This window comes from Mesoplodon densirostris, chromosome 20, assembly GCF_025265405.1.
Source record: "Mesoplodon densirostris isolate mMesDen1 chromosome 20, mMesDen1 primary haplotype, whole genome shotgun sequence".
Taxonomy (NCBI): domain Eukaryota; kingdom Metazoa; phylum Chordata; class Mammalia; order Artiodactyla; family Ziphiidae; genus Mesoplodon; species Mesoplodon densirostris.
In genome coordinates, this window is record NC_082680.1 from 11,756,967 (window position 1) to 12,037,691 (window position 280,725).

Genomic DNA, 280,725 nt, shown 5'->3' on the forward strand with positions numbered 1-280,725 from the left:
GGTCCTGAGGTTGTCTCTAACAATGACACTGACACTGTCCCTAACTAAGGCCCTGATGCTCTCCCTAGATAAGACCCTGACACTGGTCCTAACTAAGGCTATGACACTGTCAGTAACTAAGGTCCTAATGCTTGTTCTAACTAAGCCCTGACGCTGTCCCTAACAAAGGCCCTGACACTGTCCCTAACTCAACCCCAGATGCTGGCCATAACTCTGGCCCTTCTGCTATCCCTAACTCAGGCCCTGACACTGTCGACAATTAAGGCCCCGACTCTGTCTGTGAATAAAGCCCTGATGCTAGTCCTAACTCAGGCTTTTCTGCTGTCCCTAACTCAGTCACTGTCGCTGATCCTAAGGCCCAGAATCTGGTTCTAACTAATGCCTTGATGCTCCCAATAACTAAGGTCCTGATACTATCCCTAGCTCATTTCCTGACACTGTTCCTAGCTAATGTCCTGATACTGATCCTAACAAAAGCCCTGAAGCCATACCTAAATAAGGCCCTGCCACTCTTCCTAAACAGGACCTAAATGTGGTTCCGAGGCCCTGAGTCTGTCTCTAACTAAGGCCCTGATGCTTTACCTAAGTAAGGTCCTGATGCTGTCCCTAATAAAGGCCCCCAGGCTGTCTCTAATAAGGACCATGCTACTGTCACTAACTAAGGCTCTGACGCTGGTCCTAATTCCCTGACGCTGTCCCTAACTCAGGCCCTAACACTGGTCCTAAATCAGGCCCTGACATTGGTCTTAACTAAGGCCCTGATGTTCTCAGTGACTCTGGTCCTGACATTATTCCTATCTCATTTCCTGATGCCCAATCTAGATAATGTGTTAACTCTGATCCTTATTAAAGCTCTGACGCTGTCCCTAACTAATGCTCTGATGCTGTTCCTAAATAACGCTCTGACGCTAGTCCTAAGTCCCTAACCCTGTCCCTAACTCAGGCCCTGACCCTGGTTCTAACTAAGGCTGTAATGCTCTCAATAACTCTGGTCCTGACACTATTCTTAACTCATTTCCTGATGCTGACCCTAGATAATGTCCTAACTCTGATCCTAAATAAGACCCTGATGCTGTCCCTAACTAAGGCCCTGAAGCGGTCCCTAATTAAGGGTCTGACCCTATCCCTAATTGAAGGCCTCACGTTGTCTCTAATGAGGACCCTGATGCTGTCCCTAACTAAGGCCCTGAAGCGGTCCCTAATTAAGGGTCTGACTCTATCCCTAATTGAAGGCCTCACGCTGTCTCTAATGAGGACCCTGATGCTGTCCCTAACTAAGGCTCTGATGCCAGTCCTAAGTCCCTGACCCTGTCACTAAGAACGTGCCCTGATGATGGTTCTAAGTAAGTCCTGATGCTGGTCTTAACTGCGGTCCTGAGGCTGTCCCTAACAAAGGCCCTGACTCTGGTCTTATAAGGCCCTGATGCAGTCCCAAACATGGGGCCTGCTGCAGTCAATAACTAAACCCATCACTACCCTTAGCTAATGTCCTGACCCAACTCTTACCAAGGTCTTGACACTGTCCCTAAGAAAGCCCTGAGGCTGTCCCTAACTCAGGCCCTGAGAGTTTCCATAACTAATGTGCTAATGCTGTCGCCAACTAAGGCACTGACACTGTCCCTAACGTAAACCCTGAGCTCTCAATCACTAAGGTTCACACACTACAAGTAGTTAATGTCCAGATGCTGTCCCTAATTAAGGCCCTGACGCTGGTCCTAAATAAGGCCCTGATGCTCTCAGTAACTAAGGTCTTGACACTATCCCAAGCTCATTTCCTGACACTGTCCCTAGGCTATAAACTAAACCAGTCCATAGCTCCTGTCCTGCGTCTTTTTTTTTTTTTTTTTTTTTTTTTTTTTGCTGTACGCGGGCCTCTCACTGCTGTGGCCTCTCCCGTTGCGGAGCACAGGCTCCGGACACACAGGCCCCGCGGCCATGGCTCGCGGGCCCAGCCGCTCCGCGGCATGTGGGATCCTCCGGGATCGGGGCACGAACCTGTGTCCCCTGCATCGGCAGGCGGACTCTCAACCACTGCGCCACCAGGGAGGCCCTGTCCTGCGTCTTATGCTAACGAAAGCCTTGATGCTGTCCCTAACTAAGGCCCTGACATTAGTCCTACCTCAGGCTGTGACACTGTCTCTAAGTAAGGCCATGAAGCTGTCCCTAACGTCAGCTTTGTTGCCGTCAATAATTAATGTCCTGGCACTAACTTGAGCTAATATCCGGACCAATCTCTTACCAAGGTCCTAACATTGTCCCTTTCTAAGCCCTGATGCTGCCCCTAAGAGAGGCCCTGGGCTATCCCTAACTCAGTAAGAGATGCTGTACCTAAATCATACCCTGAAATGTCTTTCAGACCCTGACGCTGCTCTTAACTCATGCCCTGACACTGTCCATAACTAAGGCCCCAACACTTGTTATAACTCATCCCTGAGGCTAGGCCTCACTCAGGCCCTGACATTGTCCCTAAATAAGGTCCTGATGCAGTCCCTAACTAAAGCCCTGACACTACTCCTAAGTCCCTGACACTGTCCTTAACTAAGTCCCTGACACTGTCCCTAACTAAGGCCCTGCTGCCGTCAATATCTAAAGTCCTGACACTATCCAGAGCTAATATCCTGACCAATGTCTTACCAAGGTCCTGAAACTGTCCCAAAGTAAGCCCTGACACTGTCCCTATGTGAGGCCCTGAGACTATCCCTAACACAGGCCCTGATAATGTCTTTAACAAAGACCCTAATGCTGATCCTACAGAGGCCCTTATGCTGCTCCTAAGCCTTGTCCTGACACTGTCCCTAGCTAAGGCCCTGACACTGGTCCTAAATAAGGCCCTGATGCTCTCAGTAACTAAGGTCTTCAAATTATCCCTTGCTCATTTCCTGACATTATCCCTAGCCAGTAACCTGACTCGGTCCCTAGCTAATGTCCTGTCTCTTATCCTACCTGAAGCCCTAATGCTGTCCCTAACTAAGGCCCTGACTTGTCCTAACTAAGGCCCCGACACTGTCTCTAAGGCCCGGAAGCTGTCCCTAATATAAGCCCTGCTGCCAGTAATAACTAAAGTCCTGACACTATCCTAAGCTAATATACTGACCCATCTCTAACCAAGGTCCTGACACTGTCCCTAAGTCAGCCCTGATGCTGTCCCTAAATAAAGCCCTGAGGCTGTCCCTAACACAGGCCCTGAAGCTATCCCTGAGGCCTTGATGCTGTGACTCACTCAGGCCCTGATCATGTCTTGAACTAAGACCCTAATGCTGATCCTACAAAGGCACTGATGCTGCTCCTGCATCCTGCCCTAACACTGTCCCTAGCAAAGGCCCTGACGTTAGGCATCACTCAGGCCCTGTTGCTCTCCCTAAGTCAGGCTCAGGAGCTGTCCCTACCTGAAGCCCTCATGCTGGTCCTAAATAAGGCCCTGATACTCTCAATAACTAACGACTAGACACTATACCTAAGTCATTTTCTGACATTATCCCTGGATATTAACTTGACCCTGTCCATAGCTAATGTCGTGCCTCTTATGCTAACTAAAGCCCTGATACTGTACATAACTAATGTCCTGAAATTAGTGCCAAGGCTGTGACACTGTCCCTAATTGAGGCCTGGGTGCTCATCCTAGGTCAGGCCCTGATACTGTCTCTAACTAAGGCCCTGACACTACACATAACTCGGGCCCTGATACTGTCCCTAAGACCCTGACACCACTCCTAATTCAGGCCCTGACACTGGCCCTAAACTAAGGCCTTGACACAATTCCTAACTCAGGCCCTGATACTGTCCCTAACTAAGGCCCTGACACTGTCCCTAACTAAGGCTCAGACACTACTCATAACTCAGGCCCTGACACGATACCTAACAAAAGCTCTGATGCTAGTCCTAACTAAGGTCTTAACACTACTCCTAAATCAGGCCCTGACACTGTCCCTAAGGCCATGACTCTAAACCTAACTCAGGCTCTGACACTGTCCTTAACTAAGGCCCTGACACTGTACCTAACCAACGCTCCGATGCTAATCCTAACTAAGGCCCTGAAACGGTCCCTAACTAAGGCCTTGACACTACTCATAACTCGGGACCTGATACTGTCCCTAGAGAGGGGAAAGATGGTGGAAGAGTAAGACGCGGAGATCACCTTCCTCCCCACAGATACATCAGAAATACATCTACATGTGGAACACCTCCTACAGAACACCTACTGAACGCTGGCAGAAGACCTCAGACCTCCCAAAAGGCAAGAAACTCCCCAGGTACCTGGGTAGGGCAAAAGAAAAAAGAAAAAACAGAGACAAAAGTATAGGGACGGTACCTGCACCTCTGGGAGGGGGCTGTGAAGGAGGAAAGGTTTCCACACACTAGAAGCCCCTTTGCGGGTGGAGACTGCGGGTGGCGGAGGGGGGAGCTTTCGAGTCGCGGAGGAGAGCGCAGCAATGGGGGTGCGGAGGGCAAAGCGGAGAGATTCCCGCACAGAGGATCGGTGCCGACCGGCACTCACCAGCCCGAGAGACTTGTCTGCTCACCCGCTGGGGCGGGCGGAGCTGGGAGCTGAGGCTTGGGCTTCGGAGGTCGGATCCCAGGGAGAGGACTGGGGTTGGCGGCGTGAACACAGCCTGAAGGGGCTAGTGTGCCATGGCTAGCCGGGAGGGAGTCCGGGGAAAAGTCTGGACCTGCCGAAGAGGCAAGAGACTTTTTCTTCCCTCTTTGTTTCCTGGTGCGCGAGGAGAGGGGATTAACAGCGCTGCTTAAAGGAACTCCAGAGACAGGCGCCAGCCGCTGCTATCAGCGCGGACCCCAGAGGTGGGCATGATACGCTAAGGCTGCTGCTGCAGCCTCTAACATTTTTTTTTAATGGATCTCCCCCTAGAATATTTATGATTTAAATTATTTACCGCAATAAAGTTCAGGAATGACATTATTAGAATGAGCTGTAAGACACCGGATGCCCCCCACCAAATGATCTATTACTTGGAGGATTTAAAATTCTAATGAGAAAACACTCACTCTCCTCTCCCTCTTGGGCGTCAGCACAAGGCGGGAATCAGCTGCATTCTTTATTTATCCCTCTAATTTTCCAGAACCTTTCCTTCAAGGAGAAATCTCTGGGCTCTGCGGGAACTGTGAGTGGTGACCATCAGGTAAATCTGAGACTGAAAAGCAAGAGGAAAAGAGATAGAGGAGGAGATGAGAATCGGTGATGGGGAGAAGCAGGGGCATCCCCGTTCAATCGCAGGCCGAGGGTCTGGGTTAATCTCCAACGAAGCTAAGGACCATCAGGATCTGGCCCCACTGGCCTTGTCACCTGGTGTGGGGACTGGGGACAGCCAAACCACCAGGGCCACTTCCAGAGAAACCAAGAAGGTGGGAGGGCACCCGAGAGCCAGATTGAAAATGGTCATGCTGTGAAATAATAAGATGCCCTTTTCAGAAAAGTGAAGACTGTTCTCTTGGTTCTCAAAGACTCGCAAATACTCTGTGTCCTTCTGGAGGCATCCTGAAGCCTTCAGCCTTTGAGGGTTGTAATGGGAGTGAATCTGGGCTCAAAAACATCCAGCACTCACTCCTTGAGGGTGCTGAGGATGACCAGTGTCCACCCCTTGGGTGCTGTGGGGCCTGAAATCCCCTTATCACCTAGGACGGGAGGGGCCACACAGACACTCCACTGGACCACCAGGGGCTTGGCTGTTGGGCTACAGTCCTTTATCATATACATGGTTTGCAAACATCTTGTGCCATTTTGGATGGTGGATTACCTTATTCCTTGCTCCTTTTATACACAACTGTTTTTCATTTTGAGGAAGTCCAATTCATCTATTTTGTCTCTTGTTGCTTGTGCTTTTGGTAGTAGATCTAAGAAATCATGACCAAATCCAAGGTCATGAAGATTTACTCTCATGTTTTCTTCTATGAGTTTTATAATTTTGGTTCTTGCATCTAGGCCTTTGGTCCATTTTGCATTGATTTTGTATACGGGATGGGGGGAGGTAAGGGTCCAACTTTATTCTTCTCCATGTGGGTATCCAGTTGTTCCAGAGCCTGTGCTGACTCTTTGCAAGAAAATACCTGCAAATGATGTGACCAACAAGAGCCTAATTCTAAAATATATAAACAGCTCATACAACTCAAAAAAGAAAAACAAGCAAAAAATAGGCAGAAGGTCTAAATAGACATTTCTCCAAAAACATACAGATGGCCAATAGGCACATGAAAAGATGCTCCACATCACTAATTATTAGAGAATGCAAATCAAAACTACAGTGAGTTATCACCTCATAGTGGTCAGAATGGCCATCATTAAAATGTCTATAAATAAATGCTGGAAGGGGTGTGGAGAAAAGGGAACCCTCCTACACTACTGGTGGAAATGTAAATTGATGCAGCCACTATGGAGAACAGTATGGAGGTTCCTCAAAAACTAAAAATAGAACTACCATATGAACCAGCAATCTCACTCCTGGACACATATCCAGACAAAACTATAATTTGAAAAGATACATGCACCCCAGCATTCACAGCAGCCTTATTCACAATAGTCAAGACATGGAAGCAACCTGAATGTCCCTCAACAGATGAATGGATATAGAAGATGTGGTACATATATACAATGGAATATTACTCAGCCATAAAACAGAATGAAATAATGCCATTTGCAGCTACATGGATGAACCTAGAGATTATCATACAAAGTGAAGTAAGTCAGACAGAGAATGACAAATACCATATGATATCACTTATATGTGGATTATAAAATGAGACCCAAATGAACCTATCTACAGAACAAAAACAGACTCACAAATATAGAAAACAGACTTGTGGTTGTCAAGGGGAAGACAGGGGAGAGGGATGGATTGGGAGTTTGGGATTAGTAGATGCAAATTATTATATATAGGATGGATAAACAAGGTCTTACTATACAGCACAGGGAACTATATTCAATACCCTGTAATAAACCATAATGGAAAAGAATATGAAAAATATGTATATATGTATGTATATATATGTATGAATCACTTTGCTGTACAGCAGAAATTAATGCAACATTGTAGGTCAACTATACTTCAGTATCAATTAGTCTGAAGGCACTTTTATAAATTAGGTTTTGTTTCTCTTGTCCTTTCATCCTGGGACAAATGTATAACAGAAACTAACCTGGATTACTCCAGGATGAACTCATATCACACAGAACTTTAATTGTTGAACAAACCATTAACACCAGTTACACCATGGGATGTCCTGATCCAATATGAAGTTTGTAAACCTTGTATCAAGCCTGCAGAGTCCACTAAATTTGGAAATTCAAACTGAAATGAAGACAACTATCCCATGACTTCTCTACAACTAGTTATACAACATCAATTGGAAACCATATACAATCAAATGAATGTAGAAAGAAACAACTATAGCCATCCTTTCTTTTCCTTTTAGATGAAGACGGTATTTAAGGTGATGTCTTGGGCCATTTCAGGGTGTTACTCAATTTCCTGGGTATCTCCCATGCACACAGGAGGTACACACGTTAGTTAACTTGTTTGTACAACTATATGAAGGTAGTTAATACCACAAAACTGTATATGTAAAATGAATTAAATGCTAAAGTCATGTTTTGTATTTTTAATGACAATGAAAAAAAAGTGTAGTGCTGATATTTGTTACAAAAATGAACATTAAAAACATTCTTAGTGAAAAAAGCCATATAGAAAAGGCGACTTAGATCCCATACTCATCTTGTCTGCTTCAAATCCATCAAGGTTGTCCAAATGAGGGGGAAACTCAGTAATTGTTCCAGAAAAAGAAAACTGGATCAGGATGGAAAAAGACATTTTCATACAGTTGGGACAACAGGTGAAAGTTGAAGTGGGGCTGAGTATTAAATTATAATGTGGACATCAGGATTTCCTCATTTAGGGGTTATGTGCTGGTTCCTTGGGCAAAGCACACTGAGCATTTTGTGTGAAGTGGCAAATGTGAGTACTTCTGGCCATTATTGAAACTTTTCTGTACATTTTAAATTACTGGAAAGTAAATTATTTTTCTAGACAACCATGTCAGTATCATGCCAGAAAATCAGATAATACAGACATCAAATTTTGTTATAGAGGCTAAGACTTACCCAGACCAAGTTCAACCAAAGTTGTGATACTTATTTCCCTTGTAGGAGTCCACATGGTATTAAGAGGCACCATGGGAAGAGTATATTATTAGCTACTATGTCTTGGTTCCTGTGGATTACCTGGGATGCAGTAGAAACAGTGAGATTTTAGTATTGCAATTTTTCACATTACTGCAAAAAATATGTTAAAAATAAATTCAGTAGGGCCTCTCTGGTGGCGCAAGTGGTTGAGAGTCCGCCTGCCGATGCAGGGGATGTGGGTTCGTGCCCCGGTCTGGGAGGATCCCATGTGCCGCGGAGCGGCTGGGCCCGTGAGCCATGGCCGCTGAGCCTGCGCGTCCGGAGCCTGCGCGTCCGGAGCCTGTGCTCCGCAACGGGGGAGGCCACAACAGTGAGAGGCCCGCGTACCGCAAAAAATAAATAAATAAATAAATAAATAAATAAATAAATTCAGTAAAGTTGCAAAATATGGAATCAATATACACAAATCAGTTTTGTTTTTATATACTAATAATGAATGACCAGCAAGAAAAATTAAGAAAACAATCCCATTTACAATTCCATCAAAAAGAACAAACTATTTTGGAATAAATTTAACCAAGGACATGAAAGACCTATACTCAGAAAACTATAAAGCATTGACAAAGAAATTGAAGACACAATAGAAAACAATATTCCATGCTCATGCATCAGAAAAAATACTATTATTAAAATGTTTATTCTACCCAAAGCCATCAAACAACAGTGCCAGGAAAACTAGACACCAGATTCCAAAGAAAGACAATGGTCACCATCTACACTGCACATAAAACTAACTAAAAGAGCACAGTATTCCACATTAAACCCTTTCTCTCCTGAGTCCCCTGAAGATGCACCCCACCCACCCAGCAGTCAGCTGCACAGGAAGATTCTCCACACTTGCTCATTTTTTCCTCTTGTGGAGTCTCCTCACCAGTGGTTCCTGAGAAAACCCAGCTCCTGTCAGTATGGACAATGCCTCATGGTCCAGAAACCTAAGCCCTGGCAGGAGATAAAGCTCCTGTCTGCTTGTCACAGAGCAAAGTCTGTGGGCAGGGTGCACCTGTGCCCCCAGAGTCAGACAGGTGGGTTCGGCGCCCCCTGTGGGACGTCAGAGAAGTGCCGGGAGCGCCACACACAAATTCAGAGGCCTCATTCGGAAGGCAGTTCTGCTGTATATACTAAGTTTGGAAATCCAAACTGAAACGGAGCCAAGTATCTCACTGTATCTTCTCAAAAGATTGTTAAGGAACAATTAATTACAAACCATATGTAATGAAATGAATGTAGACACAACTTTACAACTTAAACCAAAATTCACTCAAAATTACCCATAGACAAACTTAAATTACCAAACTATAAAAATCCTAGGGAAAAAAAAAAGAAAATCTACATTACTTTGTGTCTGGTGACCTTATTAAGAAAACCGAAAGACAAACCACAAACTGCAAGAAAGTATTTCCAAAACACATATCTGATAAAGGATTTGTACTCAAATTATGCCAACAACACCATTAAAATTTGGTAAAGATTGAAACACACATGTGGCCCAAGAAGATAAATAGGCAGTAAATAAGCACACAAGAATATACTCAAGATGCTGGTGGAATGCATGTACAGCCAACTTTGGAAGACAGTTTGGCAGTTTTTTCCAAATCTAAAAAGTCTCACCTTAAGATCCAAGAAGTGTACCACTTGTATTTAGACAACTACTTTGAAAAACTGTGTTCAAACCAAAACCAGCATCAAGTAATGCACAGCAGCTCTATTCATAATGACTAAAAACTTAAAGGTATCAGGATGTCCTTCTGTAGATGAATTCATAAGCAAATTAGGACACATACATGTCAAGGGGAGCAGAATACACCACCCCAAAATATGCTCATTTGACAAAAGGATTATTTTGGACTGATTAATTTAAGAAACAGCAGACCCAGGAGAATCTTTCAAAACCAAGCAGAAAATGCCCTTTTATGAGGTAAATTTACATTTATTAAGGATATCTCCATTTGTAAGGGTATGTCCCTCTCTGGACCAGGAGTTGAATGATGACTAAATATCAAGAAAAGCTTGTTGGGACTTCCCTGCTGGTCCAGTGGTTAAGACTCCATGCTCCCAGTGCAGGGGACCAGGGTTCAATCCCTGGTCAGGGAACTAGACCCCGCATGCTGCAATTAAGAGCCTGCATTCCACAGCTAAAGATTCCACAGGCCTCAACTAAGACCCGGCACAGCCAAATAAATGTTAAAAAAAAAAAAAAAAAAAAAAGCTTGTCAATGAAAGAGGCCTGGATGTAAATCTCTGTAACAACCATACCCTTGTTTACTGTGCTTTGCCTAATAACATCCCTTAAATGGCTTCCTCCATTCCCTAACATCTTTCTTTTGTTCTCAGCAGAAGATAGCATTTAAGGTAACAGCTTGAGCCATTTCAGGGAGTGACTCAGGTTTCCTGGGTATCTTTCAACTATACAGGAGGTATGCATGGTATATATTAAACTTCAGATAGTTTTCTCCAGTTCGTCTCTTTTTCATTACAAGGGAGATCTCAATAAAGAACATAGAAGGGTAGAGGGAAAACTATTTTTCCCCTCATATACATGCAATGCAATAGTATTCAGTGATATAAAGGAATGGACCATCAACCCACGCAAAAAAAAAAAAATAGATGCATATAACACTTACATTGCTAAGTGAAAGAATCCAGTCTGAAGTGATACACGCTGTATGACGTCATTTATATGACATTCTAGAAAAGGCAAAACTGACATGGTAAACAGTTTACGGAATATGTGATTGAAATAGTCCATATGATACTTTAGTGGCAAATACCTATCACTATGTATTTGTCTACACCCACAGATTTTTACAACCCAACAAGTAATTTACAACCTATTCAAACTTAGCTACTTAGGATACGGGAGTGTCAAAGACTGGAATACAGAATGTAACGAAGAATCTAACTGATTCAGAAATGTATGAAAAAACTCACTGTTGGTAGTGGGACAAATGGGCTGACCTAAGTTAACTTTGGAAATGTACAGAATCAGGCCAAAGATAAAATGTGCCATACATACATAGTGGACTCTATGTCCTTTCCCATGAGGGGTAGTAGCTAACAGTACTGAAACTACTATATCAGTAATCGAATGGAAAAAGCACTGAATTTAATAAATGACAAATGGTGGAAGCCAGGTTTCTTACCACTGGAGTGGGATGTTACAGTCAAACAAAGGGAAAAGGTTACGATATCCATGTCATAACAGATCCGGTTGGAGACATTGGTATAAACTATCTTTAGCCTACACATAGTTCCACATGGAAATCTTTATAATTATGTGTCTATGCATAGGCTAGGATACATGCATATATTTATATGCACTGTCAGCTGAGCATATTTAGCTCCCACATGTAAGTTTTTAATACCTTCTCTAATAAAAGGAACAAGGGCTCTTTGAAGAAAGGGCTGATGCTAGGACTGAGACAATAATTATATGAAGCAGGATAATCTTAAAATATCAGAAAGTAAAGAAGTACCCCAAATTTTAAAAACCCACAAAAGAAAAATTATGTAAAATGAAAAGAGGAGCAAATGGAAAAAGCTCTCAACAGCCAAAGCAAGAATTAACTAAGCAGTCTAATAATGTAGTGCTGGATTATAACCAAAAGTTTACAATAATTATTCACGTGTCCAAACTGGTAAAAATAAATTACATAGTTTTTGATGAATGGTGTTAAATAGAAATCTCCTATGCAGAAAGCTTCTAAACAATTCATATAGACACTCAGCTGTCCATCAAGGATGTGAAGCTAACCCCTCTCTCCTCAAGTGTGGGTCCTGCATTGTGACTTCCTCCTAAATAAGACACACAGGATGGACATGGGAAAAAATTAACCTCACTGTGGGAAAACTTGACAAACACTACCTCCGCTAGGTGACCAAAGTTAAGAATATAAGTGAGAAGTGCCCTTAAGAGCCTGTCCTCTTGATATATAGTGAAGAGGAAGCACCTCACCTCTGGGATCTGCTTTTTCAAAGCCAAGTCTAACCACGACAAAAACACCAAGCAAATCCCAGTGCCCGCCAGTCTATAAAATACCTGACCAGTCCTCCTCCACAGTGTCAAGGTCATGGAAACAAGGAGAGTTTGAGAAACTGTCAAAGCCCAGAAGAGACTAAACAGATATGATGACCCCATGTCCTTTGAGATCCTGGAACAAGGAAAGGTATAACAAAAGGAATATGAATAGGGACTTCAGTTAATAATAGAGTATCAATATTTGTTCATTATTTGTCATGATTCTGTAGAAAATTAGACAGGAAAAATTAAACATCAAATAAGAGAAACCTACTATAACAAACTGGAAGTCTAGAGGAAACGGGTGATTTCTTTGTAAAAACACATTACCAAAATGAACACTAAATTAAGGAAAATAGAAAAAGACCAATTAACCACTGAGGAACCTCTTCCCCATACTGGTTACCACTGTTCCAGGCTTTCCCTCTCCAAGGACAGGGAGGGAACAGGGACGGAGCTGTTTGGCAGCTCCCCTAGTATATGACCCACCCAGTGTCTTCATCTCCCCCAGCCACGCCTACCCAGGGAGGACACCTGAGGAAGGACCGGGGATTATTGATCCAGATGTGTCAACTACGACTTCTTCTATTCCCAGCAACTGGACACACTTACTGAAGTAAAATAAATTAGTATTTATTGTAAGGGTAGAAATAAATTAATACTTGCAAGTGGTAAGTTGAAGAATGGGTTTGGACCTGGCAGGTCCAGTGGCTCACACTGTCTCAGTGTGACCTTGCTTCTCTCCAAAACTTTGTCCTGCTCAGTGCCTTTGGGGGACCCCATTCACAGGCACAGGCTCTCTCACTGCCCTTGGACCAACAGCAATTCTAGGCTGACAACCACTCACCATCCATTTTCCGAGAAAGAGTTCCTCCTTTTTTTGGATTCCAAGAAAGTCATGGCTTTAAATGCCTTTGATCTGGCTTGGGTGGCATTCTCATCCTTGACCCATCACCAGAAGATGGAAAATGGGACTGGCTAGATGTGGGTTGTAAACCCATCTTCGAGCTGGGTGGAACATGGGGTCATCCTTCTGCAACTGTTTGGACTGGAAGCCGGTGAGATGTAATTCCAAAGGAAAATGAGGCACTTGGGCATGAGAACAGATGCTGGCTGGGAGAAAGCCACAGATTCTAAGTCAATGACAGCTCACTGCACAGCATAGAATCTGACACAAAAGGAAGAAAGGGGTTCACTTAGGGTCAGGGGTTGCAGCTACTCATCCAGTGCTCTTACTGTCCCTCCCAAGACTGCAAGAAGTTCTTTCACTTGCTGAAAAGGCAGGATCATTGGTGATGGTAAACTCAAGGGTCTTTCCTTGGGCATCAGGCCCTCACATCTCAGAGGCTGGCCCAGAACAGCCCATATGCCCTCAGAAGACACACAGACCTCATTCCTGCCCCCTGAGAGGTAGGAGCCCTTGAGTTATGCCATCTCCCTGGCCATATTAATTGCCCATCCCTGAAAAACAATACTTGCTCCTTTTCCAGTTTCTTCTCTCTCCTTTACTAAGTGAAGAAACCAAGTTCTAGGGTGGTAAGGAAACTCTTGTGCAATGAAGTAATGGGAGGCTCAAGAATTATTCCATGCCATGGAACCCATAATTGGTAGGTTTTCCAGAGGCCACGTGGATGCTTATGGCTCTCCAAGACAATGCAGTCTCAGTGTGAACCTCCCATTGGGACGCCCAGTTACTCCCATAACTTTGATTCTTAATGAATATGAATGTCAAAATTTCTAACAACTGAAAAGACAAACGATTGCAGGGCCATGGTCTGCTGTATGGTTGTCGTGTCAGGGACACACTCCAATGTTTAGAGGATTATTACTTCTCTTGGCAGCCTATGAGGCTGTGAGGGGGAGGCCTTTTTCTCAGCCACATGGATGTTGGTAGTTGAAACTTCTCAAAGGAATGTCTACACTTCCCAGGTAGCTGTTGAATTGTCCAGCATCATGGTCAGCTCCATAACAATACATGAGGGTCTGACAATGCCCAGGCTGGACTGAGCTAGAGGACCACAGATGCCTGCCTGGATAGTCAGAGGTCAAGGGCTATCCTGCCTGAGACTTGGTCATCTATTCTTGCCCACTCAAATGGGACAAAGGATGCCTCCAGTGCCAGGAGGACCCCACCAGCCCTTAAGAAGGCAGCATCTGGGGGCTGGCAGGTCACTGCACTCAGTCCTGTATAAATCCACACATGTCCACTGAGTGCCCTCCTGTCTGGGCTGCGCTGGAACCTGGGGCTGCCCAGGCAGAGTAGGGCCAGCATCACCCTTCCCAGATAGGAGGGCAGAAGGAAACCATGCATGGCTTCTGACACCCTCCCCAATCCTTGACAGAGGGTGAGTTGGATAAGAAACAGTCCGAGACAAGAACAGACATTTCATTCTTCTCTCAGAGCCCAGGACTAGGGGAAAGGAGGCCAGAAAAACAGTTATTGACCTCAGCTCCCTGACTCCTGTTTGACCCTGGGCAAGTCCTATCCATTCTGGAGGCTTCATAGAGAAGGAGAGGGGAGGGCAATGACGGCCAATTGTGCTTAAACCTAACTCTATCCTTCACCCTAAGAACCCTAACCTCTAACCGTAACCCCCTAACAACCCTAGCCCCAGACCCCTAGACCCTCACCCCTGACCCCTAAACTCTAATCCCCAACCCTGACTCTTTATCCACAGCCCTCTACCATGACTCTCCAACAATGACCCATAACCCTAAACCGTGGCCCCTGAACCCTCACACTGACTCAACCCCAGGCCTAAAGCCTGGCCTAGTGGGTACCGAGGGATGACTGTATGAACTTCTCAAATAAACCAAGGAATTAAATCTTCCTGACCATGAACGTAGCAATAGTTTCTTAGATTTGACAGTAAAGCATAAGAAATGAAAGAAAAAAATAGATAAATTGGATTTCCTCAAAATTACAAACCTTTGTGCATCAAAAGAGGCTATCCAGAAAGTAAAAAGACAGCCCACAGAATGGAAGACAATATTGGCACATTTTATATATGATAAGACTCTTTACCTAGAATATACCCAGAACTTTTACACTTCGTCAACAAAAAGACAAACAATAAAATTTTTGAAACAGACAAATGACTTGCATAGACTGCTCTCCAGGCAAGACATACAAATGGTCAACAAGGACATGAAAAAATGTCAAACACAAGTAGTCATGATGAAAATGTAAATTAAAGCCACAATGTGATGCTCCTTCACACACACTAGAATAAAAATAAATTTTAAAATAAATTTTAAAATATAAAAATAACAAAGGTTGGCCACAATGTAGAGAAATTGGAACCCTTAAAAGTTACTTGTGGAGATGTACAATGGTGTGCTCTATGTGTACAAAACTTTAGCATTTACTCAAAAATATAAAATATAATTACCATGTGGTTCAACAGCTCCACTCCTAGATATATACCCAAAAAATGGAAAACAGGTGTTCAAACAAAAACTTGTACACCAATTATTCATAGCAGCACTGTTCACAATAGCCCAAGGTAGAAAAGATTTAAATGTCCATCAGCAGGTAAATGGATAAGCAAAATAAGGTAGATTCATAAGTTGCACTATTCTGTCATATAAAGGAATAAAGTAAAATTATACAGCCGCTGTGGAAAACTGTATGGTGGCTCCTCAAAAACATGGAAAATGTGTGATCCCTTGATTCCGCTCCAGGGTGTACACCCAAAATATTAGAAAGCAAGGACTGGAACAGACATTTGTACCCCATATTCACAGCAACGTTATTCACAATAGCCAAAAGGTGGAAGCAACACAACACATCCTTCAACAGATGAATGGATAAGTACAGTGTATATATACACAGTGGAATATGATTCAACCTTTAAAACTAAGGTAATTCTCACACAGGCTACAATATGGATGAACCTTGAAGTCATTATGCTAAGTGAAACAAGCCAGACACAAAAAGGACAAACGTTCTATTATTCCACTAGTATGAGGTATCCAGGTAAGTCAAATTCAAAGACAAAGTAGAATAAGGTTGCCAGGGGTTGAGGGGAGTTAGTGTTTAATGGCTACGTTTTCACATGGGGAAAACAAAGTCCTGGAGATGGATGGTGAGGATATTTTTACAACAATGTGAATGTAGTTAATGCCACGGAACTGTATACTTAAAAAGGTTTAAATGGGGCTTCCCTCATGGCACAGTGGTTAAGAATCCGCCCACCAATACAGGGGACATGGGTTCAAGCACTGGTCCTGGAAGATCCCGTATGCCGTGGAGCAACTAAGCCCGTGCGCCACAACTACTGAGCCTGCGCTCTAGAGCCTGCAAGCCACAACTACTGAAGCCCGTGTGCCTAGAGCCTGTGCTCCACAACAAGAGAAGCCACCGCAATGAGAAGCCTGCACACGGCAACGAAGAGTAGCCCCCGCTCGCCGTAACTAGAGAAAGCCTGCACACAGCAACAAAGACCTGACACAGGCAAAAAATAAAAAACAAAAAATTTTTAAAAGCTTTAGAAAAATGGTTTAAATGGTAAATGTTATGTTTTTAATCACAATGGAAAAAATGAATGAAATAATGATCAATGTTACAATGTGGATAAACACTGAAAACATCTTAAGTGAAAGAAGCCATACAGAAAAACCACCCAGATCATGCTCAGCTTGCACACTTTAAATCCAACAAGGTTTTTAAAGTGAGGAAAAGCCCCAGTGATGGTTCCAAGAAAAGAAAACTGGATTTGAATGGAAAAATACATTTCCACAAAGCTGGGGCAGCTGGTGAAAGTTGAAGCAGATCTGTGGATAGGATTATAATGTGGAAACCATGATTATTCCTCATTTTGGGGTTATGTGCTGGTTCCCTGGGAGAGTGGCCCTCCCACTCTCACAGGGTAAAACAAACTGGAGTATTTTGTGAATGTGGAAAACTTTATACTGCTATTTAAAGTTTTTATACACTTGAAATTTACTAGAAAATAAAGTACTTATCAAAACAACCATGTCATACCAAGCCAGAAATACAGACATCAAACTTTGTTATAGAGGCCAAGCCCTACCCAGATTCAGTTCACCCACAGTGGTGATGCTAATCACCCTTGTAGGAGTCCACATACTACAAGAGGAACCGTGGGAAGATTATATAGGGAGCCACTATGTCTTGGGTGCTGTGGATGACCTGGATGTAGTTGAAACAGTGGGATTTCTGAATTCTAGTTTTCCACATTCAACTACCAAAAAACTGTTACAACTAAAAAATGAATTCGCTAAAGCTGCAGGATACAAAAAAAAATCAACGCACAAAAATCATTTGTGATTCTATACACTGATAATGAACCATCAGAAAAAGAATTTTTTTAAAAATCCCACTAACAATTGCATCCAAAAAGATAACTAGGAGTAAATTTAACCAAGGACGTGAAGGACCTGCACACTGAAAACTGGAAGACACTGATAAAGGAAACTGAACAGACAAAAATAAGTGGAAAGATACCCCGTGCTCATGGGTAAAAAGAATATTGTGAAAATATGCATTCTAAGGTGGGACTTCCATGGCGGTCCAGGGGTTGGGACTCTGCGCTCCCACTGCAGGGGGTGCAGGTTCCATCCCTGGTTGGGGAACTAAGATCCCGCATCCTGCATGCCACATGGTGTGGCCCAAAATTTTTTTTAATTAAAAAAAATATGCATTCTAGCCAAATTAATGTACACATTCAACATAATCCCTACCAAAAGTCCAATGACATTTTCCATAGAAACAGAACAAACAATCTTAAGATGTGTGTGGAACCACAAGGACCCAGAAGAGCCAAAGTGATCCTGAGGAAGGAGAACGGGCTGGAAGCATCTCGCTCCCTGACTTCACACTTCATTACGAAGCTCCAGTCCCAAAAAAGTGTGGAATTGGCACAAAAACAGGCACGCGGACCAGAGGAACAGAGTAGAGAGCCCAGGAATCAACCTACAAGTATGTGATCAGTTAATTCACAAGAAAGGAGCCAAGAACATACACCAGGGAAAGGACAGTCCCCTCAATAAACGGTGCTGGGAAAACCGGATGCCGCATGACAAAGAACAACACTGCACTCTGTCTACACCACACACAAAAGGGGCCCAAAACCCAGTTTTCCACATCAAGCCCTTCCTCTCCTGGGTCCTCTGAAGACAGACCTCCTCAGCGGTCAGCGACGCACGGGAAACTTCTCCCCACTTTTCCTCACCTTCTCCCACAGCGGCATCACCTCCCGGAAGGTCCTATGGAGACCAGGCTCCTGTCAGCATGAACTGGACCCCCCAGTGTCCCAAAGCTGAAGCCCCAGTGGGTCCTGAGGAGACCCGGCTTCTGTGAGTGTGGACTCGACCCCGGCTTGTCCCGAAGCCTGGCCGTCAGCGTGGACTCGGCCCCGCGTGTTCCAGAAGCCAAAGCCCTAGCAGGTCCTGAGGAGACAGGGCTCCTCTCAGCATGAACATGAACAGCATGATCTGAACAGACATCCCGCCGAAAAAGATGCACAGATAGTAAAGTCATACAGAAACAAGCTCAACATCATATACCATTAGGGAATCACAAATTAAAATCATGAGATATCACAGCACACCTATTAGGACTGCTAAGCTCCAAAAATAGGACAATTGCTAGAGGGTGAGGAGCAAAAGGAACTCTCCCTCATCGCTGGGGGGATGCATGTGTAGCCACTTTGTAAGACAATATGGCAGTTTTTTCCAAAGGTAAACAAGTCTCATGTTGGGATCCAACAATCATGCTTACAGTATTTAGGCAACTGCTTTGAAAATCTATGTCCAAATGCAAACAAGGATGCAATTACACACAGCAGCACTTTCATAATGGCTAAAAACTTGAAGAAATCAGGATATCCTTCAAAAGATGAATGCATAAGCAAATTGGGGTACATCCATGTCAAGGCGAGTAGAATATACCACCCCAAAATGTCTCTCTGGCATAAGGATTATTGGTCTGCTTTAAAAAAAAGGGGGGGGGGATTCCCTGGTGGCTCAGTGGTTAAGAGTCCGCCTGCCAATGCAGGGAACACGGGTTTGAGCCCTGGTCCGGGAAGATCCCACATGCCGCCGAGCAACTAAGCCTGTGCGTCACAACTACTGAGCCTGCGCTCTAGAGCCCGCGAGCCACAACTACTGAGCCCGTGTGCCACAACTACTGAAGCTTCCACGCCTAGAGCCTGAGCTCCGCGACAAGAAAAGCCACCACAATGAGAAGCCCACGCACTGCAATGAAGAGTAGCCCCTGCTCCCCACAACCAGAGAAAACCCTGCACGCAGCAAAGACCCAATGTAGCCAAAAATAAAATAATAAATTTATTTTTTTAAATCTCAGAAAAATGAGATTGCTGTTTTATGAAGGACATTTACAATAGAGAAATCTCCATTTATAAAGGTATGTCCCTCTTTGCACCAAAAATAGAAGGATAATTAAATCTTAAGTAACTCTTGTTCAATGGAGAAGTCCTGACTTAAATGTGCAAACAATCATACACTTGTTTACTGTGCTTTGCATGATAACCTGCCATAACTGGTCTTCCCCCCTTCCCCAGCATCTTTCTTCTGTTTTTAGCTGAAGACGGTATTTAAGGGGATGGTTTTGGTCATTTCAGGGAGTGACTCAGTTTTCTGTGTTATCCCCCCTGTATTCAGAAGGTATACACATTATTAAACTTCTGCTTTTCTCCTGGTAATCTGCCTTTTATTACAGGGGCAGGGGGGCCTCAACCAAGAACCTAGAAAAGTAGAGGGAAAATTGTTTTTCCTCCCATCCACATGCAGTGGAATACTACTCAGCAGAAAGGAATGCACCATCAACCTATGGAAAGACATGGATATATCCTCAGTATATACTGCTAAGTGAAAGAATCCAGTCTGTGGAGGCTGCACACAGTATCACCCCATTGATGACATTCTGGGAAAGGCAAAGCTACATAGATGATAAGCAGATCATGGGGTGGGGTTTTGAAGTAGTTCATGTGATACTCTAGGATGGATACCTGTCACTATGCAGTTGTCTAAGCCAACAGATAGATGTGTATAGCCCAAGGGGCCAATCATAATCTATTCAAATTTAGTTATTTATGATGTAGGAGTGTTGCAGGATGGAATACATAATGTGACAGAATCTAACTGTATTAGAAATATATGAAAACAACTCACTGTAGGGGATGGGATAAAAGGTGCTGACCTAAGTTACCTTTGGAAATGAATGGAATCTGTAGACTAAAGGCAAAATGGACCGTATATAAACAGTGGGCTATATTTTACGAAGTTCTTTCCAGGGCGTAGTAGCTAACAATTCTGAAACCTCTGCACATGTAACCTGGAAAGGAGTAATGCAGATAAATGGCAGATGGTGGGAGCCAGGCTCCTTGCTGTGGGAGTGGGAAGTTACAAGTGAGGACGGGGAGAGCCTCTGCCCTCATAATCCTGGATCTGGGCTTCCTGGGAGGACGCTGACTGGCCGGGGGAAACGCACAGATCTTCACGCTGGAAAGACCCTGCAGACATAGGAACTTCACACCCCATCTTTCCACCCATACCTGCTGGAAACACTCAGCCCTCCATAATCAGTCAATTGCAGCATTTAAGACATTCTCACCCCCAGGCAGATAAAGGAGCATGAGGGTCTTGCTTACCCCTAAGCTGTCCCAGAATCCAGGCCCTGGGGGTGAACCCAGGATGGGGGTTCCTGGGCCTCTGACCAGCAGGTGAGAGGAAGGAGGAAGACCAGTCCTGAGGACGGAGGTTCCCTCAAGTCTGTGAGCCCAGGAGCCCCGATGGGATTCATTCCCAGTGAGGACATGGGTGGGGCCTGCAGAGGTCCTGTGTTCCCTCTGGGCCCCTTTGATGAAGCCACGGCAGCACTGGGCCCAGACGTCCCCTGGCGGTGTCTCAAACTCTGACGCGGCGGTTTTACAAAGGAACAAGAGAATGGAGCTGAGCCCCTGACGGCCACTCCTTTCTGGCTCTGAGTTGCTTACAACAGGACCGCGGTCACCTGCACGTAGTCTGCTGTGACCCATCTGCCCCCACTTTGCCTTTCCTCTCCCTCCCTGCGATGATTCCAGTGACATTCCCAGCCTGGACCCCTCTCTCACGCCAGATGCCTCTGTCCAGCCACTGCATTCCCATCTCACCTCGGGGGCCTGTTAGCCCTCAAGGCCCCTCAGAGGACTGGGATCCTGCAGCTCCCCACACCCAGGAGCAGGCTGGTGAGCCCTACCCAGGCTGCTGAGCCCAGGCACCAGGTCTAACCGAGCAGGACCCTATGGGGCCTTTCCAGGACAGACCCCTCCCCCACATCCTCTGCTGTAGGTCCTCTCTGAAGTACCTGGATAATAGTATCTGATGCATGCTTCCTGAGTTGTTTTACAGATGCTAAAACCACCACCAAGTGGTAGAAATTAACTACTTGATGATCATGAACCGGTAGCCCCGGAGCTTCTGGTGCCTAAGAATTTACAACGTTAACTGCTCTGTTACCTCACCATCAACCAGAGAATTGTGCACCAGCTGATCACATACCTTGCGAACCCCCTCCTTCACTTGGCCTTTAAAATTGCTTTGCTGAAATCCTTCAGGGAGTTTGGGGTTTTAGAGCACAGGCCACCTGGCCTCCTTGTACTGGCACTTGTACAATTAGAGCTGCACTTTCACCACACCCGGTGTCAGTAGACTGGCTTTACTGCACTCGGGCAAGCTGACCCACGTTTTGCTCGGTAACACTGGGGTCTCCCAGGCTCCCACCCTCCTTGAGCCCCAGTGACTGTCATCTGCTCCTCCAGAGTCTTGTTGCAGCAAAAATAGAAATGAAGTTTTCCCTCCCCTGAGAACAAGGAAAACAAAGGGAACAGCGAACAGCCTACAGAAGAAACAACCTGGCCTAAAAGAGTTCATCACTCGTGTTACTTTATCACTCATTTGTAGTAACAAGATTTGTACTTTACAAAACTAACCTCACTCCCTGACACTATGTAATTTACCTTTGGCACCCATCACCCCTGACTCTGTGTGAGTTACATCCCCTGCCTCTCATTCCCTAACCTTATTATGTCCAGCACTTACATTCTATATGCCCCTCATAACAAATCACCCCCTATAGTTTTTCATTTCAGAAACAAGGTCACCGGTCGATAAACCAGAGGCAAACGGACGCAATTACCAGACTGCGGGACCCCAATTACCGGGCAGCCTGATGCCAGCTCTGACTTTTGAAATAATGCAAAGGAAAGGAGGAATGCAAGACCTTCACTACTTTGATCCTCATCCTATACCCTGGACTGCGAGAGCCCCACATATAAAATCTTCCCTGATTCTCAAGGAGGGGTGCCCAGTTCTTGAGGCGCTAGCCGGCTATGTCTTCCCTACTGCCTGGCAGAAAAATAAAGCCATCTCTCTTCCTACAAAATCCCTGTCTCCGTATTTCTGTTCGGCCTCGGCGCACAGGGAAGCCGATATTTCGACATCAGTCTGTGGCCAGTTCCCATACTAATTCCTCTCTACACCCACAGCCCTGGCCCAAGCCTGATCTTGTGCCTGGTTCCTCCATCAGGCCCTGGCAAAGCTCCCTGCCCGCACAGTGCATCTCACATCCCACCCCAACGTGGTCTTTCTGAAGCATAAACGAGACTGTGACTCTCTCCCACCTGTAATCCCCCAAATGTTTCCCCACTTTCGCTAGGGTATCTGCCGGAGAGGCATCTGCCAAGGCCCTGAGAGTCCCCGGCATCCCCACTAGGCTGCTGGCTCCTGAGTTCCCTGACAATGGGCACCTCAGCAGGCCAGGAGACACGGCAGGAAACCCCAGAACTGCTCACCTCAGGAGGGGACTGGCACTGCCACTGCCTGATCAAAGAGAGCAGAGAAGGGCTCCCCTGCTGGGACACAAACTCTGCACGAGTGGCCTCTCCTTGAGCCACTACATCACCTCATGTGACTTGAGGGAAGGAAGGACCGAGGTACACTTGGCTCCTAAGGAGGATGATACAGGCTCAGTCATGTCCCCCCAAATTCACATGCTGAATCCCTAACCCCCAGGACCCCAGGATGTGGCTGTATTTGGAGATGGGATTTTTAAAGAGGTGATCAAGGTAAAAATGAGGTCACTAGGCTGGATCCTAATCCAATAGGATTGATGTCCTACAAGAAGAGATTAGGACACAGATAGGCACAGGGGGAGACCATGTGAGGACCTGGGGAGAAGATGGCTGTCTAAGCACCAAGTAGAGGGGCCTCAGGAGAAATCAGCCTGCAGACACCTTGATCTCAGACAGCATCCAGGAATGGGAGATAGGTCTGTTATTCAAGCTGCCCATTCTGTGGTATTTGTTACGGCGGCCCCGAGCAGACTGACACGCAGGGTAACTCAGGGCTCACACTGGACAGATCCCACTCTCCATCCCCCTGTACGTGAGTTACAGGAGCCCCAGGAACTGAGGAGGGGGTCCCTGATGGGAGGCACTAGAAGATGCTAGGCATTAACATGACTGCATTCATGTTAAACGTGCCTGAAGTCCATTCACGCGAGATGGTTTCATCCTGTATGTACGCCCACATCGGCACCTTCAGTCTGAACTGCGGATCTTTGGCTTCACCAGCTCCACTGAGGTCATTAGCTTCACCTGCTGTGGACCGTCTCCTATAGGATTTCCAGAACCACAAAGCATCGAAGCTTCACAGGACCCAGAGTCTGTGCGCTAGCGTCCAGGTGACCCTCACAGGAGAGCCGTGCAGCTGCCCATCAGAACCCATTTCCCTTTTTCCTGTTCACGGCTACCCTGCACCTCCCAGCCTTCACACCCCTTACAGCTGGGGCACAGTGTCTCGTGTTACCAAGGGGAAGGGGTGGAGGTGGTGAGGGCCTTGGCCAGCCTGCATCCTAGGACGGAGGGCATGATGCCCACCTGGTCATCCACCCTGCTGGTTGGAGCCCTCACCTGGAAGCAGGGAGGAGAAACAAGGGGGACAGAGCCTGGGGGCTGACACTCACCTGCCCTGGACTCTCACAAGAAGGGGACAGAGACATCTTGAGCTTCAGCCCAGTTTGGGGAGACACTTTGTTCCAGCAACAAACTTTGCCTTAAAAGCCAAGGTGCTTTACAAACCCCTCCCCAGCTGTCACAGAAAGTCAGGCTTAATCTCATCACACTTTTCTCAAACCCCAGCTCAAGGTGAGACCACCTCTCAGGTGATGGTGCTTCAGAGCAGCCCCTTTAAAAGATATCTGGAGTTCAGCTCTCCCAGCCCTGCCTTCAGTTCAAGGGAGAAGTTTCCTTGACAAACCTGCTCAGTTTCCTTGACAACCAAGCTTCACAATCTCCCAAACTCTCCTCCTTCAGACGTTCCTATTCTAGGCTGGATGACCCTAAAGTGACATTGCTGTCATCATGTGCCAGAGTGTGACTCCTCCAAGCCCGTAGTTACCGGTTACGTGATGCTATTGATGAAATCCCAGAAGAGCCAGCTTTGCAACATAACCATTTCTGGACTCGGCACTGGGTCCCTTTCCACGGGCCCCGGGGTGGGAGCACTCACCTAATGCCGCCAGGACTTCATCCTTTCCAGGTGATTCCAGGGTCCTCACTCTCCCCTGACTCTCACCCACAAGGCTGCCGTCTGTGCCAGTCTATATGGGACCTTGGTAATCTCCTAAAATGAGGGTTATTTTATACATAGGTAATGGGTTGAATGCTGGCCCCAAAAGATGTGCCCCCCAAGAACACGTGAACAGAACCATATCTGGGAAAAGGGTCTTTGTAGATGTAGTTAAAGATCTAGAGGTGAGGTCATCTTGGGTTAGGGTGGCCCTCAATCCAACTGAGAGAGTCCTTATGAAAGACAAAAGAGGAGCAACACAGACATAGAGAAGCCATGTGAAGACACAGGCAGAGATGGTAGGGATGAAGCCTTAAGCCTGGGGACGCCTGGAGCCCCCAGAAGCTGGAAAAGGCAGGAAGAACCCTATCCTGGAGCCTTTGGAGAGACTTCCATCCTGCAACACCTTAATCTCAGATGTCTGGTCTCCAGGACTGGGGGAGAATGAATTCCTGTTGTTTTAAACCACCCAACTTGTGGTCATTTGTTACAGAAGCCACAGAACAGTCACACAGACCATACTCTGTAGGATCCTGGAAGTGCGGGTCTCATTAAAGGCTGACAGAGGCTGGATTGCAGAACGCTTAGAGTCAGCACTGGGCCCCAGAAATCCTAAAGCAGTGGCTAGACACCAGAATGTTGAGGGGTCAGTCAGAAGCCCATTCCTAAGGGTGCCGGCTGCACACGGCCTCCCCAGGTTTTTACGCCTGTACCTGCTGGGGATGAGTATTTCCATTCTGAATCAGGACTTCTGATGTCACCCTTCACGTTACTAATTAAGAACCCACTAGTTACACAGATGAAAACCCTATCATAATACTTGCTCCAGTGATAAACAATTCTGAAGTCGGTCAGAGGTGGGGAATCGTCTCCCATGCAGCGCCACCCCCCCCCGCAAGGAGTGTCCTCACTGCAAAGCTGGGGGACCGTGCCGAGGCGTGTCTGAGTAAACGTGAGCTGAGCCCCAGGCCAGCTGTGTGCAAGGACTTGAAAGGCTAGAGGAAGGGCCGTGGAGCCACATCAGCGACAGCACGCAGGCCGACTTGGTGCCTGCAGGCCAGCCAGGATGGTCCTGGCCCTGGGCGCTCTTCTGGAAGCTTTCCATTTCCCTGCCTGAGGTACCCCTCCTGTCCCGGCCCCCACTGTTTTTTTCCTTCCTCACCTCTACCAGGGCAGAAATTCCAGCGGCAGGTATGGGTGACACATCCTCTTCTTTAGCAGGCAGCAGACTGGCAACTCCTGCAGAAAGTCCAGCAGAGCCCCACTCACGCCGGGCCACCCACAAAGCTGTGGTCACTCCCTCCCTCCCAGCAGCCCAGTCCCGAGACTGCTGACGTGGCAGAGAATATGGCGTCGAGCACAGCTGCAGGTACTTGCTGCCTGGAGGGGTGTTTATATAGACCTCAACCCAGGCACACCTGGGGAGGGCTGGCCGGCCGGGTCAGGCTGCCCAGGTCAGCCAATCCTTGCCCATCAGGAACTCAGAGCTGCAGAAAATTTTCCTTGCTGCACCGGCTAGGTCCAAGGAACAGGTATTGGGTCCTGAGGGTCAGGAAAGACACGGGGCTGCAACTCTGCTTGTTTTCTCAACATTTTGTTTGGTCCATGAGTGGGAGATAACTTCAAGAAGACCCTCTCCTAATGAGAAGAAGCCAGGAGTAAGGGAGAGGAGGGGTGGTGGGTGGAGACAGAGGCCTGGTGCCCCAGCTGCAGTGGAAGCCTCTGGAAGACCCAGTGGAAGGAGGCCGCACAGAGTGAAGCCCAGGGTCACAGATCTGTGCAGGAGCTGCTGTTTGTTAGTTCAGGTCCTGCTCTGAGGTGCTTTGTGTCAGCTCTGACCAACAGGTGGGCTGGGGGTGCCCTGCAATGAGGGCTACGTGCATGGTTCCTGTGTGCCAGGCCTTGCTGGGTGCCTGCCCAGGTAACCTCCATACCCTGGGAGGGGCCTGACCACGAGAGCCCTGGGGGCTGCTGGGTACCTGCTCAGGTGAGCTCCATATGCTGGGAGGGGCCTGACCACAAGAGCCCCGTGTGCTGGGAGGGGGGCGTATGTATGAGCGTCCTCTCTGTGCAGCCGGCACAGAAGTTGCTTAGCAACTTCCCTGTGGGCAGTGCTGGGATGAAATGAGAACCAGGAGATGCCACGGACCCCTTGAACCCCCGTCCGTCTAGAGTGATGAGGTCAGTAGGCGGGTGCTGGCCACTGTGCTGCATGAGGGAGACCCCACAGGTACCTCTTGTGTCTTCCACCTGACACCACGGAGGCCTCCCCAGGACAGAGCAGACAGCCTACCTGGGGCAGGTGGGAGCTCCTGGGGACCCTGCAGGGGACATGAGAGGGACGGACCAGGCAGGAGGGGGTGGGAGCCCAGGCAGAGCCATGGGGCTCGGGGCCGAGGGGGCCTTTTTGGGTCTGAGCTGAGAGTGGACGTGCAGGTGGTGAGTGTGATCCAGGAAAGCTGCCCTGGTGACGTGAGGCTGAACCTGCTTCAGAGTGAAAAACCTTCCAGATAATCCCAAAACAAGATAGTGAGACGGATCCTGTTAGAAGAAGGTAAGTGAATCCCCCCAAGAGGAGGCTCTGTGAGCTGGTCCCGGGAGGTGGGTGAAGGGAACAGGTGTGGAAGCTGCGGAGAGTGGGCAGTCCCCCTGGGCGGGCGGCGGGTGCAGTCCCCACTCCGTGGTCCCACGTCTGTGCTTCCGGCTGGATTACTTGGCCTCTCGGAGCCTCAGCTTCCTAGTCTGCTCGTGGGGTGATGATGCTGAGTGAGATTCTCCGACTCTTTTTCACTGTCTGCCTCTCGAGCCTGTGAGAAATGGAATATTTCTTGCCATCTCAGTAAACAAAGGATGTCACAGTCATCAGCCCTTGCAGCCCTCCAGTGTGAGCCGCGGGCCCTGAGGATCTCAGGATATGCAAACACAGAATGCAGGCCCCAGAGCGCTGAGGTGCGTATGAAAGGAAGGAATTCAGGGAGCCCAGACTCTGGCATCTTCGCCTCCAAAGAAAAGCGCTACGTTCCTCACGTCGGGAGAGCTGGTTTTCCTTAGTTAACAATCACCTGTTGATGGTCCCCATTACCTGCGCCAGTGCCCTGCCCTGTCAGGGAGGAAGGAGCGCGGAGGGACTCGGCTGAACAAGGGGCCTGTGAGCCTCGGGAGGAGTGTTGAGCCGCTTTCCCCGCAGTCGGGAGGAGGGGCGCTGACGCTGCAGCCGGACCCTGCGCCTCGCTTGCCCCGTTTCCCCTCAGGACGCTCAGGCCGACCCCCTCCCCACGCCCCCCAGGCCCCGCGAGCCAGGCCGAGGGCAGGGGCGAGAGGAGGGACCGAAGTTCCCGGGACCAGACGCTGGGGGCCGCTCGTTCTGCACAGCAGCGGCGGGTGGCAGCGAACCCCTGCCCCTCAGAAGCTGGTCTTGCGCTGCCACCCGGGCACCGGACCAGGCGGAGGGTCGGCGCCCACTTACCCGGCCCGCCGTCCCCACGACTGTCGCGGCTTCGGCCGCCGGGGCCCCTCCAGAGCCGGCAGCCTCAGTGAGGCCGCCCTCCCCTCGGGCTCCGGGGCAGTTCCGTGACGGCGCGGGGAAGAGAGCCCGAGCCGGGATTTCCAGTTCTGCGGAAACGCGGGCTCCGTTCAGGCAGAGGAGGGTGGAAATTCCAGAGATTTAAGCAACTCAGCCCCACCCCAGTGGCCCCCAACTGGAGACTGAGAAAGTATTCTGTTCCACACTGGCTCCCAGTGGGATTAAGCTCTGCAACCACGGTGCTGATTAGCCTGATGCTCCACCCCACACAGGCTGCTTTCCTGCCGTCTCACTCCCCTCTCCTACCTGTGTAGCAGCTTCCAAATAATGACTTGCTTCGCATCTTGTCTTCGTTTTTTCCCCACCCTCACAGATTACTTATTAATAACAAAAGAAATCTGGCAGACCCCACCCTAAGTGAACAAATTTAGCATCGCCAATAATGGGACAAAACTGATTCAGTTGGAAGTACCCCACATCACTTATGAAATATTCTCGACAAAAATCTTCCAGCTCAATTCAATCATAAGAAACAATCACACTATTATATTACAGGTTGAAGTGTGTTTTCCTCAAAATTCATATGTTGAGGCCCTAACCCCCAGTACCTCACAGTGTGACCTTATTTGGAAATAGGGTCTTTGCAGATATAATTAGTTAGGTCAAAATAAGGTCATACTGGAGTAGGGTGGACCCTAAATCCAACAAGTGGTGTCCTTATAAGAATACCATGTGAAGACACAAAGGCAGAGATTGGAGTTATTTTATCCAAGGCCAAGGAACACCCAGAGCCACCAGAAGCTGGCAGAAGCAAGAAAGCATTCTCCCCTAGAGCCTTTGGAGGGAGTGTGGCCCTGTCAACTCCTTGATCTTGGACTTCTAGCCTCTAGAACTGTGAATCAACAAATTTCTGTTGTTTCAAGCCACCTGGTTTGTGGTACTTTATTACAGTAGCCCTAGTAAACTGCTGACACCCAAATTCAGATAGTAGGATAGTCTACAAGACAACTAGTTTGATTCTTTAAACATATCCATGTCATAAACAGCACCAACACAAAAAATAGGTGGGGACTGTTCTAGGTTGAAGGAGACTAAGGAGATATGATAATTAAATGTAGTGTGTGACTCTTGATTAGATCCTGGCTATTAAAGGGACAACTGGGGAGATCTAAATATGGATAGATGAGATTACTATACCAATATGTATGCTTCTTGGGTTTGCTAATGCTGCTGTAGTTATACAGGAGATTTCCTCATTCTTAGGAATATGTGTCATGATGACTACAACTTATTTTCAAATGGTTCCAAGAAAACTATTTTTAAAAAAGTCCCCAAATACAGACTGATCAAGCAAATGTGGCTAAACAACTGGTGATAAAGGTAAATAAATACACTACTCTTTCAACTTTTCTTTAGTTTTGTAAATTTTCAAGATAATACGTTGAAGGAACTAGTATATTTTTTGTGGGTGGTGGTTTATGGCAACCACCATAAACTTTCACAGATATGATGCTTACACTTATTTTCTAACAAATTAACTAGTTGTAAAAAACTGGTTGACTTTTGTTCAATCCACATCTTGTTTAAGTGGGTGGCTATATGGGATATAAGAATGCATCCCCGGGACTTCCCTGGTGGTCCAGTGGTTGGGACTCCACGCTTCCACTGCAGGGGGCACGGGTTCGATCCCTGGTCAGGGAACTGAGATCCTGCATGCTGCATGGCTAAAAAAAAAAAAAAAAAAGAATGCATCCCCTTTGAGAAACCAGAAGGAAACTGAGCAGATCTTCTAAAACTTATACCCCTTTGGGAAGTGTGTACCATTTCCTGCTCATATATGCCATCCTGCCTCTTAGGCAATCTAGACTCTAGATATGTCATTGGGCAGACATCCCATAAAACCGACGCACACCCATACACACACATGCAAGCACCACATCTAGCAAGTAATTTTTTGAATATCAACTAACTTGTATTTCAGCCCTGAAAGACTAGTATCCCAGTTTTAGATTTCAACATTCTTTTTGAGGTTATTATAAAATGCTGTGACCTTAACTCATGGAATAAACCTTTTAAAATGTGTTTTTCTCATTCAATTATTTAGATTCAAAGTTTAGGTGACAGTGTTGAGAACTCTGAATATGTTTCCATCATATTCAAAGTACTTCTACTCTCTGGACACCTCAGGGTAATTTCTGACATTATGACAAATATAAAAACCCGAATGGCTGAATTTGTGAGTGCAAAGTAGTTATATTATGGCATTATAAAGAATCTGTGAAAAGGATCCTTTCAGTCATATATTAGAGTTCATTTCTAGAACATGGAATTTCATTTTTACACCGGGGAATCTCAGAAATAGCTGCCCTATATGGTTCCAGGCTTTGCTTCAAGCACAGTAAGAAACAACGCCTCTGGCATAACCATAAGAATACAAGAGTGAAGATGTACTGGTCTGGTCATAATTGTTAGCTGTAATGTCTGTAATTTGACCATGTATATTTTAAGTAATTTATTTAAACATAATATTTTTATACTTAGTATCTAATATGAATAGAATATAAATTTCAATTGGTCAAAAAATGACCAATGAGGGTGAGTCAGGTACAGCCTCTGTCTTCCTAGTCACTGTTTTTTTTTTTTTTTTTTTTTTTTGCGGTATGCGGGCCTCTCACTGCCGTGGCCTCCCCCGTTGCGGAGCACAGGCTCCGGACGCGCAGGCTCCGGACGCGCAGGCTCAGCGGCCATGGCCCACGGGCCCAGCCGCCCCGCGGCACATGGGATCCCCCCAGACCGGGGCACGAACCCGTATCCCCTGCATCGACAGGCGGACTCTCAACCACTTGCGCCACCAGGGAGGCCCTCTAGTCACTGTTGACTGTTTCCACTTTTGGAAACTCCTCCTTCACTGGCTTCCACATTCTCTTTGTTTTCTTCTGACCTCTCTGTTTACTCAAGTTTATTCTTCCTTTGATGGTTCCTCTTCCTCCAATCACTGCTTAAATATTATCTTTCCCTGGAGACTTTACCTGTTTCTCTCTTCATTCTACACATTCTCTCTGAGGATCCTACACATGGTTCCACCTACCACTGACGACACCCAAATATTTCCTTTGATCCAACATTGCTCTTCAGAGCTTCAAAATCAAGTATGTTTCTTCCTGCTGGACATCTCTGCTTATATGACCCATAGGTACTCAAGCACAGCATGTCCAAAACTCATATTACCTGTCCCCCCGCTACGTTCCTCCTTCTGCATCCCCATGCTCAGCAAGTGATATCTTTTTCCCACACAAAACTTTGGGATTATCTGAGACTTTTCTCTCTTCCTTGCCCCCAAATTAATTGTTCATTATGTCTATTGAAACTATAGCGTAAATATCTTTTAAATCTCTTATTCTCCATCTTCACTTTCAATGACTTGACTGATGACTCAATATTTCTGTAATATTCCAGAATCATCTCCCTTTTTTGCGACTATTTGTGAATCTACTCCTCACATTATTGTCAGAAGGACTTTCTTAATATGCAAATAATATCACGTCCCCTCACTGCTCAGAGTCCTTTAATAATACCTCCCCTTTATTCTCAGGGAGCATCCAAACTCCTTAGAGTCCCCTACATAGCTCTTTCTGATCTTGAGTTTTGCCCATTCATCCCTGTTATGTCATGATAATGAACTGCATTTAATTTCCAAATCTTGCTCTGCCGTCTCACACCTCTTTGCCCCTGCACACACTGCTTTCTTTCTCTGCAATGACTTTCTTCCATTTGCTTTCCTAGCTGACTCCTACTGTCCTTGAAAGAGTGAGCTGAAACATCAGCTCATCTGGGAAGACTGTCCCAGTCTGATTAGGTACTTCTCTATGTGTTGACATGCTATTCTGTTTATACGTCTATCATGCAATATAATATAGTGATATTAGTTTATCTTCTTGTCTGTGTCCTTCACTGGATCATGAAATTCCTAAAGTCAGAGTCTGTCTTTTTTATTTTTATTTTTTTATTTTTTTGCGGTACGCGGGCCTCTCACTGTTGTGGCCTCTCCCGTTGCGGAGCACAGGCTCTGGACGCACAGGCCCAGTGGCCATGGCTCACGGGCCCAGCCGCTCCGCGGCATGTGGGATCCTCCCGGACCGGGGCACAAACCCGTGTCCCCTGCATCGGCAGGCGGACTCTCAACCACTGCGCCGCCAGGGAAACTCTTTATTTTTATTTTTTAATAAATTTATTTATTTATTTTTGGCTGCGTTGGGTCTTTGTTGCCCCACGCAGGCTTTCTTAAGTTGCAGCGAGCGGGGGCTACTCTTTGTTGTGGTACATGTGCTTCTCATTGCGGTGGCTTCTCTTGTTGTGGAGCATGGGCTCTAGGCATGTGGGCTTCAGAAGTTGTGGCACGAGGGCTCAGTAGTTGTGGCGCACAGGCTTAGTTGCTCTGCGGCATGTGGGATCTTCCTGGACCAGGGCTGGAACCTGTGTTCCCTGCACTGGCAGGTGGACTCCTAACCACTGCACCACAAGGGAAGCCCCCAGACTCTGTCTTTTTAATCTCTGTATCTGCATGGCCTGGCATATAACATTTGCAAACAAACATTTATTAAATGGAAATCTATGTTAAAAACTTGCATCAAAGAAGCATTTCAGTGCACTGAGTGATTCAAGTGTTACAGTTAATACTGAAGTTGAACATTGGGGGTGAGATCCACAAACACTAGTTTTTCTCAGTGTCAAGTGACCAGAGATTTGTTGCCATAGAAAGGAAAAAGTAAGTTTTAAAATGATCTACTGGAATTTGCTATAATGGTTGTAAATTCTCTAATGACATTACAGTAGAACCATTGATAACAAGGTATTGTTCTGTTTTTCTAAGTTCTCAATATATTTTTACTTATATGAGAAACCTAACTATTTTTCAACACTCTGGATGTCACTTAAGCTTTCTACTTTGCATTCAGTTGAACTGCAGCTAGCTGGAGATTTAAAGAGGAAACACTCTTTCATCATTTATATAACAAGTGCTGCAGGTTCTACAGTCTTTATGAGATTCATGTGAACCACTGATTTGTGACAACATCAGCTGACATTTTATAGATCATCAGAGTCTTCCTCAAGGCAGAAATTTACAGTCTTGTTTCTAATAGCCAATAATCACAGAAGTATTCATGTAGCTGCTAACACTGATATTCTTGAGCCTCACTGTACAACTTCATTGTACTGTATTATCTTTGACAGTACTTCCTTCACCTATTTTCAATCATTCTTGGTTATGAAGCTATACAATTAAGAACACATGAGTATTAGAATCTTCTTTTAACTCCTTCCTTGACTGTGTTTTTTCAACAGAGAAATGAAATGATTCAGCTAATATGGAGACTTTCTTAAACCCTCCATTTCTTTTTATTCTCAGTCTGCTTCTTTCCAAGGAAAAGAGATACTTTGTTCTTCAGTATGGAGGAAAAAGAATCTTTACTCCTCTGGAATTCCATATTAGGAGCTAGAATCCTATTGAGAGTATAGTCTATAGCATTTCCTTTTGTTGAAAAAATATGGAGGAGGGACTTCCCTGGAGGTCCAGGTCGTTTGGATGTGGCACTCTCACTGCCGAGCGCCCGGTTTCAATCCCTGGTTGGGGAACTAAGATCCCACAAGCTGCGCAGCGTGGCCAAAAACAAACAAACAAACAAACAAAATAAACAGGAGTTGTTTTTTTGTTTTTTGTTTTTAATATGGGGGAAAGTTAGACAGGAATCCCCAGTATCCAAAGGTCAGGAGATACAATGATGTGGTAATGTGCAATCACAGTTCAGCACCACGGACAGTGGAACAGCACTCCACTGCCCCCTCTCTGATCTTTAAAAATATTCTGCCTACATGTAATTACCCAAAATGAGTTGCACTAAATGTTCCTTTGGGATGGCAGAAGAATTTCCATTTATAATTATTTTTATCTAAAAAAGTTTAAAGTTAAGCTTAATTAATATTAAGTATATGTAGAGATAGGAGTACACATGTATAATTTATAAATAAATACATATATACTCTATATATATATATATTAGGGGTGCATGCTCAAAATACTTTTACTGATATGTATACAATCAAATGAGTTTTGAGATTACTACTAGAGATGATGGGGCACAACTGAAAATTCTGGCCAGGGAAATGACATGATGACAGGAGAATCTGGGGAAAAACCATCTAAAAGCAGTATAGGGGTTAGATTGGAAAGAGAAGGTGTTGAAGTTAGAAAGACTAGTTAGGAGGCTATTGCAAGAATCTAAATATCAACTAGGGTGGTGCCAAGGGGGAAGCAGAAAGCCATACTTGCAAGAGATGTTGTAAAAGAAGAATCTTAAGTATTAGGAATGAAAAAATGTCAAAGAATAAGTGGAAGTTTTGAGCTAGGCTGGCTGGGAAGAAACAAGGGGAATCAGTTATGAGACGTGAACCACACTGTAATTGCCACTGACAAAAAGGTCCACATAAATAATGCAGAATCTACAGTATTATCTTCTTGAACAGGAGAGTTAAGATCCTGAAAAAGCCCATAGTAGGAGATACATAGTTGAATAACTTAAGACCTTATAGGAAAAAAACAGAATTGTGGGGCAAGGATTGTACCCAAACTTGTCAAAGCTGTATGAATTTTTATGTTCAGAAAGATAAAATAATAAATACTGAGACCCTTCTGAGTAGTTTTGTATCCACAAAATAAGTAATAAATATTAGTTAAGAAACAGCAATCAATTAAGGAAATATCAATAAAATGTACATATATATGTAACTGGTAAAAATAATTACTATAAGTTATTTTCATTTGCCAGCTATAATATACTGGGAACTTTTCAGGTACTTCCTCTCCCATTTTCAAGACGTGCCTTGAAATTTGTTTTTATTTTTTGTTGGACAAATGCATAATAAAAGAATTCTTTTTTGCTGTTGAGTCTTATCCTCCAAATTTCTTTCTGATTTTTGACTCAGATATGTTGCTTTCTGTTTCTTGGACCCCACTGTGACTTCAAAGATACAAAGTAATTGGGATGTTTAAGGTATAAAATCTTTGGGTGTCATTCAAATCACCTTAACCTTGGCTCTGCCCATGATAAAGTAGGGCTAAACTACCTGACACCAGTGCACCTTAGACTTCTCCCACAGAACCTCTGCTAGCCTTTGTGCAACTAGAAAAAGTCCTCCCTTTGTGTAGATGCAGCCCTGAAAATCACTGTGTGCATTTCAGTCTCCATTCTCACCATTGGCCAGACACCCACGTACAGTGCACAATTTCTGTTGTTTTAAGCCACTCGGTCTGTGATATTCTGTTACAGCAGTCCTAGAAAATGAATTCATGCACCATCACCTCTCTCTCATCTCACACCTATGGCCAGTTCACCATCAAAAAATATGGGCTGGTTCAAAGATGAGTCAACAGGCTATGTTGAAGTGAGCTAAAGCAGACAGCTGCTGCCCTGCAGATCCACTCAGAGATGCCCTTGAAAGGCAGCGATTACACTGGGCAAAGCAATGGGCACTGTACCTAGTGATCCCTCTGTATCGAGAGAGAAGTGGGCGAAGGTAAGTATATATGTGGACTCTTGGGCAGTGGTGAATAATTTTGGCACATTGGTTATGGGCATCAGAGGGTAGGTTTGGAAGGGGACAAGGAGGTCTAGGGAAGAAACATATGGATGAACCTACGGAAGTGGACACAAAGTGTGAGGCTCTTTGCATTGCACGGTAATGCCTATCAGAGAGCTTCTGCCACATACAAGGCATTAAACAGCCAGACAGATGGTATGGCTCATCCAGCTGATGTTAGCCAGCCTCTATCCTTGCCACCCCAGTGCTTGCAAAAGGCTCATGAACAAAACAGCCAGGTGGCACAGATGGAGACTGTTACGGAATTTGCTCTAGCTGTTCCCTCTTCCTGGAAGAGTCTTTTGCAGATTTCTCTGTCCTTCAAGTCCTGGACAAATCTTCCCTTCTCAGTGAGACACACCTGCAGAGGCAGTGATGTGTGAAGCTAGCGAAGTTTCAGTCGCCGGACACGTCACTCACACAAGCCTCCGCGAGGGCTGGAAGTTGCTGGTAGTTGAGTGTGGAGAACAGGGCACGGGTTTACAGTTAGGAAGCATTTCTTTTCTTTTTTTTTTTTTTTTTGCGGTCCACGGGCCTCTCACTGTTGTGGCCTCTCCCGTTGTGGAGCACAGGCTCCGGACGCGCAGGCTCAGCGGCCACGGCCCACGGGCCCAGCCGCTCCGCGGCATGTGGGATCCTCCCGGACTGGGGCACGAACCGGTGTCCCCCGCATCGGCAGGCGGACTCTCAAGCACTGCGCCACCAGGGAAGCCCAGGAAGCATTTCTATGTAAACATCTCTGATAAATGGTTTAATCAGAAAATAGGGACCTATAACTCTGATGTGACTAATTTCTTATAATCTTTTCTCATTCCACAAATCTTCACTTTGAAACCTAAGTTTTTAATTCCCAATTTTGCATTTATTTCTTAAGGAGGAAGCCCCCCAAACTTCACAAGCTTTGGGTACCACAAAACCTGGCTGTCCCTGCCTCTTCCAACCACTCTGTTTTACTGCTTTACTGCCCTTTCCCCCATGGTGATCTCATTTACCCTGCTTTAATTTTTCTTTTCTTTTTCCCACAGCCCTCATCACCTTTGAACATACTATTTGATTTACTGCTTGTTGTTTATGGTTTGAGCCCCCTCATTAAAATGTAAGTTCCAAGGAGGCAGGGGTCTTAGCGTTATTCCTGGACTCCATGTCCTAATGCAGTGCTTTACACATAGCAGATACGCAACAAATATTAATGGAGGAGAAGACAGAAGGGAGGGAGAGAGACATGGAGGAAGGGAGCAAGGAGGGAGAAAGGCAGAAAGGAAGGAGTGCAGGGGGAAGCAAAGGCAGAAGGTGGGAACCATTAAGAGTCACAGCTTCAGAAACAGCAAGAGCTGAGGTAGGATTGAGACGGCACGGGACGATCACAGGGCCCTGACCAGCCCAGAGGATAGACCACAAGCTCATCAGCCACAGGTGTCAACAGTGACTGCCAGCAGTGCACAGGCAGCAGGCGATGGGGACTTCAACCCCCAAACCAGCAAAGGCTCAGAGGACAGCACAGGACCTGAACCTGAGGACCTGAGGCCTCCTCTCCTGACCACCAAGAGGACACTGAAGCTTGTCTCTATACCCAACATCTGGAGGAGGAAAAAGCAAGGGGGAAAAACTCTGAACACCTGAGCAGTTACCTGGAGGAGTGTATTTGAACGGGAAAAGAAAGCATTAATTGGCAAGTCCTTCCTCCTTCTCTCCCACAGGCCTACTATACACATAGGCCGGAAGTTTGAAACAAGATTATAACAATTATAGGAATAAACCATGTGTTCTTGGCATGTCTGAGTCGTAGTATATAGCCTTTTAGAGACTAGGAAAAACTAGTGACAGAAGTACACAGAATAACTGGTAGCGTTTCAATATGCTTTATTCTAAAGGTCTGAGAGTGTCCACAAAAAGGAGAGTATCCATCAATATTTTGGTCAGTTTTATAAAACAAGTCTTTCGGGCTTCCCTGGTGGCGCAGTGGTTGGGAGTCCGCCTGCCAATGCAGGGGACACGGGTTCGTGCCCCGGTCCGGGAGGATCCCACATGCCGCAGAGCGGCTGGGCCCGTGAGCCATGGCCGCTGAGCCTGCGCGTCCGGAGCCTGTGCTCCGCAACGGGAGAGGCCACAGCGGTGAGAGGCCCGCGTACCGAAAAAAAAAAAAAAAGGAAAAAAAAACACAAGTCTTTCTTAGTATTTTTCCTTGCATGTGTACTTACTTTTTTTTTTTTTTTTTTCTTTTTGCTGTATGCGGGCCTCTCACTGTTGTGGCCTCTCCCATTGCAGAGCACAGGCTCCGGATGCGCAGGCCCAGCGGCCATGGCTCACGGGCCCAGCCGCTCCGCGGCATATGGGATCCTCCCAGACCGGGGCACGAACCCGTATCCCCTGCATCGGCAGGCGGACTCCCAACCACTGCGCCACCAGGGAGGCCCTGTACTTACTTTTGACTAATGACAGCATATACTCAAATAAGAGACACCTGGTGGTTTTTACTGTGTGCTACTTTGAGAAAATCTTGTTTTATATGAGTTACTATATCATTTATAGCATTTTTGTCACGCAAGCTTCTGGCATGTAGCTTCTACTATATTGAAACTTAGATTAAATTAATTGGGTTTTAAATAATTTGTAAAACAAATTAATGGAACAAATAGTACCTCTACTACACCTTTTATTTAGTCACATTTATATTCCAGTCACAAGATAAGGGATACATACTATGTACACAAACACACACACAGAGTCTTAGCCTTCGATGTGGAAAATCATCCTCTTTGGCAAAAGAATACATTTATCTGGAATTTAAAGAAGCTAAAAATAAAAAATATTTGTTTTTCTGGAATAAATAAAAACCAACATTGCCTTAGGCATTCTCTTCCGGACATGGCAAGAAGCCTTTTCAGTCAGACAAGGGCTAATTGATCAATAGAAAATGCCAATGAAGCTCACTGTAATGGGATTCTAGCCATCTGTAATTTCCATTCCCAGAACCCTTGGTGGTAAATGGAAATGTCTACAGATTGTCATCTCACAGCAGTGAGAGGCCCGCATACCACACACACACAAAAAAGCTACACTAATTAAGATAGTGTGGTTTTAGTATAAAGATAAACATTAGATCAATGTTACAGATATAGAGTCCAAAAACAGCCATATATACATATTATATGTATATATACATATTATATGTATATATACATATATATATATATATATATATATATATATATATATATATATATATATATAATCAACAGATTTTTGACAAATATGCCAAGGTAATTCAATGAGGGAAGAAAACAATCTTTTCAACAAATGGTGTTGGAACAGCTAATTATTTACATGGAAAACAATATAAAAATCCTTCCCTCAGGCTTCCCTGGTGGCACAGTGGTTGGGAGTCCACCTGCCGATGCAGGGGACACGGGTTCGTGCCCCGGTCTGGGAAGATCCCACATGCCGCAGAGCGGCTAGGCCCGTGAGCCATGGCCGCTGAGCCTGTGTGTCCGGAGCCTGTGCTCTGCAACGGGAGAGGCCACAACAGTGAGAGGCCCGTGGACCGCAAAAAAAATAAAAATAAAAAAATAAATCCTTCCCTCACAACACACAAAAATTAGCTCTAAATGAATCATAGACCTAATTGTAAAAGCTAAAATTATAAATTTTCCAGAAGAAAACATAGGAGACAAAGTTTATAATCTGGGGGTAGGCAGAGCTTTTGTAGCCAGGACACAAAATACACTAAACAGAAAAGAAAAAGTTGACACATTGGACTTTAGGAAAACTTTAAAATTCTGTACTTCAAAAGACACAGCTAAGAAGATGACTGCAGACTGGGGAAAATATTTTTGATATATTTATATGACAGTGAGATTATACACAGAATATATAAAGAACTCCTACAATTGACAAGACTGAAAAATCGATAGCAGTAAGATTAATAAAAGAGAAAGACAGAGGGGGAGACAACTAAACTAATCAAGAATTAATGTGTGGACATATTAAATGAGGCTGGAGACAGTAAACAAGATAGAAACAAATTTGGGCCAATTAATTTGAAAACCTAGAGGAAATGGATACATCATTTTATGGGCTGAATTGCGTTCATTTGCTGAAGTCCTAACACCCAATACTTTGGAATGTGACTGGATCTAAAGGTAGGATCTTTAAAGAAGTAAGTATAAATGGGATCTTTAGGATGGGCCCTAAACCAGTTGGACTGGTGTCCTTATACGAAGAGGATGTTAGGACGCAGACAGACACAGAGGAAAGACCATGTGAAGACACAGGGAGACGACAGCCATCTACGAGCTAAGGAGAGAGGTCTCAGAAGAAAACAACCCTGTCCACACTTTGATCTTGGGACTTCCAGCCTCCAGAACAGTGAGAAAATAAATTTCTGTTGTTAAAGCCACCTACTCGGTGGTACTTAGTTATGGCAGTTCTAGCAAACTATAACACATCCCTAGAAAAAGTCTCAACCATTAATAAAACTAAATTTATAGTTTAGAAATCTTGTCACAAAGAAAACAGCAGCCTCAAATGACTACTTCTAGTTCTACCAAATATTCAAATATTATATTCTATTCGGATAATTTCTCTTCCAGAGAACAGAAAAAGAGGTTGTAAAACTAACCTGACATACATATAAAAGCTTTAAGTAAAATGTAGACAAACCAAATATAGTGATATATAAAAAATACAGTACCTGATTATCTTATTGGGTTGATCCTAAGAATTCAAGGCCAATTAATGTAATTCACAATAATGTAGCTTTAAATCAGAAAAACAAAATAATGGAGAAAAATCATTTGATAACATTCAATGTTCTTCATAATAAAAATCCAGCAAGCTGAGAATAGCAAACAACTTCCTTAACCTTGATAAAACACATCCTCATAAAAAGAAAAAAAAACACCTGAGAAAATACCATATTCAATTATGAAATATTAAAAACACTCCCTTTAAGATCAGAAACTAACATGAATACCTGCCATAACTCTTTCTCTTCAAGATTGTTTTGAAGGCCTAGCCACATGGGAAGAAAAGCAGAAAAAAACAGGAAAATATAGAAGGATTGGGCAGAAGGAAACAAGATTGTTATTACTTGCAAGACGATACAACTGTCTACATAGAAAACTCCAAATAATCTATAGATAAATTACCATAATTAATAACAGGATACAGCATGTTTGCTGGACAGTATCAATCTACAAAAGCCAATATATTTTAACACATTGGTAACAATCAGTTAAAATACCATTTACAATAGTAAGAAAAATATAAAGTACCTAGGAAGAAATCTTACAGAGGATGTACAAGACTTCAGGGGCTACGTTTTAACAAGATCTTTAGGGGATTTGAACACACATTGAAGTTTGAGAAGAACTCTTTAGTACAGTGGTTTTTACCCTTAGCTATATGCAGTATAATAAAATCAAAACTATTATATTATATTATATTATATTATATTATATTATATTATATTAGAATAATTCCCCATTCTAATGTGTAACCAGCACTGGCATCAGTATGGTTCAAAAGCCCCTCAGGCGATGCTAATGTGTAATGAGGGCTATAAACCACTCCTCCAGGGGAAAACAGTAGGAGGTACTGGAGGAAGGACACTGGGGCTTCCCAGGCACCAGAAATGTTCTATTTTTCCTTTGGGTGATAGATTCTTTGGAACACTGGTCTTTGTCATACATATATCTTTTATATACTTTGCTGTATTTTAGATTTCAGTGTAACACAAATACCCCCTTACCAGTAGTGGCGGTGCAAAAGTTTCATTATTTAATCATATCATGATCTCTCCAATGCTGTGACACAGTCATTTGCTGGTTTTCCTAATCATCGCAGAAATTTGAGACTGCTTGAAATCCTACCACTCGTCACACAAAGTTAAGCAACATCAGAAACAAAACACAAACATCTGTGCCTACCATTTAGAACAAATGAACCCCTCGCAGAATCAGAGGACCCGGATGGCACATTTTACAGGATCAGCCTTTTCTACCATAAGCTTGGCCAAGATTTTAGCTAATAAGAAAGTATACTTTAAGTTGGTATTGTCTTGCTTGCAAATCAAAAATTCCCATCGGCGGGTTTTCCCAATGGCCCTAGAAATTTTGGTCAGTCTTCAAGCACTGTTATACCAAGAACTATGATAAACATATAGTTTGAACTTGGAACTCTAGGCCCAATATTCAAATCACTTTTTCATGAAAACCTGAGAGATCATATTTATCTCACAGTAGCCTTTGAGAGGAAAATAACCTATGACTCTGTATAGACATAAAATCTTATTTTCTGCACTTAATTTTATTTCAACTGCAGGGAAATTGGTATGTTCATACAGTCAATTACAGACACTCACTGGACCTGCCCAGCCTTTGGGAGGCCCCCAATATCTTTCTCTTTCCAAGGGTGCTTTTCAGACCTCATAATGTTGAGAGAGGTGAAACCAGGGAAACTCACAAGTGCTAAGCAAATAAGCAAAACCAAAAACACCCAGTGGAGCTGCTGAAATGTTGCTGCAACTAGAAATCCTCCATAACCGAGCTTTCAGTAACCGGGAACAAAAAGTGAAGAATTATTTCAGGTTTTTTGAAAATTACTGGATTCATTAAAGGGGCCAGATTAAAAAGGAGTCATCAGTGTTTAACAATAGCATAGTATCAAGGTAACTGTTACTTCACAGGATTACAAAGCTCTAAATAATTTAGAGAACACTGAGCTCAAATGTCCTTAGGGAAGCTATGTGTCTGAGAGGCTAAAGGTATTTTTCAATATCACACATTATTTATGGCAAGATTAGGATTAGCACCCAGGTCTCCCAAATCTCCCTGTACTGCCACTACTCCAAGGTCTCAGGGAACTCTGCACTGGTGAACTGACTTCAGAACACATAGGAGTTCTTATGTGGCTGCAAGTCCCATGTCCCAAGTGGAGAACAGCCACCCTGGGTTAGTGACATCTACTTTGTTGCTGTCTTTGGCTTGACATTAAGGACTGCACACTTGATCTCACTGAAATAATGTCTCATGGGAAACAATGCTCACTGGGTATCTCTCACCTGCTACCTGACTGTCCAGATACCTACTGTTCGGAGACTGTAAACAGCAACCAATGCCACTGTGGAAACTATAACCTATTTCAAACTATTCAGTGTACAGAACCAATTTCATATAATGCCAATAAAAAAGCCACATAGGTTTAAGGTACAAAAAATATGGGGAGGGGGGAAAAAACAGCATGGTAGTTCCTCAGAAAATTAAACACAGAATTGCCATGTGATCTAGCTTTCCACTTCTGGGTATACAAAAGAATTGAAAGCAGAGACTCAAACAGATACTTATACACCCATGTTCATAGCAGCATTATTCACAATAGCCAAATGATGGAAACAATCCAGATGCCCATCAACAGATGTCTGGATAAACAAAATGTGGTCTATACATACAATGGAATATCAGTCACTCTTAAAAAGGAATGCAATTCCTTTTGGAATGCATGCTACAACATGGAAGAACCCAGCAGGCATTGTGCTAAGTGAAGTAAGTCAGACGCAAAAGGACACATGTTGTGTGATTCCACTTTGATGAGTTACCTAGATTAGTCAAATGTATAGAAATTGAAAGAGTAGTGGTTATCAGGGGCTGGGGGTTATGAGGTTATGGGAAGAATGGGGAGTTGGTACTTAATGGGTACAGAGTTTCAGCTGAAGAAAACAAAAAGTTCTGGAGACGGATGGTAGAGATGGTTGTACAACAATAGGAATGTACTTGATGCCACTGAACTGTACACTTAAAAATGGTAAACTTTACGTTATGTGTATTTTGCCACCGTAAAAAAGGGGGAGATTTCTACTTCACATTTGGAGTTGGTGCAGAGGAAGACATTAGTGAAACAATACATTATTAGCAAGAGCCCACTTCTAAAGAAACAGGATATTTCACTAAACCCTTAATTGTGTTTGCTCCTTCTCAAAAGATCAGAAAGAACAGATGTTGAAATTTAAAGCATCCCTTCCACCACAGTGGTAGAATATTGCAAGGAAAGCACTGTTATCTTGATCTCTGTACCTGAACAAATCTTCTTCTCATGTTTGTTGTCACACTTTGATGTGTGCCCCCCAGCCAGCAAGCTACCCTGTTTGGCTATGGAAACTCCCCGTCTTGCCCTCGACCTCGGGGGTGACCTGGTGCGTTAGTGACTCCTGGCTGAGGTAAATGATACGGCACGGTAATAACAGCAACTGTCAGATATTCTCCTTTTATCCACCTCCGTTCACTGTGAAGTGTCTCTCCCCCACTCCCTCCTACCAGGTATCAAAAACCACAGATAAAGGGGAAGGGAGTTATCTGACGCATGTGTGCCCCCTGTAAGATATCCAGTAATTTATGGTCACTGGAGACATTTTCTTTTAAGTGTGTTAGTGAGTGACCTAAACGTATAGTTTTCCTCCTTCCCTTGACAGAGTCTTCCTGTGTCTTGTATTTAAAAATCTTAAACAGTCCTTTCCCTTCCTCAAGACTAAGACAGAAGTTTGTGAAACCACGTCGTACCCCATCACAATGCAGAGAAGGCGCAGGCACTGGAGCCCTGTTCTTTAGTTTTCATATTTCACCATTTTTTTTAACTGATCCTAGGACTACAGCTAATGTCATTTTTGAAATGACGGTTGAGCAGGACCATAATGCAGAGGATGCCTGCCATAAATTCTGCTCTGTCAAGGACAGGGAAGCGACACAAAAGAATTCCATCTTTGCAGCCGCTTCCGCTGTCCCCTGTAGGAGTGAGAGGGTAAACCCCTGAGCTCACAGGGGAAGAGCTTCAAATCCCACTTGGGTGGAGGAAGCTTTAGGTGGACCTAAAGATACATTTCGTTCTCTGAAAAGCCTTCCACCTACCTCACCCTTGGTGCCCACTACACCAAAGCAGTTGGAGACCTCCACATGTGGCCTGATCCAGAGGTTCTGTGAACTGGATGGATGTGAGGGTCTTTGAATCTTTGCCCCAGGGAGTGTTCCCACTTCAGGCGTCCCCACGCTGCTTAAGGAAAGCAGCACCTGTTCATCTCCTCCAAGACATTTTGCCATTGCTGTGTGTGGGATGAATCCACCAGCAACGTTCCCAACAAGAGCTAAAGAGTGAAAGGTCTGGGTTGCATCTAGCACCAGACTCTCTATACAGCCGTGGCCTGTGCCTCCTCTGGGCTTCCATGTTCAGAATGGGGAGAAGGAGCTGGAGGACCCCGGGGTTCTAGATCCCTCCCCTGTGGAGGCCCCAGACCATCAAGTGCACAACGGCAGGTCTAACAGCCACCCATGTCTCTAGTCTTTCCCTTTGCCCCGTGTTCACAACCCTTTTCATCATTATCATAAGGAGTTTTTTAGACATTTTTTCCTAATCATTCCGCTCCATGAAATTTTAATAGTATAGGTGTACTAGATATCTATTTCTGTACTATATGTATACACGTACTTTATAATAACTATGAGGTTATTGTTCCCCAAAACCAACAGCTGCATCCTTGGGGGGAACATGGTCCCTGTTGAAGATGCACGCCCTCACGCCTCTGGAGAGCCAGTTGGACTAGATGTGACTTGAAGACAGAGCTGTGATGTGGCATCTCCCTGTGGCCGGTCTGGCAGATCGGCCAAGCAAGCCAGCTCTGGAGTGAAACTCACCAGGATCTGCAAGCAAGCGCCACCCTTCCCTAGTGAGAACAGCTGGCTGAATTTAGGAAATTCCCATATTTTCTCAAGGCTCAGACTCCTCATCTATAGAATGGGGATCTTTTCTACCTTCAGCGCTGTAGTGAGAATTACAGGAGGAAATATGTACCAATATTACAGCAGCGAGCGCCCATCACGTTAAATGCTTAGCGAATCTTGAGTTTTCCTCTCTCCCTGTTCCCTTTAGTTTCTGTCAAAAACAGAATATTCTGGTTTATGAGAGCTGTCTTGTGTTCTTTAATAGGATTTTATTCCCTTTTCTGGAGATATACTAGATTGGAAGCTAATTTGCAAATGAATGTAACGTGTTGCTGCTACAGCTGGTGTGTAAATGTTAACGATCAAGAGTGAAGTAAGTCAGGGTGTTTCCCTGGTGGCGCAGTGGTTGAGAGTGCCTGCCGATGCAGGGGCGGGTTCGTGCCCCTGTCCGGGAGGATCCCACATGCCGCGGAGCGGCTGGGCCCATGAGCCATGGCCGCTGAGCCTGCACGTCCAGAGCCTGTGCTCCGCAACAGGAGAGGCCACCACAGTGAGAGGCCCGCGTACCGGAAAAAAAAAAGGTGGGGGGGAAGAAGATCGTTTTTTATGGATGGGCTCCTCTTACACCTTTCCTTTTATTATGTAGACAGTTTCTGAGACAGGTTTATTGATGCTACTGTGAGTTACGGATTCACTTTGAACATTTAAAGTACAAAATGGTTCACAGAAATGAAATGTTTCTGCACTAGAGAGGTAGACTGCCAACAGTTTACAAGAATAGGTTCCGGACTTCCTTGGTGGCGCAGTGGTTAAGAATCCACCTGCCAATGCAGGGGACACGGGTTCGAGCCCTGGTCCAGGAAGATCCCACATGCCGCAGAGCAACTAAGCCCATATGCCACAACTACTGAGCCTGTGCTCTAGAGCCCCGGAGCCACAACTACTGAGACTGCGCACATAGAGCCTGTGCTCCGCAACAAGAGAAGCCACTGCAATGAGAAGCCCGCGCACCATAACAAAGAGTAGCCCCTGCTCGCCGCAACTAGAGAAAGCCCGCAAGCAGCAACGAAGACCCAACGCAGACAATAATAAATAAATTAGAAAAAAAAAACTTAAAAAAAAAAAGAATAGGTTCCAGCAAACCCCTTTCCCAAGACCCTATGAACCAGGTGTTCCTTGTGTGGAACATTTATTACAAACTCCTGACACACTGGAGATGTCAATTGCTCTTCAGAAGACCTGTTCTTTAGCACTAAGTTATGTACAGTGGCTGTCCCCAAGGGTCTAATTTTATCCTTTCACGGGTCAGACATATGCACACTCATGTTTCTAAAAAAAAATCAAAGTCTCTTTTTAAAAAATTTTATTTTATTTATTTATTTTTGGCCGTGTTGGGTCTTTGTTGCTGCGCACGGGCTTTCTCTAGTTGCGGTGAGTGGGGAGCTACTCTTTGTTGTGATGCGCGGGTTCAGTAGTTGTGGTGCACGGGCTTAGTTGCTCCGTGGCACGTGGGATCTTCCCGGACCAGGGCTCGAACTTGTGTCCCCTACATTGACAGGCAGATGGAAAAGACTCTTGTTGGTCTCAATTCTCTCCTTATGGCCAAGGAAGGAGAAATAGCAATAGAAAGAGAAAGAAAAACCAACCCTCCCTCCCCGCCATTGATGTGCCCCTGCTCTGATCAAGAGAAAGAAAAGACTTTTCTAGTTCATGAAAGTCAGTATCTTAGAAAGGTCTGGGAGGCTCAAGGGGAAAATCACCACGGCAAAACATTACAGGCTCCATCTTCACGTTTCTCACAATGAGTAAGATGCCATCATGCTTTTTATTGACGCTTTGAGCCATATAACAGATACAAACGTAGAGTTTAACACGAGCACAAGTGTAACAATGACCCAAGTCAAGAAACAGCAAAGGATGGTTGTCAGAGAGCAGCTCCTTCACCATCATTTCCTGGTCGCGCCCCCCCCGCCCCTTCCTCCCTATGCAGGTCACGCTCTCATTATTTCCCCCCAAATATACATTCCCAACAATACAAAATAGCTTTGCCTATTTATGAACATCATATGGACTTTTAAATAAAATCATGATGTTTATATTCTTTTGTGACATGTTTCCCCCTTAGCATTGGTTCGTCCAGGTTGTCATGTGTAACTGTAATTCATTCATTAGCATTGCAATATAGTAATTGCCCTCTGACTCTACCAGGATTTACTTCCTTATTCTATTGTTGATCCATCATATTTTATGGCGATAACCTCCTCCAAATCCTTGATGTTGACCATGTGCTTCCCAACTCCTCACCCCAGGGGACAGCATCCAGCTCTTTAGATGCTGTGGGCATGGCATGGATTATTTTGGTCTTTCACACTCAAGAGAATCTGAAGTTGTTTATATTTTATTTGAAGTTCTTGGAATGCAAAAAGTTGCTCGGTTACTAGTGAATAATATTTTTCAAGGTTGTTTTTCACCAGAAATCACAGCATTCATCTCAGATAAGGCACATGGTGAGTGGCCAGCAACTTCTTGTGGGTGATAATACTGATGACGCCTGCCTGGTTGGTCACCAGAAACACTTTCAAGCAGAGTTTTGAGTTAGATATTTGTTAAGCACATCTTTCCTTTCCACGCTGAACTGAAATTATTTAGGTTAAAAGAAATTCACCTGATACTTTTTAATTTTTTATGTATTTATGTATGTATGTATTATTTTTATTTTATTTTTATTTTTTGCTGCACCTTGCAGCTTGCGGGATCTCAGTTCCCCAACCAGGTTCTGAACCCAGGCCACAGCAGTGAAAGCCCTGAACCCTAACCACTAGGCCACCAGGGAACTCCCCACCCGACGCTTTTTAACAACCGAAAAATGGTGAACGTAGCAGTGTCATGAAGAGGAATGAAGGAAAAATCAGGCTCCAGATCCACTTTGAAGCCCCGTCTGTTGGGGTCTCTTTAGCTCTGTCACCTTCCCCCACAATGCCCGGCAGCTTGTGTGGTGTCACTTGCTGCCAACTCCAAATCCACCAGGGCCAACGGACAGGAGAGATCTTACAGCTATTTTGGTGGGAGGCTGTGAGGTTTCCAGCAAACCATTAGTTGCTTTTTCCACAGTATTGTCTGATTGAATAGTCTATAGCAGTAAAGTGCTTTTAACTCTTTCTTTTCCTTCTTAACTATGAAATATATCAAATATAAATGATACCTAAAATATCTGTACAGGTCAAGAGAGGAATAAGGCAAACATCCGTATATAACCTGAACCAAGAAACAGGATGTAGGCGGCACCCAAAAGTCCCTCCCTCATCCCCTCCTGTCCCCAGTAGAAACGACTGCCATTTATTTTGACGTTTCTAAGAATCATTTCCTTGCTTTTTTTTTTTTTTTGGTAGTTTTACCGTCTATGAAAGCATAGTTTTGCCTGTTTTTGAATTTTAGGTAAGTGGAATTTTATTGTATGTATTATTTTGTGACCTGCTTCTTTTTTTTAATTGTGGTAAAATACACATAGTATAAAATTTACCACCTTAACTATATTTACGTGTACAGTTTGTGGCATTAAGTACAGTTACATTATTATGCTATCATCACCACTGTCCATCCACAGAACTCTTTTTGTCTCACAAAGTGAAACTCTGTACCTGTTACACAATAATTCCTCATTCCCCACTCCCCACAGGCTCCTAGCAACCACCATTCTACTTCTGTCTCTATGAATTTTACTAATCTAAGTACCTCAAATAAGGGGAGTCATACAATATTTGTCCTTTATTGACTGGCTTATTTCGCTTAGCATAATGTCCTCAAGGTCTCCATGCTGTAGCCTATAGCAGAATTTCATTACTTTTTAAAGCTGAAAAACTTTCCATTGTATATATGTATACTGCATTTTGATTACCTATTTACCCATTGATGGATACTTTGGTTCTTCCACATTTTGGCTGTTGTGAATAATGCTGCTATGAACATGGATGTACAAATATCTCTTCGAGTCCTTGCTTTCAATTCTTTTGAGTATATATACAAAAGAGGAATTGCTGGATCACACGGTAGTTCTAGTTTTAATTGTTTGAGGCACTGCCACACTGTCTTCCACAGCAGTAGCGCTGCTTTACATTCCCACCAACAGTGCACAAAGGTTCCAATCTCTCCACATTCTCATCAACACTTGTTATTTTCTGTTGGTTTTTTTTTTTAATAGTGGCCATACTGCTGGATGTAAGGTAGCATCTCACTAGTGTTGATTTGCACTAATGATTAATAATGTTGAGCATTTTTTTCATGTGCCTCTTGCCGTTTGTGTATCTTTTTTGGATAAATGTTTATTCAAGTCCTTTCTCCATGTTTTAATTGGGTTGCTTGTTTTCTTGTTGTTGTGTTGCAGAAGTTCTTTATATAGATTGGATATTAACCCCTTATCAGATATATAATTTGCAAATGTTTCTCCCATTCTGTAGGTTGGTATTTTTTCTCTCTAATTTTGTAATTTGATGCACAGAAGTCTTTAATTTTGATCTAATTTTTTGTCTGTGTTTTTGGTAACATATCCAAGAAATCTTTGTCAAGTCCAGAGTTCAAGAAGCTTTCCCCCTATGTTTCCTTCGAAGAGTTTTATAGTTTTAGATCTTAGTTTTATAGTTTTAGGTCTTTGATTCATTTTGAGTCAATTTTTGTGTATGGTGTAAGGTAATACACCTGTCCTTTTCTCATTGAATGGTTGTCGACAATCACTTGACTGTACATATAAGGGTTTATTTCTTGGCTGTCTATTCTATTCCATTGGTCTATATGTCTGTCTTTCTGCCAGCACTAAACTCTTGTGATTACTAGAGGTTTTTAGTAAGTTTTGAAACCAGGATGTGTGAGACCTCCAACTTTTTCTTCTTTTTCAGGATTATTTTGAGTATTCAGGGTCCCTTGGGATTCCATATGAATTTTAGGATATGACCTGCTTATTTCGTCAAATGTCAAATGCTTGTGAGTTTCTCCTGGGTTGCACATAGTGGTAGTTCATTTGTTTCTAAGGCCACCTTTATCCAGTCTACTGTTGTTGGACATTTGGGTCCTTTCCATTAGGGCTACCAAGAACAAGGCTGCTATGCACGTTCTTACACAAATCTCCTGGCACAGATATGTAACAGTTTCTGTAGGATGTATGCCTAGGCATGGAATTAGTGAGTCACATGGTATGTTCATATTCAACTTTACAGAGTAGTGTCAAACTATTTCCTAAAGGGTTGATACCTATTTACACTCCCACTAACAGTATGTAAGAAATCCCATTGCTCCACATCTTCATATATTTACCAAATTTTGTTTATTACAGCAAAAATATTAGAAGCAATTTAAATATCTATCAATGGGCAGTTGGCTAGATAAATTATGATAGTTATAGAGTAGGATATTTTTCAACCATTAAAAATGACAAGGACAGCTAAGCTTTATTGAGCTAGGCATTTTACATACATCATCTAATTTGTTCCTTACAACAGCTCCATGAAGTAAATATTATCATGTTACCCTTGTTACAGGAGAAGAAACTGAGACACAAAGATAAAAAATTGCTCGCCCAATTTCACGTAGCTCATAAATAGAGGCCAGGATTCATTCCAAGGCAAACCGACTCCATAGCTGTTATAAAATGGTCCAAAATAAAATTTTAAAATCTAACAAAAGTAATCAAAAAAACCAGAAATAAGCAAATCCCTTTAGTCTTCAGGCTACCTAACCTTTATATGCAATTCTGTGGATTTCTTTTCACTGAAGCTCACAAAAAGAAATACAAATTTTCCTCCATCGCCACTCTCTGAGGCACAATCAAAAGGGTTATGTCATTCGAAGAGTTACTAAAAGTCAAAATAACACTGGAAATATATTTCTCATGCCTAACCACAGGGCCATTCAAAATCCTTTTTGTTTGCAAAATACTCAAAGTGTAATACATTTACGCTTTGTCAATCAGCTCCAACATGTAAGTAGTTTTTAGAAACTGGAAGAGGACTTTCCTGGTGGCACAGTGGTTGGGAATCCGCCTGCCAATGCAGGGGACATGGGTTCAAGCCGTGGCCCGGGAAGATCCCACATGCCACGGAGCAACTAAGCCCGTGCACCACAACTACTGAGCCTGAGCTCTAGAGCCTGCGAGCCACAACTACTAAGCCCACGTGCCACAACTACTGAAGCCCACGCACCTAGAGTCCATGCTCCGCAACAAGAGAAGCCACTGCAATGAGAAGCTCGCACACCGCAACGAAAAGTAGGCCCCACTCACCGCAACTAGAGAAAGCCCGCGTGCAGCAACGATGACCTAACGCAGCCAAAAAAAAAAAAAGAAAAAAAAGAAATTGGAAGAGCCACCAACTCCTGTTTTAGAAATCCTCTCTGTCTGCCAATATCCCTTCCTTTTCACCCTATCGTCTCGTCTTCTCAGCTGATGGCCTCATGTCCTGCTTCATAAAGACAGGCAATAGCCACCATGTGGGCACCACCCCAACTTCCTGTCCCCTAAAGTAGAAGCTCCCCAATCTGCTGCCCTCCCCTCCTCCTTCCACAGCAGAGAGCATCTCTCCCTGTAGCAAAGGTCCCCCCCGCCCGCCGTGCTCTCCACCCATCACTTCCCACTCCCTCAGGAAGCCCCATGCACCGATGATCCCCTCTCCTTCCAATTCTCCTTCTCCATTCAGCCTCTCCCATAAGCATATAGTCCTGCTCTGGTAGCCCCCACCTTAACAAACAGATAGACAGAGGATGAACTGGACATCCGGTTAAGACGGTGCAGCGTGTTCCCGCTCTGACGCACTCTTTTTCTCGAAACGTATAGTAATGAGAGAGAAAATATAAAAACAGAAACCAGAAATGCAAACTGAGCTCAAAAACAAGAAAACATCACTATGGACCCAAAACAGAACAGAACCGCAAAGCAATAGGCCAGCTGGGCTCCAGATCCAGATGAGGGTGATGAGGTGGAAGGATGCTAAGCCAGGCCAAGGGCTAAGCCAGGCTCGGGGCCGAAGCTGCGACACCGCCAGCTCCTGCAAGGAGGTGGAAGCAACTTGTTCCTGAACCTTCTATCAACCACATCTTTTTTTTTTTTTTTTTTAAAGAAGATGTTGGGGGTAGGAGTTTATTAATTAATTTTATTTATTTTTGCTGTGTTGGGTCTTCGTTTCTGTGCGAGGGCTTTCTCTAGTTGTGGCAAGCGGGGGCCACTCTTCATCGTGGTGCGCGGGCCTCTCACCGTCGCGGCCTCTCTTGTTGCGGAGCACAGGCTCCAGACGCGCAGGCTCAGTAGTTGTGGCTCTCGGGCCTAGTTGCTCCGCGGCATGTGGGATCCTCCCAGACCAGGGCTCGAACCCGTGTCCCCTTGCATTAGCAGGCAGATTCTCAACCACTGCGCCACGAGGGAAGCCCTCAACCACATCTTTTATTTGCTGCGTTCTGATGATTGTGACCTCTGGGGCCCGGCTGACCTTGGCGAGACTGTTCCCCTCCCAAAGGTTACACAATTCCTAAAGATGGTAAACATCTCTACCAGGACCCAGTAACGTGCTAGGGACTTTCTCAAGGAGCATATAATTCTCTGCTAGGAATGGCACGGCCCTGCTCTGGAATCTCAGGGGTCTGCCCTGTGATTCTCCCACTGGGGCTTGCAGCAAGCTGCACGCCGCATCTTTTCTCACCACTGACACCTCCAACCCCACAGGGTCTGCTGCATCATATGGCCCAAGTAAGGCTGCTTGCACCACCAGAGCCTGAACATGTGCCAGAACCCTTTCTGCTCCACTCAAAGCTGGCAGCCTTCACGCCATCCAGTAGATGGAGGCAACAGTCTTCTCAGCTGTGGAATGCACGGCTTCCAGAACCCAAGGGTACCCCACCGGGGCAGTGCTTCCTTCCCTGTGGTAAGGATGTTATTTTAGAGGAGATGTCCCCGGATGTGCCAGGTCTCTGAGCTCTAAAGTCTTCTGTCCAACGGCAGGGTTCTGAGTCTTCACAGGGTTCATTTCCCACCCTCTAGAGTATGTGTGTCTCACAGAGACTTCTTGGTCATCCCGTCTCATTGAAGTGAGACCATCCGTCCATCCCAGCATCTCCTGACTCTACCGTTGGCCTGGGTACCTCAGGCCTTTCCACTTAGCTGCGTACTGGTCATCCCTTTCTCCAGGCTTCCAGGAGCCACCCCAGGAAGGAATTCTCCCCATCCCCTGGGGTCCTTGCCAGGATATTAAATCCCATCTCCCAAGAAATTACTTATCCAGTCCCACATTACACTAGTCTTGATTGAGCATCTTTAAAATTTAATTCCAGGGCTGCCCGCCTGGCTCCTGCCAGCAGATGCTGGATGCTTCCTGTCATTCTTTTGGTGTATGGTCTCTTTCCTCCCTTACCATGCCCAGTGCATCTTCAGCTGGGTTGCACTGGGATGTAACCCTAGTGATCAGTCTGGCTGCCAGGAGAAGAGGTGGGGACACCCAAGAGGGGACAACCGTTGCCTCGTAGGCAAGGTCTCTGCAGTGTCTTCCCATCTAGCACAAGTGCTAACTCTGACTGGGGAAGAGTGGACACCTCTGTAAGCCTGGAGGATGGAGGTGGCTGGTGGTCACAGAGCTGGCACGTGCAGGGCATCCATTCAGGTGACCCCATCGTATGTTTCAGAGTCTCAGGTTTTCCCCAACAGCGCTCAAATTTTTGTGTTACAGGCCTGCCTTGGCTAAGCCTGCAGACGTCTCTAACAGCTGTCTTCAGTCTACTCTCCACTGCGTCTGCTCTTCCACTGCAGGAGAGAAGGGCCCCTCTGTAAGGTACCACGGAGTCTCTCACACTTAGCCATTAACTGCCCTCAGTTTCTCCTTATCCCTCTGCGGGGCATCAGTACAAGTTAACAGTAACCAGTCAACTCTGTTTTTGTAGGTATGGCTCCCCCATACAGCTTGAGTGCCTGCATCGTTGCTGTAGCCCTGGCACTGAGGCATTTTTTCACATCACCACTGGTGAAATCGTTCGTAATTAAGCCTCCACCCTGTGCCAAGACGCTTCGTGCCCCACCGACCAACTGGGTTGGCGTCCTCCTGGTCCACTTAGCAGTGCATGGGGCAATCTCAAATGCACATTTCTCATCTACTGTCTTGGGTTATTCCTGGTACCACTCGGGTAAGTTGAGGTGCGCCAGGAAGCAGACACCAAGACGAGACTAGGCATGCAAGAATTTATGAGGGGAAATGCCCGTGAAGGAAAATGAAGAGGCATAAAGGGAAGGGTGGGGGCTTAGGGACCCACCACACTGCAGTTCAGGCCCCTGTGAAGGAGACAGAGAAGGATGGAAGGTTAGGTGGGAGAGTCTTGAACTGCAATGCAGTGCTAAGGAAGTTCAGTAAGGCTGGAGGGGAGTCCTTGAGCCAGAGTCACCTGTCAAAGGAGTCTCGTGTCTCCCATAAACAGGTTTTCCTCCGGGTCCTTGCTGTGCCTGGACATGTCCTCTGCATGAATGTGGTCATGGGTACCAGAGCACAGCAGCTGGTGCCATCAGCTATTTATGCTCTTAATTGCCAGATATCTGAGAGGTGCATGTTCATGGCCAGCACAGAGACACCTCAGACACTGGGATGCCCAGGCATATGCTATGAAGCAACTGCTTTTATGCATTAAGGAGTAAAAAACTAGCTTGAAAATATCTCCAGGAAACCAGAAACTAGAAACATTACATTAACAAAGACACAAATAGAACTTCTAAAATTGAAAAACTCTGTAACTGAAATTAATTAGTCAAAAAGAGTTTAACAGCAGGCTAGACAGAGCTAAAGAGAACATTACTGAACTGGATGTTGATGTTGCTCAGAAGAAATTATCTAGAACGCAGCACAGAAGACAAAAAGTACAGAAGAGAGGATTAAAGGCATAGAAGATAGAAGAGAAGGGTCTGATATACATTTATTGAGAGTCTAGAGAGGATGAAATAAATAAGTAAAAGACCATATTTAAAAGGATAATAACTAATAATGACTAATAAAAGAGACAAATCCACAGATTTAAGAAGTTCATCAAATCTTAAGCAGGAAAAAAGAAAATCCACATCTAGATACATCAAAGGAAACTAAAACAAAGCAAAAGAAATTTCTGAAAAACCCTAAAACAGTATCAATTATTTTAAAATCGAAAGAGAAAGACCGTAAAATCAGCCAGAGGGGGAAACATGAATTACCTTGGAAAGAGTTACAGTCAGACTGAGACCTAAGCCCTTAACAGCAACAAAGGAGGCTTAAAGGATGAGATTTTTCAACGTGCTAAGAGACCATAATTGTCAGCCTAGAATTATTTCAGGGAGGAGGGCAAATACATTTTCATTCAAACAAAACAGAGAGTTCACCACAGCAGAAACTCACTAAAGGAAATTCTAAGGGATATTCTTTTAAATTTATTTTATTTATTTATTTTTGACTGCGTTGGGTCTTCGTTGCCGCGCACGGGCTTTCTGTAGTTGCGGCGAGCGAGGGGGGCTACTCTTCCTTGCAGTACGTGGGCTTCTCATTGCGGTGGCTTCTCTTATTGCAGAGCACGGGCTCTAGGCACGCAGGCTTTAGTAGTTGTGGCATGCAGGCTCAGTAGTTGTGGCACACGGGCTTCGTTACTCCGCGGAATGTGGGATCTTCCCTTAACAGGGCTCGAACCTGTGTTCCATGCATTGGCTGGCGGTTTCTTAACAACTGCACCAACAAGGAAGTCCAGGGATATACTTTTAAAAAGGAAAATAATCCCATATGGAGGGCCAGAGATGAGGAAGGAATGAATAGCAAAGGAAACCATAAATGTTTGGATAAATTTAATAAACACTGGGCTTCCTTGGTGGTGCAGTGGTTGAGAGTCCGCCTGCCGATGCAGGGGACACGGGTTCATGCCCCGGTCCGGGAAGATCCCACGTGCCGTGGAGCGGCTGGGCCCGTGAGCCATGGCCGCTGAGCCTGCGTGTCCGGAGCCTGTGCTCCGCAACGGGAGAGGCCACAACAGTGAGAGGCCCGCATACAGCAAAACAAACAAACAAACAAAAAATTTAATAAACACTGACTGTATAAACCAATAATAATGACGTCTTTGGGGATTTAAAAATTGATACAAAGGTAATTGGTATAATCTCTATGGAGGGAAACTTGGCAATATCTATCAAAATTACAAATGTACATGCCCTCTGATTTAGCAATCCCACCAAGAATTCTAGGAATTTATTTGAAGGTTACATAGTTCTTATTATAATTAGTCTTCCCAAATGTTTTGATTACAGTAAGACTATTTCAGATATGTGCACACTTAGTGGAACTAACAGAATCCTGAAATTGTGTGATTCTTCCCAAATTCTTTGATTCTTACTGGCTCTGTGTTTACCCCCACTGGATTTATAGCAACTTCTATTTCTGAATGTTTTACAATCGAATCACAATTTAAATGCATTCAGGTGATCATGTTATTTAGAGTTTCCGTGATAAGTTAATCTATGAAGTTACAAATCTTTTTAATATTATAAACAAAATAGCCCCTAATTTATGTTTTTTAATTGCAGAAAAGTCTCTTGTTGAAGCAGACTACATTTCAAAAGCTTTTAGCTACTTGTTTGAGTTCAAATGAATTTTCCCTAAAGGCAGTTTTATCAATGATGATTATGCTTACAAACAATCTCAAGCAGGCCGATATAACCCACAATTAGCTGGAAAATAGAAAAAGGAAAATTTACTATGGCTAGAAAATAGAAAATCGATGAAAAGAATTAGAAATATTTTTCTTCAGTGTTGGTGCCTCAGGAAAAATGAGTAAAAATAGTGTAGATGCAATTAGACGGGAAGACAAAAAGCGTCTTTTGTGAAACTCTGGGCCCTTCTGAAGCCTTTAGAAGTCTGTGGAAAACTTATAAATTGTATGATTTCCTTTTTCCTTGGAACAATGTCTAACAGCATAACATTTTCGCTTTAAGTCATGGTTAGTGTCATTGGTGGTGCCCAAATGGAAGCTAAGAAAGAAGAAGAGAGCTAACCATTTCTAAAGGAACAGAGAAAGAACTGAGAGACGATAGGGGGGCAGAGAGGGTAAAAGAGAATGAGTCCGTCCCCAAGAAAGCAATTGCATGAGATTAAATAAACTAAATTGTAAATGGTAAAAAGGAAAAGTAGACAGGGACAGGCATGTCCCCTGAGGAATGATCACAATCCCTGGCCCTCATGTAAGCTCAATAAATGTTTACTGAACACAGCAGACCTGGACTGAACTGGATGGAGGATGCCCGGGAGAGAACAGCTTGGGGGTAAATGTTAGTTACCCCTGTTGACCACCAGGTGGCAGCAGCATCTCATAACCTCTCTGGTGTCCCAGGAAAAACCCGGAGGGCATGAAGAGGGGTCCGTCTACAGGCTCTGAATTGTGTGTATGAAAGTTCATCAGTCAAGTGTTCATAATTGGGGAAGAACCTATATGACCTTTCTCAAATCAGGTGAGGTGCACTGGAGTAATATTATTGATGGAATTTTGGCCCCAAACTCCTTAACTTAACCTAAAGTCATTGTTCTTCAAAAATTTGCACCACCCCCCCAAAAAAACTACATGTGTACATTTCTAACCATTAATATCAAGTTTAAAACACATGGACTGGGTGACTTAGCAATAGTGTTGATGACCGACCTTCAGAAAGAACTATTGCTACAAGATGTTACCTTTTTAGTGGCAGCTGTGAACTGACCTATTTCTCCAAAATACAATTATTCCAAGCTCCATTATTTCAGACTGATTCATATATGAATATTCCTCTGGGTATTACTAAAATAAAAATCAAGTGAAACAGATTTAAAACTATATTTAATGATCCCCAAAGAACCCCTTTTTTAAAAAACCTTCTCTCTGCCCATGCTAGAGAATGATACCAAGATAGTTTAAAAGTTTAAAGCAAGCTAAGGAAAAAGAAAAACAAAATGTTCTTAGAACGTGTTGACGAAGATTTGGATAAATCCTTAAGAAGATAGAAAACATAACTGAGAGATAACGTGTTTTTCTTTTTCTCTTTTTTTCCCCTCATTTTTTTCTTTTTTCTCATTTACCTAAGCACTGACTGCTAGATTGGGATCACTTTTCATGAATTCTCCTTTCTCCATGTGTACACTGAAGGTTCACGCCTCTCTTCTCCTTCTGTACTCCCTGGCTGACGATCCATCCTTCAGCACAGTTCTGTTTATCTCCTGGGGGAAAACTCCAAAATTCTAGCCCTCACACAGATCTCCCTTTCCCTGCCAAGACTCCATCCTTTATCTGCTGAACACCTGCTACTGGGAATCTGTGAATCTTGGATTGCCCCATGAACAAGACTGAACTGAGGTTTCATTACTTTTCCCTTACTAGGCAGGATTTCACGTATGAATTCTAACATTTATGCAAGGGTCCTTCAGAACATTTATGAAAGGCTCACTGGAAATGCATTTGATTGCAATGGACTTGAGTCTTGGACTCTTGACACTTTCCAAGGAGTGCTTCTGGGCCTTGACCATTTGCAGTAGTGGGTGCAGGGCCATGGTATCCTTGAAGTTTTATACATCGACCTAGGATGAATGATGGATGCATACACCCAAATTATTATCCTCAGGTCTACAGTTTAATGTGGATAAATGTGATGAGGGCAAAACCACAATGAGATATCACCTCAGGCCTGTTAGGACGGCCATCATCAAGAAGCCAAGAGGACCGATGTGGGCGAGGATGAGGAGAAATGGGAACCCTTGTGCACCGTTGGAAAGATTGTAAATTGGTGCAGCCACTAACCGTATGGAGGCTCTTCAAAACGTTAAAAATATAACTACCACATGATCCAGCAATTCCGCTTCTAGGAATATATCTGAAGTAAATGAAGACACTATGTCAAAGAGATATCTGAACCCCCAGGTTCACTGCAGCATTATTTGTAAGTGGCCATTTACAGATGAATAGAGAAAGAAGTTGTGGTATGTGTGTGTGTGTGTGTATACACACACACACACACATATACATATACATGTATTTCAGCCATAAAAAACAAGGATTTGCAGCAACATGGATAGACCTTGAGGGTATTATGCTAAGTGAAATAAGTCAGAGAAAGACAAATACTGCATCATCTCCCTTATATGTGGAATCTAAAAGACAAAACAAAACAAAAAACCCAACAACCTCATAAGAAAAGAAATCTGACTTGTGGTTACCAGAGGCGGAGGGTAGGGGAAGGGGAAATTAGAGGAAGGTGGTCAAAGGAACAAATTCCCATTCGTAAGGTAAGTAAGGACTAGAGATGTCATGTACAACATGAGGACTACTGTGTGATACGTAGGGAAGCCGAGACAGTAAACCCTAAGAGTTCTCATCACAAGGAGAAATTTTTTTTCTTTTTCTTTTTTTTTGTATCTACATGAGATGATGCAAGATACCTAAACTTTCTCCGATGATTGTTTCTCAACGCATGGAAGTCAAATCATTAAGCTGTACACCTTAAACATATACAATGATGTGCGTCAATTATATTTCAATCAAAGTGGAAAACGACAACAATATCAAAAGGTGTGATGGGAGTCCATGAAATTAAAAATAGCATTTATAAAAAATATCAGAATTCCCCTTTGTTCCATTTACCATGTAGGACCTACTTTGAAGGGAAGTCTTGTAATATACAGAAGACAAGGGCAATATATTTGCAGAATATAAACGCTTGCTTTCTGCAGGTTCGACAACCTACACTGATTCTGAAGTAGTCTGATAAGGCAGCAGTGTAAAGTATATTTGCTGATTTTGTGGATATTTTTTAAAATATCCTTTAAAGTTGAAAAGGAAGGCTATTTAATAGATCATAGAAAATCATGAATGCCAATGGAAGTAATTTGGGCTTTATTTGTTAAATTAGGCAACAAAGGGCCACTAAGATATCTTGAGAAGAAAATACTAGCATTTGTGTTTTAGGAAAATAACTCCTTGAAGGATGTAGATCCACAGCTGAAGTCAGGGGAAGTGAGGAGTGATTGCAAAATATCGGGCGACTGCTGATGAGTCCTGGATTTGTGAGGTGACTGGGACAGGTGAGAAGCATGGAAAACTTTGTGGGAATTGAGTTTATGGGACCTGGGGACAAGGGAGTGGTGAGGGAAGGAAATAAGCGATGGTTGGGTGGTTTCATATTTTGGGTCTCTAAGAAGATAATGAAGTCATTAAGGGAGGGGGCAGGGCAGAAGAGGAGGAAAAAGTATGAAAAGACAGTGAGTTTGGCTGGAGGATTTATTAGTAAGACACGGCCATGAAGATGTCTAATAGGCATCTGAAGAGTCTGTGTAAATCTCGGGAAGAGTGAAGCTAGAGCTATAGACTTGGAATTCTTCTGTGTGAAGGCCAGAGGTGGAGCCGGGAAAATGGATCATCACCTTGTGAGAAAACGTAGAAAGAAAGAGAAGGGTGCTGAGAAGGAATCTGGGGAGCATTTCTATTCTGGGGTACAGAGATGGCAGAGGAGCCAGTGGGGAGCACTGAGTAGCCAGAGAAAGGAGAGAAGCAGCAGGGTTCAAGGACAGGAAACCCAAGACCGCAGCCAGTTTCAAGGACAAAGCTTGAGACTGGGCTGTGGATTCGTTTGCTAAGGCTGCCATAACAAAGCACCAAAACATTAGTACTTACCACAGACCAAGTGGCTTAAATGACAGAAATTTATTTTCTGAAGTCTGCAAGTCCAAGATTAAGGCGTGGACAGCATTGTTTTCTCCTGAAGCCCTCTCTCCTTGGCTTGTAGAAAGCCACCTTCTCCCTGTGTCTGCACAGGGTCCTTCCTCTGTGTGTGTCTGCGTCCTAATCTCCTCTTCTTATAAAGACACACTGGGTTAGGGCTCATCCCCACGAGCACACTTCACCTTAATTATCTCTTTAAGGGATCTACTACTTTCAAATACAGTCACATTCTGAGACACTGGAGGCTAGGACTTTAGCATATGAACTAGAGCGGGACACAATCCAGCCCATAACAGGCTGGGAGAACTGAACATTGCTCACTGGCCAACTAAGGGATATGGATTGTAATGGCCAGAGTTAACCCTTAATGAGCACAAACTACACGCTGGGCCACATCGGGAGCATCTCACGTGTGTTAACTCATTTTAGACTCATAACCACCCTATGAGGAAGGTGATAGTATAATCATCACCTCTTTCTCCAGAGCAAGAAACAGAGGTACCGAGAGGTAACTTGCCCAAGGTCACACAGCTGGTAGAGCCCCTCAGCTCAGTTTCTATGCAGTGGATTTTGGTCAATGATTTCTTAGTTCACTATCAGCAGCAGAGATCTGCAGAAGTAGTGATGTTTCTGAATACTAAGTAAAACAGAAGAATTTTCCCATCAGCTGACACTGATTGCAGGCTTTCTTTGGAGTGAGGTGAATTCTGGTGGCTAGATGCAGCAGTTTGAGGAGAAAGGAAAAGAAACGATAACTAACAGATGGTTCTGATCAAAATGCCTCCGATTGAAAAGCTCAAAGAAAGTAACCCTATTATGACTTCAAATGTATTACATCTATTATGACTTCACACTTATTTAAATTGTGCTTCTTACTGGTGGGGCTGCAATCCAAGAAAGTACTGTAAAATGCGGGGAGCAAATATTCAACATTGCACTAACATGTCTACAAATAAGGGTATTTAAAAATTGTGGTATGTGCAAACTGCTTTTAATCCTGGATTTTCTAGTGATTTGGACTTTATTGGTTTTTAATCAGAGAAAACTGGGTCAACTCTTTTTGACTCCAGATTAGACTATAATGTGGGAAGGCCGAGGAGAAAGAAACACACACTAAGATACACACACATACACAGTCAAACATGTACACTTGGAAGTAAAGAAGTGAGAGGAGAAGAAATAAAATCAGGTCACTAAAAGAGAAATGCAAACCAAAACTACAATGAGGTACCACCTCACATTGGTCAGAATGGCCGTCACTAAAAAGTCTACAAATAACAGATGCTGGAGAGGGTATGGAGAAAAGGGAATCCTCCTGCACTGCTGGTGCGAACATAAGTTGGTGCAGCCACTGTGGAGCATAGTATGCACGTTCCTCAGAAAACTAAAAATTGAATTACCGTATGATCCAGCAATCCCACTCCTGGGCATATACCCAGACAAAACTATAATTCAGAAAGATACATACACCCCTATGTTCATAGCAGCCCTATTCACAATAGCTAAGACATGGAAACAACCTAAATGTCCATCGCCAGATGAATGCATGAAGAAGATGTGGTACATGTAAACAATGGGATACTACTCAGCCATAAAAAAGAATGAAATAGGGGCTTCCCTGGTGGCGCAGTGGTTGAGAGTCTGCCTGCCGATGCAGGGGACGCAGGTTCGTGCCCCGGTCCGGGAAGATCCCACATGCTGCCGAGCAGCTGGGCCCGTGAGCCATGGCCGCTGAGCCTGCGCGTCCGGAGCCTGTGCTCCGCAACGGGAGAGGCCCGCATACCGCAAAAAAAAAAAAAAAAAAGAATGAAATGCCATTTGCAGCAACATGGATGGACCATACTAAGTGAAGTAAGTCAGAAAGAGGAAGCCAAATACCATATGATATCACTTATATGTGGAATCTAAAATATGAACCTATCTATGAAACAGAAACAGAATCATGAACATAAAGAACAGACTGGTGGTTGCCAAGGGGGAGGGTGTTGGGGGAGAGATGGAGTGGACGGTTGGGGTCAGCATATGTGAGCTATTATATACAGAATGGATAAACAACAGGGTCCTACTGTAAAGCACAGGGAACTATATTCAATATCCTGTGATAAACCATTATGGAAAAGAATATGAAAAAAATGTATATATATATATGTAAGTGAATTAGTTTGCTGTAAGCAGAAATTAACACAACATTAAATCAACTATACTTCAATTAAAAAAAGGAAAAAAATCAGGTTACTAAAATTTTTTTTTTTTTTTTTTTTTGCTGTACGCGGGCCTCTCACTGTTGTGGCCTCTCCCGTTGCGGAGCACAGGCTCCGGACACACAGGCTCCGCGGCCATGGCTCGCGGGCCCAGCCGCTCCGCGGCATGTGGGATCTTCCGGGATCGGGGCACGAACCCGTGTCCCCTGGATCGGCAGGCGGACTCTCAACCACTGCGCCACCAGGGAAGCCCAGGTTACTAAAATTAAATTTCAAGCAGCACCCACCAGTGAGGGTTCCTAAGAGAAGGTGGTAGGTAGCCTGTCACTTTAATCTAGGAGAGAGATTCCCCAGGCAATGGCTCAAAAGATGGGAAATGGCTCTAGAAATGTCTCAGACACAAGTCCCTTCTTAGACCCCTCTCCAGAAGAGCTGCCTAAACAGAGAAGGCAAAAGAGCCTGGATGAAATTGCCTGAGAGTAAAAGTCTTCTGCGAAGACCGAGACCTACCGCCCCTGTTGAATGCCTGACCCATCACTGGCACAACAAACCCTTTACTATACCAGATCTCAGCACTACCTGCAGAAGGGTGTTGCTGCTGCTCTAGCCCTCCTTGCTTCTTTGAACCACAGTCACGTTCCATTGGGAGCATCTGATGGGCTGAGCCCAGTTCAGTACCCCATTGGGAACGTCTGACTGGCTGAGCTAAGTTAACGTACCGCCTGTACTTCCCTCCTGGTTCCCCTAGCAGAAGGCAGAATTCCCTGCCTTCCATCAAGGCTCCCAGAGTGGGGCTGCATCCTAGCTTAGGAAGAGGGTTCAGAGGTTGGGAAAAAAGAAAGTCCACTACAATTTTTAAACACTTGTTGGAGACACTGACAAGTTTGAAATCATGAGATGTCTAAATTAGAAACCTAAAAATTCTTAACGTATTCAGTAAGGACCAAGTCCTTTGAAACATACTTTCTTTCCAAGGTAATGCAAATTACTTTTTGGGGTAAGGAGTTAAATGCAGAGGGATGGCAAAGAGAGACAAGACTGTTAGAGGCCAGAGAAGAAAAAGTGAACCAACTCTGGTGCTGCCCTGTTGTTTCAATGCTCCCTGCAGTTTCCTACGGTGGGTGCTTGAGTCCCCATGTAACAAAAGAAAATCTGAGCTCAGAGTAAAGTGGTTGTTAGGGTCACCCAGCTAATATGTGGTGCAGCCAGGAATGCAGCCAAGATCTTCCTGACCCCCCAACATTCAGGCTTTTCCCCAAGGCTACTGTAGCTTCATCTAGTGCTCCTAGGAGAAGCTGCTGGGTGTATGTACACACACACACACACACACACACAAAACACAGTCAGAAAAAGAAGAGAAAAAGGAATACACACATGTGCCTCCGTATTTATGCACATGTCCATTATCTCCATGTTCACTGAAAGAGAAAGTAAGAAGGGACAAGACAGCAGATTCTGAAACAACAGTCAAACTCTCTAGGTATATCATTCCATATACCAGGGTCACCCCTCCTGTTCCTCTTCCTGGACACTTTAAGAAACTTACAGCCCAGGGAGTGACTGATTCTTAATGAAGCCAGGGTAGCAAAGGCATTCACACCCCAGGAATCCTTGAGTGGAGCCAAGAACAGGACTTAATCAAATAGGTACAAGGCTGCTTCACCTGTTTGTAGGGAGAGTCTTGCAGCTTGCACCTTGGACTTTTCAAAAGAGGCCAAGAGTGCTCTCTGCTAAAAAGAAAAGTCCCCTTTCTCAACACACTTTTTGTTGTCACTTGTCAACACACTTTTTTCTTTTTTTTTGCATTGAGAAACCAGAGCAAAACATAGAAGTGAACTTTGTAGCTGTTTAACTCAAAAACCAAAGACCAGCCAGACTGTTTAGAAGCCAACAGTGATCAGATGACCATGACTTTTAGCTGCGTGTTTGCAAACACACGCATATATTGCTTTGTGTATATTCACGTGCAAAATCACTGTAGTACACACAACCTTTCTACAGTTCAACGTTAACCAGTACTGGCCCTGTGATACATTTTTCGGCCTTCACGGAGTTAAACAGAAATCTATCAGGGGGTTTAGCTAATATGTGGCTGTACAGAATATATTTAAGTCAAGAAATTCTCATTATAACATTTCTCTGGGCATTGAGCCCAAATTAGTTTCATGGAGCTTCATCTCCCATATTTATTTTTAAGTAAATGCTTTATAAATTATTATTCTATTATCCATGATATAAACTTTGAAGCATCAATATATAAGAGTGAAAAAGCAGAAGGCTGTGCAACTTACAACCACAATGGCAGAAAAACGGACTTTTCATGCCAGCTACAAAATAAGAGCCAAAAGAGTCAGGAGAATTTTCTGGGCTTTATGGCAGCTCAGAGTCCATCTGTTTCATCTGCTATTTGGCTGTGAGAACGGTTGGACTTTATTTCCTCTACATCATACTGAACTTTTTTTTTTCCACTAAAAGAATCTTTATAATGGAAAAAATAAAAAAACATTAGTAGAAAGCTTTAGCCATCTAAAAGGTAACCTTAACTTAGTCCATCTCCTAGCATCACAATTTTGAATCAGCTTATCTTTTTTTAAAAATCTTTATTGGAGTATAATTGCTTTACATTGTTGTGTTAGTTTCTGCTGTATAACAAAGTGAATCAGCTATACGTATACATATATCCCCATATCCCCTCCCTCTTGCGTCTCCCTCCCTCCCTCCCTATCCCACCCTTCCTATCCCACCCTTCTAGGTGGTCACAAAGCACCAAGCTGATCTCCCTGTGCTATGCGGCTGCTTCCCACTAGCTAGCTATTTTACATTTGGTAGTGTATATATGTCCATGCCACTCTCTCACTTCGTCCCAGCTTACCCTTCCCCATCCCCGTGTCCTCAAGTCCATTCTCTACATCTGAGTCTTTATTCCAGTCCTGCCCCTAGGTTCTTCAGAACCTTTTTTTTTTTTTTTAGATTCCATATATGTGTTAGCATACGGTATTTGTCTTTCTCTTTCTGACTTACTTCACTCTGTATGACAGTCTCTAGGTCCATCCACCTCACTACAAATAACTTAATTTCGTTTCTTTTTATGGCTGAGTAGTATTCCATTGTATATATGTGCCACATCTTCTTTATCCATTCATCTGTCAATGGACACTTAGGTTGATTCCATGTCCTGGCTACTGTAAATAGAGCTGCAATGAACATTGTGGTACATGACTGTTTTTGAATTATGGTTTTCTCAGGGTATATGCCCAGTAGTGGGATTGCTGGGTCATATGGTAGTTTTATTTTTAGTTTTTTGAGGAACCTCCATACTGTTCTCCATAGTGGCTGTATCAATTTACATTCCCACCAACAGTGCAAGAGTGTTCCCTTTTCTCCACACCCTCTCCAGCATTTATTGTTTCTAGATTTCTTGATGATGGCCATTCTGACTGGTGTGAGGGGATACCTCATTGTAGTTTTGATTTGCATTTCTCTAATGATTAGTGATGTTGAGCATTCTTTCATGTGTTTGTTGGCAGTCTGTATATCTTCTTTGGAGAAATGTCTATTTAGGTCTTCTGCCCATTTTTGGATTGGGTTGTTTGTTTTTTTTGATATTGAGCTGCATGAGCTGCTTGTAAATTTTGGAGATTAATTGTTTGTCAGTAGCTTCGTTTGTAAATATTTTCTCCCATTCTGAGGATTGTCTTTTCGTCTTGTTTATGGTTTCCTTTGCCGTGCAAAAGCTTTTAAGTTTCATTAGGTCCCATTTGTTTATTTTTGTTTTTATTTCCATTTCTCTAGGAGGTGGGTCAAAAGGGATCTTGCTGTGATTTATGTCATAGAGTGTTAAACAAACAAAAACTTTTAGCCAAAGATTGGGCACAGATGTGTTGCATTATGTGTTGAAATAGGCTTTATGTGCACCTCCTTTATATATCTTAAATAATTTATTGTATTTGGTCTTTAGAATCCTATTTCTTTGAGCATTTAACCTCCCAGTTCAATGTCTAGCGCAAAATAGTGATTCAAGAATACTGGATGTTTGAAAGGCATAATCAGTCCACATAAACTGGAAAAGCAAGCAAAATTGTTTATAATTAGCACTACTTAAAGATTTTTGTCTGGTGTTTAAAAAATTCTGATCATTCTTTTTTTAAAATAACATCTTTATTGGAGTATAACTGCTTTACAGTAATCACCCTTGTTGGTACTAAAAAATGTTATTTCATGGGGTTTGATTGTATCATACAATAAAGGTTGTTACATACGAAATATACAATATTTCAAAACAGCCCATATGACATATATTTCTTGGTATTCATAGATTACTAGCCAACGTTGTGTGAATTGAATTAAATAAAATTCCTATCAAGTTGGAATCATAGATCTGGAAGAAATCTCAAGACAGCAAACAGTGCAGCCTCCTCCCATACAGGTAGACCCACCGACCTCCTGTAAAAGGCAATGATGCTCTTTGCACATTTAGAGATATCTCCATAAAGACACCCTCTAGAAGGGCTGCCAATGTGGTGAATCACTGAAGGGAAGGGAGACTCCAACAGGGAGGCTGATTGCCCACGGCCGTCTTCAAGGCTGTTGCGTAGGTTGGACTTGCCCCCAACACAGTCTCATTGGAGGAAGCCTGTCCTTGCTCCTTTGGTGGGGGAATTTTTGCCTTATCCTAATCAGCCTGGGGTCACTGCCTGGAACCTACGTTTATTGAATGGGGGAAACCAGGTTTGGCCCAGTGGACCAACCTGTCCAGTGCAAGGCAGCAACTAGGGAATGAGGGCAACTGCCAACCTAGACTTCAGCACCTAAGACTAATGAGGTTGACTGCAAAGGTGTGTGCCTTTGAAGTCCTCTTACAATCTAGGTTGGAATACCACGGCAGCATCCAGCAGACACAGCATACAGTGGTGACAATTAAAGCACATGCACACCAGCAGCCAGCGTGTCTTCCCAGGCAGAACTGGCTCTTGGGTGAATCCAGTTTGCAAGCCAAGAGACATCTAGAGGCATGTCCCTCTATAGAACACTGAGTCACCCTGCTCATCGTGCCAATTGTGTTAAAACATACCTGTGGTATTTTAACTCATGGAGGTGACTAAGTGAACACGGAGAGGCTAATGCCATTGAAAGAATTTGTTACTTACATTTTCCAAAAGAAGGGAACACACTACAGCACACGGGGCCACATGGGGAAGCATTAGGTTTGGTCAGGGCAGAAGCAGGAGCATGGGGAGAGCACAGGCTACAGAATTTACTGGGGTTTCCCTGGGAAAGGCAAAGCTTAGGATTAGTCTGAATAATTCTAGCATGTGCTTTGTTTTGAATTTATTTATTTATGTATTTACTTTTGGCTGCATTGGGTCTTTGTTGCTGCACGTGGGCTTTCTCTAGTTGTGGTGAGCGGGCGCTACCCTTCGTGGGCTTCTTATTGCAGTGGCTTCTCTTGTTGCGGAGCACGGGCTCTACGCACGTGGGCTTCAGTAGTTGTGGCGCACGGGCTTAGTTGCTCCGCGGCACGTGGGATCTTCCCAGGCCAGGGATTGAACCCATGTCCCGTGCATTGGCAGGCGGATTCTTAACCACTGCACCACCAGGGAAGTCCTTTAGTATGGGCTTTGAAGCCTAGGGGATGTCCTTGGTTGTCTGGTACCTGGCCCTGGGTTGATATAGAGCTGGGGAAATACTGCCTTGGTGTGTGAGAATTAAATAAAAGAGGTGGTGGTGGGGCTTCCCTGGTGGCGCAGTGGTTGAGAGTCCGCCTGCCGATGCACAGAACACAGGTTCGTGCCCCGGTCCAGGAAGATCCCACATGCCGCGGAGCAGCTGGGCCCGTGAGCCATGGCCGCTGAGCCTGCGCGTCCGGAGCCTGTGCTCCGCAACGGGAGAGGCCACAACAGTGAGAGGCCCACGTACTGGGAAAAAAAAAAAAAAAAAGAAGTGGTGGGGGATATGGATCTGGGATTGGTTGGAGGGTTTGTAATACGATTTTTCACACACCCACAAAAGCTGGATGATACGGGAGATGAAAACAACCTTGGCTGTTTAGTTTGGCCCTGTGATGATTGAATGCCAAGTGGACAAATACAGAATCTAAGAAAATACAATCGTAACAGTTGCCTCCTATGTCCCTTTGATACATCCCATTGTTTTGCCCTCTGGGAACTTCTTTACTTTCTTGTACTACAAGATGCTCCAGGCACATCTTGTATTTTCCCTGCTCTCTCCCTAGAATCAGGCACTTCTCCAAGGATCCCTGGTTCCTTTTATTGGAAAATGGTGTTAGAAACCAAGACGTGGATGCTTGTCCTTGGTACTGCATCCTTAGTAGCAAGTTCTTGCTACTGAGGTGCCATTGTTTCTAGGTCCTCTAGTGATATAAGCCAGGAAATACATGTGCGTAGATAAACCCATGGATACACTCATATTTCTATCTATCTATCTATCTACTTCCCTATCTACCTATATTAAACTAAACATGAAAACTTGAGTTCATACTGATGTCTCCAACATTATTCTAGTACCACAGGGTTCACTCTAGATTTCCCCCTTGCTTATTTGTAACTTTTTTTTTTTTTTGGACAGTGAGAAACCTGGCTCGGGTCTACCTAAACGTTTGCTAATAATAATGACTCAATTTTGAATGAAGACAGAAAGTAAAGGAAGCAATGTGCTTTTCATAACAATTGTCCACACTAACCACCACTCTGCTGTGATGTGGCCAAGAACACAGGTCCCAAAGTCAGTCCCCTTGGGTTTGAGTTCCAGCTTCATCACTTAATAGCCATGTGTTTGTGGGCAAACAAGTCAAGTGATGTGTGCCTCAGTTTCCCTCCTCTCAAAAAGGAGTCATGAAAATACATACTCCATAGAGTTGATGGAAGAGAAAATGAGTTTACAGAAGCAAAGCACTTGGGACGGTGGCTCATGGTAAGTGCTAAATAATTAACTTTTTAAAAAATATTTATTTATTTATTTTTGGCTGCACTGGGTCTTCGTTGCTGCGAGCAGGCTTTCTCTAGTTGCAGCGAGTGGGGGCTACTCTTGGTTGTGGTGCACAGGCTTCTCATCGCGGTGGCTTCTCTTGTTGCAGAGCACAGACTCTAGGCACACGGGCTTCAGTAGTTGTGGCACGCGGGCTTCAGTAGTTGTGGCGCTAGGGCTTCAGTAGTTGTGGCTCACGGGCTCTAGAGCGCAGGCTCAGTAGTTGTGGCACACAGCTTTAGTTGCTCCGTGGCATGTGGGATTTTCGTGGACCAGGGCTCGAACCTGTGTCCCCTGCATTGGCAGGCGGATTCTTTTTTTTTTTTTTTTTTTTTCTTTTTGCGGTATGCGGGCCTCTCACTGTTGTGGCCTCTCCCGTTGCGGAGCACAGGCTCCAGATGCGCAGGCCCAGCGGCCATGGCTCACGGGCCCAGCCGCTCCGCGGCATATGGGATCCTCCCAGACCGGGGCACGAACCCGTATCCCCTGCATCGGCAGGCGGACTCTCAACCACTGCGCCACCAGGGAGGCCCTGGCAGGCGGATTCTTAACCACTGTACCACCCGGGAGGTCCCAATAAGTAACTTTTTTTAAAACGTCTATAACAGAAGATTTATTTGCCCAAAATATCCAACAGCCAACAGTGACCTGATGACTTCCAATTTTAAGAGTGTATGTAAATATGACTCATAAATCAATATAATAAAGAAAAATCACTTCAATATGGAAAATCTTCAGTTTAATATTTGTTTTAGATGAATCAGTGCATTCCTCTGCAGCAACCTCTTTAACCAGAACTTCTCCAAATTACACATCATTCATTTAGCATGGTGTCATAAGATCTACTTTCAATCCCCTTTTATCATTATTACTGTTTTCAACTGGGCTAATTTCCTTTCCACTGAGAAACTGGAGAACTTGAGAACTTCCTTTTACTTGAAGTCTGATCTTCCTTTGGGTTTGAAGCTTTTCTTTTATTATGTAGTAGTCCATCTCTTTAATAATCCCGATGGGAAAGCAGCACGGGAGTATTAGTGATGCCACCTTGACAGTTTAGGGATATTTTAAATCTTTGCAGTGGCAGTTTCTTTAAAAATGTAAAATTATCTGAAATATTTAGCCTTCACAAAGATGTAAAAGACATGTCTTGAATGTATCATCCACGTATATCTTATTTGAGCATTATAGCTGCTCTGCAGACAGCTTGTACTTTTTCCTCTAAAGTTCACGGCGACTGGTTCATAATTAAACAAGGTCTTGTACAGTCAGGTGAAATTAAAATAGTATAGAACCAGAGGGAACATTCAAAGTCGATCAGAGCAATATTTACAAAACTCACAGTCAAAGGAGTAACGTGGAACTTATTCAAGAGAAGCTCGGGATTATTGTTAAACACACAGATGCCCAGTCCCTTCCCCTAGAGAGTCTGATGCAGTAGACCTGATCCTGCAAATCTGGATTTTTAACAAGACATCCAAGTGATGTTCATCATCAGGAAAGTTTGCAAGCACTGATTTAATCCAAGATCCTGATTTTATAAGGAAACTGAGGCCCAGGGAAGAGGATCCCCTGCTCCACCCACCCACCCAGTGCTCGTGAAGCACCTCCCCTTAGAGGGGTATGCTGAAAGGTCTGGGACAGGGCACTGCTATGCATGGCCAGTGGAACCACAACGTGGTACAGCCTTTCAGGCAGACGGTTTGGCCATACTTGTCAAGATATTAAACGTGCTTATCTTTTCATGCTGTCATTCCAGATGAAAACAGAATTTCTTAAATTGTCACTCAGACCACTTGCATCAGAAGCACCTGTTGAGGATGTGGATCTCACCATCTCATTTCAATTGACTGAATCATAATATCTGGGAGTGGATCCCAGCAATTTGCTTTTTTTTTTTTTTTTTTTTTTTTTTGGCGGTACGCGGGCCTCTCACTGCTGTGGTCTCCCCCGTTGCAGACCACAGGCTCCGGACGCGCAGGCTCAGCGGCCATGGCTCACGGGCCCAGCCGCTCCGCGGCATGTGGGATCTTCCCAGACCGGAGCACGAACCTGTGTCCCCTGCATCGGCAGGCGGACTCTCAACCACTGCGCCACCAGGGAAGCCCCATCTGCATTTTTAACAAGGTTACCAAGAGGTTACCAAGAGGTTACCAAGGTTCTACTGAAGCTGTGAGAAATGCTGCTCTTACGAGTGTGAGAGTCAGAGCCCTAGCTGGGGGGACGTCCAAGCAGAGGGGCAGTCCCCCTGGTATGGGATGTGGGACTTAACCAAGAGGGGTAAGAAGAGTGTGTGCTTGGAAGGGCAGTAAAACAAGCAGCACAGAGATGGTGTCCTCGTGCAGGTGCAGCCCAGCGTGGGGTGTCAGAGCCGGAGCAAATGAGTCCTTTGAGGGCCTCGGGTGCCCTGGTGTGGGGTGTGGAAGCTTGAGTGGGGTGAGGAGGGCCCCTGCATGGCAGAGCGGCCCGGCACCGGGTGCGGGAGCCCACAGAGGGTAGGAGAGGCTTCTGGGAGGGCGTGGGCCAAACGCGAGGTGTGCAGGCCACGGGGGTGGGTTGGGGGTGGTATCATTGGGGAAGGCACAGTGGCAGCCTTGGAAGGCTGGTTACATTCCGGGGTATCGATTAAGTACATAAATACACTGAGGAGAAGGAGAGTCAGTTTTCTCCCTGTTCGAGAAGGGCGTTACAAACACGGAACGGAAACAAAACTGGAGTGAGTGCTGCGATGTTGAGTTTGAACTGAAGGAATTCATATGAACTCGTGGTTTTTGACAGAGAAATAGATAAGCATGTAAATGTATCTACTAAGAGGGCCTGCGTGACCCTCCAGTATCGATGACTTCACCTAGATGCCCAGATGTTAGTTTCTAAATACCATTCACTGCCCACTAAAAGGACCTGGGGTCCTTGGAGAAATGGCTGAGTCAAGCTCTGGGACAGGGAAAGGATTAAAGGGAGACTGGAAAATCTTCTTGTGCCAGAAAACAAGGAAATGCTCAAAGAATGATGGGGATATGGGACTTCCCGGGTGGTGCAGTGGTTAAGAATCTGCCTGCCAACGCAGGGGACATGGGTTTGAGCCCTGGTCCGGGAAGATCCCACATGCTGCGGAGCAACTAAGCTCATGCGCCACAACTACTGAGCCTGCGCTCTAGAGCCTGCGAGCCACGACTACTGAGCCTGCGAGCCACAACTACTGAAGCCCGCGCGCCTAGTGCCCGTGCTCTGCAACAAGAGAAGCCACTGCAATGAGAAGCCCACGCACCACAACAAAGAGTAGCCCCCGTTGGCCACAACTAGAGAAAGCCCGTGTGCAGCAACGAAGACCCAACACAGCCAGAGATAAATAAATAAATAAATTTATATTAATAAAAAAGAATGATGGGGACATGTCAGAGAACACAGGAAATAGAATGAAGGAGCTCCCATAGGCCAAATCTAAGACAATTTGAGCATAAAAAAAAAAAAAGATGGTGCAGTTGCCAGGAATGGGGGAGAGGGGAGCATGGGGACTTAGTGTTTAAGGGGCACAGAGTTCACGTGGGGAAGATGGAGTCCTGGAGAAGGATGGTGGTGATGGTTACACAACAGTGTGAATGTACTTAAGGCCCCTAAACTGTACGCTTAAAAATGATTAAAATGGTAGGTATTACATTTATTTTACTACAATAAAAAATGCTGGAATGGATTATAACACACTAAAAAATAATCCATGTGTCCCTAGTGACAAAAAAAATAACAACCATCATGGCAGAAAGAGATAGGGAAAGTCCTTCACATAAACATGCTGGCTGGTAAATGTAAGGAAAAAACCCACCATTTTGGAACCATGAATGTAATAATTGATGTATGTAAGCATGGCTCTTGAATAAATGCCAAATGCAGTGGGTGAAAGATTTGTTTGGGAAAAGGACATTCATATGGTCTTAAAGTATAACCCCACAGATAGCTATTAGTACAGAGGAGAAAAGAGGCCTTTGCAGTGGTATCAGATACACCTGTCAGATGCCACGTTGCATCATTCAGTGGTGCATGGGACCAACGACGGGACAAAACTGACATCACAGGCCTCCTGATGTGATGAGGTGGGAAGTATAAACCTAACCATGGAGCTTTCTGGACAAGGATTTTCATCTGAATCTTGAGGAAATCATCTAAACCCAGATTGTGGGATATTTTGCAAAACTGCCAGCCTAGACTCTTCATCATTGTCATGAAAGATTTAAAAAAAATAAAAAGCAGGGGGATGTTCAAGATTGGAGGAGACTAAAGAGACAGGACAATTAAGTGCCACGTGGTGTCCTTGACGGTATCCTGTTTAAAAAACAACAAACAGCTGTACAGGACGCTTTAGGGTAATTGGGGAAATGTGGATATGGACTGTATATTAAGTAGTATTTATTCTATCAATTTTAATTTGGGGGGTTGATAATAATACTATGGTTATATCAGAGAATGTCCTTATTTTTACTTTCAAATGGTTGAATAAAAAAAGCCTTTATCTACAAACAGAGATATAAAAGAGATAGTAACATGGCAACATGTTAATATCGCCTGGTGAATCTGGAAGATGCTTACACAGGTATTCATTTTATTATTCTTTCAATTTTTCTGTAGTTTTCACATTTTTCAAAATAAAAAGAATCTAAATTTCTTGGGTGTGTCTCAAGAAGTAAATGGCTCCAATTTTTTATTTTTTAAATATTAAAATAACAGTATTATACCAACAAAATTACAGATATTTAAAGACACAAAAACAGCACAATGCATGGGAATACCCAAATACTGAGAATCAGTACTGTTGCAATCGAGCAGGGACCTTGTTCTTACTCAGCCTTTAGTTTTCAGAACTCTGTTCATATTAAGTGTGCAATAGAAGTTGAATGGATGAGTGAGGGACTTGTCTTATTTTGTGATTTGGTGGTCTAGGTAAATTCTAGAAGAGGTGATTTGGACGTTTTCTACAAAAAGAGTTGAGTGAGCTGAAGGGTAAGAGCTAAAAAAAACTGGCGTGCACAGCACAGTTCAGTAAAGTCGGGCCCCCGCTGGCCTACCCGCTGCCCCTCCCCCTCCCCCCAGGACACCAGTGGAACAGTAGTCAGGCCATTTTAAAACTGAAAGTGTTTAGTAGCCAGACAGAATATTGGTTGTGTAGAATTACTGTTGTGCATAATTTATTATGGTTTTAAGAAGTTCTGGTACAGGATATGAATTTGAAGGATATAGCTTCGTTTTACAGAATTATTGTAATTGGATCTTATTTGTATATATGTCTCAACATCTGTAAATAAACAAATAAGGGAGCTTACTCTATTTTAGAAAGAATAATCTTTAGTGGGGCATTTGCATTCACACACTGAATGTGCTAATTACAAGTACAATTTTCATCTGTTCATTAAAGCATGTTTCCCAGGTCTTGGGTATTCCCCATGCTTCAAGATAAAACTATAGTATTTCCGTGTGTGTGTGTGTGTGTGTGTGTGTGAGAGAGAGAGAGAGAGAGAGAGAGAGAGAGAGAGAAAGAGAAATGTAACATACATACAGAAAAGTGTATAAACATGTGCATATAGTTTAACAAAAAATATAAAGCAAACAGGTTAAAAAAACCTCAGAACATTCACAGAATTCCTCTCCCCATGTCCTTCTCCCCAAGTTCAACATTATCCCTCCCTTTCGACTATGTTGACCTCTGCGGTACTTATTTCCTTGTTCTTCTTTATACTTTCACCTCTTACATACACATCTCTAATCAATATAGTTTGGTTTTACCTGTTTTTGTGAACTTTATGTGAATGAAATCTCTCTGTACAAATTCTTTTGTTTCTTGCTTTTTTTATCCAACATTATATTTTTAAAGATTTACCGAAGGGGTTTTGTGTAGTTCATCCGTTTATCACTGCTCTATTGTATTGCATAAATAAACCACAATATACTTATCCACTACATTCTTTATCAGACATTTGCATGCTTCACTTTTAGGCTACTGTAAATAATACACCCTCGGGCTTCCCTGGTGGTGCAGTGGTTGAGAATCTGCCTACCAATGCAGGGGACACGGGTTCGAGCCCTGGTCTGGGAAGATCCCACATGCCGCAGAGCAACTAGCCCCGTGAGCCACAACTACTGAGCCTGCGCGTCTGGAGCCTGTGCTCCGCAACAAGAGAGGCCGCGATAGTGAGAGGCCCGCGCACCGCAATGAGGAGTGGCCCCCACTTGCTGCAACTAGAGAAAGCCCTTGCACAGAAACGAAGACCCAACACAGCCATAAATAAATAAAAAAAAATTAAAGTAATAATAATAATACACCCTAAACATTTCTTGTACGTGGATCCGGAGCATATATGTGTGAATTTCTCTAGGGGATATACCTAGGAATGGAATCACTAGGTCACAGGATGTGGATATCCTCAGTTTTCCTAGATATGGCCCAATTGTGTCTGTACCAATCTGTATTGCCACCCGTCACTGATGACAACACCTGTTACTCCACATCCTTACCAACACCTGATTTTTTTTTTTTTTTTTTTTTTTTGCGGTACGCGGGCCTCTCACTGCTGTGGCCTCTCCCGTTGCGGAGCACAGGCTCCGGACACGCAGGCCCAGCGGCCATGGCTCACGGGCCCAGCCGCTCCGCGGCATGTGGGATCTTCCCGGACCAGGACACGAACCCGTGTCCCCTGCATCGGCAGGTGGACTCTCAACCACTGCGCCACCAGGGAAGCCCAACAGCTGATATTTTTAAACTTAAGTTTTTGCCAGTGTAGCGGCTACATGAGTATCTCACTGTGGTTTTAGTTTTCATTTCACTGGTTCTTAATGACGTTGAGCAACTTTCCATACGTCTATTGGCAAAATACACTTCTTTGAACATGTTTTATTACACAGACAGTTTTTTCTCCTTATTCAATTTGAATATCCCTAAATCAGACAAATTTGGGAGATTATATTGCAGTTAAATTTCTTAAAGCCAAATTCACAGCATTGAGTCAACATCAGGAAATCAAGAACTAAGAGAAAGAGAGAGGATGAAGTGGAGAGAGAAAGACTGAGAAATAATAAGTAGAAATAAAGATTTTAATGGAAAATTCAGAGGGATAGGAAAGGAGATATAAAATAGTTTTAAAAGATAGGGATGAGGGAATACCATCCCATCTTTTAAAGAAGCTGTTTTTCGTGGATTATAAAGTTGGAATGGGGAAAAATGCAAATTAAAGATGGTAAAAGGAAAATGGAACCTGATATTTTTTCATATGTAAGAAAGAATGTCAGTGAATACTTATTCTAAGAGTCTACCCCACAGAGTATACAAGAGGCACCCTCTGAGAGCCTCACACATACAAGCATGGCATTGGAACTTCTGTTCCTTTTAGTTAATAAGACAGCTATTAAATGTTTTCTGTCTCTTTAGCAACCACAGCATTCGCTCAGTGTGGGTCTCCCTCTGCAGTGAGAAAGGTAAAATCTAACCTGTTTGATGTTGCTTACTGCTGAACTGAAATGATCGCTGTTGCCCAAGGTGTTGCTATAATGAGTAACTGGCAGGGAAGTGGCTGCGGTTATCGAGGTTTCTGGTCTGGCCTGGCACTGGCAATTCTTAACGCTCATATGCCTATCTTTTTCAGGACTGTCTAGACAATAAGATTTAGGAATTGTGGATTAGGGCTACTGATTCCTAATACCTAGAGATGTTATTTATTTTAACATTTCGGTTGCAGAAGAGCAAAAACAAAAACAAAAAAGTCACTAGTTTGACTCAGGAAAGAAAAAGTTATCCTTATTTAGATGTTCCAGTTTATATAATCCCTGATCTCCTTGAGGAGACAGGGGATATTAAAATATTGAAAACCAGTTCATCTTGTCCTACACATGAGCTGACTCAATAGCTTAAGCTTAGTTTATAACAATAATTCATTCAGAGATGGATTACACGCTAGTAACGAATTCTTACACACATCACTGAAAATGGAGACCACATTTTACAAAGAAATAAATTAAATCACATCAAATTACTGAAGAATTACAGGCCAAATACAGGACTATAGATGGGTTACTTAATGCTATTAGACTTGTACTGATGTTTCTTTCCCAAGATTCAATCCTGAATCCTTAGCCCTTTACAGAATTTCAGATGGGTGACATTCGACCATATATTTCCAGTTCTGACCTTTTGTTTGAGCTCGAGTCCCGACCTTTAACTTTCTGCTGGGTATCTCTAATTTCTAAAATCAAACCCCATATCAGATCCCCCTTTGGACTTCCTCATTTATTTCAGCTATTTGAGTTTCTCTTGATGGCCTAAAATCTTGGACTCATACCAGATTCCTCCTTGTGGTCGACTTACTGCTTAATCTAATCAGTAGCAAATTCTTGCCGGATCATTCCTTTTCATGCCTTCCTCACTTTATTTCTAATCCAGACCTTTATCTCTCTCATACCTATATTATCACGCCAGCCTCCTAACTAGATGGCTCCAGCCAGTCTTGGGCTCTTGCACGCCAGATTCACCTTGGAGTTTCCAATATCCATTTCCTTCTACAAGCACGCCCTGCCACGCCAGTCCATTTTGGAATCATGTCCACTCATCTCGACCCCATCCCTTTTAATGATCGTTTTCCTTATGTATACTGCTTTGACGAGACCTTTCTGACAGTCCCCATTCTCTTAATTTACTGTCTGAATTCTCCCTTTGACACTAAGGAAGTATATAGGAGGCTGTGTTCTTTAAATTTTATGATTGGCTCCACCTCCGGTGAAGTTAACAAGCAAGTGGTTTTTGCACCTTGCTTTTTTTTTTTTTTTTTTTTTAATTTTTTTTTATTTTACAAATTTAATCAGTTATACATATACATATGTTCCCATATCCCCTCCCTTTTGCGTCTCCCTCCCACCCTCCCTATCCCACCCCTCCAGGCAGTCACAAAGAACCGAGCTGATCTCCCTGTGCTATGCAGCTGCTTCCCACTAGCTATCTACCTTACGTTAGGTAGTGTATATATGTCCATGCCGCTCTTTCACTTTGTCACAGCTTACCCTTCCCCCTCCCCATATCCTCAAGTCCATGCTCTAGTAGGTCTGTGTCTTTATTCCTGTCTTACTCCTAGGTTCTTGATGACATTTTTTTTCTTAAATTCCATATATATGTGTCAGCATACAGTATTTGTCTTTCTCTTTCTGACTTACTTCACTCTGTATGACAGTCTCTAGGTCCATCCACCTCACTACAAATAACTTAATTTCATTTCTTTTTATGGCTGAGTAATATTCCATTGTATATATGTGCCACATCTTCTTTACCCATTCATCCGATGATGGACACTTAGGTTGCTTCCATCTCCGGGCTATTGTAAATAGGGCTGCTATGAACATTTTGGTACATGTCTCTTTTTGAATTATGGTTTTCTCAGGGTATATGCCCAGTAGTGGGATTGCTGGGTCATATGGTAGTTCTATTTGTAGTTTTTTAAGGAACCTCCATACCGTTCTCCATAGTGGCTGTACCAATTCACATTCCCACCAGCAGTGCAAGAGTGTTCCCTTTTTTCCACACCCTCTCCAGCATTTATTGTTTCTAGATTTTTTGATGATGGCCATTCTGACTGGTGTGAGATGATATCTCATTGTAGTTTTGATTTGCATTTCTCTAATGAGTAAAGATGTTGAGCATCCTTTCATGTGTTTGTTGGCAGTCTGTATATCTTCTGTGGAGAAATGTCTATTTAGGTCTTCTGCCCATTTTTGGATTGGGTTGTTTGTTTTTTTGCTATTGAGCTGCATGAGCTGCTTATAAATTTTGGAGATTAATCCTTTGTCAGTTGCTTCATTTGCAAATATTTTCTCCCATTCTGAGGGTTGTCTTTTGGTCTTGTTTATGGTTTCCTTTGCTGTGCAAAAGCTTTGAAGTTTCATTAGGTCCCATGTGTTTATTTTTGTCTTTATTTCCATTTCTCTAGGAGGTGGGTCAAAAAGGATCTTGCTGTGATTTATGTCATAGAGTGTTCTGCCTATGTTTTCCTCTAGGAGTTTGATAGTGTCTGGCCTTACATTTAGGTCTTTAATCCATTTTGAGCTTATTTTTGTGTATGGTGTTAGGGAGTGATGTAATCTCATACTTTTACATGTCCCTGTCCAGTTTTCCCAGCACCACTTATTGAAGAGGCTGTCCTTTCTCCACTGTACCTTCCTGCCTCCTTTATCAAAGATAAGGTGACCATATGTCCGTGGGTTTATCTCTGGGCTTTCTATCCTGTTCCATTGATCTATCTTTCTGTTTTTGTGCCAGTACCATACTGTCTTGATTACTGTAGCTTTGTAGTATAGTCTGAAGTCAGGGAGCCTGATTCCTCCAGCTCCATTTTTCGTTCTCAAGATTGCTTTGGCTATTCGGGGTCTTTTGTGTTTCCATACAAATTGTGAAATTTTTTGTTCTAGTTCTGTGAAAAATGCCATTGGTAGTTTGATAGGGATTGCATTGAATCTGTAGATTGCTTTGGGTAGTAGAGTCATTTTCACAATGTTGATTCTTCCAATCCAAGAACATGGTACATCTCTCCATCTATTTGTATCATCTTTAATTTCTTTCATCAGTGTCTTATAATTTTCTGCATACAGGTCTTTTGTCTCCTTAGGTAGGTTTATTCCTAGATATTTTATTCTTTTTGTTGCAATGGTAAATGGGAGTGTTTCCTTGATTTCACTTTCAGATTTTTCATCATTAGTATATAGGAATGCCAGAGATTTCTGTGCATTAATTTTGTATCCTGCAACTTTACCAAATTCATTGATTAGCTCTAGCAGTTTTCTGGTAGCATCTTTAGGATTCTCTATGTATAGTATCATGTCATCTGCAAACAGTGACAGCTTTACTTCTTCTTTTCCAATTTGGATTCCTTTTATTTCCTTTTCTTCTCTGATTGCTGTGGCTAAAACTTCCAAAACTATGTTGAATAAGAGTGTGCACCTTGCTTTTTTTCACTTAAAGATCCTGGACATCTTTCCAGGATCAGCACATACATTTTTATGCAATGCTTTTAATATGCCTGCTGAGTATGGATAATTCATTTACTTAGTCCCTTAATGATGGATGCTGGTGGTTTTTTCCAGTTTTGTTATTATAAAGCATGCTACAATGAACATCCTTGCAAATCCTGAGGAACTTTAGTATCCGTAGGTAAACCTGTAGCACCGGGATTGCTGGATTAAAAGTATACATATTTTAAATTTGGATAGTTATAACTAATTATCTGTTGAAATAAATTTCGCTGCCTACTCCCATTTTTGATACCGCTAATTTTCCTGCCACGCAGGATTTGGACGTTGACGTGGGAGCTTTGTTTCATGGCAGCTCACTGCCCCCCCCCCAGACTATTAGTACCAGAGAAAATGTAAAGCTGGGAGAAAAGGGAATTGAAGGCCAGAAAACAGACTCTTCAGTGGCTAGTGGTACCATAGGCTGTGGTAATCTGGCATCCAGGACAGCAGACAGCATCATCCTTCTCTGCCAATGATCAACTGGAACCAAATGAAATCTAAATGTATCCATCTATAAACTAGGGATAATCTTAACCACTAGGAATTTTCCAAAGGGATGGTACTATGTAAACTGGGTGAACTCAGAACAGCAGAGTGAAAACTTGATCAAGACAAAAAACCCTGCAGAGGAGCAATTTTCCTTTCTGTCATCTTAACTGCTTTTGTGTGACCAAATGTTTCCTGTGCTACCCAGTGGGGGAGAAGAAGCGAGCTTGTCTCTTAAATGCTTCAGAGTTTTGTTTGTCTATTTAGGGTCCCTTTTTGAAGTCTTGAGATTTATAGAACAATAAATGCCATTTACCGCTGTGTGCTATTTTGGACTCCTCATCGGTTTTAGAAGTTGGGTAAGAATACTTACCTGAAAGCTTATCAAATGTGAAATAACACCGAGAAGTATTGGGCAGTAGTTCATCCCAGTGAAACAAACTAAGTTGTGGCAACAGCAAAGTGTGCTCCTTTTTTTTTTTTAACAGTAGGATGCAGACATTTTAATATAATACATGTTTTCTAATTGTTTGGGTAGGGGGAAAGCACAGCAGGAAGCAAGGTTTAAACAAGAATGGCTTGGCTGGGTCGTTCACTCAGTGGTGTGAGAGATTAGTTTTAGCCAGGTCTCATCTTTTTCACAGCATTCAGAAGTACAACCTTAAGATTACCCACTAGGATGTCACATCTCACCTGGAACAGGAGAAGCTTGCCTTGTGTTATCACTTCCTGATCAGTGGAGTGGGGCTGAACACAGGACCTGGAGGCGGGGGCTTCCCTTTGTTACGGGCGAAGCCTAGTTTCCTGGGTGTAAACGAGGAAGACCTAGAAAGATACAGTAAGCGAGTTCATCTTGGGCGACTCCGTTCCCCAACTCCTGCGACCTCTGGTAGCTCCTTCCCAGGAGTTCTCTCTAGAGTTTCTAGTAGTTAAAGGTTTCTGCCCAGATGCTCCAAGTACAAATACAACTCCTTCTAAGGTCCTCGCCCGAGACGGCAGGTCCAGTCCCCACCGTGAAGCTGTTCCAAGCCTGACCCCATGTCCTTCCTCTCCAGGACCACCCTCCTCCACCTTCGAGATTGACCGCAGATGCCCCGACGGCCTGGAGAACCAAAGGCCGTCCCCAGCCTCCAGGGCAGCTGCTACACTAACCGCGCAGCGCCAGCTCCGCGCCTTAGAGAACCTCAGCTCACCTGACTTCCTTATCGGTCTGTGCACCCAGGAGGGGAGGTGGACGTTGCTCCAAAACCCCTGAAAGCCCTTGCTGTGCGCTGCGTCCCGCACAAGGTGGGGAAGTCTTTACAAATTAGGCGGCAGGATTAAGCGAATTCACACCAAAAGGTGAATGATCTCCAGGTCTTCCAACGTTTTTTGTTTTTTACTCTAAAAGCAGCTGCTTAGTAACACAGAAGAATATGAATGGGGGACGGTGGTGTAGACCTGGCTGGAGAGGAGTCTGGGGACTGGGAGGCTCCCTCCCAGGCCGAGGGGCTGGGGGCACAAATGCTGTGTGTCCGGGCCCTGCCAGGCCTGCGGCTCGTGGCACCGTCCAGTCCGGAGCCCGACGTCCGGACCCTCCTCAGAGCCGACCAGGGCGTAGTAGCTGCTGAATAAATAAATACTTGTGGAAGGAGAGAAAGTCCACGTTCCTCCCCGGACACATCCAGGGGCTAGGAAAGCCTGGCCGCCAGGCCGCCGCGTTTTCCTGCCAGCGGGCTCGCCCACACCTTCTGGGCCTCGGCGGGGCTCCGGGTGGGGGACTTCCCGGGGCGCGGGCGGGGGACTTCCCGGGGCGCGGGCGGACGGAAGGGGCTGGCTCGCGGGCGCGTGCACGTCCAGCGCGGGGCCCCCGGGTGGAGCGCCCCAGGCCCGCGCGCGGCGGACGACGACGACGACGACGGTCGCGGCGGGGGGGTGGGCGGGGAAGGGGGGGTGCAGTGGCTTCTCCGAATCTGGCCCGAGTTTCCCCCGCGCAGCGGGGCACCGGGGCAGGCAAGTCGCGGCGCCCTCGGACCGCGGGATCCGCCTTCGCTTTCCGCCGCGAGGCTGAGGTCACGGAGGGCCGGGCGCCCTGCAGAGGCCCCGGGGGCGACACCGCCCCGGACGCGCCACTGACGCGCTTTCGAGCGCTGGCTCTGCTTTTCACACTTTCCCACCGCCCGGAACGCCCCGGGGTCCGAGGGGGCGCGGGGGAGCCTTTGTGCCTTCTCGGTTTGCTGGGACCTTGTCTTCCGAAGAGAGCCTCCCCACCCCTTTCCTCTCGAAAGTCTTGTGGTTTCCCTAGAAGTCGGAAGGCGGTGGAGAGGGCTGCGGGGACTTCTCTTTAGCCGCCTTTCCCGTCCCGAAACTCTAAAACCCCAAGTGTTCGGCCGTAGGGAGGGAGATATTTGGGGTCAAGGGGAAGCAGCGAGCAGCGCATTCCTTCTCCGTCTTCCCTCCCACCTGGCCGGCGGCTCCCTTCCGCCCCTGACTCGGGCCGGCGCCCCGGCAGGCGCAGCGTGCCGCGGGAGCGGCAGGGTTAAGCCCTGGAATGTGGCGGCGAGGAATGTGCATGCAGATGAGCCGAGCGAGGGGAGGAGCGGGTGGGGGCGGGCCCCGGGCGGGGCGCATGCTAATCGCATGCAAATGAGGAGACCGTCGCCGCCACGGCCGCAGCTCCGCGGAGCTTCCCGGATCCGAGCCCAGACGGCGGCGGCTCGGGCAGCCTGGGCGCCGCGACCCTCGGCGGCCACAGGGGGACGGGGAGGAGGAGGAAGAGGCGGAGGCAGCGGCGGCGATCGCGAGGAGGAGGAGGAGGAGGGTTCGCTCGCCTGCTCCGACGCAGACATGGTGGACTGATCCCCGGCGGGGCCGAGAGCAGGGTTTCCTGAGGCGCCCCCGCGCGTGGCCCCGCCGCGCCCCGCGCCCCGCAGCCCCTCGCCGGCGCCCGGATCGGGCCGGGCAGTCGCGTTCCCGCCGCGTCCCGCGCCCGGTCCCTATGGAGGCGCCGCTCGCCGGCGAGGCCGCCGACCATGCCTAGGAGGGCCGGGAGCGGGCAGCTGCCGCTACCCCGGGGCTGGGAGGAGGCCAGGGACTACGACGGCAAGGTCTTCTACATCGACCACAACACCCGGAGAACCAGCTGGATCGACCCCCGGGACAGGTGGGCTGCCGAGCCGCGGGTGGGCGCGGGGACCCGCCTCGAAGCGCGGCGGCGGCTGTTGTCCGGGAGACCTGGCCGAGCGGCGGCGCCCGCGGCGCGGGGGGCGTGGGGCGTCACCGGCCCAGGGTGCCGGGAGGGGTCCCGGGAAGGAGGCGCGGGACCGTCTGCCGGAGCCGGGGCTGCGTCAGCCGGCCAGGCGCCCTGGAGGGGGCCGGTTGCAGCCGCCCCTTCCAGGGCCCTCTTGGTCACCCGCTCTGCGACGGCCCCGGGACCTTTAGACACTCTGGGCGCAGAGGGAAGGGTGGAATTGACGCCCTGGGCGGTCACAGTGTCCAGTTCACGGACCCAGAGGGGCCCCCTGAGCCCTGCTCCGGGCTCGCCTCCGCCTGAAGTTGGCCAGCAAGAGGCTGGAGGGTCCATTCGGCCTGGGAGGCGGGGCCGGGCCCTGGGCCTCCCGGAGGAGGAGGCCTAAGTGCCAGGCGGGGCCAGCCAGCCGTCCAGGCCACCTGTGGCATCTCTCTGGCCGTCCTTGGCTCCCAGCCTTGCCTGCACGTTCTTGACGGGGCGCGCCATGGTCGGGCCAGAGGCCCTGGGCCTGAGGGGGCCCCGGGCACCCTTCCTTGCTGGGCCCTGGTGGTGGGTGTAACTGACTTTGCCCCCCAGAGTTTCGAGACGCTTGTTTGGGGGTTTACTGCTTAGTGTTTATCTTCACCTGAAAACTTGAACTGACTCTCAGATCTTGAAAAGGCAGATGCTGTGTTGAAGTAAGAAGTGGTGAAATGAACAGTGGAACCGAACCTTGGTTATTGAGGAACGCTGACTTGAGCTTAGCGTGGTTTCTTGTAGTTTTCAACACACTTTTTATTCCTGCTCAGAAGTGAAGAGGAGAAACATAACAGTATCATCATCTAAGAAGTTCAGGAACTGAAGTTTAGCTGAATGTTCACAAATGTTGTTTCTCTTTTCCATCTTTCTTTTTACCCTGAAAAGGAAAATTTCTTACAGTTAGAATTATTGGAAGAATAAGAGGAGATTTTCCTAATTGTAAATTTGTAAACTATTAAGGAGGTATTCCTATTTATAAATTTAAATAATATACCATTAGGGATAATTCCAAATTTTGGATGTTTATCATTTCTGAAATTTCTTTCCCCCTTTTTATGGAATGTGGCCTTAGGGGTTTATAACCTTTTTAGGTCCTTCTATTAAACATTCCCCCTTTTCTCAATTTGAAGCTGAAATAGTTTCATACTTTATGTTCTCAGTTACTTTTATCTTAAGAATATTGTTTTTGAATGCTACTAAAGAGCAGTTATAAGAAAGTCACAAGTGACATTATAAATTTATGGAACAATCCTTGTTAAATTATCCATGAAGGTATCGGTTTAGGTTTCCCTCTTGAAATGAGAAAAGACACCTGTGCTGAGGTCCTGTCTTGCTCTAGCCTGGCTGCGTGTTGCTGACCTGATGAAAGTTATGACAAGCATCACGCCTTCACAGTCTCTCCAGATGTATTAGTTGTTGTCATAAACTTCACGCTCCAAGCCAGTTATTGCACTTTGAAACTACTTAACAGATAGTAAATTTCAATGATGATAGTGTGCACCCAACAGTGGCTTTTAAGGCACCTGTATAAATATTTGACTTTTACAGTTGTATGGTAATTATTTCTGCTTTCTGATACATGGAGTTTCAGGTTATTGAAACCGCAATGCATTCTTGAAAGATTTAGGCATTTTAGATTCTCTTTTACTTCAATTTACATGTTTTGTTAATATCGTCTCATTTGTGTTTACTAGCAAGGATTACAAGACTGTGTAATGCCTGGGTAAAGCAAATAGAAAGTGAAATAAAATTATATGGCTTGGCTTATCTTTATCACTACTTCTTAAACAAGTTAAGCATGTCTTTTATTTAAAATTGTTAATGGATTAACAATTATCATGAGCTCTGTTTTTAAGAAACCGGGTAACCAATTCATTTGATGGGGACAAACAGTTTTGACTAAGGTGATTTGTTATTATTCCAGTTTGCTGTTGGGTCTTTAAGTATTTATAAATTTGACTGGTTATACATATTTCTGGATCTCAGTATTAGAGCTTTAAAAGACATTCTGTGAGATGAGTCAACATTGACATAGTTTAAATTTGGTTGTGTTTTATTTTAGGGCAGTGAAGTGTCTATAAGTCTTGCTAACTAGTGTAAGATATGGTGGAAGAGGATATTTGGAGAACTATTACCTCTAGGCAATTTTGTTACACACTTACCAAACATATGGGCAGAGAGGTGTTGCACAGGCCAATTGGAATGTGCCCCTTCTTTTACAGGATCAAATTACAAATCCTGAAAAAAAAGTGACTTGATAAACTGTGGGTCTGCACTACTTTTGAACTTTTAAATCCATTTCATTAAGATGGGCATGATGATTTACCCAGTCATATTTATGTTAAGAAAGATAATTTTGTGTTTTTCATGGTCTATCAGAATTTGTGAAGTATTTCTGATTGTATAGGTTATTACGCAGATGTCATGGGGGAAGGCTTGGAGATTTCACAAGAACATAATTTTATTCAATAAGTAGTGATTTTAGACTACTGAAGTATTATTTTAAAATGCTTTTAAGTTTTTGGAGGTCCATTACATGATGCAGACTCTGCTGCAATGTGATCAAAGCTTTCCTTGCGCCACCTTTATTAGATGAGAAAGCTTAGATGAGTGTCTGAACCCCTCTAAAGTTCCATTCTTCAACTCTAAAGTGAAGATCATACCACCAACGCCATGGAGGTGTTTGGGGGCCCCTAACTACGGCCTCACCAAAGAGTAGTAGTTGTAGTGATGTCATTCCAATTTAGGAACTGACGGATAGTTCCAGTTACCCCTGAAAATAGTAGAGGTACTGCACACATTTTCTCAGTGTTTTCTGTGTGAGAGCCACCCTGCTAAGCTCTTTAACTGTGATCTCATTTTATTCTCCCAGAAGTCCTATGAGGTAGGTGCTGTTATTATCTTCCAGTTACAGATGGGGAAATGGAGTCTCAGGGAGACTGACATCGTAGTTAAACGTGGAGCCAGGATTCAAAGCCAGATAGTCTGACTCTGGAGCCTGTGTCCTTTGTCATTCCTCTAGTCTTCCTGGACATCTCGGCATGCTCAGGGGTCTCTCGATGGAGGAGAACCTCTTTGCCCAGGGTTGACTTTTCAGGCTGATTGACCGGTCTTTTTTTAAAATTTTTTACTTTTATGCAATTTTTTTTTTCAGTTTATACAATTTTCAAAGGTTACTTTCCATTTACAGTTATTACAAAATATTGGCTCTATTCCCCATGTTGTACAATACATCTTTTTTGTTTTGGTTTTGGTTTTTTTTGCAGTACGTGGGCCTCTCACTGTTGTGGCCTCTCCCGCTGCGGAGCGCAGGCTCAGCGGCCATGGCTCACAGGCCCAGCCGCTCCGCGGCATGTAGGATCCTCCCGGACCGGGGCACAAACCCGTGTCCCCTGCATTGGCAGGCGGACTCTCAACCACTGCGCCACCAGGGAAGCCCTGTACAATACATCTTTGAGCCCAGCTTACACCCAGTAGTTTGTACCTCCCACTCCCCACCCCTGTGTTACCCCTGCCCCCCGCCACTGGTAACCACTAGTTTGTTCTCGGTATCTGCGAGTCTGCTTCTTTTATGTTATATTCACTAGTTTGTTGTATTTTTTAAATTCCACATAAAAGTGAAATCATACAGTATTTGTCTTTCTCTGTCTGACTTATTTCACTTAGCATAATACCCTCCAAGTCCATCCATGTTGCCACAAATGGCAAAATTTTGTTCTTTTTTATTGCTGAGTAGTATTCCATTGTATATCACATACTGTATACCACAGCTTCTTTATCTGTTCATCTGTTGATGGATACTTAGGTGGTTTCCACTTGACCAGTCTTTCTTGGTCTTCAGAGGTTCCTGTCAACTAGGTAGGATGCTCTGATCCCTGAGCTGGCCACGTAGGGTGAATGCCTTGGGAGTGTGGGTTGGGGACCCATCGAGCTGACCCCATTGAACCACAGTACTAGTCCACGTAGAACTTGGAAGTTCGGTGCACTCTTGAGCACATTAGAAGTTCAGTTTGGGGCTCTGTATCAACCTGCATAGATTACAGTTTTACTCTAACAGTCTTGACTTTGCCCTTCCTCTCCTCCCCGCCCCCGCTCAATCCTGGGGAAAGCTCCTGTCTGTGACTCCTTGGCAATCCTCCCCACCCTAGGTAGGCCAACTGTTATTTTGCAGGTCTGCTCCCTCACTCACCTCTTATTTTGCTCACCATGGGCACCCTTTGCACCAAATGGTGTTTATGGTGGGCTATAGATCATGGCCAAATGGCCTGGTGCTTTAAAAAAAAAAAACTGTATTCAATGTGGGAGAAAAAGGTGGGATGATGGATTTATTTGCCTCTTGGAGGAGTAGGTGGCTAAGGTGGGCAGGGCTCAGAGACAGGATGAGTGGTTTTACGGACTCCCAGTGGAATTCTGTTTGCTTTCCATCCTCGGATTGGACGTTACCCAGGGATACAATAACTTTGTCTAGCTGAACTTAAAAGAGTTACCACCACACAAAATGACTTGACATTAAAAAGGGCTGATAGACCATAATCTCTGGTTTATGGCTTGGATCAGATGTTGAGCAACCTGTACTTTCTAATTGAAGGGAAGAAATCCTGGGGGCTGGGGCTGGGGGACAGTGAGGAGGAGGAGGATGTCAGCTGGGTGTCACCAGTGTCTGAGTTAACTTCGGCTCTCCACGCCCAGTTTGTGGCACCTGGTTAGGCTGTATGCAACTCTCTGCTGTCTTTCTTTCAAAGTCAAAGCAAGTAATTTTGCTAAACCTACTTACTGCTGGAGTGTGAATTCTTCAAAAGACCTAATTGCTTATTCCTGCTCTCTGTATCCTTTGTATCTGGTAGATGTTAAATGAATGTTGGTTAGGCCAGTTGATACAGAAAGTTTGTGAAGTTGATGAAAGAATACTACTAGTTGAGCTACTCTTGTTTCCAATTTCTTGTTGTTGGGTTTTCATAACTATAGCCATAACCACCAACAACCAGAGACAATTGATTTTCCAGTTAGATTAAAAATAATGAGAGAATTAAGCTGCCACATTTTGACTAACAATATAAATATGTGAATCACTTATAAGAGCAGAGAACACAAAATCAGCCCCAATAGTTTTAATCACAACCGCCCTTGTCATAGATTGCTGGGAGTCATCCCTCTCCAGGCTCTGTCCAAGTCTGGGTGCCAAGTGGTTACTATGATTTCAGTGATTATGGTATTTGAAGTGTGGAGAGGTTCTTAAAAGAAGTTTTTTTAAAAAAAAAAAAATCACTATGGGAAGCCCTAATTTAAACTAAACTATGCTGTCTTCCAAAAATTCCCGACAGAATATTTCTTGTTTTCAACAGTTTGCTGTGATGTTAGCTGGAGTGAGCAGTGGTTGCCTAGTCCATGACTGAGGTTTCTTCTCTGACTTTACTAGTCCATAGTTTGCACCTTAATTTTGTTGGAACTCTCAGGACAATAATTGCATTGTCAAGAAAGACTATTATTTATAAATAAGTAATTTTTTCTTTTTTTTTTTTTAGCAGCAAATCACTAAGTTGTGAGCTACATAATCAGCCACTGTGACATGTGGCCTTCAAGCAAGCCAGGATTTCAGTTTCCTGTGGGCAATCCCTGGTGGGCTGGCAAAAGTGTAGAAGCCGCCCTGCAGCCTGACCAGGCTCTGTGCTGCCTGCCTCTGGGGCCTGGAGATATTGCCTTGTGGATGGCACTTGCTCAGTTTTTCGGAGTAGTTGTCTGTAGGAAAATGATGCCACCACTCTAGAGGAGTGTGACCAGCCTCATTTTGCCGATGGGAGTTACCGAAATGTAGGAAACGGTGTTAGCCCTAATGAAATGTAACTTCCTTGAGATAGGGGCCCTAGGCTTGTGTGTGCTCCGGTCCTATGAACTTGACTGAAATTGGTTGAACTGATTTCTTGTTAGAATTTTGGACTAATTTCTTCATCCATTTCTTTTTTTTTAAATAAATTTATTTACTTTTTGTTTATTTATTTTTGGCTGCACTGGGTCTTCGTTGCTGCGCGCGGGCTTTCTCTAGTTGTGGTGAGCGGGGGCTACTCTTTGTTGCGGTGCGCGGGCTTCTCATGGCGGTGGCTTCTCTTGTTGCAGAGCACGGGCTCTAGGCGCACGGGCTTCAGTAGTTGTGGCACACGGGCTCAGTTGTGGCTCGCGGGCTCTAGAGCGCAGGCTCAGTAGTTGTGACGCACGGGCTTAGTTGCTCCGCGGCATGTGGGATCTTCCCGGGCCAGGGCTCGAACCAATGCCAATCCCCTGCATTGGCAGGCGGATTCTTAACCACTGCGCCACCAGGGAAGCCCTCTTCATCCATTTCTGAAGCTCCTGTTACTGGAAAAATCACCACAGAAGTATAAAGAGTAGGAAAGGGATTTTTAAAGGCACAGTGTGTGTATAAGTTGTGGGTTAAAAATGATTTCCCAAATATATAGCTTCAGAATGTTTTCAGTGTCTTCAGTGGCTTTTTCCCCCAGTTATTTATTTTTTATTGAGATAAAAACATCACATAAAATTAGCCATTTTAAAGTGTACAGTACAGGATTTTTTTTGGTGTATTCACAGTGTTGTGCAACCATGATCATTATGTAATTCCTGAACATTTTTATTACTCCTAAAAGAAACCCTGTACCCATTAAGAGCTCACTCCCCATCCTTCCCCCACCCCTGCTGCCTTTGGCAACCCCTAATCTACTTTCTGTCTCTATGTTTTTGTCTCTATGTTTCTGCCTATACTGGACATTTCATGTAAATGGAATAATACAGTATGTTTCCTTTTGTGTCTGGCTTCTTAATGACATTTAGCATAATGTTTTCAGGGTTCATTCATGCTGTAGCATGTACCAGTATTTCATTCCTTTTTATGACTTTGAATAATAACTTGTATGGCTATACCACACTTTGTGTATCCATTCATCGGCTGTTGGACATTTGTGTTTATTCTACTTTTTGGCTATTATGAATAATACTGCCATGAACATTTATGTATAATTTTTATATGAATGTATGTCTTCAGTTCTCTTGGATAAAATACCTAGAAGTGGAGTTGCTGGGTCATATGTTAATTCTATGTTTAACTTTTTGAGGAACTGCCAAACTTCCATAGCGGCTGCACCACTTACATCCCCACCAGCAGTGTGTGAGTGTATGAGTGTGTGTGTATGAGTGTGTGAGTGTGTGAGTCTGTGAGTGTGTGAGTGTATGAGTGTTCCAGCTTCTCCACACCCTCACCAACACTTGCTCTTTTCTTTTCTTTTCTTTTTTTAGCATTTCTGGTGGGATGAGCTAGTGTCTTACTGTGGTTTTGATTTGCATTTCCTGCAGTGTTTTGATAGCCTCAATATGACCCAAGTTTTCCTCCTTTATTCTAGCCTTTGAGCCTTTGCCACTCTACCCACCTTTTTTGTGTCTCCTAATAGGCAAAGGAAGAAGAGTTAGGGTGAATTAAAAGTAGAATCTACTGGCAATGTCCATATTAATTTTTGTCTTCATTTCAAATATAATATATTTTAAGAGGCATAGATGTGAATCACATAGATAATGAATCATAATGTGTGCGTGTATGTATACAGCCAGCTTATTCAAGATCATTTGCTGTATAAAAGCTTTAAACTAGTAATATATAGTAAGAATTAAAACCATTTTTATTAATTTTTTTAAAGCAGTTGGAGGAAACCTAACCAACATAGCCTCAGCCAGGTGATCAAGGTAAATGTCAACAGTGATAAGTCGTGTTGATGTACCATTGATGTGATGACCACTTTTTCTTTGCGATCTTTCTCCCAAAAAACTATCAAAACCCCAGTCTAATCGTGAGAAAAAACACCCACTAAATCTCAATAGAGGGCGTTTCACAAACTGTCTGACTAGTATTCCTTAAAACTGACGTGGTCATCAAAACCAAGGAATGTCTGAGAAACTGTCACAGCCAGGAGGAGCCTAAAGAGACAGGGTGTCCTGATGGGATTCTGGGACAGAAAAAGGACATTACATAAAAGATAAGGAAATCTGCATCTTAGTTAATAACAATGTATCAATGTTGGTTCATTAATTTTAATAAATGTACCACTGCAATAGGGGAAACGGAGGGTGGGATGTATGGAAACTGTATTAACTGCGTGCTTTCTGTAAATCTAAAACTGTTCTCAAAAAATTAGTTTACTTTAAAAAAAAATTACAGAAAAACACACAGAACAGTTGGAAGTGTTTTTCTTTAGTCAAAGTGGCCGTACCATATAATTATGGTTTTTTGGTATACTTGAAAAGCAGGGGTGGGCTAACTATGGCCCAAGGGCCAAATCCCAGCCTGCAGCCTTCTTTTTGTGTAGCCCTCCAGCTAAGAATGGGTCTTACATCATTAAAGGGTTGTAAAACAAACAAACAAAAACAAAGAAGAATATGTGTCCAAGATTGTATGTGACCCATAAAGCCTTAAATATTTACTCTCTGGCCCTTTCCAGAGCCTCTGATGTAAAGTGAGATGATAAAGTCTTTGAAATATTTTATTCAAACATTTAAAAGAAATATTAGTCTTATCTGATAAAATGGCATGTTGATCAGTGATCATTGATCATAGCTTTCACAAATCACTTGGACTCTAGGCACTGTTGTACAAAAATAAATCAGACATGGATGCCGAATTGGAGGAGTTGCTTTGCTTCTCTTATTACTTTTCTTCTAATGACATGCAGCACGCTACTTAAAGTTTTCCAAGCCCATTCTTCTCTGATGTAACTGGAATTATACATAGGGACAGGAGAGAAACAGGCAAAAAACCCCACAAACTTTTGGAAGTACCATAGTTGTTTGTTTACAGTTTACTCTTGGCAGTATAAATGTAACAGTGATCTGTTTTGATCGTTGGAAACACTGACTTTCTTGGGACGTATTGATAGTATTTATAAAATCATACAGTTGGTGATGATGATCAAATAGAAAATAATTCCGGGTACTATCTTTACAAAGCTGGTGCCTGTCACAGTTACAGGTGTTCCAAGGATGCCCTGAGGGGCTAAAACTGTTTCACACTGCAAATAATTTCTCCTATGCTATTAACCCGGATGTCAGTCAAGAAATCATGGTTCTGAGAAGACAGCAGTGAGTAGCGTTGAGAACGGAGCCCACTGGGAAGTAGACCAGCAGCAGAGTAACCGAGCTAAGCCCTGGGAGCTGTTGCTTTCCTCCTGTAACACGGGAGGAACTACAGTGGTCCCAGTAGAGAATCTGCACAGAGATGTACATTTAACCTGCTTTGATCTCACTGGGGGTGGAGGCAGGAGACTTCTTTTTGAAGCAATGTAGACATTATTTTGACTTAATAGTGACTTTTAGCTAAATAAGTCTCCCGAGTATTATATTTCTGGAGAAATGAGTGTGTTGGGATTTAGCAGGCGGAGAGGCTTTCCTCAGCCACGGGTGCCTCTCTGCTCGTGCTGTTTTCTCTTGGGTTCAAACTTGAGTAGTGACAATTCACGCTGTAGGAAAGGTTGACCTAAAGAGATTTGTGCTATCAACTCCTGATGAAGATTCTGACTCAGTGAGCGGCCGTGGAATTACTTTCCTGATACTGCTCCGTTTTATCCAGGAGGGTAATTTTATTAAGTGGCACTGATATTCAGTAAAGTAAGTTTAAAGCATGGTAGGAAATGTTTACTCTCAAAACTTTGAAGAGCACACAGTTTCATTTAGTACCGAAATTTACTTTGCCGTTTTCTTAGTGTTTTGGTTTTAAATAGAGATAACTTTTTTTTTCTTTGAAATTATGACGGTGAAGGAATGTGTGGAATCCGTATTGTATGTGGTATCCCTGGGTTGTCAGTTTTTCCAGCTTCTAGGTCCAGGTTTGCTAATTTTTGGCTGGTCAGTAATACTCTCTACACTTTATTCTTTCCCTTTTTGCTGATTTTCAGGGTGTTTGAACTTGTTAGAAGCAGATCATTAACTTCCTCCCCTCATTGCCTCCCCTCCCCCTTTTCTGCTAAGTGACACAGCTAGTGACAGCTCTCAGAGGACAGTAGGACTCTAAACCGGTATTTAACTTGGCTGAATGTTTAGCATAACATTACTGTCCTGTTTTGCTGTTGCAGCTCCGAAGACTACAAAGCTAACTTGGTTTTCTAATATCCCTTCAGTCCTTTTCCCCTCTAAAGGTATGCCTTTAGATTGTATGTGGATACATTCCTGAGAGATTTCTTGATGTCTCATATGTAAGGAGCATCCGTGTGTCTGCATCAGTTATGTTCTCATAAATTGATTTCAAGTCAGTTGGGGGTGGAGACCTGCTTTGCGTGTGTACTGTTCCTTTGTGCCCCCTGCTTAGCCTGCCTGTCCCCCCAGGGACACTCAGGAACAGTGCAGAGCCCATACTCATGGAAATGAAATGCAAGTTTTTGAAGGACCCTTGCCTCCTTCCAGAAGCTTCCACAATCTGTCCCCAGCCTACTTTTACTGACTTGGCCTCCTAGCCATCCACTCACTCATTCATTCATTCAGCCATTCATCAAACATGTATTGAAAACTCTATGTGCCAAGTACATGTATCTTAGGGACATAGCAATGAATAAAATCTGCAAGGTCTCTACTTTGATGGATTTTATATTCTAGTTTGAGGGAGACAGATTATAGAGGCAGTACTGAATGTGTCTTGACGAAAATAACCAAGGTGCAGTGATAATGCTGTCAGTGGGAGCTACTTTGAGTGGAGTGGTCAGGCCTTTCCGAGGAGCTGACAATTTAGCTGAGCCATGAGGATAAGAAAGCACCGTCCACGTGAAGATCTGGGGGAAGAGTCCAGGCAGAGGAGCAGGTTAGGTTCCTAGCCCTGCTCTGTCTAGTATTCCGTGTGATAGCTGCTAGGAGTATGTGGCTCTTTAAATGAATCAAAATTAAATAAAGTTAAACATTTAGTTCCTCAGTCTCACTAGCCACATGTTAAGTGCTCAATAGCCACGTGTGCAGATATAGAGCATTTCTGTCGATACAGGAAGTTCTGTCGGACTGCACTGTCCCGAAGTGCTAGGGAGGTTGGTATGTTCAAGGAACTGAAAGGGACCTGGTGTGGCTGCAGGGCAGAGATGGGGGTGGGGGAGTGGGAGGGCTTATGACAGGAGGCAGAGAGGTCAAAAAGGCCTGTATGTATGCCTTGTAGACCATCAACATTTTAAGGGCATCCAGGAGCCATTGGAGAGTTCTCAGTTGAATGGAGGAATGATGGTGTGTGTGTGTGTGTGTGTGTGTGTGTGTGTGTGTGTGTGTAAATATGTTCTTACCCATTTTTAAAAGAAGAGATCATTGCTCTGCGGAGACGGAATCATAGCAGCTATTTCAGTGATATAATCTAAATGAGAAACAATCAGACCTTGAACTGGAATGGTGGCTTTGGCAATGGATTGGGGATATGTTTTTTAGGTGAAGGTGAAAGAACTTACTCATGCTTTAGATATGTGAGGCATAAGGAAAAGAGAGGGATGAAGGATTTACTGATTTACGGATGGGAAAAAGACCAAGGAAGGAATATGGTTGGTTGGTATCCAGTTACATCAGCGATCCAGAGTTCTGTTGCAGATTTATAGGTCTGAGATGCCTGTTAAGACATGTACGTGGAGATATCTGATAGGCAGCTGGATATAGAGTCTGGAGTTTGGGAGACAGCTAAATTTGGGTATACATAGATCGTAGTTTTAAATTGTGGGATGGGATGAGACTCTTGGGAGAGAAGGAAAAGAAGAGGTCCCAGGACTGAGCCCTGAAGCATGCCAGTGTTTTGGGGGGAGTGAAACCTTGTTCCAGCCAAGATGGTGTATTTGTTCTCACTGGAACATACCTTATACTTTCCACCACTGTGCTAAAGATGATGATGATAATGATGTATGCACCATTTGTTGAGCCTTCATATATGTCGTTTCAGGCTCCATGATGGCAGGTCCTGTGTCTGTCTTGTGCACTGTTGTATTTCAGTTCTGTGCAAGCTCTTAATAAATACTTACTGAATAAATGAAACCTTTGACAGGAACCATTAGCACCCCCATTTTAGGAAACTGAGCTTAATAGGTAGTGTCTTGTCTCAGGGCACAAAGCTGTTAAGGAGAGGTGGCAGACCTCACCTATGTCTGTCTGACTTCAAAGCTGTGCTTTTTGCTGTGTGTGACCTCCAGGTACTACTCAGAAGAGCCCTTGGCCTTGGGTTTGGGGTTGGAGGTCACAGCTCCCCTGGAGGACTTAATTTCAACACTTGAAGCTTTCCTCGACAGCTCAGCCCCAGATCAGCTCTTCCAGATTCTTTAATAGAACTCTCTCTTTTCCATTGATTTAAATCCTAATGGGCAATCTGTTGTCTGAGATTGCCTTGGTTTCACAAGTGTGTAAATACAGACCTTGATTGGAATTCTTTTTTACCTTGACTCTTGTAGTTGAGCTTAAGTCCTGAGGGGAAAAATCATCTCCTTCTGTAAATTGCCTTGTTAGAGTTTGCTTTACACTACTTAGATTTGTATTCAGGCTCTGGCCTTGGTAAAAGGGAAGTGATAGAAACTTAGTGAGAGTATGGTATATTTTTGTTTGATTTATTTATGCTGTGAAACTTACCTGGAAGAATATAAGCACTTCACTAAAATGGTGGTTATAAAGGAATCTTTAAACCTGTACACTCCTTATCCCTGTCACAAGCTACCCTTTTTTTGTATTTGTGATAGCTGAACAATATACTCTGTAACTGCTGCTATTTGGGAATCTAGTATTCTTACATTTCTACTTTTGACTCCGTTTGAGATCCAAGTTTGTGAATTTTAATTAAATGCTTAGATTATGCATGTGAAAAATCTTTTGTTCCTGTGTTGCTATGAGCAACAGTTGTTAAAGTTAATCTTCCTTTTTAAAGGAATTGTGGGCAAATAAATACATGAATTTGAACAGGTTAAAAAAGGTCATCATTTAATGTTGTGAATGTTCTGCCTATAAAATAACTTACTATGACCATAATGATCATGGTGAAGGGAAGAATGCGGTAGAAGTGAATAATCATCCGACACTTTGACAAAACATTCCTAAAATACTATTCAAATGAGGAAAGACTACAGGCTGCAGCCGAGTAGCCAAGCGTTGAGTCGTCCGACTGCGTTTACTATTGTGGCCGAAAAGAAGCCGTGTGTAGTGGTTTGCATAGAAAACCCATGATTTATCTGAAATTTCCCAACTTTCTTTTTTTTAAAAGCTGTCTCTCATCCTCCCCTCACCACACTTTATCTCCTTCCTAAAGACTTCTTTTGTCCCGATGGTATTTGTTTCATTGCTCTCCACCCTCCTTCAGCCTAAATTTTCCTGACTCCTGGTGACTGCTTGCTATTTGACTCTGCTGTGTGATTTTTCAATTATACTCCTTTGTGCTGGTTAAACGAGCAGTGTTTACCTAAATTAGCAGCGGTAGTGAAGGTACAGGTTGGCCCATCTGAAGGGAAGTCCAGAGCTGGCCCGGCAGTGGAGGCTGCTGGATGGATTTCCCTGAGTTCACTCTCCGGAAGGGCGCTAGGAATCGGGCTGGACTGCGGAAGTCAGCTCCCCAGCTAGAGGCACGAGGGCTGGGAACGGGCCGGTTTAGGGATTTATAGTGATAATGTAATTGATTCTCCATTGGGGAATGCAGGACTCAGTGAAGAGACGCCCTTTGTCCTCATCCTGCATTCTCGCCTCTTCCCCAGCTCACTCTTGAGAACAAACCCTGAAGCACTAGCCCTTTACACAGTTTGCAGGCACAGGCATAACTTTCTTCTTTAAGATTTCAGCAGAACCTGCGGAGCCTGTGCACCTTGAGGAGGGGATCAGGCACCTCCTCCCAGGCATCTCTAGGTCGCCATCTGTGCCCTTTTTTTAAAGATTTTTTTTTGATATGGACCATTTTTAAAGCCTTTATTGAATTTGTTACAATATTGCTTCTGTTTTATGTTTTGGTTTTTTGGCCACAAGGCATGTGGGATCTTAGCTCCCCAGCCAGGGATCGAACCCACACCCCCTGCATTGTAAGGCGAAGTCTTAACCACTGGACCGCCAGGTAAGTCCCCCGTGCACCTTTGCATGTTAGGAAACAGTGATTTCTTTTTTTGAAACAAAAGTTTTATTTTAATTTTGAAAATTTAAATTGGATTTTTATATTTTTAATATGTCAGTTTTAAAAGCACAGATATAATGTTAGGATGTTAATTCTAAAATATTCTGGGATAAGAGTGAGAATTTAAATGAGCATGTAATATTTGAGATGGGTATTCACTTAACTCATTAAGGAAGGTTTTTATATGTAAATCATGGAAAACCATGCCTCTTGTATATGAGGCTCATTTCCTTTCCACTATTGTCAATTCTTGTTCAGAGTTCCATATTTAACTCAGAAACTCAGATAGTCATTCATAGTGATAATTATATAGTTCTTAAGCAGTCCATTCAAGGAACTTGCATTTGTTTGTTGAAGCGTTTTAAAGAAAGTCACAACAGAAATAGAAGTCGCCTGAACCTCTGGTTTCATCATGATATCAGAAGTAATGTCCTAGTAATGGAGGTAAAGTCACCTTTGGAAGTATAGAAAGGACACTTTTAGTACTTTAAAATTAAATCCTTCTAAGTTAGTTAATAATTTGGGGATTTTAGAAAAAACAGGAAAGCTGGCTTTCCTTTTCTAGTCTTGAAGGGTCCCGTTTGTTGAAAAACTAGTTATTTTAGAATTTTCAAGGTCACAGGGTCAGCTGCCTGAAGGGTTGTGTGTATGTACGTATATATATAAATTTTATTGAAAACCACCTTTATTCATGTTAAATAATCATGACGCATAGAATGAACTACTATGAATTGATAAAGAAATATGGGTACTGAGGCACAAAGATCTCTACTATGATTCCATTTGAGTTAAAACACACACACCCTCAGGCTTCCCTGGTGGCGCAGTGGTTGAGAGTCCGCCTGCCGACGCAGGGGACGCGGGTTCGTGCCCCGGTCCCGGAAGATCCCACATGCCGCGGAGCGGCTGGGCCCGTGAGCCATGGCCGCTGAGCCTGTGCGTCCGGAGCCTGTGCTCCGCAACGGGAGAGGCCACAACAGTGACAGACCCGCGTACCGCAAAAGAAAGAAAAAAAAAAAAAAGACAAAAAAAGGGAGACAGTGTTGCACATAACTAATCAAAAATTAGTATCCTGAATGAATAAAGGTCTGTAATTCAGTAAGTAAAAGAAAAGATACCAAAAATTACAGCCAGTTCTAAGAAGAAGAAAACAGATTGGTTAATGAATGTATGGCAGAATCTCACTTTCACTAGTAATAAGGGAAATGCAGAGGAAAACACCAGTGAAACACCAACTCATTGTCATCAGATTTACTAAAATTAATAAGCCTGATAACACTCAGATGTGGAGAGGATGTGGGGAAAATTTGCTTTCATCACTGCTGATATGTGTGAATTGATAATACTACTAAGATAGCAACTAGCAATGTATGTCAGTTTAAACATTTGCGTTCCTATAAGCCCAGGATGCTACTTAGTATATCCGAGAGAAACTCTTGCACTATGTACAAGCAAGTTCATTGTAGCATAATTTATAAAAGCAGAAAATTGTTAACAATCCAGATGTGCATCAATAGGGGACTGTATTAAACAACTTTCATGATTTAGTCATATAATGGAATGCCATACAGCAGTTAAAATAAATGAACTAGAATCTTCCTACATATATCAGCATAGATAAATCTTGAGGATAGGGTTTAGAGAAACAAGGCAAGTTTCAGAAGTATATGTATGGTATAGCATTCATGTTAAATTTTTAAAAAACCTGCAGAACTAGAGTGTATAGCATTTAGGGATACATATGTATGTGGTCAAGATTTAAAAACAGGAATGGTCGGGACTTCCCTGGTGGTCTAGTGGTTAAGCATCTGCCTTCCAAAGCAGGGGACTTGGATTTGGTCCCTGGTGGGGGAACTAAGATCGCACGGGACAACTAAACCCACTCACTGCAACTACTGAGCCCACGCGTTCTGGAGCCCACACGCCACAACTAGAGAGAAGCCCACGAGCTGCAAAGAAGAGCCTGTGCACCGCACTGAAGATCCCTCGTGCCACAACTAAGAGGGATTTATTTGGCTGTGCCGACACAGCCATGTAAATAAATAAACAGAATTAAAAAATGAAATGAAATGAAAACAGGAATGGTCTACCCTGACATCAGGATAGTAATTGCCTCTAGGGAAGGAAAGGTGTAAGGGGGTCTGTCCTGAAAGGTGTCTATAATTCTTTATATTTTTAAATCTGAAGGCAAGAATGGTAAAATATCATTCCCTAAATCTTGGTATTGTAGATATGGATGTTCATTTGTGGGTTTTTTTGGTGTTGTTGTTATATATTAAATACACATATTGAATGTTTTCATATACGTTTTTACTATGTAGAGATAATTTGTACTTTAAGCTATTAATATAATGAATTTTATTAATAGATTTCCTAATTTTGAATTTGGTATACAGCCCACTTGGTCATTTAAAAAAATGTATTGCTGTATTCTCTTTGTTAGTATTAGGATTTTTACATTAATATTCATGAGAGTAGTCTAATTTTCTAATTTTTTTCTTCTCCTCTTTTCGTGCTCCCTTGATCAGATGTTGTTCTAATGTTATGCTGACTTCCTGAAAAGAATTTGGAAGCTTTCACCGTTTTCCATGGAACAGTTCAACTATCATTGAAATTGTGTGTTCCGTGCAGTTTGGTAGCGTTCACATTCATGACTTATTTGATCTCGTACTTTTTCTGGAGGATTAGTTCTTGGATAACTGTTTTGGTATCTGTGTGACTGATTAGATTTTTCCCTGTCTTCAGGGATCAGTTTGGTATTTATATTTTCCTGGAAAATCATCAGTGTTTTCCAATTTATTGGACAAGATAATCCCCTAACATTCTTTTCCTTTCTACTGTATCTCTGGTTGTTTTCCTGTTCTCATTTATTACCTAGTGTATTTGTACTTTTTCATTTTTTTCTTTTCAGTTTAGGTTCCCTAATTGCTCAGCTTTTCGTGTATCTTTTTAAAGTAACCAACCTGAGTTTATTGTTATTAATTATTTTTTCAATTCAGTACTTTCTGCTTTTTATCTTTATTCCTTCCTTCCTTCTGCTTTTTTCATTTTTTGTAACTTCTTGAGATTGTTTAATTTATTTTCATTATTACTTAGTTAGTAGTAGTAGCAGTTAAAGCTCTGGATGTTCTTTTTCTCTGACGGGGTTCAGGCACACACCTGAACCTATCATATTCTTCCACGACCGTCAGCTCTTCATCAAAGTTAGTATAAAAATAACGGGTCTGACTGTTTCTTTGGATCTTCATTTCCTTCTGAAGGCTCCCATTGTCACATAAAACTTACTAACTAAATTTGTGTGCTCTTCTGTTAATCTCTGTCCGTTTAATTTTTAGACCCTACCAGGGACCCTAAGTGAGTTGAGGAAAACTTTGTCCTCCCCTACAGATTACAGATCCCTGCTGTAGTTGTATTCGAGCTTCTGAAATGTTATGATTTCATGGTTCTTTTGTACTTAATCATCAGCATTCAGTTTGAATTCCTCTTTACGTCAGAATTTAGAATCTATGGTAGCTCAAACCTCTCCACAAAAGCTTAAAAATTACTAGACGCACTAAATTTTTTAGATGCAGCGGGTGGCCAAAGAAATCATCCCAAGTGTGGGAAATGTCCCCAGGGCTACACCCCCGCCAAGGTGAGCCTGACTGTCCTCAGAGTAGCTGAGAAGCCACCGTCTTGGCCATTCAGGTGTTCAGATAGCTTTTGTCCACTGCAGAGCAGAACTGGGTGAGAATCAGTTATTGTTCTGGATTGCTTAAGAGATGATTCCGGTGCCGCTCTTCCAGGGTGATGTGTGCAGTAGTGAAGACTTGCTCCTGGGAGCTTGCTCCTACGTCTAATGCTCTGGAATCCTATTATGGCAGAGAAGAGCATCAGATGCAGTGACCTTGGTGCCCTTCCCAACCCCGCAGGCATCCTGGGGCTCCTCTAAATATCCAGTACCTGCCTCAAAATATGACTTGGTGGGTGATATGTGATGTTCTTTCTACCCACTCTTGTCATTTTCAAGGCAGATAAACCTAGACATTTCTTAGGAATAGCAGAGAAACTGTTGTAGATGAAATGGAAGCAGTTTCTTTAGAACTTTGTAGGATTTACATATTACTGTATTTTCAGGTCAAAGGATAGTTTACCTTTTACATCAAACCTGGTTGCATGAATGCGAAAACTAACCGTGGTTTGGAAAGTCTTCCATGGTTTATGTATGCACATGCTAGTTTACTTTTATTTATGTGTGAGAATGGGAAAAGAATTGTGAGAAGGAAGCAGAAGCTGTATCAACATTCTCTATTATGTTCTACACTCTAAGATTTGTTGCATTTTGAATTAGGTGCAGGGTTGAGTGTGTGCCTGTTTTTAGTATTTCGGGTCTTTATTGCTCTACACTTAGTGGCTTAAATGGGTGCTGACTTGACTAACACAAGGCGTTGTGTGACTCCCATGCTTACTTCACCTTGGACTTCCTTTGTAGTATGATACCATGTTTTTCTAGCCAGAGCGGTTTTTCCAATGTCTGTGTTATGTTTCAGGCTCTCCACTCTCTCCACTTGGAATTCTTGTATCCCTCTTCCTTATAAGCCACGTCCTGTGGATTTTCTAAGAGATAGTTTAAGTGTTCAGTCTCCTGAAATACATCTTTTAATTCTTTGTTCGGTCTCGTCTGCCTCGGATACTTAGTATATGCCAGTTGTGGAAATTCTGACCCTTCTGTTGAAGACTGGTTCAGGAGTGGACATGTGGCCTATTCTGGCCTGTGAGAGGTGAGGGGAAGTCCGCCTGAGGCTAGGAGACAGCTGGAGAAGTGCACAGTTTTTCCTGTTCTCCTCGATGTTGTTTTGCCCGGACGTGTGGCCTGGAGCCATGGTCCCCATCTTGCTGCCAGCCTAAGAATGAAGCCAGCACGGAGGACAGCGGAGTACAGATGGACTGAGATGAGGTCCTTAGTGGCGTTGTTGAGCCACTGAAACCATCATCCCTAGAGTCCCCAGCCATCCTTGTGTGAGGCGAGATGATAGCTTTTCTTATTGTTTAACCAGCTTCAGACCAAAAGCTTTCACTTGCAGTAGAAACCTCACCCCTGCCCCTCTGTGTCGTGTTGTGGTTTTGGAATCTGACGGAATCAGAATGCTGATTCTTCTGTTTACTTGGTAGCTTTGTGATCTCATGCAATGGTGATATTAACTATGGCTTAGAGAGGGCTTAACTTTGTTTTGGTGCCAACATAATATTATCAGTTAATCCTTTTATGTTACCATTTCATAGATGAAGAAAACTGAGGTTGAGAGTAATTGAGCTTGTGAGTGAATAGGGCCTGAAACAAAACAGATCTATTTGACCCAGTTTCTCAGAGCCTCACTGTTTAATGTGAAAAATGGCGATATTATGTGTAATGCCAAGCTCATAAGATTGTTGGGAGGATTAAATGAGATAATTTAGAACATTGTAGTACAGGGCCTGTTACATAGACATCATTCAATAAATAGCTGCTATTATTATTACTGCTGTTGCTGTTATCACATTCCTTGTTGTGTGCCCGTCGCTTAGCTTGGTGGGCATGTTTTGGGCTCTTGATAAGTATTTGCCGACTCATGAATGATTCAATGACACATTTCGCCAATTCTGTCAATTATAGCGTTCAGGCTTATGTGCCTCATCGTGCGTGCCATTTGACCGCTTCCCTGAGATCTCTGGCCTTTCCTGTGATGTTAATTTCATGTTCCTTGAGAGTAGGGAGCCAATACCGCTTGGCTCAGTGCCACCACTGAAGTTTTTTAAAAATCTAGTACTTGGCATACTAAGAAGTGTTTTTCAAGAAGCTTCTTTTTGCAACAGTTGGCCACTTTTATTCATTATCACCATTTTCATAGGAATTGAAAGTTTTTGTTTGTTTGTTTTTTGCAGCACGCGGGCCTCTCACCGCTGTGGCCTCTCCCGCTGCGGAGCACAGGCTCCGGACACGCAGGCTCAGCAGCCATGGCTCACGGGCCCAGCCGCTCCGCAGCATGTGGGATCTTCCCGGACCGGGGCACGAACCCGTGTCCCCTGCCTCGGCAGGCAGACTCTCAACCACTGCGCCACCAGGGAAGCCCAGGAATTGGAAGTTTTGTAAACTATCGCACTGTTACCAGTTTGGGGGGCCAGATTAATAGAATGAAGAGAATTTACTTATGGATCACTCCTTAAGTGTCTGTTTTCCTTGTATAACACTTCATGTCAGAGAAACTAAAAACATTCTTTATAAACATTTCCTTTATTCATCAGATTTTCACTGAGGCATGAAAAGAATTATAGTGTCTCCATCTCATGAGTGTGTCAGTAACTTTTGCTTCTTGAGAGACACCTGAATCAGAATTCTAGTCTGAATTTCTGACTTCTAGCTTATTCTTTTCTTATTCACTACCCCAAACTTTCTCTCAGAAATTATACATATGGGACTTCCCTGGTGGCACAGTGGTTGAGAATCCGCCTGCCAATGCAGAGGACATGGGTTCAATCCCTGGTCCGGGAAGATCCCACATGCTGTGGGGCAACTAAGCCCGTGCGCCACAACTACTGAGCCTGCACTCTAGAGTCCGTGAGCCACAACTACTGAGCCCATGCGCCTCAACTACTGAGCCCGCGCGCCTAGAGCCTGTGCTCTGCAACAAGAGAAGCCCCCGCTCGTCACAACTAGAGAAAGCCTACGTGCAGCAACAAAGACCCAGTGCAGCCAAAAAAAAAAAAAAAAAAAAAAACCCAGAAATTATACATATGTGTTTTTTCTAAGACAACACACGGGAACAGTGGCCATTCCATTCTGTCTGCCCTCTGCATAAGAAGATCATGGTACAGGTGTGTGAGACCTTGCAGGGCTAGATTAAGATAAATGGGGCTGGAACAGCCCAGTAAACTCAGTTTCTTTATTTTAATCCATTGCTTTATTGTTGTAGCAGTCTATTTTTTCCCCCTAAATTACAGTTCTATACCGTATAACTCTGCTATATTTGTATTACCTGTAGAAAGCGAAGGCATTTTGTGTGTAGGCTTAATAAATTCACAAATGCTTTTCAGGCCTGGTTTTGTTTTATTCTGTTTTTAGGTATTTTATGAGGAATATATATGCATTTTTATGAGGAATTAGCTCTGATTTGCTAATGATGATGTGCGGTTGTGATATATGACTGTCTTTTATTTTCTAACTATGCTGAAGACCTACGGCAACACTGGTGGTGTCCAAGGAGATCATGGGTCCTTTTGGTCTTAGGGTTCACGACTGAAAATGACTTGTGAGCCCTTGAAGTACCTTAATATTTCCCTTCTTTCTTTTAACCGACCACCTTCTTGAAGTAGTTCTTCCACACTCAACATTCAACCGATATTTCTTGGGCATATGCTCAGTAAGTGATGTGACTGATGGCTGACCACTTCTTTTTTTTGTTTGTTTGTTTTTTTTGTGGTACGCGGGCTTCTCACTGCCGTGGCCTCCCCCGTTGCGGAGCACAGGCTCCGGACGCTCAGGCTCAGCGGCCATGGCTCACGGGCCCAGCCGCTCCACGGCATGTGGGATCCTCCCGGACCGGGGCACGAACCCGTGTCCCCTGCATCGGCAGGCAGACTCCCAACCACTGCGCCACCAGGGAAGCCCCCTGACCACTTCTTGTTTAATGCCCTCTGATCTCGTTTTCCGGTCCATTGCTTTACTACAGTCTGACTTTGCAAAAGCAAACAGCGGTCTTCGTAATAAATCCAGTGGGGTGGCAGTCGGGGTCCATTCAGGAAAACAGGCTCGTCTCTGTCTTCTAAGGGATAAAGGGTCTAACGTGCAATCTGCTGCTTCCTCACCTGAGAGAAGAGTGAGGAGAAGCTGCTCCTGCGGGTTGCGGAGGCTGGCAGGCCTGGGCCTGAGCCCGGGGGGCGGACCTGGGAGCTGGCCTGGGCAGGCTGCAGTTCCGCGGGCTCCCGCAGTGGCCCGTCTGCCCTGCGGGGACGGGGTAGTTCTCAGGCTCTGGGCAGAGAGCCGCTGTCAGCCTCGCCCGGGGTTCTGCCCTCTGCTTCACTTCTGTCTCCTCTTGTGGCAGACTCACCAGGAGCCACGCTGGCCAGGGGCTCTGAGGAGTGGCCCCTGGCCTCTGCAGGGTCCCTGAGGGTGGGGTGACCCGGGGAGGGCGGCACAGGGGCCCTCGCCCACCCCCCTTCTTCCCGGGCTTGCTTTCATGGTGACATTGTCACATCCTTCACCTGCTTGAGACACTTCAGCCGTGGCTCCCATGAGAGTTTTTGTCTCCGATTTTGTCCTCTTTCCCTTCGCTTGTGGCCCTCCTCCTACCTGGACTCCGAGTCGTGTGACACAGAGCTCGACGTCAGAGCTTTAATGTGCTTCATGTATATTTTCTATTTAGATTTTATAGAGTTTTATGACGTTTAATGTTTTGAATTTTTATTTTCTGCGTTTATCCTTTTGGGTTTTATAAAATGCCTGGAAAGCCTTTTTCTGTGTGAAGATTATGAACATAGTCATTACTTTTCTTCTAGTCTTTTTTTAAAAAGGGATTCCTTTATACATTTAATCTTCAAATCACTTTCCCATCATTATTTAACATGTTCAAGGCCAAACTCAACCGTCTTTCCTTTGTAACCAATTCTGCCTTCCGACGACCGCCGTCCAGGCGCAGGATCTTCTTTGATTCTCCCTTCATCAAGTTTCTTTCTCGGCTGTTTCTATAAAACATCCTCTTTGTTCTCCACCTTAATCGTTGACTCCCTACTCCGTTTTCTTATTGGGTCTTCCTCTAACTCCTTAAAAATGAGTGTTTTTCAAAATACTGTGTAGGCAGGGCATGTGCCTTGTTACCGTTGGGTGACCAAGGCAGCCACAGCTCTTGGCACATACGAGAACCTGTATTTATTGTATGACTTGGTGAATATCAGTGGGTGAATATACGTCTGTCCTTGTTCTCTATTTTCAGGATATTTCCACATTGACATCCAGATGTTACCTGCAGAATACAGTGTCTCAAAATAGTCTCATGCAGTGGACATGGTACATTTAAGCAAGATATTGTGTCACATTCTTATGAAGAACGTGGTGAAATATGGACTTGTTAACCCCTTAGTTAGACATGCTAGTAATGAGTGACCTTACCCAAAGGTGTCCATGAGGGATCAGTGGAATCTGAAGAGGAAGTTTCTTTGGGCTGGTTCTAGGATTTTGGCGATAGCTCCAAGTTCAGTCGTTTTTATTAATATCTTAGAGGAAAACATAAGTTTATCAGACTTGCAGATAGGACAAGGTGGGGAAACATAGGGCTCATGAGAGAATCAGGACCCTAATGTCTCGTAGACTACTTGGTTGAAGTAATAAACTAAATGAAATTTAATGCAACACTGAAAGGCCTTGCACCAGGGTCTAAAAATCTATTGTGTAAGTACAGGATTGCCTGGTGGAAACACAGTGGGGGAAGGACAGAAAACTTTTCACTGGTAATTTGAGCTCAGCATAAAGAGTGTGACCTGATTTCTGAAAATGCTAAGGTGCTCTTATACAATCAGAAGAATAAATTCTGATTTTTCCTGTGATGTTACACATAGAATACTGCGTTTGGTTTAGGGGTATCAGTCACCTGGAACTTGTTCAGAGCTAAGGACTTAGGGACTGTGAAGAGCCTGGGGATAATGTCCCAGGAGAAATGAGTGGTGGGAAGACGAATGCTGAGCCTGAAGAGGAGCGTATTTTGGGGGGGTGAGGAGGTGTCTCAGAACTGAGTGGTCATATAATTTATTGTCCAAACCAGGACTCTTTGAGAGTGAAAGAAGGTACTATTAGTAGTTCTGCTGGGATGATGGGCATACACTAGGACTGTCCTGGGCAGATGGGAACATGATCACCTAATCATAATCATCTTAAATATTTGAAGGTCTGTTATATGAAAGAACGACAAGACTTCACCTGTGCAAGTGATAGGACCAGTGGATACAACTACAAGAAGACCTGCACCTTCTTCCTCAGAATGAACTCCTGTCTGATTTCTTCAGTGGTTGAAGAATGGAATAGGTTACCTTACAAGGTGGTGCGTTTCCCATCACCGCCGATGCCAAGAATTTGTATAGCTGCCCTTTCGAAGTCTTTACAATATGCAGATCAGGTGGATCAACTTGTACCAATCCCTCAAGTACTTGTGTACTTACTCTTCCCGAGTACTCGGCAGATGTCCATGTTCTCATTACGTGTGGCGTAACCATTTGTATACCCCTAGCCCTGTGCCTGCCACTAGAGGAGGTTGGGATCTGTGGCTTTGATGGCTTTCACAAGAGGCCTGGCTCTGCAGTTGGTTGATCTCTTGTCCCAGCTACAGACTCCATCCGTTCTGCGTCAGGGCATAGTGGCCTCTACTGCTGTTGTCTTGTTCACTATAATGCCTTCCCGATGCCTACATGCCTCTCTTTTTATTTTTGTCTTGGTTTTTATGCTAAATAAAAGATGTCTCCTCTTCCATGGGCCAGCAGCCTCTTAACATGTTAGGGACCCCAGCTTTGGGTCAGCTCATTTCTTGCTGTGGGTGCTGTGGACATTCCTTGGCTTCCACGGGGCACTGATTCCCTGCTTGAGTCTTTGGTACTTTCTTCAGTCCTTTACAGCAAAAGAGACAGATGTGACTGTTTCTATTTGATAAATGAGGTTTAGAGAGGTTAAATAATCTGCCGGAGGTGACCCATCCAGTAGGTGTCTAAACTGGATCCAAGCCCAGGTCTCCTCATTTGTCCACTTATTTATTCATTCAGCCAGGGTCTGAGCGCCTGTGTGGTGCCAGGCGTGGTGCCAGGTCCGTCTGCTGCTCCAGATTCGTAACGAGTCACCTTCCCCTCTCTCCGCAAATACACACTCCAGTCACACTGCTCGTTCTCCTGGACCTCCAGGGTGCCCTGTTTCCTCCTGCACGGTCAGTAAAGACGGATGCGACCACCGTCCTCCTGTCGTTTGGATTCTAGATGTGTAAACAGATATAGAAGAGTAGTTTTCTTTTGGTTTTTTTTGTTTGTTTGTTTTTCATTTCTTTTTGATGTGGACCATTTTTTTTAAAGTCTTTATTGAATTTGTTACAATATTGCTTCTGGTTTATGTTCTTTTGGTTTTTTGGCCACGAGGCATATGGGATCTTAGCTCCCTGACCAGGGATCGAACCCGCACCCCCTGCATTGGAAGGCGAAGTCTGAACCACTGGACCAACAGGGAATTCCCTAGAAGAGTAGTTTTGTTTTAAACATCTGAGTATTAAGAAGAGAAGCACAGGGTGAAATGGCGGTGTGCTGTGTGGCCCTTGACTTACTCTGGGAACCAAGGAAGTGACATTTAAATGGAAACCTGAAGGGTGATAGGAGTTAGCTAGAATGGGGGGTGAGATGAGACCATTTTGGGGCACAGAGGAAAGAGCATGTGCAAAGTCTCTGAGCAGGGAGACACTTGATGCCTTGGAGGTTCAGAAAGAATCCAGGGCATGTGCACATGTGTCGGGAGTGGAGGGCAGAAGATGACTTGATATAAGACTGGAGAGTTAGGGGCTTCCCTGGTGGCACAGTGGTTGAGAATCTGCCTGCTAATGCAGGGGACACGGGTTCGAGCCCTGGTCTGGGAGGATCCCACATGCCGCGGAGCAACTAGGCCCGTGAGCCACAACTACTGAGCCTGCGCGTCTGGAGCCTGTGCTCCGCAACAAGAGAGGCCACGACAGTGAGAGAGGCCCGTGCACTGCGATGAAGAGTGGCCCCCGCTTGCCACAAGTAGAGAAAGCCCTGGCACAGAAATGAAGACCCAACACAGCAAAAATAAATAAAAATAAAAATTCATAAACTCCTACCCCCAACATCTTCTTAAAAAAAAAAAAAAAAGACTGGAGAGTTAGGCAGGGGCAGGGTCAAGGTCTTGGCAGTTTATCCTGAGACAAAGATATTTTGTCCTTTCCTTTTTGATCTTATTTGTTTTCTGAATAGGTAATCACATAATTTGATATTCAAGGGCACCAAAGGGTATAGCAGTCTTGTCTCCTTTCCACCTCTATCTTCCTACCATCCATTTCCTTTCCCTAGAGACAATTATGTTCTATTTCTCATGTATCCTTCCATAGATGTTCTGTGCACGTACTGGCAAACACATAACTATTTTTCCTCACCCTTTTTTACGCAAATCTGAAGGTTCTATATGCCTTAGTTTTGAACATAGTCTGGATACCTTTCCATGGCAGTCTAGAAAGAGCAGTTTCATTCTTTTTTAGGGATGCATAGTATTCCGCTGCAAATATCTAATTTATCTAATTAGATTTATTAACAATAATAAATAATATAATATAATAAAGTTATTAATTTATCTGTTAGGTACATTAGATTTCTCTATATAGATTGATGGGGTAAGGGCGGTATTGCAGAGGTAGAAGAGAACTAGTAAACCATTTCAGTAGTTGAGACAGGGTGTGACGTTGACTTGGATTCATGTAGTGGTAGTGGCGATGGCGATTACGTGTCTGTACGTAGGAGACCTGACACTAAGATCAGTTGATTGATGAGCTGTTGGGGGGGAAGCAGAGCCGTGACTTCTAGCCTTTCAGGCTCAGCAGTTGGGTGGATGATGATGTCATGTAGCAGGCTGGTTAACACTAGAGGAAGGGCAAGTTGAGTTTAAGGCATTCGTGACACATGCAGGTGGAGATGTGGGGTAGGCATTTGACTTTGCAAGTCTAGAGCTTAGGAGAGAGGGTTAGTCTTAAGATAGAAATTTGAGAGGAATTATCGTACAGTAATGCACATTTACAGCAGTGGTAATTGAAATTTGAGGAATGGTTGACATCACCATAGTCAGTGACCTGGTCAAAATGTTGATGTAGGGCTTCCCTGGTGGCGCAGTGGTTGAGAGTCCGCCTGCCAATGCAGGGGACACGGGCTCGTGCCCCAGGCCAGAAGGATCCCACATGCCGCGGAGCGGCTGGGCCCGTGAGCCATGGCCGCTGGGCCTGTGCGTCCGGAGCCAGTGCTCCACAACGGGAGAGGCCACAGCAGTGAGAGGCCCGCGTACCGCAAAAAAAAAAAAAAAAAAAAAAAAATTGATGTAGTGGAAAGTGCTTAAAAAAGACATGTCCTTTTAATCTTTGAGAAAATGATAAGTGATTCTACAGGGTTGTTATTAAAGCTTACTGAGTGAGTTTGTAGAGATTATTATAATTTGTTGTTTGATAACAACAGTTAGCACATTAGTAAAGTTTGTTGAGGAATTTAATTTAGTGTCCTGCCTAGAAGTTGGCTGCCACACAACTTTGCAAAGCTTATTTATTTACAAATGCATAGTAGATAGTTGGAATTTTGCAGTTTTCTTCTAACCATTCCTTTATTCATGTAACACATACTGAGTGCCTACCTTGCATAGGGCGGTGTTCAGGAAGAATATTCATATTTATCATTGTCTTGAGGTAGTTATTGTTTCCAATTGCTTCTTTTACTTCCTAACTATTAATTTCAGTTTGCTGAGTGTCACTGTCTTCAATTTAGTCCTTTGGATTATTTTGTTAACTCAATGTTGTGATGCACATTTACAGCAGTGGTATTTTGTACCCATACTTTTCTGGTAACAAAACTTCAGACACACGTGAATTGTGCTTAAAATATATATACATATATACATTTATAACAGGGAAGTATATAGTATAATAATCCTCCCAGATTTTTCTTACATAGCCACAAGTTTCTGTTAGTCCTGAGTTCATTTTCCACAAAAGAATAGAAATGGTGGATGGAGGAGGTGGCTTGTGAGGAATTTAACTCTTTAAAGGTGGCTACAAAGAAATTTCAGAGCCATTGGCCTAGTATAATGGCTACCAACTCTGACCTAAGCATTAATTTAAAAGAATTATAAGTTAATAATTATAAAATTTATAAAATTATGAATCAATAAAAAGTTTGTCCTTATCCTAGAAAGAAAAGAAACAAAATGGTATAGAAATAAAAAACATTATAGAAAACAAAAACACTATATAACTGTTTATGGACTATGAATGTTATGATAAAGTATAATATTTTTATAAGGAAAGTAGTATGGTAGATATAAAACTTATTATTTGATTGATATATTCTCTCTTTTCAGAGTCCTAACTTTCTAAAAAACTCTTCATTTTGACCATGTTAAAAACTGACCTCTTTCTTACAACTCAGTAATAAGAAAACAATGAACCTAATAAAATATGAGCAAAAGATCTAGGCAGAATCTTGACCAAAGAAGATATGCTCTTAGAAGCTATATGCATAAAAGATGCTAAGAAAATATTAGTCATTCAGGAACTGCAAATTAAAACCATAATGAGATAACCACTACATCTATTGGAATGGCTGAATAAATAAACAAACTTGATAATATCAAGAGCTGGTGAGGATAGGGAGCAACTGGAACTCTCATATGTTGCTAGTGGAAAAGCAATATGATACAGCCACTTTGGTGAGCAGTGTAACCTACCTCTCAATCCAGTGATCCCACTCCTAGATTTTTGCTCAAGAGAATTGAAAGCATGTACCATCAATTATGAATGGATAAACAAACTGGCATTTTTTTTGGTTTTATTTATTTACTTTTAATTTTAAAATTTATTTTATTTTTGGCTGCGTTGGGTCTTTGTTGCTGTGCGCAGGCTTTACTCTGGTTGCGATGAGCGGGGGCTACTCTTTGTTGTGGTGCACGGGCTTCTCATTGCGGTGGCTTCTCTTTGTTTCTGAGCACAAGCTCCAGGCGCGTGGGCTTCAGTAGTTGTGGCACTTGGGCCCAGTAGTTGCGGCTCATGGGCTCTAGAGCGCAGGCTCAGTAGTTGTGGCTCATGGGCTTAGTTACTCTGCAGCATATGGGATCTTCCCGGACCAGGGCTTGAACCTGTGTCCCCTGCATTGGCAGGCGAATTCTTAACCACTGGAACACCAGGGAAGCCCAACAAACTGGCATTTTTATACTAAAATACTATCAATAGTTAAAAGCAACAAAGTATCGATGAATGAAGCAACATAGATGAATCTCAAATGCATTATGCAAAATCAGTGATTCTCAACCTTTAAAAAATTATTATACCCTGCAGCCCTTTTACATATTTTCCCTAGTTGCCCATTCCCCTCATGAAATTTTAATACCACAGAGGTATTGTCTATCTGTTTATGCACTGTAGCCCTTTGGCAGACTCAGACCATTGAAATACCTAAGGTTTTTACACGTGCCAAGAATCAGTTTTCACCTCTTTGGGGACAGTAGGGGACCTTCACTCCCCCATTGACAATGCGTGGACTTAGGAAGGAGGCCAAATTCAAGTGGCTATGTACTGTGTGGATTGATTTATATGACATTCTTGAACAGGAAAATCTATCAGATCAGAGAACAGATCTGTGGCTGCCAGGGGTACAAGGAGGGACTGACTATATGCGGGAAGAGAGAGCTTTTGGAGGTGGTGGAGATGCTCTGTTTCTTGACTGCAGTGGTGGTTGTACAGTAGTGCGCATTGTCAGAATTAATAGAATTGTGTCCCCAAAGGGTGAATTGTATGCTGTTTAATTATACCTTAATAAGCCTGACTTTCCCAGACATAGTGGCCTGGGTTGAACCTGGAATGGTTATGGGGAGTGAGAAGATTGGAAGTATCAGAGGCAGATCATTCTGGAATCTTCCATCACAAATTGTGGACTGTATGCTGACAGTCACATATAAAATAATAAATAAACCCATAAAACTTTCCTTTTTAAAATTGAAGTATAGTTGACATATATATTAGGCTCAGATGTATAACAGTGATTTGATATTTTTGTAAATTACATACCATACAAAGTTATATTTTTATTGACTTTATTCCCTGTGCTGTACATTACATCCCTGTGACTGACTTATTTTATAACTGGTAGTTTGTACCTCTTAATCCCCTTCACCTATTTCACCCTTCCCCCCTCCTCCCTCCCCTCTGGCAGCCACTAGTTTGTTCTCTGTATCTGTGAGTGTGTTTCTGTTATATCTGTTTGTTTTGTTTTATAGATTCCACATATAGGTGAAAACATACAGTATTTATCTTTCTCTGTCTGACTTATTTTGCTAAGCATGATACCCTCCAGGTCCATCCATATTGTTACAAATGTCAAGATTTCACTTTTTCATGACTGAGTTTTATATACATGTATGTGTATGTGTGTGTGCATGGGTGTGTGTGTGTGTGTTTGTATCACATGTACTTTATCCAGTCATCTATCAATGGATACTTATGTTACTTACCTATCTTGGCTGTTATAAATAATGGTGCAACAAACATTGAGATGCAGATATTTTTTCGAATTAGTGTTTTTGTTTTCTTCATATAAATACCCAGGAGTGACATTACTGGATCTTAGGTAGTTCTATTTTTAATTTTTTGAGGAATCTTCATTCTCTTTTCCATAGTGGCTGTACCAATTTACATTCCCACCAACAGTGCACAAGGGTTCCCTTTTCTCCACATCCTCTCCAACACTTGTTATTTCTTGTCTTTTTGGTGATAGCCATTCTGACAGGTGAGGTGTTATCTCATTGTGATTTTGATTTGCATTTCCGTGATGATTAGTGATGTTGAGCATCTTTTCATGTACCTATTGGCCACCTGTATGTTTTCTTTGGAAAAATGCCTATTGAGGTCTGCTGCCCATTTTTTAATCAGATTGCTTTTTTGATATTGATTTGTGTGAGTTCTTTATATATTTTGGATATTAACCCCGTATCAGATATCACTTGCAAATAACTTCTCCCATTCAGTAGATTGCCTTTTCATTTTGTTGATGGTTTCCTTTACTGTGCAAAAGCTTTTTTTTTTAGTTTAATGTGGTCCCATTTGTCTGTTTTTGCTTTTGTTGACGTTGACTGCGGAGACAGATACAAAAAATATTGCCAACACCCATTGTATAAAACATACTGCCTGTGTTTTTCGTTTTTTTAAAAAATAAACGTATTTATTTATTTATTTTTGGCTGCCTTGGGTCTTTGTTGCTGCGTGCGGGCTTTCTCTAGTTGCAGCGAGCAGGGGACTACTCCTTGTTGCAGTGTGTGGGCTACTCATTCGGTGGCTTCTCTTCATTGCAGAGCACAGGCTCTAGACGTGTGGGCTTCAGTAGTTGTGGTGCGCAGGCTCAGTAGTTGTGGCTTGCAGGCTCTAGAGCTCAGGCTTAGTAGTTATGGCGCACAGGCTTAGTTGCTCCGTGGCATGTGGGATCTTCCCAGACCAGGGCTCGAACCCGTGTCCCCTGCATTGGCAGGCAGATTCTTTTTTTTTTTTTTTTTAATTTATTTTTATTTTTTTGCATTACGCGGACCTCTCACTGTTGTGGCCTCTCCTGCTGCCGAGCACAGGCTCCGGACGCACAGGCCCAGCGGCCATGGCTCACAGGCCCAGCCGCTCCGCGGCATGTGGGATCTTCCCGGACCAGGGCACGAACCCGTGTCCCCTGCATCGGCAGGCGGACTCTCAACCACTGCGCCACCAGGGAAGCCCGGCAGGCAGATTCTTAACCACTGCACCACGAGGGGAGCCCCTGCCTATGTTTTCTTTGAGGAGGTTTGCAGTTTCAGGTTTTACATTTAAGTCTTTAATACATTTTGAGTTTATTTTTGTGAGAAGATGGTCTAGTTTCATTCTTTTATGTGTAGCTGTCCAGTTTTCCCAAAATCTCTTCGTGACGAGACTGTCTTTTCCCCATTGTTATATTCTTGCTTCCTTTGTCATAATAATTGTCATAATTTTTCATAACCATTCACTATATGTGCATGGGTTTATTTCTGGGAGTTCTGTTCCATTGATCTGTGTGTCTGTTTTTGTGCCAGTACCATACTGTTTTGATTATGATAGCTTTGTAGTATAGTTCACAGTCAGGAACCATGATACCTCCAGTTTTGTCCTTCTTTCTCAAGATTGCTTTGGCTATTTTTAGAGAAACTTCTCTAGTAACGAACAGAAATAATCCCAGGAAGTATATCCTTAAACACTTAAAACTTTCTGGAAACACACACACACAGTGTGAAACCCAAGATGCAATGAAAGAATAGTGTAAAAGGAGGTTGTCTGGGGAGTCTTTTGAGGGTTGATGGCCCAGCCTCCTTGGCACAGATGCTAATCTAGATTAATCAAGATTGGAAGTCCTAGTTTTTCCTTGGGACTTGCTAAAACCAGGTTGAGATTTGATTTGCAAAAAAAAAAAAAAGAACAGAAGGAAAGCTGTCTTCTGTTTCTTAGTGGAAGCTGGCTTACTGTTTGTCAGTCTGACTTTTGGTGAAAGTTTCCCAGTTCCTGTGGAATCCAATATGGGAAAATGTTTTTATGCTACATTTGCTTTTTTATATTTAAAGCTGAGACTTTTCTCCTTAACTGTAGACTCCAACTGAAGTATGTTATCATCCTGTATCAAGAAGAGCCTGGAGAAGCAAGGGTGGTGGAAATACAGGTTTTGCTTTTGGAATACCTTTAACAAAGGTATTTGAATTTCTAAATGTTGCCAAGAAACGGAGTTTCCTCCCCCATTAAAGTTCTTATGTGTAATCATTATATGTCATCTGATTCTGAGCCAAAATGTTATATTTTAAGTGGTCTGGTGACAAATGAGCTATTTTTCTTTTCTTTTGAAAGCCCTTACTGAATTGTCACATATTCTGGGGAGGTTCCCAGTTAGTGGTATAGGGAAAATCTGCCTTTCATAATCTTTATACTACAGTACTAGATATAAGGGTTGTAGTAAAGTCTGTTAACTATAGCAGATATTAAGGAGGCACCTTATGGGCTGTATCTTAGTGGATCTGAAAAGTCATGAAGAAGATGTTACTGACTTCACTGATCACAGATAGGCATCTTGTCAATACCTGTCAGTTGACATTTACAGCATGCCTTCTGGGTTTAGAGAGCACTTTTTCTAGGAACACAGAGAATACAAATGAAACTGAAGACATGGAGTCTTCAACTTAAATCACGCTTTCAGCGAACCTAAGGTATCGTTGGCCCCTAACCTGTCATCTCCCACTGATACCACAGGTGTTTCTGTAGGGCTTATCACTGTTAATGTTGACCTTAATTCGGCTGAGGTAGTGTTGTGTCAGGTTTTTTTTTTTAACTATAAAGTTCCTTTTTTCTTCCCTCTTTCCATACTGTCCTCTTGGGAAGGAAGTCAGCATGTACAGCCCACACTTAAGGACTGGGGAGTAATGCTGTACCTCCTTGAGGGTGCAGTATGTACATAAATTAAAACAGTATTTTTATAAGCTAACAGTGGATAATTGGAAACCAGAATTAAAACAATACCATTACAAAAGTACACAAAACTGTAATCTTTACAGTACTTAAAACACCAGTGAAAGAAATCAAGGAATACCTAAATAAATGGGGAAATATATTCATAGATTGGAATACTAAATATAGTAAAGATGTCAGTTCTTCCCAAATTGATGTAATCAGTTCCAGTAGAAATCTCAGCAGAATTTTTTGTAGATATTGACAAGTTGATTCTAAAATTTATATGGAAAGGTAAGTGAGTTAGAAAAGAGAAAAAGATTTTGAAAAAGAATAATGAAGTTGGAGGAACACGCTGTCCAGTGGTAAGACTTACTGTGAAGCTCTAGTAATTGTATTAGTCAGGGTTTTCCAGAGAAACAGAAACAATAGGAGATATATTTAAAGAATTGGCTTGAACGGTTGTGGAGCCTGGCAAGTCCAAAATCTTCAGGGTAGACCAGCAGGGAAGAATTGATGTTGCAGCTTGAGTGTAAAGGCAGTATAGAGATAGAATTCCCTCTTCCTCAGGGGACATCAATCTTTTTTTCTTTTAAGGGCTTCAGCTGATTAGAAGAAGCCCACCCACATTATGGAAGGTAGTATGCTTTACTCAAAAGTCTACTGATTTAAATGTTAATCTCTTCCAGAAAGTACTCTCACAGCAACATGTAGACTCATGTTTGACCAAATATCTGGGTGCTATGGCTTAGCCAAGTTAACACATAAAATTAACCACCAAGTAATTAAGACAGTGTGGTATTTGTGAAGGGTGAGCATATAGATTAGTGGAACACAACAGAGAATCCAGAGATCGATCCACACAAATATGGACAGTTGATTTTTGAAAAAGGCTCAAATATACTTTATTGAAGAAAAGATGCTTTTTTCAACAAATGGTATTGAAACAATTGAACATCCATATGCCAAAAAAAAAACCTCTGTAAACTTCACATTCTATACAGAAAAAAATCTCAAAACAGGTCATAGATATAAGTGTAAAATGATAAAAATTTTAGAAAAAACAATGGAGAAAATTTTCATGACCTTCTGTTAGGCAAAGAGTTCTTAGACATGATACTAAATACATGGTTCATAGGAAAAATGATAACCTGGACTCCATAAAAGTTCATCACTTTTCTGAAAGATGCTGTAAGAGAATGCAAAACCAAGTTATAGACTGGGGGAAAACATTTGCAAATCACATATCTGACTATATATTATATAAATTACTCTCAAAACTCAACAGTTAGAAACATAAAATCCAATTTTAAAAATGCCCCAAAGATTTGAATAGACATGTCACTAAAAAAGATATACAAATGGTAAATAAGCAAATGAAAAAATGTTCCACATCATTGGCTTTTAGGGAAATGTAAATTAAAACCACAATGAGATACCACTGCATGCCTATTCAAATGGCTAAAATGAAAAAATGGCGACATTACCAAGTGCTGATGGGGATGTGAAGTAAGTGGAACTCCCGTCCATTGCTGATGGAATGTGAAACGGGACGGCTACTCTGGAAGAAAGTTGGCCAGTTTCTTATGAAGTTACATACACACTTACCGTAAAACCCAACAGTCCCACTTGTTGGTACTTTTTCTAGAGAAGTAAAAACTTACTTTCACACAAAAACCTATACACAAATGTTTATAGCAGTTCTGGTCGTAATCCCCCCTAACTGGAAACAACCCAAATGTCCTTCAGTGGGTGAATGGATGAACAAATTGTGGCACTTAAATCTAGTTGAACACTGCTCAGCAGAGACAATGATGGCAACAGCTTGGATGAATCTCAGTGGCATTATGCTTAGTGAGAGACTTCTGTCTCAAAAAGTTCAATACTGTATAGTTCCATTTATACAACCTTCTTAAAAAGATGAATTTATAGTGATGGAGAACAGATTAGTGTTTGCCAAGGTTTGGGGTGGGGGATGGTGGGAGGAGGAGTGTGTGACTACAAAGGGGTAGAATGAGGGAGTTTTTGGGTGTGATGGAATTTTCTGTATTCTGACTGTGGTGGTGGTAACTTGAATCTATACATTTATTACATTTCAGAAATTATACACTCTCCAAGATGTCAGTTTTACTGTACGTCGGTTAAAAAATAGCTTATGATTGGGACTTCCCTGGTGATCCAGTGGGTAAGACTCCATGCTCCCAATGCAGGGTGCCCAGGTTCGATCCCTAGTCGGGGAACTAAATCCCTCATGCATGCTGCAACTAAAGATCCCGCATGCCGCAACTAAGAGTCTGCATGCTGCAACTAAGACCCGGAGCAGCCAAAATAAATAAGTAAATAAATAAATATTTTTTAAAAATAGTTTATGATAAAAAGAATACATTAAGGTCGATACACAATTAAAATTTAGAATTTATCCATGTTGATGACTGCTACTTACTTATAATTTTTCCTGTGTGGTCTTACATTGTATAGATATAGCAGGTGGGCATTGGATTTGTGTCCGGTTTTTCCCTATTATGAACAGTGCTGCCCTAAGCATTTTTTGTACATCTTCTCAGGCAAGAGAAGATTCTCCAGAATGTATATCTAGGAGTGGATTTGTTGGGTTATATGGTTGCATGTACACCTCTAGTAGGTAAAGCCAAAGTTTCAAAAGAAAAAAATTTTTTGTAAAGCAGTTTACACTCTCCAGCAATAAATGAAATTTCCTGGTTCCACACATTCTTGGCAACATTTGGACATTGCCTAACTTATAGATTTTTTTCACTTGAGTGGGTTTGAGCCTAGTACCTCCATGTGGTTTTAATTCTCTATTTCTCTAATTATGCATGAGGTTGAGCATGTTTTCATATGTTTAGATGCCATTTGTTTACCTTTTCTTTGAAATTCCTGGGTGGGGATTTTTTTGGTTGCTCATTTTTCTGAATGGTTTGCTAGTTTTTTATTGATTCTTAAGAGTTTCTTATATATTTTAGGAACACATTTTTGTGAGTTATTTGTGCTGGAAGTATCTTCTCCCAGTTTGTGGCTTATTTTTCCCTTTCTTCCTGGAGATTTTGATGAATGACGGTTCTTAAGTTAGTATAGTCAGATCTGCCCATCTTCTTATTTATGATCGTGCATTTGTTTCTTGTTTAAGAAAACTGTATCCTATATCCTGAGGTCATAAGGTATTCTACTGTATTATCTTTGCAAAGCTTTAGAGATTTTCCTTTTGCACTTGGGTCTTCAAATCACTAGGACTTGGTTTTTGAGTATGGGGGGTGGGATGAGACCAACTTCATTTTTCTCCCTACATGTCTAACTTGTCACCACAGTACTATGTATTGAAAAGTCCAACTTTTGCAACTGAACAGTAATACATCTTCCACATCAGTTTCTCTATCTCAAATGTGAATCTTTGTGTGGTTCTACTTTTGTGTTGCTTTTCAGTTCCTTTGGTCTATTTATACAGTCCTTTTGCCATTATCACACTGTCTTAAGTATTATAGTTTTATAATGAATCTCAGAATTTGGTAGGGAAAGTCTCCTAGGTTATTTATATGAAGACAGTGATAACATTTGCAAATAAGGACACTTTTATTCTTCCTTGCTTATCCTTAATCCTTTTATGTCTTTTTCCTGCCATACAGTACTAGCTTGGAATCACAATACAGTGTTGAATTGAAATAGTAATAAGGGACATCTTTGTTTTGTTCTAAATCCTACAGGAAGTGCTTTTAATGTAAATAGGCGTTTTGTGGACACCTTTATCAGGTTAAGGAAGTTCCCTTCTGTTCATAGCATGTAAGAGGTTTTTGTTTGTTTGTTTTGTTTTCCAGAAGATGTTGAACTTTATCAAAAGGTTTTCCGTTCTTTTTGAGATAATCAACTAAGTTATCTTTTGTGAATGGCATGTTGCATTAAATACATTAATTGATATTTTAATGTTAAGCCAACCTTGCATTCCTGGGATAAACCCAAGTTGGTTATGAATTATTGTTAGGGTTTGATTTGCCAATACTTTTTTTTTTCAAATTTAACATTTATGTAACATGCATCCCTATTTCAAGGATATTAATTTTTTTAAGTGGCACATGATGATTATAAAGTATCTTAGACTGTAAGATGTATTTTGGTTTTAGAGATGTTAAAATACTTTAATGTATATGTCTTGATGCCAACTAAATGTCCTATTGTTCTGTTTTATGTCTATGTTCTTAAGTGAACTTGACCTATAATTGTCTTTCCTCATTCTTTTCCTGTCAAATTTTGGTGTTGAGGTTATGTCCCGTGATACAATGAGTTGGGGAATGTGCCCACTTTTTCTATACTATTGAATAGTTGATGTAATATCAGCCTTATTTCATTCTTGACTGTTTGGTTGAGTAAGCCTATAAAATAATATATGGGTGTAGCATTTTAACTGCTGATATAGTTTCTTTAATGCTTATGAAACAATTCAAGTTTTCTCTTTCTTATTCAGTTTTTTTGAGTTTCAGTTTTCAGGAATTTGTTCATTTCATCCATATGTCCAAATCTGTTAGCGTAAAGTGATTCATGAGAAGTTCACATATGTTTAATATAGGTAGTAGCTTGTGTTTCCTCTTCATTTCTGCTATTGTCTATTTGTATTTTAATTTTTTTGCCTTTTTCTGTTTTTGTAGGAGGTTGGTCAGTATTACTTTTTTCAAAGAAATTAGTTTTGACATTGACATTATTCATCCTCTTTATCATTTGCTTTCTGTTTCATTACTTTCTGCACTTATTTCCATTCTTCTACTTTGGGTCGATTGTACTGATTTTTTTTTTTTTTTTTTTTTTTATGGTACGCGGGCCTCTCACTGTTGTGGCCTCTCCCGTTGCGGAGCACAGGCTCCAGACGCGCAGGCTCAGTGGCCATGGCTCACGGGCCCAGCCGCTCCGCGGCATGTGGGATCTTCCCGGACCGAGGCACGAACCTGCGTCCCCTGCATTGGCAGGCGGACTCTCCACCACTGCGCCACCAGGGGAGCCCGATTTTACTGATTTTTTAAAAACTTCTTAAAAGGGATGCTTAAGATTTTGGTCTTTTCTCTTTAAAAATTGCACTTCGTACATAGTAAATCTAACGACATGGTTCTTTTCTTGAATTTGTTTATGTTTTTACCTGTCAGGTTTTATCATGCTGTTTTACACATTTTATAGTTTTTAGCTGTTTTTTTGTTTTTTTTTACCCAAAACAAAGATTTGTCTTTGATTTTGATTTCTGATGCAGTTGGAGTCAGAGAATGTGTATGTATATTGCCATTTTAGTGAATATTACATGTGTGCTTGAAAATAATGTGTTATCTACATGTAGTTGTTGCAGTGATTCTTTCCTATGCAAGACTTGAGACCACTCTTCCGAGGGGAGAGTGGTCAAGTGCTGCTAATAGAGAGAGACCAAAGCAGACTTGCTTCATTGTTATTCGTGGAAGGTAGTGACTCACATAGTCATAAACGTGAACTACTTACTCAGAACTTCTCAATACTTTGAGGAATATATTGAGATAACAGCTATTTTTAGTGCACACAAAGAAGCATTCTTTTTAATAAGCAGATAGAGGGCCTCCCTGGTGGCGCAGTGGTTGAGAGTCCGCCTGCCGATGCAGGGGATACGGGTTCGTGCCCCAGTCTGGGAGGATCCCATATGCCGCAGAGCGGCTGGGCCCGTGAGCCATGGCCGCTGGGCCTGCGCATCCGGAGCCTGTGCTCCGCAACGGGAGAGGCCACAACAGTGAGAGGCCCGCGTACCGCAAAAAAAAATAAAAAATAAAAATAAAAAAAGCTAACTGTTACATTTTCTGAGTCAGTCCTCAGTTTATGGACACTAATGGCACAATGCTGTGTTTCTCGGAGCTTTTTCCACCAAAGTGTTCTGAGTGCAAAGACTGAACCCAAGAGGGTATGTCTCTGTGTGTGTGTGTGTGTGTGCACGCACAGGTCTTTCCATAAAGGGAACATTTTTTGTAATCTCTTCTAAAGATCCATGCCAATTTTGTGTTCTTCTAAATAATGCATTTGTGCCTACTTTAATACTGAAATTACATTTTAAATGCCAGGCCTGCTTTGTGGATTTGAATACCCTTGCCCCCAGGCACATTCCCTGGCTGCACCCGTCGAGAAGCCCTGGAATAGAGCCATGTGGTGTATGTTCTGGCCCCTGTTCAGCAGCAGGCTAATGTTACCCAAGGGTATCAGGGTGTGGGCTGGGTGGTTTTACTGTTAGTATCCTGTAAAGTGAAACACAAGAATGTTCAACTTCCTTCCATAAATTATATATAAAGTGAAAACCAAGAAAATGCAGTTTTCTTCCCAGAATGAGCAATGTAAAGTGAAGCATAAGAAAATCCAGTCTCCTGTCAGAATGAACAGTGAAATTCACTCTGGCACCATCAGAAGAGAATCACCAGATAGAAGATGTAGCAACAAGCGAAATTTTCCCCAAACCACTTTTATTTGGCTTTGGAATTCATAACGTGCCACTCACTTTTGCAGGCTAATTTGCTTTTTAGATTATGTTTTATTGAATTACTAACTTGGCAGTCTCTGAATATTTATTAATAGTGGGCATAGGTGACTTAAGCATGGCACCCGTGCTCCTGCACTCTTCACTTGCATCCCGGTCCTGGCTCTGTTGCATCAGAATCCTTCTCTAAAACATGCTCTGGGAGGTCATTACTAATTGATTAGGGTTGCCATAGAGATGAGACTCATTTGCTGTCTCTGTCATGTTAAGTATGTATGGACCTCTTTGGATAATTGGGAAGCAGCTGTAAATAATCTGGTGATCATTCTTTTAGTTTTATATATTTTTAATAGTATACAATCATTTTAAGATAAGAATTAGGTTAAGTTCTATTTCTAGAATATGAGATGAAATTTAATGAAAGTTCTTAATAAAATTGAAAATGCTGCATATTTTAAGTTATGAATTTGTATGGGGTTGATGTTCTTAGTGTGAGCTCTTAGTGAAGATGAAATTGAGATAATGGATTCAGAGCCACAAAGAAGGAAATAGTAATAAACTTTTCAAGCATCTTTTACAGGTGCCTGTATTTCAGAATCCTGTGTAAATCCACTTACAACCTGTGTAAATCCTGTGTAAATCCATATCAACCGATATGCCATTTGCATATCTTCAGAACTTCTCCTGAATAATTAGTTTCCCACGTTTGAGTTACCTGGTATTTGAAATGTAGCAAAGTTAAGTTACCTTTTAATAATTGGTTAATTAACTTCATTAGTTTAGTTTTTAGGAATTTCATTAGTCCAAATCAGGGAGCTTTTCCTCTGGTTGGCATATATGTGTTGAAGTGGCTGCAGAGATAACTTAAGGTAATAATTTGGTGAAATGTGACCATTTTGACTTGAATAAATACTAACTATTTACTGTGAAACCTCAGTGTTTAATTGAGTGTCCTGTTTTGGAATTTCAGTTGAAAATTAAGAAAGTTTACAAATTTAGAGATTGTTTTACTAGGAGATTAGTACTCAAATGTACTAGGGCAAAGAAAACTGCTTGGTCTACTTTCATAATTTTGGAGCATTGCTAAATCATTCTTTTGAAGGTTAAAATTAATATTCGAAGGTACTAATTAAGGCCTTGGCTGCCAGGACTAATTGAAATGTTTGTAGAGAGAACATGTATGACCCCAGATGTCACTACCCATTCATGCTATGTCTCACTAATAAGGGGTTATTCCAGTTTCAGTTGTTTTCATACTATCTGCTTATAACAGGACAAGATTTGTTTAATGATGTTCATTGTACATGGAGCGCTATTCATTGTAAACACATTGTATTCTAATTAGAGGGTAATATGCAAGCAAACATTATTATTTTTAAATATTGGGGAAAAGTGTCACCTCAGTAACATCTAGAGCATTCTTGAAGCCACTGTGCTTTTCTTGTGTTTCTAAGTACTGGCTGGATTTGGTTTTATTTAGCTGATGAAATCTGACAAAAATCACAGCTCAAGGAAGGATGGCCCTAGACGAGATAGGGTTCCCATAGAACCCTCTGTGCTTCTTTAGAGTGAGGACTCCATAGATGGAGAGAAAGTTTAATGAATTTAGCCCCCCAGTTGAGAAGCAGAATGGCCTGGCTGTTGCGAGTGGTTTTGATTCTGGCATTGTGGATTCCTGACTGTGTAACCCTCTGGTAGGCTTCTCTGCCTGTTTCCTCAGAGGGTTGTTTTAGGGATTAAATGTGTGTTATAAAACATTTAAGATCACAACTGCCTTAAAGTAAGTGAATATAAATGAATATAAATGACTTTTACATAAATAAAGAAAATTTGGGGTAATATTTATCTTCAAGCTGTGTGAAAACATACCTGGCAAGCATGTTTTCTTTTATCATTGTTGAAAGATGATAGACCAGCAGTATTAAAGAATATTTGCTAATAATTACCCATATGCCCAATATTTAAAAATAATGTTTGCATATTATCTTCTAAGTATAGTTTATTTGCACGCACGTTTTATATTGTTGAAGTCATAGTGTATATAAGTAATCCCTCTGGGCAGCCGAATATGACTGGCCCTTCCTGGACACAGCCTCGCTAGGGAGCAGGTCAGGCACAGTGGTCCCCACCGTAGCCACATGGGAGGGGGCAAGACATCTTCCCTCTTGCAGATTAGGGGTGCTAAGCAGCTGAAGCGACAGAAATCCACTACAGTGCACAGTCGGCCTTCTCATACCGTGTGGGAGGGCCTTCTCGTCCAGAAGTATTTGTCTAGTAAATAGTTATGATGCTCTCAGTCCAGGCCAGTAACTACTGACATGTATACCTCTGGCAAGTGTCCATCATAACTGTTGTTTAGAGTATCTGTTTGCGAGAGTGTTGCTCCTTTTGTCTTGTCTTGAGACAGAGTGGTTGAAAAGACATAAATTGTAATGAGCTCCGCGACTTGGGTTTGGATGAGCATTTTCCACAGCTGGGTCAGGGAGGCGGGATGTGGGTGTGGACTCAGTTCTGGGAACTAGCCAGCTAGATCTGTAAAACCTTCCTCAGATGACTTGTCAATTCCAAGCAAAGCCTTGAAAGTGAGACGTAGTTGTTGGGAGTTCCTCTCTGCCCCAGGTACCTTGGGTTGGCAGAATGATGCTTTTTCTGGACGGAAAGGATCACTCACTTGGGATTCAAATGGGCACAGTCCAGCCTGCTCCTGAGGGCACTGTACAGCCTGGGTGGATATCTGTCTGTCTGTGCACCAGGGTGGTGCTGGGGTGACGATGTGACAGTTACCTCATTGTCATCAGGAGAGGACTGCAGGAGGGGTAGCAACCAGCTGTGGTCTGGGAAGTGAGCCAGCGAAGTCAAAAGCAGAGTCTCCAGAACTGGGCAGTTGAGGGAGCTGGAGTGGCGAGCAGGGAAGGAGAGGGAGGTCAGGAAACGGGATAAGGAATCGCGAGGAGATGCTGTCTGTCAATATTCTGTGTTTTTACAACAGTAGTTCTCAAACTTTAATGTTCTTAAGAAACACCTAGAAAGCTTATTAAAACCCAGTTTCCTGGGTTCATCCTGAGAGATTGTAATTTGTTAGGTTGAGCTGGGGCCCGTGCCGTGAATTTGCATTTTTAACAGGCTCACAGGCCGCGTCAGTGCTACTGGTCATGGACCACAATAGAAGAACCACTATTCCAGACCTAGAGTGTATCACAGGCAAACTTTTCTTACCCCTCCACTCTCAACACTTCTGATAAGAAAAGAGAAGGAAGCAGGAACTTTTGAGTTCTTACTCTATCTCAGATGCTATATGTGTATAGCATTATTTAATTCTCACACATGTACATACATAATATAATCTATTTTCTGTAAGGTTTCTGAGTTAAAGCCAGATCCTTATTATAACTCCTATTATTTTACTTACAAGTAACTGCACAACAGGGTAAAGTTTGGGGCAGCGGAGGGAGCTTCACACCTGTGATAAGGAACAAACACTCAGATTACCCTGGTGTCATTGTAGCTTCCTAAAATATGGCAGTTTTACCAAGTGAATCTCAAGAGATTTTTAATTGGTAAAACCTCTTCAACCTTTTGCTTAAAAATGTTGTAAAAGGATGATATTGAAAGCGTAATGAAATTTTAAAAGTTTAGGATCAAGCTGAAAATGGTACAGAAATGTCTGGCATGTTTTCATTTAGGTTTTCAGTGTATTCTTGTTGTAAGAGATCTTGAATGGTGTTAAAACAAAGGATTGTCCAAACAAGTTATTTCTTTTAAGTTCTGTTTTCCGAAACGTCATAAAGACAAACATAAAAGCAGATCAAGACAAATAGAAGAAGAAAAGGTGAAACGTTTTTCTCTGGTAAAGTGTATATTTGCACATGCTAATATGTCTCATTCTGTGTCATTGTTCAATATGGATGCGAACAGCCTTTATAAAACAAATACTTAGAATGATTGTATTGAATAGTCCTTTAGTTTTGAGTAGTTAAAAAAATAAAAGTAGGTTATAAGAAATTTTAGAACTCTGTGAAATTATAGCTCTGCAGTTAGCTGATCTTACTAAAACTGCCCTTAAACTCTGGTTTACCTACTTGAGTACAAAAAGTATATGTAGCAAGTGAGATTGGTGGTTGTCTCACAGTACTTTAGGTATGCACGCTTCCCCTTCATATAAAAATACCTGTCTTGGCTAAACAGTGGTTTTTTGGATATAAAGTGATTTTTTGGATATTTATATATAAAAACTCTCCAAGAATTAATCTGGTAATGACATATCCCATATTTATATCACTGCTAATGAATAGTGAAATTTAACAAACTTGGAATAGAATGCCTGTTGAACTTTGTTTCAATTATATCTAGATCTTAGAGTTTTAACTAAGTGAACATATTTAGGATTATCATGCTGCTTCTATATCCTCCTCCCCATTTTAAAATTAGATGAAGAACATTGAGATACATCTCTGAGTTTTCTTGTTAAGCTAGTGTAACGTTTACCGAGCTCTGCTTTTATGTTCCCTGCTGCCTTCTTCATTTCTCTGTAGGTTAAATGTGGTTCCCTTCCTCTGCAAAGTTGGCACTAGATAAACGACATGAATAGGCTGCAGGGTTCAGGGAATGACGGAACATCTCTGCTCCTTTGTGTCCTGGCTCTAGCTCTTAGCTCATCAAGGACTTATCCATGTTCCTGTGCAACTTCTGTCCCTCAGTTTGAGCTCCTCGCAGCAGAGACTTTCTTATTCAAGTTGGAATCTCTAGAAGCAGCTCTCTCCCAAACCAGGGTGCCTTGAATGAGCTAGAAAAAGAGATCTGAAAAGCGTTTAGTAAAGATGAGCAATTAAGAACAGACCCACCAAACCTCCCTCTCACCCCCACATGCAGGTGAGAGATTTAGGTTTTTTTTGTTTTTGTTTTTGTTTTATTGCGGTACGCGGGCCTCTCACTGCCGTGGCCTCTCCCGTTGCGGAGCACAGGCTCCGGACGCGCAGGCTCAGCGGCCATGGCTCACGGGCCCAGCCGCTCTGCAGCACGTGGGATCCTCCCGGACCGGGACACGAACCCGCGTCCCCTGCATCGGCAGACGGACTCTCAACCACTGCGCCACCAGGGAAGCCCGAGATTTAGTTTTTAAGAAAAGGCAAGGCAAATACAGACCTTCAGGACCCCCAGGCATTGTAAAGATTATATGGTGTCCCTGCAGGATAACTCAAAATAAAGAGTATTCCTTTACTTAAACTCCTTTACTAAATAGTAGAGGAATTCTAAGGACCTCCTCAGAGTTCTGACTGTTTCTCATAGTGACCTCTTCATTTCCTCTTTTTTTTTTTAAGTATTAAATCCAAAATTGTTCTTTCTAATTGGAATAGGAGCAGGAGAGGAGAATTTTATTACTGATATTCTAAGCACTTTAGCACATACTTAGTCTGCCTAATGGCTAATCTGGAATTACCTTTAGAATCTCACTCTTCTTTTTAAACTCTTTTTTATTGTATATATGTGTGTGTGTGTGTGTGCGTGTGTAGGAAGAGAGATAGAGAGAAACCAGATAAAACAAACGTACAGCTTGACGAATTGTTGTAAAGGGAATAGAATACCCTTCTAGCACCACTCAGGACACTAGAACTTTGCCAGCCACCCGGAAGGCTTCTATAGCCCCTTCTTATGAAGTAATTATCCTGATAAAACTACATGCACCATGGATTGATTCTTTATTTTAAAAAAATCCCTTTAAGTATTTTATAATCCACAGCTTGTCTGTATCCTTTTTTTCCTGATAGCATCCCCATTGTGCGATTTTGTTTTTCTTGTAAATTGATAATGGATCTATAGGTTTGATCAAATTCAGGATACATAGATATAGATATATAGATATTTTAGTGGTAGAAAGCATACAATGTCTGAGATACTTCTCTATGACATTGGGAAGAAAATTAGTGTTGTTGATGCTGAGTGTCTAGATCTATGACAACTGGGGGTTGCAAAACGATGATGTCAGCCATTCCTTATTCATTTGTTAACTGAACTATTTCTGTAAAGAGGGATTTCCTTCATCTGCTCCTTTGTTAGTTCATGGGAGGCCTCTGGGGTGCTGGGACCTGTATGAGCCATGGGAGTTTTCTGCCCACCGGACCGCCTGAGAAGGTGAACAGACCACAGGAAAGGGCCATTTGATAGGCATTTTGGTTCTTGGGTTGGACAAGGAGCAAGTGCCTGGCCTGAAAATTGTTAGTTGTTACCTACTTGTTACCGTGAATCCTTTTTCAGGAGAATGGACTCTGCCTTTTCATTAGAGATACTCATGTTTCTGGATCTGTTCCTGTTTGTTGACAAATTTAAAACCTTATTTTGCTAAAGAAACCACTAAATATCATCTGGTCCTGTCTCTTGCCTTCAGTGGGTAAGGTGAAGAGATCTCCATCTTACACAGTTTAAAGTCATCACAGAGGCTCACAGAGGCCAAAGTTGTCAGTTTAAAAAAAAAAAAAAAGATTTTTAAAACAAAATAATTTGAAAAGTTAAATTTTAAAGGAAATACTTTATTTTGGCGTAAGCCATCCATATAAATTGGAATCTAGATTTAGGATATATTAATGCAATTGTTTTCCTCAAAGTTTCAGAAAGGAAAAAGGGGGATGGAGAAACATTGCTTGTCCCTTGGACTCTGGAAAAACATCAGTATAGTTTGGACTTACTCATGCACAGAGACAAAAGTTATCTGTCTGTTCTTGTTTCTCTTACAACAAAGAAAAGGATTTAACATTTATTTACTTTAGGTATGCTGTCTTGTGTATATTACATTTTTTTGTCTTCCAAATAACTTGAGGTTGTCGGTGTTATTTACAAAGCTCAGAGGTTAAGCACCTTCCCTTGAGGTCACAGAGCTGGAGAATGGACCAGCCAGGATTCCAGCAGTGCTCCAAAGCCTGTGCTTTCACCACCTCTCAGGAAAAGGAACAGGAAGATGCAGTCACATACCAGATATTTTTTCACGGTAATCCAGCTAAAATGTTCTATTTCATTTGTGTTTATTTCATTTTGGTTTTAACACCATAATTCATATTTATAACTAAAATATTTAAACATTTAAAATATGTACCTTTAAAAAATGATTATTGTTATTAAAGAAAAATCTCCATACTATATTAATGTTATTTTGATTAAACTAATAATTAAAATATCCGTTTTTAGTAATTATGATTGCCCTACAAGTAGTTATAATTAATAAGCTCTCTATTTTTTTTATTAGTTTCTGCTTTATAACAAAGTGAATCAGTTATACATATACATCTGTTCCCATATCCCTTCCCTCTTGCGTCTCCCTCCCTCCCACCCTGAGCTCTCTATTTTAACAGTAACTTAGGTAGCTTTTAAAAGCAAAACAAACACAAAAAATTTTAATCATCATTTAATGCTGTTTAAATTAGACTGCATTCCAAAAATTAACCCAAAAGTATGCCATTAAAATATTATACTTTTTGCTTAATTCTTAGAATGTGTTTATTTCATCTATTTTGATATATTTGTATTTGTACGATGGTTGAAAGTGTGGACTCTGGAGATTGCCTGCGTTTGAACCCTGGCTGTACCCCTCTCTGGCTGTGTGATTTGGGGCAAGTTACTTAACCTCCGTGGGCCTCAGTTTCCTTTTATGTTAAGTCATAGGAGTACCTAACTCAAAGGTTTGTTAATGAAGAGTAAGTGATTAGATACCTGCTGGAAATGTGTTAACTATTACTACGATTACCTTGAATTGTGCAGACTGAATATTTTGAGTTATATGCTATTCCTGAAGTTTCTGGCCTCCAGGGAATATCTGTGTGTGTGTGTGTGTGTGTGTGTGTGTGTGTGTGTGTGTGTGTGTGTGGTCAAAATGGTCAACTACTTTTACTACATTCTCACCATTCTGGCTAAATATTTGTTTTCATAACAAACATTTATTGGGCCCATAATTGGGCTGGGAGCTGCAGATAAATAAATAAAAGGGATAAATAAAAGGCAGTTTGCTGTCAAAGAGCTCAGTCCATTGGGGGAGCTGGGCAAGGGAATGAATGATTTTCATACGTGGAAACGTGGGAAGTAAAGGGTGTAGCTCTCTCGGTTTAGGATGAATTTTATCCTTGGGAGCTCTTTGGGGGGTTGCAGAATGTCATTACTCAAATGCTTTTTGTCTCTTTTTATTTTAAAGACTTTTCAAAGAGGAGAACACAGTTTAAAAATTTCCACCTTTGAGCTGGGCTCTTGGTTTTGTGGAACTGGACTGCAATTACAAGAATTTTTCTTTCAAAAACATTAATTGATTTTAAACATTTAGATGTAATTGACATATATCATATTATTAGTTTGAGGTACACAACATAATGATTTGATATTTATATACATATAGTGAAATGATCTCCACAATAAGTCTAGTTGACATTGGTCCCCACACATGGTTACCCCCAGGGAATATCTTGAAATGACCTTGAAGCCCTTGTCCTGAATGAAGAGGAGGGAGGGGGTCAGGTACAGCCTTGAGTTTCCCCCAGTGCATCCACCAACAGGATCTCTGTTTTTATAACTAAAGGCTTATATCTTCCATAGAGAATCTGTCCTGTGTTACTGCTGTACTTTGAAAATATGGCAACATTTCATTTTCATTTAGATTTACCTAATTATAACGGTTAATAACCTGAACCGGGTTAGGATGCAGTTCACACTTCTGTCTCTGGGGGCGTTGTATGCTGACCCTCGGTCCCTCCCCAGTTGGGATATATAGCATTGTACTGCCAATGGCCTGCGCTGGAAGCACCACGCTCCCCGGTGGCAGCGGCCCCCCACCGCTCCCTTCCCTGCGCCCTGGCCCCGTCTCTCAGACCACGGCACCAGTTCTTCCTGCACCATTTTTGTTTCATGCTTCTTGGAGAACTGCAGTAGTTTTGCTAGCTCTGTGCTCTCACAGCTGCTGTCCCATCGTATTATAGAATAAGTATGTGCAAAGCTGAAGCAATAAAGTGAATGAAAGGAGGGGGAAATTATGGGCAAAAATTAGACAATTGATAGTCAAAAAATTCAGAACTCTGTAGGGCTTCTGTTTCCTTCCTCCCTCCTTCCCTCCCTCCCTTCCTTCTTTCCTTCCTTCTTTTGCTTTTTTTACTTACTTACATGCAGCAAGTTCTAATGACTACATCTTCCAAGGAGAGGGAAGCGGTTGAGTTGGTGAGAACAGGCTTCATGGAGTTCAGTGGACCCCCAAGTGGGGCTTTGAGGATCAGCAGGGAAAGCTGGGGGTCAGCACAGACACCATGGCTAGTTTGGCTGAAGGAAGATTAGAGAACACGTTTGGAAAAGAAGCTGAAGCGTAGATGGTGGGAGACCTTGAATACTGAGGGTAAGATATTTGAACCTGATTCTTTATAAGTACCTTTCGAAGGGTTTTGATAAAGGAGTCACAGCATAGAAGGTGTATAGAATGAAGAATCTGGAAGAGTATAGCTGGAGAGATTGAAGGGAGGAGTGATTGGAGGGAGGGGGACTAATCTGGACAAAGCTATAATGATCTAGGGATGATGAGGGCGCCTGGGTCAAGTGCTGCTGTTGGAATGAAGTCATGTTAAGAGTCACTCCATTTTTCTTTCCTCTCTTAGCAGTTGGTTGGGCTATGTGCACTTGAAAGCAATAAGATGCACTTTAAGAAAATGTCACATAATATAACCTTTTTGCTTGGTCCTTCTCTCTATGTGAGTGCCTGCTGCTATACAGAATCAACTTACAGAGTCGTTGACTCAGGAACACCCAAGGAAAGGCTGAAAGAATTTTTCCCTGTGCTCCTTGACAGGGTTGGTGGTGTAAATCACACTTTTGCAACCTATATTATGGAGACTGATGCCAAGATTTTTTTTTTAATTTCTGAATTCAGATTTTAAGATGATGTGATAATATCATTTGTGAATTTCTAGTTCCCTTTTGGTCTTCATTCTTTACTTATACTCCCTTCTACTCTTTCTTGGCCTTGGTGCTCTTAGCGAATGAATTACGAACTTGACCAGAAAGTATAGATTGGAAGGCTGGGCAAAATTTATCTCTTTCTCTCTTTTTAAGTTCTAATTTTGAAATCATTACATACTTACAGAATAGTTGCAAAAAGAGTACAAAGAATTCTCATATATCCCTTACCCACATTCTTCAAATGGTAACATTTTCTGATGGTCAGTTTATCATCTCTCTGTCTCCCCCGCTCCCCTTTCCCTTCCCTACACACACACACACACACACACACACACTCCCTTATATACATTAATTTTTGTTAACCATTTGAGAGTAAAGTACAGACTTGCTACCCTTCACCCTTAAACACTTCAATTTGCATTTCCTAAAACAAGGACCCTCTCTTACACAGTCACAGTACAATGATCTATTCTATGTACTTTATTCAAATTGTGCTAAATTGAATTTGTGCCCCATTATTGCCCTTTATAGGACATGCCCCCCATATAACTCAGGCTCACCTGTTTTATTTAGTTGTAATGCCTCTTTATTCTCCCTTAATCTGGAATAGGTTCTCAGTATTTCTTGGTCGTCCATGAACGTAACATTTTTGAAGAGTATAGGTCATGAATGTCCCTCAATTTGTGTTTGTCCAGTGTTTAATCATGATATATTCAGGTCATGCATTTTTGCTAGAAATATCCCAGAAGTGATCTGGTGTCCTTTTCAGTGCATGATATCAGGGGGTATGTGATGTCTGTCTGTCCTGTTGCTGGTGATGTCTACTTTGGCCTTTTGTTTAAGGGGGTGTCTGCTGGGCTTCCAACAGTGTCTACAGTGTGGTTGCTTTCCTGGATAGCTTTTGTGGGAGGAGGGAATGGGGGAGGATTTATGTGCCCCTAAATTGTTGAAAAGTTTTTTCTCTTGCAGTTTTCTAAATTTCCCCTCTTGGCTTTTTTCTCTTTACCAGGAGGTGTCCAGAGTGCCTCCTCTTTCCTTTCTACCTTGTTTTCCCCCAAATAGTCGCCTTTCCAAGACTGCCTCCTGGTGTCTGGATGCACTTTTTTTAAATTAATTTTTTATTGAAGTATAGTTGAATTACAGTGTTGTGTTCATTACTGCTGTACAGCAAAGTGACTCAGTTGTAGATACATATACATTCTTTTTCATATTCTTTTCCATATGGTTTATCACAGGATATTGAATATAGTTCCCTGTGCTATACAGTAGGACCTTGTTGTTTATCCATCCTATATATACCAGTTTGCATCTGCTAACCCCAAATTCCCAATCCAACCCTTTTCCTCCCCCCTCCCCCAGTCTGTTCTCTATGTCCTTGATTCTGTTTCTGTTTCATAGATAGGTTCATTTGGGTCATATTTTAGATTCCACATATAAGTGATATCACATGATATTTGTCTTTCTCTTTCTGACTGACTTCACTTAGTATGATTATCTCTCGTCGGATGCACTTTTAACTTAGTTCCTTCCCTGTAGTCCTCTCCCCACCCCACCAGTATTTTCCCATTTAGGGGGACTTTCTCTTTTAGGCTGTGATTTCAGATCCATCTTAAGACCACAGCTTCCACGCAGTTTTTCCCGGAATACCATTGTTTCTGTGATGACTTACAGTAGGAACCTGAGATGCACAGTCAGTTCTCCTGCAGTGCAACCTACGCGTTCTTCAACATCATCATGCCGTGCAGAACCGCACAATAAAAACCACAGGGTTTGTGGGAAAATGGGTTTGAGAGCATGTGTTAGTTTGCTAGGGCTGCTATGACGAAGTACCACAGACTGGGTGACTCAACAGAGGTTCATTTTCTCACAGTTCTGGAGGCTAGAAGTTGGCAATCAATGCGTCAGCAGGGTTGGTCTCTTCCGAAACCTCTCTCCCTGGCTTGTCGACGGCCTCTTATTCCATCTGTCCTCACAGGGTCTCCCCTCTGTGTGCCTCTTTGTCCTTCTGTCCTCTTTCCATAGGGACTCCGGTCCTGTTGGATTAGGGCCCACCTGTATGACCTCACTTTATCTTAGTTACCTCTTTAGAGGACCTATCACCAAATCCAGTCACATTTGGAGGTACTGGGGATTAGAACAGCAACATACAAAGGTTGGGTGGGCGATGGGGGCCACACACACACAATCTATAACAGGGCACAATACTTAAATACCGTCCATGGCTCATTACAAAAATAGGTAGGAACCTCATAAAAACTGTAGCACTATTTTTACCCATGTTAAATCATTAGAAATATCAATCCAATAAGTATGGCACTTCACCTTGAGAACGACCTGAAATTTGCCTGTGGGGTGGCCTTAGGAAGGACTGTAGCTTTCGAGTTGTTTTATTGAATGGAAAGTTGGAAGGCCAGGTGCAGATGGGTGGGTGCAGCTCATGGCTCCTGTGGTGAACTGAGGGAGCTGGTCGATTTTCAAGGCAGGCGGAGTGTGTTTCCTATTCCTACCAGCTTGGTTCAGCTGGGTGCAGTTTTCTGCATTCACCTAGTGTTTCTTGCAGATGAAGATGCTCATAAGCAAACTCAAAATTCTCATTATGGTCTCATTGTTCCCTAACGTGACAATCATATTTGAACACCAAACTTTGCGTTTTCAAAATAAGTGTTACAGCAGAACTGATAGTCGCTCACTAGGATTTGGTATTTACCTTCTTTACTTACAGGTAATTTGAAGTTACCCTGGTCTTCTGGTTATCCTGAGGGCATGGGTTTATGTAGTTTTATTTGTTCTTGCCTTTTAAAATTGTCTTTTTATATTTTGAAGAATTGTTGGAAGATTTGGCTTTACACAGCCACCATTATTGCTGGTCCTCACATTCTTCTTACAGACAGAATTTCTCTTTTTAAAAAGACTTGCATCGCAATAAGTTAATTTTGTGAATAATTGTACTTTATAGTGAAATGTTATCGTAACCCTTCTCTTCTGCTTCCATATCCCTTATTTATATAATTAATTTCTCCATATTTGGTCAGAGTTTAGGGCTCTTTTTATTTTCCCTAAAGTTTTATCGTTTCAGTAAGATTATAAAAATTTTAGCCTAATTTGGGCTAGGTAATTGTTAAGCAGGGATTGGAATGAAATAAGGCAGAACGCAACTTTGTACAGTTCTCATGTGCACATGTATGGTTTACGTAGGTAACACCAGTCCCACGGTGGCATGGTTCAGGTTTCAGCTACCAGGGTGTACTAACTGTAGCTTCGCAAAGTACATCCTTTGCTTCAGTCCACAAATCACTGCATAGATAACAAATGTGAATGATGATCAGTGATAAATCATATTACTTTTTTCAGTTCTGTCAGTGATTGTTCCCTGTGCGTCTGTTATTCAGTTCACACACAGACAACAAAGCGTGTAGTTGTATTGCTTCTTTATCTCCCAGTGATAAACCCACACATCATTTTACAAGAATGAATAATTGAAAGAGGGAATTGGCCAATAAAAATGAAAGCACAGAAATGAAAAGTGATAGTGCTAGAAGTGAAATTGGAAGTGATTAGAATATGTGAAAATGTTGACAGCAAAGCAAAGATGGGATGAGACCTAGGCCTGCATGAAGCATATTGAATACATCCTGTGAATGTAAAAACAAGGTGAAGTCGTTTCAGCATCTTTTAGTTTAAATTGTGCTAGGAACAGAAAGTTGCTTTTGGTTGAAATAGGGTGTTTACTTATATTTTGGATCGAAGACTGTAATTTTTAAAATCCCAATCAGCTTGATTATCGTTCAGGCCAAAGTATTGAAGTTAGTTGCCACATTGAAAGAAAATAGTAAATGTGTGGATATTGAAGAAATACTGTCTGTAAAGACTGGTTTCATCGTTCAGAAGTTGGCATGAATTGATTAATGTTAAGCCATCAGGTGAAGCTATAGCACAGGTAAGGATGCTGCTGGGAAACTTGCATCCAGGTCCCAAGGATTAGTTAAGGCAGGTGATGATGATCCTCAAATATTTAATGTTAAAGGAGCAGGTTGGAAAGTAGCCCCCTCAGGAACTTGTGCCACAAAAGATGTCAGATCCCGATGTGATTATAAAGGAGTTAAAAACAGGATGACTCTTCTAGTAGGAGGCGATGCAAAGGGAGACTTTAAAACCTGTGCTGATCTATCAGTCTGAGAATCCTAGAGCATTAAACAATCATGAAAAAGCATCTCAACCAGTCATTTGGCATGCAAATAAAAGATCACGGGTCATGGCATCATTGTTTCAAAACTTGTTCCAATTGTGTTTTTGTCCAGAGGTATGCAAAATAATTTAACTTCTGAAGCACAACCACTACTGTTAGATAATGCTGTAGTTCACCCTGATTCTCTCAGGGACTTAAATGAAAATGTCAGAATTTGCTTTCTACTAGCTTTTGAAGCCTCTTATCTTAAATGGACTTTTCGACTGGTTATTGATGCTACAAGGGGATGTCGTGCATTTTCTGTAGCTGAATTTTGGAAGAAATATGAGATAAAGCATGAATTGGAAAACATCCAAGCATTATATGAGGAAGTAACAGTGGGTAATATGTGTGCAGAATGGCAGAAACTTTTACCACACTGTGCAAATAACATTGCAAGATTTGAGTTGAACATAAATAGAGTTATAGAAGAAATAGTTGACCATGAGAACGTTGACAGTGCCACCATTTGAAAGACGAGATGTGTAGCCATAGGAATTTAATGAAGGCAAATGTTTTGGCTTAAATGAGGTAAGTGACTATGATGAAAAAGATAAAGATATCCCAGGATGCCTCCAAATATCTTAAACATTAAAGGAACTCTTGGAGATAATTCATGACATTGAAAGCGCAAAGGATAAAATGTTGGCAGCTGATCCAGACTTAGAAAGGAGTATGGCAATTTGTCAAGGTACAGAGAAGATTCTCTTCGAATCGTAAGTTATACAACGTGAAGAAGACAAGCTCTATTCAAACTACTCTTGATAAGTTTTTTACAAATAAACACTTTCTATTTCTAATGTTTTAAATTACAGTATACTAAATAAATATTAGTTTTACTATTTTTTCATTTCCCTACACATTAATAGAGAGCTTTTAATATTTTGCTGAAAATTTTCAAAGGTCATGGAATGATGGAAGCCTTTTCCCATTAATTATTAAGATTACTTTGCACAGTGTCAGCTTGCACATTCATTTTCATGGTCCTGTGCTACTGTGCCGAGTGAGGACTACCTGTACTAAGAATAAAAGTTCCTTATCTTCCAGTGCCAACACTTCAGCAACCATTATCAGCTGTATTATTGTCTATGTCTTCCCATATTCTTAGCCTCTTCATGGTGTTTCCCATTAACATGCTACCCGTTAGTCTACATGGTGCCTTGTTCTCCAGATGCCCCGGCCTGACATTGCCTCATCTCCCTGGCCTTGTTTCTGGTCTACAGAGTTGAAAAAAAGCTGTCTTTTTTTTTTCTTCTTCTTGTTTTTTCTTCTTTTTTTTTTTTTCTTCTCTTTTCTTTCTTTCTTTTTTTTTTTCCTTTTGTGGGACTTTTACGTTGTCTGACTCATGAGGAGCAACTCTACTACTCTGTCACCCAGCTCTTCTTCTCACCTCCCCCCCACCCCATAGCATTGCCAAGTCTGGTGAATCTAGTTAATCTAGTCCAGTGGTTACCTTTGGCCTTGCCTAGTTAATCTAGTCCAGTGGTTACCTTTGGCCTTGCCTAGTCAATCTAGTCCAGTGGTTATCTTTGGTTCTGAGAGCATGTGCTTAGAGTCTCATCCTTAAACCCAAGGTCTTATCAAGACCTTTGCCTTTTCAAATGTATTCATCTTTCTTTTGTGTTCCAAGAGGCATCATTTTTTTGTTCTTCATCAATTTTTGTTCTTCTCTATAGCACCTTGGTGAGAGGAGATGACTTCAAGGAAGAGAAGCCCTTGTACTTGAGAGAGTAGCAGTGAAAAGCCTTAGGATATCATGGTGATTTGCATTAGGGACCAAAGAGGACAGAACATAGCCATGCGACTATTTCCCCAGTGAACGTAAAGGAGAAACACTCTGGTTGGTGAAAAGAAGTGATGACACTAAAAAGGGAAGCAGGCTGACTCATCCACGTGGTCACAGAGAGGTCAGAAAACAAGAGTCTTGGGAGCCGTGTGGAACCTCACGTGCTGAGGTTGTGTTATGCACACCCCACGCTCCCAGCTCGCCTGGCCTGCAGGATTTGGTGGACTGGAGCTGGGAAATCTCTCCTCTCAGAGGAGAGACCCAGAGCCCACAGCTGAAGGAAATAATCAGAACAGAATGACAAATCCTTCTTCCAGTAAAAAAGCTTGTCGTATGATAGGGAAGATGCCAGAGCTTTATTTACATAAACTGTGAGTTTAAGAGACTTCTGTGATCTGGTGTGGGGGCCTAAGCCAGTAAGTAACCGGAGCGCTTGAACAGCTGATTTACAAATGAGCTTTTGGAGCCTAACTCCAGTGTAAATTAGCATGTATTCTATTTCCTTTATTATTGTTCATTTTGATTGTTTGAATTGACCCAAGTTATAAGTCATGGCCAAATTACTTTGGAAGTATCCTCTGTCTTGCTTGTGTTGCTGTATATGGATGGTGCTCAAAATTATTAAAATTAATTTAGATGTTTTCAGTTTTGTGAAGAGATGAGTATTTTCTAGGTCATTGTTCAAAAGTGATTTGTGATTTAGCTTATAATTTTATAACATAATTACACAGAGAATTGAATTATTGAGTAAGGTGGCAAGATAGATGGGAGTGGTTTGCTTTAATGTTGCAGGTTGTACTAATTTTAGAAAAAATGAAATTATTGTTCTAGTGGACAAGTGAGCTAAGTTACTGAATTACTCTATTCAATGGGCACTGACTCAATTTAACAAAATGGTACTTTTAGAGTTTTTGAGGGTAATGAGAAAATGGAACCGAAATTAAAATTCTCTCATGCCATGTGGACAAAATAATTTCTGTGAGCAGCAATTAAGAAGATCCATATAAGAAATTCACTTTCTGCTCTAAATTCCGCTTAGTAAGACTTCATAATCTTAAACTACCTATTACTTTACTTGTAAAATATTATGACTTAATGCAGGTCAGTGTCCTCTGCATTATGTGATTTAACAATTTTTTCTTTTTAAGTAATGGGAAAAGGAAGAAGAGATTGGGAGTTGGTCTTCAAAAGACAGAGAAAGTTAGGACAAAGAGATTCCTGCTTTTTTTAAAATCGAGAATATTTTAGGAAACTCTTAAGCCAGTCTACGCTGTTGGAGGAAATCTTTATGATACATATGGCTTTGGAGCTGGCAGAGAAGTAAGTCCTTTCTTGTGGGTATGGGTCCTGGAATTGATCAGGTTTAGGCCAGCTCGACCCACCTATCATGAGGCTGCTTCTCAGTGGAGCCAGACCTCCTGGGTATTCCTTGACCTTGAATGGCTTCTGGGGACATGGATAGATGTTTTCAAAAACCAGGCAAGTTGTGGCTGGCTGGCTGCCAGTTGTGTGTGACAGCCTCCAGTGTGGTGACATCCACATGCTCATCACCATAATGATTTATTCTGACCAATGGTACCCTGTAGAAAAGGCACATTTTGGACAGTTAATAAACCAGAGGTATTAATAACAGTTGCTGGGTACTGTTGCAGAGGTATTAATAACTAATAAATGTTAGCCTCATGTAAGCACCGTATTCACAATCTTTACCTCTAATGGACCATAAACAAACATTCCATTTGTTCCAGAGTCTTACATCTACTGGGTAAACATGCATGGGAGCTCAGACCGCAGTTGAGCAGAGTTGATGTGAGGGTGGGTCAGGGAGTGAGGGTGGGAGGAGGGGTCGGGGGGTGAAAGGCCTCTCCTGACTTGGAGAGTCAGAGAGACACGTTCGCGTCAAACGTTGGAAGGGCCTCTTGATTAGGGTTTGGTATGTGGAGAATGGAAAGCCGAGTTGGTAGGCTTTCTTCTTTTCCTCCTAAATTCCACTCTGATAACAGCAGAAAAGCATATTTGACCTGCGTGGCATTAAAATATTTAAGCATGAGGGGTCAGGTGCTAGCCTAAGAAGCTGCTGAAGCCAGGCAACATCCAACTTTCGTGGAGATGTGGTGTCCAAACAAACCAAGGAATAGCACGCTGCTTCTGTTAGTAGCTTGGGTTTAATTTGTAAGGGACACAGCAGGCCTTTCGAAGGGAGTTTAAGGAATGGGTGTGGAACGGGGTGTGGGGGAAGGAAATCTCAGCAGAATGCTTTTAGATATTTCCTGCTTTATAAATGCTACATACTTCTCATGCCTTCAGACTCAGAGCAAATGGGAATGAAGCCTGTTGAGGCTTAAATTTAACTGTTGTTACAAAGAAAGAACGTGGAAACCGTATAGGTAATGAAGGAACTTTAAAAACTGGCACAAAGTACAAGTTTTACTTTTTCATCCAAATCCTATGTGTGGCATTTGAGTACGGTATAATGAAACATACTTGGACAAAAAATGAGTGTGTTTGATTTTTTTTTAATTCTTTTGTTTAATTCATAAGACTTCTGTTTTAGTAGAAGGCTCCATCTTTAGGTGGACATTCCAGATGATAAAGTGCCTCCTTTATTGAGTCCCCGAAATAACTTGACGCATCTGCATGGCAACATTGTGATGCCTGCTTGCGGCGCACCCAGGGCTACGCTGATACCATGACACTCCACGCTTCCTGCTTCTAAGATTTGTAATATGTTAAATTCTGTCTTTCTCTTATTTATGTTTCTTTTTCTTTTCTTCCCCCTACTCTAACTTAGCCAGGTCTATCTATACTAGTGGCTGAAAGAAGCAGCTAATGAAAGATTTTTTTTCCCTCTCATTTTCAGAAAATCAACAGAACTGCGTAAAACATTTGGGGCAGTTGTGCGTTGTAGCCTGCAGCATTCGGGGATGAGAATGATATTTTCTGTTATGTAAATGCCATATCTGTCAAGTTCATTGCAGTGTCCTGTGGGGACCAAGGTAGTCCTAGTGGTCAGAATGTCTGGATTTCAGACCTGGCTTCTCACTTAGCAGCTCATTCTGGACAATGCTGTTTATTTCTGTGAACCACAGTGCTTCATAAAATGGGGACTTCTTGTATCTACCTCACGGGGTGTTTTTACACGTCAAGGAGTTGGGCTACGTCGTGAAGCAGGCCTGAATCAGCGTGTGTTTGAAGCGTGCCTCCACAGGGCCCCGGGAATCCTCATTCTAGTTGCTGTGTGAACCTGGGACATCCCTGCGGGAAATGGCTCTCTTTGGGGTGACCAAGGAATGTGGCTCTTCTCTGTGTGAACTGTGCTGCTGATTTTAAAAAGGCATGTACTGACTTGAAAGAACCTAATGTCATGTACAGAAATCTCACATACCTAGGAGCGCACTCATTTATCAGATGTTTACTGAGCACCGACTATATGCCAGGCATTGTGGGGAGTATAAGGCTGAATCATTTCATGACTCAGACTGTTGTATACATAACTCAAATACACAGCAGAAGTGATCATCAAAAGGGGATACAGGGCCTCCCTGGTGGCGCAGTGGTTGAGAGTCCGCCTGCCGATGCAGGGGATACGGGTTCGTGCCCCGATCTGGGAGGATCCCATATGCCGCGGAGCGGCTGGGCCCGTGAGCCATGGCCACTGGGCCTGCGCATCCGGAGCCTGTGCTCCGCAACGGGAGAGGCCACAACAGTGAGAGGCCCGCATACCGCAAAAAAAAAAAAAAAAAAAAAAGGGGATACAAATTTCCAGTGTGATGGAGGTTTAGGGGAGAGATTTTATTTCCAGTAGATGTGCACTCCAGCTGGGCTTTATGTAGAGCGATCACATGTCCCAGTGTGTTGGGTGAGCCCCAGTTTATTCCTGGCATTCCATCCAATTAACATCCCCTTTCACTGTCAAAATTGCCGCAGTTTGGATGATAAATTATACGGTCCCCCTAGCTTTGAGGATCTGGTCAAACTTGACTCTGTGGAGACAGAGAACAGTCTAGGTAAAGATAATACCATGAATAAAAAACATGGGCACCGGGAAGACTTTGGAGTGGTTAAGAAAAACATGTTTGGTTTGACTGTAGCTTTGGCAACAAGAAAGGGAATCATTGGAGATAAAAGTTGGGAAGGTGAGTTGAGGTCAGATTTTGAGTATCCTGAATGCCAGACCAGATCCCTTGGATTTTATGTAGTTGGCAATAGAAGTCAGTGAATGATTTTTTTTTTTTAAGTTTTAAAAAGATCCTTGTATTTCCTGCCAGATATAGTAAAGGGCTCTTTTGGGGGCACAGGGGTTTGAAACAGAATTGTTAGGGGCCACTGCCAATTAAGGATCATTTAGATTTCTAAGTCAGTGAGAAAATAAGATATGAATTACGACACTCTACAGTGAAGGACTGCAGAATCTAAAAAATCATTAAGCTTTAGCGCGTGAATTGACTTTGGGTCTTTGAATCAAACCCTGTTGTTTTATAGTTGAAGAAAACTAACAATCGAAGAACTTGCTAAATGTTAAAGCTCTCCCAGCAAGCTATTGGAAGAGATAGGGTCAAACCCAGATACTCTGATTGTTGGTGTAGTAGGTTTTTCAGTTCACTATAGAGCTGTCTTCGGGGGACTCTACGATTACTTTTGGCCCAGTCACATCATTGTCTCTGTGTCTTGGCTTAGTTGTGATGAAGTAAAAACGTCTACTCCAACGTCAAGGGTGTCAAAGCTTTTTTTTTTTTTAAGTGTCTAGTGCGTAGAAATTCTTTGAAGAAAGCAAACGTTAAGGAGGAGATTGTTAAGCCATTCATTCGAATCCTCCCTGTCTGTCACTGAGTGTCAGGGTGCATGCTGGCTGCAGTGGAAATCATCAAGGACAAAAATCTAAAACAAGGATGATAGATACCATTTTCACACATTGAAATAGGATTTTAAATTATGGCATGTGTGGAAATACAAGAGTTTTTAAAAATTATCTTTAAATATGAAATGTCATCTTTTTATGGCATAAAGTATTATAAAGTCTATATCTATTTTTTAAAATATTTGGAAATATTAAAATTAACAAAATTGATCCAGTACAAGCATACAAATCATTGGCATGAGAGAACTTTATTTTACTCTAATTATACATAATCACATTATTATTATTATTATTATTTTTTTTTTTATTTATTTTTTATTTTTGGCTGTGTTGGGTCTTCGTTTCTGTGCGAGGGCTTTCTTCAGTTGCAGCGAGCGGAGGCCACTCTTCATTGCGGTGCGCGGGCCTCTCACTGTCACGGCCTCTCCTGTTGCGGAGCACAGGCTCCAGACGCGCAGGCTCAGTAGTTGTGGCTCACGGGCTTAGTTGCTCCGCGGCATGTGGGATCCTCCCAGACCAGGGCTCGAACCCGTGTCCCCTGCATTGGCAGGCAGACTCTTAACCACTGCGCCACCAGGGAAGCCCCATAATCACATTATTGATACTCATTGAAATTAGATGAGTTACTGTAAAGCTGTTAAGGTTTGAAGAAGGAAAGACAAGTGTGTTTTGTATATTTTTTATTTTTATTATTATATTTTTAGATGTCCATCAGAGAAATCCTGAGGAAATACAATTTTGGAATGACCCTCATATACCCAAACAATGGGGTGAATATCTTGATGCATACAAACCAGAATTGTTTATATCACGTAGTTTTTGTATTAAAGGAAGTAATTTTGAAGATTCAAGATCTGGTGTAAAGAAACAAAGTGCTAAATGCTACAACTTTCTCTTGTAAACCAGTGAATTACTGAATATCTAACGGTTGAATACTCAGTATGAATATTAATATATGTTTTCACGCCAGAAACTTTTGAAACCTGATTCTAGCTTACTTTAATATAAACAATCAGGTATTTGTTCACCTAAGTAGGGAAGTGACTATGAAATCAATAGTTTCTCATGGACACCAATCTGAGCTTCAAAAGAAGAGCATACTTCAAAAGGATGATTTTTTTTTTTTTTGGAAAATAGATTTTCAAGGTACTCAGAAAAGACAGTAGTAGGTTTGTTGGACAAAAAGAGCATAAAGCCACAGCAGAAGTAATGATGAGAGGAATATTCCAGATGGCACAACCCAGATGCTTATTCGCTTAAGAAGACAAAAACATTAGGTTAACAGTTGCTGTGCTGGCCAGAGAATGATTTCCACCCTAGAAAGTAGTGGGTCCTTTTTGACCCATCAGGGCTGAAAACATCCGATTCAGGAGGCAGACACTTGAAGTCACAGCCAGCCTGAGGCTCGGAGGGTGTAGAAATTAAACATTCAGAAACCTTCGTGAGGATGATCTTCAGGTAAATGACAAGAGCTGCAGAGGCTCCAGGGCAGACTTTGCGGCTCTGAGGTCCTGGAGTTGTAGTCATCTGGAAGGAGCTTGTGGTAGTGGGTGGGGAAGGGAGGAGACACTATTGCCAGGTTAGGGGCAGGCACGGGGAGAATTAAAAGGAAGTCCTGGAGGTGCAACACGCGGATATGGAAGTGCACCTTGGGAGCGTAGTAAGAGTCATTTCTTCAGGTTAATTTGTTTTTCTGCTTTATAAAATGGAGAGAGAAGGTAACTGATGAGAGCATAGTGTGACAACCACCGTTTCAGATGCAACCAGATGGAAACTTTTTCTAATCAACTGCCTTCATTGCTTCTTTGTACCATTCACATGGTTCCTAGCACAAACTGCCTTTTGTTGTGTATGTTTCCGCATATGGCTTATCTTTCCAGTTAGATCTCAGCCTCTGGGAGAGGAGGGTCAAGTGTTCAAAATGAAAATAAAAGCATTTATGCACTTTCCAGAATATTTTTCATATATATTATTTGGTATCTCTCAACAGTGTATTGAATGTAACAGGGGCTTCCAAATAAAACCCAGAAGAACAAGGTATAATATTTATATTTTCTGTTTTGTTTGATTCACTAGAACTTAGTTTCTACTAAAAGATTACACTGGTAATAATTTCTGATTTTTAGGTGACGTGCTTTAGCGTGCCTGGGAAAAAATACTTTAAGCTCTGAGCAAATGTAACTTTAACAAACTGTAACTTCAAAAAACTTAAAAAATGTAAAACTTGGGCTTCCCTGGTGGCGCAGCGGTTGAGAGTCCGCCTGCCGATGCTGGGGACATGGGTTCGTGCCCCGGTCCAGGAAGATCCCACATGCCGCAGAGCGGCTGGGCCCGTGAGCCATGGCCGCTGAGCCTGCACGTCCGGAGCCTGTGCTCCGCAGCGGGAGAGGCCACAACAGTGAGAGGCCCGCGTACTGCAAAAAAAAAAAAAAGTAAAACTTTAGGTGAGATTTCTTTAAGAATAAATTTGAAATCAGTAAAAAGAGACAGTACAGAAAGTTTTCTGATTTCTGGAATTAAAATTGGCAACTTATGGGAGATTTTACAAGTTTATTTTAGCCAGAGTTCTATCTGTAAATGATGAATGAACATTATAGGCTCTCAAGCACATCGGCAGTCCCCGACCCACTGCTCTTCCCTATACCTGATTCTCTCTCCCCAGAGTCAACCACTTTCACATATTTAATGGTTTCTTTTGGTATTTACCTCTGTATTTTTAAATAACACTTGTATATGTCTTGATTTTCTTAGCTGTAGATTTGGAGAATTGACTTTCCACTCGGGGTGAGGATTCAGCTCTCCTGGGCGCCCTCCCCGTGTACACATCTCCCTTCCCTTCGTCATCCTGGAGTGTTATATCACCTTGTAAATAAATCAGTATTCAATATTTACATTTTTATGACTATGTAAATATTGTTTGTGGATGACCAATCTAGTGTACTACAGATGAATTCCCTTTGGTTTTCTCTGTAGTTAATAATTGTCTCTTTTTTTTCCATTGGCTTAATTTTCTACGTCCCCATCACCAACTTGCTGCCAGAATTGTAAATCTCCTTTCAGTACATTTAAACACAACAGGTATTCTGTCAGTTTTACACCTGCTGCTCCTTCTATTCTTGGTTTCCAGTTCAGCCTGGTGAGTCATGTAACTAACTGCTGCACGGGTCATACGCGCGTGGGATCTCCATTTACTAGAAATTAAGATACTTTAATTTTTGAATCCCATGTCTTCCAGTTTTCTTGCTTTCTTCTCTCCTTTTGGTAGAGTTGCCTTAGAAAGGGGGCATAGGAGAGAAATTTGTTGAGTCTCTGCATCTCAGAAAATGCCACATTATTCTCCTCTCACACCTGATAGACATTTTACCTGGGGATACAATCTCAGATTGGAAATAATTTGTACTGAAAAATGGGACCATGTTTCTCTACTGACTTGTAGCCTCCAGCCTTGTGTTTGGGAAGTCCGGTGCCTTTATGATTCTTGTTTTCCGCAGTTTTACTGAGAAATAATTGACATATAGCACTGTATAAGGCATACAGCATGATGGTTTGATTTACACGTACTGTGAAATGATGACCACCATAGGTTCGGCTATCTGGTATTGAATCTCATAGACACAATAAAAAGAAAAGGAAGAAAAGAAAAAAATTGTCTCATGATGAGAACTCTTAAGACTTATTGTCTTAACAACTTTCCTGTGTATCACACAGCAGTGTTAGCTGCTAGCGTGGTCACCGTGCTGTACATGACATCCCTAGTACTTACTTAGCTTGTAACTGGGAGTCTGTACCTTTTGACCACCTTCCACCAATTCCCCCTTCCCCCCACCTCCGCCCCTGGCAACTACAAGTCTGATCTCTTTTTCTTTTTTTTTTTTTTTTTTTTGCGATACGCGGGCCTCTCACTGCTGTGGCCTCTCCCGCTGCGAGCACAGGCTCTGGATGCACAGGCTCCGGACGCGCAGGCTCAGCGTCCATGGCTCACGGGCCCAGCCGCTCCGCGGCATGTGGGATCTTCCTGGACCAGGGCACGAACCCGTGTCCCCTGCATCGGCAGGCGGACTCTCAACCACTGCGCCACCAGGGAAGCCCTCTTTTTCTTTACTATGAGGTTTTTTTGGTGTTTTGTTTGTTTGTTTGTTTGCAGATTCCGCGTATAATTGAGATCATTTATATGTATTTGTCTTTCTCTGTCTGACTTAATTCACTTAGCCTAATGCCTTCAGGGTCCATCCATGTTGGCACAGGTAGTAGGATTTCCTCATTTTTTTTATGGCTGAATAATATATATATATATATAATATAGTTGTGCTGTATATAGATAGATAGCACTTCTTTACCCATTCATTCATTGATGGACACTTCGGTTGTTTCCATGCCTTGGCCATTATAAATAATACTGCTATGAACATGGGGGTACAGATATCTTTTGGAGTTAGTGTTTTGTTGCCTTTGGATGTATTCCCAGAAGTGGAATTGCTGGACCATATAGTAGTTCTATTTTTAATTTTTTTGACTATTTTCAATAGTGGCTGTACAGTCCCACCACCAGTGCACAAGGGTTCCCTTTTCTCCACATCCTTGCCAATATTTGTTATCCCTTGTCTTTTTGATGATGGCCGTTCTAACACTCATGAGGTGATATCTCATCTCAGTTTTAATTTGCATTCCCTAATGACTCGTGATGTTGAGCATCTTTTCATGTATGTGTTGGCCTTTTGTATATCTTCTTTGGAAAAAGATCTATTCAGGTCCTTTGTCTATTTTTTAACTGGCTTATTTGTTTATTTTTGCTGCTGAGCTTTATGAGTTTTTTACATATTTTGGATATTAACCCCTTATCAGATATATGGTTTGCAAATATTTTTCTTATTCCATAAGTTGGCTTTTCCCTTTGTTCCTGGTTTCTTTTGCTCTACAGAAACTTTTAGTTTGATGTAGCCCTACTTGTTTATTTTTTATTTTGTTGCTTGTGCTGGTGTCATATCAAAAAAGTCATTACCAAGACTCACATCAAGGAGCTTTATTCCTCTGTTTTCTTCTAGGAGTTTCATGGTTTCAGGTCTTACATTTAAATCTTTAATTCATTTTGAGTAAATTTTCCTGAGTGTTGTAAGATAGGAGTTCAATTTCATTCTTTTACATGTGAGTATCCAATTATCCCAGCACCATTTATTGAAGAGACTGTCTTTTCTCCATTGAGTATTATTATCTCGATTGTCAAATATTAGTTCACTGTATATGCTTAGGTTTATTTCTGGGCTCTTGATCCTGTCCCTTTGTCTGTTTGTCTGTTTTATGCCAGTACTGTACTGTTTTGATTACTATAGCTATAGTATAGTTGGAAATCAGGAAGTGTGATGCCTCTGCTTTGTTATTCTTTTAGGATTGCTTTGGCTATTCAGGGTATTTTTGTGGTTCCATTAAATTTTAGGAGTATTTTCTCTACTTCTTTAAAAAATGCCCTTGTTATCTTGATAGGGATTGCATTGAATCTGTAGATGGCTTTTGGCAGTCCTGACATTTTAATATTAATTCTTCCAATCAATGAAAACAGGATACTTTTCCATTTATTTCTGCTGTCTTCAATTTCTTTCATCAATGTCTTATAGTCTTCAGAGTAGAGATCTGTCACCTCCTTGGTTAGATTTATTCCTAGGTATTTTGTTGGTTTTGATTGTAAATGGGATCAATTTCTTTATTTCTTTTTCAGAAAATTTGTTCTTAGTGTATAGTCTTTCTGATTCTTGATTTTTCTTTTTCTTTCTTTCTTTTTTTTTTTTTTTTGGTGACCTGGTTCCTCTCGAAGCTTTTAGACTCTTCTCGTTGCCTCCACGTTCTCAAATTTCACAATATTGTGCTTTGACGTAGGTCTTTTTTTTTAACGATTCTTCTGGGTGGACTGTTTATATTCAAGAAACCAGTCATTCAGTTAAGAGAAATTTTCTTGTATTACATCTTTGATAATATCTTCACCTTCATGTATACCTTGTTCTCTCTTTCTGGAACTGCTGCTATCAGATAGTAGACCCCCTTGGACTGGTCCTCCAGTTTTCCTGTCTTTTCCTTTCTATTTGTCTCTCTCTGGGAAATTTTCTTAAGTTAATCTTCTAACACTTCAATAGATAGGTTCATTTCTTCTATTGTATTGTTCATTACCAAGGGTTTTAAATTTCTTTCTCCAAATATTTATTTTTTGATGGTCTGTTATATCTCTCTGAAGATGCTATTGAAATTTTCTTCAGTTTCTCTGAACAAAATTGAAAATTTCTTCTATGCATTAAATTGCCTGATTCATTGTTTTAGTGTGTTTGTTTTAGATTCTGCTTTTATTTTAGAGACCTAGTGTTCTTTTTTTTTTTTTTTTTTTTTTTAATTTATTTATGGCTGTGTTGGGTCTTCATTTCTGTGCGAGGGCTTTCTCTAGTTGTGGCAAGTGGGGGCCACTCCTCATCGCGGTGCGTGGGCCTCTCACTATCGCGGCCTCTCTTGTTGCGGAGCACAGGCTCCAGACGCGCAGGCTCAGTAATTGTGGCTCACGGGGCCAGCTGCTCCATGGCATGTGGGATCTTCCCAGACCAGGACTCGAACCCGTGTGCCCTGCACTGGCAGGCGGACTCTCAACCACTGCGCCACCAGGGAAGCCCTAGTGTTCTTAACTTATGCATTAGAATAGCTCATACTGATCATTCTGGTTCTTCCACTCCTTCCAGGCACATGAGGGGATTAATTTCCCTGCCTCCATGTGATGTGTTTTGCCTGTGGAATGTGAACAGTATGGGTGTACATGTATCCCCAGCCCACAAGATTGATTGACTGAGATCTCTCTATCTATCTATCAGTGTATCTATCTATCTACCTACCTATCTACCTAGTATCGCAGTGGAGGTGCCAGTCACCCGAGATGCATCCTGGAATCCTGAGCCATACTGTGGAGGCCAGCTGCCTGGGAGAGTCATCCAGAACCACTTTGAACTTGGCTTGAGTGGGAAATTAGTGTTTGTTGTGTTCAGCCACTGAGACTTTGGTATTGTTTTTTATTAGAGCATTACCTAGCCTGTCCTGACTGATACAGCTATCAGTCATATTTAAGAATGAGCCATAAAAAGCAGTTTGGAAGCTCTATATTGTGGGTGAGGCTTAGTCATGTAGCCATCTGGCCCACCCTTCCTATTAGGGCACTCCCAGGTATTAAAGTCAATAAATCTCTTCTGAGCTTGTTAGTTTTCCCAGGAAAAACGCCACCAATCTCTTGCTTAGCAAGTGTAAGCCCAGCTACCAGTGGTTCTGAAAACTGAGTGGGGAAAGTGGGTCCGGGAACCCCACTGGTCAGTGCGTGGACAGTCCCTTAATCCTCCTGTTTTCAGTAAGGTACGCCTTCTTTCAGCTGTACCAGCTGCCAGGAAGTCCAGAATCTTTGTAGTTAAGTCTCTCTAGAGAGGAAACCTTCAGTTTCACCCAGATTGGGCAAAGGCAGGCTGAGGGGCTGGCTACTTCTTAACAGACTTCCGGCCAGTCCTCCACAGCCACACCCAGCTGTCTGAAGTCCCTGATGCCGGAATTCCAGAGCCTTTCAAGGGTTTGCAGTATGAATCAATCAGCTGCTGGGCTTTCTGTTGCTGACCTAGGTTTCCTGTTTCTCAGGTCTGCTAACTCGGTTACCACTTGGCTTTCCACAATCCCAGATTTTGTGGCTCTTGTCCTCTGAGCTGCCCTTTTGTCCCTCTGTGTTTATGACTTTTTAACATCCTTTTTCTGCAATTTTCTAGATGGAGTGTAGGCAAACACATGTATACAATCTGTTGTATTTACTGGAATATCCTTAATGAGGGATTTTTTTCCCTCCTAACTTTTTATTATGAAAAATTTGTAGATCTGACAAATAATTTATCACCACATTTCTTTTATCCTCTCCTCCCTGTCTCTTTAAATATGTGAATGTATGGTATTGTATTTATTTTTTATTTTGTGTGTGTGTGTATTGTATTTATGTTTACTGTTTTTTGCTGTAACATTGGAAGGTAAGTTACAGATATTATGACCCTCCACCATTAAATAATTCAGCATGCATCTTCCAAGGAAAAAATATTCCCTTACTCACCATACATAATATCAATTATTACAACTATGGAAAAATTTTAAAATCCTGTCATGTCATCCAACATCTATCATCCAATATCTAGTATAGCATCTAGTATATTTATTTATTTTATTTTTTATTTTTTTGCGGTACGTGGGCCTCTCACTGCTGTGGCCTCTCCCGCTGCGGAGCACAGGCTCCGGACGCTCAGGCTCAGCGGCCATGGCTCACGGGCCCAGCCGCTCCACGGCATGTGGGATCCTCCTGGACCGGGGCACGAACCCGTGTCCCCTGCATCAGCAGGTGGACTCTCAACCACTGCGCCACCAGGGAAGCCCAACATCTAGTATATTTAAATTACCCAGTTGTTCTAAGAATTCTTTTATCCTTTTTTTAAAATTAAAAATTGGGATCCATTTGAGATAAACATGCTACAATTGGTTGTTATTTCCCTCTTTTTTTTGTGGGGGGCGAACCATGCAGCTTGCAGGATCTTAGTTCCCTGACCAGGGATCAAACCCGGGCCCCAGCAGTGAAAGTGCCGAGTCCTAACCACTGGACCACCAGGGAGGTCTCTGTTATTTCTCTTTTGAACTAGAATAGTTCCTCAAAGTTTTTGGTGTTTGTATTCTTTCTTTTAATTAATCTTGAACAGTACCAGCACCTGTAGAGCTGGATTAATAACTAAAGATGAGGCCCTGTTAAGGAGATGTTAGTGAAAGTATATGGGAATAGGACAAACTTTATTTTATAAAGTAATTTTAATGGTTTGTGTTTCTAACTCAGGTGCTACCAATTGAAAACGTCACCGAGCAATGCTTTGCACCTTCAGTGTATTAACATTTTCGATAACGAAGCAGTATTTGTCTTTGCTGCGATGAAGAACTATATTTAGAGCCTTCCCAGCCCACCCCACAGCAGCCTGCACACTTTGCCAGTACTCAGCCTCATGACTTTTGTTTGCTTCGAGTTGAATTTGAGTGAGCTCAAAGGGCATTTCTGTTTATGACTAATGGCTGAGCTCTGAAGTTAGTGTAGTTATCAGACATTCCTGACATTCCATACGTCTAATTTTTAGTGCTTGGAGGATCTGGTGCTGTGCCAGAGGAAAACAGAGGCTGGAAGGCACAAGGAAATACCACCAAAGAAAGTCTTCCTATAAGTTACAAAAATCCAATCGTGTTTAACTAGCAAAGCAAATGCTGGGGATGGAATTGATTTGTAGCATGTTAGCACCATTCCTTGGGCTGCGTAAGAACATTTCTTAGTTTTCTGATACTTGATTCTCAGAATTCCAATCCTGTAGCTTTAAACAAAACAAAACAAAACAAAACCGTGATTCTTTTGGTTTGTGTTAGTTGTATTCAGAGCCAGAATGAGGTGCTTTTCAGTGCAAAAGCCTCGTATCCTGAGAGGGATTTAGAGTGTGGTTGCCAGGGATCCATCAGTGCAGATGCAGTGGTCTGCGGAAAGGACAGTCATTGAGCACGTGTTGGATGAGTACCAGCCATTGTTCTGGGCACCAAGGACTCCAGAAGTGTACAAGACAGGTCGTAGGGAGGAAGGAAGAAAGATAAATCAGTCTTTAGACGACATAGGTGTACCACAATAACATGCTAAATAAAAGAAACCAAACACAAGAAAGCACAAATTTCCATGCTTCCATTTGTATGAAATTCCAGAAAAGGTAAATCTATAGAGACAGAAAGTAAATTCATGGTTGCCTGGGGCAGGGGGTAGGGATGGGGCAGGGAGAGACTGCAAATAGGCATAAGGGATCTCTTTGGGGTGGTCAGAATGTGCTACACTTAGATTGTGTGGTGGTTTTAACTCGATACATTTACTAAAAATTTCTGATTTGTACACGTACAACGGGCAGATTTTCTGGTATATAAATTAAACTTCAGTGATCCTATGAAAAACAAAAAAAGGCTAGGCTTGGGATTATTGAATTCCAGCATGACCTGTAACTGCTTCCTGTGGTCAGCGTGATCAGGGGCGTGAAGATGGGTAGTTAACCATGGGCTTAGTGTGTGGAAAGGAGAGAGATGGAGTCCCTGTGGGCTCTGTGCAGCTGGTTTTCCTGGCCTCGGAAGGTTACTTCCCTCTTAACAAATATGGAGTCTCCGCACTTAAAAGACAGAGAAATGGGTGCTTTGGTTCAGGGAGTCTAGCCCTGTGTTGTCGTTACGAGGACGACTTTGTGTTCCCCTGCCCTCCACCCAATGTCAGAAAGACTAGCCCACCGGTATTAATCCACGGTACCACAAAGAGGCACCGTCCAAGTGCATTTGTCTCCAAAGCAAACATTGAGCTACCACTGGGGAAGTGATTTATGCCACCCCGCAGCTCCCACCTAGAGGACAGGCACTGTTTGTCTGGAGAAGCTGCTGGGGACGAGAACCACGCTTCTCACGACTCGTGTGTCCCAGCACACGAAAGAGGCTTTCAGTAAACGTCGGGTGACCTCATGGACGCATGAATGAAATGTTCCTTTGTTGGTAGTTTTATTATTATTACTTCCTATTGGCAGGAATGAAAAGATTAGAGGCTGGAGTGGGTTGTTGTTTTTTTTTTTTTCCTCTTCCAGTTGAAGTCAGTTTCCTCAGCATCCTTACTGTCCCATTAAATGTGGGCACATCCCAAGGCCTTGCCTGGCTCATTAATCTCATCCATTATCTGATCTCCACGTGGAAATCTTAGTCCTCATTTTACCTGCATGTCCCTCTGGCGCCTCACACACAACATTTGTTTTTTTTTTTTTGCGGTACGCGGGCCTCTCACTGCCGTGGCCTCTCCTGTTGCGGAGCACAGGCTCCGGACACGCAGGCCCAGCGGCCATGGCTCACGGGCCCAGCCGCTCCGCAGCATGTGGGATCTTCCCGGACCAGGGCACGAACCCGCGTCCCCTGCATCGGCAGGCGGACTCTCAACCACTGCGCCACCGGGGAAGCCCTCACAACGTATTTTTAAGTTAATTGTTCCTGTTCATTCTGCTTACCTATGCTGATATCACTACTCTCCTTTGAAACTGCCAAACCATAAGCGTTGTAGACTTTCTCATTTCTGCTTTCACGTTTAGTGAGTGCCCTGTTTCAGTAACGCCCCCAACTTTTCGTTACCCAGCTTCTGCTTTCAAATATCCGGTGACTTGGAGGCCTGCCGTCACTAGGAGCCTTTTCTCCTCGGCGACAGCCTCGAATCCGCTCATTTCCTTTGCCGCAGCCCTCCGTGCTGCCACCACCTCGGGCACCTTTCTCCTCGTCATTGCAGTTGCTTATTCTCTGATGGTAAAAGGGTAGGTTGGGGTCTGTTTCAGCCTCTCCAGCCCAGCAGCTCTCACAGGCATGAGAATCACGTGGAGAGCTTGGCCATAGCCTCCCAGTTTCCAATTTAGTAGTTTCGGGGGAGGAGCTTGATCATTTGCTTTTCTACCCAGTTACCAGGCGGTACTGATGCTGCTGGGTCAGGGACCACACTTTGAGAACCGCTGCTTTATCCTGCTCAGTGCATCACTCTCAGGTTCACTTTCCTAAATTAAAATTTGTCCCAGGTCTGCCGCTCCTTGCTGGGTGTCTTCCATTGACCTAGGACCATGGTTCCCAAGGTAGGTGCAGTGGAACAGGAACATCCCATTAAGTAACTTCTGGTCATTTTTTTTTTGTCTATTTTACTTTTCAAGTCTTCTGATTAGATCAAGGAGAAAGTCTGCTATGTCTTTAGCACCTTTCTGACACTTAACTGCCTTTTCAGCCAAGTGAGCAAGCCATCAGCTCCAAGCCGCTGCCAGCAATTCGCTAAAATTTTAGAGTATGATTTTGTTGTCATTGTATTCATTTTCAGTGGCAAGTGTTTTAAGGGACTACAATTTGAAACACTGGGTTAAGGAGTGCAATCCAGAAGGCCTAAAGAATTCTTCTATATCTTTTCTTCTAGTGGGTTTCATACTTCAGTTAGTTTCATGTATCATGTATAGCTCTTTTGATTTATCTGGAATTAATTTTGTTGTAACAAAGTGGTAGGATCTAGCTTTTATTCCCTAACTGGCTATCCAATTAGCCCAACACGTTTAAATAATCAATCTTTTATTCATCATAAACAAAGTTTATGGATAAGTAATATCCTTGGAAAAAATATTTGCCACTTGACAAAGGATTAATACCAAAATATGTTAAAAGTTGCTACAAATCATTAAGAAGGACAAACAACACAATTTTAAAAAGGACAATTCACAAAAGAAGCAAATAAACGTACAGAAAGGTTACAAGCCTTACTAGCAATTACTAGATTGCTACCCCCTCCAACGATCATATTGAGACGTGATGGAATGTGGGTAAATGAGCCCTCGCTTACCTTGTGGATGAGAGTGCAAATTGCTAAAGCCCATGTGGAGGAGACTATCAGAGTGTAAAAACATAAATGCTAATATGTCTTTAACATCTCTTTAATGCATGTTGAGATTTTGAAATTTAAAAAGGGTGTATATTCTTTGACTCTTCCAAGGGCTTAAGTCTAAAAAATTGCACAGCTGAAAACATTTACAAGCAAGTTCTTTGAAGCATTAGTTTCTCTTGAAGGAAGTTGCACCTCATGTCTATTAATTGATGAATAGTTAAATAATGGACTGTAATACACTCAGATAGTAAAAGATTGAGGTAAACCTATATATATGCTCATTGAAAGATTTCTTACTTGTATTGCAAACTGAACAAAGTCATAGAAAATGCACATAGTATGAGCCTATTTGCATGTTTTGCAAAAGTATATGAATTTATAGGTGGACTATAAGATACTAAAATATTGCAGTATGTAGTATTCTACAGGTAAATGAAGGAGGGACTTTAATAATAGCTTATCCTAGTTTATGTATTCTTCATAATGAGAATGTATTATTTGTGTTTTTTTAAGGTAGGACCCAAAACTATAGTATATGTATAGTTTATTTAGTTTAATTCCAATCTTGTAAAAATGTGCATAATATTTTATGTGCATCGGTATACGTATGTATATATTTATATAAGAAAAACATAGCCTAGAATGAAACATATTGTTAACTGGGGTTCTCCTATAAGGTCATAGGGATTAAAAAACATCTTCCCAGTTCCTTAAGTTTTGATAAAAGTAATACTGGTTCATTTAAATCACTTAATTGACCTCTCTAAGAGAGAGGTTGCATCTAACAAGGTCCCGAGGGGTGGGTGGGTGGGTCGTGTGTCAGTTCTTTGTTGTTGTGACTGGAGCACATTCTCTTGCGTGAGTGTCCCGTCCCATCCTGGCCCTTGAGCAGTTATTATCTGTGATGAAATCCTTGATGGTTGTGTGTTGTTTAAAGTCTAGGGAGGAGGACAAGACAGTCTTGGTGGGTTTTTGTTTGTTTGTTTGGACAATAATCTCTTAAGCCCTCTTCCTCTTTCAAACATTCCTACCTTCTTTGCCAGCATATCCACTTAAATTCTCAAACTATTTTCCAAAACTGAATAATCCAACAAGCAAACATTTCTTGGCACTTAGGAGAGAAATGAGGTTCAGGTTAAAGTGTTTGCTGACCTCTCTGTTTTCTTCTGTAGGGTAAGATACTTTTTAAAAAAAAACTTGCTGAATTATTGAAACACCAGAAATAAATTCTTTTACCTCTTCGTAACTAAGAATCTGTTCCCTGTTCAGCTATTCATTTATGATACATAATATAATTATAGTAAACTCAAATAAATTATAGGACAAGATATTTTAATGCAGTTTTGAACGATTTTTTTCTCGTATCCTGCCTGTCCCATGGTCAGGAAACATGTTTGTCAACTGTCACCTTAATATCAACCTTCATATTGTTCTCTTAGTAAATGCATTTACCATTACATCTTTGTAAATTGAACATTTTTTTTAAAATGACAATTCTTCCATGGTGTCCCTGTTTTCATTTCTGTCTTCCTTTCTAGCCTGCACCCACTCAGTCAACGTTGATTCTATGCCAACTGTGTACGAGGAAGGCGTTGGGCTAGAGATGCAGAGACGGGTCCAGAGGCCCTGCCTTTGAGAAGCTGGTCGAGAAATGAGAGTGTAGTAAAGGTGCCTGAGGTGACTCCTGAGTCTCTGTGGAGGTGGTCAGGTGGGACAGGATTCAGGGGACACTGTGTAAGAGTAGCATTCCTGGGTTACGTGGAATCAAGACTTTAATGGTTTTTTAATACTGCCAAACTGTTTCTTAAAAGGATGTATCAAGTTACAGAATCACCAGCAATAAATGAAAGTAACTGATTTCCCACATCCTCACCAGAACTGAATTTCATCCTTAGGACAAAGCAAAACAAAACAAAAACTTGATATCCTAATAGACTTAAAATTAAGCCTCATTATTGTTTTATTTGGCATTTCTTTTTATTATTAGTGAAGTTGAACATTTTCCCATATTTTTATTATTTTACTTACTCCAAATATTCACTTGGAGTCTTGGCATTGTTATAACTTGTTACTAATTTTTTAAAACAATTTATTGAGGTGAACTTCACATAACACAGCATTAACCACTTTAACGTGAACAATTTGGTGGCATATATGCGTTCGCAGTGGTGTTCAGCCACCACCTCTGTCTAGTTCCAAAACATTTCCATCACTCCAGTACCCGTTGAGCACTTTCTCCCCATTTGCCCCTCTCCCTAGCCCCTGGCAACCATTGATCTACTTTCCATCTGCATGGATTTATCTATCTATACTGGATATTTCATGTACATAGAATTATAATACGTGACCTTTGTTCTGGCTTCTTTCACCTAATATAATGTTTGCAGGTTCATCCACACTGCAGCATGTATAGGTACTTCATTCCTTTTTATGGCTGAATAATAACATACCACACGTCGTTTATCCATTCATCCACTGATGGCAGTCTGAGTTCTTTCCACCTTTAGACTATTGTGAATGGTGCTGCTATGAACATGTGCATACGTGTAATTGTTTGGGTACCTTTTTTCAGTTCTTTTAGTTACTTGCCTTGGAGTGGAATGGTGGGGTTATGCAGTAATTCTGTGTTTAACTCTTTGAGGAGCTTCCAAACTGTTTTCTATAGAGGCTGAATCGTTTTACATCCCATCAACAATGCGCAACATTCCCATTTCTCCACATCCTCATCAACACTTGCTGTTTCTGTTTTTTAACTTATAGCCACCCTAGTGGGTACCTCATTGTGGTTCTGATTTGCATTTCCCTCATGACTAATGATGTTGAATACTTGTTACTATGTTTTTCATATATGAGAGAAAATGAGAGAAAAAGAAAGCCTTTCTTTTTAAGAACTTATTTTAAAATTATTTAAATGTTCCTTGAGGGAAAAAAAAGTTTACTTAAAATTAAATGAAGTGGCCCAAATCTGAGAATTACTAAGCCATTAATTTTGTCTAAACATTTCACAGTTTTCATAATAGAGATATTTCTGAAGCATAGGCTTTTGCCTCCAGGTTCCTTTTTTTAATAAATATTTTAAATTTATTTTTTGTTGTGTTGGGTCTTCACTGATGCACGAGGCCTTCCTCTAGTTGCGGCGAGCGGGGGCTACTCTTCGTAGCGGTGCGCAGGCTTCTTATTGCGGTGGCTTCTCTCGTTGCGGAGCACGGGCTCTAGGTGCGTGGGCTTCTGTAGTTGTGGCACGTGGGCTCAGTAGTTGTGGCTCGTGGGCTCTAGAGCGCAGGCTCAGTCGTTGTGGTGCATGGACTTAGTTGCTCTGCGGCATGTGGGATCTTCCCGGACCAGGGCTCGAACCCGTGTCCCCGGCACTGGCAGGCGGATTCTTAATCACTGCGCCACCAGGGAAGTCCCAGGTTCCTTTTTAAATTCAGTTTGTTTTCCTTTTCTCCATCACCTGGGTGTATTCGGCTGTAATTTGTGCCCTTTAACCAGTGGTTCTCAAAGTGTGGTCCAGGGACCAACAGCATGAGCATCACTGGGGAAGCTGTTAGAAATGCAAATCCTAGTAGGTCAGGCCCCACCCCTGATCTGCTGAGTCAGAAGCTGTGGGAGTGGGCCCAGTAATCTGTTTTAATAAGCTTTTCAGATGAGTGGGATGTGCTCTTAGGTCTGAGAACCACTGCTGTATGTATCAAGCCCTTGTGGGAGATGGCATCCCCAATTTTGGCCTTGTTAGCACCAACTTTTCTTTTCTTTTTTTTTTTTAATTTAGTTTCTTTCTTTCTTTCTTTCTTTCTTTTTTGGCTGTGTCGGGTCTTGGTTGCGGCGCACGGGCCTCTCTCTAGCTGTGGTGTGCAGGTTTTCTCTTTTCTAGTTGTGGCGCACAGGCTCCAGGGCGCATGGCCTCTGTAGTTTTGCGGCACAGGGGCTCTCTCGTTGAGATGCGTGAGCTCAATAGCTGTGGCACGCGGGCTTAGTTGCCCTGCAGCGTGTGGGATCTAGTTCCCTGACCAGGCATGGAACCTGAGTCCCTTGCATGGGAAGGAGATTCTTTACCGCTGGACCACCAGGGAAGGCCCCCACCTTTTCTTTTTAACTAAAGGAGGCAGACAATATAAACAAGTAAATTGAATCATATTATAACCTCCTGTTTAAGAATTACATACTATATGAATACATCATATAGTTTTACCTAGAAATTGCTATTCAGTCTACAAATCATGTGAAGAGAGTATTTTTTAAAAGCTACTTTTGATCTTTGGTCAGATCCCTAAAGAATTTAAGAGTTGCGTGTCCTTGGTGTGTATTTTTCCTCTCTCCTGTGATCGGGTCTTATTTTTTACTTCTTTGGAGCCTCTTCTGCGAAGGTTTCTGGTACGTAGGCCTGCGATGGCGTGCGCGCAGCCATGGACGCGCTCAGGCAGCAGTAACAGTCAGTCCCTCATCTGCAGGGCTGGCTTAAAGCCCAGGCCCCCTCCCACCTCCTCCCTCCAGAACTTTTTAAAGGGACTCCTTTCTTACCATTTCTTCCAGAAATTGTTGGCTAGTTAATCCAAGTAACATATCAATAGTTAAATCCGTGCCTGGAATGACAGTAGTGATGGCCACATCCTGCACAGGAATGGAAACTTCATGGCTGGAAACCACAGACTTTGACTAGAGAGAGAGGTGTGTGGGGTACAGTCACAGGCTTGTTTCATTACAAGTAAGTTGTTTTGTTTTGTTTTTTTTCCTGCACAGGGTATTCAAAGGGCAATAATAATTATATCTACTTTGCGGAGGTTTATGGGGATTTAATTCACACATTTATAGACATTAAAGCATGTGTGGTACATGGGAATCACTCAGTGAATGTTTTATATTATTAGGATAATTATGTAAAAATTGACCTTTTTTACATAGAATATTGTTATTGACATTTTTACAAGTAATGTCTGCGTCCCCAGAGCAACAGCACAAGCCGTGTGCACTTTCAAAGGTGAATTACTCACAAACGTTGCCTTTCAGGAGTCTCTTCATGAAGGAATTAGAGAATTAGGTTAGGTGGCATAAGGGAGATTTTAGGTCCTCCAGATCTAAAATCCTTAGGTCAGAGAGAGTGAACGGTTAGGAAGCAAATGTCAGAAGAGGAGCCGGGAGATCGGAGGGGAGGCGTTTTGAAGGGTAGGGGGGATTGAGTCCTGTATATCTGTAGGCTGAGGGAGAAGGCATTAACTATGTGAGAGGAGATTAACCCTTGATAATAACGGGTGGAGTGAAGTTGCAGAGCAGGGAGAAGCGGATGGGATTAAGGGCAGGAGATGGGCAGGCTTTTGAGTGGAGGAGAGAGATGAGAAAAGTTGAGGGGATGGGGCATCCGGGTTCCCAGCCAGCCGACTTGGGAAACACGATGGTTGTGTTTAAATATTTGAAAGCCCATCACGTGGAAGAGGGATTAAACTGATGCTCGTTGGCGCCAGTGGGTATAAACTGTAGGAAGACCAGATCTAGAGCCCACGTAGAGGAGACCTGTCTGAGCGCAAGGAGGTCCAAGAGGACATGATGGACTCAGTCTAAAGAAATGAGCCCGGTTAGAAGCCACTTACCACCTAGTAACCCTGCATGAGCCGTTCAAACCCAGGGCAGCAGTCTCCTGCCTGACCCATTGCCCCAGGTCCAGGCCTGCCTATCTGGCAGTTCTCTCCTGTCTAGTGTGACCCTTTGAGAAGAACTTAAGCGAATTTCCCCAAAGACCCAGAACTAACTGCGTTACCCTCCTCTGAAGAGGTTTGTATTCTTAAAAGCCGGTTTCTTCCTGCTGCGTCTGTTCACTGATCCCTGGCATTCCCCTCATTTTCTTCCTTTGCGTTGCCGGTTTCCCTGCCTAGAATAGTGATGGAAGCAGATAAGAAGTTGTTTTTAGGGGACTAATCAGCAACATTATAAATTAAAATTCTCTCAGAACTATGGAGAGATTTCTGGTATTTTACCCTCCCTGTGAAATTCAACTTGTGAATCTCATCTTGAATTCCTTCCCCGTTCTCTTGGAGCAATTCAGGCGGGTTTGTGTGGGCTGATTCTGTAGCGATCAGAGACCTAGTCGACGATGCGAAATCTGCCTTGAGTTTCAGTGAAACGACGCAGCAGCAGATGCTGTGAAGGAAAAATAACTCTTCAGACCTTTAACATTCAAGCTAAACTGTACATTTGGGAGGCTGGAACCGTGGCAAGAGTTTTATTAACCTGAAACTGGTTTTCTCTGTCAAGTGCCATTTCGTTTAGTGCAATAAGCACAAACTCGGTTGCAGTTAGCACAAAGTCATCGTTTCTGGATGTGTGCTTGCGCACACAGCAGTATTCACCGTCGTGTAATTGGGAAGAGTCAATTCATCTGTGTGTGGCATCTCATGTCACAGGACAGGGATCCGTGGCCTGACAATAAATACTAAATGACGGGTTGTATAAAAGAATGATATAATGCCCATAAGGAGAGGAAATACCTTGCAAAGTTCACATTTTGTATGTAAACTGTGGCAAAGCGCTGCAGTAAATTGCCATTTTCTTCACATTAGTCACGGTGCAAAGGAAGACTGTTTTTTAAGCAAAGAGTAATCTCTGGAATTCCGCATAAAGACGGTCCGTAATTTCAGGCTTTCTGCATGCTGTTGCTCCTTTGTGGGGAACCAACAAACTCCGTCCATTTTTTACTTCCTTAACATCAAGGGAAGACTGACTGTTTCAGAGATTCCTTATGCAAAACAAGAGGAAGGAATTTAGAAGCTAATCAACATTTCTGCTCACCGTATTTGTTCTAAGTCATGTTTGTTTCTAATTTTGGAATACATCTGTTATTTCTTTTTGTTTCATGTTACTTCTTAGTATATCATAGTAATATGTTTTCTTTATCAGGATAGCAGTATATTTGAGTGATTCATTTTGTTTGGTATCTGAGAATGTTATTCTATTTATGTTTTATAATTTGGATAAGAATTAAAAATTTGAAATTTATAAATATGTATTTAATGGTTTTACTTATTGATAGGCTGTGGAGAAAAGATCTGTATTTATCCAGATACAGAAAATACAGTATTATATTGACTTTTGCAGTAACACTGCAAGGAAGCTTTTATGTTAAAATTCCAGGAATGGAAACATCTGAATTTTTTTTTAATTTTTGAATTTTTTTTTATGTTTTATACAGCAGGTTCTTATTATCTATTTTATACATATTAGTGTATATATGTCAATCCCAATCTCCTAATTCACACCACCACCACCTCACCACTCTCCCCACCTTGGTGTCCATACGGGAAACGCCTGAATTTTAAACTGAGTTCACTTATAGATGTAATTCTAGTGTTAGAACAGTGACAGTTAATAAAGTGCTTATTATCTGTTGAACAATAAACAGGAAAAGATGGATTATTTCCAAGTGTAATCCAGTTACCATAACTTGTAATCATAGTGCGTGTTCTGAAACTTTTTTGACTTCTAATTCTAAAAGTAATATGTATATTCATATCATACTCATGCTTAAACATGTTGCTTTGGTGCCAGGACAAAACTTGTGTAATGTCTCTCTTTTGTCATTTATACGTACCATTTCCATGTCTCCTTCTTCTTTATTTCTTTAGGGTTCATGTGCCTTTTAGATAGCAGAGATAGAGGAGTTTAAGGAAAGAGAATCGTCAAGCAGAATGATACGCAAGGGGCTTTTGTCTAATCAGATGGTCGAAGCTCAGTCTTACAGACAGAGTATGAAGACAAGGCCACTTTCCATGGTGTGGGGAGGGCTTTTTAAAATAAATTTATTTATTTATTTTTGGCTGCATTGGGTCTTCATTGCTGCGTGCGGGCTTTCTCTAGTTGCGGCGAGCGGGGGCTACTCTTCGTTGCGGTGCGCGGGCTTCACATTGCGGTGGCTTCTCTTGTTGCAGAGCACGGGCTCTAGGTGCGCGGGCTTCAGTAGTTGTGGCGCACGGGCTTAGTTGCGGCATGTGGGATCTTCCCAGACCAGGGATGGAACCCATGTTCCCTGCATTGGCAGGCGGATTCTTTAACCACTGCACCACCAGGGAAGTCCCAGGGGGGTTTTGATGTACATAGTATCTAATTCCTTTGTCAAAAGAAAACTCAATTTTCCTGCCCAGTTTTTATGATATAAAGTGGGATTTGAGCATAATCCTAAGAGCCAGTTTTTGGACTCAGATTAAGTTCAAATCGACTCCAGGTTTGCAAAGCGAATATGGCAAATTACCATATTTGGATGCATTGCTTAACATGTCTGAGATTCATTTCGCTCGCCTACTGCATGTGGAAGCTTCCACTTATCAGGCATTACGCCGTTTGGTTCTCATTTAAGCTTCATGATCTCCCCCAGTCCCTACCTTTTTAAAAATAATAGATTGGAAAACAGGGGCCTTTAGGGTTAATAACCTGCCCCATGTTGTAAGATGGCAGAACAAGCATTTGAATCCAGGTCCCTTTGATCTCAGATTTCAAGTTCTTAACTTCTGAGCCAAATTCTCTAGAATTACCTGGAAAGCTCGATTAAACATACATTGCTGGGCCCTAGAGTTTCCGATTCTGTAGGCATATGCTATACTAGAGGGCCCAAGGATTTGTTTCTAACCAGTTCCCAGATGTGGACGCTGCTGGTCGTGAGGACTAGACTTTGAGAAACACTGCTGTGTGTTGTGCTCCCAGGCTTGGTTCCTCTGGAGAGTGAAAGAGAGAATCCACATGTGATGCTTGGATTCATAGTCACTAACATTTACTGACTGCTTAACCATGTCCTAGACACTTTTCTGAGTTAACCCCTTTTCACCCTCCCATTAATCTTAGCAGGTAGTTAAATTGCAGGGAGAAGATAGGGGGTGTGATCACCACTTTAAATGAAGAGAAGGAAACTGAGGTAGAGAGAGCTGCCCAGTCAGGAGGTCTCACAGTGAGTCAGTGTGGTGACTGTCAGCTGGTGCTCGTGAAGGCCAGGATCCCTGCAGCCATCTCCAGAAGCTGATTTCATGCTTAGGGAAGGTTGAGAGAAAAGGAGACACTTCTTTCTTTCATCCCTTGGTGGTTTACGTCCTTGGAGGAGGGCTGTTGGCAGGCCACACCTGGGAAGAAAGGGTTTCCCTCCTTTTCATGTTTTTCTCCCAGCGTCCTAAAGGGTACATGACATAGTTCATTATTCTGATGAGTGATGTGATTCTGGGAATGACCTGTATTTCAGTTGCGCTATGAAATCATTGATATTCACTAGCATGGATCACAGAGACTCCAGGTGATTGTTAAGTACAGGTATAAAAATATAAGTATAAAAATAAGATCTATTGTCTCTCCTCTCAAGGAGAGCTCTCTGTGGACCTTGCAGGTGAGTTTACTATATAGAAGAGCGTCCAAATCTGAAGTTAGTGTAGCCTGATGCATATCTTGTCTTAGAGGTTCTGATACGATGATTCCCATGATGCTGGTGCTTGAATCCTGGGACCAACTTTTCTTTTCACTGAGATGGCTATTTAGCTGCCGAGCTCAAGCTAGATCCCAGCCCTCCTGACCCTCAGCTTGGCATTCTCCCTGATTTAAGATGGCCTTATTTATTTATTGTACAGATTTGTCTCCCAATCTTAAGCTGTGAACTTTCCAAAGGGTATTATGACTTGCTGCTACTTTTTTGGATATTCATCTCTGCATTTCAGCCTTGTTGTTTTTTTCTTTAAGGATTTCAAACACAGTAGTGCAAACTCTAGAAACAATCAAGAACAAAAAGGAAACGCAGGCTGGACACTTAGCACGTGGGGAGGGTGCTGGATTTAAACACGTGCGGCTGGACGGAAAGAATCACCTGTACCTTTATTCTGGTTTGTTACAGGCTAACGAAGCCCTTGTCGTTCGCTGACTGTGTTGGTGATGAGCTCCCGTGGGGCTGGGAAGCCGGGTTTGACCCTCAGATTGGTGTCTACTACATCGATCACATAAACAGTAAGTTTTCCTCTTTGGTACGAGCAAGCATATCGGAAAATCTAGAGTCCTACAAAAGAGTAAACGTTTTACAAAGTGAATTTCTTTATTTAAAACCCCCGCTTTCTAGTGACTAATATTTAACTGAAATGTCCATTTTGGAAGTTGGGGCACGTGTGTAGAGTTAGGCTGGTGGGGGCAGAGAGGGAGAAAGGGGTCTGGTCTGCCTGTCTGTCTGCCTGCCTGTCAGGGCGTGAGTTTTCTTCAGCGCACGTCTAGGGCCTGGGGAGACCATGAGCTGTCTGTCTCTTCTTTCCGTGGCCACTGGGCCTTCAGGGTGGGGGTCCCCCTTTCTTGTCCTTGCCATGGAAAGAGGCGGGCACGGGTGCAGCCTGGTCTAATGGCGCAGCTGCGTGTGTTCCGGTGGGGTCCAGGGAGGGCTTGACACTCACCAGCAACTCTGGAAGACACAGCTGTAGCTGTGGCGACAAGACCAGAACCTCGCCTCGTTTCTGTTTCCTGATGTCTTTGTGGTTGGAAGGGGGGCACCTCTCACTGTAATAGCGCTTAGGGCTTTCACATCCCTGTCCTGGTGAGCCTAGGGCAGAGGATCCCTGTGGCTGGAAACCACTTTTTAAAACACGTACTTGAAGTAGTATTTTTTTGTATGTTTGTTTATATTGTGTATGTGTTTATATTTCTGTTTAGCTCTCTAGCCACCCCTATAAAAAATGTATTCAGATGGTCGAATGTAATACTCACTGATATTCATTTTGCTTATTTCACTTAAAAATAATTATTTTATTTTTATAGGTTCTTAGGAATGCATAATGAATTTATACCCCATTATCTTAATATTCTTAGGTCTATCGTTACATTAAAATTTTATTTAATAAGTACTCGTTAATATCTTCAGGAATAATATCATTACAGAAAAGTGTTTTATTTGATGTTCATTTACGAGTGATGGCTTGCAGCTGCCCTTGTCTAGATACATGATAAAGATTGTGAGAGGCACAAAAAGCCCATGTTTATAGCAGAGATCTCTTAGAAATCTAAGAATGTGAAATATGTGAAATAGGTTCACGTCGCGTATCGCATTTGTGAAAGTATCCTTGCACAGATTCCCTGTCAGTATCTTTCTTTACCTGTGCAAATACTCCTTTCCCAGCATGACTGGGAGGGTTTCCAGAAGTGACTGGGCTGCTCCACCCTGAAGTCTGCAGAGGCCGAAGGCCATGGGGCGGACGGCCAGTTGGGTGGGAAGGCTGCATGCGTGCCTCCACGTGATCTAGTGTGAGGCTTCAGTGAAAGGGAGTTGAGATGAAGGACTCACTTCCAGTAATTTACACTGAAAGGGGGTGCTTTGCCTGGAAGACCACCAAGCACGGATAATAAAAGGCTCACCCCACCCGGAGGCAGCCAGGGAGCCAGAGAAGCTGACTCTTGAGAAGCCCGGCGTGCTGAGTGTTGCTTATGCCTTGGGGCGGGGGGCGTACAGGTAACAGTGTGAGTAGCTTAGTTGTGGTGGAATAGGTTCAAGGGCTGTGAAATTGTCTAATTCTTATAGGTAGGTGAGATAGAGGGTTTGAAAGGAGCAAGGTCTTGGAGGTATTAAGTCAGTTTTTCAACAAACAGACATATGGTTATTTAAATCTCACTTTTATACTTATTTTATATGGATAAAAGCTTAGCTTTTTTTCCTTAAATAATATTTAGGGAACCAGAAACAAACCTTCCTCTCCTGATTCAATGGAAATAAGTTCTCTTGGCACCAAAATGGGAAAATGAATTAGCTCAACTTCCCTCCCACTGCCGGCGGTCTCTTCAGCTTCTAAACTCACCTCCAGGGCTCTCTGCTTTTCCTCAGGGGAAGAGGTGTTCTTCTGAATCACCCACCTCAACCCCCAAGACCCTGCTTAATAACTTCTATGTCCCATCCTTCTCTCCTAGGTAGTATCTTGACCAGTTATTTTCTGGTTTTAAAAATTTCTCCCGGGCTTCCCTGGTGGCGCAGTGGTTGAGAGTCCACCTGCCGATGCAGGGGACACGGGTTCGTGCCCTGGTCCAGAAAGATAGCACATGCCGCGGAGCGGCTAGGCCCGTGAGCCATGGCCACTGAGCCTGCGCATCCGGAGCCTGTGCTCTGCAACGGGAGAGGCCACAACAGTGAGAGGCCCACATACCGCAAAAAAAAACACACAAAAAAAACAAAAAACACTTGACTATCAGAACATAAATATTTAAGTCTCTCATTTTGCTCTGGTACAGTAATGGTACCCCAGTGACCTGATGGATTTACTGTGCCCTAAAGTGCCCCAACTACCCACAGCAAGTAGTTTTCCCACTAAAAGGGATCTGGTTCGTTATCTCATTAATCTTAAAGACATTCCTATGAAGTAGTTAGGGAGCAAATTGTATTATCTTCTCTTAACAGCTGGTCTACACATATGTTGTGTCTTGACATTGTATAGTTTCAGCATTATTTTCTCCTTATTTCAATAAAAAAAATGAAATTAAGACTGCTTGGCTGTTTAATACTATTTCTGTGTAACACTGTTAAATATCTAGAAGTAAAAGTTTTGGCCTTGACAGTGATAGTTATTTTAGGCCCTAAGTGTTTTGTGATAGAATTCACCTTTTAGTGGCTGTGTGTGCGGAGTCGGGGTGTAGATATTGATGGGGGTGTTTGTAACTAACTAGAAGGTAATTATGAAGTACTGTTTGTAAGGTTTTGATAGTATCACTACAACCAGAAGCAAATCACTTTTTTTTTTTTTTTTTTTGCGGTAAGCGGGCCTCTCACTGTTGTGGCCTCTCCCGTTGCGGAGCACAGGCTCCGGACGCGCAGGCTCAGCGGCCATGGCTCACGGGCCCAGCCGCTCCGCGGCACGTGGGATCTTCCCGGACCGGGGCACGAACCCGCGTCCCCTGCATTGGCAGGGGGACTCTCAACCACTGCACCACCAGGGAAGCCCGCAAATCACTTTTTGATAGGGTCAGAGTTTTACCTTAACTTTTTTGTCTTTTAGTAATTAAGGTCTTATTTACATATAAGAAAATGCACAGATTTTAAGTACGTATTTCAATGAATTTTGACAAATGTATATGCCTTTGTAGTTGCCAGCCAATCAAGATACAAGATATTCTCACCCCGCCCCCAGAAAGTTCTCTCCTGCCCCTTGCCAGTCACCCCCTCCCCACTGCTGCAAATTGTTTTGATTTCTATCATCACACCTTAGCTTTGCCTGTTCTAGAATTTCATGTAAATGGAGTGTGTGTTCAATTTGTGAACGGAATCTTTTACTCACGGTATTTTTAAAGAATATACTACTGATACACACAATATCACAGATGAATATTCATTGTACACATATCTTATATATCCATAGACAGGATGTATAAGAACTCCTGGAAATCAACATTAAAAGGACAAACAAACCAATTTAAAAACAGGCAACAGGGCTTCCCTGGTGGCGCAGTGGTTGAGTGTCCGCCTGCCGATGCAGGGGACACGGGTTCGTGCCCTGGTCCAGGAAGATCCCACATGCCATGGAGCGGCTGGGCCCGTGAGCCATGGCCGCTGAGCCTGCGCGTCCGGAGCCTGTGCTCCGCAGCGGGAGAGGCCACAACAGTGAGAGGCCTGCGTACCGCAAAAAAAAAAAAAAAAAAAAAAAAAAAAAATCATTAAATTCTGAAAAATAACCCACCTAATATACTTTCAGAAACCACACAGATCGAAGATCCAAGGAAACAATGGAGGGGGGAACAGGAGAAAATGCTCAAGGACTATCTGTCCGTGGCTCAGGATGCCCTCAGGACGCAGAAGGAGCTGTACCACGTGAAAGAGCAAAGGCTGGCCCTGGCCCTGGATGAATACGTCCGGTTAAATGATGCCTACAAGGAAAAGTCGAGTTCTCGCACCAGCTGTAAGTACAGCGTGGCTGTTCAGACCTGAGAAATGGGGACCAAGTAGTAGGTAATAGAAGGCCACTTGGGTTTCTGTGGGACTTTGTTCTGAGTCCTGTTCCTTCCCGGGCAGGAAGAGTCCCTCAGAGCCACGTGAGGCTGAGGGCACACATCAGATTTCTCAGTAAAACCCCTCGACCCCATTCCAGATAAAAGTCTCCTCACTGGGGGATTCATGTTTACCTTTTCAGATCAGGGCAAGTAATTTGGCCCTTGTGCTACTCTTGTACAGTGTTTGCAGTGGGACTAAACTAAAACTGGAGCTATTAACTAGAATGAAGTTTCTGTTGAACACCTGAGTTGACCGACCTCTCTCTGAGCTGGCCTTGTTTAAAGAAGCATCTGTGATGGGCCCAGAAGTGCTACTTAAATTACAAGTTTCTGGATAATGCAAAGCTCTGATAAACTGGGTCTGCAATAAGATTCTCTAAGATGTTATCCATAGATATAAAATTCAGAGGAAAATGAGGCACTGGGGTCTTTATAACATTCCTTTTTCTTGAAAAAAATTATAAAGGTTTGAAGATGACTTTTTATATTTAGGTGTCTGATGAATGACAGTAAAGGAGTTATAAAGTTAAGTAAGTATCCACAGAAGCATGTAAATCTTGTTGTTTTTAGAGTTTGTAAATTCCAAGTTGACAACTAGTTATGCAACTTGTACAAGTTACTTTTTTTTTTTTTCTTTTTTCCCTTTGAAAGTATTCTCAGGATCGTCATCCAGTACTAAATATGACCCTGATATCTTAAAAGCTGAGATCTCCACTACGCGATTAAGGGTAAGACTTTTTTATTGTGGTTCTTTGTGGAACGTATGCCTAGAATCTGGAAGGGGCCTTTGTGGTCATCCGCCCTCTCCATTCAGTGCAGGAACCCTTTCAGTTTTCCTCAATGGGTAGTCTTTCTGCTTTTGTTAGAACATGTGAGTGATTGAGATTGTTCTTTCTATTGAGAGGGAGTGTGTTCCTTTTCTGGGCAGTTTTATTATTTGCAGTTAGTAAACTGCATCAAAATTTGAGTCTGGAAAACTTACTTTTCCTTATTGTGCTGAAATACACGTCCAGAGTTGAGCCTAGCTGCTCTTTCATCAGACAACCTGATATTTCAAGATGCCCACGGTTCACATCACCACATCACTTCCTTTTCTAGGTCAGATTTTCCTGGTGCCTCACACTTCCTCATGGGTTGTTTGCTGATCTTTACCCTAAATCTTTTTGACCACACTGCTGTTAAGGTCACAGCTTGTTTACCCTTGATTTTTGGAGTCTTACAGACTGTTCACCAAGTAAACAAACTCATGCAACCAATACATAGGTCATGAAAGAGATTATTGCCATGACCCCAGAAGCCCCCATGGTATCCCCTCATCATCATCCTTCTCCCTAAAGGTGACACTAGGTGACCTTTATTGGCAGTACTCTAAGTTGATTTTCTGCCTGCTTTGAACTTTGTGAAATTGGAATGCTACCCCATGGATTACTGATGGTTTCTTTTGTTCAACATTTTGAGATTCACCTACATTCGCTTTTATTGCTGTAAAGCAGTCCACTTTCGTATAGATACCGTGAATTCTTTATTTCTTCTACTGTCGATGTACATTAGACTTTATTCGAATTGCTGGTAATTAAAAATTATGCCTTAGTGTACGTGTCTACTATACATGTCTTTGGGTGTACAGATGTACACATTTTTGTTGGTTATGCACCTTAGGAGTGGAATTGCCATGTCAAAAAATATGCATAGGGCTTCCCTGGTGGTGCAGTGGTTGAGAGTCTGCCTGCTGATGCAGGGGACGCGGGTTCATGCCCCGGTCCGGGAAGATCCCACATGCCACGGAGCGGCTGGGCCCGTGAGCCATGGCCGCTGAGCCTGCGCGTCCGGAGCCTGTGCTCCGCAACGGTGAGAGGCCCGTGTACCGCAAAAAAAAAAAAAAGAATACTGACGTTTCTAAGGTAGAATAAGGGCCATAGGTTTTATTTAGGTCATTTTGCTACAGTTCTAGTTTGTCTTTGATCTTATATATATTATCATGCCATTAATAACTAAAACTTTTATAAGTGTAGTTTTAAAACATTCTCCTGGGTTCTAGACCACTCTCTGCTGCTTAGTAGCAGGGTAACCTTCAGCAGATTACTTACTTTTCTCTTTAGGTCTGAGATTCCTCATCTGTAAAATAAGAATTAAAACTGTATCCATCTACTAGAGTAGTTGTGAGGGTTGAAAGCACAGTGCCTGGAATACCTGAAGTGCTTGGCATTTTAGTTCTCACTGTTGCCTCCAAGTAGAGTCCACACTGTGCTAAACGGGCAAATCAGCATTAGCGTAACCCTTAGCTGGGATCTAAGGACATTTGTTTTCATGTTCTTTGTCCTACATCTGAAGGTGGGTTGGAGAATGAGAGTAGAAACAGTGATCCTCCAATAGCTAACGATGCCAAATGGTTCTCTGAGAAGAAAGGGTGTTGAACCGTTAAGACCAAACTCTTAAAACCAGAAACAATCAGAAATAATGTTGGGTTGGAAATAGTAGTATCTGTTTTCACTTATCATTATAATAGAATCAAACTTTTTCATCCTTAACAAAATAAAATGCACATTGATATTTGGCAGCTGAAAATCATTCAGGTAATCCACTCAGAAGACTCCCCAAAATAAAAGCAGTGCCTTTCAGCCAACTGTAGGTGAAGTAAATAATGTGGAAGAAAACACAGGTGTTAGCCTCCTTTATCATTGTCACCTAACATACCATAAAGTCTCACATCACTTAAGCAGAGAAGAGTCTGAATTGTCAAAAGTTAAATTGACAATGACCGTTTTTTTTTTTTTTTTTTCTTTTTGCGGTATGTGGGCCTCTCACTGTTGTGGCCTCTCCCGTTGCGGAGCACAGGCTCCGGATGCGCAGGCCCAGCGGCCATGGCTCACGGGCCCAGCCGCTCCGCGGCATATGGGATCCTCCCAGACCGGGGCACGAACCCGTATCCCCTGCATCGGCAGGCGGACTCTTAACCACTGCGCCACCAGGGAGGCCCGACAATGACCGTTTTTGAAAGAAAGCAAATGGGTATGTCATCTCAGCCGCAATGATTTTACATGGAGAGCTGTTTTATGACCGTGAGATACACTAATGGTTTTAATTCAGTTGTTCCAAGAGGGCCTGATAGTACCATTGTTGTTGGTTTTTTTTTTTTTGTCAACTGTGTTTTCAAAGGTAGAGACAGGTTTCAGCCCAGTTACTATTGATTTTTGGATTTCTGTTGTTATTTTTAAATAAAAATGTTAGTCTTTTCGGTAAAAAGCTTTTGAGAGTGCTGTCAGAAGTAGAATTACATGTGGAATGAGCTGTCTGTTACTGATGGCTCCTGACATGATGATAGTCTGATACTAAAACTGAAATGTCTTCACTGGACGCTGTGAGTGAGCTTGTTGCTATGCATGAATATTAAAGCACCTTCAAGATCCTCCTCTCTGAGGGCAGCCCTCCTCCCCTGGCCTAAGTCGTCCTCCCCTCCTCTGGGTTCCAGTAGCATTGTTTGTACCTCTCTTTTAGTTATGAATTGGGCCTTGCAACACAATTCTTTCTATTTCCTTCTCCCTAATAGAATGTAAGTGCCTTAGGGCACAAACTGTTAAGCCTTCAGATTAACTTAACAGATAAATTATTGAACATGACTGTATCCAAAATATTGTGCCTCATGGTCTACAAATGTGTCACAACAGCCCTTGTCCTTGTCATTTGGTTCCTCATCGGGCCTTGTCCCCCGGTTTACTTTTTTCCCGTCTGTTCCACGATGCTCTCTGTTTTCCTCGGACTTCTCTGGCCTCTGCTTCGCAGTGTACTTTGTCTCTTTCTCTCGTTGACCTGTGAGCAACGCAGGTGCCCGAGGTGTTCCTGAGCTGCCTTCCCTTCTCCGTACACACTCTCTCGTTGATCTCATTTATTCTCGTGCATTTAAAATAGCATCCTTATGTCAGTGACTCTTTATTTTACATCTCTAGTCTAGACACTTCAAGTCCACATATTCCACTTGCCTTGAAGTGCCATGGGTGTTAGAAAAATAAATGTCTTACAGAAAACCCTTTATCTTTCCCCCTCCCCAGGAAATCACCTTCACATACCCAGGATTTTGGAAGTGATCTTTGACATATCTTCTCCCTCACCCTCCACCTTGAGTCCATCACCGTCAGAAAAATAAATGTCTTACAGAAAACCCTTTATCTTTCCCCCTCCCCAGGAAATCACCTTCACATACCCAGGATTTTGGAAGTGATCTTTGACATATCTTCTCCCTCACCCTCCACCTTGAGTCCATCACCAAGTCCTGTTGATTCTACCTCTAAAATAGATTTTTCCTATAGCACGGCCCGCGTGCCAGGCAGGATGGCCCCTTTGGGCCCCTCTGGTCCAAGCACCATAGAGTCTCCACAGTGATCTTTCAGAAGCATAAAGCAGCTCATACTTTACAACCCCTCCTTGATTCTCATTGTTCTTAGGAGGAGATTTAGAAATCCTCAGCATGGCTTCAGGTTCCATGTAATCAGGCCTCCTTTTCCATTCTCACCCCATTCCACACACCACCTCTGTAATCCAGCAGTGGCGGCATTCTTTAAATCCCAGAGACTTGCTGAGTTTCTCCTCCCACAGTTTAGGGTTTGTCCACAGGCTCTACCCTGTGGGGACCCCTTCTATCAGTGAAGCCCACGAACCCTCTCATCTCCTCAACCCCTCGGACTAAATTAGGTCCCGTCCCCCTTTTAGATCGTGAAGTATCCTGTGCTTTTCTTTTATATCACCTATGGCAGCTGGAAAGATTTATTTCGTTGGACAGTTATTTGCTCCATATCAGGCTCCCTCGTTGTCCTGTAAGAGGCATAAGGGCAAAGATTAGGTCTGTTTCATTCACACTTTCAGACCCAGGACTTGACACGTTGCGCAGAATCAATAGATGTTTGTGGAATGGGTAGAATAAATAGGAAGTAAAAGTGCAAAACACATGGAAATAACTATACAACAGGATGTGCTTACAACTTAAGGCTGGGCTTCCCTGGTAGCGCAGTGGTTGAGAGTCTGCCTGCCGATGCAGGGGACACGGGTTCGTGCCCCGGTCCGGGAAGATCCCACATGCCGCGGAGGGGCTGGGCCTGTGAGCCATGGTCACTGGGCCTGCGCGTCCGGAGCCTGTGCTCCACAACGGGAGAGGCCACAACAATAAGAGGCCCGCATACCTCAAAAAAACCAAAACAAACAAACAAACAAAACAAACAAACAAAAAAACTTAAGGCTATAACTCACTATATGGAAATAAGTTTCTGACACCCATGAGAATACCTTCAGTTTGTGACTGAACCAGGCTTGTGCCATTTTCCTGACCTGCCAAATTTTAGTATTCGTATTACCAAAGATAACAGGAAAAGAACAATTTTTATCAGTTTGACAACAAATATTTATTGATCCCCTGCTGTTCACCTGGTTTTATTTTACAAGCTTGGGATACAGCTGGGTGAGGCTGCTTACTTTCCCATGGGGGACAGACAGGAAACAAGTACAAAGACAATTCCAGCTCCTGGAAAATGCTGCGAACTAAACAAAACAGACCAATGGCCTGGGTGCAGTGGCCAGAGAAGTGCTGTTTGCAAAGGTAACATGGAGCTGAGGCTGAGTGACAGGGAGTCAGCTAGCGAAGAGCTGAGGGAAGGGCCTTTTAGCCGAGGGAACAGCACGTGCCGAAGCCCTGAGGCTGGAACAGCCTGGCCTGTTTGGGGAACAGAGGGGTGGCCAGGGGTCCTGGAGAGTCAGGAGGAAGGGCAAGCACAGAGCCCGAGAGACCCTGGCTGACTGTCCTGCCTGCCCCCGTAGTGGCTGTTTGTCACAGAGCGCAGACGATCGTGATGTCCGGCTCACAGCAATGTTGCTACATCCGATGATGAGAGGAAACTTGAGTAGTAATTAATGCACATCACTGATAATCTGCCTTCCATAGAACTTACGTCCAGGAGAAACTAGTCAAGTAAATGTCAAACTAGTGGCTGTGTTTATGTGTTTAATGGTTTACTAATAGATTACCTTTTTAAACTGTGTTGCTGCTTATTTACAAACATTCATATTTACATTGGTTTCTCACAAAAGGTGAAAAAGCTGAAGCGAGAACTGTCCCAGATGAAGCAAGAACTGCTCTATAAAGAACAAGGCTTTGCAACCTTGAAACAGTGAGTATGAAAATACTGAAACTGACTGTCGAATAATCCAAAGCCTCTGAACCAATACAAAGAAAATAGAAGTATAGATTACATAAGGGTTTTCTCAAAGAGAAGTAAAATGCAAAGTGCAAAGCTCTGCACCAAAAAAAAAAACAAAAGCAATCAATTGAAGAACAAAACAAAAAAACTTGGGAAAATCTATACACTTTGAATAGGTGTGAAATGTTCACTAATCTTTGGAGATCCAAGGAAACCAAAGTGAGAAACTTAGCTTCGTCTCTGGGCCCGCCAGCCTGCTCTCAGTCTGAGGCGGAGCCAGGAGATCGAGCCCAGGAAGGGCCTCCCCCTTCTCTCCAGAGGCTGGGTGGGCTCTGTGAGCCTGCGCCCGCCGAGCCCCGGGCTCGGGGCCTGTCCACCTCTGGCAGCCCCAGGGGGACCTAATGCTGTCTGATCTCAGGGAGCCGGTCAGGGGTGTCTGCAGAGGAGCTGAGTGAGTGCCTCGGCTCCCCTGTTCCCTCTGCCCTTTCCTGCTCCGTGCTGAAGTCTGCTGGACCCTGGCTCCAGCTTGAGCTGGGTCAAATGAGAATGGAGATGACGGAAGGTAGCAGGATCTGGAAATCCCTGCCCCATTCCCAGCCCCTGGAAGCCACTGCTCTTCTGCTGACGAGGCCCAGCCTTACTGAACCCCCGTAGGCACACCGAGACCTTCCAGCTCCCGCAGGGCCCACCCCAGGGTCTCCGATGCAGGGAAGCAGCGATGGTTCATCCAGCACACAACCACAGGGAGGGTTGAAGACATCATCCCTTGAAAGGCATCCAGCTACTTTTCTCTTCCCTCCTCCTTGCTGCCCGGTTCAGTGCCCCCAGTAGCAATGCAGGATTCATAGCGGCTTCCCTGATCGGCGGGTCTCATGTTCTTCCTTGTCTCCCTTAGCAGTATCCAAGGCAGTAAGGCATTACCCCGTTAAAGATCCCACGTGTTCGCTGGCCAGGCCACATAAGCTGATTGTTCTGTATGTTTGGTTGACGAGTTCTATTTCGGGACCCCAGTCACTCCTCTTGACCACCAGCCACATGACTTTCATCTCAGACATTTGGTTTACTGGATCAGTTTTGGTTTTGACACTCACCTCATGTGATCATGACCATGATATTCTTCCAGATGCTCCCATCCTGGTGGTTCTCTAACCTGACTGCATATTGGAATAATCTGTGGAGCTCTTAAAAATCCCTGTGTCTTGTCTCCACCCCAAGTCATATTCTGTGAGACCCCCATGTGGTTCTCAGGTCCAGCCCTGTTCAGAGAACCTCAGCTGGTTGCAGGGTGCCCCGAAAAACTCAGCAGACCTGAAATCACCTAATTGTATTCTTTAGTCAGTTGTACATCAGCATAACGGAGGTCTTTGTGGTGGGAGCACCACGAGGCATTTAGCCACACGTTGCATACTTTTAAGGCACATGAAATTATAACTCATTCACCACTGGGATTAAAGGTTAGCCAAACTTGCTGTTTTTGTTATATTGATGTAACAATGCTGTATTGTTTCAAAGCAGTTTGCTTGCAAGCAATTTTTATAGGAATCCAAGGCATGTTTAAGAATCTGTCAATAACATTCCACAAGAAAACAATAGACATTTGTTGTAGAAGTTCAGGCTTTCTCTTGCAGTGATTCTAATCCGCTGAACCAAGAGCAGAAAGATAGGATATCTAACATCAGATTCCTCCTGTAGATCAAAATAAAGCTATAGACAAAATAAAGCTGTTTTCATCCAGATGTTCAACACCATACTACTAGAAGATTGAATAATAATTGATTGAACCCAGAGACCATACTTTTCAAGAAACCGCATTCCTGGTACTATAAGGGGACTTTTTACTTGGGTTACGACAAAATATATTTCAGGAAAAGATTTATACAGAATCCCACTGCAGGATTCTGTAACTTTTCACTTATTCACAATAAAATGGAATAATTTTTTGGAATCTGGAATTATGATGTAATTTAAACCCCGGTTTTTGTTTTACTTGATGCAATAGTTTATGCTGGATGAACGAATGTAGTTTTATTCTTTACGTTATTCATTTCAGACTGTGGTCCCAAAGTTGACTTTGGCCTAAGCGATAGTGTAGCTTATGTGTAGGTGGATGCCAGGAAAAGAAGCATATTTCCGCTTTGCCACCTCCAGTGTTCACTCAGAATTGGAAAATGGAAAATGCTGAAACACCCAGCAAGCCAAGAGTATATACAGAATCTATGAAAGTTTGGCTCAGGGGGTACACATTTTCCAGGGAAGGCATGCAAATGGTAAGATATAGGGGAAAAATTAACTATAGGGTACCCAGAAACCAAAAAAAAATTTTTCTTTAATTTTTAAGGGATGAAAGTAAAATTGTATTTCTCAAGAACAAAAAGCACAGTACATACTTTGTTTTTTAAAAAAGTCAGCAACTTATGCTGACATTTTATTTTATGGTCAGTTAGGGTCAAAAGAGAGAAAAAGGGGGAGATGAAAAGTGGAGGAGAAAAAGGAAAAACGTGGAGGTAGAGGGCAAAAGCAATAGTTAAAGTAAAGTCGAAAGGTTCAGAAAAAGGGAAAGAAAGACCAAAAGGGGTTCCGTGGCGAATGCTGCATGGAGTTGGTTCTTGTCGTATTTAACATTTCATTGAGCAGTGGCTGTCCGAGAAATTCTCATCTATTTTTAAAAGTCTCTGAAATTTAAATTAGCAGTCTTGAAGTAGCCCTGCTTTTATTTTTAAATATTAAAGTTTATTTCTGAAAACTGCTCACTGGCTTTTATTTTCAAATGTCAAGGTTGATTTCTGAATTAAAGATTTGTTTTATTATTAAATTCTGAAGGTTTTATACAAATCGGAAGAAATTACTTGGGCTTTAGAAACTGCCTTTGACAGTTTGAGATACCTATATTACTAGCTGTTTCATGAAATCTCACAGATTCTTTTTCTTATTAAAATAAGCTTTTTGGCTCAACTAAGTGAGTAGATATAGTACTTAAGGATGTCAACAATCTCATTGATAAAGCCCTCCTGAAATAAATATAATCAACCAATATTCAAACTGCTTCTGGGGTTCTTATCAAATATTCTAAATGTAATAGTCATAAGAGCCCCAAGCCTAAGTCTTTCATGTTGAGGACAGTTGTGCTACTTAGCTAAGTGTTTATGCAATTTAGAAGCTAAATTTGCATAGACTTTCTGGTCTCAGTTTCTTCTGGAAGAAACATGACTAGGTAATCTCTAAGGTCCCTTCCCATCACAAATACTCTGTGTATGTGTGTGCACACGCACGTGTATATGTTTAATTCAGTGACTTCATTGGTTATACGTTTTTATAGAATGACCTTATGATAAAATTAATTTTATTCTGTTAGGTTCTTTAAGACTTTAATTATTTGTTCAGCATCATAAAATGTTTTCTAAAATGGTACTTGTTATCTGCAAGTACCATTTTAGTTATCAAGTTATCTACAAACTGCACTTGTTTGGGTAAACTTTGGAAGAGTGAATAAGATAATAATTGTGTTAGTTTTTTTTTTTTACTTTTGAGACTATGCCCTTCATGTTGAAATAAATACAAATTATTAAGTGTTTTAAACCAAATTAGGTCAGAGCCAGTTTTCTGTGATTTAATAGGCGCCATAACTCTGGAGAGTCTGTGAATAAGACAAGGATATGTCTGAGAACGCGTGTAATAGCATTGTTGGCTGATGGGCAGAGATGTGGCATGTGTCCCTGAAGGGAAGCCCAGGCTCTTTCCTAATGAGTCCCAGGCAGCATAGGTGGTGGGGAGAACCAGGAGGGTGATGGTGAAGAAAATGTTGAACCGTTTTTTTTTTTTTTTTTTTTTTTTGCTGTACGCGGGCCTCTCACTGCTGTGGCCTCTCCCGCTGCGGAGCACAGGCTCCGGACACACAGGCTCCGCGGCCATGGCTCGCGGGCCCAGCCGCTCCGCGGCATGTGGGATCTTCCGGGATCGGGGCACGAACCCGTGTCCCCTGCATCGGCAGGCGGACTCTCAACCACTGCGCCACCAGGGAAGCCCACCGTTTTTTTTTTTAATTAGGTAATTTGGTTGGGCCCTTCGACCACAAAGATTAGGTTACATGAAATCCTCTGACACAGGGTGACCCTGTGAACTGTAAGGACATTTGGGGAGCAGATCTGCAGGGGCAGTAAATAAGCTCATCGGGGAGCTCTTTATTCAACGTCAGTGGACAAATGAACACATCTGCTGCCCCCTTGTTCCTAGACTTGAACTCATTCAGCAAGGCGAGCAATTTATTTTGACTCATAACTGTCGTAAAAAAAGAATACATTTCATATATCTAAAAAGAAAGAAGAAACTAACCAAGCAATCCAAATATTACAGGATACTCACTAGTATAAATAAAAATCACTACCCTTTATTAAAGATCACCAAGCTGTAGGCACTGTGCTAGGTTTTGCACAGACATCGCAGCATGTAAAATTAGGTGACAGTGATGAATCCTGAGGTTCCTGTGCTCGCCCAGTTTATTGGCATTTCTGTCCTGCTTCCCCGTGTCCTTAACCTTTGTCAGGATCAGCATGAGATGAGGTTTGAGTTCAGCCAGCAGTGGCATCACCCAAACAGACTGAAAGCAAAAAGCCTGAGCCTGAAGGTGATTACAGTGGACTGGGGGATGAAATGGGGGATGGAAGGGCTCTCAGCTCCAAGTGATCAGAAGAGAAAGGAAAGACCATCAGCTTGAAACTCGTGTGTGTGAGTCAAGTAGTAAAAATCAGCCAACTGGGCTTCCCTGGTGGCACAGTGGTTGAGAGTCCGCCTGCCGATGCAGGGGACGCGGGTTCGTGCCCCGGTCCGGGAAGATCCCACATGCCACGGAGCGGCTGGGCCCGTGAGCCATGGCCGCTGAGCCTGCGCGTCCGGAGCCTGTGCTCCGCAACGGGAGAGGCCACAACAGTGAGAGGCCCGCGTACCGCAAAAAAAAAAAAAAAATCAGCCAACTAAGACAACCCCAAACCCAATTCCTATCTCTTTAACTTGTACATTCGGTCATTCTTTGATTTTTCTTTTTTCCTTTCTTCTTTTAACAGAATTGATAAAAAAATGTCTGGAGGCCAGAGTGGCTATGAACTTAGTGAAGCCAAAGCCATCCTAACTGAACTGAAGTCTATCAGAAAGGCTATTAGCTCAGGAGAAAAAGAAAAACAAGATCTGATGCAGGTATGTGATGGAACATTTTTTCAAGTCACACTGCTACCTTCTTGGGCCTCAGAAATTTTCCTTGAGGCAGAAGTTCTCCGTCGGAGTCTGGAAGGCCCTTTACGACCACACAAACCCCATTTCTGCCCCATCCATACGGAATTTGGTCCCGTAGGAGATTGTTATAGGCACTGAGCCAGCCGCCTGCCTTGGAAGAAAACAGATCGGTTCCAAGGTTCTGATATGCTTATTTGAAGGCAGACTTTGGATGACCTTTGAGACAGGGGCTGCTGGGTCCTGGAGCCCATCTAAGGAGATTAGCATCTTTGTGCACCCTGTAACTCACTGCAAACTTCATGTGGCGCCCTGATAAGCAGGGTTATCTAACTCAGTGATCCTCAGCCCAGGATACAGAAAGAGTATGTCACCTGCTGTCAGTAAGTAGATGAGATGCCTTGAGGAGAGGGGGAAGGGGTGTGAGGAACTTAGAAAAGCTACTCCCCACCCCAGGGGATTCCGAGGTGCTAGCTGGGGGTGGCAGGGAGAACGCTGACCCAGCTGGGGGACATCTGTATAGTCACCCTGGGAGAGATGCTAATGGCAGTAGACCCCCTCGTTACACCTGTACACTTCTCACCTTATGGGTCTGAGCTCCAGTGACTCAGCCTTATGTGTAGAGAAAACAACCATTCAGTGACCAATATTCTGCATGTTGAGTATCTATATTTAGCAGATACAGTCAAGTTTTTTTAAGAGATATCTCTTCCTCCTCTTCCCTCCCTTCCCTCTCATAATTATCACAAGCACTGAGAAGTCTTTGTAATATTTCAGGTATTTGGAGTTCTTTACCTAGCTGGGTGAGGATTTAGTCTGTGTCTTTCAAAAAATGTTAGAGCCCGTGGTAAACAGAACCTCTGCATTTAAATACCAGATTCAGCTACTTCATGTCAGTTTCCAAAACGCTGGTTGAATGTGGGTGAATATTCTTGAACCCATATAATTTTGCATTTGGGGAATTCTGAAATAACTTGCAAGAAGCGATCAAATAGAAAAGACTGACTCAAAATACTGACTCTGTGCCAGGCAGTCTTCTGCCTACCTTGTATAGAAATACTTCATTTAATTCTCACAACGGCCTAAAGATAGGCTCTGTTATTATCCTCAACCTGTAGACAAGAAAACAGCAGGGCGGAGAAGTTGTTACTTGGTTAAAGTCACACAGCAGGTGAGTGGCAGCACAGAGGTTCAAACCCAGGCAGTCTTGCTCTAGAATATGCGGTTCTAACGTCTGTGTAACACGTACAGAACTTCACTTGGATGTACTTTTTGTTGTTGCTCTACAATGATCCTGCCAATTAAATCAGTCATTCCTGAAAAGCACAAAATAAGTCCTTTGAAAAAAGTTAATGGAACTTGAACAGAGTTAAATTGGAACCTCATAATTTAGCAATTTCAGGTCCTCTTTGATTCTTTCTGTAAACTTTGGATTTATACATAGGCCACATTAAATTTAAAAATTAGATTCCTTTTTAATTACTAAAATATAAAAAATAATTAATAAATACAGGAATCTGGGCTTCCCTGGTGGCGCAGTGGTTGAGAGTCCGCCTGCCAATGCAGGGGACACGGGTTCATGCCCCGGTCCGGGAAGATCCCACATGCCGCGGAGCGGCTGGGCCCGTGAGCCATGGCCCCTGAGCCTGCGCGTCCGGAGCCTGTGCTGCGCAACGGGAGAGGCCACAACAGTGAGAGGTCCACATAATGCAAAAAAAAAAATAAATAAATAAATAAATACAGGAATCAACAGTAGAGCAGAAAGGGACATTAGTTATCTTCTATGACTTTTAAACATCTTTGGCTGTGACCCAGAGTAAGAAATACGTATATTTTGCATCAAAACCCAGTAATACAACTGTCTTTAACCATAGATACACACACCAAATTTCACAGAAATATGCCTGCTTTTAATTTTAGTAATATACTTTGATTTTACTTTCTAGTCTCTTCTATTTCATTTAAAAACATACTAGTCATGACCTACTAAGTTGATTTGGTGCATGGTCATAGGTTTGAAAAATATACGTCTTTTCACCGTTCACATGAAAAAATAGAAAAGACTTGTCCAAAGTCCCTAAGAGGTTTCTTCGTTCTTTTCTGTAATATATTATTTGATGTGACCATTTAAGTTTTATCCCTCATGCATATACGTTTTGTATAAATATGCCTTTGAAAGAAAATAGAGAAGGTTAGGTAAAAAACAAATATCAGATCTCTGATATTTCTGATTTCTTATCATGAGAATTTTAAATATCAGGATTAAATCCTGGCTCTTCTTAACGTTGATAATAATGAGCTTCTTACATTTTAATTAGTGTTTTGTACGGGGGTTCTTTGGTAGCAATTTAAATTTTTTCCTTTTTAATATTCTCACTGACTCACATCCTCCCTCTAAAGTAAACTCACTCTATTAAAACCTGGGTGCCGACACCAGTCGTGTTCACTTGTAATTAGGCACTTTCCCAAACCAAACATCACCGCAGGTACTGATGGACTGTGGCTTCTGGGCCTCCATTTCCTAATCTCTAATCTATGTGAGCTAAATAATCTCTTGGATCCTATCCACATATCAAATGGCATAACTGTAGAAGTCTTCTAAGTAGGAAGTTTGCCTGCTTTATCTAAATGAGATTGCGTTATAGGTATCCTATGCTTCCATAATTCCTACTGCATAAAGTGGGTAGTTCGTATTAAAATAGACTTCTTTTTAACAGAATTTTAAAAATAAGAAATGAATGTATTAAATATAAAGATGCCACTAGTCACAGGGTGAATAATTCCCAGGCTGTCTTGGGAAAGATAAGATAACCTGTTTAATATGATCTTACATATTTTCAAAGTCCTGTGTGTATGTGCAAAAATTATATTCTCTTATTTTTTTCAAGAATTTAAAGTGATAAGTACCTACTAAGATAAAGTAGTTGTTTTTTCCATTGAGATTAGCTCTTTCGACTTAATTTTACCTGGTGGGGAAGTTTCGCGCTCTTAAATGTTCGGCTTCATGAAGTACTTTGTATTTCCTGAACAGAGCCTTGCTAAGCTGCAGGAGCGGTTTCACTTGGACCAGAGCATTGGCAGATCTGAGCCAGACTTGAGATCCAGTCCTGTGAACTCTCATTTATCTCTCTCCAGACAGACCCTGGATGCCGGGTCACAAACAAGCATTTCCGGGGACGTAAGTTATCCATGTGGAAGGGTTGGCCCCGGCACTGTCCTGACGGGCCCTGATTACAATACCGATGGCAAATGGAACAGGGGCCAGGAAGGTGGTGCGAATTCCAGCTGTGTGCATTCAGCATTTCATACTCATAAGATTGGATTTAAAACTCTTAGCCTTATCTTTTCTGCCTCGGTGCCAAAGCATATCAGAATTTGTCCATATGAATAGCTTTGTTCAAACTTTCTCATACTGTATTTATTCAGAGACTCTATTGAAAGGCGAGAGACACATGAAAATCTGAGTTTTTCCTATTAAGTTTAGAGTCTTAGAAATTAAGGTCCTTCCAAATAAACATTAAGGCTAATGAGAAACAAATATATGCCTTTAAAAACTAACCCAAAAAATTGTTTTTATAAATCTGAACTTGATTATATTAAAACATTTGATTGGTGGTTTATACCTGGCATTTGAAAATATTTAATGTGGCTTGAATATTATTACCAGTTTGTATTCTACCTTTTGGGACACCATTAGTAGATATTGACTTTTCAATAAGTTCCAGTTATTTTTGTATTCTCTATGCTTCTTTGAATTCTGTGCTATGAAAGTAAAACAGGTAGAGATCAACAGTAGGGCTTACCTGTTTAAAAAATTAATTTTCGAAGTCATTTATTTTATGTTTATGCATTTGAAAGTTAGATGATGGAAATTTTGGCTCATAGAGACAAGGACATTAGTTCCAGTTCATAAATTTTATTGACCGGTACACCCTTCATAAACTCTTAGATACCAGAAACATTCACCTGATATTTTTTATCTTGAATTTAATGTGTGGAGAAAGGATGTTAAAGTCTTTGAAAAACAGACAAGCTTGAATTAAAAAGAAATGTTTTGTCCCTCCTGAGACTATGAAGTAAGTGCCTGTTCAAACTGGTGCTCCCCATTTCAGTACCATCTTCTTTAGCTTTGCAATTACTTGCACTTCCTAGAAACAAAAGCAGTTTACTTCATTCATTAGCAGAGTTAATTAACTTTTTTCCCTTTTGTTTTTTACTAGATCGGAGTGAGAAGTAGATCAAATTTGGCTGAAAAGGTCAGGCTGAGCCTCCAGTATGAAGAAGCCAAAAGAAGGTAACCGCAGGGGAGCTGGGGAGCGGTCAGTGGGTAGCAGTCAGTGGGTAGTCAGCTGGCTCACCCAGGTTTCCTTTTCCAGAATTCATCTTTACTCACGTAGGGACGTCTGCTGGGCGCTCACCACCGTTCTTACCAAGGTCGCCCTTCAGATCTTAGACTATAAGGGTTATGGGGTCCCCTCCCCCGAAAGCTGAAGAACAAGGAGAATTAATGAGAAGGGCGGGAATGAAACTTTCCCCTTCATTCTGGAAGGAAGAAGCTTTGAGCTTGTATGGTACTTTCTTACTCACAATTAAAAGTGAGGAGGTTGGTTTCTCAGATAGAAATGTGATACAGTGGCTCAGGTGCAGGGCTGGGTAGCAGCTGAGGAGTTTGAAGGTAAATAGCTTCAAGCATCTTCCTTGGCTTCGAAGGGAAGACCCCCTGCTGATGTCCTGGGGGATGCTGAGGTGTCTGCTGTGTCACTCACTTCAGGGAGTGTTTCCCTCCTTGACCCTCTCAACTCTTCTTCATCCCTGCCTCGATACTACCTTTTTCTTACCTTGTGACTCTGCTGGGGAAGGTCCGGGAGACTCCTCTGTCCTTGCCTCGGTGACAGACTCAGCTGGTTTTCATAATGTAGGAACTGAATTGGTTCTGAGAGAGAGGGTCATACTGATACATTTCATTATTTTCCTTTTAAGAGTGTAAAAATGCTGCTGTTTTATTGTTTAGGAAGGCATTGGGTGACAAACCTGCATTATCGTGACTATGAACAGTTCGGCTGAGAACATGCTGGAGCATCGTGGCTTCCCACCACAGGGAAGCCCATAAGATGGATACTGAAATATATCCATTATTACTGGTGATGATGAGAATTTAAAAGTCACTGGCCAAAGTTCTTAGAGGTTGTCTGGCTTTAACAGAGTCGTTATTTGATCTGCCTAAATATAATATTTGCCTCTGGGTAGCCTCTGTTACTCATATTAATATTACTTGGTTCTTTGATTTACTGAAAGAACCCTAAGCTTTGTTCCATAAATCATTAACCCTGGGAGCTTGAGCAAGTCACTTAGTCTCTCCGAGCAACATTGCACTCGGCTAATTTTAATGCCTATAAAATTTCCCAGGTAGATTATAAATGGCTTGAGGGTAGGAAACATTTTGTTTACTGTATTGTCTGCTTCTCACATGCCAGGCTGTTGCTTTGCCCTCAGTAAGGACTGAGAATTGCTTTGTGCTTTTGTGGCCCAGTGATGTGGAAGCCTGTTTGGGGCCCTCTGGCTATAAGCACGCCAGTTTCTGAGCTGCCAGAACTCCTAGGTTCTGACGTAAACAAAGCCAGGATCTGGTTTTCTGGTGTCTGGTTTTCTGAAGGAGAATGGCCATAACTCAGAATTAATCTTGGGGAGCCAGGCCTCATGCCCCGGGGTCCTTGGGGTTTGACTCAACTTCCCTTGGGCCAGCTTGAGCTTCTGCTTTACTTTGGCTCCATGTGGAGCTTACACAGCACTTCTCTTCCTAGGTGTTCCCGGAAACCTTCATGGTTTCTTGCCCAGAAAACTATTTCCAAATAAAATTCAAGACCTACCTAACGCCTGATCCCACAAGTAATAGGTGCTGTTCTTTCCTCACTGCATCGTTGGAGTCAGCTCAAGAGGTTAATTCAGTCGCATCAAAACTTAAGACATTAGTTCTTTCCCATTTGGTTGCATTGCTGTTCTATTACCATTCGGGGTTTTATTTTAAAGTTACTAGCGATTCTGACAAGAAGGTAAGTCTCAAGGGTTTATGCATATGTTGAAAATGCTTTTTCTTCCTCAATTCTGAATAAGGGGCGGGTTGTGTTCCTCTGAAACCTGTTTTCTCCTCCAGCCTTTGTTTTATGTGCTTAATGAAGCTAATGATATCATGCTTATTTAGCATTTTGATGATTAATTTTCCAGTACGTTGAGACAGTTGTTTATGGTTTTGTGGTTAAAGCTGACGAGTAGCTGATGTTACATCTATCATAAGTGCAGACGATGGGTGAAAATCAGAAGTACATTATGTATGCAGCGCAGTTTAAGATGGCAATTTTATTTTTAACTCAAACAAGAAACTTCAGGCCCAAGAATGTGGAACTACTTCCCTCTTTGCCCTGACAACATTTTTTTGTTTTGTTTTGTTTTTAAATTTTATTTATTTATTTATTTATTTATTTATTTTTGGCTGCGTTGGGTCTTCGTTGCTGCGCGCAGGCTTTCTCTAGTTGCGGTGAGGGGGGCTACTCTTCGTTGCGGTGCGCGGGCTTCTCATTGCGGTGGCTTCTCTCGTTGCGGAGCACAGCCTCTAGGCGCACGGGCTTCAGTAGTTGTGGCACGTGGGCTCAGTAGTTGTGGCACGCGGGCTCTAGAGTGCAGGCTCAGTAGTTGTGGCGCACGGGCTTAGTTGTTTCACGGCATGTGGGATCTTCCTGGACCAGGGCTCGAACCCGTGTCCCCTGCATTGGCAGGTGGATTCTTAACCACTGCGCCACCAGGGAAGCCCTACCAGAGATTCTTTAAAGGAAGCTCTCGGGTGTTCCTCCCGCCACCTCACACAGGCAGGCACATGTCAGGGCTGACCGCCCACGGCCCTCTGCTTTTTAAGCTTCTGTGTACTTTGACCTTCATCCTTTTTTCAGGTAGGTAGGTGTGCTTACTCAGATATTAAAGGTGGGGAGGATGAGGCAGATAAGAAGTAAGTGTAGCTTCCGCCAACGCCCCAGGACCGAGGACCGGAGCCTCACACCAGCCATCACGCCCATCCCTGGGGGGTTAATCCCTAACGAACGTAGCCCGCCTTGTGTTTTCCCTTTCTTGGGAGTTCTGACTACGTGCACAGCTATGTTATTTCATTTTGTCTTATTTTATTTTAGTATGGCCAACTTGAAAATCGAACTGTCGAAACTGGACAGTGAGGCCTGGCCTGGGGCGCTGGACATTGAGAAGGAGAAGCTGATGCTGATTAACGAGAAAGAAGAACTTCTGAAAGAGCTTCAGTTCATCACCCCAGAGAAGCGCACCCCGGATGAGCTGGAGAGCCTGGGTGCCGAGAGGCAGCGGCTGGAGAAGGAGCTGCTGTTGGTCCGGGGGGCGCCCAGCCGAGCTCTGGCCGAGAGGTGCGTTCCCCTCCCCGGGCCCCGGGTGGCTAACCCGTGGCTCAGCTGGGCCTCCAGGCTGTTCTCCCTGGTCTGCGGAAATCTCAGAGGCCTCAGCCCTTAGTGGACTGAGGACTTCTTCCTGTAGAGCAGTAAAGCACACCCTCCTTAGTCCCCGTGGTTCCCCTATGCTTTTGGGGAACGTGAAAATGCCTGAGACAGATGTTCAATAACTAAGGAATGTTGACAGAAAACCAGGAATGCAGTTCATCGCTGACCGAGGTTGATAACAGTGGCTGTAAACTATTGCACTCTGATAAGAGAGATTATCTGGACTGTTAGAGCGGCTGAAGCTTCCTATTCTGGGTTTATTACTCACAAGAATGCAAAAGTTTATTGCTTTTCATTTCACAAGGAAAAGACAACTTGCTCCCTTTGATATCGCAACAGGTCACAAAATGTTCACTTGGATTTTGTTTGTCAATTGAAACCCTCCTCTGAAGCGGAAGAAAATATAAAGGAAAATGCTTTAAGCAATTTTCTCATCTTTCTGTGGGAAAGTATAAATTGATCATTTAATCTAAAAACTCCAGTTCTGTAGGCGGATCAGCTGGGCTCTTAAGCAGGGAACCCCTGTGTGTGTTTGCCGTGAGGACATCTGCACAGCAGCCCTGTGTCCAGGCCTTGCTGACTAATGGTCAGACACCTGTTTACCTGTTTCAGCCATAGACCATTTGGCCCTTTAGAACCACTGCACATCCATCTTTTAGGTCAACAAGTAAGGAGCAGAATGAAGGGAAAGAGATTCACATTTTCGTAACTTCAAGTGACCTGGGAATAAGTTTAAAACACCCACCCATAATCCAGTCACTTTTTTTTTTTTTAACTTCTTGGCTTCTTGCCTTCTAATTCCTTGTCCTCTATAAATGTTTAAGGTTGTGTGTCAACATAACATCAAAACATTTGAGAAGTGTGGTGGTGGAGGAGATGCGGGAGGGAAGAACCTCTGACATTCCTGGTGAGGTATTAGCGTGAGCACTTGTTCAACCGTGTGCGTTAAAATGCTGATGGAGATAACGCATAGCTACAGCATCACAGCTTTAGGGAGCGTGAAAAAGTATCAAAGGGGGAGCCCCCCACAGATGACATCCTTTCACCATCTTAAATAATTCTCATCACCCACCTGCCCCTGCTTCTCCTCCCCTCCCGCTCTGACATCTCTAGAAGGTGTGAGCAAGGCTGGCCAGGTAGGGAGCCATCCAACCAGGACCACAAGGAACAAAAAATAAGGGCGAGAAGGCAGAATCCAGTTGTTTTCCTGAATTACCTTGATGTTGTATGTGAGTGTCTGTGTTTGTGTTTCTTAAATTCCGAGGATAAAAGTTTGATAATCATCAGCAAATATGATGAAATGGTTAGCTTTGTGTGGCTCATAGATAAAACACCAGTGATCTTTTGTGTTATGTTGCCCTTAATAAATGTCATATAATTATACCTGTGTAACGTACGGACATCTGACACCTCAGCTGTCCTACTCTGAAGTATCTGAATCCGGGAAGGGCCCTACCAATGGACTTTAAATTTTTTCTGGGAGAGGAAGAAAACAGGCGTTTGTTTCTTTGTTTGAATCAGCTTTTACATGCATGATGTCTTGTCTTTTTTTTTTTTTTTTGGCCGGGCCATGTGACATGCGGGATCTTAGCTCCCCGACCAGGGATCGAACCCGTGCCCCCTGCACTGGGAGCGCGAAGTCCTAACCACCGGACTGCCAGGGAAGTCCCTTGTTTGTCTTTTTTATTAGGGCTGGAGCTTCAAAAATGACTAATGAAGTAACATTAAAAATATAGTTTAAGTGCCTAGACTTTGGCTTTTATACTTTTGTTTGCACACACATAATAACTGTCAAAATTCCAGCAGAAACAGTAGGCTTGATCTCATCCGGAAGAGGAGCTATAAAATATTTATACAAAATAATTCTCTATCTGGTGAGATCCAGCCATGGGGTTTGAGTCGCACAGGGAGTAATGGGGACCGTCCACAGGTTTGGATGGCCCTCTGACTTACGTCCTCGCATGGGCCCACGTCCCACAATTGAGATCTTAGCAGGAAGGGAAATGTGTATGTTTCATATTTGTGATATGTTGGCTATCTGAGTCATTTGGAAGGGTCAAGTCATTTAGCATTACAGAAAATGGACACCAGCTCCCTCTCTGCTGTCCACAGCCAAAAGCAGAACCCCATGATAAAGCAGGGTAAGGCTGAGGGACTCACACTTTCTTGCTGGAGCAGCTTGCAGTTTTCTCACTGCTATCCTTGGCTGCAAAACGGCCCAGCATTCCCTGTGCAAGAGAGCACACCCCCTGCGAAGTGCACCCGGAGTCCTTTGTTTCCCGGTGGGCACAGCATGGTGTGGCTTCGGGCTTTGTTGGTGGTGGTGGTTTTACTTTACTCCCCATATGCGCTCCCCCTTTCCTACCCTTCACCAACCCCCTCGTTTCTTCCCACTGCCTGTGTATATTCCTGCTGCGCTTGTCGTTGCTGTTGAGCTGAAACAGGGTCATCCCCCCAGCCAGAAGGCCCGAGAAGCCCTCTGCAGGCAGTGTATTTCCTCAGTGCTCCAGCAGGAGGTCGAGGGAGACACCTCTGGGAACTTGACATTCACTGTGTCAGACTTAGTTTCATCGCAGAGCAAAAGTTGCTTCACCGACCCCAGACCCCCTCCGTTTCTTCTCGGTACCTACACGCCTGTCAGACAAGCACTTGCTGCTTCCCCCAAATTATCCTGTTTTCCACTTACATTGTGGGTTTCTCATTATTTCAGGGGTGGCCTCAGGCGAGATTCTGAGTCATTGCTGAATTTTGGTCTCTGAAGGAGCTAAACTCACATGAATTTTCAGGCGCTGTGTGAGCTCCCAGAGTCCCCCAGCTGTGCCCACCAGTCCCGTCCTAAGTGTCGCCGACTCGCGGGACCGCCCGCGGAGACGGAGTTCGCCCCCTAGTGGTCATAAAGCGCATCGGGAAAGAGAAATTGCTCTCAAATGAAAAAAAGACTTGTTACACATCCTTCTCTTCTTTCCTTACAGTTATTGAAATTCCTTAAACTCTGTGCTTCTCTACGGCTGATAAGATCTTAACATTGCTCCTTCCTTTTTCACAAATCTTAGGGGTTTTGCCTTGCATCTTGCCAGGGTGTCTTGTTTCTTAATCATATGAATGTTTTTGCCGCTGATTCTAAAAAAGTTCTTATAGCAAGTGGGCGGGGGGTATGAGTGTCATTTATTTTTTAATGGAAAAGGAACTTCTTACTTCTGTAGATGACATGGAGCTTTCCCCCTCAGGGCACCGGGGGCAGAGGTGGAGGGTGCGAGGGCCCCCTTGTCTTGTCAAGGGCAGCTGGGCAGAGGTGTGGAACAGCGGGACCGTGGGAGGGGTCTTTCGGAGTCAGGTTTCTCACCCAGGAGGAGTAGCAGGACGGGGGCTGGAGAAGGGTGGGGAGAGACAGGGGCGCACCCTCCTGAAGGGGCTGACATCTCAGCAGTTTCTTCTAGTCCCTGGTCCAGAGGAAGTGGGGGAGGTCATTTCCCAGAAAGGATAACAGGAACCAGCTCCCACTGGGAGAGGCTCTGATTCCATCAGAGACAGGAGGTGCAGTGCTTGGCAGAGGACAGCCACAGGGTTGCCGGCAGGGTTTCAGGGAGACATCTCTGGGAACTTGACATTCACTGTGTCAGACTTAGTTTCATCGCAGAGCAAACGGTGCTTCACTGACCCCAGACCCCCTCCGTTTCTTCTCGGTACCTACACGCCTGTCAGACAAGCACTTGCTGCTTCCCCCAAATTATCCTGTTTTCCACTTACATTGTGGGTTTCTCATTATTTCAGGGGTAGCCTCAGGCGAGATTCTGGGTCTTCGTTTCTGTGCGAGGGCTTTCTCTAGTTGTGGCGAGCGGGGACCACTCTTCATCGCGGTGCGCGAGCCTCTCACTGTCGCGGCCTCTCTTATTGCGGAGCACAGGCTCCAGACGCGCAGGCTCAGTAGTTGTGGCTCACGGGCATAGTTGCTCCGCGGCACGTGGGATCTTCCCAGACCAGGGCCCGAACCGGTGTCCGTGCATTGGCAGGCATATTCTCAACCACTGCGCCACCAGGGAAGCCCCCTAATTTTTGACATTCACTAGGCCTCCCCAGGGCCTTCTTTAAGCTTCTTGCAATGACATGTGATCTAGACACCTGCAGGGAGGGGACCGGGGAGGGGCGCCAGGCTTTCCAGGCAGCCTGGGTAGAGGAGGGAGAAAGAGCCCGAGCCTGCCCTCCAGGAGATTAGGGTCCAACTGGGGAACACAGGCCAGGCCTCAGTTCAAAGCAACCGGGAAAGGGCTGGAAGGCCAGCACCTGAGCCATCGCCAGAGGAGGGCATGGGGGACCATCACATGTGACTGACTGGAATGGGAAAGATTTGGATTTAAATTTCAGCATGAAACACACTGTGTTGCCCTGAAGCCTCCTTACCATACCAGAAAAGCCTTCATTTGTGTGTGGGGGACTTGGTTTTAAAACTTACTTCAAAAGTATTGCTCCGGGCTTCCCTGGTGGCGCAGTGATTAAGAGTCCGCCTGCCGATGCAGGGGACATGGGTTCGTGCCCCGGTCCGGGAAGATCCCACATGCCGTGGAGCAGCTGGGCCCGTGAGCCATGGCCGCTTAGCCTGCGTGTCCAGAGCCTGTGCTCCACAACGGGAGAGGCCACAACAGTGAGAGGCCCGCATACCGCAAAAAAAAAAAAAAAAAAGTATTGCTCCTGTATCAGGAGACATGGGTTTTAGTAGATTCGGGGACTTTCTCTGGACCTTTATGTACCTTCTAATTCAGTTAATCTACTTTGAATTCATATTTTTTCCTGGTTGAGTTTTAGTTTATATTTAAGAGATTAAAAAAAATTAAGGGGCTTCCCTGGTGGCACAGTGGTTGAGAATCTGCCTGCCAGTGCAGGGACACGGGTTCGGGCCCTGGTCTGGGAAGATCCCACATGCCGCGGAGCAACTAGGCCCGTGAGCCACAGCTACAGAGCCTGAGCGTCTGGAGTCTGTGCTCCACAACGAGAGAAGCCACGACAGTGAGAGGCCCACGCACCGCGATGAAGAGTGGCCCCTGCTCGCCGCAACTAGAGAAAGTCCTCGCACAGAAACGAAGACCCAGCACAGCCAAAAATAAAATAAATAAATAAATAAAAATTTAAAAGCTTAAAAAAAAATTAGGGACCGTACTCCTTTTCAAAATACACGTTTGAAAGCTGTGAATTAAGAATTTATCACCCTTTGTAGTAACAAACAAAATGACAAAAATTACTTTTTTATTTTAACATATAAGGAAATTGTGTTGGTGACGCATCAAAGGTTAGTATAAGTATACTATAAGTAAAATATGGGCATGTTTCCTCCCTGCCTAAAACATACATAACATTTCAGAGAGGTTGAAAATTAGGGAAGTTTTATTTTTCTCCAAAGAAGAGTAGCTAATTTTTGTATCGACACCTTGCAGGGCGCGCCGAGGCTTTGAACGCGGGAGACTGGCTTTGCTGTCTGCAGAGACCTTTCACATACGTAGCTCCATCTAATCCCTTGAACAGCCTTAGCAGGTGGACACAGTAGGATTATAATCACCATTTTGCAGATGAGGAAGCTGAGACCCGCGATGAAGTGACTTGCCTTAGGGACAGATGAGTAGGACCGGAAACCGGGGTGGTTTCCTGGGTCCCATTCTGCTCATTTCAATGACGTCTAAAAACTGACACAGACAGTATGCTTGATGTATTTAAAAATGGCTTACTCAAGTACACAATTCCATAATACTCAGATTTTTTTTCTAAAAGATCCTCATAAAAACGTGTTCAGCTGAATGTGGATGAAATTTCATGAAAATCCAGTACAGGTGATGAGAGGTGCCGTTGATGGGAAAGGAAATCACTTCTATGTCTTTTTCTTGCTTAAACAGTTAAGCCCAAATTAGCTCACACCGGCAATATGGACTAATTTGTTTCTTAATTGCCAAAATTCTCATCAAAATAAGATTGGAATTTTTATCACTAGCTATGATTTTGCAACAGCCCTTACCAAATTCAGTACTCAGATGATCTTTTCTAATTCCCTGTTATTGCAGTCAAATGTTTTAGTAACGGAAGCTGAAGTCACAAGCCTGCAGAAGGATCTTTAATCTTTGTTCGGCTTTTTTGTTGTTCTTTTCCTCCCCACTGTCTTTCCCTAACTTGTAAGAGCGTGAGGTTTTCTTACCCATTTAAGAAAATTGTAGAATACCAAAATTTTACAGGTTCTCAGTAGCGCTGGCCATTTGGTACAGCTCTCCCCGTTCGCTCGGTGGCCGTGGACAGCTCTGCCCACTTTCCTTCTGGCAGGTGGCTCTGTTTTCTCTGTGTCGAGTTCATTTGGATCTCACAAGGGGAAAATAATAAGGATCTTTCTTTTCTTTCAGAATCTTTCTTTTCCTGCTTGATCATAGTTATGTGAAAATAAATTCATTTCTTTTTCTTGTCTAGATTGAAATTGGAAGAGCGAAGGAAAGAGCTGCTACAGAAACTTGAAGAAACTACTAAATTAACTACATATCTGCATTCACAACTTAAAAAGTAAGCCTGTTTGGTTCTTGAGGGGAAAATTTTTCTTGACTGCATTCAGGCATGTTGTAGTTCATCTTTGATTACTTTTCTCTTTATTTCCAATGACTTAAAAGTAGGAAAATTGGGGCTTCCCTGGTGGCGCAGTGGTTGGGGGTCCGCCTGCCGATACAGGGGGCGCGGGTTCGTGCCCCGGTCTGGGAGGATCCCACGTGCCGCGGAGTGGCTGGGCCCATGAGCCATGGCCGTTGGGCCTGCGCGTCCGGAGCCTGTGCTCCCCAGCGGGAGAGGCCACGACAGTGAGAGGCCCACATACCGCAAAAAAAAAAAAAAAAAAAAAGTAGAAAAATTGTTATACTAATACAATTAAAACTCGGATGACCAAATTTAAAGTTGCAGGGATTTGGGTTTGGGTTTTTTTTGTTTCATGAATCCCAAGGTCCTTTTTGGAATATGTTTGAAATGTGTTGGGAAGAAGATATATTTCAACTATCAGGACAATACTTAGGAAAATGACATTTCTCCACGTCATCCCTTCTTTTAAAAAGGGAAGGTGGGACCCAGACCAGCCTAAATAAATAAATAAATAAATAAATAAATAAATCAGTGAATGGAAGGTGGGGGAGATTTGCCCTAAAACAGCCACAGATTCATTCCTGAAATATACATAGAGGAGGAAGGCGAGTGAGCCCAGGGGCCTTTGTCTTTAGAAGCTGGCCTCTTCTTTTCTCAAAATAAAAAGTTTGATTCTTTAAAAGTAAAGTCACTGGGCCTCCCTGGTGGCGCAGTGGTTGAGAGTCCGCCTGCCGACGCAGGGGATACGGGTTCGTGCCCCGGTCTGGGAGGATCCCATATGCCGCGGAGCGGCTGGGCCCGTGAGCCATGGCCGCTGAGCCTGCGCATCCGGAGCCTGTGCTCCGCAACGGGAGAGGCCACAACAGTGAGAGGCCCGCGTACGGCAAAAAAAAAAAAAAAAAAGTAAAGTCACTGCATTAACACTTCATGCTGTTTATACCTCCCTCCCACTTCTGTATTTTTAAATTGCATAATTGCTTCTGGATATTTATGCAGATAGATTTATCAATAGGTATTTGATCCCTTTTTAGATTTTTTGTAACTTTTGCACAAGGGGGATGATTTTTAATGAGTAGGATTGCTGCTTAAAGAGTCTTTTAGAGAGTCAGGTTGGAAACATTCACGAATAAGCATGGAAACGTGTGGGGTGACAGCACGTTCTCTCTCTGCTCTTTGGTGTCACTGGGTTTCTTCCCTCTCGGCCCGAGGAGCCGGCAGGGGTTCCCACGTCGTCCCGGTTTTCACAGGTGTGCTTTCCCCTCCCAGCCTCTCCGCCAGCACCCTGTCCATGTCGTCCGGGAGCAGCCTGGGCTCCCTGGCCTCCAGCCGGGGGTCTCTGAACACGTCCAGCAGAGGGTCCCTCAACTCCCTCAGTTCCAGCGAGCTCTACTACACCAGTCAGGGCGACCAGCTGGACCCGGATTATCAGTATAAACTGGACTTCCTCCTGCAGGAGAAAGGTGGTTACATTCCTTCCGGACCTATCACCACCATCCACGAACATGAAGTGGCCAAGTCCCCCAGCCAGCCTGGCCAGAGCGGTCCCTGCGGGGCAGCGGCCGCGGCCCCGGGCCACGCTCCCGCCCTGACCGAGGCCCCCAAGTCCGTGACGTCCCTGTCCTCCCGGTCCTCCCTCTCCTCCCTGTCCCCGCCTGGCTCTCCCTTGGTCTTAGAAGGCACGTTCCCCCTGTCTCCCCACGATGGCCCTCTCCATCAGTTCTCTGCTGACTTTGAGGACTGTGAATTGAGCAGCCACTTTGCAGACATCGGCCTCGGAGAAGATCAGCTGTTGCTGGACTCTGACCCGGGAGGAGTGCCCCCATCTCTCTCAGAGGATAAGGACCTCGCCGAATGTGCCAGGGAGCTGCCACATGAAGGGCCTGCAGGTAAACGGAGACCCTTGCTCTCACGTACCCCTCTTGACCGTTTCAAGGAGAGTGATTGGAGATTACTTTTTCCCTGGAAACAAAGGGTATATGTCCCTCTTCTCTTTCTGCTGCTCTTTTTTCATTTTGGCTTCATTTGGGAAAGAATTTTTATTAATAAACCTACACATTGTTTCTTTATCAAATGCAAATCCCCTTCCATATTTGATAGATTTAATCACTGAGCATCCATTCCGTTTTGTAGAACCCCACTGTGTACGGCATCTGCCCGGGAACACATTGTGTGAACCTACTTCATGCTTCCAAATAGGTTCTGGTTCTGAAATAGCGAGAAAGGGAAGAGGACCTTCTTTTCAAATTTGGCCTAAAACAGATGAAAACCAAGGCAATTAGCATACCAGCTAATTAGTACCAAGGTTCAATGTTTAGGTGGCTGTGGGAATTCTATATGAATACGATGAGTTTTGTTTCATGCCGGACTCTCCCTCTCTGCGGAAAGTTAATGGGGAGAAAGCCGGTTCCCATGCGTGGTGTCACCCTGCCCTCTTCTGGCCACGGGACTAGTTGCAGCCCAAGAAAGCGCAGTGGCCTGAGTTCTTACTGCTGTATCTGTGCTCACAGAGACCCAAACAGAGGGAGAATTTAATATTTTTAATTGTTTACCTTTGCAAGGCAGAAGGTTTTACTATACTAGATGTGGTTGTAAAGAGAACGGGTTGTACCTTGTTTGGCACATGATCGCAGTTGGGCTCCGAGGAGCCAGCCCCAAACCAAATGAGAAACAAAGTCCAGCGCCGGTCCCAGGAGGCCTGCTCAGAGCCACACAGGCCCCTGCGCATCCACAGCGCAGGAGAAGACAGGCTCTTTAGAAGTATTTTCCTGCTGTTTCCGTAAGCATACTTATTTGTACTCTTGGTCCTAGGAATTCTAAGTATCAATTGATTGGCCGTTTCAAATGTTTAAAGAGGTAAAGGGATCCATCTCGTTTGTGTGGTTTCCAATACTGCAGACTGAACCACCGCCTGCCAGGGGCCTGGGGCAGAGACAGAATGCAGGAGATGCTGTGTGGTTTGTGTGCTGCCTGCCTGGCAGGTGCCAAAGAAAATGGCACAGGAGCGCTGCTTACCTAATGGCTCCAGCAAAGCAGAAACCTGCCTTGGGGCCTCGCGTGTGGCCCGGTACGTGGTGCCCCTGAAGCCAGCCCGGACCGCCCTTGCGTCGCAGTGGCCCCGCAGGCCGGCCGTGTTCCGGCGAGCACGTTACCCGGTCTCTCAGGCTTGTTGTTCCTCATCTGCAAAGCGGGCACGAGGTAGGATCTACCTTGTGGGGCGCTGGCAGGATTAGTGCTCTCATAACGCATCGGAAGCACCCAGCCGTGCCTGGTTCTCGGCTCTCAGGTCACAGTCATTAATATTAACTGTATGACACTGAGGAATACAAAAACTCTGCTAAACCCGGCTCCTGTCACAAACCAGCGACATTCAGGAAAGGAGGACAGAGCAAGGGAGAGAGAAGGAAGAAGGCGAGGTGGCTTTCACGCCACCCTTCTGTGCTTCGGACTGGAAGGACCTGACGGCTCTTGAGCATTTCAAAGCTGGTTTTGCTCTTCATGTACTTGGACTGTTCTCTAGTGACCACTTGTCCACGTTCAGTCCGTTTGGAGGGGCCAGTGAATGAGGCTGCATGCTGGCAAGGCAGGAGACGAGGGAGAGAACCTCCCGGGGTCTGCCCCGCCCGGCCGTCCTGAGGCACCGACATCCCTGCGCTTCCCGCAGCGTCCGATGCCTCGCTCCCTACCCTTGACCTGCTCCCGTGTCTGTCCGAGGGGTCTGTGCCTGCAGAACGGTATCTCCAGAGTGTCCATGAAACAACTTTTAACTTTTTAAATGCACATTCGTTAGAAAACCACTGTTAAAAAGTCACACTAGGGGAAAATAGATCCAAGAGCTTTGTCTGCAAGTAATATTCAGTTTCACATGTGAAAGCAACCGGAAGCATATATTTAACCCTAGAGACTAATTCTCTCCAGGCCAGGTCAGTGACACTCAGTCTGTGGGGGGGATGTCTGACCTTGGCATGGGAGCAGGTGGCTTATGATAGTGACACTGGTCACCTCGTCAGTGCCTTAGACTCTTGTTCAGCTAAAGTTGAGTTCCTTTTATATACATTGGACTGTCCAGCACCAGTCCCTGCTGGATGGCAGAAATCAAGTTGGAATAACTCCGAAGTTCTTCCGCAGTCAGTCTCTGTCATTACCAAAGTCAATTTCAGGCTGCTGTGGTTATTCCTGGGGGAAATCAATAAATCATGTCATCACCTTCACCCCTCACAAAGGGGGGTGGGCTGAGAGAAAGCACTTCATCATCCGGGGAAAAAGCATTCCCACTGCCAGAAATAAAAGGGAAAATGCAGCAATCAATCCTGTAATCTGAAGCCTTAAAATGTGAACATCGTAACAAGATGTAAAGTCATGACTCAGAAAGGGGACGAAATGCGTACCAATATGGATCCCGCTAGCCTGTCTAAGGATGAAAGAACGCCATGGGCTTGCAACCTATTACACAGGAACAGAGCTTGAAATGAGGCTCCCTGCTCTCTGCAGGTTTGCCGGAGTATGAATATGAGTCAGAGATAAAAGTTTAGTGGTCGTTGGTGAAGATTCAGTAGCACAAAGTTTTTAATGGTATTAGCCAGTGAGGAATTCTGTAAGTCAAAGACTCTCTCTTTAATTTCTATTAGAGCAGCAGCTCAGGAGGAGGCTGGAGAGAAGGGGCGAGCGAAAGAGGCAGAAACCTTTCTCTCCATTGAGCGCTAGAAGCTCTCTTACAGAAACGTTTCCAGTACTTGAGGGAGGCAGACAGCTTCTCACCCCCGACTGTGTTCTCTGCAGCGAGTACTGAGAAGGGGGAGGCAAGGGGTCCGGGAGAAAGTGTGCAATTGATCCCTTCCCTTAAAATATCCAGGACAGAGGAATAGCCGATTCTTTCTCAAATAACTGGCATCCCAGGAATCTTATAAGTCGAAGTGCCTGGAATCCTTCACTTCTGTCGATTTGAATAGTAGCATCCTTGATTCTCAGGTCGAAAGTTTATTTTGGATTTCTCAGAACCAAACCATGTGTGCATTTTGTACTTAACTTTTTCTAATTAGCGCTGTCTCCCCTCCCTAGATGTGGAAAAATCATTACCAAAAAGGAGAGGAATCCACTTGCTTGGGGAGAAAACCACTTGCGTGTCGGCTGCGGTCTCGGATGAGTCCGTGGCTGGGGACAGCGGTGTCTACGAAGCTTTCGTGAAACAGTAAGGACCCAGCCGGGTGCCCCCTCCGTGCAGCCGGGCGTCGGGTGACAGACTGGGAGCGCACTGCCCTTAGTCCACTCTCTGCAGGGGGAAGGGCTTTAGGCATTAAAGAAGTGGCAGGCTGAAAATTGCAGGGATACCAGAACATCCCATCAGCAGGGAAGTAAGGAACAGGCCGATGTGCTCAGACAGCCGAGCCTCTTAGAGACGTAAACTCGTTTTTAATGAGAGCGTTGCAGGGCTTGCCCAGTGCCTGTTGGGCGCGTCATGAAGCGTTTTGTGTATGCAGGTTTTGGAAAGCCTTGTGTATCTGGGGTGCCGTACACCCCGGGGAGGCTCTGGAAGCCCAGGCACCAGAAAGTCATTCCCCTCAAGGCCCAGGCGCAGACTCCTCTTGACAAGCTGAAGCAAGACTTTTAAAAGTGAGCTTGCTCTGGGGTCAGGTCCACTGGCTAGTAGAGGAGTGCTGTTTTTTGTTTTGTTTTTAGCTATGCCATGTGGCTTGTGCGGTCTTAGTCCCCTGCCCAGGAATGGAACCCGTGCCCCCTGCTTTGGGAGTGCAGAGTCTTAACCACTGGACCACTAGTGAAGTCCTGAGGAATTCTGTTAGTTCAGGTTTCCATTCAGAATCAGTAAGTGGCAGACAGTAGCCGTAGCTCTGCATGTTTCCGTTCACAAACGTTCAGCTGCACCTGCTATTTCCCTGCCCCCAGGCCCAGTGAAGTCGAAGATATTCCATACAGTGAGGAGGATGTCGCCGTCACGGAGACAGCCCAGGTGCAGATCGGACTCAGGTGCGGACGTGCGTAGGAAGGGGCGCGTCTCGACTCCGCGCGGTGACAAGTGGCCCGTACCCTTCCTTATCTCATCAGCTTTTCTTTTGACAGATATGATGCAAAAAGGTCAAGTTTCATGGTGATTGTAGCACAACTCCGAAATCTTCATGCCTTCCTGATACCTCACACTTCAAAAGTGTAAGTAAAATCAGTGGAGGACAAATCAAAGAACTTAAAATTTTCCGTATGAGAATTTTGCATCATAAGGTAGCAATTCATCCAAATGAAGATGTGAGAAAGACATAGCAGGACTGATTGTGTCTTTTTTTTTTTTTTTTATTGCGGTACCTGGGCCTCTCACTGTCGTGGCCTCTCCCGTTGCGGAGCACAGGCTCCGGACGCGCAGGCTCTGTGGCCATGGCTCACGGGCCCAGCCGCTCCGCGGCATGTGGGATCTTCCCAGACCGGGACACGAACCCGTGTCCCCCGCATCGGCAGGCGGACTCCCAACCACTGCGCCACCAGGGAAGCCCCCTGATTGTGTCTTAATCAGCACTAGATAAAGGCGAAGAGGGGGTGATATGGGCCGATCCCCTCCTTTGGTTTTATGAACCGTGCAGGGAGGATGGAGGGCATATGGGCCAGTGGCTTGATCACCCCAGAGAGCCCGCTTCCCAGTGCTGAGGTTAGGGATACCTGTCGGTAGTATTCAGGGGGGACCGGCTGGCGATACTATCCGTGACTTCTCCCTCCTGATAAGTACGCTGAGATCTCGGAGCACACTGTGGACAGCCTTTTAATCTTCCAGTGGCCTGTCAGGGAAAAGACAGATCCGCCAGGGATCGAATGTGTGAACAGGGAGAGCCAACCTTCAAGTCCAGGCAAAACTACAGAATCCCCCAAGAACATGAACTTGCATGAAGCCCCTGATGTCGGACGGGGCCACCGGCAAACGTCCCGCCTCAGCCAGAGCGGGGCACACACAGGAAGTCACAGGTGCCCTCCAGAGTGCGAGGACAGGCCTCTGCTCCCGGCTGCCCTGCGGTCGCTTGTCTGCCTGGCCTGGCCCTCCCTGAGTGCACGGCAACGTGTTCTTAAACCCGTAACGAAAGCCTTGGCCTAAATATTGGCACTGCTCAAGACGACAACTAGCATGAAACATCCTCAGAATCATTGTTTCTTTCTCCTAACGTCAAACCTTTTTTTTTTTATTATTAATGACGACAAGCAGAGTTGATTCGTCAGCGGGTTGGCAGCGGCCACAGGGTCTCTGTGAGTGACCCCCAACCCCTCCCCAGCAGCAGAACGAGAGGAAAAGCACCCCAACGCCTTTGGTTCCTAACCCTGTAAAACCTCACTTTCTTTACTCGGAACCATTTGAGGATGGTGTGAGTGGTTAGGCCACTGGGACAAGGTGAACTGAGTCTGGAGAAACAGAACATCCTGTCCCTCCCGCACGCCTCTCTAAAATACCTCCCTTTGTTGCTTTTCCATGAAGGCAGGGAAAGAAGATTTCTTCTGCTGCATCTCCAGCCTTAACGACCGTGGCCCAAGGTCCACTAGGTTTTTAATGCTCAATCTCCATAATCGATGTTGATACAAAATAGAAATAATATGGCCTTCCTCAGTTCTTCATGTGAATTTACAGTTTTTATAATTGGAGAAAGATGCTCTTTAGAATATGAATTAGAAAGCCTGGAAATGGGGGAGTGGGGAGGGATTCAATGGGTGTTCTCTCTTTCTGGTATTTAAAAGAAGATACCTCATGCTGTTTCCAGGAATTGTCAATCCTCATGTAATGCGTTCTCAGAAAACTCACTTTTAAAGTAGTATTACTACCAAATGTAAAATAGATAGCTAGTGGGAAGCAGCCCCATGGTACAGGGAGATCAGCTCGGTGCTTTGTGACCACCTAGAAGGGTAGGATAGGGAAGGTGGGAGGGAGACACAAGAGAGGGGATATGGGGATATATGTATACGTATAACTGATGCACTTTGTTATAAAGCAGAAACTAACACACCATTGTAAAGCAACTATACTCCAATAAAGATGTTTAAAAAAAGAGTAAAAAAATAAATAAATAAAATAAAGTAGTATTAGAAGTTATTGTTTTTCTCTGACTCTTCCTCTAAATATGACAAAGCATAAAACAGTTTGTCATATCTGAGACTCCTGAGATGCTAGGCAGTGCTTTTTTTTTTTGCGGTATGCGGGCCTCTCACTGTTGTGGCCTCTCTCGTTGCTCACGGGCCCAGCCGCTCCGCGGCATGTAGGATCCTCCCGGACCGGGACACGAACCCACGTCCCCCACACCAGCAGGTGGACTCTCAACCACTGTACCACCAGGGAAGCCTGGCAGTGCTTTTTTTGAACTGTTAAAATTCATCTGTTTTAAATTTTCTTAACAACGTGCTACTAGCGTTTCTTTTCCTCTAGTAGGATAATGTATTCCATTCCTGGGGAATGACCATCAGCAGTTCTTGTTTAATATGCAGGATGAGTGTTCTTTGGGACAAAGTCACCCGTGTCTACTTGGTGTGTTCCTGCTTTCCCAGGTTCAGATGGCAGTCACTGTGGAATCGTCAGGACACGGGCACGTGGGACGTAAATCCGTCTGCCCCGTGGTCTTCGTTCCTCTCACTTCCCTACCACGTGCCTTTGCTGCAGCTCCGGGGCGGGCGGCAGGCTCAGCCTTGCATGATCCGGAGCACCGGCGGGTTAAGAACAGAGCCTCTGTGCCCCTGAGCATGACGACCGTGGTGGCAGCAGAGCTTTGGGTTGAGATGAAGTCCGTGTCCCTGTGCTTCTCTCCCAGGCAGATAATGTCAGACACCAGCTGTGTGAATCCAATGTAATTGACCCAGTGAAACCCAGTTCATCCTCGTTCTTTGCAGATACTTCAGAGTCGCTCTGCTTCCCTCCTCAACTGATGTCAGCTGCCTGTTTCGAACAAAAGTCCATCCAGCCGCGGAGTCCCTGTTATTCAGTGATGTGTTCAGAGTGGCCATCTCCCAGACAGCCCTGCAGCAGAAGACACTGAGGGTGGATCTGTGCTCTGTCAGTAGACACCAAAGGGAAGAGTGCCTGGTAGGACTTTTCATCGTCTCCATCATCAGATCACACTGTCGGATATTCTGAGAATGATTTTCTAGTTGTTGTTTTGCCAGCCTCGATACTTCTACCAATCTGCCCAATGCCTCAGACACACCCAACAGTGGCTTCATTTTTTATATGAAGTAGTGATTTCTGGTTTCCATTCTCTTATTCCAGACCTTTCAAATTTGGTTAGAAATTATGATTCCCTGTAAAATCTACTTTTTATTTCTAACCTTTAGATAAAGAAGAACGTTGGCCTCTGTTATGACCATCACTGTGGAGTATGCTTATTATTCCCAATACAAGTCTGGTGCTGGGTGTTTTGTATACATTATCTCATTTAATCCTCTTGACAATCTTATGAAAAGGGTATGATGACCCCTATTTTCAGATGCAGAACTGCTTAGAGAAGTAATGCATCCAAGGTCACACAGCTCATCAATGATGGATAGATATCAAAAGGACATCCCACACCTAATTGACTGCTACAGATTTAAGCAGGACACTGAGTATAGTTCCTTCATTCAGCTCGTTCTCCCAGCCATGGTGTTAGAGCTTCTAGGAAGTCTTAAGTGCTACTGTTTAGAGCAATAGGATATTTAAATACTAATGCAGAAGACTTCACACATAACTAATAGCAAGTTTAACACATCATTGTGCACAATGACCAGAGCAGCATTACATACCAGTAGAGTTTCATAAGGTGTTCAAACGCAGGTGTCTAGAGGTGTGCCCAGGTGTTCAAGAAACACTGCAGTCTCCAGTTGAAACCCGTGTAGTTCTAGGGTCAACCGTAATCCCAATCTAAAAACCAACCCTGGGATTCTTTTGTGGTCCACTTATACACAGATTTTTTTTTTTTCACTAAATTCACACTATGGTACTACATGATCCGTGGTTGGTTGAATCTGGGCATGTGGAACCTGACACGTGGAGGGCCAACTGTAAAGGGAGACATGGATTTTCGACTGCAGGATCAGGGGTGTTGTTGGCGTCCCTAACCCCACACCGTTCAAGGGTCGGCTATATTTCTTATTTAGTCACACCGGAAAATATAAGACATTGCCAGGTTTTAAAAAAAATCCACCAGTGCTATATATCATGAGTATTGCTTTTTTTTTTTTTAACCTTAAAACAAGCTTGTCCAGTAATCATAATTATATCAGAGGGAGCAAATATGAATTGAAACATTTTATTTTCTCTTGTTTTTTCTTTTTTTCCTTTCGTTTCACATAGGCGGGCACTCAGATCAGCCTGGCAGATTTACCCTTTTCCAATGAGATTTTCACTCTGTGGTATAACTTGCTTCCTTCAAAGCAAATGCCCTGCAAAAAGAACGAAGATGAAACTGAGGATTCAGTATTTCAACCAAGCCAGCCGCTAGTAGATTCTATAGACTTGGTGAGTCAGAGTTGGAGAAACACATCTAATTAAGACATTTAGATCTGCAGTCCATCTGAAATTAATCTTTGTGCAAGGTTTGAGGTAGGGGTCAAGATTGTCTTTTACCCATATGATAGCCAGTTGACCCAGGATTGTTTGTTGAAAATACTTCCTTTCCTAGCTGCACTGCACTATCACTTTTGTCATAAGTCAGATAGCCTCTACGTGTGTAGTCTGTTCCTGAACTTTCTATTCTGTTCCGTTGACTTAGTCATCTATCTCTGTAGACAGTACTGTGCTTTTTCAAAGTGAAGGCCTTCAATAATTCATCATTTAGAATGGTTTTTCTGAGGCTGTTTACAGATAATTGCTATCAGATTAAGGAAGTTTCCTTCTCTTTCCAGTTTGCTAAGAGCTTTATTATGCATGGATATTGAATTTTATCAAGCATTTTTACTGTATCTCTTAAGAAGATTACATGGTTATCGTCTTAAGATTATTCTGTTAATGTAGTGGATTATACATTGATTGACTTTTGAATGTTAAATTGCCCTTGGATTCCTGGAATAAAACAGATTTCATTGTGGTGTATTTTATATGAATTTTTATACATATTCAATCATAGAGAATATTGAGACTGGCATGTGTTCAGTTTTAGTAGAAGTTCCATGTGCTCTTGAAAAGTGTGTATTTTCTGCAGGTCAAGTTTGTTCATTTTACTTTTCAAATCTTCTGCATTTACTGGTTTTTCAATTTGCTTATTTTGTCAATTATTAAGAGGTATAATAAAATCTCCAATTTGTGATTATAAATGTCTCTTTCTCCTTTTAGTTCTGTTAATCTTTGCTATATGTATTTTGTATCCAGGCTATTAGGTGAATATAAATTTAGCACTATGTTGTATCTTTCTGTTCAACTGACCTTTTTATCATTATAAATTATCCCTCTTTATCTCTAATGACCCTTTTTGTCTGGTATCAGTAAAGCTGTATCAATTCTTTTTTGGCTAGCATTTGCATGGTTTACCTTTTATTATTCTTTTACTATCAACCTTTCTGAGTTCTTATATTTAAAGTGTTTCACCTGTAAGCAGTACTTAGTTGGTTTTGATTTCTTATCCAGTTTTTAAATCTTCATCTTTTAATTGAAATATTTCATTTATTTACACTTAATGCTATTAGTGATATATTTGGCTTTGAACCTGTCATCTTACTCTTTGTTTTCTTTTAGTCCTATCTCTGTTTCTTTTTTTCCTTCTTCTGGATTAATCAAGTATTTTTAAATTTTGGTTTTTCCTTCTCTTAGACCATTAGTATTACAGTCTTTTCTTTTTTGCTGTTTCCCTGATGATTACATCATGCATCCTTGACTTAGAAACTGTGAGAAATTAATGCTTTTGCTTTTTTTCAGACAGCGCAAAGATTTTTCTTAATTGAAATATACTTTAATTAATGTATTTTTAATTGACATATATACACTAATATGTATAAAATGGATAACTAATAAGAACCTGCTGTATAAAACAATAAATAAAATAAAATTCCAAAATTCCAAAAAAAAAAAAAAAAGCAGCTGTTGGATTGCCTAAGGTAAAACTCATGGACGTATAATATTCTCTCCTGTAAGATTACTTATAAGAGAAATAGTGCTAGGGAAAATAGGTAGATGCAATGAAAAACAAATTAGGACTCAAAGTGAAACGTGTAAAAATTTAAACAGCCTGATATTTTAAAATTTCTATATAATAAGAAGGCTTCATTGACAACTCTGTGTGTGTGTGTGTGTGTGTGTGTGTGTGTGTGTGTGTGTGTAACAAGCAACACTGCCCAGTTGGTCCAATAGTGTGGAAGAATTGACACTGATATGCCATCAAACAAACACCTTTCTCAAGACATTTTCATTTGCTCCATCCCTAAAAAAAAAACAAAAGAAAAAGAAAAGAAATACATTTTTTTTTTTTTTCTTTTTGCGGTATGCGGGCCTCTCACTGTTGTGGCCTCTCCCGTTGCGGAGCACAGGCTCCGGATGCGCAGGCCCAGCGGCCATGGCTCACGGGCCCAGCCGCTCCGCGGCATATGGGATCCTCCCAGACCAGGGCACGAACCCGTATCCCCTGCATCGGCAGGCGGACTCTCAACCACTGCGCCACCAGGGAGGCCCCATTATTTTTTTTTTTGATGTGCAAAGATTTTTAAAGACTTAACTCCATGATTCCCTTTCCTCCTTGTGTGCAATTATAGGTCATATATTTTAGTTACATTTATTCTAAATCCCATAAGACATTATTATTATTGTTTTATTGACAATCAGTATTTATTTAGATTTTCCTATATCTTTACTCTTTCTGATGTATTCTTTTCTTTTCTGCATTATTGTGCTTCCAGTTTGGGTCATTTTCCTTCTGCCTGGAGAATTTCCTTTAGTATTTCTTTTAGTACAGGTCTATCAGCATCTTTGTTTTGATTTCATTTGTGAAGGACTTTTTTTCCTGCATATTCAGAATTCTGAGTGAATAATTATTCCTCTGAACACATTAAAAATAACATGTCATCTGGTTTCCACTGATTCTGTTCAGCTGATGGAGGAGTCTAATTGTTGATCCTTAAAAGGTATTACATCTTTTTTCTTTCACTGTTTGTAAAATTTCCTCTTTTTCTTTGATTTTCAGCAATTTCACTCTGATGTGCTAATGTGTTTTTCTTTGTGTTTATCCTAGGGAAATTCTCCATTGTTTCATTAGTTTTCTTGAACATATTAATTATAAAGTTTTTAATTCCTTTTCTAAATAACGGTAGTATATGGATCACCTATGGGTCTGCTTCTTTTGCTTCTTATTTTTCTTGGCTTTCAGTCATTGGGCCCTGTTTCCAGTGGAATGCTGGATATTATGTATGGATTGTAGAGGATCTGGCTGATAGCTTCCTCCAGAGAGGATTTAATATTCTTCTGGAAGGCAGATTACAATATGGGCAGATCACCTGGATCACTTGAGGGACCTGAATTCCAATTTTTCTCTCCCTAGGACCATGAGGCAACTGAGGTATCTGCTTACTGTTTAGCCTCCTAGCAGCTGGTTTTGCTTTCTCAGCTTCTTGCTCTGCACGTATGTAGCTTAGGAAGGGCAAAAGTCCCAAGAGGAATATTGTGCAGAATATTGGGCTCACTTCACAGTTCATTTTCTCTGGCCCCTTGTATGCTGGCTACCTTGTCCCCAACTCAGTTTTCATCTCTGCATCCTCCCATCACTGTCACAGCCCTGGGCAGCCACAGTCTGTCAGCCTGTGTGCCTCACTGCTGGAACTGAGACATGCCCCCCAAGGGAGAAGAGTGGCAGTGATGGTCCCTTCACCTCCTTGCATTTCCCTTCTCCCTGGGATCTTGGTCCTCGAGTGCTAATTGCCTTTGTTGCTCTTCATTGCTTTAAAACAGCTGGAATTGTTTGTTTGTTTGTATTTTGCTTTTTATTTTACTTTATTCAGCCTTCATATTTATTCTCAGCAGGAGAATTGGGTCTCAGACCTCTTCTTTTTCACAACTAGAAGCATAAGTCCCCATCTGATAAGTTTTTCAATCATTTCTCGAAGTATATGGTGTTCATTGCCACGTGTTTTACCTTCTCCAGGATGCAGTGTCAGTCTTACTTGCAAGAACATCAGCTGAGCTGTTGGCTGTGGAACAAGAATTAGCCCAAGAAGAAGAAGAACCAGAGCAGGAAGAAGAGCAAAGGGGTCCAGATGGACATTGGTAAGATGGACATTGGTAACACAGCTATTTCCTTTCGCGACTGGGATCTCAAAGAGGATGTGTTTAGATTCTCAGAAGAAACTTTCAGGGAAACCTTTATAGGTTTAGACCTTATTCTGGAATTAATGGAAAGTAGTGCAGCTTCAGGGGGCTGCCCCTAGGGAAAGTCTTTCCTTGGTCATTAGAGAGTTGAAAGGGGTAGTGGCGAGTTTGCAGACAAAGCCCATGAGCAAGATTCTTTGTTCTTGCTTCAGTAATTCTGACACTATTTCTTGGGCTTTTTTTTGGTTTTAAGTCTAAACTACCTATTTTGAAGGGTATGGTAGTTTACTTCAGAGTCATAGATAAATTTAAAAACTGACTCTTTTTCTGCAAACTACCAGAAGTCCCATTTAGGCTCTGGGAAGTCAAAACAGATATTTAGAGAATAGCTTCTGAAGAGCTCTTTTTCTGTTTGTTGCCACTTTCACCTTCTTTTTCTGTTTCCTTCTCATTTTTCATACCTCATTGTTTGTAAAAAAGAAAAAAAGGTTATTACAGCGTTTGTCTAGATTCACATATGTATAAAGAACTATCTTTCCGGGTTTGCACTGTTTTCTCTAAAACAAATTTTAGCGAATGCATGCTTTTTTAGTATATATGTAAAGTCATTTGGATTAATTTTGTATGTATTGTTGCTTATTCTGTTATGTTTGAACTACTGTTGACACATATATGCATATACATATATAGCAGCATTTGTGTGTATGTGTGTATATGTAAAACTTCTTACAAACTTGCAGTGACAAGATATAAATAACAAAATTGTGGGCATTTGGAAGGAACAGCTTACTATAGTGATGTGAAAAGCAGATATACTTTGTTCTTATCAAAAGTCCTTTATAGGGCTTCCCTGGTGGCGCAGTGGTTGAGAGTATGCCTGCCGATGCAGGGGACACGGGTTCGTGCCCCGGTGTGGGAGGATCCCACATGCCGCGGAGCGGCTGGGCCTGTGAGCCATGGCCACTGAACCTGCGCGTCCGGAGCCTGTGCTCCGCAACGGGAGAGGCCACAACAGTGAGAGGCCCGCATACCGAGAAAAAAAAAAAAAAGTCCTTTATAGTGAATAAAGTTCAGAGCACCAAAAAAAAAAGTAAATATGAGAGTGATTATGAGGATCATCATATCTTGAAATACTGAGCCTTCTTTGCATATGTAAAATATGCAACTTGTTTCACCCACATTTCAAAAAATGCACTTAGAATGTCATCTAAAGGAACTGATAACTTACAGTCCTCATTGCTAGTCCCCCCCGTGTTCATTTCATGACCAGGTGTTTAACAACTAGTCTGTTCCAGTCTGTCAGTATATCACCAGTCACAATTAAAGCTTGACTTTTCATTATCAGTGGAAAACAATGTGCCCATTATGAGAATATGAAACTCAACAAAGAGTGAGATTTTCTTACCCATCCTGGTACTCTTGCTTTCCTGTCAGTACAGTTTATACAGAATATAAACCGCATCTGTATTCTGGAGCCTCACTTGTAGTGCCACCCAAGCCCAGGCCATGGCTTTTGTTAAAGACAAGATCATAGACCATTCAGAGTCTTCTGTTAGTTCAGTCGTAAGACTCCTCTACCCAGGGTTCCACCTCTGCTAGACCATGAGCACAGTTGATAATGGATATTTTTATTCACTCTTAGCAGAGAGTCACTGCATTCTATTGTTTGAATAATTTTACAGTAAATGAACAACTGATACCAAATTATATTATAGCGAGTCTCAGTATTTTCAAACCGTGGGTTAAGCTTTATATGTGATTTTTTAGCATATTTCTATTTAATATTTAGGAATTAGGTCAAATTTCATGAATTTAACTTTTCAGTACGAAATTATGATGATTTTGCTTCAGATTGCTGGAGAGTAAGGTGATAACTTTATTTCTCATGAACATTTTAGTAAAAGTTCCAGCCAGAGAACTGGCTTGAATCGTGATGTGTGAGTCTGTTCATCGCCCAGATAACGGGTTAACATGCCCAGGTTGCACCGATCACAGAGCACACCTGCTTGACCCTGAACGGTATTGTGTGTTGTTTCACCCATAGGTTAACCATGCAGAGAGAGGCCTCTGATGAAATTGTGGCTGAGAAAGGGACTGAAGTGAAATTGGCAGAGGGCAGTTGCTGTGCAGAAGATGTAAGCTCATGCCCGAGTGTGCCTGAGATGAATGAGGACACAAGTAAGACAGAAAACAACTGTGCCAACGACCCTGGGAGTCAGCCACCTGCAGGAGTGCCTGCCCTGGTGAGTGTTCTCAGCTGTCCCCTCCTGAAACTGGTCTCCTAGAGGCACCACGCAGACCAAGTCTGTCTCTTCAGCTATAACTCCATGTTAGGATTTTGTGCCAAAGCTGATCAGGATGGGCATTTGTGGGAGTAAGAACATAAGAAACATTGTAAATGCCTTAACCTTTTCAAATGGGCCGCAAGTATTCATTGTCCAATTAAGTTTCGTATAAGAAGATAAATAGTGGCGTTTAGGGCTTCCCTGGTGGCACAGTGGTTGAGAGTCCGCCTGCCGATGCAGGGGACATGGGTTCGTGCCCCGGTCCGGGAGGATCCCACATGCCGCGGAGTGGCTGGGCCCGTGAGCCATGGCCGCTGGGCCTGCACATCCAGAGCCTGTGCTCCACAACGGGAGCGGCCACAGCAGTGAGAGGCCCGCGTACCGCAAAAAAAAAAAAAAAAAAAGTGACGTTTATCTCTCTGTAAATGTTCTGTGAATATTTACTGAAAGCATTTTCAGAATCTCCTGAATAACACCAGGATGCCTACTTAATTATATTAAGTCTCATAAATGTTATAAGTTTATTTCAATTTCAAACATGAGGTAAACGTGTAAAGCTCATTTTGGTTAGATGGGGCTCTGATTGAAACCAGTTCAGGAAGGTGGCAAATGACTCGGTTTAGGCACAGATGCCATGTTACTAAGCAGGTGACTTTGCTGGTTAGTGACGACATGTTGAGACTGCCATCCCCAAAGGGGGAAACTCATTTTCAAGGTTTGAGGATGCTGGCAAACTTGGGAGTTTAGAAAATAACAGTTATTTATTTCTAAGAAAAATAATGTTATACCCTGACTGAAGACTTCATGTGTGTACATATATACATACATACATACACACACATATACATACATACAGTCGGCCTTCTGTATCCGCGGTTTCTGCCTCCGCGGATTCAACCAACCGTGGATCTGATTCAACCAACGCGCATAGTAAACAGTACACAATTGGCTGAATGCAAGAATGTGGAGCCCCAGATACAGAGGGCCAGTTGTGGGACTTGAGCACCCACAGAGTTTGGTGTACAGAACCAGTCTCCCACGGATACCGAGGTATGGCTGTATATATAATTGCATGTTCTGCGTAAACCTTTTTTTTTTTTTTTGGGCAGTACTCGATATACATCATACATTTATTATTAGTGAATATCCCTCTGAAATCAGCAATATTAAAAAAAAGTAATGATTGCACTACTTGGTCAAGCAGAACTAGCAAGTTTCATTTTTAAAAAAGTACAAATCTGTTAAAAATTTCAATCAGTATACACATATATAATACAACATACTAGTTATGTTAAATGCTACAAACCACTGTGAATCCAATGGAATGGAGAAAACCACACATTTAAGCTTTAAGAACCAAATAACTAGTGTATTTTCATTTTCTTATATTTAGTTACTTTTATCGTTTACTCTGAAAAAAACTAATCAGAAAGTTGAATAACGTTCAATGATGAAGAATTCTCAAGTCAGCTTCTTTATAGAAGCACATTTACCGTCTGTAAATCTAAAGCTTCCTTTTTTTAGGTCTCATCTGTTAGAGGTGGGGCTACCACTTATAGGTAACCCTGTTGGACAGATATTATCCTACCCTACCTGAGGGTAACTTCCTAAGAACTAAGTAGAAAACCACCTTCCCATCAGGAGAAAGACAAAGGCCGTCTCACAGAAGTGGCCCTGGTGCTAGATGAGTCTCTTGTAAGATTAGGTATTTCTTTCATACTTAGAAGAAAGGAGCAAGAAACGTCTCTCCGCTCCTGACACATTACTGACTTCTAGGTTGATAAAGAGACAAATACCGACGAGGCGGGCAGTGCCAGTGTGGCGGTCCGCCCCAAAGACCGCAGCGGCCTGAGCGCCCGGCAGCGCCCCTTCGTGCGGAGCAGCGTGATCGTGCGCTCGCAGACCTTCTCCCCCGGCGAGCGGAGCCAGTACGTCTGCAGGGTAAGGCGTCTGCGGGGCGGGCATCTGCAGGGTGAGGCGCGCAGCGCTCTTAGGGGGCTGCCACCTCTCCCCATCCCCTGCCAGGGGGTGGCCCGTTAGTGACAATAGACAGTGCCAGGGGATCTTCAGACTCGACTACAGATTCTAATGGCTAGAAATGCCATAAAATATACATAAAATATCACACTCTTACTCGTTCTTTTTAGTTTGGGTTGTGGAATTTTTTTCTCTCCTTTCTTTCCTCAAATTTATTGTCTCTTTGCTTCTAATGCCATTTATTTGGCAAATAAGTGACATTAAGGACCAGGCTGCTAAGTCTGTCTGGACCTCAGTGTGTATTTAGAAACTTAAAGTGACTCAAGATTTATGATGTCTTGTATATTTCTGCTGTATATCATGCATACTTCAAACCACGTTAGTCGGGCTTCCCTGGTGGCGCAGTGGTTGAGAGTCTGCCTGCCAGTGCAGGGGACGTGGGTTCGTGCCCCGGTCCAGGAAGATCCCACATGCCGCGGAGCGCCTGGGCCCGTGAGCCATGGCCGCTGAGCCTGCACGTCCGGAGCCTGTGCTCTGCAACAGGAGAGGCCACAACAGTGAGAGGCCCGCGTAATGCAAAAAAAAAAAAAACCATGTTAGTCCTGCTGAGTCAAAAATTGTGAATTGGGTTTTAGGACAAAAATCGCCTTTCTTAATGCCTCCAGACACTGAATCAGATTTCTAGTTCTGTGGAGAATATTATTTGATTTGCATCAGTTTACCAAATTCTAGTTCCATAAGTATTTATGATTTATAGTAATTTAGATTTAACATTATAAAGTGGGTTAGAAAATACTTTTGGAATTCTAAACTTATTCATTCAGTTCACCAAACATTTTTATTAAGCACCTGCTATTTATTAAGCACATTGCCAGATCCTTGGGATTCGTCCGTGAACCAAAGACCCAGAGCCCTGTCCTTGCGGGGCTTAATTTCTTGTGAGTTGAGCCAAACAGTAAACATGATGAGTAAACTGTGAAGTCTCTCGGGCAGGGACCAGTGCTCTGGAAAACAGTAGAGCAAGTTAAGAAGGGATGGAAATGTTGAGGATGAAGGTCGAAAATTTAAGTAGCTTCAGAGTAGACTTCACTGAGAAGGTGACGTTTCAGCAAAGGCCTGAAGCAGGTGAGGGAGTGAGTGTGGGCTGCCTGGACTGGGCGTGTTCCCAGTTGTACATGCTGTGACTCCACTCTGACCTTGAGCTCTGTGCACTACACAAACCTTTCTTTTAAAGAATGGATAGTGCATATTAGTTAAAATTATTAGGGATAATTTTTTTTCAAAATGTATATAATTTTCTTAACAAATGACTTATGATAACTGTAACCAAAAGGCAATTATTGAAAGAAAATCAAGTTATTTAAGAAAAGCAAGAAAACAGGGAAAAATTTGTTTGGGGAGGATTTTCTTAAAGAAATAAACTACCTTCTTTCTGTGATAAAGTTCTCAATTCCAAGCTTCCTCTAGCACATTGGTACCCACTGATTTCCTTTTCTTTTTTTTTTTTTTTTAATCCTTTGTTGCCAGTTAAATCGAAGTGACAGTGACAGTTCAACCCTGGCTAAGAAATCACTATTTGTGAGAAACTCCACCGAACGGCGAAGTTTGAGAGTCAAAAGGGTATGTATTCCCTCAGCGGCATCCCGCTGTCCTGGACCCACCCAGCGTCTTGCCTATCAGAGCATGAGCACCAGTACTGCTGGGTGTCCTTGCTCCGTGCTCTTGGGCGCTGGGATGAAGCCACTGGGATTACGGAGACACAGCTGTTGTGTTAGTTATGGAAAAGGATGTACTGGAGAGCGTTCATTCATCACCAGTGTGGAACCTCTGATAATGAAGGGTAAATCCACTTTGCAGCATGGATGGAGATGGGCCTGCCGAGTCGGGGGGAGCATCTCTGCTGCCGGCCGCCTGGTCTCCACACCACGGCCGGCTCTTGAGCAGCTGTGGGGAGAGTGTAACACCCGGTGCCTTTCGTGAGGAGCAGACGTCCGGGAAAAGGAGGACACGGTTTTAGTAGCTTGCTTAAAAACAGGTATTTTTAGAAGATTAAGATTAATGTAGATGGAAAAGCTCAAGTCAGGTTTTCCTGGAAGCCAGAGGTCTCTGGATGAGCTCGAAAGGGAAACTCTGGGAGAATTTTAAATAAATTAAAAGGTTGGACTGTTCAGAAATTCCTGTTTATTTACCAGCAGCTAAACTAGTGATGGAAAGTTATTTGTTTACTAATAATTTGTTTCGTGCTAATTTCCGAAGCTGCTTTATTTCGGCTTAAAGCATGGTGTTCAGTAAGAATGCAGCGCTCTGCACACTGAGCTCTGCAGTGACGGGCAGGACCTCCCTGCCTGGAGGAGGTCTTCCGAGGGCACACAGGTGACTCCAGGTGCAGATCGAAGGGCGGAGTGAGCTCCCCTGGTCGGGAGAATCAAAAACGCTTCGTGGGGAAGGTGTCTAGCCTTGACACCCATATAAAATTCCAAAAGAAAGTGGTAGCTTTGTTTCAGGGATGGAGATGGATACTGGGTGCTGTTGGATGGATACTAGGTGGCCTGACATGGCACAGGGGCAGGGAAGCACATTCAGGGGATGAGGAGGGACCCAGCTCAGCCAGGCTTGGGCCCCATGGGTGGGAGTGAAGGCTGGAGGGTAAGTTGAGTCATTATCCTCACCAGCGGCTCTGGTTTAGTGCCGCTGTGGGCAAAGTACTGGATGTGTGACTGGGCAACATGTAACTTCCTGGTTTAACTTCCTAGTTACTTGACAGTCATAAGCATATTTCTTTTTTCTAAAGGTAAATATGCAAGCATTTCTTTAACCTCGGCATTTTCAGGACCTTTTGAAACATAGATCTTTCAGATTACCAAACTTTGTGCTTTAAAAGCACCTAAATTTCCATCATCTTGAATGAAAACTCTTCTCAACTCTTTTCTAAGTCCCCTGCATTTTTAAAAGCACATACGTTTAGAGGGTGGTAGCACTCTTCAGAGAACTTTTAACCAGCAGTGTTTATGAATTGAGTGGAGCTGAAAAACAGTCGGGTTACTGATAAACTTAGTTTAATCCTGAAACACTGCTTAGGAGATCACTGTTAACAGCTTTTAAAGTGGGCAGATAGAGCTTGGTAGAAGTGAATGGGGAAGTGTATTCTGATTTAGGAGTTATAGCATGAGAACCGTGTAGAGGTGAAGCATCTCTGGAGATCAGTGGAAGGCTTCCTGGCTGGGAAGGCGGCAGCCCGGCCAGCGAGGCATGAGGTTGGGGGGACCCATTGCCCCATCTCTCCCCAGTTCAGCGACACCACACTGACAGCCTGAGAGCAGTCATGGCGGGGAGCATTGACGCCAAGGAAATGGGCAGATCTTACAAACCAGGGAGCCCGCTGTTACACACTTACCAGCAGGCTGTGCCCGCGGGAGTCTTTAGAAAGCCTCCATGTACCTGACAGCTGGGAAGGATTTCTGATCTTGAAAACATGAGTAGTACAGTCGAAGAGAGTGTGTGTCTAGATGATTCTTCTGTGTAATAAGTTTGTTAGAGCAGAGGTTGAACAAAGGGAAAGCCACTAATAAGAACATTAGAGAATGTTGCAGCAGGATATGTTGGGCAAGGAGAAAGAGGAATCCGAGGAGACAATGAAAGCTATTCAGACCTGGGCCGCGGCTCTGAAATGAGAAGAGGGACAGACAGGCCCCTCCTTCCCGTCCGTCATGAGCACCACCATTGTTCCAGACCTTCCAGCTGGAATACCTGTCAGGTCTGAGTCCTTCTGTCTTGTATCAAATAGTACCCGTTTTTATTAGTAATCTCTTATTTTCCATTCCCACTGCCAACAGTCTGGGCAAGAAATACCCTCCTTGTTTCCCTCTGCCCAGGCAGTCCTGCCCAGCCTCGTTTGAAGGCCTTTCCTCAAGCGAGTTTGACCCAGCCCTGAGTGAGCTCTCCCTCCCCTGATTTCCTGTGACACAGAAGCCGCCGCCAGCGGACACGCATTCATACATATTCAGTAATTATTTCTTGATAAGTGGATAAGCTTGGTCCCAGAGAGAGCACAGTGATTCAGGGGTGAAAGTACTGAATAGATATTAAGCGATGGGAAACCGAGGACGGAGTCAAAACCCTAACTCCCCTGAGCAGCTGTGTCCTGGCCAGTGCGTGCAGAAATGATAAGAGAGAGGTGTGAGCTGCGGGGACGCAGGTGCGTGGCCTGAAACAGAGCAGATGTGAGTTTCTTATGATGTATTTGTCGTTCACAGAGGCCGGCTTCGTGTGGTAAATTGGTCCGGCTAAGCTAGGCTCTACCACGGTGCCAACTTCAAAACTCTCTGCCGTTTAAAACAATAAAGGCTCGTTTGTTGCTTACCTGCATGCTCAGTGCAGGGGGGGACAGGGGGGCTCTGCTTGTCCTCCTTCAGGACCAAGCCCCCCGGCCTCCCCGCTCTGGGCCTTTGCTGCCCCTGTAACAGGGGTCAGGAGGTGCCACATCACTGCCACTCACCCCTCATCGGCCAAAGCAGGAAGCAGGGATAGTGCCCTCCTGTTAGGTGACCAGCGACGTAATGAGGGTGTCGTGTTGTTTCTAACCCTCCAGACGGTGTGCCAGCCGGTGCTCAGAAGGACAGCACCCGAATGCCCCGTGCGAACCTCTCTGGACCTGGAGCTGGACCTGCAGGCCTCGCTGACCCGGCAGAGCCGCCTGAACGACGAGCTGCAGGCCCTGCGGGGCCTGAGGCAGAAGCTCGAGGACCTGAAAGCCCAGGGCGAGACGGACCTCCCGCCGGGTGTGCTGGAGGACGAGAGGTTCCAGAAGCTCCTGCGGCAGGCCGAGAAGCAGGTACAGAGCTCGGTGCCGCCGTGAGCTCCAGGGCGCTTACGTGGAGTTCACGTTGCCTAAAGCCCGCCGGGTGGAAGGTCCTCAGCCTACACCTCAGTCTTGCTCGAGTCTTCAAGTCCTTTTTCTAGAACTTAGAACACATTTGTTCCCATTGTGTTTCCTCCTGCCTGGTGGCAGCCCTTGTATCCAATGATAGTGAAGAAGGAGCCCACAAAGCAAGGTGCGTTTGTACCGTTTTGAGAGTGATCTGATTCCCCTGAGTACAGATTTTTTCATCTTTATTTTTACCAACTCTGTACGTCTAGATAGATGATTGGAGTTACATGCCTTTTTTTCTCATCCCTGAAGTTGGTGCTCACCTGCTCTGTGAAAGAGAAACTGTTTCCAATCGTGCGCCTTTCATTCTGGCCACAGAAGTTGATGAGGACCATTGGCTTCTCTCCTGCTTGCACTTAAGCCCCACATCCACTCCTTATACACATGTGGACACACTGGTGCACATGCACATACACACACATGCTGCCCTTTCACATCCACCTTCCTCCCCGCCCACAGTTGGCGATTTGTGAGATTTTCAGCACCGTGGCCATAAAATGCCTAACGATGAGCAAACAGCCTGCCAATGGCTCCCGGGGAAGCTGTGAACGGAGTCCAGCAGCAGAGCCCAGCTCTGCCTGCCTTGTTAGGAAAGCTGTCAGGCCTCTGCGTCACTCTCCATAACCTTCCTCCTTTGCGGCTGAAAGTCTGTTTTGTAGCTCAGAATAAAAACTGAATCAGAGTTAGTGTCCTCGTGGGTAGTACAACCCCCTTAGGAAGCAGAGTGAGAAGCCCAGGACTGTAATTAGGACGGATTGTGTTCCTTCCTCTGTCAGGCTTCTTAACGTGACGGTAAATAAATCACTGGACCTTCCTGCAGGTCAGGCCCCCATCACGTAAACTGAAGGTTAATCACACTCTCCTGGAATCTGGGGCATAAAAACTGGCTTCCGATCCTCCTGAACCGGGCAGCTTATCGTGACTTATTGGGTGAGAAGGGGTGAGGCATGCTGAGGAGGGGCTGGTATTTTTCCAAAGGAGCCTCAGGTTGCTTACAAAGCAGAAATTTCTTTTTCTTCCTCTGAGTGTTTCCCTGTCAAAATGCCAGTTCTGTGACGCTAGGCTTCTTAAAATAATACAGATGTTAACATTTGTAAAAGTTAGAATCTGCTAAGAAAATTCTATGTCAGAAACATTAATACAGCTCATTCAACAAAAGAACTCAGTGATTACAGTGAAGTGTTCAGCACTGAGCCTCAACTGCCTGCAAAGCTGGCGGCTATCGATGATTAACACCTGATGAAAATTTTATGATATATTTTAGCACCCAGACTTTTGGAGGAAGATATAGACCCAGGTACAGATATAAATACATAAACACAGAGACAGGGGCTTCCCTGGTGGCACAGTGGTTGAGAATCTGCCTGCTAATGCAGGGGACACGGATTCAAGCCCTAGTCTGGGAAGATCCTACATGCCGTGGAGCAACTAGGCCCGTGAGCCACAACTACTGAGCCTGCGCGTCTGGAGCCTGTGCTCCGCAACAAGAGAGGCCGCGACAGTGAGAGGCCCGCGCACCGCGATGAAGGGTGGCCCCCACTTGCCACAACTAGAGAAAGCCCTCGCACAGAAACGAAGACCCAACACAACATACATACATACATACATACATAAATAAACTCCTACCCCCAACATCTTCTTACAAAACAAACAAACAAAAAAAACCCCACAGAGAAGTATGTTCTCACTCAGCAGGCAGAAGAGGCTCTTTGTGTGTTGCTTGGTGGTCAGTCTAATTTCGCACAGAACAAAGCCAAGTTTCACAGTGACTCTGCAGCCACCACATAAATGCTGGTAGTTGGAAACAGCAGCAGCCAGCAGGCTACTTTGAGGGACTATCTTAATAGTGTGTACAGGGGATAAAATAGGCCCCACACTTCCATTCATACGGAAGGGAACAAAATACTGAACAGGATCCCGGGGGCCTGTTGTATCTCTGATCTGGTAAAATACGCTTTCTTGGGGAAACCGGGCCAGGTTTTCTCCCCTAAGTATATCTGGCATGTACCTTCCTTCACCGTTTTTTCCTTATCTCTCCGTTTGTTCAAGTCAGTAAGGAGATGGCCATTTTAAGATTGGTTTGTTCATCTTATAAGTTCCCCAAAATTAGAATAGCAGCAACATTTCAGTAGAATTACTAGTTTCCTAGTTGGAGGTACCACATCATGGTAGTAGAAGTCATTTCTTTGTGTCTACTAAGTCAGTAGTTCCCAACCTGGCGCCTAGTGAAAAAATCATCCATTCGCTGAAGGGTAAGACTTCACAAAGTAACTAAAATATCACATCTGTCCCCTTTGAATTTGAGTTACACAAATTCAGAAGCTCCGAGTGACAGCTCACCTATCTCATCAATTCCAAAAGAATCAAGAAAGAACTGCTACTTAAATATAGGCCACTTTTCTAAACAAAATCATTCAAAACAAGGAGAGGAAAGGGGAGCAGTAAAAAATATCTGGAAAAGGGATCCTTTGTGGTGAAAAAAATCAGAAGTTACTGCAGTAGAGTATTATTAGCAAAGCACTAACTAGGTTATGCCCCATTGTAGGCTATTTAGCTTTCTGTAAAGTGGTGTGAGTATAACTGAACCTTCATCAGTACTTGGCTGAATAAATAGTTTTTGTAAAATGTCATCTTTCCTAAAAGTGCCACAAGCATTTTTGCTTTCAAATTTAAACTGAGTTTAGTGCGCTTTGTGTGTTGAGAATATTTTAAAATTTAGACAGTTTTTTTTTAGTTAAAAAATTAACATGTTGTAACAAAGCCAAATAATGCAGAAGTATATAAAGCAACAAGTATTGATAGAAGTGCCCCTGAGTCCCACTCCCCAGGGATGACCTCTGTTGACTGTTATATGTCCTTCCAGCTCTTTTTTATGCCATGTATATGTGTCAGTGTTATTTGGAAGAGTTACAGAAAACTAGGGTCTGAAGACATACTGTTCTGCAACTTATTTTTTTCCCCACTTAATTCTAGTCATATAAGATGAACAGCTTTCCATATTTGTATATGTTGCTGAAATTGATTGTTTTAAGGCATTTGTAATACACATTATGAGTATATCATATCATATTTATTTAATCATAAATATATCATAACTATTTCATTATTCTACTAATGATAGTTTCCCACATTCCAGTCATAGACTGTGGAAGTGAACACTCCTATACATTTTGGGACACCTTTCTTGTTTCAGTAGCGTTTCCAAAGCAAGAATAGAGTTCTAGTAGTAGAATTGCTGTTTGTATCTGTTCGGCTGTGAACCAGTCAGACTGGTTCTTGTCTTTGTCTTGTCTCTTAAGCTGGAAGACCTTGCTCGTTACTCTAAAGTTTATAGCTGCCTGTGTTAACAACACAAGCACAGCAGTCGGCTTTTTCAAGTGCAGAAGGGTCCCAGTGATGGGACCACCAGCTTGCCACAGGCTACAGGTACCACCGTCAGCAAAGCCACTTTTCCTTCCACCACTTTTCCTTCCATCTCTTTGTGCTGACTGCTTAGTTCTGATCCCGAGCTGATCTCTCTTGTAAGACCTGAAGCTGCAAACACCAGTATTCTAAATTTCCTCACCCATTTCCTTCACAGGTCCAGCTGCCCCACCATGACCAGTGGCCTCCACTGAGCAGGAAATTCTGTTACCGTAGCGCCCCACTTGGGAGGTCATGGAGAGAAGGTGCCCAAATGAGTGGAGTCTCCCCAACCCCTGACTCAAATTAATAGTGTCCCCTCCCAATACACACGCCCGCCCCTCCCTGCCAAGGGCTGAGCGCAACTCACAGCGCGTCCTCCCGGGAGTAGAAGCCTCTGTGGAACCTTCCAGACTGGGACGTGCTCTGTCCTCTCCCTGGGGTGTTCACAGTCTGGTAGTTTCGAGAAGGGTGTCACTTTGTAAAAAGCTCTTGGAGCTGCACACGCGTCCGTGTGCACTTTTTTGGTGTGTCCATTCTACTTCAGTAAACAGCTTTTCAAAGGGCTAAGACAGAAAGAAAAGGGTTGAAAAGATGAATAAGAGGTTGAAAGAGTGTATTCTCCAAAATGTTAACAGTAGAGATTTCTTGGACATGGTGCTGTAAGTAGTTTTTAATTTCTTTTTTGGTGGGTGGAGAGGGGGGCAGTTACCAGGTGTTCCAGATGTAACAAGATGATCCCATAGTGCCTATGTGGTAAGAATTTTAAAATGCATTAAAACACACTTGCCCCAGGGCTTCCCTGGTGGCGCAGTGGTTGAGAGTCCGCCTGCCGATGGCAGGGGACACGGGTTCATGCCCCAGTCTGGGAAGATCCCACATGACGCGGAGCTGCTGGGCCCGTGAGCCATGGCCGCTGGGCCTGCGCGTCCGGAGCCTGTGCTCCGCAAGGGGAGAGGCCACAACAGTGAGAGGCCCGCGTACTGCAAAAAAAAAAAAAAAAAAAAAAAAAAAAACCACACTTGCCCCGACCCAGTAGCTGCTCCCTGTTGGCATGAGGTGGACGCATGGGTGTCGTCCTGCTGGGCTGGCCTCCTGACCTGAGCCCGGCGTCTTTCAAACCTTAGAGCACACCTTTGGGAATCTCTAATTAATGTTCTGGGGGGGTCCTGTGTTTTCACTTCCTTACCAGGCCGAACAGTCCAAAGAAGAGCAGAAGCAGGACCTGAACGCAGAGAAGCTGATGAGGCAGGTCTCCAAGGACGTGTGCCGGCTTCGAGAGCAGAGCCGGAAGGTGCCCCGGCAGGTGCAGTCCTTCAGGTGAGCGCCCGAGGGACGTGCGGGGCTGTGCCCGTGTGGCTGAGTCACGCAGGCCTGCACCGCAGGGCGGCTGGCAGGTGACACGTGTTAGGATGTGGGACACCAGGCCCTCTGCTTCCGGTTCGGTGTGTGTGTGTCCCTGAGCTCACAGACCCTGCCGGCCACAGTCCTGACTCCGTTTGAGCCTGGGTCCCCGGGGACCCGGGGTGTCCCCAGCTCTTAGAAGCAGTTAGACATCTCATTGAGAAATCTTAACGCAGAAAACAAAAAGGTACAGAAAAGTCACCTGTCTTCGGGGTTTTGCTGTTCCCTCCCTGGACTGTTCCTCAGGCCCTGTGAGCCATGCACGGGGCTGGGCCCGGGCACCCAGAGAAGGGCAAGCGCCCCTGGCCTTACGGAGGCTCCGGTCTGTGTGAGGGGGGCGGGCAGTGCCATGCGGAAGGAGCCCCCTGAAGGCCAGGTGGGGTCCCGTGAGGGCAGATGCTGGGCCTGCGGGAGCGCACGGGAGTCTAAGAGGCCGTACAGAGTGGAAGAATGGGTACGCGTGTGTCAGGCACCAGGGGTGGTGGTTTTGGAAAGGGCATCGGGGCAGGAGGGACCCGCAGGGACAGAGGCACAGAGCCTTAAAGGTCAGCGCCGGCGGGTGAGCCTGTCGACCACACAAGGCCCCGTGTGTTGAGTGGTGGGGGACCAGCAGGGGTCTCCAAGCGCGGGAGTGAGTGAGGGTGTTAGAGGCGTTGTGGAGAGCGGCCGGGCAGACCCTGGAAAGGGGAGGCCAGGCAGGCGATAGGAGGCTGACGGGAGGTGGGCGGACGGAGGGGCGCTGGGCGGCAGGGAGAGTTCTGCTTTGGGACATACCAGCCTACCAGTTCCCGTAGGCCAGCTTGGGAAGCCATGGTCAGTAGATAAGTAGAAATAAAAATCTGAAGCCAGGATTAAGGATCAGATGGGAGATAAAAATGGGAGTCTTCATCTCACATGTGGTGGTTCCACAACAAACATGGGTCTGACATCCCGGAAAGTGTGAGAAGGTGACCAGGACAGTAGACAGCTGAGATTAAGAAGGAATGGCCAGCGAGCTAGGAGGAGAACTGGGGAGCGTGGTCCTGGAGCTGAGCGGGGAGGGTGACGGATGCTGTCGAAGGCAACAGCAAAGAAGGACTGAAAGACATTCCCCAGGCTGGGGGCCACTGGTGACTATCCAGGGACAGTTTCAGTCAAGTGAGAGGGGGGCGACAGGAGAGGTGTGGTTTTATTGGTCTGAGGTGTGTGTGTGTGTGCTGTGGAGGAGTCTGTAGGAGGCTCTTGAGCTGAAGTGGGAGAAGCCCAAGGAGCATGTCTGACGTGCGTGCGGGGCAGACGGGATATGGGGTGGAGAGGGCTCGTTAGGAAGGGATGGGTTTGGTGCCAGAGGACGCAGTGGGAGTTCCTGCTGTCCTGAGTGAGTCAGGTGCGGGGGAAGGAGACAGGCCATGGCAGGCTCAGACTCTCTTTAACATGATGGTTTATAGTAAAGAGTCAGCTTTTTCCTGTCTCCACTCAGCTCCAGGGTTGCTCTTGTAACTTTCCGAGGATGCTGCTCCTTGGATTTCTAGAACTGCAGGGTGGTGCGGGGAATCCTCTCGTGCCTTTGGTGCAAGAAACACTGTCCAGAGGAGAAGTCATCCAACCTCAGCTGCTGCTAAAACCCGAAATAAATGTTTATAAACACTCCCTTAGCACCCAAAGCCAGGCATATCACCAGGCAGGTGATGAAGGAGAGGGAGATGGACTGGGATATGGCAGCTGCTCTGGAAGCGTGCAGGGGCCTGGGACGCTGTCCCTGAGCTGCTCTCTCAAAGCCCAGGGCTCCCTGCTCTTCCGATTTGTTGGGGGAAGGTAGAAATCAGGAATTGTATGTGAAATATCTCAAGCGTAGACACTGACAACTAGTTTGTGTGTTTAAAAAGCGCCGCGTGAGCCAAAGTAATTCACTTGCAGGAAGTGTCGAAGCAAAGACCCCAGTTTTGGGTTCTGCCTTCAGTGACATCATGACTACTTTCACTCACCCCTTTAATTCTTAATTTTATCTCATAGAATTGAGCAAACGGGAAGGACGCTGTAGCACAAAAATAACTCTCCTTCCACCTTGCCCAGGGTTTTCACGCTTCCTTCCCTCTCTCTCCTTTCCTTAGACGTAGAGCTTTTCCGCCTCAGCTCTTGCATCATAACCCCACGCTCCTGCACCATCTCACTCCCAGTATCTCGAAGGAGGGCCAGTGCTTTATTCCTCCTTAGGGCTTCCAGCGTGTCCCCACGTGGGGAAGCCCCTCAGCAGCCTGTGTTGCGGGGAGACTGTTCGGTGTGAAGGCTTCTTAGAGGCTAGACGTACTGCTCCTGCCCTTGGCGGCTCTACAACCCTAAAAGCTTACTTTCTTGACACTCTCCTAAACTCTGAAGACCCTCCCGCCCCTTCTTTCTCAGCCTCTCCCTCTCAGGTTGTTCCCACTTACCCCGCGTCGGGATGCGGCAGATCTGCCTTTAAGACACTCAGGCTCCTTCTCTTGCCTCATCTGAGCCCTGGTACCCATTGCTCATTATTTTGCCCTTAGCTTAGCATGGTATTGAGTTTAAGGAATTCTCCCGGGATCGTGTACTTCCGTGTGAGGATTCTGGCCCCTAGAATCCTGTACTCCCTGGTCTAGAAATGCTCAGACCTAGACTCACACGCTCCCTCCACAGCCCCGCCCCAGTGGTTTAAAACCTGTCTGAGGTCGGACATGCCTGTGTCGGCCGGTGGTTACCGTGGGTCAGAGCTGCTAGTCTCCTGTATGTCCTTCCGTAACAAGGCGAAGACAGTCTTGATTTTAAATGGAGCTCTAGCTAAGGACAAGATCTCCCACCCGGGCCTGTGGAGACAGGGCTGGTGTTCTTGGGACTATTCTTAACGGGCCTAGAGCATTTTCAACATCCTATTGATGTCGGTGTATTTCTCACCCCGGCTCTAGGGAGAAGATTGCCTACTTCACCAGAGCGAAGATCAGCATCCCGTCCCTGCCGGCTGATGACGTCTGATTACATCGCTGACGAGATCGTGTTTTCACCTCTTCGTTTCTTAGGGAGGGCAAAAGACTGAACGTTTTCTTGTTTGGGGTTTTGTTTTTTGTTTTGGGGGTTTTTTTTTGTAATATAACTGTCAATTCTTAAAGAGCTTTTATTTCACATCAGATTTTCAACATGTTAATTTGTAAAGTACCTTGAATGTAATTCTTACATGTTTAAAAAAGAAAAAAAAATCAGATAACCAAAACAGGATCATCTGGTACACAGATGTGCAGTATACGTGTATTGCCAATGGGCTTTATTTGGTAAAAATGGAATAGAGGCGGGACCCGGCGTGTGTCCTATTGAACCGACTGTTGAGAAATAACTCAGTTTAGCAGCAGGCGGTTTTCGCTTTTCCTTTGTTTTCCCATGGGCGACTATGAAGCTGGCAGTGGCGCCAGATGATACTTGGTGCTAGAGGGCAGCTCGTTCAGCGTGAGGTTGAACTTGAGCATGAACTTCAGTGCAGAGTCCCGGGTCCACCTGAAACAGGTGCTGCGTTCATTTCCATCACCTCTGTTGGAACACTTTGTTTCCTTAAAACAACTGCCTTTTTTTGTCCTTTTCCATTTGTCTAAAGAAAACAAAAACAAAATGCTGAGTGCAGGAAGGCAAGAATGCAAAGGAGCAGTACTTCCAGCCACACTACAGATCCCGTGATTTAGGACTTTAAGGGTAGGGAGATGAAAGGAGAAAGCCAGTTCCCCTCAAATACACTAAAATCAGCAGGTCAGTGAGCAGCTGTTGCTTCTCACTCAACCTGATTGTGCGTCAGTGTTCAGATGCGAGTGTCTGGCTTGCGCCAGTCATGCTTCGTCCTAGGTGTGAGGATGGTACCCAGTGGGTGAAGGTAGGGGCCCAGGGTGCTGAGGACAGACAGTGCTGGTACTGTGGAGGGAAACACATGAGCATCACTTGCTGAAACCAGGAACAGAGGAAAGGGTATCTTGATTGAATCAAGGTTGCCAAAAATTTTTTAAATACTTCAGTAAACAGATTTCTAACATTTACTAGAAATTACTTTGCAGCTGTCATTTTTAGGGAATCCTATCTATAACTTGTGGTAAGCAGTTGGGAGGCAAAGAGAAGAGAGTGCCTGAGGAGATTATTCATTTGAAGTAAAATCTGAGTCGTTTGTAAAAATATATATATATATATATATTCCAGACAAACAAGATGGAAACTGACTAAAGTTTCCTCCAGTGGAGAATTTTAGCTTACCCAACCCAAGCACTTCTTAAAAGAAACAAATCCCCAGGTTAGCTCTGCCAGCATAAAAGGCTTTTAAAAGAAAGAGTTTTATGCAAGTTAAATCATCCATATTACTCGGTCTGTAATCCTGGAGGAGGCAAGGTTTGGTGAGCCATCTTATGTAACAAGTGAAATCAATTTTTTTTTAGAGATGAAAACATCATCTTAAAGGAATGGGCCCCTTAAAAAAAAGAAACACAAGTTCTATCCCTAAGCTAGAATCCTCACTGGTAAGAATATTTATTTGAAAGTAATTACACGTGTTTTGGAAGGTTCATTTTATCAGAATCAAAATTCAGATCAAGCCATTTCTGAGCCTAGAACTGTAATGACTTTTTCCTAAGTGTCCCACCATTTATATACAAAAGTCCTTGAAGGAATAACTGGACGCGACACTACTTTGAACAAAAACCAGCCTCGTGAATTGCCTGAGCACAGTCCTTGCAGGCGGCCCAGTTCATCCTGTTAGGTGACCAAGGAGAACTGGAGGGAGAGCACCGTTCATCCTTGCTGAGGTCAAATGTGAAAAACAGAAGTTTATTTAATGTAGAGTTAAATGAAGGTCAGCTGTTTTCAGCTTTTTAGTTTGACCATGAAAATGTTTATAGGATTATGTGTGGTTGTACCGTACGATTTTATTTTCTTCATTTATTTATTTACGGTCTTATTTATGTTCTGTTTAATATATAGTTCGGTTCTGGCCATCTTAAATGTTTGACACAGAAGAGGCTATATTGGAATATTTACAGCTTTATAAATTCCATCAGATTAGCTGTTAACTTTTTGTACGACAAAGAGTTTCAGACAAGCATAAAAGAATAAAATCTGTCTCAGGCTGGTAGTTAGCAGTTGTGACCAAGATGCTTTTGGTTTTATTTTACAGCATTTGCTCATTTCTAACATGAGAGACAAACTTAATATAATCCTTTTTCACTCTTTAAAAATCAGCAATAGTGTTATGTATTTATAGGCAGCTTTTAACAATCCTGTCATATTTGTACTAACCCAAATGATTCACAGTGACAAAACATTTTAATAACTTGCTCACAAAACCATATGGACAACATGAATTTTAATATTATAAGTACTATTTTTTAAAGGTAGAATTTATTCTTCACAGGGTAAAAAGAATGTAATATTTAGTTCTCAAGTTTGAATTATCAGTATGTTATTACAATTTTGTATATCAGAATCTAAGTGTTACAGGTACAAAAAATATTGCTAGCCAAATGAACAAAGTTTAGCTGAATCTCTGTAGCATGCAAATCAAATAAATTTAAAATCTTTTTTTTGCTATTACTTTATATTGTATTAAATATCAAAAGCTCAGGACTGAACTAAATATTTAATCAGGTTAAATTCTGAATATGTTTCTGTTTTAATTTGTCTTGTTTGTAAAAGTATGCAAATACATCACATAGATTAACTCTGGTTTCTGCACTTTTCATGTGTTTGTGGGTGGAAAAAAATTCAGTGTTTTTTTTTTAAACAAAGATACATATTACCTAATATTTTATTTCAGTGTCATTTATTGTTCAGTGAATTTCCCTGACTGGCGCAAACAGAAAAGTTTACTTGAACTATATACCAAACAAATATAAAGTCTTTCATGAAGAATTCCCCAAGTTTGGTGGCTTCCCTGGTGGCGCAGTGGTTAAGAATCCACCTGCCAATGCAGGGGACACGGGTTTGAGCCCTGGTCCAGGAGGATCCCACGTGCCGCAGAGCAACTAAGCCTGTGCACCACAACTACTGAGCCTGCGCTCTAGAGTCCGTGAGCCACAACTACTAAGCCCCCGTGCCACAACTGCTGAAGCCCACGCGCCTAGAGCCCGTGCTCCGCAACAAGAGAAGCCACCGCAATGAGAAGCTCACGCACCACAACGAAGAGTAGCCCCCGCTCGCTGCAACTAGAGAAAGCCCGCGCACAGCAACGAAGACCCAATGCAGCCAAAAACCAATAAAATAAACAAATTAAAAAAAAAAAAAAAGAATTCCCCAAGCCAGCAGCTTGCTGTGAATAGTTCTTGGTTGGACCATATATATTGCTGATTTTTTTTTTTAAAAGGGGGTGGGGGGATCTGCCCACGACCCCAGTCCCGACCCACAGTCCCCTTGTGGCTGCACCATCTACTGCAGAGCACAGGACACAAGCAAAAGCACGTTGGTGCGGTAGATTTTACATGAATCTTTAAAACACAAGACTGCCCTCCTCTGCTTCTGACACAATAAAGAAGACATGAATGAATGGAAAAGTCTCCATAGAGGCACTGAAGTCTCCAATTTAAAAAGAGATGATGTGTCCCCCATGTGCACCTCTCAAGCTTTCAGAGAGCCAGCAATTTTTAAAATATAATCAGATGTCATACCTTTTAAAAAAAATAAGCAGCCAGACTTCAGTTTCAGTGTAATAGGTGATCTCAAACACTTGAAAGAAGTCAATGATGAGCAGTGACATTTCCAATTGCCAGATGATTCATCTTTATTAAATAACACCTTCAAAAGATGTGGAGGTACTAACACAATGTTTTATCTGCCGGTTCTGTGCAATCGCTGAATCTATTTTAAAATTGAGAAAACTCATCCCCAGTAATGAGTATGATTACTGCTAAGTCTTGATTGGTTTTGGTCTCAGAGTAGAAGATAAAAGTGGTTTACCATCTTAGAAAGAAATGACAGTTTCAGAAGCGAAGGGAAAATGCATTTTAGAAAATCGAAAGCATAGTGAATGGGTTACTGTGTAACAGGAAATCCTACCAAATCATCTGAGGGCACCGCTGATCCCTTCTGGCTTAGTTTCAGGTGAGTGGTTTTCATCTCCAGGTGTAGACGGTGTGGCGGCGTTTCTGCCACTGCATAGTGACCGGAAGCCAGGGGAATCTGGGTCCTGCGGGCAGCCCAGTTTAGCAGACACCCTCTGAGGAGGAGAGAAAATCCAGCAAACCAGCCGATGAAGAGGGCCTCCCCAAACTCCCACCTGGGCACAATCTCGGGGATGGTCTCATCCCAGAACTCCTGGACTGTCCCGTGGGCGACCCAAGAGACAGGAACAAGGGCTGTGACGCCTGCTGTCCAGACCAGAATTCCTCCCAGGATCAACAGCTGCTTCTTGACATCCTGCTGTCCCTCTCCACTTCTCAAGCAGTCCAGGCCAAACCCCGAGACAAGCAGGCCCAGGAATCCCAGGCCGTTTGAGAGGAACATTAAAATCCTGGAGATCCTGAGCTCAGCGGGCAAAGCCAGGAAAGAATCAAAGTCCTTGCATTGCATCCCCACTTCCTCTTGGGTGACGCAGGTCTGCCAGAGTCCCATGGTCAAGTTTTCCATTTCATTTAAGTGACATCCTGCTGTCCCTCTCCAGTTCTCAAGCAGTCCAGGCCAAACCCCGAGACCAGCAGGCCCAGGAATCCCAGGCCGTTTGAGAGGAACATTAAAATCCTGGAGATCCTGAGCTCAGCGGGCAAAGCCAGGAAAGAATCAAAGTCCTTGCATTGCATCCCCACTTCCTCTTGGGTGACGCAGGTCTGCCAGAGTCCCATGGTCAAGTTTTCCATTTCATTTAAGTCCAGGTTGAGATTTTTCCACGTGGCAGGTAGTTTGTAAGACAGGATAAAACCCATCCCAGCAAAGATAGTGAAATTCTCGCTAATTGTGCCACAGCTCTAAATACTAAAGCCATTATAAAATCCTGTGACCTTAGCCAGACCAACCTCTGCCTTTCAGTGGCTATGAAAAGAAGTGTGACACTTGTGTTATCACCTGCAGAGCTCAGAACTATTTTTTCATTGTGTATATAGGAGGCTTCTTGCCAGAGTTGCTATCGTTTAATTCTATGTTGAATAGTTTTCAGAAAAGGATAGGGAAATAATTCTGCAAAAGAGTAATGACAAGGTGTGGCCAAGATCACGTTCACGTCCTATGGGCTGCATGTTGTAGTAGGCAGCTTGTCCCCGAAAGAACATTAAGTCGTAATAATCCTCTCCTTGTTAAAGTATAAATGGCTTTCACGTTGTTCCCAACCTTTCCGTCAAGTCAAAGAATTAAGAAGTCTCTGTGCAAGATGTTTAATTGACAGTTTGGTTCAACTCCTGCTACTTTATATCTTACTAACTGCACCTATCAGATTTTCATCTGTTAAGAGGTCTCATTGAAAATACGCATACCGTGGTTATAACTGGGTGTTATCATTTTTAAAAACAGGTTCAAGAAAAGTATTTCTTAACCAAATAAATCAATCTCAGAAATCTCTTCTGTAGACCTTAAATCAGGCTTTTCTTTTTTTTTTTAATCTCTTAGGCTACAAATACCCAATAACATATGAAACGATTCTGAACTAAACATCAAGTCTGTGTACTTCCACGCCTTCCTGACAGCTTCACACACAAGGACATAAATACTCACTATTTTTTGTTTCTTTGCTTAAATATGCTTTCTATGCCGTGGAAAAATTAAGCAGTAGGACTGCGTAGGTTAGAATCAACGCCTCTGTTGGTTCATCCCCATGCCTGTAACTTTTAACTGAACAAAGAAAAATTTTTATTAGGGCAGATGAGCTGGATATCAAGCAAAATATTTTTGGAATTGTTTATCTTTTTAAAGTACGAAGCTTTTGAGGGAAGAGACGAGAAGAGATTGGCCAGTATTTTAAATCTGAGAGTTTCACAATGTACTGAAAACCTTCAGCCTCATAAAGTCCTGCAGCACAGGCTTCCTAGCGATTTCCTAAACACAAACCACCTCTGTTCAAGAAAGACCAAATCATTGTTGTGGAAATAGCACTTTGGATAGGCTTAGCATGTGGTTTTGCTAGTGCAGAATACTTAAAGGATTTCAGATTGTTAGGTTTTTTTCTTTAGGAAACAGGAACTAATGATCAATTTCAGCTACCAACAAAATCAAAAAAATGTTTCTAATATCAAATGAACACAGTAAAGCTTCATAGTGCTCTCTTGGACAACCGCCACCAAATTTTGATTTAAATAGCCAGATGAATGAAATTTTGTTCTGTTCATACCTATGTAATGCTTACCACAATCATTTTCTTTTAGATATAAGATTTGCCTCTTTCTTACTTCTCCAGGTTTTGGGGGGATGGGGTATCTAGGATAGAAAAGTCATTATTTAATGTATTTAATGAGAAAATGTGAGCATCACAAATATAGCTACATAACAAAGAACGCTTTATCATGTAGACCATCACAGTTGATATAGGGAGATACACCTCTCTGGTCTCATCAAAGTCTTACATTGAAGGATTGGCAGTTCCATTTTCCAGGTATGAACACTGAGTTTGCATGTCTGCCACTGCATAGTGGCCGGAAGCCAGGGGAACCTGGGTTCCGCAGGCGGCCCAGTTTAGCAGACACCCTCCGAGCAGGAGAGAAAATCCAGCAAACCAGCCGATAAAGAGGGCCTCCCCAAACTCCCACCTGGGCACAATCTCGGGGATGGTCTCATCCCAGAACTCCTGGACTGTCCTGTGGGCGACCCAAGAGACAGGAACAAGGGCTGTGACGCCTGCTGTCCAGACCAGAATTCCTCCCAGGATCAACAGCTGCTTCTTGACATCCTGCTGTCCCTCTCCAGTTCTCAAGCAGTCCAGGCCAAACCCCGAGACCAGCAGGCCCAGGAATCCCAGGCCGTTTGAGAGGAACATTAAAATCCTGGAGATCCTGAGCTCAGCGGGCAAAGCCAGGAAAGAATCAAAGTCCTTGCATTGCATCCCCACTTCCTCTTGGGTGACGCAGGCCTGCCAGAGTCCCACGGTCCAGTTTTCCATTTCATTTAAGTCCAGGTTGAGGTTTTTCCAGTGTGGCAAAAAAGTCGTAATAATGGATAAAACCCATCCCAGCAGAGATAGCAAAATTCCAACAAATTGCATTGCTACTCTAAAGACTAAAGCCATCGCAACAAATCTTAGGACCCTTGCCACCTCTATAGGAGTTGCTGTCTTGTGGTGGACAGTAGTGTGACGATCTTGGTTCGATGCTGCCTGGGGAATATAAGTTTTGGTCGTTAACCCTTTGGGTGCTCTGAAATGCGTTTTTGTTCTTCTTGAATATAATGTTTCATGTAAAGGACGAAGGACTCTGTTAAAACTATGAGTTAGGCTTTCTGATAAGGATTTGATCTGTTACCTTCCAATTTGCTTGGTAAAATTATATCCCCAATGCTTGATGATTATATAAGTCTAAGGATGAACAAAGAGGGCTCTATGACCCCTCACCCTAAAATACAACAGAAATCTTTGTGCTTCAATATGGATTAATTAGATTTTAAGTGGTGATAAAAGGCCAGCTCTTTCTACAACAGGACCTCATTGTAATAGCTGAATCTGAGATTTCAGAGATGCAAAACAAGACCTTCTAAAGAAAGGTAGACTGTTTCCGTATAATCTTTATTATTCTCGGGCTTCCTTAACCTACACAAGAACTTGGCCCAGGTTCTTGAGTGTCACAGGGACTCAGGTGGGACTTGGCAGAAGACTTTCCCTCAGATTCCTTTGCAAGGTAGAGGCTGGTTCACTGGGTGAAGTAAAATGACGAGGCTGAGGCTGTGCCCATAGGTACTGAGGGGAGAGCGGGTAACTCAGGAAGCTCTGGATTTCATTCTGAGATTTTCTCCATCCTTGTTAAGGACTTGGGGTAAAGCGCAATTTCTTAGTGTCCAGGAGGTGTTGTTTTTTGGGTTTTTTTTTCGTTTGTTTTTTTGTTTTTGTCTAGAGCTGAGCTGTCTTCACTGTCATTTAAACCACAAAAACAAAGCAGCACCAGGCATGACAACTCCTGCCAGTTCCAAGACAAAACAGCCACCATGGGGCTGACCTTCGAGGTGTCATCTTGTTTGTGGTGGGTTTTTTTAAAATAAATTTATTTATTTAATTTATTTATCTTTGGCTGCATTGGGTCTTTGTTGCTGTGTGGGGCTTTCTCTAGTTGTGGCGAGCGGGGGGCTACTCTTCGCTGCGGTGTGCAGACTTCTCACTGCAGTGGCTTCCCTTGTTGCAGAGCACGGGCTGTAGGCGCGTGGGCTTCAGTAGTGGTGGCTCACAGGCTCAGCAGTTGTGACTCACGGACTCTAGAGTACAGGCTCAGCAGTTGTGGCGCACGGGCTTAGTTGCTCTGCAGCATGTGGGATCTTCCCGGACCAAGGCTTGAACCTGTGTCCCCTGCATTGGCAGGCGGATTCTTAACCACTGCGCCACCAGGGAAGCCCTTTGTTTGTGTTTTTGATTGAAGCCACACTTGAGTGCATGCTCCTGCAGAACAGGACCCTCTCTGCAGGGCCTCACAGGCCAGGAGGAGAGACCACGCCCCCCATTCCCAGGGCTGCTCCTGTCCCCAGGGCCACTGGGCTCCTGTACCCACAGCCAGAGGCAGGACCTGATGTGCCCGCCTGGAGCAGGAAGGACATGCAGGTTCCTAAAGTGGAGCCACTGCCCTGAAAGATTCTAATCTGTGAACCAACTGCCCATCACATTTCTAGTCCAGGATTGGAGAAGGTCCTTTACGATATCTCTCAACAGGGGATCAGAGACACAGCACCCCAATCCCGACACACCAAAGTGAGCCCAGGAGTCGGGTTAGATGTCCCTTCTGCAGCATTTTCCAGCATCGTACATGAAACAAGAAGATGAATTCTTTCTCAGCTTGACAAATGTTCAGAATCCCTTAGGATTGATGGCTGTCCTCAGTGTACTGAAATAAGCTGCTCCAGTTTGCACAAAGGCACAGAGGTCCAGAAAGGGCTAGAGACTTGCCTGGGGCCTCGTCCCAGGAGGCGGGATATGGGTGACCTAGAACTTTCCTTCCAGGGGCAGTCAAGTTAATGAAGCTCTCAAGAGCAATCATGAACAATTATGGAGAGACGGTTCTTCATATCGCATTGAAACTTAACAGAAGATGGAATGGGACAGGCTGCTCTGTGAGGCAAGGTGCCCCCCATCTCAGAGGTGTTAACAAGGTGATTCTCACCTGGGCTACAGGGAGGAAATTCCTCTGCGGTGGGGAAGGGACCCGGATAACCTCCAGCTCATTTATTCTTGCAGCATGTAAAACAAACAAACAAACAAACAAATAAATAAAATATTTGAGGACCTTCTCTGGGCCAGGCAGTAAGTGCTGAAGACACTACCAAGACCAGTCTGGATACAGGCACTGCCCCTGCCTCTGGGGGCTCATGTTCCAGTGGGAGAGGCCATCGGGAAATAAGTAAATCCAATCATTCAAAGAAATAAAAAGAGTGGGGTGTGAGGACTGCAGGCAGAGGAAACCCTAGTGCAGCCGCCCTGAGACTGAAGGCACAAAGGCCACCCTCCCCTGACCTGGGGCTCCCATCTCCCCGGCTCAGTTCGTGGATTAGCCGCTTAGACCACGGTGTTTCCAGGGGGGGATGGGAGTGAAATTCAGCCAGGAAACAAATATTACCAGCACGTCGTTCCGCATGTGGAGGTCTGCATTCTCTCTGTCTCAGGAACGTTACTCTTAAAAAACAAAAAACAAAGACAGACAAACAAACAAAAACCCCGCACAACTCATAAACAGAACGTGAGAGGTCAGCAGATTATGTACATTCTTAACAAACAGAAGGTGAGGGTTATCAACCATCCCAGTGTGCCCAAAGCCACGCATCGTGGGAAACCGCTCCGTCCAGGGCAAGGGTTGATAAACGTCCCCAGATGAACCATCCCAAAGTGTAGCTGCTCAGACCAACAAGCGTGTATGTGTATTTTGCTCAGGAATCTGCAGCCGGTGGGGACGGTTTGTCTCTGCCCCTAGCAGTGTCAGCTGAGGCTGAGTCTCCTTTTATGACCAAGGCTCCGAAGTCACAGCGCATCCCTTCATAGACGAGGCAGACCAGGGAGAGGGAAAATAACACCAAGGTCCTGGAAGAGCTTGTGAGACTCCAAGTACTTTTGTGGCCATTTTTGGAAGACAGATAAATCATGAAAAGTAAACCAGATGGACCTGTTAACGAACCGTTGGGCAAATCTAGATTCCAGGAGATGCATGGCAAGCACTGTATAGGAAAGCCAGAGTTTCTTTCTCTCCTTGGCTTTCTGCTTTCATGCTCCAGATTAAGTTTGTGGTCACAACCCAACTCCCTGGGCTGTGAAGACCTTGACACATTTTACACAGGCTCTTGCCTCTGCTACCCTGTGCCAGTTCACACGCCGTCGTCCTGCCCTTTCTACTGGTCCAGGGCTGAGAGAAGGAGGGCCCAGGCTGGCTCACTGATTCAGCCTCACCTGTCTGCATCTTTGACCACACGAGAGCCAGGGGTGCAAAGATCTGTCCTCAAGCGAGACTGGCCCAAAAAAAGGAGACTGTGTAAGATATTCTCTTGGACGTGGCACTAAGGGAGAGTGGCTATTGCGGGAGAGGAAGGCAGATTTTGTTTTTAATATCAGAGCACAGCTGGTTAACAATGCTGTGTTCATTTCAGGTGTACCGCAAAGTGATTCAGTTAGACATATACATACATGCACTCTTTTTCAAATTCTTTTCCCATTTAGGCTATGACAGAGTACTGAGCAGAGTTCCCTGTGCTATACAGGAGGTCAAAGTTGTCTTGCAAGGAAGGGTCGCTCCTGGAAGCTGGTGGGGGGGAACATGGAACAGCTGTTAGCCAGGGAGAGCGAGGGAGCCTCCAGGAACGAGGCTGGGTTGCAGGGCACGGCTACATAATGCCAGATCATCTGGATTTTAGGACATAGATAATTAAAAGCCTTTGAAGGATTATAAGCAGGGATTTGACAGGGTCGTTTTTGCATCTTGGAAACCTGACTGGTGGCTCCAGTGATGAGCTCCTTTGTATCATCTAAGATACAGAAGCCACAAGGATGAGGCCACCCGAAGCCAGACAGTAGCCTGGCTGCTGCTGGAAGTGCCGGTGGCCCCTGGGCAGGGCCTGCTCGGCGCTGTGTCTTCAGTCTGGTGTGGGTGGCCCTGCTGCTTGGGAAGGGGCCCGGGAAGAGGGACTGAAGGAGGCTATGGGGCGGGGAACTAGATGTCCTCTGAGAGCGTGAGTCTAAAGTCAGTGGAGAGGCACGAATCCCACGTTGTCAAAATCACCCTTAAAAAATTCCCTGGAGATCCGAGCACACCTCCCAGCATCCAGCACACCAGCCTCTCCAGCGATGGGCCAGGTCCCCCCACCCGGTCCTGGGTCAAGCACAAGATGAAGCAATTGGCTTGGTTTGGGATCTTCTAGGATAAACACCCACTGAATCTTAAGACACTAGAATCAGCACTGCTGTGAGAGACAGGGCCCTGGGGACAGCTAATCAGAGAAAGAGCAAACATCCCGACCTCCCCAAGGAGCATGGTTGGATCGACCTTTCTCCTGACAAGGGCTTCAGGCAAGGGGGTTCTTCCCGCCACACACAGGTTTTTTGATTAAAAGGAACCCTAGAGTTTACTTTGTGTTTCTTACTATTCCTTGTCCTGCTAAATCGTAATCCTCACAACCAACCCCATGAGCTCACCACCCGGTAGCCTTCACAACCCCCAGAGCACGCCTTGTATCTACTAGGCTCTCAACAAGCATGTGTCTAACAAACGGGCGAGGTGCCTCCTTCTAGCTGATAGTGAATGTTTGCCTACAATGCCAGCACTGGAAACGCTGATCCCCTGGCCAGTCATCTGTCCTCATGATGACAGGCCATGCTGGCACCTGAGCAGAACCAACGGACTCTCAAAGATGTGAACTTGATCAACCACCTATAGTGGGATAGGAAATGTTGCCCTAACATCATGAGTTGGCCATTCCCAAAGGATATTGAGATGGACATAGTCTAGGTTTCGGGAAAAGATGAGAAAGCTGGAGGCGAACCAGTATGCTCACAGGGTTCTAGAGAGGGATGCTAGTTCTTTTCCTCATTTTCATTATATTTTCTAAATTTTCTACAAACCATGTAGGATTCTCCTAAGAAGAAAAAAAATTACAAAAGAAAGAAAGATAACCTGCTGAACTAAGTTTTTCATGTTTCGTCAGATCATAATAAATAGGCAGCAATGATCAAGTGCCTTCTACTTACCAGGCACTGTTCTGAGGACTTTAACATATATTATCTCACTTAATCCTCACAGTCACCCAGTGGGGCAAGACCCTATGAGCAGTGCCGTTTCACAGGTGACGGAACTAAAGCACAGGAAGGCAAGTGACCTGCCCAGGATCTCAAAGTCATTTTAGTGCTTTGGATGAAGGTGCCTCAATTCTCTCCCAAGAGCACAGAGATAGTAGGCCACTGGGTCCCCTGCGTCTACACTTAGCAGTGTTGTTCCAAGAAGAGCTTCTGTCTAAATCAGAACAACCTCAGGGGATTATTCCAGCTTGACTTGTGGGTTCCACCCCCAGTGGTGTGCTCATAAATGTTTATCAGCTCTTCTCAGGTGGTGGAGCCCTGGTTTATGGACATTGCCAATTTCCAGTATGTAAATACTCTCGCCAGGCTACCAATGTGAATCACTGAATGTGGAGTTAGGAAGAGACGTGCCATAACCCACCATTATATAGTATTCTTACCATAGAGATACATTGATGTAAATAACCTCAAGAGCATAGATAATAATAAGGAATAAAATAATCAGGAAGTGATGTTTTGAGTATTAATATTTTGTTTTTAATATAACTTAATTTTAAGTTTATATCGTATAATTCAATTTTAATGATAGCTATGTTTAACAACCACCTCCCCAAATTCCTGAAAAATTAACCCTCAGCTCTCTTTTTTTTTTTTTTTTTTTTTTTTTTTTTGCGGTACTCGGGCCTCTCACTGTTGTGGCCTCTCCCGTTGCGGAGCACAGGCTCCGGACGTGCAGGCTCAGCAGCCATGGCTCACGGGCCCAGCCGCTCCACGGCATGTGGGATCTTCCCGGACCGGGGCACGAACCCGCGTCCCCTGCATCGGCAGGCGGACTCTCAACCACTGCGCCACCAGGGAAGCCCCCCCTCAGCTCTCTTGAGTCAGCATGACACAGCTCCAGCTCATCACTGGGACCAGCCCAGACTTTACAAATCAGGGTCTCTCAAAGGAGCTGGGGGGAAGGATTCTGGAGGTTAACAAGCTCCTGCAGGAATTCACAAACACGCTGAGGTTTACCACGGGGGAACCAGACCCCTTGACATTGCTGCGAGCTCAATCTGAGACCCATCAGAACCCTGGGCTGACCCCACGCCCACCACTGAAGCTCAGCCTCAGGGCTGCGGAGAAGGCAGGAGCACGGCTGGTCTGGTCTGGGTTTTGCCAGCCCTTTCTATTCCATCTACCTCTTGATTTTTGCTGTTTTACTCAAAGTGACTTCTCTCAGATATAGATGTGGTCCCTTATGCCTTTCTGTTCCCTGAAACACCACCAGCTCTACGACTGTGAGGCCTCTAGACATTTAAGACATTGGTGGTTAAAATTTTTAAAAATAATGTTTTAAAATTCGGAACACTTATCAATTACTTGGATTGATTTGATTTATAATTGCCAGGCAGTGTATTGAGTGGCCTTGAAATTTAATCAGAGGGTTTGGGGAAAATTTTTTAAAAAGGGTTTTGGGGAGAAAGAAAAGCTCCCATCCTTGCCCACTGAAGTAAAAAAAAAAAAAAAAACCCACTTTGCTGGACATCACAAGACTGTAAGGAAACATCTATCAACAAGTATAAACTAATATGCTCTGCAATTTTAGCATGCGTGCCCAGGTCTTCACACTTGCAGCCAGTGGCTTCCTGCGTCAGAAGATCTTTGGGGGGGGGTCAACACCAGAACGTTATTCCCACTGGCCTGGCACGTCTTGTTCAGGACATTCTGGGGGTGAACGAACTGAGAGCAGGTGGCAGGAGGGGGTCAGCCCAGCGGAGCAGCTAGGGGGTGGATCCGGGAGGATTATGTGGACCCTTCCCTGGGGGCTGCTGTCCAGGTCCCAATGCGGAGGGGCGTGTCCGAATGTCCACACCAGGATGCATCGCCCACACGTAAGCACTGGTGTGTGAGGGGCTGCAGGTGCCGTCAGTCAGTTTCAGGTGATGGCATTTAAAAGAAGACGTAGGGAAACCTTGGAGGAACAAGTGGATTCCCAGCACCGGGTCTGAACGCCCTTTTCATTGCTGGGTGTGTGTGGGTGGAGTGTTTCTGAAAGCCCAGTTATCTGCTGTTTCTGTCCTCTTAGGGCCCAGCTGAGATTTTGTTCCAAGCCTGAAAAGGACTAATATTTAAAAGATATTGTAAGGTCTGAGTTCTGAAGAATGAAGGGGACACGCTGTCATGCAGTGACCGATGGGACTGACGGACACTTTAATATTAAGGTATAATAGTATATACTTTATAAAGTTTAATATTAATATTAAAGTCTAATATTTTTTATTTATTTTATTTTTTAATTTATTTTATTTTTATTTTATTATTAAAGTATAATATTAATAACCAGTGTTTACTGAGCACTTACTGCTTGCTGGACGTGACGAGAAGGGCTTGATCTGTATTATCTTGCTTATCCTCGCAAGAACCCTGTGATGAGGCGCCAGTATTACCTCCATTTAATAGATAAGGAATCTGGGGTTTAAACAAGCCAACTAGCTTGCCGTACGTAGAGGAAGATTTCAGCCCAAATCAAACACTGAAGTCCAGGTCATAATCATTTTATGCTGTGAAGAGCGACCTTTGGCCACTATCGACCCTCCGTTTTGTCTAGAAGTGTTACCCGCTCACCCTCGGCACCCACTTAGCACAGTGTCGCCCCCTTGGACCAGAGTCGGGCGCTGAGTGCATCCGACAGCAGGGGAGCTGAGCCAGGGAAGCTGGGGCTGGCTTTTGGCTGTAGAGTTAGAAACTGTATCAGCAAAGGGCCTTTACAGGGAGGACTGTGGGGACTGTCCTAGCCAGGGGCTCTGTCCCCACCCACTTTGCAAATAGAAATGAAAAGCCTTCTATCTCGGGATTAACTAGGTTCTTTCTTCGTAAATCCTTCCTAAGTATTCATCTAGGCTCGCAATGCTAGTGGCTAAATTGATTTCCATTTAACAGATGGGAAAAGCGTTGCAAATCAGCGACAGCTTTGGCATCTCCTGCACCTCCTCTTGAGGAGGTGAGTGTCGAGAGAGTCCTGGAGTCCGGAGTCAGCCCACACCTCAGACACCACAGCAGCTTCATTTTATAGGAAGCTGAGGCCTGAAGAAACAACACACCTGGCCAGGACCAGTGTCAAGACAAAGACCTGGCCTCTAGAGTCGTACTCCGGGGATCTTTCTGAAACCCTCCCACACTGCCAGGCTCTGGCAGGAATCCACAGCCCTCACTGGGGCCCTGGTCATCAGGGTATTTGCCCTTTCTCCGGGAGAGAGACCAAATTCCATGCAAACAATAACCGTGCACCTGCCACGCACTGGGAAGTACTAGGAGCTGGGGGAGGGCCAGAAGCCAGGAGAGTGGCACACCTCCAGGCTGGGGGGACCAGGCAAAGGCAGGGCCATGCGTGGTGCCCAGCCTGGGACCACAGTAGCCCCTCTTCCCAGATCCCAGCTGGAGGGAGGATGAGGTGGGCAGTGGGGTGACAGGAAGTAACACTGGACAGATAGGCTGGGGTCGCGATCATTCAGCTATTCCACGAATGTTTATTGAGCAGCTACTACGTGTGAGGCCCTGTGCCAGGCCTCGGGGTTAAGAAGGCGATGAAGAAATGCACAGTCCTTGTCGACCATCCGTCAGGTATGGAGACAGACAATCCAAGAGTGAAAGGGAGAAACCAAGTGATGGAGAAGCTGGTGAGATTCATGATGGGTGGTGTCCGTCTCTCTGAGAAAGCAACACTTGATCCAAGAAGTAACCAGTGAGAAAGTCAACCGAACGAAGGCCTGGGTGAACCATTCCAGGCCGAGGGAACGAGACGGTGAAGCCGAATGGGAACACGCTTGGCGTGGTGGAGGAACCAAGCAAAGGGCACGGTGGCAGGAGACCTGTGGGCAAGGTGAGGCGGGGCCAGGGCAGGGGCGGGGGCCACGCGTAGGCCCGAGGTCGGAAGGAGAGGGTGAGGTGGGGGCTCCCGCGGTGGAGGCGATCAGCTCGGCCTGGGGAGGGACTAGCGGGGATGCAGGTGTTCAGGTGCATCCCCTGGAGAGGGCGCGGGCAGGACCTGCCGATGACTGGCAGGTGGCGTGGGGATGTCGGCGGTGCCACTGCGGATCGCCGTTTGAGCCTCTGGGTGGCTGGTGACAACGTGTCCTGAAATGGGACAGACCCAGGGAGACGGCGTGGGAGAGGAGAATTGAGTCCTTTGGGGTCTTTTCATATCCGAGATCCTATGAGTCACCCGCATAGCGGGGCCGAGTGGGTGGCTGGATAAACGCGTCCGGTGCTCAGAGATCCGAGCTGGAGACCTATACTGGGAGTCATGGGCCTTCAGAAGCAGTTTAAAGGTCTGGACCCGACGACCCATCTGAGCAGCCGGCTGTGCCCCAGGGCCTTCAGAGCCAGCCTGGAGCACTGGACGACGGCCACTCCAACCCAGAGCCACACAGGCGCTACCCAGCCCGGAGGGGCCGAGTCTGGTGAGGAGAGAGGGTCCGTGGGTGGGGAGTGCACCTTGGGCTCCCCCATCACAGTGCACCTGCCACTGCCAGGTACCTGGCTCCCAGAACACAAGGCTCTTTGTTCTCTCAACAGCTTGTTTCATTCAGGTTTCCCCAGAGCAGCGTGCTAAGGGGTCTGAAGGAGATTTCTCTCGTAAATCCCCTTGCAAAGGAAATCCTTGTGTCCCAGTGATATTTTTGGCCTTGCCCTCTCTTTCGTAAACTCTCTGTTATCTGTTAACACACCTGTTCCTGCTCAGAAGCTATAGCAGCCCACTTCCCTGGCTCCAAGGGAGGAGGTGGTAACAACCCCCGGACCCTGTGGTGGGCAGTTCCGAAAGACGATGCCATTTCACCGAGGCGATAGGAAGGGCTTTTGAAAATCCCTGCCCAATACTCATAAAATGGTCTTATTTCAGAATTATTGCATGAGTTTCCTTCCCCATCCAAGAGAATGAGATTTCTCCATAAATCAAAGATTTATTTTAAAAAAATGCAAGAGCTTGGGCTCTGGAATCAGAAAGACCTGGATTCAAACCCTTAACTCCGCTACTTACGTTTCTGTAATGGAGACAACTTACTTCACTTCTCTGAGCCTCAGTCCCCTGATCTGTAAAATGGTGATAATAGTAACAGTTCACCAACATTCACAAGGTGACTGAGACAGTTGGGGATAATTATGGAAATTGAAAAGCACATAGGAGGCCCTCAGTAAATGGGAGTTACTATTTTTATTTTGTATTTTGTCTTTCAAACCCATGTTCAGAAGATGATGGGGAACTGTGTGTCTTCTGCAGCTGGGTGGTTATTGTACAGTGGCCAAGACAGGTGCCCTTCTCCAAAGTCCTTCTACACCTGGAGTCTTCTAAAACTGGGGTTTGTGCCATCTGAAAAGGCTTGGCAGGTGGGTTTGGCTCGGCCATCCTGCCGGTGAAACCCGTTCTTTCTCCTCAGATGTGCGTGAATGGTCCTCTCATTGGGTTGCTCCTCTCACACGGCACCGTCCATGACAGTTTTGTGTGACTGTCTCCTTTGCCTTCAGATTAGGAGGATCAGATGCCCCGGTCATCGACTGTGGTTCCTGTGGCCACCAGCCCAGCGGCTCCACCTGTGCCCAAGCCTGGGAGGCTGAATCCAGAGTCAGTGTTTCTTGCCAAGTTTCCCCAGGATCCTGCTTTGGGAGAAGGGCTGTTGATATTACCAGCACAAGATTTCCATCAGCCTTAGCTGAAAGGGAAATTTTATTTCCAAGAGGAGAAAAACTGATTAAAGACATGGTAAATGTGAACTACTCTGCATCTGCCCTGAATTTTTTCATCATCCATCCATCTGTCCATCAACTCGTTCCCTCCTGCACCAGGTATCTCCCTCCATGCTGCATTCCTATAATAAGCTAAGTTAGTAAAAATGTAATTTTTTCCCATTTGGAATAGCCCCTTTCTTGGAGTTCATTGACTCCAAGCATTAGAACGCCTGGTCCAGCTTGATTACCTCCTCCTTCCCTGCCCCCTCCAGCCACTATAGATTCTGACGTATTTGTTTGTGTTCATTGCCTTCCTGTCTTCACTAGAATGAGAGCTTCCTGCAGGCCGAAGTCCATCTGTCTTTTCACCTCTGTATCCCCAGAGCCTGTCAGAGGCAAATCTCTGCGTATATTAGGTGCTCCGTCAATGTTTGTTGAATGAATGAATGAGTCACGCCACCCTAAGGATTTTAGACTTTAGAAAGGGATTTGGGGGTGGGGATCGGAGTGGCATGATGAGACTTACCTGAGGATTTCAAACAGAGTGTGAAAAAAAAATCCGTGGTGTTACTGATGCTGCACCATCTATTCTGGCCCAGAGGAGGAGCCAGGATGGATGCAGTGACTCTGGTGCCTTTGAAGGTTATGTGATGAACTTGTCACTCCTATCATCCATTCATCCAGCCAATGTTTACTGAGAACTGATCAGATGCAAGGCATTGCTGTAGGATCTCTGACTCCCGCAAAGATGGGTAGATATGGTCCCGTTGAGTTTGGAGCATGGCCCTCACGCAACATTTCACATTCAAGAACTTACTTGTTAATTGATTGAATACATACATAACCGGTGCTGTGAACGCACTCTGGGCAGTTGGATGTGGTTCCTCCTTAAAAGACAGCATACAGTCTTACAGGGAAGACAAGACATCCACTTAATAACTAACATAGGTAAAGATGGGGCGGGCCATAGGCCAGAGACAGATTAAAGGAGATGCATCGAGGGGAGAGAGGAGGGCCAGCTAAGGAAAAGGAAGAAATAGGCTGATGTGGGGAGGTGTCGAGGAGAAAGTGGCATTTGATATTGCATATTAACGCATATATGTGGAATCTAGGAAAATGGTACAGATGAACCAGTTTGCAGGGTAGAAATAAAGACACAGATGTAGAGAACAAACGTATGGACACCAAGCGGGGAAAGCGGGGGGAGGGTGGGGGTGGGGGTGGGATGGATTGGGAGATTGGGATTGACATGTATACACTGATGTGTATAAAATTGATGACTAATAAGGACCTGCTGTATAAAAACAAATTAAATTTTTTAAAAAATGTGGCATTTGAGTTTAGCCCAGGAAGTTGGGCAGGATTTGAATAAAATTCACTTTAAATGGTTTATTCCTTGCCAGTATAGACTGATTCCAGGTCAGAGTTCTTTATCTTTCTCCTTGATGTTTCTTTATTAAAGATCCAGCTCAAACCATCAGACATTGTGAATAAACCTTCCTCATCTGAATTTTATCCCACGTGCCCTCAGCGTTCGATTGGACTGCTAAAGCAGTCATGACTCCTTCATAATTTGAAAGTTATTTTTATAAAGGTGAAGCTTTCAAACAGTTCCATGATCCTTATTGTAAGGAAAAGACAAAGATATTTTACTTCACTTGTGACATTCATGCAACTCTTACTGAATCTTTAGTAACAATGGAGAAAATCATGGTCTTGGGGAAAAAAATACCAAACACCATGCTTTTTGACAAATTTAAAACCTGTCATGGAAAAACAAAACTGCTTTAGGAAATAAAAGTAGAAGCAAATCTTTAACAACCAAGGACTTAATTTATTGTCAAAGAGATACTAGAAAATATGAGATAGAGTGTTACTATGTCATCAATCAAAAGAATCAGAGAAGAATGGACTTTGAATTATAAGGATATGTACTATAGGAAATGTTTCTTAAACTTGAGGAATTTACAGGGAAATAATTTTTAAGTCCTCTTAGAATTTGCTCATGAATCCCAGTTTGAGAAAACAATGACTTAAATCAAAGTATTTTTATGAAAATACCAAATGTAAATTGCCACCGTAAGTTTTCTCTTTATAATTGCTAATTTTAAAATTTTTTCACTAAGGCAAAAATACAAAATTAAAATCTTGCAGAAGTTTAGGCACCTGTGATTCCCAGTTTGAGGAACTTTATATTTTAGAAAATTACAGTTAAAGTAAACAGGATATCTAGGTGCCTGAGAAAGAGTAGTTGCTGTTGTCTTTACATGATATACTGGAAAAAAATTAAATTTTAATTATAAGTGGCTACAACCTATGATAGAAAATAGTAGAATCCAGGGATTCTATTTTTACTTATTAATTTATAATTTATATCCTACCTAACCTACTTCTCTAAAGAATCTGATGTTGGCAAAGACAATTATAAACTCTGCACAACAACACAGTTGCAAGAATTTTTCGTTTTACTGATTTATCGCTTTTCCACCAGAGTACGTGCAACTTTAAAATTTTGAAGATTACATGAAAAGCTTGGTTTATGCAACCATCTTTCATATCAAATTCATACAAAGTAAACTCTTTGCTTAAGCAAAGACTAATGTGCATCCTGTCTAAATTATTAGATAAAAAGTTACTGTTAACATATTTACCGTCATTGCAACGAGAAAATGGTCATGGTTGGGAAATAATATTTGCTTTCACCAGTGCATTCTGTGTGCTGTGACCTGCTTTTTTGTCTGATTTGCCTGCTGGTTGGATGTTGGGGAAAGTCCTTAAAGGCAATGGCCATATGCTATCCCTTTCTGGAAGTTTCTTTCTATTCCTGGCGCATTGGGCCCTTCAGAGACTGTCTTGCTGTGGCCACTCAAAACACGACTTCGACCACTCAGCCTCCTCTTGCCCAGTGATGCCCGCGCCCTCTCTTCTCTGCCAATCCACCCTTGGTATTGTCCTTGTTCTTAGGCCTAGCTTTCAGCACAATTCTCAGCCCTAATTTTTTTTTTTTTTTGGTTTTTGTATTCCTTGCAGTTGCCTCAGATGAGAATTTCTGTACCCACCCCCAATGCAAGGAACCTCACACCCGGTCCCCCAGTGTGTCCAGAACTTTGCAGTGGCTCATTTATGTCTGTCAAGTAAACAGAATGAAACGTTGCTAAGGACTCGAGGACCTAAAATGGGTTGTGACACATTGTGATATTTTGTGAGGTCTTTGTAGAGCAACATAAAAGAAAAGGAAATCTGCTTCCTCACAACAAAATTTTGATTGATAGTTTTTGTTTCTTTTTCATTTTCTGGCTTCATTCCATAAAGGGATTCTGAGGTCACTAGAACAAAGACTACAGTCCAAAATGTGTTTGGAAGAAATGCTTCTAATTTCACTAAGGCTGAGAGATAACTAGAGACCCAGCTGCCTACGAGACCCCAGAGCACTCCCTTTGCTGCCGCAGCTGTGGGTCAGGGTCCCCCTCATCTCCAGGTTCTGAGATAAAGAGAACTCAAGGGCTCACTTGCCTTGGATGCCTCACAAGTTTCTGGTCCAGCCCTGGATTGCTGCAAACCATAGGCCCCGGTGGCCACTGTAAGTACCAGGGTTAATGACTTCCTCCTTTCATCATCACATATGTTCATTCACTCGTTCCACAAATTGAGCCCTGCCCCAGGCACTGAAGACGGGTCAATTTCCAGCTGCCACGGTGCAGTGTGATGAGTACATGAAGGAGAAAAGGGCAGGATGCTATGGGAGCTCAGAATGGCAGCTCCTGACCCAGAACTGGGAAAAGATGGCATTGAAATGATGACCTATCATTTCAATGTGGAGGAAGCACAGAGCAAAGATGGAGGAAGGCCTCTGGGCAGAGGAAACGGCAGGTCTGGGGCTGGGAGGCAAGAAGCCCCACGGTGTCCCGATGGCTCTCTAGTCGGGATCATCTTGGGCTGACCCCGAGAATCTCCACAGGCAAGACCATGCCCCAGAACGAAGCAGCCTCCCATCCAGGGTCACCCAACTAAGCTCATCCGGGTTCAGTTGTACCTCCATCTGCAGGGACCTCCGGGCTCAGTCACCTGGAATGGCTCCAGTTTGGGTGGAAAGCTGTTGTTTGCTGGAGGTTTTGGAGGCATGGGGGCCTAAACCTTCACACACATACAGGGTGGAATTTTCTCTTTTTCCAAATGAGGAAAGGCAGAGATAGAGCCACGCTCTCGGCCCCTGCGTGGCTTCCCAGAGCACCCCTCCAAGGCCGACAGAACTCCATTTAATCCGTACTTTCATAAAGACCAACGTATCACACGAACCCCAGCCATCTTCCGTAAAGGTGGGTAAGGGAGATTGTGCTGATCCAGACTAATACAAACAAGTCTTGAAGTCTTTCCTCAGGGACAAAACAGGCCTCACATGTGTGGTACGTTAAAGGGCAGTGACTACCGGGCACTGGCAGGGCCGCCACCCTGGTGACCTATTGACTCTTCCCTGGGTGCAGCTGGCTGCATTTTTTGTGTGTGTGCTGGGAACCCTACACAGACCTGTGGCCACCTGGCCCAATCCCAAGCTGATGGATTTCAAACCCCCAGCAATGACAGAAATATCACTTAAAACAATCTCCCATCTATTAAGCTAGCACAATTTTTCTTTTTAAAGAATAAAGCACAATGCTGGCAGGACTTTAAGGAAATAAGCACATTCATACCCTGCTGGTGGCCCTTTATAGTGGTTCCTCTCTTTCTTGAGAAAACTTGGACAATGTGGAACAAGAGCTAAGAACGGTTTAACCCAGTAATTCCACTTTTGGGAATATGCTACAAGAAAATAACTCCAAAAAATATACAACCTAATATGTACAAATATATACACAGCAGCTGCGGTTCAACACAGTATAAAACTGGAAACGGGCCGGACACACACAATTGGGGAAACCGCTAAGCAAATTATGCATTGACGTGAAATACCCTATGGCTATTAACAACAACAAGTGCCCTGGACCATGCCAGCGTGATCAGATCTGGATATTTAAGCCATGATAGAATGTAAAGTAGTATGTCCCTGCTGAGGGTGACTATATTTTTTAAAGTATATAAGTATTCCACAGGGCTTCCCTGGGGGCGCAGTGGTTAAGAATCCGCCTGCCAATGCAGGGGACACAGGTTCGAGCCCTGGTCTGGGAAGATCCCACAGTTGCTGCAAAGCAACTAAGCCTGTGCACCACAACTACTGAACCTGCGCTCTAGAGCCCGTGAGCCACAACTACTGAGGCTGCGTGATGCTACTGAACCCCGTGTGCCTAGAGCCCGTGCTCCGCAACAAGAGAAGACACCGCAATGAAGAGTAGCCCCCAGCTCGCTGCAACTAGAGAAAGCCCGCGTGCAGCAAAAATGACCCAACGCAGCCGAAAATAAATAAATAAATAAAATAAATTTTTTTAAAGTATCCTACAAACATTACAAAATAACCTAAAAGGAAGGAAGTTTCATTTAAATGTTCCTTGGGTCCTTTCCTTGTAGAGTTGCTCAAGTTCATCATTTATGAAGCATGTTTTGACGATCAGATGTATATGGAGCCCTTTAAAAAAAACACCACCCCTGGGCTTCCCTGGTGGCGCAGTGGTTGAGAGTCCGCCTGCCGATGCAGGAGACACGGGTTCGCGCCCCGGTCCGGGAAGATCCCACATGCCGCGGAGCAGCTGGACCCGTGAGCCACGGCTGCTGAGCCTGTGCATCCAGAGCCTGTGTTCCACAACGGGAGAAGCCACAACAGTGAGAGGCCCACGTACCACAAAAAAAAAAAAAAAGAAAAAAAAGAAACACCACCCCAACATGGGATCGAGGGAGCCCTGCGGCCCCGGCCAGGGACCGCAGTGTCAAGACCTCCGGCTGCTGGGTTTTTTTGTTTGTTTGTTTGTTTTGCGGTACGCGGGCCTCTCACTGTTGCGGCCTCTCCCCTTGCGGAGCACAGGCTCTGGACGCACAGGCTCAGCAGCCATGGCTCACGGACCCAGCCGCTCCGTGGCATATGGGATCCTCCTGGAGCGGGGCACGAACCCGTGTCCCCTGCATCTGCAGGTGGACTCTGAACCACTGCGCCACCAGGGAAGCCCTCTTTTTTTTTTTTTAAATGTAGAAACTCTAAATAAATAAAAACAAAGAAAAATCATCCAGGACCTAGAGAATACTATACTTAGCAAGGTAAGTCAGACAGAGAAAGAGAAATACTATATGTTAACATTTATATGTAGAATCTAAAAATAATATGAATGAATCTATATACAAAACCGAAACAGATTGACAGACATAGAAAGCAAACTTATGGTTACCAAAGCGGAGAGGGAGGGAGGGAGAGACAAATTAGGAGTATGGAATTAACAGATACAAACTACTATACATAAAATAGATAAACAGCAAGGATTTGCCGTATAGCACAAGGAATTATATTCAATATCTTGTAATAACCTATAATGGAATATAATCTGAAAAAAAACCTCAATCACTTTGCTGTATACCTGAAACTAACAATATTGTAAATCAACTATATTTTAATTTTAAAAAAAAGAAAGAAAAGAAAAATCATCCATAATCTTACCACAGATCAAGAGCCATTCTGAACACTTCTGGGTGTGCTCTTACAATTATTTTTTTATACCTCGATATACACATGTGTGGTTTTCCTACAAAAAAATGGATAGGAGGGCTTCCCTGGTGGCGCAGTGGTTGAGAGTCCGCCTGCCGATGCAGCGGACACGGGTTCGTGCCCCGGTCTAGGAAGATCCCACATGCTGCGGAGCGGCCGGGCCCATGAGCCATGGCCGCTGAGCCTGCGCGTCCGGAGCCTGTGCTCTGCAACGGGAGAGGCCACAACAGTGAGAGGCCCGCGTACTGCAAAAAAAAAAAAAAAAAAAAAAGTCTCCATAAGCATCTTTTCTTCTTTTCCAATTGCCTGGATTCAACTATATTTAAGGTTAATGAGAACAAAAAATCCATAAGTTTAATTAAGACTGTCAAGGAACTTATTCATTAAAGACAAATTAAAACCATAGAGTTTTATTTATATAAAATTGTAATAAAAAACCTAGGAAAACGTCCAGGAATACCCTGTTGATTAGTTTGTTCTTGAGATATAATTGACACATAACATTATATTAGTTTCAGGTGTACAACATAATAATTTGGTTTTTGTATATACTGTGAAATGATCACCACAATAAGTCTAGTTAACATCCATCACCTCACATAGTTGCAAATTTTTTTATTGTGATGAGAACTTTTAAGACCTACTCTCTTAGCAACTTTCAAATATAGTATTGTTAACTAAAGTCACCATGCTGGGCTTCCCTGGTAGTGCAGTGGTTAAGAATTTGCCTGCCAATGCAGGGGACACGGGTTCGAGCCCTGGTCTGGGAAGATCCCACATACCGCAGAGCAACTAAGCCTGTGCGCCACCACTACTGAAGCCCACATGCCTAGAGGCTGTGCTCTGCAACAAGAGAAGCCACCACAATGAGACGCCAGCGAACTGCAACGAAGAGTAGCCTCCACTCACTGTGACTAAAAAAAAAGTCCCCGTGCAGCAATGAAGGCCCAATGCAGCCCTAAATAAATAATTTATTTTTAAAAAAAACAGTGTTAAAAAAATAATAAAGTCAACATGCTGTACCTCACATCCCCAAGATTTATTTTATCAGTGAGCATCTTATAGTCAAATCATTTAATGGAGCCATGATTATTTAAGATAAGTTTCTAGAAATGCATTAATTTGATCAAATAATTTTAAATTATCAACAACTTATTTAATATTACTATTTAATATTAATTTCTACTTTATTAATGATTTAATCCAAAAACTCTTGATACATAGCATAAAATTGCTCTCTAGAACAGTTATATCAACCTATAATCCCATCACGAACGTAGGAGAATACCTATTTCCTTGCACCAGCTCTCATCAACCTTGTTGGATAATTAAGGAAACCCAAAGATCTAGTTGTCTCAGATTTTTCTGCTACAGAAATGCAAAGCTGTTCATTGAGAATGTGAGGGCAAAAGAAATTAGCTTTCTGAGCAGTGACTAGAGCTTCCCGGAGTGGAAAAGCATCCTAGATGACAGAAAAACAGGTGGTACCTCTACTTCAGGGCTATCAGGAGCTTGTCTGAAATAGTTTGTAATGAATGGTTTAGGTCAATGAGAGGGTGATTCCAATTAAGGAATTTTAGCGGAGAGAGGAAGGCAGCTGCTGGCTTGAGTAAGTGAATGGCCATTATTGTCTGAGATTAAAGCAGCAAACCCTTGAAATAAAGAACGCATTGTTTGGAAGACCTGATTAAGAACGCGTCTGAAAACAGACGTCAGCGTATAGGGGAGGGTTGTTCTAACTATAGAGTTTGTGATTTACACCATGACATTGACCTTATCTTGAGTGAGTTATGATATTTTCTGGGTTTCAGCCAAGAGATCTCTCATTGAGCTGACCTCATTGTGATAAAATGATCAGAGCTCGGGTTTGTCAACGCCATCTATCTGGGCATACCCAGGAAAAATAATAAACGAGCAACTGTGTAGTGCTTAGATAAAATCTCATTAGGAGGCCTTTGCAGTGAGATGGTGGGAACTGAATTATGGTGACCTAATTCCATAACCTATTCTGAAATCTCAGAATCATTCTCTGCTATTCCAAAAACAATTCTGCCTAGAATTAAAATATATCTGTTGTAAAGTCACTTTGTGTTTCAAGTGGAATCACGAACAGATCTGAACTATGCGATGTTGGATGGGTACAGATAAGAGTTGTGACAAAAGTCCTCCCATCCTCATGCCCCTCACGCCTTCCTGACTGCCCCCCCTCACCCCTGTCTCCCCCTACCCCACAGGCACCAGATGAGGCATCAGGCTCATTCGAGCAAGGGGCTGGGCTCTGGTGTCTGTGATAATAGAACTCTAGCTTCTCTTCCTCTCCTTCACTCTCAAGAAATAGCATCAAGAAGGATGTCTCCCCATCATGTATCTATCCATCACTCAGCCCAGCATGGTGTTTAAAAATACAGGCTCAGCAGGACATGGAAGCAACCTAAGTGTCCATCGACAGATGAATGGATAAAGAAGATGTGGCACATATATACAATGGAATATTACTCAGCCATAAAATGGAATGAAATTGAGTTATTTGTAGTGAGGTGGATGGACCTAGAGACTGTCATACACAGTGAAGTAAGTCAGAAAGAGAAAAACAAATACCGTATGCTAACACATATATATGGAATCTAGAAAAAAAAACGGTTCTGAAGAACCTAGGGGCAGGACAGGAATAAAGACGCAGACGTAGAGAATGGACTTGAGGACACGGGGACGGGGAAGGGTAAGCTGGGACGAAGTGAGAGAGTGGCATGGACATATATACACTACCAAATGTAAAATAGATAGCTAGTGGGAAGCAGCCGCATAGCACAGGGAGATCAGCTTGGTGCTTTGTGACCACCTAGAGGGGTCGGATAGGGAGGGTGGGAGGGAGAAGCAAGAGGGAGGGTATATGGGGATATATGTACATGTATAGCTGATTCACTTTGTTATAAAGCAGAAACTAACACACCATTGTAAAGCAACTATACTCTAATAAAGATGTTAAAAAAAAAAAAATACAGGCTCAGGAGTCCAGCTGCCTGAGTTCAAATCCTGACCCCAACGTAGAGTATCTGTGTGACTGACCTTGAGAATGTCACCCAAAATTTCTGTGCTTTATTTTCTTCCCTTGTAAAATGAGTCTGTTCCTAGTCTGGGGACAGGGCTACAAGGCTTCCCAAGGCTGCTGGAAGGACTGAAGGAGGTAAGGCATGTAAAGAGCTTGAGGTCAATGCCTGGTACATAGCAGGAATACATACATGTTGTCTCTTATGAGCCATGTAATGTTTATCAAACACCTACCGTGTTTCAGCAGCAGGGAGATGGCCCCTTCCCTCAGCCTCTTGGAAAATAGACAAGAAAGCCACACAAGACGACCAGCACAGCCATCAGTGCCAGGGGAGCAAGGCAGGTGACCATCCAAGCCAGTCTGGGGCAGAGGATGAGACTCAAGGAAGACTTTCCAGAGGGAATGACCCGTACATTGAATTCCTACAAATATTCACTCAGTGAGAAACATGGGGACAGGAGTAGGGAGAAAACACCAGAGAACAAGAGATATTTGCTGGTGGTTCTGTAAGGTTAGAGCAGATCATGAGGCCTCCTGGTGGCGGAGAAGACACAGCCTAACCAGGAAGGGTCTTTTCTGCCATCCTAAGGGATTTAAACTTTATCCTAAAAGCCAAGGGAAGGCCCTCAAGGATTTTAAACAAGCCGAACCCCTGAAGGGTTAACAAACCAGCATTCTACCATCCACCCTAATCTTTATAGTGTAGCTGAAGGAAAACTTGTGTTTTTCTTTTTCATCTCAAAAGCATTTGTAGTAACACTTGTCTGGGTCTTGAATGGTGGCCGATTTTTCCTGCAGCAGTAGTTACGATTTCATATAGACAACTAGCTAGATGATAAATGCTTGCTCCCGTGAGATTTTTTCCCCATTTCTTTTCTCATCTTGTGCAATCATTTCCGAAAAGGGCCCACCGGGCCTCCCTGGTGGCGCAGTGGTTGGGAGTCCGCCTGCCGATGCAGGGGACGCGGGTTCGTGCCCCGATCCCGGAGGATCCCACGTGCCGCGGAGCGGCTGGGCCCGCGAGCCATGGCCGCGGGGCCTGTGTGTCCGGAGCCTGTGCTCCGCAACGGGAGAGGCCACAGCAGTGAGAGGCCCGCGTACAGCAAAAAAAAAAAAAAAAAAAAGGGCCCACCAATTTTATTTCTTCATCAGAGGTCCTCGATGTGGATGGACACGAGATGGGGCCTTTTGCTGCATTTAGGGTAAACCACTCGGCTGAGCTGCCAAGTCAGTGAGAAAGTAATCAGCAGATTTATTTGAGGAAATGTATTTATGGTACTAAATCGCTGTTCTAAATGGGGCCATTATCTGGCCTTTTCGCTGTTGCTATAAATGTCCCTCCAGAACGTGGGTACCCACAATAAGTCTATCATGCTTCCCGGACATGACTTCGAGACAATATTTATGCTAGTTCCAGTCAATGCACATGCATGTGCTTGGGTAATTTCAGTCGTGTTTCTTGAACGCTTATGCACAAACTCAATGCCAGATGCTTTGTAAATGTTTCCAGGGCAATCAAGGGTAGAAAGGGGAAAGAGCAGAGATTCGTTGAATAGTCAATGGAGTCTAGGGGTTGAAATGCAACCCTAAATTATTCATAGCTTGGAGTAAGCCAAGAAAAATTCATAACTATACTCCGGGGCCACTTCAAAGGATACCGTCTTTCTTCTGGACCTGGGGGTGGGGGGTGCCCTCTCCACTAGAGTTTAGTGAGAAAGAGCCCAGCTGAGTGGGTAACTTCCAGGGGACCATCTGCCAGAAGCAAGAGGCCAAAATGTCTTAGGCTGAGCCCCGGAAGGGTAGGCACTGCCCTCCAAATGGAAACTCTTAGCTTCCATGGTTCTACACCCCGCCCTGCAAATACACTCTACGGCATGGCTGCTTTGAGAGTTCTTATGAAATGTCTGTGCCAAACCCCAAAATAGCTTTTCCATATGTTCTTGTTTTGCTACCCCACCTCTACAGTTTGTACAACAGAAACGGGGACAGATTCTGAAAGAATGTACCAGTTTTGATTTATTTAACAAACTAATTGTGTACGTATAGGGATAAGCATGGGTATACAGAAATGTAGAAAATATCCATGCAGTTAGGTGCCTCCGACACCTGATATCTATGCATGAGAAGGGGAAATTAGTATTTTAAAAAAGTAAATTACTATAGAATTTTTGCATTCTAGGAAAAAAGCAGTACTCAAAGCATGCACATACGCATAAGAAAAGATGCATGGGCCTTTGGGTAAGGAAAGGTGACATCCCCTGTCCAGCCCCTATGGGTTGGGATTAGGCAGGCAGGTGAGGGCAGGAGTGAGAGAAAACAAAATTGCTCCGCTTAATAGACTAAGGGGAAGGCAGGCACACTCGAAAAAGACTTTGTGGGTCTGGATGATGGAAGGAGGAACAGATATGGAAGAAAAGAGGCATACAGAGAAAACATGACAGCAGACACCAACACCAGCGGGACAGCCAGTGAGAACCCTATAGGCGGGAAGGCAAAGGAACTTGAGGGTTGTGATATTTGATATATACAGTCATCCCTCAGTATCCAAGGGGGGTTGGTTCATTCCAGGAGCCCCACAGATACCAAAATCCATGGATGCTCAATTCCCTTATATAAAATGGTGTATTATTTGCATATAACTACACACATCCTCCCATTTATTTTATTTTTATTTATTTATTTTTGGCTGCGTTGGGTCTTTGTTGATACGTGCATGCTTTCTCTAGTTGTGGCGAGCGGGGGCTACTCTTCATTGCAGTGCACGGGCTTCTCATTGCGGTGGCTTCTCTTGTTGTGGAGCATAGGCTCTAGGCACATGGGCTCCAGTAGCTGTGGCATGCGGGCTTAGTAGTTGTGACTCACAGGCTCTAGAGCGCAGGCTCAGTAGTTGTGGCACACGGGCTTAGTTGCTCCGTGGCATGTGGGATCTTCCCGGACCAGGGCTCGAACCCGTGTGCCCTGCATTGGCAGGTGGATTCTTAACCACTGCGCCACCAGGGAAGTCCCCTCCTGTTTATTTTAAATCATCTCTAGTTTAAGAAAAATGGTATAGATGATCTTATTTGCAAAGCAGAAATAGAGACACAGACGTAGAGAACAAATGTATGGTTACCAAGGGGGAAAGGGGACGATTAATTGGGAGACTTTGATTGACATATATACACTACTATGTATAAAATAGATAACTAATGAGAACCTACTGTATAGCACAGGGAACTCTAGTCGGTGCTCTGTGGTGACCTAAACGGGAAGGAAATCCAAAAAAGAGGGGTTATATGTATGTGTATGGTTGATTCATTTTGCCATACAGCAGAAACTGACACAGCAGTGTAAAGCAACTATACTCCAATTAAAAAAAAATCTCTAGTTTACTTATAATACCTAATACAATGTAAATTCTATATAAACAGTGGTAAATACTATGCCAATAGTTGCTGGTGTGACAAATGCCAGGTTTGCTTTTTTCCAACTTTCTGAATTAAAAAAAAAATTATTCTCTATCTGCAATTGGTTGAATCCACTAACACAGAACCCGTGGATATGGAGGGCAGAGCATAGCTTCAAGTCTTTGCCTATTCTGAACAGCGCTGTAAGAGTCTTCTTAGGGCCTAAACATTCATCAGGTTCCAGTGCTTTTGATGCTTTGGGGAATGAGAGAGAGGTATGTTTAGGGTGGGCAAAGCAGTGTGGGTAGACAGAGGAGCCTTAGGAAGCAACAAGATGGATGGATCACCCAGATTCAGTAAAAGTAGGAAACTGTACCAACAGGTGACTGTGGGAATAGAGTGCATACACCCTTCCTCCAAATCTGGGGGAGTCATCAGAAATCTTGGTGAAACCATGAACATTCTATAGCCAGAACTTAACATAGGGCCTCAAGCAAGTCTGTTTGGATATGAAAGAAAAAGGATGATTTGCAAAAGCCTGGAGGACTTAGAAGCATCCAGGCAGCTGACACTGGTTACAATTTGGCATAATTATGTGTGTGAATCAAAAGGAAAGAAGCCCTCGTGATTCATCATTTCCAGATTTGCTGTTCTGAGTGTTCACTGGGCACCAACTCAACCTATAGCCTGTGATGCCATTTTATTTCTCTGACTTTTTAAAAAGTCTTTTCCGTTTTTTTTGTCTGCTACAAAGGAGAGCACCTTTAGAAGACAGAATTCCTTCTTTTTAATTCCTTCAATTAATGATGTGCTATTTTCTCGTGTTCTCTAATCGAAGCCATTTTTCCTCCTTTCACAAGTGCAACGCATAATTGCCCTGTATATGGAGAAAGGCCAAATGGGAATGAACAATTACATTCTTTTCAAAATGGAAGTGATTTTCTTGGCTTTTCACACTATAAAAGGAACTTTTTAAAGAAGCTTTTGTTAAATCAGACAATACAGAAAGCTAAAGAGGAAAATCAAAATACCTGATTTCCTACCACACAGCTTTTTTTATTTTACAAAAATTCCGTGATAGCTGGTGCACAGTTGTGCAATTGGCTTCGTTTCTCTCTAGCTCTGTTTTGTGAATATCTTTCTATGTCAATAAATGTGGAGCATCATTCTAAATGGCTGCATAGTATTCTGTTGGATAGAGTCCCTTCATTTATTTAACCAGTGTCTCATTTGTAGACATTTTAGAAGCAATGAAGAGATAAATGGCCTTTTACCAATATTTTTGCACATTTGTCCTATTGTTTCCTGGGGTTACATCCTAGAAGTGGGAGGTAGTGACTAATTCATTAACACACGTATTGAACGCCTACTAACACACATCTCTATTGGCACTGAGAATAGAGCAATGATCTAGGCAGACAAGGTCCCTCCTTCAGAGGGGTGAGTCTGGTAGAGAATTTGAGTATTAATTAAACAAGGAATTCAAATAAAGTGCGATGAGTGTTTTCATGGGGGAGGTACAGATTATTTTGGTTCAAAGGAAATGCACTTTTAAAAAGGCTCTTGGGCTTCCCTGGTGGCTCAGTGGTTGAGAGTCCGCCTGCCGATGCAGGGGACAGGGGTTGGTGCCCCGGTCCGGGAAGATCCCACATGCCGCGGAGCGGCTGGGCCCATGAGACATGGCCGCTGAGCCTGCGGCGTCCAGAGCCTGTGCTCCACAACGGGAGAGGAAGCTGGACCCTGTCCCCAGGGGCTGCCACCAAAGGGAATCACCCTCTGACAGTGCAGAGAGGACCCGTGACTACTGTTCTTATCACAGCTCTTGCTGAATTTTTACTCTTCAATGGGAGAATAATATCATTCTTTGATTTAATTATAGTAGAGCTTTGTTCTTTCCAAGCAAGAAATCCTTCGCGATAGGGCCCAGTGAGAAAATATAGAGGCTGTTCTCAGCAGCCCTGATAACTGGGACCCAGAACCACATCTGAAGGGCAGTGTCTCTGGTTTTTGATTAATTTCAATACGGTTCCTGTATTATTGTATCTTCCTTGTGTTTCCGTGAATGAATTTTTCATGGATGATTGGGTTATTTGCACTCTCGCTCTGACAGGAAAGCTTTGGGCCCTTGCACAGGAGCCACACAGCACGCCCAAACCTGAAGCCAATCAGCGCAGAGATAAACCTAACACCGGGCCAGTGGTTTGTAATGGCTCTGCCGACAGACGGGCAGCACGCACGCACGCACTCTGCCATTCAGACCATTCAGTGCTGGGACTGAGCAGCGGGGACAAATCAAACCTCGGCTCCAGAGTTGGTCGGTTGGTGTTGAAAACAAATTGTTGGGATTCGGAAAAAGATGCAATCCTGTGTGAGTTATTATAGCGTGACAGTCCTCATGATTGGTTTGTTGACTTTTATTTTTAGACTTTAAAACTCTTCCCATTGCAACCCTTCCGGGCACACAGACAGTAGCAATAAAATTACACAACCAGCAAGCTGACAACGGGCAGCCAGAGTGCCAGCTTCCGAAATTGTTCAAAACCAATCTCACTGTGGCCTCCTCGCAGATCAAATCCAGAGTAAACATGCATATTCTTTGCTCTCTGTCACCAAAGGTCAGAATACACCTCAGACATGGGAGGCCGGCAGGATCAGTGCAGTTTTGGACTGAAGCTGGGTCTACAGTACAGCAAAAAGGAGAGCTGAGCCGTCCTCAAAAGTTTGCTGGTTGACTGTTGACGGCTAGGAACCGGAGTCCTCACCTGGGTACCAGAGAATAACGGAGACCAGAAACAGGGAGTCAGAGGCCCCGGTCTGGAGCTAGTCTGGAACTTACCAGCCATGCAATCTGAAAGAAAAGAGGACTGGGAAGGCGGAGGGAGACTGGCCGGACTCACCACTCATCCAAGGCACGTTTATTGGGTCCATGCGTGTGCTAGGAATTGTGCTAAGCACGGTGGATACAATTGTGAGCAGCAGAGACGGAGGCCCTGCTTTCCTGGTCACGTTGGTGATATGAGGATGAGCAGACAATGTAACAGCGTGACAACTAAGGCCGAGGAGAAATTCAGGAGGCCGCGGCCCCGACACCGATTGGGGGCCGGGACAACCCTTCCGAGCAAGGCTTCCAGGCTGACGCCTAAAAGCTGGATGGGGGCGGCCGGCCTGGCGTTGGCAGGGAAAGTGCTGCAGGCGCAGAGGAGGGGACCGTGGGCGCCCGGGCCCGAATCCGCAATCCCGGCCGGCGGAGGGCGGACCAGCGAGCGACTCCTGCCTCACCCCGCTTCTCCCCGCGCCCCAGCCCCCGGGCCGCCCCCGGGGCCCCCGTCTGCTTGCCGGCCGGATCGCTCCGCCTTTACTGCAGCCCGGGGGAGGGTGGCCCGGCCGGATGAACTTGGCCCGGGGAGAGGGTGGCCCGGCAGGGGGAGGGTCCGGGTGGGAGTGGCCCGGCCAGAGGGAGGGTGGCCCAGGTGGGGGATGGTCCGGGGGGCGGAGGCCCTGCCGGGTGAACTTGGCGGACGAGGGCCGCCCGGGGAGGCGGAGAGCCCGTGCGGCGGGGCGGGGGGGCGGCCGGCAGGCGGCGTCCTCTCCTCTCGCTGGGGCCCCGGGCTGCCAGCTTCTCGAAGGCCCGGCGGGGTCGGGGGGAGGGAGTGGCTGGCAGCTGACCTGACAGGAAACCCCGAGCGTTCGATCGTTCTGTGAGTTGGTTTGGGATCTGTGATTTCCCGTAAGTTATGTGTTTCTCTGTTAGGTCCGGAGGATATTTGTGGACAGTTTAGGAGAGCTTCAGGATCTGAAAACAATTCCCGCTGACCCGGGTGGGGAAGCACTTGCGTAGCCCCGAGGCCTTAGGTAACCACCCGACACAGCCCTCCCCCACCCCCGCCCCGTCCGGGCGCTCCCTTGCTACTCCAGCGCCTTTCCCTCCTCTTCCTCCCTTGGAGCTGACCTGGCTGCCTCCTCCCCTGCCCTGTACCCAGTTCTCCGGCAACACCTTGGCCTCCACGCAGCTGGGAACATGGAGAAGAACAGCCCTGCGCTCGTCCGGCTTTCAAGCCCCGGTCAGGAACGTCTAGTGGGCCAGGCGCTGCCCAGAGATCCTGCCTCTCCTGTCCTGTGAGTTCACTCTTCCCTCATTTTGATGGCCGTTTTGCAAATTGTCTCCCTCCCAGACCCCCAGATCCTCTTCTGTGGATCTGATGGAGGCATCCAAAGAGGACTTCCGGAAAGGCCCCCCCACACCCACCCAGCTCCCCATAAACCTGGTCCTTCCCAACGTTACTCTGGGCGAGCTGCCGGTGCACCTCCCTGAGGCCAACCTTTGTTGGTACCCTGATCCCACCCTGCTCCTTGTTCAAGGACGTCACACCAGCAATCAGCCCCTCTCTCTCCTTCATCACCATCGGTTCCCTTTCTGTTGGACCAGTCATTCCCACCAATGCACAGACATTCTTCGCATCTTAAACAGACAAACAAAAACAATAACCAAAACCAAAAACAAAACCGAGGAAAACACATGTCCCTCCCGACCTGCGCCTCGGTTCTCCACTCCCTCCATTCACGGCAAAACTCCTCAGAAGAGTTGTCTCTGTCTCCAGGTCCAATCTGTAATCAAATCTTGTCGGTCCTACCTTCCAAATGTACCTATAATATGATACCTCACTACCTAGCACTTCTGCAGCCAACACCCAGGTCCAGGCCTCCATTGCCTGGGTTGCGCGGTAGCCCCCTGACTGTCTCCCACTGGACCCGTGCTCCCTTCCAGCGGAGAGCACCACACCAGGGCCTTCCATTCACACTCAGAGTAAAAGCCTCATGTAAGTAAAAGGCCTATGTAACCCTCACAGCCCCACCCCACCCCTCCCTCCACTCTGACCCTGTGTCCTAACCCCCCGACTGGGCCCCAGCCAAAGGGCCCCCTTACTAGAAAGCTCTTGCCCCACCAGGGCCCTCCCCTCCTTCAGATCTCTGCTTCAGTGTCCCCTCATCAAGGCAGCCTTCTCTAAGAGCCTACTTAGCATTGCTTCCGCACACACATTTCCTAATCCTCTTCCTGCTTACGTTTTCTCCATAGAGTTTAGCACCGTCTGATATCCCATATAGTTTCTTATTTACTTTATTCCCTTTCTCCCCCACTAGTTCTGTAAGAGCGGGAATTTTTTATTTGTTTTTGCCCAACTCTGTCTCCAGTAGGTGATAGTGCAATTGCTCCATGAATGGCAGATATTATTATTATTATTATTATTATTATTATTATTATTATTAAAGTGTTCCCAGGAATACAACCAAAATAGGTAGCTTTAACTCTAACCCACTTTATAAATTTGAGATACATTAAACACAGTAGCTAAACTCCAAAGATGGGTCTCTGATGGGCTACAATGCCTGACGTCCATGCCTGTGTATAGTCCTGTCCCCTTGAATCTGATTTGGCCCTGTGACTTCCATGTAAACAACAGAATGCAGCCTCAGTGGCACGGACTTCCAAGGCCAGGTCAGAGGAACCTCGCACTATCTACCATCCTCGTTGGCTGGCATGCTCTCGGGGCAGCCACTGCCAGAAAGAAGGTCTACCACGCTGAGATCGCTATGCTGTGAGGAGTCCCACGCTCGCCATGGAGAGAGGCTTTGGGGAGAGAGAGGCACCCAGCCAGTCCCCAGCCCTGCAGTCATCCCAGCCTACACACGACATGTGACCAGAGAAACCTTCCTGGACGTCCAGCCAAGTGCCTTCAAGTGACTCCAGCCCCAGCCAGCATCTGACGGCAAGCTGCATGAGACCGCAAGGGAGAATCACACAGTCGAACCCAGCCAAGCCGCTGAACCATGTGAGAGAAAAATATATTGTTGTTTCAAGCCACTGAGTTTTGGGATGGTTGGTTACACAGCAATAAATAACCAGACAGAGGACAACCCCAAAGTCAGCACTCCTAGTGCCTGTACAGCAGTCAGATTTGCCCAGGCTCATCAACATGTGTGCTCTGCTTAAAGAAACTCCAACATGAGAAATTTTGTTTAAAAGAAATAAATTAAAGCCTTATAAAAAGCATTGTCTTTTTACCAGTGCAGCTTCCAATGGACGCATTCATTAAGAGGGTAACGGCTACTTATCAGAAGCCTATGAGCAGAAAAACAGAAAGAGAAATGTTGGAAATAACTACCTTTTAAAGGTAATTAGGCACCAAGGTAAAGCATTCTAAAATGTATAGTGTAAGGAAATGGGAAAATTATGCAGTGACCAAAATTGAACTAACACACAACCTTCCAGGAACAAACACAGATATCAGATCACGTTAAGTATACTTATACTTCAAAAGTTAAATCTTACAGCCATCATAATCCAAGTTGCTTCAATCCTCAACCTGCTTCAGCTTCTGTTAACCAGCCTAGGACAGGACCAAGGAGAAACTGAATTGAAAACTGGATTTTCCAGGCCGGTGGTCTATAGAGCCCCACTTCACCAGACTGTTGCCAAACTTCTACTTTATCTAACACCTCTGAAGAGGAGCTTCTACTATTTATGCAAGGCTTAATAATTCCATCATTCAGGCCTTCCCTGGTGGCGCAGTGGTTGAGAGTCCGCCTGCCGATGCAGGGGGCATGGGTTCGTGCCCCGGTCCGGGAAGATCCCACATGCCACAGAGCGGCTGGGCCCGTGAGCCATGGCCGCTGAGCCTGTGCATCCGTATCCTGTGCTCCGCAACCGGAGAGGCCACAACAGTGAGAGGCCCGCGTACCGCAAAAAATAATAATAATAATAATAATAATTCCATCATTCAGTCAGGAGATCCGTTAACCCATGAAACCATCAACACGTGCAGAATAAAGTTGCATGTTTTGGAATATTGTGGAAAATTACTAAAGAGTTAGAAAATGTTTACCCTTTGTGTTTGTAAATCAAGGTTTGTAAATCAAAGCATTTGCCAATTTTGGATTCTCTCAACAGAATCAGAAGAACTATAGTGAGTGAACAGTAGAAGAATGAATAGCATTCAGTTCAGGGCTAGAAAAAGGACTCCTTACCCCACAGGGAAGCCTGGTCAGTGTGTGGGCAGAAATCCGACGGTTCTAGTATTCTAATAAGGAAGTGGGCTGCAGGGTTGGTCTGTCCTGTGGCTGAGGAAGAATAAAATAAAGGCTTTGATGTTTTTATTTAAGGCTTTTGCTCAATGATTCAATAAGAAGATCCATTAACCCATGAAACCATCAAAATGTGTCAGGAATACAATAAAATCACACACTTTTTAGATACTATTGAAGATTTAGGGAATATTTACCTTTTTGATAATTGGCATTTTCCCATAATCAGATGGGTTGAACAAGCCCTCCACATGAGCTGGGCATGAATAAGAAGAAAATAGAAGTGAGTGAGATCTGTGAGATGTGGGATTTTCTTCCTCACTAGATTGTTGTTTATATTTCCTTTAAAAAAATGATATCCTCTGGCAAATGTCTCTAGGAGAAAAAGCAAAGCCTATTTCTGACAAAGAATTCTTCTACTTTAAAAGTGCTGGCCATGCTTAGATGTTGAGAATTGAAATGTGAAATCATCTAGGTAAATGGATTGGTTCTGTAGAAAGAAAACTAATCAGGCTTCTGGAGTTCTTGGGTCCACCGTCAGCTCCAAGCAAGGTCTTGCAGGAAAGATGCTCCTGGTGCCTGCAAGATGGAACAGGAGGGGAGAAGGACTGCGAGTTAGGAATGCTTTGTGGACTTTAAGAACTGCGAGACACTTTAGTAGGGAACATTTCAGAAATAAGATAGACCCAACAAAAGAACTAATGGAGGACAAATGATGGAATGGAGACCACTGGGGAGACGGAGCTAAAAAGCCCACAAAGAATTGGAAAGAAAAACACAGCCAGAGAGGGCTTCCCAATTATTCAATACAAGTCAGAAATCCTGACTTTTATGAGAAATCTCCACATTTAAAAATTTTGAAAACTATGCAAAAATTAAAACACTGTATAGGCCAACAAACAAAACATCTGTAGCCTGCAAATGTTTCATAGGTAACCAGTCAGCAAGCTCTGTAATTAGTCAGGTATTTGATTTCGTTTTGGTTTGGTTTTAGTTGTTGTAAATGCTACGTGGGTTTCATAGCAAATGGAGAATTCTCATAAAGCATTGCATTTGAAGGTACAAATGTAATTAAGGCAATAACGCCAATAGCTCAAAGGAGATTTTATCCAGATGAGAATCATCATTTGAAACTATAATAACGTACAGAGGGAGTGTCCAATGTTCTGGCGTTTTATGAATCAGGCTAGCTGCCCGGGGCAAGCTCGCGGAGTTCTTGAGTGAGGGTTTTCCATGTGCCGGGGGTGAGGGTTTCAAAGGACAAGTGGTAGCAGCCTATAAATAAAAATGTGTCCATTTTGGCATCCAGAGTTACCTGAAGCACAGGATAGATTTGTCCTGGATCAATTATATCAGATTAAAGAAGCCTTCACTTCCTGTTTCCTTCCTGTTTCTATTTCCACTTTCTGTGTCCTTTCTTCTTCCCGATCAGTCAGTTCTCTCCGCCTCCCGGTCCAGGTTCATTCTACCTATGATACAGGCAATTCTTCTTCATTACCTAAGCTAATAGTTTACATTTCATTCCACATGCATTATTCTATTTTCTTAGGTTACTTACAAGATTATCCTTAAATTTACTAAATTAAATAAATTTGAAATGAAATTTAATTAATAAAAAAATAAATCCTTACAATTAGTCTTAAGGAAACAATGCTACCGCATTCTCACGCCAGTGGCTTCCTTCTGTTACACAAACGCCCTGCTTCTCTTGTCTGAAACAAGGACAGCCATTGCCTGCACATCCCTGGGGCCATTTTGGGAATGATCAAAGGCACTACATCAGCTCTGAGGGCTGACCATGGAATGGACTTCTGTCCTTCATCCTCACCTACTCTTCTTTAATGTGTTCCTCCTGCCATGCTCAAGAGTGAGACAAGATCTCTTCTATAAATATGGAGCCATGCCCTTGAAACAAGTAAACAAAAAAAGAGCTGGAGAATCCCTGTGAGTTCAGCAATTCCAATGTGCATCCTTAAGAAATTTGATTTTCTGGAAATCCTGGTCCAGTAGTAGGACTCAGCACTCTCACTGCCAGGACCCAGGGTTCAATCCCTGATGGAGGACCTAAGATCCCACAAGCTGCATGGCAGTCAAAACAGAAAAAAAAAAAGAAAGGAAAATTTGGTGTTCTCGTGAGCAGATATCTAGGAATAGGCTGAGTGAGGTAAGGGAAGTATAAGATAGAAGAAGTGAAAGAAATACTCTGGAGGTAAAGAAACAGGGTCAAGGAATTAGTGATTCATTATAGCTCCTTCAGGAAAACAAACAAACAAAAAAAAAGAGGATCCCAAGGTACTGTGTTTGGTTCTGGAAATACAAAGATATGTAAGATGTTATTAAGATATCTTACTAAAATAATAAAATAAATAAGATGTGCGCTCTGCCTTCAAGGATCTCAAAGTCTAGAAAACGGAGCAGTCAAGTAACTCACTACCACTTTGCTATGGTAATACAGTAGTAATAATATGCACTTCAAAGGAAGTACAGAGAAGCAAAAGTGAAACTGAGGGCGCAAGGTCAGGTTTTAAAAGAAAGTTTAGCTACTGGAACAGGGTTTTGAAAGAAGAGTCGACCAGAAAGGCTAGTTGGGGAAGGGCGCTTCGGGCATCATGAAGGGTGTGTGCCCTAGCAAGGCAGGCCAGGCCGACGAGTGAAGAGGGAGAACGCGAGCAGGGGAAGAATGCAGGTTGGCAAAGAGGAGAGAGGGGGCACTTGGCAGGTATGAAGGCTCCCAAGGAAGCAGAACTTGGGTGCTGCGGGGGGGCTGGAGCCACTCTGATCGGCTGGCAGCCGCGAGAGCCAGGAAGGGATGACGAATGAGGGTAATTAGAGCGGGACCCGCGGGGGTAGAGCCTTCCAGCCCGGGTTGCCTCCAGGAGGGTGCGCTTCATCCAGACCAGGTGCGGGAGAAGGAAAGAGGCAGAGCGGGTCGCCCGCTGTGATGGTAAAGAGGAGTGCTGGCTGTGGGACCACACCTGGCCCCGGTGGGCAGAAGCCGCGCTGTCAGGAAGAAGGAGGGGCTTACAAACAACACATGGGGCTTCTGCCCATTGCAGCCCACCCAGCGAACCCCCAAGCTAGAAGGGAATGCCAGCCGCCGGGCCGTGGGCAGCCTGGCGCGCCCTGCTCTGGGGCTCGCCCCTCACCTGGCCTCCGGAGCGAGGGCGAGGGCAGGAGCATCCCAGACAGGGTTTGCCCTCCCCGCGCGCCAGGCGGGCTCGCAGGCTGGCGCGGACCTGCGTCTGCGTGCCCTGCAGAGGCCGTACATCAGCTGCCCTTTGTTAAGAGGCTGGCTTCAACCCAGGCAAAGCCAGGAAATCTCTATCCTTAATCCTCGATTTGTTAATTATTTAAACTGTATGTGCGTTTAATTTCCTTTATTAAAAAAGCACACCGATCCTACTGGGACGGCAAGGCTGAAAGAGGCTGGAAGGGCACCCAAGAGAGTTTTCACTCTGAGAAGGAGCCCACAAGCTGGTGAATCAGCCGCCGACCACGCTTCTAGAGACTCCTAGCGATGAGAGTGAGCCGGATCCCCGCAGTTCCAGCCTTGGCTCCGCGCTCCGTCCACCCGCCCTCTCTCAGCCCTGCGCAGCCGGCCCTCCTGCAGGCCTGGCCCTTCCCGGGTCACCCTTGGGGCAGACAGAGCTGGACGCTGCTTCCCAGGCCTTGGGGGCAGCGCTGCCGGGGCTCTGTCCACTGCCCAAGCGCTGGAATTGTGGGGACCCAGATTTCTGCCCATCATCTTGAAGGTCCTTAAGAGATGGTGCAGGGTGGATGATAACAGGATATTCAAGGTTTTCTAAGTATACACTCTGCGCCAGCCACAGTTGTTAGCGCTATGTGTTACCTCAATCACTCCTGACCTCATACCTCTGAGGTGGGTTCTACTGTTATCCCCTTTTACAGCTGAGGGATGGAGACACAGAGAGGTGAAGGAACTGGCCAAAGCTCACATAGCAACCTACTCCGGGGTCACGCCCCCAGCCACGCCCCTCCCCAGTCCCTCCCCCACCCCTCCCCCCTGCGGGAGGAAGGCTGTATGGGCTTACTCCCACCAGAGCACCCAGGTGGATTGGACTTGACAGGGGAACAGCTGAAATCAGAAACGTGTGTGACCGGAACACGGATGTGCAGGTTTAGAGGAATCGAGAAGAGAAAGCTATCTCTAAGCATGACACAAAACCCCGAAAACATACGAGAAAAAATTGTCAGGCCTGAACACATAAAAATGTTTTAACCTAATCACTCTAAGACAGATGGGTTTTGACCTGATTGGTTGGTGACGTGTAGAGGACCACTAAAGCATCAGTACACTGACCACACTCTTTTTTTTTTTTTTTTTTTTTTGCGGTACGCGGGCCTCTCGCTGTTGTGGCCTCTCCCGTTGCGGAGCACAGGCTCTGGACACGCAGGCTCAGCGGCCACGGCTCACGGGCCCAGCCGCTCCGCGGCATGTGGGATCTTCCCGGACCGGGGCATGAACCCGTGTCCCCTGCATCGGCAGGCGGACTCTCAACCACTGCGCCACCAGGGAAGCCCCTGACCACATTCCTTTAGTGAGCTCGTGCTGCCCTCATTCAAGAAGTAGTCACTGAGCCCCAATATGATGTGCTGGGGTTTGCAGGGCTTTGCAAAGATGGGTAAGTTACAGCCTCTGCCCTCAAAGATCTTGTATGTTTGAGGCCACATGTTCAGATGGTATTGCAGACACAGCGTTCATTTGATAAATTACTTCATTCTCTGGGGTTCAGATGACTCATCTGGGAAGTGGTACATCCAATCTCCTAGCACCAATATTCTGCGTGATTTCACAATCACACCCCACTCTCTTGCACACTGACCTCACTCTCCTCCCCAACACCAACCAGACCAGTTCCTGCCCCCGAAATGCACACGTTCATGCCCATTACTTAACCCCTACCCTCCAGCCACGGCCAAATATCCATCATCTCATGTAATTCTCACAGCAACTCTATCGAGGTAGCTATTTTAATCCCCACTGTTTAGATATTGACACTGAAACTTAAAAAGGTTCTTGCCGGGCTTCCCTGGAGGCGCAGTGGTTGAGAGTCTGCCTGCCGATGCAGGGGACGCAGGTTCGTGCCCCGGTCCAGGAGGATCCCACATGCCGCGGAGCGGCTGGACCCGTGAGCCATGGCCGCTGAGCCTGTGTGTCCGGAGCCTGTGCTCCGCAACGGGAGAGGGCACAACAGTGAGAGGCCCGCGTACCGCAAAAAAAAAAAAAAAAAAAAAAAAAGCGTCTTTCCAAAAGTCCTAAAAAATGGGGCCAAAATTTAAACCCAGGACCCTGGAGGATGTGCTCTTTCGTGGCTGCAGGCAGCCTCGTTCCCAACGTCTCCTTTTTCTCCATCTGCTGCCCGGCCTCCCTCACGGACTCCCCTGCCCTTCGTCTTTGATGATCTAAATTGTAGATCATCAGAATCCCATGAAATCTCCCAATCCACCCATGCTAAGCTGTCTCAGAGGGAGCTGGGCTTCAGCTTTTCACGAGCTCATCTGGTGCGTGTTGATGGAGGCGGAAGGGATTCCCAGAGAAATCATTCCTGAATCCCAAACCGATTGCTATAGCAACATCCCTGGACTCTCTTGTCCCCTTGGGTGGAAACTCCTTGAAGATGAATGTTCACGGAACTTCCCTGGAGTTCCAAAGGTCAAGACTCTGCACTTCCAATGCATGAGGCATGGGTTCAATCCCCGGTTGGGGAACTAAGATCCCACGTGCCGTGCGGCACAGCCAAAAAATAAAAACAAAACAAAAGATAAATGTTCACCTCATTCACTGCACTTTAGAAAGTCTTCCTGGTGAAGGCCATTCTGAAATCTGGTCAGATAGAGGCAGGAGGGCGTGTGTGTGTAAGAGACATTAATTCAATGCTTGCAAAAGGAAGACAATTCTATCAGGAAAACGTGCCTACTTGGTGTAAAAAGGCCACTGAGGTTCTCGGCACTGAGCCACTCTCACCCTGCAAGCCTTGGTACTGCGTATATTTATGTCTTTCGTTACCTTCATGATTGCAAGGAGCCAGTCCGCTGCCTGCCATCCTTCTCCCCTTTAGAGAATAGCCATGGGCGGTACAGTGTCGCTCAAGGTCATGGGCTCAAGACTGGGCTGGGTCTGGAGGGAGACGGTCATTACCCGCATAGTTGCTTGGCAGCGTTTGTGAGGTTAATTAGCGGCTTCAGCTGATGATCTGCATCACAGGTGTCCAGCTTCACTGGCACGACGCCTCACTTCCTCGTCACCAACCTCAGAGGAAAACTCCTGAGCTGGCTGGGCCTCGTGACTCTTCATTTCTATTACTTTTGAAGCACAATGAAAGAACAGGGAAAAGAAGCTTAAACTCATTCTAATGATAATAACCCACCTATAACCATCACAGTAACGGGCAGGAACTCTGCTCTGTACTTTGAAAGCAGGCCCTCGGGGCCGAGGCCTCTCAGAAACACTGAGAAATGCTTCTGCTGTTCTGTTCACCTCTCTTCCCTTCACTCAGATAATTCCTCTTGCCCCGATGGAAGCCACAGCTTGCTTGAAGCTCCCTGAAACTTCTTCCTCCCCTCCCCTCCTCTTCACCCTCCCGGAAGGGACACATTAAATTACCACGGCCTTTCTTTCATGTGCAAGCTTGACCACCACTGAGGGAAGCAGCCCTAAGGCTGGGGTGGAGAAAGAAAGGTGTGATCCATGCCATAACTTTCTGGGCTTCACTTTACTGACTGTCCCCACCCAGTCCCAACCTAAAAGGATGGAGGAGGAGAGAGGGGTAAAGGCAGGATCCTACATGTGGCAGTTTGAAAACATGGCCCCCAGTTCTCTGATACTCCTTCGATCACTAGGTGGCATCTCTGGCCTCTACTCTTGAACTTGAGCCTGGCAACTATTTAACCAATAGAATACAGTGGATGCAAGATAATCACTGTGTCAGTTTGGGGCCCAGGCCTTAAGAAACTGGTAACTTCCACTTCTTGTCTCTTGGCAACCAGCCAGCAGACTGGTTGAGAAAGGCCAAGCTGATGATAGAGAGGCCCGTGGGGACAGGAACCAAGCCCCCAAGCTCTCAACCAACAGCCAACGCCAACTATCCAGCTATGTGCGAAAGCCATCTTGTAAGTGGATCCTCAGCCCCCTGACGTGCCCCAGCTGATACCTCGTGGAGCCGAGAAGAGGCTTGTCCCATGCCCTCATTCCTGTCCAAATTGCAGACCTGATCTGCTTCATCAGTTTTTCAGAGAGCAGTAAATAACTGGAGCGCCAGGGTTCCAGCCTTCCTTGGGGGAGCCCAGGGAGGGATGCTGACCCTCCCCAAGCCCTCCCCAAGTGGCCCCCGGGTCTGCCTCTCACACGAGGATTAAGGGTCTGTGAAGTGGGGTCCCAACTGCTAGCCCAGCACTGAACACCCTTCACACACTTTCCAACCCTCTCTCCCCCACAAGCCCCGCGGCATGTAGGGGATACATGTATCCTCTGAGCTTGGGAATCTACCCAGTACTCAAGATCCTTAGCAAAGGTCCTTCTAACAGTAAAAATAAATGCGGATCAAGAACTCGTCACCTGGACTTCCCTGGTGGTGCAGTGGTTAAGAATCCGCCTGCCAATGCAGGGGACACGGGTTCAAGCCCTGGTCCGGGAAGATCCCACATGCCATTGCGGAGCAATTAAGCCCGCGAGCCACAACTACTGAGCCCGCGAGCCACAACTACTGAAGGCTGCATGCCTAGAGCCCATGCTCCGCAACGAGAGAAGCCACTGCAGTGAGAAGCCTGTGCACCATAACCAAGAGTAGCCCCCGCTCACCACAATTAGAGAAAGCCCGCGTGCAGCAAAGAAGACCCAACGCAAACAAAAATAAATAAACAAAATAAATTAAAAAAAAAAACTCGTCACCTTGTCCAGCAGGCCCAAGTCTTTACCCCCTGCTGGAGTGGGGCCTTTTGTGGACTCCCTTCCACAGGTCTGCAGAGTGCTGCACGCAAGTGGATCCCAGAAAGGGGGGGCGCATTGGGGGGGCAGGTCTAGGAGGGGTGGGGCCTGGGAGGGCAGAGCCTGGGAGGAAGCCCAAGGGAGATAAGTCTCAGGAGCCATGGGGGGACCCAAGGGGAGAAGGAGATAGGGGTGATCAGTATCAAACAAAAACTAAACATAAACTAAATCAGGGTGGATTTGAGTAAATAGGAGGGAGGAAGTCGAGGCTGCGCTCACAGCCAAATCCATCCCGCTTGTTGAGAAGGGGAAGCAAGCGATGGGCAATATGTAGCTAAAGGGGCAACGGAGGGCCGATAGGGACCCCTTGTTTCTAGCGTGGTTTGGTTTTGAAGAGGGAAATTGCTAAGCAAGTTTATTCAAGAGAGCAGACCAGGGGAAGAGTTGACCTCTAAGGCCTGGCTGCTCCCTGGGGAGGTGCAAGGGGGTGGTACCGGAACTCAAAATGCAGGGGAAGCCCATCGGCGGTGCCGGTGAGCAACGAGGAGATGCTGGGGCCCGAGGGCCTAACCAAGGGGCAAGGGCGTGCACGAGCCCACTTGGCTCTTTCCGTGCAGGAGGGGCTGCGGGCCAGGAGCTGGAAGGGTGGAGCCCGGCGCCGGCCTTGACGTTGCGTTTGCACGCTCTGATACCGATGGTCTTTTACAGACCAATAAAAATAGCATTTTCCAAGTAAAAACATCATTTCTAAATATGCTTTTATTCCTTCTTTATAGAAGAGGGAGAAAACCGCGACTGTCCACACTGAAAATGGCTTTGGGAGGAGGGTTGGCCTCACTCCTCTTCTTCGGAGTCACCTCTGCATGTTGCCCTTCGGACCCGCCATCCCGGCTCCTCGAGCGCCACCCAGTGGCCTCAGGGAGGAACATCCCGCGAGCTCAGCGCGGCTCGGGCTAAAACAGCCCTTTGAGTTCCGAAGGCGTTTTTCCTGCCAAAGCAAACCTCCGTGTGTCACAACTACTGGAAAAGCAATCCTGAGAAACAAAGCCCTGAGTTTTTTTATAGCAGCAGTGGAAACCGGACCCCACTTCCTTCCTCCAGGATTAGAGCCTCATTGATGCTGGTGGAATAGGTCATTTTGTTTCAGGGTTGACCCGCAGCCATCCCTACTCAGAGAGTGAGAGAGGAGAATTACTTTCGCTCTCCCAGAGATCTTATCAAAGGTTTTTCTGTTCGGATTACCAAACCGTTACAAAGAACTCTCTTATAGATGTTCCTTTGACTTTTCTTTTTTTCTTTAAGGTTTTGTTTTTTAATAACATTGAGCCAGAATTTCCCTTCCCTGCGTGGTTGAGAGCAAGTGGGTTTCGGGGCGTGTAGTGGGTGACACTTGAGTGTCTTTCTGTGCCCTCCTGTAGGGGAAACAGTGTCCCTGTTCTCCACCAAGGCACCTTGGCTTCTAGCTGCGGTGACCAAGTGGATCTATACAGTGGGTGCTATGAAATGAATTCAACTTCTCATAAAGGAATTCGGGAGAAACCACTTCAAAATAAAGGCTTAGCCAAATTCAAAACTGAAAAGTCCATAACCAATGATTATGCAAAGTAGGATGGAGGGGGGCAGTCCCTTCCAGGTGGTTCCCAGCACCACCTGAATAGCTGTGAGTAATTGAGTTATTTACCCCTTTAAGGCTTGATGTCCCCTGCGTCATGGTGATGACAGTAATACCAGCTTCGTAGGATTATTGTGAGGTTTTTTTTTTGTTTTTTTTGCGGTACGCGGGCCACTGTTGTGGCCGCTCCCGTTGCAGAGCACAGGCTCAGCGGCCATGGCTCACGGGCCCAGCCGCTTCGCGGCATGTTGGATCATCCCGGACTGGGGCACGAACCCGTGTCCCCTGCATCGGCAGGCGGACTCTCAACCACTGCGCCACCAGGGAAGCCCAATTGTGAGTTTTAATGAGATAATATATAGCTAATGGTTATGAATTTTACTCTAAAACAAGTAGTAAAAAAAATGCATTTTGAAGTTACTAAGTCATATTAAGTCAACTTGCCTGTGTGATGAGATATTCAATCTCAGTCATGTTTGGGTCTCCTCCCATCTCTAGGGTCACACGAGAATCACTGGCATATCTGTAGTGTCCAAAAAACCAAAGTTGGGCCTCCAGCCCTTGTCCATCAGGGGTCACTGCCAAGATGCACGTTGTGCCCAAGCCAGCCTGGTCCCTAAAGACGGTCATTCAGCCCTCTGAATGTAGGGTCTGGCCTCCTTAGGGACTCCTTTGAAGGGTTCGGTATATGCCACCCCAAAATATGACACTCTATTTTGAGCAGAAGGAAGTTGAGAATCAACAAATACAGGAAGAGTCCTTTGCCCTCCTCTTAACTGCCCAAAAGCAGGGCGTAGATTTCCCTTTGTGACGGTGGCATAAATGTCCCCCCTCTCCTGTACCAGGATGAGGAGAGCAGCCTTTATCACAGGAGACAGAGGGCCAGCACCATGATGAGTTTGCATAACAACCTTACTCAAAAAAAACCCTTATCTTCCATTTCGTTCCTAGTTCACCTTCCCACAACTTATTATCCCTCAAAGCCCAAATCCCTTTCTTTTGTCTAGTCACAGTTTATCTCCCTTTGTTAAAATGGTATATAAGCCCCCAAATCTAACCACTTCTTTGGGTTTTTTACTTCTTTTCTGTGAAGCCTTGGGCACGTAAAATTGGAAATCGTTTTTCAGCTGTATGCATTTTCTCCTGTTAACCTGTCTTTTGTCAGCTTAATTCACGGGCCTGAGTCACTGAATCTAAGAGGGTAGGGTAACCTCCCAATCAGCAGGTACACATGCTCAAGCTACTCCCATCTTAAATTTAAAAGCTGCCTGGACCCCATGACTCTCTCCAGCTTCCTCTCTCTTCTCTCCTTCACAGCCAAATATCTTCTGAAGTTACTCCACTATTTGAGTCTACCTCTATCACACCACCAAAACTACTTTTGCTAAGCTAGCCGATGGTTCCAGTCTCTAAATCCATTAATACTAGTATTCCTCTTACTTGATGTCTCCACACTGTTTACCTAAAACAATAAAACAGCCAGTTACTTTCCCAGCAAAATGGGTTTACTCGGGAACAGCAAAGAATTGCAATTCAGAACTTGCAAACCCAGGCAAACAATAGGCAAGTCCAGAGACAAAAGGAGAGGAGGGCTGTTTCATAGAAGAGGAGATGGAGTCCATTGGAGGAAACTGGGAGTTTGAAGTGTACTGGTTTTTCATTGGCTGATTGTGGCAGCCTCTCATTGGCTAGGCTGTTGCTGGGCGAGGAGAAATTCATCCTCCTGCTGGGTAGTAAAGTGGTGGCCTTCTTCCTGTTGGAGGTGCAAAGGTACCTCTCTTCCTGTTGGGTCTACAATTGACCCTGAGTGGTAGGGCATTAGAGCGCTCCCTGCTGGCCGCCCCACTCCAGTGTAAATGAAGTTTCTCTTTATTAATTTTCACAACAGCTTGTGACACAGGGGACTATTCCCTTCTTAAAACATCCTCATCTTCGACTTACAGGACACACATCTTATCACCACTGTGATTTGACTGATTTGTGACCTCATTCATTGCTTGATGTAAAAATTTTCCGTTCACTATAATGCTCACAAGTCAAGCCATAACCTTGGCCATGACACTGACTAGAGTATTCGCTGTACACAAATCTCTGTACTCCACATGCAGACCTTCCTCCCAAGTGTTTCCCTGATCCTCTGGGGCTTCTAGAATCCCTTTCAGGAGCAGGGCCACCCCCTTCAGGTTGCTCCTTGGGGAAGCCATTTTCCAGAAAGGCCAGCCTGCCAATGGAATTTTTACTGGATTTCTTGAGATACGCGTAGCAGCAGTTTCAATACATTTGTTTCCACTTGGAGGGGAAAACCTACTCGCGTGATGTTAAGAGAATTCAGTCACTTGTGGCCTAAACCTCAGTGTGGGGAGCGGTGGTGGATTGTTCTCAGCTGATTAGATCTCTGTTCTCCTCTGACGGGGGCAGTGGTGGGAGGAGAGCCTTAGGTATCATTCTGACATGGTCTCTGTGCTTCTTTCCTTCTGGGCTTTCTTCCCTGTGGGATCCCCCGGGAGCAAACTGTCTCTTCTCCCAGCACATACTGGTCCTTGCATGAGAGCTTGAGGGCTCTGCCCTGTTGATCTGGCTCCACCTGGATCTCACGGGTCTGTTAAGAACTAGCTGATGCCTTTCCTCCTTTTGGAACTGAACGGTCCACCCCTTCAGCCTCATGTGGACCATGGTGGCTGGGGGCACTTCAGCATTCCTCTCTTTCTCTCTCCTTGTGGAACTTTTTGGATTCCTCTAAGGCCTGTGAGAGACAAGGTGTGTGTGTGTGTGTGTGTGTGTGTGTGTGTTGGGGGAGGAGGAGGGAATCGTATAGTTAATTACCAGAGCTATAAAAGGCCTTCTCTAGGCTCATTTCTTCTCTTATAAAGGCCAACCCACACTGGGCACTAGTGGACTGTCTTCTCCCAAAGGTCCAGGCAGAGCCAACACTTCCTCCTCCCCACTCAGCCCCACCCTCACTGGTTTTCACAAGTTCCCTTCTCACCTTTTCTCTCTGAATTCTCCCTCCCTCCAGTCTGGGAATTGGTCTGCATATGGTGAGAAGGCTTTTTTTTTTTTTTTTTTCCTAGTAGAATATATGCTATCATTCTTAACTTTGTGGTCCGTGGTCTATTCCCCAAATCTTCATATGCAAAGTCAACCTTTTAAGAAAGAAAAGAAAAGAAAAAAAAAAAAAAAAGACATGCATCTTTCCAGTAAAGCAGCTGGCTTTTGCAAATAACAAATACTCCAGCTTTCAGACCGTAATGCTTTTATTATAACTTTAACAATTAATTTTGAAATCCAGGCTCTCTTTGCACTCCCTTCAAGGCAATGAAGCCCGTGGGTGGAAGGCTACAGGGCAAAAAGAAAAAAAGTGAGAAAATTCTTGGATTAAAATGTACAAATATCATCTAGGTACGTAATCTTAGATTCTTTTACTTGCTACCTCCCCCTTCTCTCGCCAAAGAATTCATGAAAGGAAAAACCATGAAATTTCTCCAGTCTTTTAAAGTGCCAGGTTTAGGACGTGGAAGCAACCTAAGGGTCCATCGACAGATGAATGAATAAAGAAGATGTGGCACATATATACAATGGAATATTACTCAGCCATAAAAAGGAATGAAATTGAGTTATTTGTAGTGAGGTGGATGGACCTAGAGTCTGTCCTACAGAGTGAAGTAAGTCAGAAAGAGAAAAACGAATACCGTATGCTAATACATATATACGGAATCTAAAAAAAAATGGTTCTGAAAAACCTAGGGGCAGGACAGGAATAAAGACGCAGATGTAGAGAATGGACTTGAGGACACGGGGAGGGAGAAGGGTAAGCTGGGACGAAGTGAGAGAGTGGCATGGACATATGTACACTACCAAATGTGAAACAGATAGCTAGTGGGAAGCAGCCACATAGCACGGGGAGATCAGCTTGGTGCTTTGTGACCACCTAGAGGGGTGGGATA

General features: G+C 44.0%; 3 protein-coding genes and 1 long non-coding RNA gene across 5 annotated transcripts; 1 reads left to right on the forward strand and 3 right to left on the reverse strand.

Annotated features, from left to right (window-relative positions):
- Positions 1-27,424: 27,424 nt before the first annotated feature.
- LOC132481335 (uncharacterized) lies at positions 27,425-83,915 on the reverse strand. 2 transcript variants are annotated; one of them, XR_009530809.1, is made up of 3 exons: positions 83,251-83,915; positions 82,751-82,882; positions 27,425-27,604 (listed from the first exon to the last, which is right to left on the reverse strand). It is a non-coding gene; the product is annotated as an uncharacterized LOC132481335 (long non-coding RNA). The 2 variants fall into 2 exon arrangements; XR_009530808.1 differs by lacking the exon at positions 27,425-27,604 and adding an exon at positions 81,672-81,733.
- Positions 83,916-84,702: 787 nt separating this feature from the next.
- Positions 84,703-231,761, forward strand: WWC2 (WW and C2 domain containing 2). Its single transcript, XM_060086224.1, has 23 exons — positions 84,703-85,199; positions 168,210-168,319; positions 172,024-172,227; positions 172,970-173,046; positions 178,391-178,470; positions 183,558-183,687; positions 186,752-186,898; positions 187,941-188,014; positions 190,896-191,138; positions 197,667-197,756; positions 199,086-199,705; positions 202,875-203,004; positions 203,718-203,798; positions 203,892-203,978; positions 206,676-206,868; positions 208,114-208,278; positions 211,883-212,004; positions 214,091-214,289; positions 216,108-216,272; positions 217,836-217,928; positions 220,897-221,139; positions 225,830-225,957; positions 228,945-231,761. Exons 1-23 carry the CDS (start codon positions 85,069-85,071, stop codon positions 229,009-229,011), a joined length of 3,579 nt encoding a protein of 1,192 aa, XP_059942207.1. The 5' UTR covers positions 84,703-85,068; the 3' UTR covers positions 229,012-231,761.
- On the reverse strand, positions 229,419-233,971 carry LOC132481171 (claudin-22-like). The gene is given in 4 exon segments (XM_060085851.1): positions 229,419-229,524; positions 233,030-233,409; positions 233,634-233,878; positions 233,881-233,971. Coding segments are annotated over 4 exon segments (822 nt in total).
- Positions 233,972-235,534: 1,563 nt separating this feature from the next.
- On the reverse strand, positions 235,535-236,197 carry LOC132481341 (putative claudin-24). The gene has a single exon (XM_060086148.1). The coding sequence runs from the start codon at positions 236,195-236,197 to the stop codon at positions 235,535-235,537; it is 663 nt and encodes a 220-aa protein (XP_059942131.1).
- Between the last annotated feature and the right edge of the window lie 44,528 nt (positions 236,198-280,725).

Bases quoted from the DNA above. Each gene is read 5' to 3' on its own strand.
- LOC132481341 (XM_060086148.1), bottom strand. From the start codon at position 236,197: ATGGCTTTAGTCTTTAGAGTAGCAATGCAATTTGTTGGAATTTTGCTA.
- WWC2 (XM_060086224.1), top strand. From the start codon at position 85,069: ATGCCTAGGAGGGCCGGGAGCGGGCAGCTGCCGCTACCCCGGGGCTGG. The intron at 172,228-172,969 runs GTAAGTACAGCG...TCCCTTTGAAAG, and splicing joins GTCGAGTTCTCGCACCAGCT to TATTCTCAGGATCGTCATCC. The intron at 173,047-178,390 runs GTAAGACTTTTT...TTCTCACAAAAG, and splicing joins TCTCCACTACGCGATTAAGG to GTGAAAAAGCTGAAGCGAGA.